At 44.8% G+C, this 275,406-nt stretch overlaps 1 protein-coding gene and 1 long non-coding RNA gene across 7 annotated transcripts; one reads left to right on the top strand and one right to left on the bottom strand.

Annotated features, from left to right (window-relative positions):
* Positions 1-81,108: 81,108 nt before the first annotated feature.
* Positions 81,109-112,952, bottom strand: LOC141047410 (uncharacterized). The gene is made up of 3 exons (XR_012219798.1): positions 112,737-112,952; positions 83,318-83,484; positions 81,109-82,548 (listed from the first exon to the last, which is right to left on the bottom strand). It is a non-coding gene; the product is annotated as an uncharacterized lncRNA (long non-coding RNA).
* Positions 112,953-113,031: 79 nt separating this feature from the next.
* FRS3 (fibroblast growth factor receptor substrate 3) lies at positions 113,032-208,064 on the top strand. Of its 6 annotated transcripts, none has more exons than XM_073542487.1 (8): positions 115,036-115,250; positions 140,123-140,258; positions 140,935-141,018; positions 155,213-155,295; positions 160,503-160,689; positions 164,099-164,260; positions 186,984-187,135; positions 206,249-208,064. In XM_073542487.1, exons 4-8 carry the CDS (start codon positions 155,236-155,238, stop codon positions 207,242-207,244), a joined length of 1,557 nt encoding a protein of 518 aa, XP_073398588.1. In that variant the 5' UTR covers positions 115,036-115,250; positions 140,123-140,258; positions 140,935-141,018; positions 155,213-155,235; the 3' UTR covers positions 207,245-208,064. The 6 variants fall into 6 exon arrangements, with proteins under 6 accessions (XP_073398587.1, XP_073398588.1, XP_073398589.1 ...); XM_073542485.1 differs by lacking the exon at positions 140,935-141,018 and adding an exon at positions 129,144-129,392 and having other exon boundaries at positions 115,037-115,250; XM_073542486.1 differs by lacking the exons at positions 115,036-115,250; positions 140,935-141,018 and adding an exon at positions 113,032-113,164.
* The last annotated feature ends 67,342 nt before the right edge of the window (positions 208,065-275,406 follow it).

Raw genomic sequence — 275,406 nt, 5'->3', positions numbered from 1 at the left:
GCCGTGTGTGTATGAAGTGTACGAACCCGTGTGTGTATGGGGTGTATGAAACAGAGCCCTGTGTGTACGGAGCTGAGCCGTATGTGTACGGAGCGGAGCAGAGCCTCGTGTGCGAGGTTTATGGAGTGGAACTATGTGTGTACTGAGTGGAGCCGTGTGCGTGCGAAGTGTACGGAGTGAAGCCATGTGTGTATGAGGCATACAAAGCAGAACGTGTGTGTATGAGGTGTGCGGAGCCGTGCGTGTACAAGGTGTATGGTGGGGAGCATTCATACCTCCCAACCATCCCGGATCCAGCGGGACTATCCCGATTTTGAGAGTCTACCCCACTGTCCCGGCCGGGAGCTTACTTTTCCTGCGGACACATGAGCACTTTAAAACTCGCACGTGACGTTCCACCGGAAGTGACGTGCTGGAAGCTGACCGAAAATTAGGTAATTTGGGGAGCGAATTGTGGCGGAACTATGGAGGCAGTTCAGGGAATGCTTCAGATCCATTACCATGTCCTCTTCCGACAGCGTGGACAGCGGGATCGTCTTGGAATCGAGGATGCCAGCCATGTGAGCAGATCATGATATCTCCTGCACCGGCAGGCACAGGTGGGCATTACAATGGGAGCCAGGCAGCTATAGTATCTTTATAGAATCTTTCTATCTTTCTTTCCCTCTCTGTTTCGTTCTCTCTGTTCTTTCCCCTCTAATCTTTCTTTCATTCTCTCTGTTCTTTCTTTCCCACTCTCTTTCTTTCTCTCGCTAATCTTTCTTTCGCGCTCTGTTTCTATCTTTCTTTCTCTGTTCTATCTTTCTTTCTCTCTCTCTGTTCTTTCTTTCCCTCTCTAATCTTTCTTTCTCTCTCTGTTCTTTCTTTCTCTCTCTAATCTTTTTTTCTTTCTCTATCTCTCTGTTCTTTCTTTCTCTCTGTTCTTTCTTTCCCCACTTTTTCTTTCTTTCCCCACTTTTTCTTTCTTTCTTTCTTTCTTTCTTTCTTTCTTTCTCTCTCTGTTCTTTCTTTCCCCTCTTTCTTTCTTTCTTTCTTTCTTTATTTCTCTCTTTTCTTTCTTTCTGTCTCTCTATTCTTTCTTTCCCCTCTTTATTTCTCTCTCTGTTCTTTCTTTTCCTTCTTTATTTCTCTCTCTGTTCTTCCTTTCTCTCTCTGTTATTTATTTCCCCTCTTTCATTCTCTGCTTCTCTGTTCTTTCTATCCCCTATTTCTTTCTCTTGTTCTGTTATTTATTTCTCTCTCTGTTCTCTTTCTTTCTCTATCTCTTCTTTCTTTCTCTCTCCCTCTGTTCTTCCTTTCTCTTTCTTTCCATCTCTCTCTGTTCTTTCTTTCCCCTCTTTCTTTCTCTTTCTTTCTCTCTGTTCTTTGTCTCTGTTCTTTCTTTCGTCCTCTCTGTTCTTTCTTTCCCTCTCTAATTGTTCTTTCTCTGTTTCTTTCTTTCTATCTCTGTTTGTTTCTCTCTCTCTCTGTTCTTTCTTTCTCTCTCTGTTCTTTCTTTCTTTCTTTCTCTCTCTGTTCTTTCTTCATCTCTCTGTTTTTTCTTTTTTTCCCCTTTCTTTCTCTCTCTGTTCTTTCTTTCTCTCTGTTCTTTCTTCCTCTCTGGTTCTTTCTTTCCCTCTCTAATCTTTATTTCCCTCTATAATCTTTCTTTTTCTTTCTGTTCTTTCTTTCTCTCTCTGTTCTTTAATCCCTCTCTCCCTGTTCTTTCTTTCTCTCTGTTCTTTCTTTCCCCTCTTTCTTTTTTTCTTTCTCTATTTCCTTCTTTCTTTCTCTGTTTCTTTCTATCTCCATTACAGTAAATGGCTGCCCACTCTCCCCAGTCCCACAAGCTCGCTGCCTCAGGGTAATCCTTGACGCTGATCTCTCCTTCAAACCACATATCCAAGCCCTTTCCACTTCCTGCCAACTTCAACTCAAAAATATTTCACAAATCTGTTCATTCCTCAACCAAAAATCTGCAAAAACCCTAGTCCATGCCCTCATCATCTCTCGCCTTGACTACTGCAACATCCTGCTCAGTGGCCTCCCCTCGAACACTCTCGCACCCCTCCAATCTATTCTAAACTCTGCTGCCCGACTAATCCACCTGTCCCCCCGCTATTCCACAGCTTCTCCCCTCTGTCAATCCCTTCACTGGCTCCCCATTGCCCAGAGATTCCAGTACAAAACCCTAACCATGACATACAAAGCCATCCACAACCTGTCTCCTCCATACATCTGTGACCTCGTCTCCCGGTACTTTCCTGCACGCAACCTCCGATCCTCACAAGATCTCCTTCTCTACTCCCCTCTTATCTCCTCTTCCCACAATCGCATACAAGATTTCTCTCGCGCATCATCCCTACTCTGGAACTCTCTACCACAACATATCAGACTCTCACCTACCATCGAAACCTTCAAAAAGAGCTTGAAGACCCACCTCTTCCGACAAGCCTATAACCTGCAGTAACCACCAATCGACCAAACCGCTGCATGACCAGCTCTACCCTCGCCTACGGTATTCTCACCCATCCCTTGTAGATTGTGAGCCTTCGCGGGCAGGGTCCTCTCTCCTCCTGTACCAGTTATGACTTGTATTGTTTAACATTATTGTACTTGCTTTTATTATGTATACCCCTCCTTACATGTAAAGCGCCATGGAATAAATGGCGCTATAATAATAATAATATCTCTGTTACTTTTTTTCTCTCTGTTTCTTTCTCTCTCTGTTCTTTCTTTCCCTCTCTAATCTTTCTTTTTCTCTCTGTTCTTTCTTTCTCTCTAATCTTTATTTTTTTCTTTCTCTCTGTTCTTTCTTTCTCTGTTCTTTCTTTCCCTCTCTCCCTGTTCTTTCTCTCTCTGTTCTTTCTTCCCCCTCTTTCTTTTTCTTTCTCTCTTTCCTTCTTTCTTTCCCCTCTTTCTTTCTCTCTCTCTGTTCTTTCTCTAGCCTCTTTCTCTCCCTCTGTTCTTTCTTTCGCTCTCTGCTCTTTCTTTCCCCTCTTTCTTTCTCTCTCTGATCTTCCTTTCTCTCTGTTCTCTTTCTTTCCCTCTCTCTGTTTTTTCTTTCCCCTCTTTCTTTCGCTCTGTTTTCTTCACTCTCTCTGTTCGTTCTTTCTCACTCTCTGTTCTTTCTTTCTCACTCTCTGTTCTTTCTTTCCCCTTTTTCATTCATTCTCTCTCTGTTCTTTCTCTCTAGTCTTTCTTTCCCCTTTCTTTCTCTCTCTCTGTTCTTTCTCTCTCTCTGTTCTTTCTTTCTCTCTCCCTCTCTGTTCTTTCTTTCTGTCTCTCTCTGTTCTTTCTTTCCCCTCTTTCTTTTTCTTTCTCTCTTTCCTTCTTTCTTTCCCCTCTTTCTTTCTCTCTGTTCTTTCTTTCTCCTCTTTCTCTCTCTCTGTTCTTTCTTTCGCTCTCTGTTCTTTCTTTCCCCTCTTTCTCTCTGTTCTTCCTTTCTCTCTCTGATATTTCTTTCTCTGTTCTCTTTCTTTCTCTCTGTTCTTTCTTTCTTTCCCTCTCTCTGTTCTTTCTTTCCCCTCTTTCTTTCTCTCTGTTTTCTTCTTTCTCTGTTCTTTCTCACTCTCTGTTTTCTTTCTTTCCCCTCTTTCGTTCATTCTTTCTCTGTTCTTTCTTTCTCTCTCTGTTCTTTCTCTCTCTGTTCTTTCTTTCCCCTTTCTCTCTCTCTGTTCTTTCTTTCTGTCTCTCTCTGTTCTTTCTTTCCTTCTCTTGTTCTTTCTTTGTCTCTGTTCTTTCTTTGTCTCTCTGTTCTTTCTTTCTTCCTCTCTCTCTCTGTACTTTATTTCTTCTTCTCTCTGTTCTTTCCCTCTCTAATCTTTCTTTCTCTCTCTCTGTTCTTTCTTTCCCTCTCTAATCTTTCTTTTTTTCTCTCTCTGTTTCTTTCTTTCTCTTTGTTCTTTCTTTCCCTCTCTCTGTTCTTTCTTCCTCTCTCTGTTCTTTCTTTCCACTCTTTCTTTCTCTCTCTATTCTTTCTTTCCCCTCTTTCTCTCTCTCTGTTCTTTCTTTCACTCTCTGTTCTTTCTTTCCTATCTTTCTTTCTCTCTCTGTTCTTCCTTTTTCTATCTCTGGTTCTTTCTTTCTCTCTGTTTCTTTCTCTGTTTTTTCTTTCCCTTTCTAATCTTTTTTTTTTCTTTCTCTCGCTAATCTTTCTTTTTTCTTTCTTTCTCTCTCTGTTCTTTCTTTCCCTCTCTCCCTGTTATTTCTTTATCTCTCTCCCTGGTCTTTCTTTCTGTCTCTCTCTGTTCTTTCTTTCCCCTCTTTCTTTTTCTTTCTCTCTTTCCTTCTTTCTTTCCCCTCTTTCTTTCTCTCTGTTCTTTCTTTCTCCTCTTCTCTCTCTCTGTTCTTTCTTTCGCTCTCTGTTCTTTCTTTCCCCTCTTTCTTTCTCTCTGTTCTTCCTTTCTCTCTCTGATATTTCTTTCTCTCTCTGTTCTCTTTCTTTCTCTCTGTTCTTTCTTTCTTTCCCTCTCTCTGTTCTTTCTTTCCCCTCTTTCTTTCTCTCTGTTTTCTTTCTCTGTTCTTTCTCACTCTGTTTTCTTTCTTTCCCCTCTTTCGTTCATTCTTTCTCTGTTCTTTCTTTCTCTCTCTGTTCTTTCTTTCTCTCTCTGTTCTTTCTTTCCCCTTTCTCTCTCTCTGTTCTTTCTTTCTGTCTCTCTCTGTTCTTTCTTTCCTTCTCTCTGTTCTTTCTTTGTCTCTGTTCTTTCTTTGTCTCTCTGTTCTTTCTTTCTTCATCTCTCTCTCTGTACTTTATTTCTTCTTCTCTCTGTTCTTTCCCTCTCTAATCTTTCTTTCTCTCTCTCTGTTCTTTCTTTCCCTCTCTAATCTTTCTTTTTTTCTCTCTCTGTTTCTTTCTTTCTCTTTGTTCTTTCTTTCCCTCTCTCTGTTCTTTCTTCCTCTCTCTGTTCTTTCTTTCCACTCTTTCTTTCTCTCTCTATTCTTTCTTTCCCCTCTTTCTCTCTCTCTGTTCTTTCTTTCACTCTCTGTTCTTTCTTTCCTATCTTTCTTTCTCTCTCTGTTCTTCCTTTTTCTATCTCTGGTTCTTTCTTTCTCTCTGTTTCTTTCTCTCTGTTTTTTCTTTCCCTTTCTAATCTTTTTTTTTTCTTTCTCTCGCTAATCTTTCTTTTTTCTTTCTTTCTCTCTCTGTTCTTTCTTTCCCTCTCTCCCTGTTATTTCTTTATCTCTCTCCCTGGTCTTTCTTTATCACTCTGTTCTTTCTCTCCCTCTATCTCTGTTCTTTCTTTCCCCTCTCTTTCTTTTTCTATCTTTCCCCTCTTTCTTTCTTTTTCTTTCTTTCTCTCTTTCCTTCTTTATTTCCCCTCTTTCTCTCTCTGGTCTTTCGTTCTTTCTTTCTCTCTCTGTGTTTTCTTTCCCCTCTTTCTTTCTCTCTCTCTGTTTTCTTCTCTCTGTTCTTTCTCTCTATGATCTTTCTTTCCCCTCTTTCTTTCTTTCTCTCTGTTCTTTCTCTGTCCCTCTCTGTTCTTTCTCTGTGTTCTTTTTTTCCCTTTCTTTCTCTCTCTCTGTTCTTTCTTTCTCTCTCTGTTCTTTCTCTCTCCCTCTCTGTTCTTTCTTTCTCTCTGTTCTTTCTTTCTTCCTCTCTGTTCTTTCTTTCCCTCTCTAATCTTTCTTTTTCTATCTGTTCTTTCTTTCTCTCTGTTCTCTCTTTCTCTCGCTGTTCTTTCTTTCCCTCTCTCCCTGTTCTTTCTTTCCCCTCTTTCTTTTTCTTTCTTTCTCTTTCCTTCTTTCTCTCTCTGTTTCTTTCTATCTCTGTTACTTTTTTCTCTCTGTTTCTTTCTCTCTCTGTTCTTTCTTTCCCTCTCTAATCTTTCTTTTTCTCTCTGTTCTTTCTTTCTCTCTCTAATCTTTATTTTTTTCTTTCTCTCTGTTCTTTCTTTCTCAGTTTTTTCTTTCCCTCTTTCCCTGTTATTTCTTTCTCTCTATGTTCTTTCTTTCCCCTCTTTCTTTCTTTTTCTTTCTCTCTTTTCTTTCTTTCCACTCTTTCTTTCTCTCTCTCTGTTCTTTCTTTCTCCTCTTTCTCTCTCTGTTCTTTCTTTCGCTCTCTGTTCTTTCTTTCCCCTCTTTCTTTCTCTCTCTGTTCTTCCTTTCTCTCTCTGATCTTTCTTTCGTTCTCTGTTCTTTCTTTCTTTCTCTCTGTTCTTTCTTTCTCTCTCTTTGCTCTTTCTTTCCCCTCTTTCTTTCTCTCTCTGTTTTCTTCTTTCTCACTCTCTGTTCTTTCTTTCTCACTCTCTGTTCTTTCTCACTCTCTGTTCTTTCTTTCTTTCCCCTCTTTCGTTTATTCTTTCTTTCTCTCTGTTCTTTCTTTCTCTCTGTTTCTTTCTCTCTCTGTTCTTTCTTCCTCTCTCTGTTCTTTCTTTCCCCTTTCTTTCTCTCTGTTCTTTCTTTCTGTCTCTCTGTTCTTTCTTTCCCCTCTTTCCCCTCTTTCTCTCACTCTGTTCTTTCTTTCTCCTATTTCTCTCTCTGTTATTTCTTTCGCTCTCTGTTCTTTCTTTCCCCTCTCTTTCTCTCTGATATTTCTTTCTTTCTCTCTCTGCTCTTTCTTTCTCTCTCTCTCTGTTCTTTCTTTCCCCTCTTTCTTTCTTTCCCCTCTTTCTTTCTCTCTCTGTTTTCTTCTTTCTCTCTCTGTTCTTTCTTTCTCACTCTCTGTTCTTTCTTTCTTTCCCCTCTTTCATTCATTATTTCTCTCTCTGTTCTTTCTTTCCCCTTTCTTTCTCTCTCTGTTCTTTCTTTCTGTCTCTCTCTGTTCTTTCTTTCTTTCCCCTCTTTCTTTCTCTCTCTGTTTTCTTCTTTCTCTCTCTGTTCTTTCTTTCTCACTCTCTGTTCTTTCTTTCTCACTCTGTTCTTTATTTCCCTCTTTCGTTCATTCTTTCTCTCTCTGTTCTTTCTTCTCTATTCTTTCTTTCTTTCTTTCCCCTTTCTTTCTCTCTCTGTTCTTTCTTTCTCTCTACCTCTCTGTTCTTTCTTTCTTTCTGTCTCTCTCTGTTCTTTCTTTCTTTCCCCTTTTTCTTTCTCTCTGTTATGAATGGGTCACCGAGGAGGAAAAAGCAAAACAAGCTAAGTCACAGAAAGCCAGAGAGGTTGGTAACTATGCAGATTGCAGATCCCTGATCTTACCACACAACTAGCAGTAGCCGTGGAGCGTGCCTACGATGTTCCTAGATGCCTCGTCACGGCCAGAGGACTAAATAAGCCTAAAGCAAGAAAAGGGAAAACTAACTGCCCCAGAGCAGATCCCAAAAGAATAGATAGCCCCCACACATGTATTAACGGTGAAACAAGATGAAGGCACAAACACAGTCAGGAAAATAGGCTGAGCAAATGATGGGGCCCAAACTAAGTAGACAGGAAAGGAAAGACACTGTCTGCAACCTGCAAAAAACCCTACAAAAATCATGTCCAACACTTCTGATAGCAAAATTAACCCTGAAGTCGCTAGACTTCTCCCACTAGATCAGCACTCTGAAATATTCTGAGACAGAGCAAAAAGAGACCGAACTAGTAAGGGACAAAAAGCCAATTGGCAATATACTGATAAATAAGAGTGGAAATTCAGCACAGCCCCCAGCAGGGGCTGGCTGACCACACCATAAAACTGAATAGACCAACAAAATCAAGTGAGAACATTAGCAGAAAAACTTAGCTTTAGATGACTGGAACAGAGCTGAAAACCAAGAGCTGACAAGCCAGAAGGAATCACCAGCAACTGAATAGGGTGTCGGCTGTCTTAAATCCAATCTGAGACTCCTGAGATCCAATCATCATCCTCATTCTCAGGTGGCAGATCTCCACCGATCAAATCAGCCTCTCTACCTCCTGTTACCACCAGAGGGAGTCTGGAAGGAGAACTCACAACTGGTGAACCAGAGAATGAACTCACAACACTCTCTCTGTTCTTTCCTTGTGCAAAAAAACCCCTGTTTGGGAGAGAAGAACAGACAATTCGCGGCGCCCTAAGTGCGTAAACACAATATTGTAGTCTTTAAAGGGTGCACAATTTTATGCACTCACCTGATAGAAGACTAATATAGCTTTAGATTATGTATCCTCAAAAATCCTTCCTTTTGGGATACTTCCCAGAAGACAGGGCTTGCAGCTTGCCTCGGGTGGATCCAAGTGAAAGAGCCAGGTTCAGGCTCACACAGGATGAGTAAATCAAGAAAGGCACATCCAGTCCATAAATGGCAGCGCTTCCCAGGACTCACATCCAAAGATGATATTCCATATTTTTTTATTTCATAGGTTAAAAAAGGGCTGGATGTGCCTTTCTTGATCTGTTCTTTCTTTGGCTCTCTGCTCTTTCTTTCTTCCTCTCTCTCTCTGTACTTTATTTCTTCTTCTCTCTGTTCTTTCTTTCCCTCTAATCTTTCTCTCTCTGTTCTTTCTTTCCCTCTCTAATCTTTCTTTCTCTCTGTTTCTTTCTCTCTTTGTTCTTTCTTTCCCTCTCTCCCTGTTCTTTCTCTCTGTTCGTTCTTTCCCTCTCTCTCTGTTCTTTCTTTCCCCTCTTTTTCTTTCTTTCTCTCTTTCCTTCTTTATTTCCCCTCTTTCTCTCTCTCTCTGTTCTTTCTTTCCCCTCTTTCTTTCTCTCTCTGTTCTTTCTCTCTCAAATCTTTTTTTCTTTCTCTCTATTCTTTCCTTCTTTCTCTCTCTCTGTTCTTTTGTTCTTTCTTTCTCTCTCTCTGTTCTTTCTTTTCCCTCTTTCTTTCTCTATCTCTGTTTTCTTCTTTCTCTGTTCTTTGTTTCTCTCTCTCTTTTCTCACATCTTTTTTCTTTCTCTCTCTGTCCTTTCCTTCTTTCTCTGTTCTTTCTTTCCCCTCTTTTTTTCCTTTCTTTTTCTCCCTCTGTTCTTTCTTTCTCTCTCTGTTCTTTCTTTCCCCTTCTTCCTCTCTCTCTGTTCTTTCTTTCACTCTCTGTTCTTTCTTTTTATCTCCCTCTCTGTTCTTTCTTTCTGTCTCTCTCTCTCTGGTTCTTTCTTTCCCCTCTTTCTTTCTCTCGCTATGTTCTTTCTTTGTCTCTCTGTTCTTTCTTTCTCTCTCTGTTCTTTCTTTCTTCCTCTCTCTGTTTTTCTTTCCCTCTCTAATCTTTCTTTCTCTCTGTTTCTTTCTTTGTTCGTTCTTTCATTCTTTCTTTCTTTCTATGTCTGATTCTTTCTTTCTCTCTGTTTCTTTCTCTCCCTGTTCTTTCTTTCCCTCTCTAATCTTTCTTTCTCTGTTCTTTCTTTCTCTCTCCATTCTTTCTTTTCCCCTCTTTCTTTCTCTCTCTCTGTTCTTCCTTTGTCTCTCTCTGTTCTTTTTTTCTCTGAGTGCTTTCTTTCCCCTCTTTCTCTCTTTGTTCTTTCTTTCCCTCTGTTCTTTCTTTCCCCTCTTTCTTTCCCCTCTTTCTCTGTTTTCTTCTTTCTCTCTCTGTTCTTTCTTTCTTTCTTTCCCCTCTTTCTTTCACTCTCTCTGTTCTTTGTTTCTTTTTTTCTCTCTCCTTTCTTTCCCCTCTTTCTCTCTCTGTTCTTTCTTTCACTCTCTGTTCCTTCTTTCTTTCTCTCTCTGTTCTTTCTCTCTCCCTTCTTTCTTTCTCTCTGTTTTCTTTTTTTCTCTCCTTTCTTTTCCTCAGTACCAGCCACGGTGCCCACAGTACCAGCCACAGTGCCCACAATGCCAGCCACTGTGCCCTTAGTAACAGTCAGTGTGATCAGCAGTGTTAAATGGGTGTGGTTGGGGCGTGGACATGGGCGTGGTTAGTTGTGAAATGGGTGTGTTACCAGGGCGTGGCATAAAATTTGTCGCAGCGTGCCGCAACCTTTGTCCTCCTTTCCTTTCTTCAAAAGTTGGGAGGTATGATGGTGGGACCCAAGAATGATTTTTCTCAGGTGGGCCCAAGGTACTCCAGTCCAACGCTGGGCCCATGCACTCCCCGTCCCCAAGCATTAGATGGGATATATTACTAATATTACTCTGCATGGAGGAAAGGAAGATTTACTACAAGACCAATATTTATAATGATATCTCTGTCACAGCTGTTAACAATATTAGTGTCTTGAGAACACTGATTCTGTTAGCAACATAGCAGACAAGGTGGCCCATGACCAGACAGGCCCTTCTAGCATTTGCCAGATGGCCAATCTGGCCCTGGGGGGAGGGTTAAGGTTCAAGATGAGAATAAGTGCTCAAATAACGGATAAACGTATCAGTCTGATAAGTTCTTTCTTTCTCTCTCTGTTCTTTCTTTCCCTCTCTCTGTTATTTCTTTCCCCTCTTTCTTTTTCTTTCTCTCTTTCCTTCTTTCTTTCCCCTCTTTTTTTCTCTCTCTCTCTGTTCTTTCCCCTCTTTCTCTCTCTCTGTTCTTTCTTTCGCTCTATGTTCTCTTTCCCCTCTTTCTTTCTCTTTTCTTTCTCTCTGTTCTTTCTTTCTATCTCAAATCTTTCTCTCTCTGTTCTTTCTTTCTTTCTTTCTCGTTCTTTCTTTCTTTCTCTCTCTGTTGTTTCTTTCCCCTCTTTCTTTCTCTCTCTGTTTTCTTCTTTCACTCTCTGTTCTTTCTTTCTCTCTCTCTCTGTTCTTTCTTTCCCTTCTTTCTTTTTTTCTCTCTCTTTCTTTCTCTCTCCCTCTCTGTTCTTTCTCTCTCTGTTCTTTCTTTCCCCTTTCTTTCTCTCTCTCTGTTCTTTCTTTCACTCTTTGTTCTTTCTTTCTCTCTCCCTCTCTGTTCTTTCTTTTTCTTTCCCCTCTTTCTTTCTCTCTATGTTCTTTCTTTGTCTCTCTGTTCTTTCTTTCTTCATCTCTCTGTTCTTTCTTTCCCTCTCTAATCTTTCTTTCTCTCTCTGTTCTTTCTTTCCCTCTCTCATCTTTCTTTCTCTGTTTCTTTCTTCCTCTGTTCTTTCTTTCTATCTCTGTTTCTATCTCTCTGTTTCTTTCTCTCCCTGTTCTTTCTTTCCCTCTCTAATATTTCTTTCTCTCTGTTCTTTCTTTCTCTCTCTCTAATCTTTCTTTTTCTTTCTTTCTCTCTCTGTTCTTTCTTTCTCTCTCCGTTCTTTCTCTCTGTTCTTCCTTTGTCTCTCTCTGTTCTTTTTTTCTCTGTGTTCTTTCTTTCCCCTCTTTCTCTCTCTGTTCTTTCTTTCACTCTCTGTTCTTTCTTTCCCCTCTTTCTTTCTCTGTTCTTCCTTTCTTTCTCTGTTCTTTCTCTCTCTTTTCTTTCTTTCTCTCTGTTCTCTTTCCCCTTTTTCTTTCTTTCCCCTCTTTCTTTCCTTCCCCTCTTTCTTTCCCCTCTTTTTTTCTCTCTCTCTGTTTTTTTCTTTCTCTCTCTGTTCTTTCTTTCTCTCTGTTCTTTCTTTTTTACTCTCTGTTTTTTCTTCCGCTCTCTGCTCTTTCTTTCTCTCTGTTCTTTCTTTCTTTTCCCTCTTTCTTTCACTCTCTCTTTTCTTTGTTACTTACTTTCTTTCTCCTTTCTTCCCCTCTTTCTTTCTCTCTGTTCTTTTTTTCACTCTCTGTTATTTCTTTCTCTCTCTGTTCTTTCATTCTCTCTCTCTCCTTTCTCTCTGTTTTCTTTTTTCTCTCTGTTCTTTCTTTCTTTTCCTCAGTACCAGTCAGTGTGCCCACAGTACCAGCCATGGTGCCCACAATGCCAGCCACTGTGCCCTTAGTACCAGTCAGTGTGATCAGCAGTGTTAAATGGGTGTGGTTGGGGCATGGACATGGGTGTGACTAGTTGTGAAATGGGTATGACCAGGGCGTGGCCTTTGTCCTCCTTTCCTTTCTTCAAAAGTTGGGAGGTATGATGGTGGGCCCAAAGAATGATTTTTCTCAGGTGAGCCCAAGGTACTCCAGTCCGACGCTGGGCCCATGCAGTCCCCGTCCCCAAGCATTAGATGGGATATATTACTAATATTACCCTGGATGGAAGAAAGGAAGATTTACTACAAGACCAATATTTATAATGATATCTCTGTCACAGCTGTTAACAATATTAGTGTCTTGAGAACACTGATTCTGTTAGCAACATAGCAGACAGGCCCTTCTAGTATTTGCCAGATGGCCAGTCCGGCCCTGGGGGGGAGGGTTAATGTTCAAGACGAGAATAAGTGTTCAAATAACGGGTAAACTTATCAGTCTGATGTTTCCAGTGGATGGAGGCTTGGAGATCCTGTGGTGGCGTCATAGGACACGCATAAAGTCTCTGGCCTGGTCATGGAGGAAAGTGAGGCACTGGCTCCTGACAGCCACGACGTATCCTGTCTCTCTTAGGCGTAGCCTTGTGGTCCCGAGGCTAATTGTCCGTGGAGGAGGTGTATGTGGCAGCGGTGAAGAATGGAGGTCAGCGGTGGGGACCAGGAATATACTGGCAGTCTCGGCGTGTTTACCCCAGTCAGGCCTACAGTGCGCACAGGTCAGTCAGCGGGATGGGACATCTCCCCAGTATCGGAGGTGAGAGGGCCCACAGTCACGCGCTGTTCGCAGTCTGACTGCGCGTGTTTCATCCGTTGGAAAAGCGGCCTGGTCTCCTGGCGTCACACTGCGGAGAGTGAGTCAACCTTCTCCTGCTGCGCATGCTGTCTTCCCATCAAAGACCCTGTTTTGGCACGCTCCGTCCAGCGTCGGACTCGAGCACCTTGGGCCCACCAGAGAAAATCATTCTTTGGGTCCACTATGTAGCTACATAGCAATAAATGCAAGACCACCAATTGTGTGGTAAAACACTAATATCAGGGTTTAATATAAGGTAGTACACGTCTTAATATGTAGCGGGTTGGGGTAGCCCCCTCATAGAATATAATGTAGTCCCCTAATAGAATATGATGTAGTCTCCTACATAGAATATAATGTAGCCCCCTCTCATAGAATATAATGCAGCCCCCTCTCATAAAATATAATGCAGCACCCCACAAAATGTAATGCAACCCCCTCATAAGGTAGAATGCAGTCCCCACCCTATAATATAATGTAGCCTCCTTCATAAAATAATGTAGCTCCCCTCATAGAATATAATGCAGCCCCCACTGATAGAATATAATGCAGCCCCCTCCCATAGAATATAATGCAGCACCCCACAAAATATAATGCAACCCCCTCATAAGGTATAATGCAGTCCCCACAATAGAATATAATGTAGCATCTCATAGGGTATACTGCAGCCCCCCTCATACAGTATAATGCATCCCCACCACCAAATATAATGCAGCCCCCCCAGAGTATACTGTAGCCCCCTCATAGGGCATAATGCTACCCCCTCATATAGTATGATGTAGCCCCACAGAATATAATGTAGTCCCCAGAGAGAAAAATGTTGCCCCACCACAGAATATAATGCAACCCCCCATAGAGTATACTGTAGCCCCCCTGAGAAAATAATGCAGTCCCCCCACAGAATATAATGTAGCCCCACATAGGGAATAATGCAGCCCCTCTCCACCTCCATCATTGTTCTCCCCCTCCACCACATCATTGTCCTCATCACCACCTCCATCATTGCCTTCTTCCCACCACCCCTCTCATTCTCCCCCACCACTCCTATCATTGCCCTTTGCACCACCTCCATCATTGCTTTCTCCCCCCACAACTCCCATCATTGCCCATTCCACCACCTCAATCATTGCCTCCTCCCCCACCACCACCATTGTCCTTTCCACCACTACCATCATTGTCCTTTACACCACAACCATCATTGATTTCTCCCCCAGCACCCCATCATTGCCCATTTCAACACCTTCATTGTTGCCTCCCCCACCACCATTATTGCCTTCTTCCCCACCACCCCATCATTAAAAAAACAAAAAGCAAAAAACACAAATATCCTGAACTAAAAAGTAAAAAATATGCTGCAAATAATGCATAAAGGTAATAATAATAAGGGTATTTAGTAAACATAATTTTGATCAAAATAATGTACAAGCCATCCCACCACGTCACGGCAACCCTTGTGGGACAGTCCCTACTCTAGTATTTAAAACCTTTTCACTTGCCAAGTGACGTGAATGTGAATAAGGATCGAGCGGCTGAACCGCTAGTAACAGCTTAAGCCAGACTGGATGGCTTTCCCAGCTCAGAAAAAGGGCGGTCACACCCATATATGCACTGAATGCACAATGAAATGAATAAAAAACAAATCTGAACTGAGAAAAGTAAGTTATTGTGTATGCACAATGTAAGTGCATATTAACACATGACCATTAACCAGAGAAAACAAAAAGCAAAAAACATTATAATCTTATGCTTAAAACATACAACTCCGCAGTTCACCTCTCCAAACAAACCTACTTCCACACCCTCATTACCTCTTTCCAATAATCCTAAACGACTCTTTGAGACTTTCACTCTCTCCTTAATCAAACAGTGCAGGCCCCACCACTGACCTCGGCACTGATGATCTGGCCAATTATTTCAAATAAAAAATTTACCACATCCGACAGGAAATTTTCTCCCAATCCCCTAACGTTATGCAATCTCCTCCCTCCTGTACTGCATCTTGCTCACTTTCTGTGTTTGAAGCAGTCGTGCAAGAAGTGACCAGGCTCCTTGCATCTTCTTGCCCTACTACCTGCACCAGTGACACTATTCCCTCAAATCTCCCCCAGTCCCTTTCCCCTGCTGTCACCAGTCATCTAACTAAAATATTTAATCTCTCCCTCATATCTGGTATCTTTCCCTCCACATTTAAACATGCCAACATACTGTACATCCATTACTTAACCTGTTATGATTGAGTCACCGTAGGAGGCAAAAACAGAAATGCTAGCTAAGTCCAGAAAACCAGAGAGGTTGGCAGCTATCGGATTGCAGACCCCTGATCCTATCCACAAACACTAACAGTAGCCGTGGGAGGTTCCTACGATGCCCTAGACCCCTCGATCACAGCCGGAGAATTAAATAGGCCTAAAGAAAGAAAGGGGAAATCTAAACTGCCCCAGAGCAGACCCCAAAGCAATAGGCAGCCCCCAACATATAATGACGGTGAAGCAAGATGAAAACACTAACACAGACAGAAAGATAGACTGAGCAAAGACGGGGCCCAAGCTAACTAGTTAGGAAAGGACAGGAAGGCTGCTGTCTACAATCCGTGAAAAACCCTATGAAAATAAGAGCCAACAGACTGACAGTGAAAAAGGCCCTGAAGACGCTAGGCTTCAAAAAAGCTATGTCAGTACTCAGGAATATTCTGAAGACAGAGCAGCCGGCAAAAGGAGATTCAGCTCACCCCAGCAGGGAATGGCAGAATCCAGAAAAGCAAGGAAAACAAAAACAAAACACTAATGCTAACAGGCAAAGCAGAAAACTTAGCTTTAGAGGAGCAGGAATCAGACTGGTGTCCTAGAAGTCCACAGAGAACTCACCCGCAGGGCAGAAGGGTGTCGGCAGCCTTATATCCAGTCCGTGACTCCACTCAGCCAGTCATCCTCATTAGGCTCAGGTGCCTGATAATCAGGCTTATTACCTTCCTTTACCAGAATAAAGAGTTCACCAGACGTCAGTGACGACGGGGAAAATGAACTCACAACATTAACCTCTTGCTGACATCGGACGGTAATGTACGTCCAATGTCCGTATCCCCCGCTTTGACGTGTGCTCCGGTGGTGAGCCTGCATCAAAGCCGGGACATGTTAGCTGTTTTGAACAGCTGACATGTGCCTGCATTAGGCGCGGGTGGAATTGTGATCCACTTACGCCTGTTAACTAGTTAAAGGCCGCTGTCAAAATATGCGCACCGCTACCCCGTCACATGATCAGGGTTCATCGGCATGACAACCAGAGGTCTCCTTCAGACCTCTATGGTTGTTGATGCCGGATTGCTATGAGTGCCACCCTGTGGTCGGCGCTCATAGCAAGTCTGTAGTTCTACTACAGCCGATCGAGCTATGGCAGCTTCTAGCCTCCCATAGAGCCTATTAAAGCATGCCAAAAGTTAAATAAAAATGTTTTTAAAAATAAAAAAAATAAAAGTTCAAATCACCCCCCTTTCGCCCCATTCAAAATAAAACAATAATCATTGCGTTCGGAGGGCATGTCAAAACGATGCACGGGAACAGATCCGCATACAACGCATGTCTCTGCGCAGGCGCTGACATACTACACAGGAGGAGGCGGCAACGCACAGAGGCATGATGGACAGATGGGAGGTGGTGCCCAGACACAAGACAGGGGCATGATGGATGGCTGGGAGGTGGCTCCCAGACGCAACACAGGGGCATGATGGATGGCTGGGAGGCGGCGCCCAGACGCAAGACAAGGGGCATGATGGATGGCTGGGAGGCAGCGCCCAGACACAACAGGGGCATGATGGACGGCTGGGAGGCTGCTGATACAGACCATACCTATGGGACGCATTACAGGTATGAGGACCTATTTATAAAAGTCAATATTTCTGTGTTACTAGGGGTCAGCCACTTTCACAGAATGCAACCTTAGTGTTAGTGCTGCTGAAGGTGGCTCTTTTACTTAAAAACGCCCTGGGGGGTGACAGGTTCCCTTTAAGGTTGGAATAAAAATGCATTTCTTTACACTGGCCTATCGCTTCACCTTACTTATCTAACTATCCTCTTTTCGCCTATACAAAATTTTCTTTAAAATCAGGACTCTTGTATCATCTCTTCACACACCCTCCTTGTACACATACTGACTGGTTACCAATTCATGCAGTGTTACGTGAATACACTATTATATTGATGGCTGGAACAAACAATACAAGCATTTTTTATCCATTTACTATTTGGGTTTCCTCAATTTCCTCATACATTGTAAGTTTGCGAGAAGAGCCCTCACTCTTTTTGATATCTGTTGAGTCATGTGTTATTCTGTAATGTCTTTATTGTCCGTACAAGTCCCCTGTAAAATGTAAAGTGCTGCTGAATATGTTGTGCTATAGAAATAAAAAATATTATTATTACATACTCACACATGGGTAATGGACAAAGGGAACTTCAACCACAGGGAGACACCTCACCAACACCCAACTGGAAGATGAAAGTGTGACGTAAGATACAAACCAAGTTGAGAATCTCAAACACGTTCATATAAATAAAAGGAAGATGTAACCTCCCAGAAGCCTAACAGTGGAAAAAGAAAAAGGTGCTGGGGAGGAAAGCAAACAGACTCACTGCAGGAATACAACAAGGTAAACCCCCTAGCTGAAGAGCTGGAAATCCTGAACACATCCACCAAGAGGTATAGCCAGCAAGAAAGTGAAGTGAAGGGTGAACAAATAAAACCCTACCTGAAACATGATAGGGCAAAGATGATTAAAACCATCAGTATTTGGACAGGGAAGAAAGAGCAATAGCTCAATCAAAATCCATTTATTTCTCACAGTTTAAAAACTGAAGATTGTAAACTGAACTCTAAATTATCTATTGACCCTTATCAACGGATCAGTGAAAAACGGATGATTTCGTAGTGTTCAGATTTATACCAATCTCCATAGATTTTAATGGCCAAGTGTGATCCTCAAAATGCATGAGAATAGAAGATGCTTTGAGGCTCACATACCAGACACACCTGTCACAACTCTGTTGTCACAATACCCGAGGCCAAGGGCTCCTTACCTGTCTCTAATGCTAGGGGGGCCCTAGCTATCCCTGTTCCCCAGATTACTTCTGATGGTGAAGACCCCGAGAACACGTACCTTGCTGAACTCCTGGATCAGCCCTATATTTGTCCCCTCACCCACCCAAGGAAGTGGGGAGTAATAGTGTATGTGTATAGAGACGTACAGGGATAAATGAAAATTCCAAACATACCAATAGGCACTCACAGACAACAGAGAGGAACATTGAGGAGAAAAGGAAGGAAAACCAAATAGGAGAGGATGAGGATTTGCACACAGCTGAAACACCAAGCAACAGTCACAGATCTACACTCCAAAAGCTTCTTCCAACAACTGACATCTCCACACCAGGCAGTATAAGACTAACACTGGGAATCCAGATTGCCAGAGGCCAGTATATATAGGAGAGGGGAGTGGGCAATACTGAGCAGCTGAGATCTTCCAAGCAGGAAAGTGTCATGCTGTTCTGCCTGTATCTGCTTGTCGGCGTGACAATGTATGTTATTGCTTTAACGCTTTGCTCCTTTCCCCCTAATTGAGCTGGGATACTGTTGGCTGTTACCTGTATGGAGCCTGCTCAGTTCCCTGCTCTGCTGTGTAGCCGTACATGCGTTGTTAGGTCTTTGCTCTGCTGCATGACCATCCGCATGTGTGGTCCCTGGTTGCCGCTGTGTAAGCTGTCCGTGGGTTGTGAGGTTATTTGCAGCTGGTGCATGCCTTTCTACGTGTGACTAGGCTTGCAGCCACTGCCAGGTGCTCTAAGCCTCAGTTCCTGCACTGACTGTGCTGCAATGGCTTCTGTGTGTGCTTATGGCGTGCGCGGCTACACCTTCCCTGCTTTTATCAGGGTTAGTTCGTGTACTTGAAATGCTGTCCCCAGCCAATGGCTGAGGGGCAGCTCCTATATAAACTTCCCCTTCTCTGATTGGTGTGGCCAGAGCTACTCTCAGAGTTCCTGAACCTTGTCATGTGTGTTTTGTGTCTGTGTCCCTGGACCTCTCCTGTCTGTGTTTTGGTACCAAAGTCCCTGCGCTGATTTCTGCTTTGTCCTGTTCCTGTCCCCTGCCCTGGAGATGGTATATCCAGGCCTGAACCATTGATCCTGTACCTGACCCTGTCTGAACAGTGTCTGCTGTGTTATGTTTCTGGAATCCCTCTATGTCTGGAGCCTCGCACCCAATGACTTTGAGTCTTTTGTAACTGGTGTTCCTGCTGAGCATCTAGTACGCTACGCTCTGACTACCATGTGGTGCTAGCTCCACGCAGGCCCGGCAATCCTGCGGTTCTAGCACCATCACACTTGAGTTCCTTCCTAGGTCCGATGCCCGGAGCCTGACGACCGCAGTCTGGAACCTGATGACTGCTGCCTGGAGCTTGGAGCCTGATGACCGCAGTGGTGCCTTTAGGTCGTGTCGGATGTCCGGAACCAAACGACTCCTGTTTGATGTCTGCCGGTGAACCTAATGTCCTGATCCTGATGTCCAGCCTGTGTCCTGATGTCCAACCTGTGTCCTTAAGTCCTGATGTCCAGCCTGTGTCCTGATGTCCTTATGTATCCTTATGTCCTGCCTGTGTCCCGATGTCCCACCTATGTGTGCCTCGGTGATCCGTTGGTGCCTTGGGGTCTACTGGATGGTACCCTTCTGGGAGGTGTGGAATCGGAAGCCTGGCATAGTCATGTTTGGTTTATGTACTGTGTGACTTTATTTTAGTAAACTTTAGGTTCTTTATACCTGAAGTTGTGCGGTGTAATCAAGTCCTGCGTGTCTTCTCCTTGTCCTCATGCTCAGCTGCCACAGAATCCCGGTCGCTGCCCTTCCCTAGTTCGGGTAGGCTCGGGTCGCCCTCTGTGGTGTAGAGGGTCCATATTGCGTCCCCGGGGGATGCCCGCCCCTCGCCGTCGTGGTCGGTCGGCGTGGAGGCGCCTGCTGGGCTGATCCCAAGATTCCCCATGTCTCAGACCTGTACCAAGAAATCTCCCATCAGCGTGACCAGCAAGACAATTTTCTTCATATTTGAGAACTCTAGCTATCTGCTTGGATGCTCTGACCAAGGCCACTTCTTCCGCTCTGTCTCAAGTTGCCACAGCTGCTGGCGTGTTTATCCTGCCTGTGACTTACACTCCTTGAGCTAATCTATGCTTACTGGCTCCTCCAAGATTCAGCTGAGACCCTAAACAGTGCAATTGATTCTTGAACCAGTGCACCCTGCCCTATGAACTTTTGGCCCATCAGTTTCCGACTAATGAGGTTAAAGTTGAAATTCCTGATGTCCTACTAGGTAGGAGAAACTGTTGTGAGTTCATTTTTCCCTTCACCATTGAGGTCTGATGAACTCCCTCCTCTGGTGAAGGAAGGTAGTGAGACTGATTACCAAACACCTGGGTAGCTAGATGATAACTGGGTGGCTGGAATTGAGGACTGGATATAAGGCTGCCGACGCCCTTCTTCCTGGCTGGTGATTTTCCTGCTGGATTCTTGGAGACCAGTCTGATTCCTGCATCTCAAAGCTAAGTTTTTCTGCTCTGCTTTGTACTCTTCAGTTTTGTTTTTGTCTTGCCTTGTTTTTTGGGAGTTATGCCATCCCCGGCGGCCGGGGTGAGCTGAATTCCATTTTTGTCTCTGATCTGTTGATCTTTTGCTCTGTCTTCAGAATATACCTGAGTGCTGATATAGTCTTTTGAAGCCTAGCGACTTCAGGGCCTGTTTTTCCTATCAGTCGGTTGGCTCATTTTGATAGGGTTTTTGCGGATGGCAGACAGCAGCTTTCCTATTCTGTCCTATGTAGTTAGCTTGGGCCCCATCATTTGCTCAACCTATCTTTCTATCTGTGTTAGTGTTTTCATCTTGCTTCACCGTCATTATATGTTGGGGGCTGCCTATTGCTTTGGGGTCTGCTCTGGGGCAGTTTATTTTTTCCCCTTTCTGTCTTTAGGCTATGTAGCTCTCCGGCTGTGATCGAGGGGTCTAGGGCACCGTAGGAACCCCCCACGGCTACTGCTAGTTGTTGTGGATAGGTTCAGGGGTCTGCAATCCGATAGCTGCCAACCTCTCTGGTTTTTCTGGACTTAGCTGGTATTTTGTTTTTTCCTCCTTCGGTGACTCATCATAACAAGAAACCCTTTGGATTAACCCCTTGTGAGAGAGAGGGGATCCTGTGACCATGGACCTACAGGCCTTTTTGGTGATCTTCCCTAAGGTCTTTGACAAACCTGGTCGTGCTTCCTCTCATTTTCCCTGCTAAGCATGCATCAGGGAGAATTGTTCGTCAGCCAGTATGCCGTCCGGAATCACACCTTGTGTTCAGAAATGGGGTGGAATGACGAAGCTTTGGTAGCCGCCTTCTGGGAGGGATGAGTTGGTTGAATGTGACATCCTGACCTTCCTAGACAAATTAATTGCCAGGGCAATCCGTATCGACCTCCGGTTTCAAGAGCGTGAAAGAAAAGAGGTGGTGCGTGAAAGAAAACTGACGCATTGGCTCCTTATTTCCAAATGCCGCCCTTTGCTCAGCCTCCTGAAACAGCTGTCTTGGCAGAACCCATGCAGGTTGATCACGTTAGGCTGGCAGAGTGGCAGTCAGAGAGTGCTAAAGGAATGTGCTTAGGCTATTGTAAAGTAGCACATCCGAATTGTTCCCTTCCTTTCACCATGCCAGCTTACTAACTGCCCCGGCGTGGTCCTTGTGTGCTCCCTCTTCCTTCCCTGTTGCACTGTGTCCCGGCGGCGTGCCTAGTGCACAAGCTCCCCTGTTCTTAAAAGGGCAGGCAGCAGATCATGGTAAAATGTCCCCAGCTAAATGCTGGGAGGCATTTAGTTAATGTGTGCACTTGCAAGGTGTCTCAAAGCTAATAGCTGGGAGGCATCTTGTATAAAAAGCACCCTTCCAAATAAGGAGGGGCCTGAGCAGCCCCTATAGTTACTGTTAGGTATTTATTGTGAGCAACTGTATGTTAGCAGGTCCCCCAACCCTAGTCTGTTAATATTCCCGTATCCTGTGTCCCGTTAGTCCAGTATAGTTAGTCCTTGTATCCGCTTCGGCGGTATCTGTATCCTGAAACCGCATCTAAGGTACCTGAACTATTTCCTGAGTCCAGTATGTTTATCCTGTCCCTGTGGCCATCCCGTCTGCTATTCGGAGATTGCACAGTATGAACCTGTCCCTGTGGCTGTCCTGTCTGCTATCCGGTGACAGCACAGTCTGAACCTGTCCCAAGTGGCCGTGACATCAGCACATCTACCGCTGCACAAGTGTGACCTCACCTCTAGATGCTCCAGTGAACATGAAGGAAGCTGCTTAGTCAAGCCTCCCAGGCAGATTTGGTCTGTGGCACAGTCGGTCCACAAACCACAGGTGCCACCTGTGTTGTGAGTTCATTTTCTGGTCTACCAGTTGTAAGTTCTCCTTCCAGGCTCCTTCTGGTGGTAACAGGAGGTAGTGAGGCTGATTTAATCAGAGATCTGCCACCTGATAATGAGGATGACGATTGGACCTATGGAATCTCAGATTGGATTTAAGACAGCCGACGCCCTACTCTGGTGCTGGTGATTCCTTCTGCTTGTCAGGTCTTGGTTCTCAGCTCTGTTCCAGTCAGCTCAAGCTAAGTTTCTCTGCTAATGTTCACACTTGATTTTGTTGTTCTATTCAGTTTTCTGTGTGGTCAGCCAGCCTCGGCTGGGGCAGTGCTAAATTTCCACTCTTATTTATCTGTATTTGCCAATTTGCTTTTTTGTGCCTTATTATATTGGCCTCTTTTTACTCTGTCTCAGAATATTTCAGAGTGCTGATATAGTGGGAGAAGTCTAGTGACTTCAGGGTTAATTTTGTTATCAGAAGTATTGGACATTATTTTGTAGGGTATTGGGCAGATTGCAGACAGTGTCTTTCCTTTCTTCTGCTTTCTAGTTAGTTTGGGTCCCATCATTTGCTCAGCCTATTTTCCTGCCTGTGTTTGTGTTTTCATCTTGTTTCACCGTCAATACATGTGTGGGGGCTGTCTATTCCTTTGGGGTCTGCTCTGGGGCAGTTAGTTTTCCCCTTTTCTTGCTTTAGGCTTATTTAGTCCTCTGGCCGTGACGAGGCGTCTAGGTTCATCGTAGGTATGCTCCACGGCTGCTGCTAGTTGTGTGGTTAGGATCAGGGATCTGCATAGTTACCCAACCTCTCTGTTTTTTCTGGACTTAGCATGTTTAGGTTTTTTCCTCCTCGGTGACCCATTCATAACAGAATCACCAGCCATACCGCAGATTCTAGGGTACTCAAAAGCAGGAAAAAGTTGTTAAAAAAAAAAAAAAGTGTCAGAATTTTTTTTTTATATGTATTTTTTCCTCTTTTTCTCTGGGGCCGTAGGAGGATTTTTTTTTCCCTAATGGAGATTAAGCAATTGTCTGATCATGTGGACCTTGCTGCTGAAGTGCAGGGAATTTGCACCTACCTCATTCAGTCACATGCTGCTGAAATTAAGATCCCTACTCCTGATGTGTTTTCTGGGGATCGGTCTAAATTTCTGAATTTTAAGAATAATTGTAAATTATTTCTTGCCTTGAAACCTAACTCATCGGGGAGCTCTGTGCAGCAGGTTAAAATTGTCATCTCCTTGCTGCGCGGCGATCCCCAGGATTGAGCTTTTTCACTGACACCTGAAAATCCTATTCTGACTAATGTGGATGCATGTTTTCAAGCCTTGGGGTTGTTGTATGATGAACCTAATGCTGTTGAACAAGCTGAGAGAACACTGTTGGCATTAAACCAGGGTCAGGATTCTGCAGAGTTATACTGTCAAAAATTCCAAAAGTGGGCGGTCCTTACTACATGGAATGCTAGTGCTTTGGCAGCTCTCTTTCGGAAGGGTTTATCAGAGATTGTAAAAGATGTTATGGTGGGATTTCCTGTTCCCTCTGGTCTGGATGATTCCATGTCATTAGCCATTCAAGTTGATCGGCGTTTACGTGAACGTAAAACTACACGGGAGGCGCTGCTACCATTTGAACAAACGTCTGAACCTATGCAGTGTGATGGGGTTTTGTCTAGGGCGCAACGTCAGGAGTTGAGAAGGCGTAATAAGCTGTGTTTTTTCTGTGGAGATGCCTCTCATACTATTTCTGTCTGCCCTAAACGAGTGAAACGTTTTGCACACACATTTGCTGTGGGCAGTGTACAACCTAAGTTCCTTTTGGCAATTACTCTGATCTGCTCCTTATCCACGTTTTCCACTAAGGCTTTTGTGGATTCAGGAGCAGCGTTGAATCTGATGGATTTGGACTTTGCTAAACGTTGTGGTTTTTCCATGACGCCTCAGCGGACGCCTATTCCTTTGAGGGGTATTGATGCTACTCCTTTGGCGGAGAATAAACCTCAGTTTTGGACCCAGGTGATAATGCGAGTTACCCCAGACCACCAAGAAAATTGTAAATTTTTGGTGCTGCATAATTTGCATGATACTATTGTTCTGGGTTTTCCCTGGTTGCAAACTCATAATCCAATTTTGGATTGGAAATCTGGGTCTGTGGTGAGTTGGGGTTGTCAGTGCGTTCTTAGAGACGCTCCTGTTTTCTCCACCTCTTCTCAGTCTCATGATATTCCTGATTATCTGGCCGATTTTTCTGATGTATTTAGTGAGAGTAAGTCTGCATCTTTGCCTCCTCATAGGAGTTATGACTGTGCAATTGAGTTGATGCCTGGGTGTAAATTTCCCAAGGGTCGGCTTTTCAACTTATCAGTACCCGAACATGATGCTATGCGATCCTATATTAAGGAGTCGTTGGAGAAGGGTCATATTAGACCATCCTCGTCACCTTTAGGTGCTGGGGTTTTTTTTTGTGGCCAAGAAAGATGGTTCATTAAGACCGTGTATTGATTATCGTTCCCTTAACAAGATGACGGTTAAATATCAGTACCCATTACCTCTGATGTCTGATTTTTTTTCTCCAGAGTTAAGAGTGCCTGCTGGTTTACTAATCTTGACCTTAGGGGGCATATATTCTTATTCACATCAAGCACGGGGATGAATGGAAGACGGCGTTTAATACTCCGGAGGGACATTTTGAGTACCTGGTGATGCCTTTTGGGCTCACTAATGCCCCTTCTGTCTTCCAGTCCTTTATGAATGATATTTTCCGTGACTTTGTGGATAAGTTTTTGATCATCTATCTGGATCATATTTTGATCTTTTCTAGTGATTGGGATTCTCATGTGGAACACGTCCGGACTGTGTTCCGGATTTTGAGGGAGAATTCCCTGTTTGTTAAGGGATCGAAATGCCTCTTTGGTGTACAGAGGATTTCATTTTTGGGATTTATCCTGTCTCCATCGACTATTGAAATGGACTCGGCCAAGGTACAGGCCATTTATGATTGGGTTCAGCTTACTTCTTTGAAGGCCCTCCAGAAGTTTTTGGGTTTTGCTAATTTCTATCATAAATTTATAGGTAATTTTTCTGGTATTGTCAAACCACTGACTGATCTGACCAAGAAGGGCACTGATGTGCTGAATTGGTCTCCTGAGGCTGTCTCAGCATTTCAGGACCATAAGCGGAGATCTTCAGCTCCGGTTTTACGGCAACCTGATGTCTCACTTCCATTTCAGGTGGAGGTAGATGCTTCTGAGATTGGTGCAGCAGCTGTTTTGTCCCAAAAAGACCCTGTGACTTCTAAGATGAATCCCTGTGCCTTCTTTTCTCGAAAGTTCTCCCCATCTGAACGCAACTATGACGTGGGGAATAGGGAATTGTTGGCCATGAAATGGGCATTTGAGGAGTGGAGACATTGGTTGGAGGGAGCTAGACATCAAGTTGTGGTCCTCACCGATCACAAGAATTTGATTTATCTGGAGTCGGCCAAACGCTTGAATCCTAGACAGGCTAGATGGGCCTTGTTTTTCACGCGTTTTAATTTTGTGGTCTCTTTTCTTCCGGGCACTAAGAATGTTAAGGCAGCCACCCTTTCTAGGGGTTTCTTTGCCGATTCTCTTAATGTGACCGAGCCTACTACCATCCTAGGTGAGGGGGTAGTTCTTTCTGCCATTTCGCCCGATTTGAGACGTGCCCTGGAGGAATTTCAGGAGGATAAACCTGAGCGTTGCCCTATGGGAAAATTTTATGTTCCTGACCAGTGGAGAAAGAGAGTGATGTCTGAAATTCATTGCTCCGCATTGGCTGGTCATCCAGGTATTTTTGGTACCAGAGATTTGGTGAGTCGGTCCTTTTGGTGGCCTGCCTTATCTCGTGATGTCAGGAATTTTGTACAGTCCTGTGGGACTTGTTCTCGGTCTAAACCCTGTTCTCGTTCTAGTGGGTTGCTGATGCCCCTGCCGGTACCCAAGAGGCCATGGACCCATATCTGAATGGATTTTATTTCTGATCTTCCTGTCTCTCAGAGAATGACTGTTATCTGGGTGATTTGTGATAGATTTTCGAAGATGGTCCATCTTGTACCACTCCCAAAGTTGCCATCTTCCGCTGAGTTGGTGCCCTTGTTTTTTACAACAGGTGGTTCGGTTACATGGGATTCCTGAGAACATTGTGTCCGACAGAGGAGTTCAGTTTGTTTCCAGATTCTGGAAAGCCTTTTGTTCCAGTCTGGGAATTCAGTTATCCTTCTCCTCCGCGTTTCATCCCCAGACCAATGGACAGACTGAGAGAACAAACCAGACCTTGGAGTCTTATTTAAGATGTTTTATATCTGCCGATCAGGATGATTGGGTCTCATTTTTGCCCTTGGCCGAATTCGCGCTGAACAATAGAGCTAGTTCTGCCACTTTGATGTCACCCTTTTTCTGTAATTTTGGGTTTCATCCTCGATTCTCTTCAGGGCAAGAGGAATCTTCGTCCTGCCCAGGTGTGGACACTGATGTTGAGAGAATGCAGCAGATATGGGACCAAGTGGTGGATAAGTTGTCACTCTCTCAGGAAAAGGCCCAGCAATTTTCCAACCGGCATAGGACCATTGGTCCCCGGTTTAAAGTGAGTGATATGGTTTGGTTGTTGTCTAAGAATATTCCTATGATGTTTGCATCTCCAAAAAAAGCCAAGATTTATTGGACCTTATAAGATTTTGGAGATTCTTAATCCTGTTTCTTTTCGATTGGCTCTTCCAGTTATGTTCAAGATCCATAACGTATTTCACAAATCTCTGTTGAAGAGGTTTGTTGAGCCAGTGGTTCCTATGACAGCACCTCCTGACCCTGTGTTGGTTGAAGGCAATGTGGAATATGAGGTAGAGAAAATATTGGATTCTTGTTTGGTTAGACGGAGACTCCAGTATTTGGTTAAATGGAAGGGTTATGGCCAGGAGGATAATTCTTGGGTCTCTGCCTCTGATATTCATGCCAATAGATTGGTTCGTGCTTTTCACCGGGCCCATCCTGATTGGCCTGGTGGCGTGGATGAGGGTTCGGTGACCCCTCCTCAAGGGGGGGTACTGTTGTGAGTTCATTTTCTGGTCTACCAGTTGTGAGTTCTCCTTCCAGGCTCCCTCTGGTGGTAACAGGAGGTAGTGAGGCTGATTTAATCAGTAGAGATCTGCCACCTGATAATGAGGATGACGATTGGACCTCAGGAATCTCAGATTGGATTTAAGACAGCTGACGCCCTACTCTGGTGCTGGTGATTCCTTCTGCTTGTCAGGTCTTGGTTCTCAGCTCTGTTCCAGTCAGCTCAAGCTAAGTTTCTCTGCTAATGTTCACACTTGATTTTGTTGTTCTATTCAGTTTTTTGTGTGGTCAGCCAGTCCCAGCTGGGGCTGTGCTGAATTTCCACTCTTATTTATCTGTATTTGCCAATTTGCTTTTTTGTCCCTTATTAGATTGACCTCTTTTTGCTCTGTCTCAGAATATTTCAGAGTGCTTATATAGTGGGAGAAGTCTAGTGACTTCAGGGTTAATTTTGTTATCAGAAGTGTTGGACATTATTTTGTAGGGTTTTGGGCAGATTGCAGACAGTGTCTTTCCTTTCCTCTCCTTTCTAGTTAGTTTGGGCCCCATCGTTTGCTCGGCCTATTTTCCTGCCTGTGTTTGTGTTTTCATCTTGTTTCGCCGTCAATACATGTGTGGGGGCTGTCTATTCCTTTGGGGTCTGCTCTGGGGCAGTTAGTTTTCCCCTTTTCTTGCTTTAGGCTTATTTAGTCCTCCAGCCGTGACGAGGCGTCTAGGTTCATTGTAGGTATGCTCCACGGCTGCTGCTAGTTGTGTGGTTAGGATCAGGGATCTGCAATCTGCATAGTTACCAATAGTTACCAACCTCTCTGTTTTTTCTGGGCTTAGCATGTTTAGGATTTTTATTCCTCGGTGACCCATTCATAACACACCTGCATGTGTGGCACCTCTGAGGGTTCAGTCGCCACAGAGGTACTGCACCTCAACCAGGGGTGTGGTATCCCAATTCTGGGGAAAGGTGGGGGCACCTAACAGCACTTTTACACCTGCACCCAACACACACCCTATAGCAGCAGGGCACCCTGGATGGACCCCAAGAGAGGAGAATCTCAACCCTGCCGGGTAGTAAAGTGTGTTGGGAGGTGGGTGGAGCTTGAAGGTACAGAGCGGGAGAGTAGTAGTTTTAGTTAGGGCAGTCTTCCCGTTGGGGAAGTTGAGGATGGTGGACACTTTCTCAGGATCCATCCTTAACCCTGCGTCGGAGATGATGTATCCCAAAAATGGTAAAGACATCTGCCCGAAAGTACATATTTCAAATTTGGCATAGAGACGGTTCTCCCTCAAACGTAGCAACACTTGTCTACCGTCTATGGGACGATAGGTCCAGAGAGAATACTGAATTTCATCCAAATATACCACAACACAGGAGTACAAGAGGTCACAAAAATTATAATTGACAAACTCAATCCGTGCACCCCTCAAACAATCAAAGAGCTCTGGGGTCAGCGGCAGCGAATACTTGTTCTTCACTGTGATGTCATTCAGACCTCTGTAGTCAATACAGGGATGAATAGAGCCGTCTTTCTTTTTGACGAAAAAGAATCCGGCTCCGACGAGAGAGGAGGACTTCCGAATAAAGCCCCTGGCCAAATTCTCCCGGACATAGTCTGACATAGCCTGGGTCTCAGCTGGAGAGAGAGTGGGTATGTTCTACTCCTATGAGGGCTGGCACCAGGATTGAGCTCAATCGGGCCGTCATACGGTCGATGAGGAGGAAGACTTTCTGCCTCCATCTTGCTGAAGATTTCCGCGAAGGGTCAGTATGCTGCTGGTAACACTATGGGAGCGGAGCAAATTAGAGAGAACATAAAAGGCCATCATCTCCTGATGAAGGATGCCCACTTGTAACTCCACCTCTTCGGTAACCTTCGTGACAGTCTCCGGTAAAGGTCTGCCGTCCCACGAAGAATTCAATAGAGGGTTTTCCAAGGTCCTGACAGGAATCCAATACTTCTCGACCTCTTCTTGCCTAATAAAGTTACCTGCCGCGCCCGAATCCACATAACCCTCCATAGAGTAGCGTTTGGAACCTAAAGAAAGTTGAACTGACAAAGTTAGGGGTAGAGAAGAATCACTTACGCCTGGGGAGGCCTCCCTTACCCATCCTAGGTGGAGGAGTTTCCCGGACGCTCAGGACAGGAACGAAGCAAATGCGAAGCACCTCCGCAATAGAAACAGATACCCTGTGCAGTCTCTCCTTGCGTCGTTGCTCCGCCAAATTAAGCCGATCTACTTTCATCCATTCCGGACCAGCGGAGGAGGAAGACACCATGGGTCATGGACCTAGTGGCCTAAGCTTAATAGAGGATGAGCGACCAGATCTCCTTTCTAGAATAGCGTCACGTGAGCGCTCCTGGAACCATAGGTCAATTCGAGTGGTGAGTAAAATTAAATACTCCAGCGAATGTGGAGTATCTCGTCCTGTGGGCTCGTCCTTAATCCAACCTGACAGTCCCTGCCAAAAGGCTCCTACTAGTGCCTCGTTATTCCAGCCCAGCTCAGAAGCCAACTTGCGAAAGCATATGGCATATTGACCTACAGTGAGCAAGCCTTGATGGAGGTTAAAGAGAGACTCTGTGGTAGAGATCAAACGACCCAGCTTGTCGAATACTCTACGAAAGGTCTCCAAAAATGTTGACAATTGTGACACCATGGGTTCATCACTTTCCCACAATGGATTTACCCATGCCAAAGCCTCCCCCTCTAGGTGAGACAACAAAAGCCACCTTAGCCCGATCGGTGGGGTATTGCTGAGGTAGTAGTTCAAAGTGGAGGTGGCATTGGTTCAAAGATTCCCTACAAAGTTTAGGATCGCCACTGTACCTGGGCGACTTTCCCAAGCGAGGCGGGGGTTGGGGCACTGATGCCAAATCTTGGGTTCCAACCGGAGCCATTGCTGCGGACTGGAGATTATTCCGCCAATCATCTACAGTGGCCATGTAACTTAACATATGGGACTGTGTGTCCCACTGTAACACGAGTTCCTGTTGAAGACCAGCAAGCTGTGACGCGTTAACCGGATCAGAAGTCTGCGAAGAAGTCAGGCAAGAGTCCATGGACTTCATGAAGGACATGATACGATTCTGATTTCCACGTAGAAATGCTAACTCCTTTTGAGCCAGGAGGGAGGTACCTGCGGGATCCATGGCCTGAGTATACTGTCACAATTCCTGGAGTGGACCCACTGGATCACGGAATCAACCGACCCTGGGAGAGCTGTCCAGGTGTAGCCGACTCCTATACAGGGAGCGTTAGGAGCAGGCCCAGGGGGAAAGTATACAACGATAGCTAGTACCAGAGGGCCGGCTCGAAGGAGACAGGAAAGATCAGGAAAGCGAGGGAATGGAAAGCTAGAGACTGGGATTGGAAGCAGGAGTGGGAGAACAAGACACAGGGCAGGAACATAACTAGGATTTCAGGGAAGAGGACCAAGACAGAGCTTAGGCAGGAGGTGTACCAGGCTGGGGACTGGGCAGAGTGCACACTGGGAAGTGCCCCGGGCTGAGGACAGGGCAGAGCGCATGTTGGAAAGCGTAACTGGCTGAGGACAGGGCAGAGTGCATGCTGGGAAGCGTACCAGGCTGAGGACAGGGCAGAGGGGACCTGAAAACAGGGAATGTCCGCAACGATACCAATCAGTACCGCATAGACATGAAGGCGCTTACCCAGGGCAGAAGGCAGTCTGATATACCCGGTGGTGGCCGCCATGACAGGGCAGAGCTTCCGGGTCACTACCCTCCCACAGTATGACGTGCAGAGGGAGAGCGCCGCCTGGACCCCATGAGCATGCACAGACAGCGGACCATCCAAGGACCCGGAAGTGCCGGTGAGGCACGGAGCAGACCTCGTCCAGTGACACGGCGGGAGCCCCGGTAAGTGTCTCGGGACAGGGTTGCCGTAACATCCAGTATTGAAAAAAAAAAGAAGACACTGGAGTGGCACTTTATTGGCTCAGTTTGAGTCAAAAAACACATCAGAAAAGGACTTGGTCTGAGTGTCATGGATCAGAAACACAGATACATTTTTTAAATGCATGTGTCTATGGATCATTGAAACTTCATGAAAAGTGCATCACTTTTGTCGCATCAATTTTGATTAACCTGATAGGTCACATGTGACCACACATCATCAGAAAGTTTCAGCAACTTTTCAAAAAGATGGCATAGCTGGCATAAAGTTCCAAAAAGGTTTTTTTTGGTCCAGATAGTCAAACAGCAGCTTGTTTGGGGCTAGAAGCGTAATTGTTATTGTGCATGGTAGGAGATGAGGATCAGTCTAATGGGTCTGAGTACTCAAGTCTGTTCATTATATAAAGTGACTATCCTGCAGATGTCAGTAGATGTAGAAGTCTCTCTGCTTCTGTCATGATCCCAGTGCAGGTTTTTGAGCTGCACACCGGGGGTTAATGTCTGGAGCTCTGTGCAGGTTTTGACCTGCACACTTGGGGTTAATGATTGTGGCCTCTTTCTGGTTCTGGGAGAGCTTCATAAACCTCTGGGTAGCTTCAATCCCTGCCAGTTATACTTTTGCCTTTGGCCTAGTGTGCTGACCCCCGTGTGCCTGTATATTGCTATAGCTTGTTTATATGGTTCTGACCCGATTCTGTTTCCCGTTGTGAGTTTGCCTGTTGATTTTGTACTGCGTTATTATCTGTCTGTGACTCATTGCCTGTGATCTGACTACTCTCTGCTCGCCCCTCTTGTACCCTGCAGCTATCATACATACATCTGTGTATGACTCATTGGCTACGTCCTGACTATTCTCCCTGTCTATGCCCCTTGGTAACTTTGTCTCGCAGTTACTCTGCTAGGAATTGTCTTGCAGCTCCTAGCTCTGTGGAGTTTAGGCCACGCCTCTAGCAGTCACGTGCTTCAGGCCCTGCAGCTCTGAAGTACGCATCTATTCGGTTGCTGCCCGCTCCACAGGTATCTTTGAGCACGCTTTCGCTTTACTCAGGGCACGCGCACTGGCTCAGTGAGCAAGTTCAGTGCGGTGTCTCTGACAGCTTCTTATTGGAGAACAAGGCAGTACAGCCCTCCAATTGTAGGGTATTGCAGGAATCAAACAGTGAAGTTTACTTTAAATGTTTATTTTTAATATGGGGTGATAAAGATTAGAAGTGATTATTTTTTTCTGGTGCGGATAGTGTTATGAATGAGTCACCGGAGGAGGAAAAAACAAAAATGCAAGCTAAGTCCAGAAAACCGGAGAGGTTGGTAGCTAGCGGATTGCAGACCCCTGATCCTATTCACAACAACTAACAGTAGCCGTGGAGCGTTCCTACGGTGGATCTAGACGCCTCTTCACAGCCGGAGAACTAAATAAGCCTAAAGAAAGAAAGGGGAAATCTAAACTGCCCCAGAGCAGACCCCAAAGCAATAGACAGCCCCCAACATGTATTGTCAGTGAAAACAGATGAAAACACAGACAGAAGGACAGGCAGAGCAAGCGATGGGGCCCAACTAACTAGATAGGAAAGGACAGAAAAGATGCTGGCTGCAATCCGCAAAAACCCTACCAAAAATGTCCCAACACTTCTGATAGGAAAAACGGCCCTGAAGTCACTAGACTTCAAAATCCCTTTATCAGCACTCCGATATATTCTGAAGACAGAGCAAAAGAGATTTAACCGATCAGGGACAAAAATGGAAATTCAGCAGAGCCCCAGCCGGGGCTGGCAGAACACAAAACTAAGCAAATTAGACAAAATCTCATGGAACAATAACAGAGCAAAACTTAGCTTTAGAAGACAGGAACTGAACTGGAGGCCAGAGCTCAGAGCAGAGAAATCACCAGCAACCCTACAGGGCGTCGGCTGCCTTATATCCACTCAGAGATTCCGGATGTCCAATCGCAATCCACCTGTTCAGGTGACAGGTTTCTCCCATCCAAATCAGTTTCACCACCTCCTTTCACCAGCAGAGGGAGTTCATCGGACATCAAAGGTGAACAAGAAAATGAGCTCACAACAGTACCTCCCCCTTGAGGAGGGGTCACCGAAACCTCATCCACGCCACCAGGCCGATCAGGATGAAAAGCACGAACCAATCTTTCGGCATGAATATCAGATGCAGAGACCCAAGAATTATCCTCCTGGCCATAACCTTTCCACTTAACCAAATACTGGAGTCTCCGTCTAGCCAGACGAGAATCCAGTATCTTCTCAACCTCATATTCCACATTACCTTCAACCAATACAGGGTCAGGAGGTGCCACCACAGGAACTACTGGCTCAACAAACCTCTTCAACAGAGACTTATGAAACACGTTATGGATCTTAAATGTAACAGGAAGAGCCAATCAAAAAGAGACCGGATTAAGAATCTCCAAAATCTTGTAAGGTCCAATAAATCTAGGTTTAAACTTTGGAGAAGCCACCTTCATAGAGATATTCTTTGACAACCAAACCATATCACCCACCTTAAACCGGGGACCAATGGTCCTATGCCGGTTGGAAAACCGCTGGGACTTTTCCTGGGAGAGAGACAACTTATCCACCACTTGGTCCCAAATCTGGTGCATTCTCTCCACCACAGTGTCAACACCTGGGCAGGCAGAAGACTCCACCTGCCCTGAAGAGAAGAGAGGATGAAACCCAAAGTTACAAAAAAAGGGTGACATCAAAGTGGCAGAACTAGCTCTATTATTTAAAGCAAATTCGGCCAAGGGCAAAAATGAGACCCAATCATACTGATCGGCAGAGATAAAACATCTCAAATAAGACTCCAAAGTCTGGTTTGTTCTCTCCGTCTGCCCATTGGTCTGAGGGTGAAACGCAGAGGAGAAGGACAACTGAACTCCCAGCTTGGAACAAAAAGTCCTCCAAAATCCAGAGACAAACTGAACTCCTCTGTCAGATACAATGTTCTCAGGAATCCCATGCAAGCGAACCACCTGTTGCAAAAACAAGGGCACCAACTCTGAGGAAGATGGCAACTTAGGGAGTGGTACAAGATGGACCATCTTAGAGAATGTATCACAAATCACCCAGATAACAGTCATTCTCTGAGAGACAGGCAGATCAGAAATAAAATCCATTGAAATATGGGATCATGGCCTCCTGGGCACCGACAAAGGCATCAACAACCCACTAGAGCGAGAACAAGGTTTAGACCGGGAGCAAGTCCCACAGGACTGCACAAAATTCCTGACATCACGAGATAAGGCGGACCACCAAAAAGACCGACTCACCAAATCTCTAGTACCAAAAATACCTGGATGACCAGCCAATGTGGAGCAATGAACTTCAGACATTACTATCTTCCTCCACTGGTCAGGAACATACAATTTTCCAATGGGACAACGCTCAGGTTTGTCCTCCTGAAACTCTTCCAGAGCACGTCTCAAATCGGGCGAGATGGCAGAAAGAACTTCCCCCTCACCTAAGATGGTAGCAGGCTTGGTCACAATAGGAGAATCAGCAAAGAAACTCCTAGAGAGGGCGTCTGCCTTGACATTCTTAGTGCCTGGAAAAAAAGAGACCACAAAATCAAAACGTGTGAAAAACAAGGCCCACCTAGCCTGTCTAGGATTCAAGCGTTTGGCCGACTCAAGGTAAATCAAATTCTTGTGGTCAGTGAGGACCACGACTTGATGCCTAGCTCCCTCCAACCAATGTCTCCACTCCTCAAATGCCCATTTCATGGCTAACAGTTCCCGATTCCCCACATCATAGTTGCGTTCAGATGGGGAGAACTTTCGGGAAAAGAAAGCACAGGGATTCATTTTAGATGTTACAGGATCTTTTTGGGACAAAACAGCTCCTGCACCAATCTCAGAAGCGTCCACCTCTACCTGAAACGGGAGTGAGACATCAGGTTGCCGCAAAACTGGAGCAGAAGTGAACCTCCGCTTCAGCTCCTGAAAGGAAGAAACAGCCTCTGCAGACCAATTCAGCACATCAGCACCCTTCTTAGTCAAAGTCAAATCAGTCAATGGTTTGGCAATACCAGAAAAATTAGCTATAAATGTACGATAAAAATTAGCAAAACCCAAAAACTTCTGCAGGGCCTTCAAAGAAGTGGGCTGAACCCAATCATAAATGGCCTGTACCTTGGCCGGGTCCATTTCAATAGTTGACGGAGACAAAATAAATCCCAAAAATGAAATCCTCTGTACACCAAAAAGGCATTTCAACCCCTTAACATACAGGGAATTCTCCCTCAAAATCCGGAACACAGTCCGAACATGTTCCACATGAGAGTCCCAATCCCTGGAAAAGATCAAAATATCATCCAGATAGATGATCAAAAATTTATCCACAAAGTCCCGGAAAATATCATTCATGAAGCACTGGAAGACAGAAGGGGCATTAGTGAGCCCAAAAGGCATCACTAGGTACTCAAAATGTCCCTCCGGAGTATTAAACGCCATCTTCCATTCATCCCCATGCTTAATGCGAATAAGATTATACGCCCCCCTGAGGTCAAGATGGGTAAACCAGCAAGCACCTTTAACTCTGGAGAATAGATCAGGAATCAGGGTAACGGATACTGATCTTTAACAGTAATTTTGTTGAGGGAACGATAGTCAATACAAGGCTTTAATGAACCATCTTGGCCACGAAAAAAAACCCAGCACCCAAGGGTGAAGAGGATGGTCTAATATGACCCTTCTCCAACGACTCCTTAATATAAGATCGCATAGCCTCATGATCGGGTACAGATAAATTGAAAAGTCGACCCTTGGGAAATTTACACCCAGGGCTCAGCTCAATTGCACAGTCATAACTCCTATGAGGAGGCAAAGACGCAGACTTATTCTCACTAAATACATCGTAAGAATCAGCCAAATAGTCAGGAACATCATGCGACTGGGGAGAGGTGGAGAAAACAGGAGTGTTACTAAGAGCACACTGACAACCCCAACTCACCACAGACACAGATTTCCAATCCAAAACTGGATTATGGATTTGCAACCAGGGAAACCCCAGAACAATGGTATCATGCAAATTATGCAACACCAAAAATCTGCAATTTTCTTGATGGTCTGGGGCGACCCGCATTACCACCTGGGTCCAAAACTGAGGTTTATTCTTCGCCAAAGGAGTAGCATCAATACCCCTCAAAGGGATAGGCGTCTGCAGAGGTGTCATAGGAAACCCACAACGTTTAGCAAAATCCAAGTCCATCAGGTTCAGAGCCGCTCCTGAATCCACAAAAGCCTTAGCGGAAAATGTGGACAGGGAGCAGATCAGAGTAATTGCCAGAAGAAACTTAGGTTGTACACCACCCACAGCAAATGTGTGTGCAAAACGTTTCTCTCGTTTAGGGCAGACAGAATTATTATGAGAGGCATCTCCACAGTAAAAACACAGCTTATTAAGCCTTCTGAACTCCTGACGTTGCGCCCTAGACAAAACTCTATCACATTGCATAGGTTCAGACATTTGTTCAACAGGTGGCAACATTTCTCGTGTAGTTTTACGTTCACGTAAACGCCGATCAACCTGAATGGCTAATGACATAGAATCGTCAAGACCAGAGGGAACAGGAAATCCCACCATAGTATCTTTTACGGTTTCTGACAAACCCTTCCAAAAGAGAGCTGCCAAGGCACCATCATTCCAGGTAGTAAGGACCACCCACGTTCGGAATTTTTGACAGTACAACTCTGCAGAATCCTGACCCTGGCTCAATGCCAACAGGGCTTTTTCAGCTTGATCAATAGCATTAGGTTCATCATACAACAACCCCAAGGCTTGAAAAAATGCATCCACATTAGTTAGAATAGGATCATCGGGTGTCAAAGAAAACGCCCAATCCTGGGGATCGCCGCGCAGCAAAGAGATGACAATTTTAACCTGCTGCGCAGAGCTCCCCGATGAGCTAGGCTTCAAGGCAAGAAATAATTTACAATTATTCTTAAAATTCAAAAATTTAGACCGATCCCCAAAAAACACATCAGGAGTAGGGATCTTTGGTTCAGCAGCATGTGAATGAGCAAGATAGGTGGAAATTCCCCGCACTTCAGCAGCGAGCTGCTCCACACGATCAGACAATTGCTTAATCTCCATTAAGAAAAAATTCCTCCTACGGCCCCAGAGAAAAAGAGGAAAAAATATACATTAAAAAAAAAAAAAAATTCTTACACTTTTCCTTTTTTTTTTTTTTTTTTACAATTCTTTCCTGCTATTGAGTACCCTAGAATCTGCGGTATGGCTGGTGATTCTGTTATGAATGAGTCACCGGAGGAGGAAAAAACAAAAATGCAAGCTAAGTCCATAAAACTGGAGAGGTTGGTAGCTAACGGATTGCAGACCCCTGATCCTATTCACAACAACTAACAGTAGCCGTGGAGCGTTCCTACGGTGGTCCTAGACGCCTCTTCACAGCCAGAGAACTAAATAAGCCTAAAGAAAGAAAGGGGAAATCTAAACTGCCCCAGAGCAGACCCCAAAGCAATAGACAGCCCCCAACATGTACTGTCGGTGAAAACAGATGAAAACACAAACACAGACAGAAAGACAGGCAGAGCAAACGATGGGACCCAACTAACTAGATAGGAAAGGACAGAAAAGATGCTGGCTGCAATCCGCAAAAACCCTACCAAAAATGTCCCAACACGTCTGATAGGAAAAACGGCCCTGAAGTCACTAGACTTCAAAATCCCTATATCAGCACTCCGATATATTCTGAAGACAGAGCAAAAGAGATTTAACCGATCAGGGACAAAAATGGAAATTCAGCAGAGCCCCAGCCGGGGCTGGCAGAACACAAAACTAAGCAAATCAGACAAAATCTCATGGAACAATAACAGAGCAAAACTTAGCTTTAGAAGACAGGAACTGAACTGGAGGCCAGCGCTCAGAGCAGAGAAATCACCAGCAACCCTACAGGGCGTCGGCTGCCTTATATCCACTCAGAGATTCCGGATGTCCAATCGCAATCCACCTGTTCAGGTGACAGGTTTCTCCCATCCAAATCAGTTTCACCACCTCCTTTCACCAGCAGAGGGAGTTCATCGGACATCAAAGGTGAACGAGAAAATGAGCTCAGAACAGGATAGATTCTTTCAGGGGTGGGGAGTGCATGTTCAGCTTCACAGGAGCCTGTGGTGGTGGTGGTGGTGGTGGGAACCACTTGACGTAAGGGGTACACGTGATTCATGCGGACCTTTCTTACCAATCTCCCATCTACTCCTTAGTTTCTTTGAAAGATTATTTCTTAACCGATAACCTCCCCCTTTTTTACAGAAAACACAAGACACCAAATGGCCACAGCTGCCTTTTATTAAACATAAATTACAAACAGTTTAACAATAACCTCCCGGGAGGGGTGGTCCTCGAAGCCCGAAATATCTCAACTGCAGATATGTAAATTCCACTTTGGCCTCCAGGATTAGTTTTACCCCCAGCCGCTATGCACCAGCTCGGAGGCAAATAGTAACCAAACCCGGTAAAATCCAACCACTTAGCAAGCCCCTTAATCATCCCAATCCACGGGATTAATTGCCCCATCCACTTAAAATCACACAGGGGGAGTCCAGGACCCCTTGAGATCCCCCCTCCAGTCCTCCATTCCCCAATTCCACCAACTTCGAGGACCTCCCCCCACACCACTAACATAAAAGTTCTGACCCCCTTAGACATTTATGTCCCTCCAAACTCTCAGACTTGTTTCGATACCCTCTTGTATAGCCAGGCACCACATGTTGGTGCCGACAGCATTCAAATGAACACTGTCAGATCTCCAAAATTCTCCAACTCCCGACTCTAAATCCAAATGGCGTACCACCACTGCACCATTCCTCGCCATAAAACACGACACTGCTCTATTTACCTTAATCCTCGCTCTATTCACCCCTTCAACTGAGCGGGCCCACAGCCAGACCCTTCTAGGGATGATGTCTGACCAAACAACCAAAAGCTTCGGAAACATCACCCATGCCTCAGTAAATCGAACTTGATGTCCTTTATCAATTCCCTGCAAGGCCTTTTGCCCAAATCATTCCCACCAAGATGTAAAACAACAACATCTGGTGCCCTGTCCAAACGCACAAAACAGGGAAAAATTTACTCCAGACCATCCCACATTTGCCGATCCAACGCAGAATCGCCGTCTCCCGAGGGATACCCATCTGACGTCCGTCCGGACGAACTGCAGCCCTTATCGCAGCCCAGAAAACGAAAGAATGTCCCATTATCCCAATAAGCCGTTTTCCACCGCCTGAAACAAAATTGACAAAACATTCTGTAAACCACAGGAATAACAAGAGACCGCATCCTTAAACTAAATTTGGGTGGATGTACGACCTAAACCTTGTCAATTCCCACGCACAATCCTCTTCACCATCTCCTTCGCCGATATGCCCCCCAATTCCAAACAACGTTTAAACACTGCTACAAATTGAAAACGTGATAAAAATGAACCGTCCTCATGTTCTAAAAATGGGTTATCCATCCGGCCACCCCGCCTCAAAGTCACTGACACAAACTACTGGACACACAGGTGAACCAATAACCACAAACAACACCACCTTACAACCCTTTCCCTCCACATCTGTTTTAGAAGACCGAATAAACACAATGACTCTGTCACTATAAACATCCAAATCTTCCCTCAACAAGCCCCTTTTTTAAATTTGGATGGGCTAACCAACTCCCCCAAACGAATAGCTCCAAAAAAGGCCAATGCAAAAGCCGCCCTAAATAAATCCACCTCCCACTGCGACGAACACACTACTGGCAGCTGACCACCCAAAACTAATAATACCTCATACGAATCTGGCCGTCTCTTCCACTCTCCACCCCTTCCTCCATCCTTTCAGCGCCTGAACCACCAGAAAGGACTTAGTCACATCTCTAAGACCTCTGACTTTGAAACCAAAAGCAAGACTCGCTAACTTATTCAGTTTAGGCACTGACCAACTCGATTCCTTGCTCAATAACAGCAATCTGCCTTCATCATCCATTCCCTCACCTAAAGAAATCCTCCAACTCTCCCTAATACTCCAAGCCTGACCGTATTGCCTCCATGACCTGTCCGATAAACTGCCCTACTGCACGCAAGGAAGATTCCACAACTCCGCTGGACATTCCATGTCCGATGAATCCGCTTGAGGCGCCAGCTCCCAAAAGCGTTCCCACTGCTAATAAGAAAGAGCGTCAATGACAGGATTAAAAACTTCCGACTTGACCTCCGCCACAACCCATAGGTTAAAACTTAACCCCAACTTGACCAAACGCTGTAACACTTTCACGACCGCCGGGGATGCCAATGATAATGAATTGACCGCTTTTACCACACCTTCCAGCACACAAGGAAAACAAATCTTCCTATCTCTCACCTTTTCACCCCACAATGACAGTGCCACTACAATGGGAAACAAATTAATCAAAACCTGATTTGACAACAGACCCTGCTCCCTCCAAGAAGAAGGCCATTCCGCCACCAACCAACTACCGTGAAAAAACAGGCCAAAGCCACGACCCTCCACCGTCCTCCTGAAAAGACCCAAAGTATCGGCGTTCACTACCGTCTGAATCCAAATAGATTTACCGTTACAGTTCTCAAAAAAATTAGCCCATACCATCAGGTCCTCCTGTAACTCCTTCTTCAATCTGATGAAGTGTACCAGGGATCTCACTCCCACCATTGCCAACGATAACCTTCGACAAAATGCCCGACCCATCGGCATAATTCTACAAGTGAAATTAAGCTTGCCCAGCAATGATTGTAAGTCATGTAGAGATATTTTCTTTGAACTTCTTGCTCTCTGCACTTCCTCCCGCAATGCGAACACCTTATCATCTGGTAACCTATACTCCATTGCCAAAGTATCGACCTCGACACCTAAAAAACTCAACGCATTCACCAGCCCGACTGTTTTCTCAGCCGCTTGTGGAACCCCAAACTTCTTCGCCAAACTTTCCATGGTATGTAGTAACAACGAACAATCAGAACCCTGAGCTGGACCGACAAACAGAAAGTCATCAAGGTAGTGGATACACGAACCCAGTCCAGACACCTCTTTCACAGCCCACTCCAAAAATGTGCTGTATGTCTCAAAATATGCACAAGAAAGAGAACAGACCATAGGGAGACAACGATCGACAAAAAATCCTCCATCCCAAAAACATCTCAACAAGTGCAGGCTATCAAGGTGAACTGGCAACAGCCGAAATGCCGCTTCTATGTCAGTCTTAGCCAACCATGCTCCTTTTCTACAGAACCGCACCCAATCCATGGCCGCTTCAAAAGACGTATACAGCACCAAACATAACTGTGGATAAATGCCATCATTCACCGATGACCCTTTCGGGAAGGATAGGTGATGGATCAGCCTGAACTTATTGGGCACCTTCTTTGGGACCACCCCCAGTGGGGAAACCCTCAAATTACTGAGGGGAGTCTGTGCAAAAGGACCGGCCATCCTACCCAGGGCAACCTCTTTCTTTAACTTATCAGTTACCACATCAGGAAACTGCAATGCTGATTTTAATTTTTTTTGTGGAAAAACGAACAGCCGTCTCAACTTACGGAATTTTGAAACCCTCTCTAAAGCCCTCCATTAGTAGAGCAGCTGCTGCTCTATCAGGGTACCTGTTTAGAAATCCCTCCATCGCGCCCAGTCGAACTGGCGTCACTCCTTTTTCCAATGCCTTCACCTCCTTTCTGACTGCCCCCTCTAAAACATTTTGTTGCTCCATGTGTGCCTCAACAAGCCGAACATTCGTGCTTAAATTTGCATTTTGCCCCGAATTTGCATGACCTCTCATTGAACGCAAAGCACAGTCCTCTCTGCATAGCCACTGAGTGTCCTGAGTGTCCCGGACCCCTAGTGCCCCCTGGAAAAGGCTGACTACCCTGCCCCATCCTAGATGGAACCATAACCCTCATCCAGAGAGCTATGTCCTTGTGATCCCAACGAATGCTAGGCCAAACTGCCTTCCGCTGCCTGAATTGTTCGTCGTATCTTAACCAGCCCTGACCGCCATAAACCCGATATGCTTCATCGATCGCATCTATGTAACAGAAAAGTCCTGAACAACTTTCAGGGGCCTTCTCACCAATCACGCTAGCTAAAATAGCGAATGCTTGTAACCAATTAGAGAAGGTTCTGGGAATTAACCGATACCTCCTCATCTTCCTTCTTAGAATCCTCCCTCCTCAACCTATCTAAATTAAAGCATTCTAGGGGTAATAAAGAAAATATTTATGTAAGGGCTGGCGGAACGCATCAAATAATAAAATAATAGTAAGGTGCGTTCGCAGCACAGGGTCCACCGTGCAGGGGTGGTAAACTGCTGCTTGGTAATGGCGGAAGTATAAAGCGGTATACAAGAGGTCACACGTGGGTTAACGTCACCCAGTGTGAACAGAAGTGAACTCTGTTACAACACAGAGCAGCGCCACCGCTGAACATAAATGCCGGAGCCTGTTAAAATCACAGCACTCTGCAAAAGAGAGCACAGTATGCATTCACAGAACTCTGCCCCAAGGACACGAGGTCTGAGTCCTTCTAGACCAACTGAGCGCACTGCGTCGCACCTGCGGATGCCACTATAGATGCTGATGTGGCACCCCTGAGGGTTCAGTCGCCACAGAGGTACTGCACCTCCTCCTGAGGTGTGGTACCCCACCATTCAGGTAAGGTGGAGACACCTGACCACGCTCCAACACCTGCATTCCACACAACATAGTAGTGTAGCAAAGCACCCTTTGGTGGCTCCCTGCTTGGAACACGAAGCGTGCTGGGAGGCGGGTGGAGTTTAGTTTGCATTAAAAGAGCGGGAAGAGGATAGGATTTAGTCAGTTAGTCACAGGAGTCTGACGAGGTTAGTCTGTGAAAGGACATCCCCTGAGTGGGATGGATGAAGGAAGTGCTGCAGCCGACCTCAGTGATCTGGGTCCGCTGGCACAGGAAAGGAACATTAATAGAAAGCCTGACTCTCCATAAGAAGGAAAGAATTAGTACGGAACGTGAGGAGAAGAAGAGAATAAGGATCAGGGTTAGAAGAGAACCCTTCCCAAGTTCTAAGCGCAAGGCCGGGGTCCGGTCCCCGAGGTTGCATGGATACTAATGGTCCTGCAGCAGACACCGGAGGAATAGAAGTTGTCACCGCTTTATTCCCACACCAGACTTGGGGGCACAACAGCAACATAAGAGAGCCGGGACTAGGTATTAAGGAGTTCCCAAAGCAGGCTACAGCTGTCTGCTGTACAAGTAGAGTTCATAGGAACATCTGACAGGAGGAACTCCAGTGTAACTTAGTACTGTGAGTACTTCACTAAAGGCGCTAAGAGGGAGACGTTCAGAAAAGGCACATATGTTGGCGGAGTGTTGGAAAGGAGTACTTCATCTTGCCTGGAAGTTGGCTGAGCTCCTGACCCGGAGGACACGGCACGGATGCGGGCACCTGTACCTGCAACAGACTGTGAGTAAAGCTTTGGAACAACATGCTCTGGTGTCCTCCACTTATTCCTGCGTCAACCTGCCCAGCACTGCTACATCCCTTGCGCCCGACACTACACCATCTAAGTGAAGTGTCACTTCACTTACTCTGCCCTGGGACTACAGCCCTGCCTGTGGAGGGCTATAACATCATTGCTGCACCACACCATCTGTCCCAGAGGATCTGTCTGTGCAGCGTTGGCTCAACATCTTCATTGCCGAACACCACAGGTGGCGTCACGACTCATTCATTCATAAACTCTAATCATCATAAGCACACTGAACTTCCCCCTTTTACAATGGGCACCCAGGGCCACGGGCCGGGTCCCAGCTGCCGTGACATCTCTCATTGAAGCTCATCGGGCCCGGTACCAAGTACCCCACAGCCCTGGGAGGGCGACCCAACTTGGCCTCACGAACAGGATGACGAAGCCCGGTGCTACCGGGTTCTGTGTGCCTACGATATATTGGACTTAAAAATTTGTGGAAATGTGCAAAAGACCTAATTTGACAGACTGTAAAATGAACGCTAAAAATGGCCGCCGGCGTGGGGAAGAAGGGCGTGTCAACATGGGTGGTCCTAAGAAAAGACCACGAACTGTCCTGGGCCTCCCCTGCCCGAACTTCTATGCAACCGCAACATGGCCCACCCCCTGAGGGGTTCGTATACTGGTTTGGTATGGAGGAGTAGGAAGAAGACGCCGCCCCAAGAAGGAAGAGCGAGAGCCGATGGCGGGAAAAGAGTCGAGACAGGAAGAAGAAAGAGTGAACGCCATGATGAAAGGAGAGAGGAGGCCTGAAGAGCGAAGGGAGTTTGAGCTGAATCTCCCTGGCGTAATGGCTGAAGGCTCCAATGTGGCTTCCGACATGAACCGTCAGCAGCTGGAGGATGAGATAGCCCAGCTGACCACCCGTCTGCGACTGAGGCAGGAGGCGTTATGGAGGATGAATTGGCAGCACGCCCAGGAGGTGCCTCCATCAGTGGTACCCCAGTCACCGGTACCCGCCACTGCTGCACCGGATCTCCCCCAGGCAGACCCTGTGGAGCCTGTGGCCGCTGCAATACCATCGGCAGCGTCTATCACCCTCTCCCCACTGCCATCACCGCTGAGTGAGGCCTGCCCGGAGGAGTTGTCCGAGGGCCTGGGAGCTGAAGTGGAGGAAGAAGTTGAGCTCCCGCCTGGACCTGGCGCGGCTGCGCAGGTCCCACCAGAGACCCCTGCAGACCCAGAGCCGCCATCTGTTCCACCGCCAGCGACATCCAAATGGACTATCCCTGAGGATGTTCCTGCTGCTGCCTGCCGCCTCAGGTCTGCACAGGAGACAGGACACTGCCAGGAGGCCCCAGGTACGTCTACTGACCCTGTCCCTGGGAAGGCCTCCGGGTGTGCAGCTGCTGCAGTGTCCGGACAAGTAGTGCTGGACCTCGTCTGGGACCGGGACTCTGAGCCCTGGGGGGAAACACCTGAACCCCTAGTGGTTGTGCCCTTGTCCACTGTGGGTTGTAGCAGGCCCCGGGAAGAGGAAGATGAGACATGGGCTCGTTGCCAAGAAACCATACGTCAGCTGGCAGCCGAGCAAAGAGAAAGGGAACAGAGGAAGCTGGCTGTGTTAGGCCCAGATCTGGACCGGAAGGAAAAGGTCCATGCCGGTCACTATTGTCCCCGGGATTCAGCTGGATGGGGACAGGTCCTCAATGTGAACCATGAGCACCAGAACCAGAGAACCAGAACCCAAGAGGATCAGTGACCTGTTCTTCAGCAGGAGAGATGTGGAGTCACACCTGAGGAAGGGACACCCTGCTAGAGACCTGCAACCGGGGGAATATGTAACCTTTACCCGGCATGAGGGGCTGCGTGGATGGTACGCGCTGAACGTGCGCCGCATTCCTGAAGACTTCATTGCGGCCTATAAGAAGGAACACGCTTATGTTCCCCCAGCCATGAGTGCCACCCACTGTAGTGATCACACCTACCAACGCCAGGCAGGCAACATCTACCCCTGTCGCCCACCCCATGGTACAGGTAGTTACACCAGCTGTACCTCCGGCAGCAATTCACCCAGCTGCCACCACCTCGTCCTATTGTAAACAGTCAACAGGAAAAGGATGTACAGAAGTTCTCCCCTGGAAGCAGCAGCCCAAGTCAACAGCTTCCAGCACCCCAGGAGGGGAACACCAATACTAACACTAAAGAAAATACCGTATATACTCGAATATGTCGAGATTTTCAGCCCAAAAAATTGGGCTGAAAGTCCCCCTCTCGACTTATATTCGAGTCATATACAAAGGGGTCGGAGGGGGCGGATGTGTCAGGTCATACTTACCCGTCCTGACGCTGTCTTGAGCCCCCAGCTTCTCCCCGTGCTCTCTCTTCCTGCCTTCAGCGGTCACGTGGTGCCGCTCATTAAAACTCATCAATATGCGCATATTGATGAGTTTTAATGAGCGGCACCACGTGACCGCTGAAGGCAGGAAGAGAGAGCGCGGAGAAGCTGGGGGCTCAAGACAGCGTCAGGACGGGTAAGTACAGCGATACTCACCTGTCCTGCGTCCATGGCTGCTTGCTGCTGTCTGTCATCGGTCAGTGACTTCAGACAGCAGAGGGCGCGGTGACGTGGTTAATGCGCGCCGCGCCCCCTGCAGTCTGAACGTCACTGACTGATGACGTGCAGATAGCGGTGAGCAGCCATGGACGCAGGACAGGTGAGAATCTGACACCCAGCGACGGAGAGGTGAGTATGTCATTTTTTTTATTTTTACATGCAGCAGCAGCGGCAGCACATAGGGGAATAATCTAAGGAGCTTCTTATTGGGGCAGCATATGGGGGAACAATATGAAGCTTCTTGTGGGGGCAGCATATGAGGGAACAATATGGAGCTTCTTATGGGGGCAGCATATGGGGGAACAATATGGAGCTTCTTGTGGGGGCAGCATATGAGGGAACAATATATGGAGCTTCTTATGGGGGGCAGCATATGGGGGAATAATCTGGAGCTTCATGTGGGGGCAGCATATGGGGGAATAATCTGGAGCTTCTTGTGTTGGCAGCATATGAGGGAACAATCTATGGAGCTTCTTATGGGAGCAGCATATGGGGGAATAATCTATGGAGTTTCTTCTGAGGACACCATATGGGGGAATAATCTATGGAGCATTTCCCACCCTAGACTTATACTCGAGTCAATAAGTTCTCCCATTTTTTTGTTGCAAAATTAGGGGGGTCGACTTATACTCGGATCGACTTATACTCGAGTATATACGGTAACTAACTCTGTTACCCAGGAGGGTATTTGCACCATTGTGCCTGTTTTTTCTATTTTTCTATTTTTGTTATCATGATGTTTCCCTGTTGTTTCCAGTTATCTTGCCCAGTTTAATTGGCAGCGTTTTTCTTATTGAACTGCAGTGATCATGACCTTGGAGTGAATGACAAACTTTATTGTATATAGTTGCACCTCTTTAGGTGCCCTTTCTTGGTTTTACATAAGTCTTTTAAGAATAAGGACTACCTCATTAAGAATAAGGACATTTCAAGACATCTTGGCTGGATCAATGTCTATATTGCACTTATTAGTAATGTCTAGCATTTTTGATAGAGAAAGTAAATAGTGAATGTTTTATAGAGAGAAGACCAATGCTTTGATATTTGAATAAAGATTTGAAAAACTTGCAGGTGACAAACCCGGCATCAGTGGTTGTCACTTAAGGTTAATAATAGGAAGTAGAAAATGTGAAAGAAGAGATGAAGACGAAATGTGTTGAGGATAATATGTGAAGTGGTAGTGAGTTACTGCCAATAGCACTTTTGAATTAGGTACTGTATTAAAACATAGATAGCTAGTTAAAAATTGTTTTGCAACGTTCAAGAAACAGTGCCTCTCATATTGAGAAGATTATATAGGAATTGTTTACTAAGCATTACAAAAATTTTTGTATGTTCCTGTATTTATCACCTTTTGTTTTCTTGCAGCCCGCGGACGTGCTGTGTTTAACGGGGGGGTATGTGGCGCCCCTGAGGGTTCAGTCGCCACAGAGGTACTGCACCTCCTCCTGAGGTGTGGTACCCCACCATTCAGGTAAGGTGGAGACACCTGACCACGCTCCAACACCTGCATTCCACACAACATAGTAGTGTAGCAAAGCACCCTTTGGTGGCTCCCTGCTTGGAACACGAAGCGTGCTGGAAGGCGGGTGGAGTTTTAGTTTGCATTAAAAGAGCGGGAAGAGGATAGGATTTAGTCAGTTAGTCACAGGAGTCTCACGAGGTCAGTCTGTGAAAGGAGATCCCCTGAGTGGGATGGATGAAGGAAGTGCTGCAGCCGACCTCAGTGATCTGGGTCCGCTGGCACAGGAAAGGAACATTAATAGAAATCCTGACTCTCCATAAGAAGGAAAGAATTAGTACGGAACATGAGGAGAAGAAGAGAATAAGGATCAGGGTTAGAAGAGAACCCTTCCCAAGTTCTAAGCGCAAGGCCAGGGTCCGGTCCCCGAGGTTGTATGGATACTAATGGTCCTGCAGCAGACACCGGAGGAATAGAAGTTGTCACCGCTTTATTCCCACACCAGACTTGGGGGCGCAACAGCAACGTAAGAGAGCCGGGACTAGGTAGTAAGGAGTCCCCGAAGCAGGCTACAGCTGTCTGCCGTACAAGTAAAGTTCATAGGAACATCTGACAGGAGGAACTCCAGTGTAACTCAGTACTGTGAGTACTTCACTAAAGGCGCTAAGAGGGAGACGTTCAGAAAAGGCACATAGGTTGGCGAAGTGTTGGAAAGGAGTACTTCATCTTGCCTGGAAGTTGGCTGAGCTCCTGACCCGGAGGACATGGCACGGAGGCGGGCACCTGTACCTGCAACAGACTGTGAGTAAAGCTTTGGAACTACATGCCCTGGTGTCCTCCACTTATTCCTGCGTCAACCTGCCCAGCACTGCTACATCCCTTGCGCCCAACACTACACCATCTAAGTGAAGTGTCACTTCACTTACTCTGCCCTGGGACTACAGCCCTGCCTGTGGAGGGCTATAACATCATTTCTGCACCACACCATCTGTCCCAGAGGATCTGTCTGTGCAGCGTTGGCTCAACATCTTCATTGCCGAACACCACAGGTGGCGTCACGACTCATTCATTCATAAACTCTAATCATCATAAGCACACTGAACTTTCCCCCTTTTACACTGGGCGCCCAGGGCCATGGGCCGGGTCCCAGCTGCCGTGACATCTCCCACTGAAGCTCATCGGGCCCGGTACCGAGTGCCCCACAGCCCTGGGAGGGCGACCCACTGACTATGGTGGAGTGTCGAACACGTGCACCGTGGCATGCAGAGCCACCGGTGGACACTGATGTCAGACTCAGACTATGCCTCTACCTACACCTAAGCCTGGGCGCTTAACAGTCTAGGCTGCACAACACATGCGTACCAAAGGTAGGGGTTTCAAATGAATCAGTCACCAGAGACATTCATACTTGCGTTCAACACTCACTCCTCATAGTCTGGTAATGCAGTCTATACTAGCGCATGGCTGAGCGCCCATGTGAACCTTTTATAGCCACGTCCTTCCGGGACCTTCCTGACCGTTCTGATGGTCGAATCCAAGCTGGAGAAGGACCTGAGCATGTGACCTCCGATCACCAATGAGAGATCGTCCCACGGGCATGCTCAATGGACTGAAAGGAGGACTTAGTCACTGGAGTAGCTTGCTGCTGACCAGCATGCGTTGCTATAGCTGGACCAGAGGCGACAGCAGCAACCAAACCCACGGAGCTAGTTTGGGCAGAGCGCCAGGACCGACGAATCTGCTGAGCAGCCTCCTCTGCAGCTGGAGAGGAATGAGGGACCGCTGGAAGCAAGGCTCGGGATTCCCACTGTGCAGCGACAGGAACCCGACGCCTAACAATTTCAATATAATTCCCTTTCCATATCTTCTCAATAACCTCCTGCTTCAAATGTGCACCCAGTGGTCCCTCGAAACACACATAGACCTCTCCTCTTGTTGAATCGTCCAGGCGCACTGTATCTTCCTTTTCTTTTTTGCCACCCCCCGCCTGACTTGACAACGCTATATCAACCGATGGTGTATTACCCATGGGAAACCCAGTAGCTCCCTCCGCAGAAGCTGGCACCCTATCCCGAAGGATAACGCTACTAGCTCCTTCAACCCCACCTGATAAAGCCCCAACTCCTAAAGTCTCCCTAACATTTCCCATCCAGGCGGCGGATGGTGACAGCCCTCCCTGCAACCTCCGGGCCCCCACAACATAGCTAAGTCTCTGTGCCCATGCAGAATTAACCCCAAACCCCCGCTAACTCCCCCAGAAAACACATCCTGATTCCTATTCCCTTGTGAAGCTAAGGCCTGTTTCACACTTCAGTTTTTTGACATCAGTCAAAATCCGTCGTTTTGCAAAAAAAACGGATCCGCCATTTTTTTGTCGGATCCATTATTTTTCCCATTGACTTGCATTGCGGTGGATTTTGGTGGATTGTCATCCGTTGCATCCGTTTTTTGACGGATCCGTAATAATTTTGGCATCCGCTGTCTTGAGTGGACGGACAATGAAACGATTTTTGTGTGCATCAAAAAAGCGGATAGCAACGGATCTGTCGCTGTCCGTCATGCGTTATAATGGATGCCTATGGGCGGCGGATCCATTTGCAACCATTAATTGACGGAATCCGCCAACGGATCCGCCTTTTTATACTGAGCATGCCCAAAACAATTTCCTTTCATGAATTTTAAATTCCGTTCTGGTAGCAAAAAATTCTCTCTCTCTCTCTCTCCGTTTTTTCACATGGATTTTGACTGACGTAAAAAAAACCTGAAATGTGAAACAGGCGTAACAGAGGGTTAAAAAAAATTAATTGTTCACTCTCACCTAGCTGCCCAGATGCTGTGAACCTGGCAGCCGAAGATCCTGGATCCTGCAGCTGTTGTCCTTGAATTGAACCGCCTCTGCTCCGCTCATCCATTTCTTCATTAGCTCCTGGGTCTCCCTGCCCCACAGTCAGCCGACTGGTTCCCCGACCTGTGCCAGCCATCCGTCCAGGGACCATAGGTGCCATCGCAGTTTCTGCTCCTTGTCTCGGGCCAGCGTCCTGCTGCCCGCGTTGAGAGGCAGCATGTGAGCCTCGTGACAGGCTTTCTGCGCGCCATCAGAAGGCCCCCCCTGGACCGCAGACATCACCTCCGGCCCTGTAGTGAACATTCCTGCTGCATCCTGCTCTGCCCCAGGCAGAGCGCTCATGGCTGAGCCGGCCAACTGCCGCCCGCAGTAATCCCGACGCTGAGGGGCCTAGTCATAAGGTCCCCGTCTCCTGGCTTATCCCATACCTCTGCGCTGAGCAGGACCACCAGCCGCTCCTGTACCTGCCGCTCCTGCTCCCGACACCCTGCGCGCTGACTCAGACGAGGGGGAGGCTGACACCTCCACCTGTTGCAGACCCCGCCATGTAGCTAGATTCCTCCCAGCTCTTCCGCACGTCAGTGCCGACCTGCTGCCCGTGCCTCCAGCTGGAGGGTCCCTGGAGGAGCTCCTATTGTGGCGCCGGGCCTAGGTGGTGACTTCAGGGCTTAAGCGCGACGGAGGCCTGGACCTCCGCAGTTGGCGCCCGTCAGTGGGAATCTGTGCATATGTGTGTGGCGCCCCTGAGGCTCAGTCGCCACAGAGGTACTGCACCTCTTCCTGAGGTGTGGTGCCCTACCATCCAGGTAAGTTGGAGGCTCCAGACCACGCTCCAACACTCGCATCCCACACAACACAGTAGTTCAGCAAAGCCACATTGCGGCTCCCTGCTTGGAGTGTAGCAGAGCACCTTTGGTGGCTCCCTGCTTGGAACACGAAACGTGCTGGGAGGCGGGTGGAGTTAAGAATACATAAAAGAGTGGTGAGGTTTAGGATTACAGGTCAGTCTGGGAGAGGAAGTCACTCAGAGAGGAGTGAGGAAAGAAGATCCCTGAGGGATGGAGGAAGGAGGTGCTGCAGCAAACCTCCGTGACCTGGGTCTGCTGGCACGGGAAAGGAAAGAAGGAGAAAGACATTGAACTGAAACCTGATCTTCCATAAGAGAGAGAGATTAGAACGGAACGAAGGAGTAAAAGGGAACAGAGAGGACGTGGGTTAGAGGAAGAACCCTGCCTATAAGTTTTAAGCGCAAGACCGGGGCCCGGTCCCCGAGGTTGTATGGACACTAATGGTTCTGCAGCAGACACCGGTGGAGTAGCGGGCTGTAAATGCACTACTCCCATCTAAGACTTGTGGGCACAACAGCAACTTGGATAGTGAGCCGGGACTCAGGAGTAAGGAGTCCCCGAAGCAGGCTACAGCTGTCTGCCGTACAAGTAGAGCTCTTGGGAACATCTGTCAGGAGGCACTCCAGTGTAACTCAGTACTGGGAGTACTTCACACTTAAAGGCGCTATACAGGAGAAGTTCAGAAAGGCACATGGAGGTTGACTGAGTCCCTGACCCGGAGGACATGGCACGGAGGCAGGCATCTGTGTGTACTACAGACTGTGAGTAAAGCTTTGGAACTGCAAGCCCTGGTGTCCTCCATTCATTCTTGCACCAACGCATCCAGCCCCGCTACATCTGGGTACCAGCTTTTACACCACCTGTGCCTCTCCTCTTCCCCCACATCTACACTGCCCTGGGGCTACAGCTCCACCTGTGGGGAGCTTCACCATCTTGGCTGCAACACGCCACCAGACCCAGAGGATCTGCATGCAGCGTCGGCCTAACATCACACTTGCCGAACATCACAGGTGGCGTCACGAACTATTCATTCAAATCATTACATTCCCCCCATTACTTGGGTGCCCAGGGCCACGGATCGGGTCCCCGCTGCTGTGACACATCCCGCTGATACCGGCCCGGTACCGAGTACCCCACAGCCCTGGGAGGGCGACCCATGTACAGCATTCGTCGCCACCCCCTGGAGATGGCTGCTCACCGACTGTTGCAGCCATTGTGTGCCCTGCATGCCGCCGCATCCCGCAATGTCTGCAGCAAGGCCTCCACGTCCATGATGACAGGAAACCTGGAGCTTCGTAGTGTTGCAGGGATCCAGGGGGAATGGCTGCCCCTGCAATATGGCTGATTCCCTATGTGGTGCCCCACCTCTGCCCCTCCTACTCCCATGAGCTAACCCCTTACAATACCCTTGCTCTTATAGTAACCCTGAACACTTCATAAACCCATAATACTCCCTATATTCTCACGTTAACCCCGTTATGACGGCCTCCCTTGAAGGCCAAGGGCCCCGTACGGCCTCTCTTGAGAATAATTAAAACTAAATTCTTTTTTATTTTAAATTTAAAACAATAAATCTGTGCATGCAACAGCTTTTACAAATAATGTTATCTTTATGATTGCATTTCTTTCTACCGAGAAGCACTTAATCATAGCTAGTGAAGCAGTATATACTGTGGAATTTTTAAAATGAACGATTGGCACATATGTAGGTTTAATTAGTCAATTAGTCAAATGAAGTAGACAGAAATAGAGCAGGAATGGCATGCGCTGGCAGAGAAAAGCAAACCATGTAATTTAAATTTATTAATAAAGATTTATAACATCTATTTTGTAGTCTACACCATTTAGTATTCACGCAACTAGGTCCGCTGACCATTTTTCTATTTTTTTTCTTCTTTTACTAAAAGGACTTTTTTCCAATCGATTCCCCTTAGTGGTTTATTTATTTTTTTAGATTGTTGTTATCTGTACCATGGATTCCTCACCACCATCAACTTCCAAGATCATTAAGATGGTGTACGAATTATTTGGTTGAGCATCTTAAGGCTGTGTTCACACGTAGCTTTTTTTGCATTTTCGCAGCACTTTTAAAAGTGCGATTTTGTTGCGAAAACGCAAAAAAAAGCATCCCATGCAATCCTATGTGATTCCGCACATTTGCTAATGCTGCGGATTTTTCCGCGGCAGAATTGTATCATGGAAAAATACGCAGCATGTTCATTCTTTGTGCGGAATCGCGGGAAAATCCGCACACATAGGAATGCATTGTTCTTCTTACTTTCTGCATGTGGCTATGCCCATCATGCGAAAAGTAAGCAGAATATTTGCGGATGGTACCCACGGTCTGGAGGAGAGGAGATTCTCCTCCAGGCCCTGGGTACCATATCCCTGTAAAAATAGAATTCAAATTAAAAAATCGTCATATTCTCACCTTCCGATGTCCCTCGCAGTGTCAGTAGGCCTCAGCGAGGCTCCCGCCAACTCCCGCTCCCAGCGATGCCAACGACAATGACGCGGTCTCGCGAAATGGTAGCGGTCTCGCGAGACCGCTACATCATCAAAGGTCATTGTCGCAAGGCATCGCTGGGAACGAGACTTGCCAGGAGCATCGCGATGATCAGGAACGCTCATGCCGGAAGGTGAGAAAAACACCTTTTTTAATTTTTTTTTATTATTTTTAACATTAGATCTTTTTACTACTGATGCCGCATAGGCAGCCTCAATAGTAGAAAGTTGATCACACTAGTCAAACTTTCAGAAATTTCAGCAGGAATTCTACACGTGTGCACATAGCCTAAATGTGTTCCAAGACCGTTTTTCTTAGTGTTCTGGTAGAGCAACCAATATATACTTTGTCGCAGATCACAAATTTGATTTTAAATATATTAAATGTGTGGTATTGTAATTCATTAGTGATTTTACTTGGCAAGATTTTATTATGGTTACTGTCAGAAAAAGTTTTAGCTTTAGCTTTTTTTTTAAATTTATTTACACATATTAAATCTAGTGCTCACAAGATGCGACCGTCCCGGCAGTAAACCATTGATGAATGAGGAGATGCTGCCGGCGTGCACAGCTTCAGTGAATAGCAGTGATGTCACTGATACTGTGTTGCCTCACAGCCTGACCCGCGCTGAACTCTGGAGCATGGTTTTCCTGGTTGTAAGCTTTATACACCCCAGATTTGGATTACGGAGTGGGACAGAATGACGGACAGGTATGCGGCAGCATGGATTAGCTGTATAATAAATATGGGAAACTGTGTAGTGTTTTATTTCATTAAAATACTTTTTCTGGCTGTGTCTTTATTTAACTCCTTAACAACTATTGGATTAGTAATGGATAGGTGTCTAATCGACACCTCCCCATTACTAAGCCATGGGCATGATGTCACCTTACAATACAAATTTGACATCAACCCCACAACGATTACCCCACTTGCCACCACTACAGGGCAAGTGGGAAGAGAGAGGCTAAGTGCCAGAATTGGCGCATCTTAGAGATGTGCCACTTCTGGGGCGGCTGGGGGCAGATGTTTTAAGCTGGGGGGGCAATAACCATGGCCCCTTCATAGGCTATTAATATCTGCCCCCAGTCACTGGCTTTCCCTTTTCTGGTTTTACAAATTGGACGGGAGCCCACGCCATTTTTCCCCACAAAAAATCTTTTATTAATTACATACATGTCCCCTAATTTGCACACTCAAACTAATAATTGCATTGGTCACTGACATGTATATATCTACCTATTCTGCATCTATTTAGTGTATGTAATCCATGTCTTCTATCTTGTCAGCTCCTGCATTGATTTTACAGAAGCCGACAAATGAATTACCGCCTAATCTTCTATCTATCTCTCTCTGAAATATAAATACATATATATATGTCACTGACATAGAATATATATATCAGGGGCGGACCTACCGCCCGTACAGCCCGGGGGAGGGGGGGCCCCTTCAGCCTCCAGCACTGCATGGCTAATTCATGGCTCCAACCGTCCCGATTCCCGCGGGACAGTCCTGTTTTTGACACCCCCTTCCCGCGTCCCGCCCGGGACACTATTTTTCCGCAATGCACTGTGACTGAGCCGCCACGCCACGCAGCCTGCAATGATGTGGCTGGGCTATGTGTGTTCTGTCACTGTGCGCAGAGGACTTGTGAGAGGGAAGGAGTCAGGGGTCACATGATCAGGGGCCTCCGTGTCTATGTGGCTCAGCTGTGCGCACAGGACCTGTGAGAGGGGAGGAGTCAGGGGTCACATGATCAGGGGCCATGTTTGACTCTGTGTCTGTCTATACTCTGCAGGACTCTGCTGTGCTGGTTGAGGTAAAGTTTCTGTGTGCAGTCAGGCGGGTTTTACAGTGTGAATGTAGCAGAGCTGTGTGTGTTTGAGGTGTGCGGAGCGGAGCCGTGTGTGTATGAGGTGTACGGAGCAGAGCCGCGTGTGTATGAGGTGTTCATAGCGGAGCTGCGTGTGTATGAGGTGTACGGAGCGGAGCTGTGTGTACGAGGTGTACAGAGCGGAGCTGTGTGTGTACGAGGTGTATGAAGCGGAGCTGTGTGTACGAGGTGTACGGAGCGGAATTGCGCGTGTACAAGGTGTACGGAGCGGAATCTCATGTGTACAAGGTGTACAGAGCGGAGCCGTATGTGTTATGATTGGGTCATCGAGGAGGATAGCAGGACCAGGCTAAGCCACAGAAAACCAGAGAGGTTGGTAACAAAGCAGATTGCAGACCCCTGATCCTATTCACACAACTAGCAGTAGCCGTGGAGCGTACCAACGATGATCCTAGACGCCTCGGCACAGCCGGAGAACTAAATAAGCCTAAAGCAAGAAAGGGGAAATCTAAACTGCCCCAGAGCAGACCCCAAAGGAATAGATAGCCCCCAAACCTATATTGTTGGTGAGACAAGATGAAAACACAAACACAGGTAGGAAAATAGGCTGAGCAAATGATGGGGCCCACACTAACTAGACAGGACAGGAAAGGAAAGACACTGTCTGCAATCACGCAAAAAACCCTGCAAAAAATGTCCAACACGTCTGATAGAAAAATACTGAAGTCACTCGACTTCGCCCACTATATCAGCACTCTAGCATATTCTGAAAGCAGAGCAAAAAGAGGCCAATCTAATAAGGGACAAAAACAAACTGGCACAAGCAGTAACATAAGTATAGAAATTCAGCACAGCCCCAGCCAGAGCTGGCTGACCACACAAAACTGAAATAGACAAAACCAGATCAAATGTGAACAATAGCAAAATGACACTTAGCTGAGCCTGCAGGAACTGAGCTGGAAACTAAGACCTCAGGAGGCAGGAAAAAATCACCGGCAGGGATAGAGGGAGTCGGCTGTCTTAAATCCAGTCAGAGACTCCAGATCTCCAATCGTCCTCCTCATTATCAGGTTGCAGGCCTCTGTTAATTAGATCAGCTCCATTACCTCCAGTAACCACCAGAGGGAGCCCGGAAAGAGAACTTGCGACCCCTCTGTCAATATAACCAGCTCCACTACCTTCACTAGTAACCAGAGGTAGGCCAGAAAGCGAATTCACAACAGTACCCCCCCTTGAGGAGGGGGTCACCGAACCCTCATCCACTCCACCAGGCCGATCAGGATGGGCCCGATGAAAAGCACGAACCACTCTATCAGCATGAATGTCAGAAGCAAAGACCCAAGAATTATCCTCCTGGCCATAACCCTTCCATTTGACCAAGTACTGGAGTCTCCGTCTAACCAAACGAGAATCCAATATTTTCTCTACCTCATATTCCACATTGCCTTTAACCAATACAGGTTCAGGAGGTGCCGCCATAGGAACTACTGGCTCCACAAACCTCTTCAACAGAGATTTATGAAACACCTTAAACGTAACTGGAGGAGCCAATCGAAAAGAAACAGGATTAAGAATCTCCAAAATCTTATAAGGTCCATTGAATCTTGGCTTGAACTTTGGAGCCGCAACCTTCATAGGAATATTCTATGACGACAACCAAACCATATCACCCACTTTAAACCGGGGACCAATGGTCCTATGCTGGTTGGAAAACCGTTGGGCCTTTTCCTGAGAGAGGGACAACTTATCCACCACTTGGTCCCAAATCTGCTGCATTCTCTCTACCACAGTGTCCACACTTGGGCAGGTCGAAGATTCCACTTGCCCTGTAGAAAATCGAGGATGAAACCCAAAGTTACAGAAAAAGGGCGACATTAAAGTGGCAGAACTAGCTCTATTGTTTAGCGCGAATTCGGCCAAGGGCAAAAATGAGACCCAGTCATCCTGATCAGCAGATATAAAACATCTCAAATAGGACTCCAAAGTCTGGTTTGTTCTCTCAGTCTGCCCATTGGTCTGAGGATGAAATGCAGAGGAGAAAGATAACTGAATTCCCAGTTTGGAACAAAAAGCTCTCCAAAATCTGGACGCCTCTGTCCGACACAATGTTCTCAGGAATCCCAAGCAACCGAATCACCTGTTGTAAAACCAAGGGCACCAACTCTGAAGAAGATGCAACTTTGGGAGTGGTACAAGATGGATCATCTTAGAAAATCTATCACAACTCACCCAGATAACAGTCATTCTCTGAGAGACAGGAAGATCAGAAATAAAATCCATTGAGATATGGGTCCATGGCCTCTTGGGCACCGGCAGGGGCATCAGCAACCCACTAGAACGAGAACAGGGTTTAGACCGAGAACAAGTCCCACAGGACTGCACAAAATTCCTGACATCACAAGATAAAGCAGGCCACCAAAAAGACCGACTCACCAAATCTCTGGTACCAAAAATACCTGGATGACCAGCCAACGCGGAGCAATGAATTTCAGACATTACTCTCTTCCTCCACTGGTCAGAACATACAATTTTCCCATAGGGCAACATTCAGGTTTGTCCTCCTGAAATTCCTCCAGTGCACGTCTCAAATTGGGTGAGATGGTGGAAAGAACTACCCCCTCATTTAGAATGGTAGTAGGCTCGGTCACAATAACAGAATCCGCAAAGAAACTCCTAGAAAGGGCGTCCGCCTTAACTTTCTTAGTGCCCGGAAGAAAAGAGCCCACAAAATTAAAACGCGTGAAAACAAGGCCCACCTAACCTGTCTAGGATTCAAGCGTTTGGCTGATTCAAGATAAATCAAATTCTTGTGGTCGGTGAGGACCACAACTTGATGTCTAGCTCCCTCCAACCAATGTCTCCAATCTTCAAATGCCCATTTCAATCCCAACAATTCCCGATTCCCCACGTCATAGTTCAGATGGGGAGAATTTTCGAGAAAAGAAGGCACAGGGATTAATTTTAGAAGTCACCGGATCTCTTTGGGACAAAACAGCTCCTGCACCAATCTCAGAAGCATCTACCTCCACCTGAAATGGGAGTGAGACATCAGGTTGCCGTAGAACCGGAGCAGAAGTGAATCTCCGCTTAAGCTCCTGAAATGCCGAGACTGCCTCTGGAGACCAATTCACCACATCAGCGCCCTTTTTGGTCAGATCAGTCAGTGGTTTGACAATACCAGAACAATTACTTATAAATTTACGATAGAAATTAGCAAAACCCAAAAACTTCTGGAAAGCCTTCAAAGAAGGGAGCTGAACCCAATCATAAATGGCCTGTACCTTGGCCGGGTCCATTTCAATAGCCGACGGGGACAAAATAAATCCCAAAAATGAAATCCTCTGTACACCAAAGAGGCACTTCGATCTCTTAACATACAGGGAATTTTCCCTCAAAATCTGGAACACAGTCCGGACATGTTCCACATGAGAATCCCAATCACTGGAAAAGATCAAAATATCATCCAGATAAATGATCAAAAACTTATCCACAAAGTCCCGGAAAATATCATTCGTAAAAGATTGAAAGACAGAAGGGGCATTAGTGAGCCCAAAAGGCATCACCAGGTACTCAAATGTCCCTCCGGAGTATTAAACGCCGTCTTCTATTCATCCCCGTGCTTGATGCAAATAAGATTATACGCTGCCCTAAGGTCAAGCTTGGTAAACCAGCAGGCACTTTTAACTGGAAAATAAATCAGAAATCGGGGGGTAATGGGTACTGATATTTAACAGTGATTTTGTTAAGGGAACGATAGTCAATACAAGGCCTTAATGAACCATCTTTCTTGGCCACAAAAAAACCCCCAGCACCTAAAGGTGAAGAGGATGGTCTAATATGACCCTTCTCCAACGACTCCTTGATATAAGATCGCATAGCATCATGTTCGGGTACCAATAAGTTGAAAAGCCGACTGTCACGTCGCCGTCAGACTCGGGGCCTGCTGTCCTGGCCTCGGCCACTAGGAGGCGCCGGACTGTCACGTCGCCGTCAGACTAGGGGCCTGCTGTCCCGGCCTCGGCCACTAGGAGGCGCCGGACTGTCACATCGCCGTCAGACTCGGGGCCTGCTGTTCCTGCCTCGGCCACTGGGAGGTGCCGTGGTTCGCCCCCGAGTGATGGCGGCGACAGAGAAGGGGCTCCTGCGCAGGCGCCTGATGGACGCAGGCTCCGCTCCTCTGTCAGTCATGAAGGGGTTGGTGCATCACCATCTGGCCTGGTCCTGGGGGGCGGTCCTGATGACATCATCAGTCCGGGAGCCTGTGAGGGATGACCTGATCCCTCAAATACCTTGGGACTGGTCTTGCAAGCCGCCGGATATATTCTTGGTTCCCCTATGTGCTACTGTGTGATTTGCTATTGTTTGACTCTGACCTCAGCCTGGATTTCTGACCCCTCTACTGCCTGACAATTTTGTACCTCTGCTATTCTCCCTGTTTGTGACCTTGGCCTGGATATTCGACTCTGCTACTGCCTGCCGTTTTTGTACCTTGCCGCCCTCCCGTTTTGTGACCTTGGCCTGGACTGTCGACTCTGCCACTGCCTGCCGTTTCTGTACCTCCGCTGCTCTCCCGGTTTCTGACTACGTTTTTGGTTTTCTGCCTTCTTCCCTATTGGCGACCGTCCTGCTCTGGCGCACTGCTCCACCAGACAGCCACCCCCTGTGCCTTGCTACAATTCCAGATCCCTGTATTGGGGTTAATGGTCTCGTGGTTTCTCGGGGTGCTGTCCCTACTGCAGTCCAGATCCGCGGACGGACGTCACATTATATCCGGCCTAAAAAAAACTGCTTCTTGTGTATATATCCAACATATACAAAAGCAGTCTCCCTGAACTTTTTTTTTCCTTCTCCTGCCTGAGCTGATTTTTGTCCTGAACACCTGTTACTTGCTTCAGTGCACAGTCTGGAGGATCACTCCCATCTTCCTGCATAAACATGCTGCAGTCTAGAGACTTCAGGGAGAAAGCTGAACGTCAGAGATCCATACTCCTGGGACATCGGCCTCTGGGCAGCTCTGGCCATGGTTGCCCAGGGGCTCAGGTACTGCCTGCAGATGCGGCTAAAATTTTATTACCTATCTCTCTTTCATTTGGTCAGAAATCTCTGAGTTTAAAAGCTTATGTGGATAGTGGATCTTAAGGAAATTTTATGGATTCTTTGGCTGCTAGGAATCTTGGTGTACCACTACTAAGACTTAATGCCCCTATTAAAACCACGGCTATTAATGGCACATCTATTATTCAGGAGGGGGTTAAATTTGTTACTGACAAAATTGCCATGTCTGTGGGTGCATTACATACCGAGCTTATGTCATTTTTTGTGATGGATAATTTATCTTATGCAGTTATTTTGGGGATGCCGTGGTTAGACCAGCACAATCCTGTCATCGACTGGCACCTGGGTGATGTTGTATGCTGGAGTTCACAGTGTCAGGATAACTGCATATCATTAGCAGTAAACCAAGTTAAGGTTAAAAACCCCCTCATACCGTTTGCTTTCAGAGACTATGAGGATGTTTTTTCTATTGTAGAATCTGATAAATTACCCCCACACAGAGAGTATGGTTGCCCTATAGATCTGATTCCGGATGCCCGTCTCCCAAAAGGGAGAATATTTAATCTTTCCGGTCCAGAGCGTCAGGCCATGAATGACTATATGGCAGACAGCTTAAAAAAAGGGTTTATTAGACCATCCATTTCACCAGTTGGGGCCGGATTCTTCTTTGTAGAGAAGAAAGATGGTGGTCCCTGCATTGATTACCGGGAATTAAACGCAATCACTATAATGAACCAGTATCCGCTTCCACTCATCCCTGATCTTTTTAATCAGCTAATTGGAGCCCGTTGGTTTACTAAACTTGACCTCCGGGGGGCATATAATCTGGTCCGCATAAGAGACGGCGATGAGTGGAAAACCGCGTTTAATACACCTCTTGGCCACTTTGAGTACCTTGTAATGCCGTTCGGACTCAGTAACGCACCTGCCGTATTTCAGAACTTTGTTAATGATATTTTCAGAGACATTTGTAGGGTGTATGTCGTCATGTATTTAGATGATATTTTGATTTACTCTGCTGACCCTGTGACACACGCTCAACACGTCTGTTCTGTGCTGCAGAGACTGCGAGAACCCTCCTTGTTTGCTAAACTGGAGAAATGTGTTTTTTTTGTTGAGGAGGTACAGTTTTTAGGGTACATGGTCTCAGGCAAAGGGTTCCGCATGGATCCTGCCAAGATCCAACCTATTAAAGCTTGGGTACAACCCAAATCGCTAAAAGCGCTGCAGCGATTTTTAGGGTTTGCTAATTACTACCGCAAGTTCATCAGGGGTTTCTCAGAAATTGCCAAACCACTCACGGATTTGACCTGGAAAGGGGCAGACGTGGCCAATTGGAACCCTGAGGCAATTCAGGCATTTTCTACAGTAAAGGAGTGCTTTGTGGCCAACCTGGTTTTGGTTCAGCCTGATCTGGACCGCCCATTTATTGTAGAAGTAGATGCCTCTGAAGTCGGAGTGGGAGCAGTGCTATCGCAAGGCACTGCATCCCTCACTCAGCTTCGCCCATGTGCTTTTTTTTCCCGCAAATTCTTTGCCACTGAGAAAAACTATGATATAGGTAATCGGGAATTATTGGCAATCAAATGGGCCTTCGAGGAATGGCTCCACTTCCTCGAAGGCGCCAAACATAAGATCACTGTAATTACTGATCACAAGAACCTGACCTACCTGGAGTCAGCTAAAAGACTAAATCCTAGACAGGCAAGGTGGGCCTTGTTCTTCTCTAGGTTTGATTTTTTAATCACCTTTCGCCCTGGTACTAAAAATGTGAGGGCCGATGCCCTCTCTCGCAGTTTTTGCCCCTCACAAGCTGAGGACTGTGAGCCAGTCCCGATATTGGCCAATGGGATCGTTGAGTCGGCAGTGTCTTTGGACCTTCTGGAGGAGATCCGTAGGTCCCCAGAACAAGCTCCTGACACTACGCCCCCCAAAAAATTGTTCGTCCCGGCTACGTTTCACCTACAAGTTCTTAAAGAATCACATGACTCTGTTCTGGCAGGCCATCCTGGTCTCAATAACAACACCAGATTGGTAACTAGGAACTTTTGGTGGCCGACGGTGGTTAAGGACTGTAAAGACTAAGTTTTAGCGTGTGAAGTCTGTGCCCGCGCCAAGTCCCCCCATAATCGCCCTGCCGGCTGGCTCCAGTCCTTGCCCACCCCTGAGAGTCCATGGACCCACATCTCCATGGACTTCATTACGGACCTGCCGCCCTCAGATGGAAAAACGTGTATCTGGGTGGTGGTGGACAGGTTCAGCAAACAATGTCATTTTGTCCCCCTGTCTGGGTTACCTAACTCCGAAACCTTGAGTAAACTGTTCATTGTGCATGTTGTACGTCTTCTCGGTGCTCCAGTGAATATTGTGTCCGACAGAGGTAGCCAGTTTGTCTCAAAATTCTGGAGGGCGTTCTGCAAACACATTGGTATTGAGTTGTCCTTCTCCTCTGCCTACCACCCGGAAACCAATGGTCAAACCGAGCGCACCAACCAGGCTCTGGAGCAATACCTCCGCTGTTATATGTCAGAACTAGTGTTGAGCGATACCATCCGATATTGAAAAATATCGGATCCGATTGGATCGGCCGATATCCGAAAAGTATCGGGTATCGCCGATTCCGATCCCGGAAGTCCCATTCAAGTCAATGGAACAGAAATATCGGAATTAAAAAAAACCCTTTCTTTCCTTGTAGGTTAATTCTACATGAAGAAAAACGACTAATAATAATGTAGAATGTATTGTGGGAGGTGTAGGAGACATTAAAGCCATAGAGGTTTAGCCCAGTCAAATGGAATAGCAGGAATTAATTTTTTTTTTTTAAAGACGTTCGGAGTTACAAAGATATTGACTATGCTAACCTCTTTTATATTTTGTCAGATATGTATGTTTCACTACTTCCATGCTCTTCACCTTCTTTTTTACTTCACCCACACTTTCTCCTTTATCATCCTCAGCAGCAGCATCTTTTTCATCAACTTCTTCTTCACCTTATTCATCTTCTTCACCTTCTTCCTATTATTCTTTTTTTTTACATTCTTCATATTCTTCTTATTCAACTATTATTCTTCTTCATATTCTACTTCTTCATCTTCTTCTTCTTCATCATATTCTTATTTGTGACAGGCATTCCTGTAGTTGTTATCTATAAAAGTTTGAAGATTACACCTTCCGTTCTGCCTGTCACAAAAGATTTACAACAGGATTTGTCCGCGTTCAGTTTGGCCTGCAGCAGCAGGCATTTTCCAGGGGCACCACGAGGAGGAACGGACTCACCCCCATACACTGCTTAGTCTTCTTCTGCTTATAATTTAGATAATACCATTTGCTCTGATTCTTAGTCTTGTGCTTAATGTTCTTCTGCTTTTGGTTTTTCTGCTTCTTGATCTTCTGTCTCTTGTTATTCTGCATCTTGGTGGTTGTCTTCATGCTTTTTGTCCTCTTGGTCATCTTCTTCAGGGTCATCTTTTTGGCCTTCTTCGGTGTGGTCTTCAGGGTCGTCGTCTTCAGGGTCTTCAGTAATGGGAATGTGGACAGAGCAGGAGACATTGCCGGACACACATCAGGGGATCAACTGATGTTACTGAGCCTCAGTAACACAGGAACAAGTGTGGATTGTGCAGACGCCACTTCAGAGCAGCAACTGGCGGGGTTGGAGGCCAGGGGAAATATTAGAGACAGTGGAGCCAGAGGCCTAAGTGGAGCGTGGTTAAAAATCAGTAGTAGTTTGAATGTGGAGGGAGCATGAGACTTTGCCGTCCACACAGCAAGGGAGCAGCTGGTGTTACTGAACCCCACTAACACAAGAGCTAGTGTTTTTCTCTGTGCAGACGGCACTTCTGAGCAACAACTGGCTGTGTTGAAGCCCAGGGATTACAGTTCAGGTGGTAGAAACATGAACACAACAGGAGACCTGGATACTTTTGCCAACCAATTATTTATTCTGGAAGAGGATTGGCAAATTCTGGCGAGATCCAGGCCTTGTTCATTTTCAGAAAAGTAAGCCGGTCAACGTTATCGGAGGATTGTCGCGTGCGACGGTCTGTTAGTACACCACCTGCGGCACTAAAGACGCTTTCCGATAATACACTGGCAGCAGGGCAAGCCAGCACCTCCAATGCATACTGGCTAAGCTCTGGCCATGTATCCAGCTTAGAGACCCAAAACTTGAAGGGGGAAGAGCCGTCTGGGAGTACACTGACAGGGCAAGACATGTAGTCTGTCACCATCTGACGGAAACGTTGCCTCCTGCTGACTGGAGCCGTCTGTGATGGTGTAGACATTTGTGGCGGACACACAAAACTTTGCCACATTTGGGCCATACTGGTCTTGCCTTGTGCTGAGGCGCTGCCTCTGCTCCCTCTTTGTGCAGAGCTTCCTCCACTGCCTCAACGCACAGAGCTGCTTTGTAAAGCTCCAGCAGCACTGCTCTCGGGTGGAATGGAGAACATGATGGACTGCACCAGTGTGTCTTGGTACTCTAGCATTTTACGCTCCCGGTTCAACGGTGGTATGAGGCTTTGTTAGTTGTCCCGGTAGCGAGGATCTAGGAGGGTGTGCACCCAATAATCAGCTGTGTTGAGAATGTGGGCGATGCGGCGGTCGTTTCTCAGGCACTGCAGCATGAAATCAACCATGTGCTGCAGACTCCCAACTGCCCAAGAAACGCTGTCCCCTGCTTGAGGCATCATCTCTGCCTACTCTGCATCACCCCACCCTCGCTGTACATACTGACTAGAGCATTGTGTACCTCCCTCTTCTGGAGAGATGTCTTCCTCCTCCATTGACTCCTCATCCTCCTCACAAAGTGTCCCCTGCCTAGGCCTTTGTGAGGAACCACGTAGCGCAGACTGTCCAGAAGCAGATGGCATTTGTGACTCCTTATCCTCCACCTCTTCCAAAACCTCCTCCCTTAGTGCTTGCAGTGTTTTTTGAAGCAGGCAGATAAGGGGGACAGTCATGCTGACTAGTGCATCATCTGCACTCGCCATCCGCGTGGAATCATCGAAGGCATGCAAAACGAGGCAGATGTCCTTCATAGAGGCCCACTCAGTGGTGCTGAAGTGTGACCGTCGCACAGTGCAACTTGTTTGCGCCTGATGCAGCTGGTACTCCATTACTGCTGCCTGCTGCTCCAACATATTTAACGTTGAATTCCACCTGGTGGGTAGGTCACATATGATGCGATGTTCCGGAAGGCGTAATCAGCGCTGCAGAGCTGCAAGGCGTTATCTTGCAGTGCTGAAACGCCGCAAGTGAGCGCACTCTATGCGGACCTTGTGCAGCAGTGCATCAAGATCCGGATAGTCCCTCAGAAAGCTCTGCACGACCAAGTTCAGCACATGTGCCAGACATGGGATGTGAGTGAGGTTGCCTAGGCCCAATGCACCCACCAGATTTCGGCCATTGTCACACACTACCAAGCCTGGCTGGAGATTCGCTGGCAGAAACCACATGTCGCTCTCCTGCTTGATGGCATTCCAGAGCTCCTGCGCTGTGTGGCTTCGATTCCCCGAAGAAATTAATTTCAGTACGGCCTGTTGACGTTTGGCCACGGCTGTGCTCATATCGGTCGTAACAGGCTCCTGCAGCGCTGATTCTGAAGAACTTGAGTAGGAGGAGGAGTCAATGTGTACAGACTGGATTCCTGCAATCCGTGGAGTTGGCAGAACACGTACAGCGCCACTCTCCAGATCTATACCCGGCTCCACAACATTGACCCAATGGGCAGTGAGGGAAAGGTATCATCCCTGTCCATGGTTACTGGTCCACGCATTGGTGGTCAGGTGGACCTTGCTACTGACGGCGTTTGGTAGCGCATGTTTTATTTTTCCCTCCACATGCTTTTGCAGGGCAGGGACGGCTTGCCTGCTGAAATAAAAGCGGCTGGGCACGGTGTATTGTGGGACTGCCAATGCCATGAAGTTCCGGAAGGTGTCAGTCTCCACCAGCCTGAATGAGAGCATTTCAAGGGCCAGTAGTTTGGCAATGCCAGCATTCAGAGCCTGTGCTAGGGAATGGTTTGCCGAGTATGGCCACCTTTTATCCCATGCCTGTGCTACCGATGGCTGTAGAGTGGCCTGGGAGTGTGAGGATGACTGGGAACGTGGTGCTGTGGGTGGAATGTCACTGGGTCTCTGGACAACAGTGCCAGAGGTTCTTCCTTGGTGATCCTGTGAGGAAGCCGAACCAGCTGTGTGTGAGCTGGAGGAAGAGGCCCCAACACGAGCTGGAGAGGTGGTGCTGTACGTTGGCCTACGTCTTCAGTGTGTCTGTGTAACTTCAGCTCATGCTTGGTCCGCACATGTTTCCACATATTTGTGGTATTGAGGTTGCTGACATTTTTCCCTCTTTTGACTTTCTGATGACACAGCTTGCATTTGACAAAGCAAATGTCATCTGCAAGTGTGTCAAAAAAGGACCACGCACTGCAAGTCTTGGGAGCGCCCGTTTTGGCTTTTGGAAGAGGAATGCTCCTAACGGGTGCCGAAGTGGAGGCTACAGGCAACCAAGTCTGCCCCCTCCCTCCTGTTTTGGCCGTTCAGGGAATCTCTTCCTCAGAGATGCTCCCACCACCTCCCTGTTCCTCACGCCATGATGGGTCAAGGACCTCATCATCTACATTCACCTCTTCAAACACCTGCTTCTCCTGGGTAGTCTCGCCAGCACCGTACGCACCAGAAAGTGGCACCTGAGTCTCGTCATCATCTGATGCGTACTGAGGTGTGCTGACCATAGGCACTGGCTCACCTGCCTCTTCAGATTCAGAGGGACAAAGAAGTTGCACATCACTGCATGTTAGGCGTCGGATTCCTGGCACTGCACAGCGGGAATCCAGAGCCAGACATCCTGTGGTCCCCCATTCCTCTCCGCCCGCTCGGACTCCTGCTCAGCAATCTCGGCTGGCCAGGCATCTCCCTCTGACTCATTCTGTGAGCCTGGATGTTGCTGCCACCTCTGGTGCAGCAATGGTGACGCAACTTGCTTTGCAGGGAACTGCTCCCGAGGCTAAGTCCTCATGCCGTGCTACTAGGCATGCCCACAACTTGTCCTCTCAGTGGAGAGCAGGGGTCACATGTGCAGGTCCTATGTCGGATCTGATTGGTCCTTCCTATAGTACTGGAAGGTCCCGGAAGCGCATGGCTATAAAAAGCCCGCATGGCGGCTCGGCCATGCGCTAGTGTAGCATATTATGCTGTGTGTGTATGGTGATGGATGCATGGACTGGTGACTGACTCATTTGAAACCCCTTCCCTCGGTTATTACGAATGGTGACAGATTGTTGGGTAGTCAGCTCCAGGTTGTGGCCAGCTACACGCCACTGTGCCTCCTGCACTTCACACTAGCGTCCGACGGTGCTCGGTCGTTCCGGCGCCGTCGCTCAGCAGCGATAGTTATTGCCGCGCTGCGGTTGCAGCGTTCTTGGCGTCTGCGTTGCAGCGTCATTCGCTGGGTATCCTGTGAAGTAAACAGGGCCAGCATCCTCATACAACTCTGCTGTTTTAGCGACTCTGTGTGTGAACAGAGCCGTACTTAGCGTTCGGGTGACGTTAACCCGAGCGCAGTACCTCACCTTTCGGTGCATCCGCCATTACTCAGCAGCGGTCTTGTCACCTACCGCACGGTGGACCCCGGGCGGCGAATGCACCTCCTATTATTTATATCTGGTGCATTCCGCCGACCCTAACATTACACTAGCGCCAGGGTCTGGCTAGTAATGGCGGATGAACAGCGACTGCTGCAGCACATCCGGCAGCTGCAGGGCAGGTTGGCGGCTCTCGAGCGTTCAGCCTCAGCTGCGGATGTTACTGCAGTCGCTGTTCAGGCAGCCACAGAGGCTGTTTCCCGTGTGACCTGCCATCCCTGCCCCGACTTTGTCCCACCTCCCGCTGCCCGAAAAGTTCTCGGGTGATAGTGCAGCTTGTAGGGGTTTCGTAAGCCAGTGCTCTATACAGCTGGAGCTGCTGGCCGCCCGATTCCCCTCCGAGCGGGCTAAAGTGGGATTTATTATTTCCCTTCTGTCGGGCAGGGCTTTGGAGTGGGCCACACCGCTGTGGGAGCGTGGTGATCATGTGGTGCAGGGTGCTTCGCGGTTCTTAGACCCTCTGAAACAGGTCTTCCTGGGACCACGAGTCACCCATGACACCGCGCTCCGGCTGCTGGCACTGTCACAGGGCTCGTCCATGGTCAGTCACTTCGCCATCCAGTTCCGGACGCTGGCCTCAGAATTAGAGTGGCCAGATAAGGTCCTCATTCCGGCGTTCTGGAGAGGTTTGGCTGGCCATGTGAGGGACGCTCTGGCCACCAGGGAGATTCCAGCTACTCTGGAGGAGCTTATCTCTGTCTCCACCTGAATCGATCTTCGCTTCATCGAGCGAAGGTTGGAACGGGACCAGTGTAGGCAGAGGTTTAGGTTGGCACCTTGTTTTTCTAGACCTCTGGAATCCCCCGATCGGGCGTCCGAGCGTCAGGGGGCTTCCCGTGAGGGATCTAGACTCCGGTCCGCTCGAGCTCCTGTGAGCTGTCATATTTGTAGGCAGGCCAGTCACCTAGCTAACCGGTGCCCACAGCAGCAGGGAGAACGCTCGCGCCTAATGGCCGTAGGAGGCGGCGCACTAAAGCCAGCGACGTTTTCCTCCAAGCTGTCCTTTAAGGGGACTCTTGGGTTTAATTCTTCCACTCTGGCGGTGGAGGTTTGCGTGGATTCCGGGGCGGAGGGCAATTTTATGTCGTCAGCCTTCGCCCAACGGCACTCTATACCTCTGGTTATGATGTCTACACCAGTCACCGTCAGAGTGGTAAACAGCACCACTCTACCCTCGCAGATAACTCACTAGACCGTCCCCTTGGTACTCTCTGTGGCTCCGTCTCATCAGGAGACGATATCCCTCCTCGTCATGCCCGAGGGTATTGACCAGGTACTTCTAGGGGTTCCCTGGCTGCGGTATCACTCCCCCCATATAGAGTGGTCCTCAGGGAGGATTATTGGGTGGAGTAAGTCATGTGAGGGTAGATGTCTGAGGGAGTGCGTTCAGGTTGCCTCCACCGAGGTTCCCGCTGATCTCTCCTCGCTCCCCAAACACTATCGGCAGTATGCAGACGTGTTCTCCAAAAAGGCGGCGGAGACCCTTCCACCGCATCGCCCCTATGACTGTCCTATTGACCTCTTGCCTGGTGCTGAGCCTCCCCGGGGTCGAGTCTATCCCCTATCTCTCCCGGAGACTGAGGTCATGTCTCAGTACATCAGGGAGAATCTGGCAAGAGGATTCATTAGGAAGTCAGTGTCACCAGCAGGGGCGGGATTCTTCTTCGTCCAGAAGAAGAGTGGGGAACTACGTCCTTGCATTGATTACAGGGGTCTTAACGCCATCACCGTTAAGAATAAATATCCACTGCCCCTGATATCAGAACTGTTTGATAGGCTACGAGGAGCGAGGGTATTTTCCAAACTTGATCTGCGGGGGGCTTACAACCTGATTCGCATCCGTGATGGGGATGAATGGAAGACGGCACTTAACACCAGGGACAGGCACTATGAATACCTGGTGATGCCCTTCGGGCTCTGTAATGCCCCGGCCGTCTTCCAGGACTTTGTGAACGATATCTTCCGGGATATGCTTACCACCTCGGTTGTAGTCTATCTGGATGATATCATCATCTACTCTCCAGATATTGACTCCCACCGGAGAGAAGTTTGCAAAGTTTTCGATTGCCTGCGGGCGAACTCCCTCTATGCCAAGTTGGAGAAGTGTGTGTTTGAGCAGGAGTCCTTGCCTTTCCTGGGCTATATCATCTCGGCCCAGGGATTGGCCATGGATCCTGCCAAGCTACAGGCGGTGATGGATTGGCAGGAACCTCATTCTCTCAAAGCGGTGCAGCGCTTTATGGGGTTCATAAATTATTATCGCCAATTCATCCCCCACTTCTCGACTTTGGTAGCACCCTTGGTAGCCCTCACCAAGAAGGGTGCAAATCCCAAGTTGTGGTCGGAACTGGTCTCCAAGGCCTTCTCCACCATTAAGTCCCATTTCGCTAGCGCTCCCATTCTACATCGCCCCGATGTAGACAAGCCCTTCATTCTGGAAGTGGATGCCTCTTCCGTCGGTGCTGGAGCAGTCCTGTTCCAGAAGGACACGCAAGGTCGGAAGCATCCATGCTTCTTTTTCTCCAAGACCTTCACACCGGCGGAGAGGAATTACGCCATCGGGGACAGGGAGTTGCTAGCGATGAAGTTGGCCTTCTCGGAGTGGAGACACCTCCTGGAGGGGGCTCGTCACCCTTTCCAGGTGTTCACCGACCACAAAAACTTGGTGTATTTACAAACAGCCCAGCGGCTAAACTCTCGCCAGGCTAGATGGTCCTTGTTCTTTTCCCGGTTCCATTTCACCCTCCACTTTCTCTCTGGGGAGAAGAACGTCCGGGCCGATGCTCTCTCCTGCTCCGTGGTGTCATCGGAGGAAGAGGAGGAGGAGCCTCGGCTGATCGTCCCATCCGAAAGCCTGAGGACTGTGGCTCCGGTTGCCCTTGAGTCTGTGCCTCCGGGCAAGACATTTGTCCCTGCCCTTCTGCGACCGGAGGTCCTCTCTTGGGCTCACTCGTCCAGAGTGGGTGGACATTTTGGGACAAAACGGACCTCCGACCTTTTGGCGAGGACGTACTGGTGGCCACATATGGCCCGTGACGTCAAGGACTATATTGAGGCATGCGTCTCTTGCGCCCGGAATAGGTCCTCTCGGAAGCAGCCTGCTGGGCTTCTTTTCCCTCTGCCGATAGCAGACAGGCCCTGGGAGATGGTCGGTATGGACTTTGTGGTGGGGCTACCCAAGTCCAGCGGCAGCACGGTCATTTGTGTTGTCACCGACCATTTCTCTAAGATGGTGCACCTGGTACCTCTCTCCCGGTTACCATCAGCGCGGGGCCTGGCAGTCTTGTTCATCAAGCACGATTTCAGCCTGCACGGCATGCCGGACAAGATTGTCAGTGACCGAGGTCCTCAGTTTGCGTCCCGGTTTTGGAGAGAGCTCTGTTCTCTACTCAGCATTGAGCTGAATCTCTCCTCGGCCTATCATCCCGAGACGAATGGGTTGGTAGAGAGAGCCAACCAGACCTTGATAACATATCTTCGACATTTTGTCTCAGCCAGGCAGGACGACTGGGCATCCTTGCTGCCGTGGGCAGAGTTCGCGTTGAACAATGCTGTGGCCGACTCTACCGGTCAAACCCCATTCCTCCTAAATTACGGTCAGCATCCGCGCGTTCCTGTGCCCATGCCTGTGTCTTCCACCGACTCCAGGGTGGCAGACTGGGCGGTGGAAGCACGTGACATTTGGGATCGCACCCAGGATGCTATCCGAGCTTCCAAGGAGAGAATGAGGATCTCCGCTGACGCACACCGGCGTCCTGCTCCAAGCTTCTTCCCTGGCGACATGGTATGGCTCTCTACCCGAAACATTAAACTGCGGGTTGAGTCGTCCAAGTTCGCGCCACGATACATTGGCCCATTCAAGGTCCTTGAGCGACTTAGCTCGGTGGTCTACCGTCTGGCTCTTCCCCCACATTTGGCCATCTCGGACGTCTTCCATGTGTCCCTCCTCAAACCAGTTCACATGGCCCGGTTTTCCGAGCCATCTGCCGGGTCATCAGACTTATCGTCTGACGAGTTTGAGGTTAATGCCATCGTGGGGCGCAAGTTTGTCCGTGGCAAAAAATTTTATTTGGTGGACTGGAAGGGTCATGGTCCCAAGGCTCGGACCTGGGAGCCGGTGGAAAACATTCACGCACCGCTCCTGATCGCGGCTTTTGAGCGCAGTGAGGCTCAGAGGGGAGGGGGGGTAATGTTAGGTGTCGGATTCCTGGCACTGCACAGCGGGAATCCAGAGCCAGACATCCTGCGGTCTCCCATTCCTCTCCGACCGCTTGGACTCCTGCTCAGCAATCTCGCCTGGCCAGGCATCCCCCTCTGACTCATTCTGTGAGCCCGGATGTTGCTGCCACCTCTGGTGCAGCAATGGTGACGCAACCTGCTTTGCAGGGAACTGCTCCCGAGGCTAAGTCCTCATGTCGTGCTACTAGGCATGCCCACAACTTGTCCTCTCAGTGGAGAGCAGGGGTCACATGTGCAGGTCCTATGTCGGATCTGATTGGTCCTTCCTATAGTACTGGAAGGTCCCGGAAGCGCATGGCTATAAAAAGCCCGCATGGCGGCTCGGCCATGCGCTAGTGTAGCATATTATGCTGTGTGTGTATGGTGATGGATGCATGGACTGGTGACTGACTCATTTGAAACCCCTTCTCTCGGTTATTACGAATGGTGACAGATTGTTGGGTAGTCAGCTCCAGGTTGTGGCCAGCTACACGCCACTGTGCCTCCTGCACGACACACTAGCGTCCGACGGTGCTCGGTCGTTCCGGCGCCTTCGCTCAGCAGCGATAGTTATTGCCGCGCTGCGGTTGCAGCGTTCTTGGCGTCTGCGTTGCAGCGTCATTCGCTGGGTATCCTGTGAAGTAAACAGGGCCAGTGTCCTCATACAACTCTGTTGTTTTAGCGACTCTGTGTGTGAACAGAGCCGTACTTAGCGTTCGGGTGACGTTAACCTGAGCGCAGTACCTCACCTTTCGGTGCATCCGCCATTACTCAGCAGCGGTCTTGTCACCTACCGCACGGTGGACCCCGGACGGCGAACGCACCTCCTATTATTTATATCTGGTGCGTTCCGCCGACCCTAACACTGCATACTCGCTCTTCTTCACATTCTTGAATGCTGTTTGGCTGGCCCCCTCTTTCCAAGCCAACAGATTCAGAGAACAGAAGTAGAGACTGTGATGGCTCCTGTCCAGGGCTCTCTGACTGCCTGGGCACTTTGGCAGGTGGGGAAGAGACAGATGGTTGCTCTTCAGTGCTCTGGCCCTAAGAGGACGTGGAAGTCATTGAAGTCGATGCGTTAGCTGCCATCCATCTGACAACGGCTTCAATTTGTTCCTCCCGCAGCAGTGGGGTACAGCGAGGTCCTACTTAGCTGCGCATAAAGAACTGTTGCCTGGTAAAACTGGGGGATGCTGACTCACTGGTGCCCGCAGCAGGCACAGAATCCCCACGTCCTCTCCCTGCAGAATCCCCATGTCCTCTCCCTGCTGAAATTCCACGCCCACGCGCCTTACTCCCTGCCTTCTTCATCTTGGTAGACTGATAAAGATAGGCAGAAAAGTACAAAGGGGGGGGCTTAGTGTGCTTATTCCTGAACAGCTGCTAACAGGTATAAGAAACACTAATTTTATAAAGTGTGTGTGTGGACTACACTTGACTATGAGCTAATGTGGCCTACACAACTGTCAAATGGAGTGTTTGGTGAACTTTATTTATTTATTTATTTTTTTTTTCAAAAAACAAAAAGGATGTGACCAAAGATTTGAAAGCGATAGTATCACAAACTTTTTGGAGCTATTACAATGCAGGAAGGTAACCTACAATGCAAAAGATGAGGCTCCAAAAAAATAGGGTAATACTAATCTGGCTGCAGCTGAAGGGCACAAACCAGAAAAAAGGCTCCTCTATCTACTCCTATATAGTGTTTGCAACCAACCAATGTAGATGGATACGGATGGATGCACACTAATAGGAGAAAGAAAAATGAACTGCAATAAAAGAAAAATATGTGTGAGGCAGTGACGCACGCTTAGCGGCCTACAACCAGACGTAGCTGTAGGACACACTACAGCATGAGCTGCACTCACACACAGAGACCTCACAGACAGCCATGAACAGTGCAGATAAGTGGGCACTAACACTGAAAGGCTGCAGAAAGGCTCCGCTGTCTACTCCTATAGTGTTTGCAACCAACGTATATGGATACGGATGGATGCACACTAATAGGAGAATGAAAAATGAGCTGCAATAAAAGAAAAATATGTGTGAGGCAGTGACGCACGCTGAGCGGCCTACAACCAGACGTAGCTGTAGGACACACTACAGCGTGAGCTGAACTCACACACAGAGACCTCTAAGACAGCTGTGAACACTGCTGCAAAGCAAAAGAAAGCTACAGTGGTTTTTTATGTGGCCTGGGTAAAGCACAATATGATTTTGAAAATCGCTATCTCTAACTGTCCCTCAGAGTCTTGAACAGCAGCCTGTCCCTAACTGAATTCACAGCAGAGTGAACCCGAAATGGCGGCGGCTTTTATAGTGCATTATGACATCATTTCAGCAGCCAATCACAGCCATGCCATTAGTTAACATGCCTACATGCCTAACAGGATGTGCCCACACTTCTGAGGATTGTCATTGGCTGAATCAAATCAAACTGGCTCATAGCATTATGGGAACTTCCGATTCCAGTATTCGATATGCTAAAAGTATCGGAACTCAGTATCGGAATTCCAATACAGTGAATATCGGCAGATGGCCGATACTTGCGGTATCGGAATGCTCAACACTAGTCAGAACATCAGTCCGATTGGGTGGAACATCTGCCATTAACTGAGTTTGCCCTAAATAATCGATACCAGGACTCCATTAAGACTACCCCCTTTTTCTGCAACCATGGACTGCATCTGCGCTTTGGTTCATTCTCAGCCAGGATGTCGGAGCTCCCTGGGGTAGAGAAAAATATACGTCGCTTAAAAACGATTTGGTCTGAGGTAAACTCAAACTTGAAAGGGGCCCAGGTTAGACAGGCTTCGGCTGCGAACAGACGGCGATCTAAGGGGCCGCACCTGGGAGTTGGAGACAAGGTTTGGCTCTCTACCAAAAACATCAAGCTTAAAGTGCCGTCTGCCAAACTGGGTCCCAGATTTATTGGCCCATACGAAATTATATAGGTGATTAACCCGGTAGCCTTCCGTTTAAAACTTCCTCAGTCATTTAAGTTGCCCAACGTGTTCCACAAGTCTCTCCTCAAGCTGTATCTCTCCCCAATTCACCCTGTCCAGTCCCCTCCTCCTCCTGTTTCGGTCAGGGGTACCTTGGAGTATGAAGTCCAGGGTATCCTTGACTCCCGCCTTGTGAGAGGCTCCGTACAGTATCTTGTACACTGGAAGGGCTACGGCCCGGAGGAAAGGTCCTGGGTCTCCGCGAGGAACATCCATGCCAAAGCATTAATTAGGAGATTTCATCTCCTTCACCCTGACAAACCGGGTTTTGAGGGTCCGGAGGCCCCTCTTAGAGGGGGGGTACTGTCATGTCGCCGTCAGACTCGGGGCCTGCTGTCCCAGACTCAGCCACTAGGAGGCACCGGACTGTCACATCGCCGTCAGTCTCGGGGCCTGCTTTCCGGCCTCGGCCACCAGGAGGCGCCGGACGGTCACATCGCCGTCAGACTCGGGGCCTGCTGTTCCTGCCTCGGCCACTGAGAGGTGCCGTGGTTCGCCCCCGAGTGATGGCGGCGACAGAGAAGGGGCTCCTGCGCAGGCATCTGATGGACGCAGGCTCCGCTCCTCTGTCAGTCATGAAGGGGTTGGTGCATCACCATCTGGCCTGGGCCTGGGGGTGGTCCTGATGACATCATCAGTCTGGGAGCCTGTGAGGGATGACCTGATCCCTCAAATACCTTGGGACTGGTCTTGCAAGCCGCCGGATATATTCTTGGTTCCCCTATGTGCTACTGTGTGATTTGCTATTGTTTGACTCTGACCTCAGCCTGGATTACTGACCCCTCTACTGCCTGACGATTTTGTACCTCTGCTATTCTCCCGGTTTGTGACCTTGGCCTTGATATTCGACTCTGCTACTGCCTGCCGGTTTTGTACCTTGCCGCCCTCTCGTTTTGTGACCTTGGCCTGGACTGTCGACTCTGCCACTGCCTGCCATTTCTGTACCTCCGCTGCTCTCCCGGTTTCTGACTACGTTTTTGGTTCCCTGCCTTCTTCCCTATTGGCGACCGTCCTGCTCTGGCGCACAGCTCCACCAGACAGCCACCCCCTGGGCCTTTCTACAATTCCTGATCCCTGTATATGGGTTAAGGGTCTCGGAGTGCTGTCCCAACTGCAGTCCAGATCCGCGGACGGACGTCACACCGACCCTTGGGAAATTTACACCCGGGCATTAACTCAATTGCACAGTCATAACTCCTACGAGGAGGCAAAGACGCAGATTTACTCTCACTAAATACATCAAAAAAATCAGCCAAATAATCAGGAATTTCATGAGACTGGGGAGTGGTGGAGAAAACAGGAGTGTCACTAAGAACACATTGACAACCCCAACTCACCACAGACACAGATTTCCAGTCCAAAAGAGCGTGGAAGCGCTCGAGTAGCGTGAAACGGCCGTAGTCAGCCATTTGACACACTCTCCTTCACATCTCCGACGTGACATGTAATTCAGTGTCAATAAACATTCATCATTATCCCGCAGAGTGCGACCTTTTTCTCTTGGAAACTACATTCGTCTTGCTACGAGGTCAAGCACCCGGGAGTCCTGGATGTGAGCTCTCCGCCTGCTGCCAGCCACGGACCTTAGCACGGTAACAGCGGTGCCGTCCGCTTTCTTGCATTGACAGGATTATGAGTTTGCAACCAGGAAAAACCCAGAACAATAGTATCATGAAAATTGTGCAACACCAAAAATGTTCGATTTTCTTGGTGGTCCGGGGAGACCCGCATTATTACCTGGGTCCAAAACTGGGGTTTATTCTCCGCCAAAGGAGTAGCATCAATACCCCTCAAAGGGATAGGAGTCCGCAGGGGTATCATGGGAAAACCACAACATTTAGCAAAGTCTAAATCCATCAGATTCAAAGCTGCTCCTGAATCTACAAAAGCCTTAGCGGAAAATGTAGACAAGGAGCAGATCACAGTAATTGCCAAAAGGAACTTAGGTTGTACACTGCCCACAGCAAATGTGTGCACAAAACGTTTTGCTCATTTAGGGCAGACAGAAATAGTATGAGAGGCATCTCCACAGAAAAAAACATAGCTTATTACGCCTTCTAAACTCCTGACGTTGCGCCCTAGACAAGCCCCTATCACATTGCATGGGTTCAGACATTCGTTCAAAAGGCGGCAACGCCTCTCGTGTAGTTTTACGTTCGCGTAAACGCCGATTGACTTGAATGGCTAATGACATAGAATCATCAAGACCAGAAGGAACAGTGTTATGATTGAGACACCGTAGGAGGCAAAAATAGAAATGCTAGCTAAGTCCAGAAAACCAGAGAAGTTGGCAGCTATCGGATTGCAGACCCCTGAACCTATCAACACAACTAGCAGTAGCCGTGGGGGGCTCCTACAATGCCCTAGGCCCCTCGATCACAGCCGAAGGACTACATAGCCTAAAGACAGAAAGGGAAATCTAAACTGCCCCAGAGCAGACCCCAAAGCAAAAGGCAGCCCCCCACATATAATGACGGTGAAGCAAGAAGAAAGAACAAAACACAGACTGAAAGACAGACTGAGCAAAGATGGGGCCCACGCTAGCTTAGATAGGAAAGGACAGGAAGGCTGCTGTCTGCAATCCGTGAAAAACCCTATGAAAATAAAATAAGAGCCAACAAACTGACAGTAAAAAGGCCCTGAAGACGCTAGGCTTCAAAAAAGCTATGTCAGTACTCAGGAATATTCTGAAGACAGAGCAACAGGCAAAAGGAGATTCAGCTCACCCCAGCAGGGAATGGCAGAATCCAGAAAAGCAAGGAAAACAAAACACTAATGCAAAAAGGCAAAGCAGAAATCTTAGCTTTAGATGAGCAGGAATCAGACTGGTTTCCTAGAAGTCCACAGAGAAATCACCCACAGGCCAGAAGGGCGTCGGCAGCCTTATATCCAGTCATAAACTCCACTCAGCCAGTCATCATTATCAGCCCCAGGTGTTTGACAATCAGGCTCACTACCTTTCTTCACCAGAAGAGGGAGTTCCTCGGGCCTCAGTAGTGAAGGGGAAAATGAACTCACAACAGAACAGGAAACATCTTTTACGGTTTCTGCCAAACCCTTCAGAAAGAGCGCTGCTAGGGCGTCGTCATTCCATTTAGTAAGGACCACCCACTTTTGGAATTTTTGACAGTATAAGGCTAGTTTCACATTAGCGTTTATGGCCGCAGCGTCGGGCTGCGCACGGCTGCCGCTAAGCCCTGCCCCCTGCCGCGCCTCTGCCGGTAGTGCCGCCTACGGACGCATGACGCTGCATGCGTCCCCTATCTTTAGCACTGGGGACACAGGCCGTGCGCAGTATGCATTTGGCGGCGCATGCGTTCTTTTGACGCTGCGCCGAGCGCACCAAATTGCAACCAAAAAACACATCAGGAGTAGGGATCTTTGGTTCAGCAGCATGTGAATGAGCGAGATAGGCGGAAATTCCCTGTACTTCAGCAGTGTGCTGCTCCACACGATCAGACAATTGCTTAATCTCCATTAAGAAAAAAAAAAATGCTCCCACGGCCCCAGAGAAAAAGAGGAAAAAATATACAAAAAAAAAATTCTGATACTTTTTTTTTTTTACAATTCTTTCCTGCTTTCGAGTACCCTAGAATCTGCGCTATGGCTGGTGATTCTGTTATGAATGGGTCACCGAGGAGAAAAAAAACCCAAAACAAGCTAAGCCACAGAAAACCAGAGAAGTTGGTAACTATGCAGATTGCAGATCCCTGACCTTACCACACAACTAGCAGTAGCCATGGAGCATGCCTACGATGTTCCTAGATGCCTCGTCATGGCCGGAGGACTACATAAGCCTAAAGCAAGAAAAGGGAAAACTAACTGCCCCAGAGCAGACCCCAAAGGAATAGATAGCCCCCACACATGTACTGTATTGACGGTGAAACAAAATGAAGGCACAAACACAGGCAGGAAAATAGGCTGAGCAAATGATGGGGCCCAAACTAACTAGACAGGAAAGGAAAGGCAAGTCACTGTCTGCAACCTGCAAAAAACCCTACAAAAATAATGTCCAACACTTCTGATAGCAAAATTAACCCTGAAGTCACTAGACTTCTCCCAATATATCAGCACTCTGGAATTTTCTGAGACAGAGCAAAAAGAGACCGAACTAGTAAGGGACAAAAAGCCAATTGGCAAAATACTGATAAATAAGAGTGGAAGTTCGGCTCAGCCCCCAGCCGGGGCTGGAAGACCACACAAAAAACTGAATAGACCAACAAAATCAAGTGTGAACATTAGCAGAAAAACATAGCTTTAGATGACTGGAGCAGAGCTGAAAACCAAGAGCTGACAAGCCAGAAGGAATCACCAGCAACTGAATAGGGCATCAGTTGTCTTAAATCCAATCTGAGAATCCTGAGATCCAATCATCATCCCCATCCTCAGGTGGCAGATCTCTACCGATCAAACCAGCCGCACCACCTCCCGACACCACCAGAGGGAGTTCAGAAGGGGAACCCGAGAATGAACTCACAACAACCACCTATGTGCAGCTGTCCAGAAACAGAGTCCCGAAAATGAGTCCAGCTTCTACCAAAAAGTCCAGCATGCTTGAGTCCAACTTTTCCGCCAAAAAGTCCTGCATGCTTGAGTCCAGCTTTCAGCAACCAAGTCCAGCATGCTGAGTGCAACTCTACACCATAGTCGCCACTCCACCAAGCCAATGCAAGCACTTCCTGCTGACACCATAACTGCGACTCCACCACGCCATGCCAGCCGTTCTTGCAGACACCATAGTTGAACTCCACCAATCCATGCCAGCACTACTTGCAGACACCATAGCTGCTACTCGAGGGCTCTGACTGAGCTGCCCGTGACTCTCCTTCAGCTCCCTCTTTCACCCAGGCTTTCTTGCAAATGAAGACCTATCACCAACAGTGATTACCACACCTGATACTCTCTTATAGAGCTACCACACCTGTTACATAAGTAAGTGCACAAACTAAGGTAACCAAAGTGCAATGCTGCTCACCACCACCGGGGCAAAGTTAGAACAAACAACACCACAGTGCAATAATCCTAATGGCCACCGGGGGGGCAAACCCACACTTTGGCACACAGCCAAAGGAAAAAAAAAAAGTTGCTTTGTGCATTTAAACTGTCAGATCCACTTCAGATCATGACATCTTCAATCTCCAGGTTGTCCAAATTAAAAGTCAGATAATTAGATTTATTTTTGTTGATCTTAAAATAGGAGGCCCTAGTAAAGAGCTCCAATTCCAAAGTCAATGCAGCAATGGATTTTCTAGGATCGAGTAGAGTCAAAAACAGGTCATCCGCAAATAAACCAATTTCATACCTGCTCCGGCAGGTCCCGTTCCCAGTGATGCATTGCGGCAATGACCTTTGATGATGTCGCGGTCTCGCGAGACGGCTACAGCATCGCGAGACGTGACTTCAGCAAAGGTCATCGCAATGCATTACTGGGAACGGGAGTTGCCGCGTGTATCGCTGAAGCCTGGGGACGCTGCGCGGGATGTCGGAAGGTGAATATAACACAATTTTTTATTTTAATTCTATTTTTTACAGGGATATGGTACCCACAGCCTGGAGGAGAGTCTCCTCTCCTCCAGACCGTGGGTACCATCCGCAAATGTTCTGTTTACTTTTCACATGGTGGGCACAACCACATGCGGAAAGTAAGCAGAACAATGCATTCCTACGTGGACGGAATTGCCCAACTATGGGTACATTCCGTAATGATTAATTAACGCTAAATGACAAATAAACCATTAATTGGCACAAGTACAAAGTATAAATATTTGTATTTTTACTGAAATTCGTATTACATACAATAATATATAGTAGCCTCAAAATATCAAAAAAATCGCTGGCAGCCTAGGACAAAAAAACAGTTCCGTGTTCACTATATAAAAACATTAAACCAGTGCATAAATGGATTGCCCATTCAATCAAGAAATGATACCGCTAAGAAATCCATATAATATACAATGCCACAATGGAAATTCATATCCTAAGCATAGTGCCTGAATCCCTACACTGCGGACAAGGTCTTATCCATGTGGTGGGCAATAAACCATAGAAGCGCTACTGAAATATAATTGAATAGTACCTGAATGTGTGTCCAAGTTGTCACTGCGACCTACCCCGACGCGCGTTTCGCCTGTTCTTCTTCCGGGGGCGTGTCTACAAGGAGGCTGGATGTCCTTATAAATAACCGGTGACCAATCACGTAAAGGTAGCGGCCCACATGTTAATTGACGTGGCGTGTGTCAGTGTAAAGCCAGGAAAACAGCGGCGCATCCGGCGCCGAGACCACACCTCATGGAGCCACCCACCTCCGGACAATGGACCGCCGACAACCGGGCGGAAGTACAGCGATACCATCTTGGTGCTGGGACTGGGAGACTCAGGGCGATCCAGGCAGCGCATGCGCACAAAACTGGCACTGAAAGTGCTTTGGTGCCTAGTGAGCTGTAATATTATAAAAAGTGCCTCGTGCATAAATTAAAATAAGCTAAGCTAAACTTCACATGCAAATATTAAAAGAAGCTTAGGGCTCAAAATGTAATGTTTTTTGAACTGTTTCTTTGTGTATTAATTCAGGCAAATATATACCCATCTAAAATTGCGTGAATACCGCATATCAATGTGAATGAGGTGAATATATTAAGTGCAAAGCTGTAATATTTAACCCAAAGAAATAATACTCATATCATAGGATAACACCATATTACCCATAAACTGCTGTAAAGGTCCTAACTAGTAATCTACCCACATACCAATCCTGTATTATCTTTGAAGCACCGCATACAGAATACCTAGACCAGAATGATGTCCAGATCATTAACATACCTTGAAGATACTTAGACTACGGCAATAAAATACTGCCCTCATGCACTGTCTGGACTAATACCAAACTTCATGAAATATATAAAACAAGTCCTATTAGAGCAAACTAGTAGATTAGTCACTATAATTGAAGCAACTTCCAGGAGAGGCAGTTCGATTCAAATCTTCACCAAGATGTTCAAATCACGAAGGATCTTCAAAGGAGAGTCCAGGGACACCAACGGGCACCAGATATTAAAATATCCTAGGATCATCAGAAAGGAGTCCAGGAACACCAACAGACACCGGCTGTAAATGATCCAAAGCAACATAGGGTCTTCAAAAGGGTCCAAGGATACCAACGGACACCGGATGATAAGGACAGTAAGGACAATCCTACATAAATAACAAAATAAAATCAATGCAAAATACAAATAATGAAAACAGTAAAACCAGAACCCCCAATAAAACCCTAACGAATAAAGAATATGTAACAAAACCGATTACAGCTGCCAGGGATTTTTTGATATTTTGAGGCTACTATATGTTATTGTATGTAATACGAATTTCAGTAAAAATAAAAATATTTATACTTTGTACTTCGCATTCCTTGTGCCATTTAATGGTTTATTTGGCATTTAGTGTAAATTAATGAGCATGCTGCGGATTTTTCCGCGATGCGATTCCGCTGCGAGAAAATCAGCAGCATTAGCACAGCATTGCGTAATCCCATAGGATTGCATGGGATGCTGTTTTTTTGCGTTTTCGTGGCAAAATTGTGAGGTAAAAAACACAGCAAAAACGCAAAAAAACCTGAACGTGTGAACGCAGCCATACAGGGAGAAATTAAACTACCTTTAAAATAAAAAAGCTATTAAAAGTTTGCTTGGGTTGATACAAATTTTTAGGTACAAATGGCATACTTATTACCTATTTATTCATCTTTTTTAAGCATGCATCACTGCACCATAGATGTATGGCTTAAAAAATACAGCAATTTTTTTAGTATACTATACACACAATGTGTTCACTAGTTTAGACCTTTACTCTTCCAGTGAATTTAATGCCAATTACTGGTGACATGCAGCATGGCATCAGGAGGTAGGTGTATACCTGTATATACAGTACAAGCGTAAAGCATATAAGCAATATATACTGTACCTACATGTAGACACCAGCTTTTGTAGAACAACTCCTGTTGTATAAATGGCTTGGAAAATCCCATCCAGGTTTACTCTCTGGGTTACCTCTCGGATGAGGAAGGAAACCATGTCCTTTGATCACAGCTTTTTATGGACACAAAGAAAACTGATCTCTACTTTCTTCTTTACACTGCAAGAAACGGGCAGAAAGATTCTCTGAATGCTTCAAAAAGGAATGTCCAGCTCCAAGGTTAAAATCCAAATAATTTCTTTATTGTAGATCCATTAAAATATTCATGACTCAGATTCTGAGTTTAAGAACACCCAGTTCTTAAAATTTTATAGGCCACGCCACTGACCACACCCATTTCACAACTAGGCACACCCATATCCACGCCCCCAACAACACCCATTTAGCGCTACTGATCACACTGGGTCTCCCAGCACGACAATGACCCAAAACATACAGCCAAGGCTACAAAATAGTAGCTCAAAAAGAAGCACATTAAGGTCATGGAGTGGTCTAGTCAGTCTCCAGACATTAATCCCATTGAAAATTTATGGAGGGAGCTGAAGCTCCGAGTTGCCAAGCGACAGCCTCAAAATTGTAATGATTTAGAGATGATCTGCAAAGAGGAGTGGACCAAAATACTTCCTGACATGTGTGCAAACCTCATCATCATCAACTACAAAAAAAACCTCTGACTGCTGTGCTTGTCAACAAGAGTTTTGCCATCAATTATTAAGCCTTATTTACTAGAGGGATCAAATACTTTCTCTCTTCAAAATGCAAATGCATTTACATAACTTAGATAATGTGATTTTCTGGAGTTTATTTTTGATATTCTATCACTCACTGTTAAAATTAACCTACTCTTAAAATTATAGACTGATCATGTCTTTGTCGGTGGGCAAATTTACAAAATCAGCAAGGGATCAAATAATTACGATATTTCTTTCACGTACGTTGATGTGAGTGCACCCTTAGGCTATGACCGCTAGAGTCACGCAAGACTACATCATCACAGGATCTTGCCGCAAGGCATTACTGGGAACGCTGAGGCCCGGGAATGCAGCGCGGGACGTCGGAAGGTAAATATACCCCGATTTTTTATTTGTTATTCTTTTTTTTTTACAGGGGTATGGTACCCAGGGCCTGGAGGACAGTCTCCTCTCTTCCACACCGTGGGTACCAACCGCACATGAGACGCTTAACTTCCCGCATGGTGGGCATAGCCACATGCGGGAAGTAAGCGATTCTCATGCATTCCTATGGGTGCGGAATCGCGGCAATTCTTTGCGATTCCGCACAAAAGAATGATCATGCTGCGATTTTTTCCGCAATGCGATTCCGCCGCGGAAAAAAGCGCAGCATTAGCACAGCATGTGTGGAATGCCATAGGAATGCATGAGGTGCGTCATGTACAAGATTTTTAAACGTTTTCGCAGCGTTTTCGTGCCGAAAATCGCGGCAAAAACGCTTAAAAATCGCATCGTGGGCACACAGCCTGAAAGGGGTTGTCCACTACTCAGATAACCCCTTATCAATTAGCCCCTTTACCCCAATAGTGGTTTGCATGTCAATGGCCATGCCAATTTTTACAATTCTGACCACTGTGCCTTAAGCCCTTTACCCCCAAGGGTGGTTTGCACGTTCATGACCGGGCCTATTTTTACAATTCTGACCACTGTCTCTTTATGAGGTTATAACTCTGGAACGCTTCAACAGATCTAGGCGATTCTGAGACTGTTTTCTTGTGACATATTGTACTTCACTTCTAACATTTTTTTGCTATAACTTGCGTTTATTTACGAAAAAAACAGAAATATGGTGAAAATTTTGAAAATTTTACAATTTTCAAACTTTGAATTTTTATGCCCTTAAAACAGAGAAATATGTGACACAAAATAGTTACTAAATAACATTTCCCACATGTCTACTTTACATCAGCACAATTTGGGAACCAACATTTCTTTTTGTTAGGAAGTTATAAGGGTTAAAAGTTGACCAGTGATTTCTCATTTTTACAACAAAACTTACAAAACCATTTTTTTAGGGACCACCTCACATTTTAAGTCACTTTGAGGGGTCTATATGGCAGAAAATACCCAAAAGTGACACCATTCTAAAAACTGCACCCCTCAAGCTACTCAAAACTACATTCAAGATTATTAATTCTTCAGGTGCTTCACAGGAGCATAAGCAAAGTGGAAGGAAAAAATAAGCATTTAACTTTTTAGTCACAAAAATGATATTTTAGCAACAATTTTTTTTCTTTTCCCAAGGGTAACAGGAGAAATTGGACCCCAAAAGTTGTTGTCCAATTTGTCCTGAATAAGCTGATACCAAATATGTGGGGGGGAACCACTGTTTGGGCACATGGCAGGGCTCAGAAGGGAAGGAGCGCCGTTTGACTTTTTCAACCTAAAATTGGCTGGAATTGAGATCGGACGCCATGTCGCGTTTGACGAGCGCCTGATGTGCCTAAACAGAGGAAACCCCCCAAAAGTGACCCCATTTTGGAAACTAGACCCCCTAAGGAACTTATCAAGATGTGTGGTGAGCACTTTAAACCCCCAAGGGCTTCACAGAAGTTCATTAAACCCCCAAGGGCTTCACAGAAGTTAATAACGCCTGGGCGTGAAAATAAAAAATCATTTTTTTCACAAACATGATCATTTAGTCCCCAATATTTTGTTTTTCCAAACGTAACAGGAGAAATTGGACCCCAAAAGGTGTTGTCCAATTTGTCCTGAGTACGCTGATACCTATTATGTGGGGGGGGAACCACTGTTTGGGCACATAGCAGGGCTCAGAAGGGAAGGAGCGCCGTTTGACTTTTTCAACCTAAAATTGGCTGGAATTGCATTCGGATGCCATGTTGCGTTTGATGAGCGCCTGATATGCCTAAACAGTGGAAACCCCCCACAAGTGACCCCATTTTGGAAACTAGACCCCCTAAGGAACTTATCTAGGTGTGTGGTGAGCACTTTGAACCCCAAAGTGTTTTGCTAAAGTTTATAATGACCAGGCGTGAAAAAAAAATAATAACTTTTTTCCACAAAAATGATTTCTTAGTCCCCAATTTTTAATTTTCCCAAGGGTAAAAGGAGAAATTGGACCCCAAAAGTTGTTGTCCAATTTGTCTTGAGTACGCTGATACCCCACATGTGGGAGAAAACTACTGTTTGGGCACACGTCGGGGCTCGAAAGGGAAGTAATGACGTTTTGGAATGCAGACTTTGATGGACTGGTCTGCGGGCATCATGTTCCGTTTGCAGAGCCCCTGACAGTGGCGTAGCGTGAGGTGGGCAGGGGGGCAGTCCGCCCCAGGCGGCACATGTGTGGGGGTGGCGCAGCAGCAGCAATTTCTCTCTGTGGGAGAAGCGCGGAGGCAGTGAGGCACAGTGCAGTGCAGCGGCGGGCAGGGAGCAATCACAGCAGCTCCGCTGCCTACAAGCGGGAATGGCAGGAGCGGAGCTGCAAGGGTCCATCCTGCTTCCTACCCGGAGGACGCGCTTCCTGTCCAGAGGCTGCGCTTCCTGTTTGACACAGAAGCGCCGCTGAATGACGTCATCATTCAGCGGCCGCTGCTGTGTGAGCGAGGAAGTGCGGGCGATGCTGCGGACAGGTGAGAGGATAGAGGTGGTGTCTGTGTGTATGTCTGTCTGTGTGTATGTGTGTGTGTGTGTGTCTGTATGTATGTCTGTGTGTGTATGTGTGTGTGTGTGTGTGTGTCTGTGTGTGTGTAGGTTAGCCTTGCCATGGAGGAGATGGGGACATGAGAAGACTGTGATGGGGAGAGAGAAGGCCATAATGCCTGGGCCTGGGGTGATGGGAGAAGGCCATGAGGGGGTAATGGGAGAAGGCCATGATGGGGGTGATGCAGAGAAGGCAATGATGGGAGTGATGGATCAAGCAATGATGGGAGTGATGGGGAGAAGGCAGTGATGGGGTGAAGGAGAAGGCAATGATGGGAGTGATGGAGCAGGCAATGATGGGGGTGATGAAGCAGACAATGATGGGAGTGATGGGGTGATGGAGCAGGCAATGATGGGAGTCATGGGGAGAAGGCAGTGATGGGGTGATGGAGAAGGCAATGATGGGAGTCATGGGGAGAAGGCAGTGATGGGGTGATGGAGAAGGCAATGATGGGAGTGATGGAACAGGCAATGATGGGGGTGATGGAGCAGACAATGATGGGAGTGATGGGGTGATGGAGCAGGCAATGATGGGAGTGATGGATCAAGCAATGATGGGAGTGATGGGGAGAAGGCAGTGATGGGGTGAAGGAGAAGGCAATGATGGGAGTGATGGAACAGGCAATGATGGGGGTGATGGAGCAGACAATGATGGGAGTGATGGGGTGATGGAGCAGGCAATGATGGGAGTCATGGGGAGAAGGCAATGATGGGGTGATGGAGAAGGCAATGATGGGAGTCATGGGGAGAAGGCAGTGATGGGGTGATGGAGAAGGCAATGATGGGAGTGATGGGGAGAAGACAATGATGTGGTGATGGAGAAGGCAATGATGGGAGTGATGGGGAGAAGACAATGATGGGGTGATGGAGCAGGCAATGATGGGAGTGATGGGGAGAAGGCAGTGATGGGGTGAAGGAGAAGGCAATGATGGGAGTGATGGAGCAGGCAATGATGGGGGTGATGGAGCAGACAATGATAGGAGTGATGGGGTGATGGAGCAGGCAATGATGGGAGTGATGGGGTGATGGAGAAGGCAATGATGGGAGTGATGGGGAGAAGACAATGATGGGGTGATGGAGCAGGCAATGATGGGAGGGATGGGGAGAAGACAATGATGGGGTGATGGAGAGGGCAATGATGGGGTGGTGGGGGGAAAATAAATGATGATGGGGTGGTGGGGGAGAATGCAATGACGGTGGTGGTGGAAAGGGCAATAAATGGGGGTGGTGGAGGAGGAAATGATGGAGGTGGTGGAATGGGCAATGATGGGAGTGGTGGGTGAGAAAGCAAAGATATTGGTGGGGGAGAAGAAAATGATGGAGGTGGTGAAGAGGGCAATGATGGGGTGGGGGAAAGGACAATAATGGGATGTGAGGGGAGGAGGACAATGAGGGGTGTGGGGGATTGGGATGGGAGGAAGGGGGACTTATAATGGCCTTAGGAACAGGGGAAGGTGGAGGAAGACATTATCGTTTATTATGTCTAACACAGTCCCTTAGTATATAGTGTACTCACTATGTCTAACACAGTCCCTTAGTATATAGTGTACTCACTAATTCTGTATAACACCATCCTTAGTTACATAGTTTCCTCTTTTATTATGTATAACACCATCCCTTATTACGTACCATCCTCTCTAGTTATATATGATGCCGTCCCTTATTATATAGCTTCCTCTGCTGTTATGTATAGTGCTGTCTCTTACATAGTGTATTCTTGTTAATTTTGTTATTTACAGCGCCCTCTTTTATTACATAGTCCCCTCTCTTTTTAGATATAAAATGACTGCTGATCGAGGAGCCGGTGACCAAACTACCAGTCCATCAGCTCCTCCATTAGAAAGGAAGCTTTCCCATGCTCCATCAGCCATCATTGCATTATACAGCTAACAAGACAGGACGGTATGTAAAAAAAAACAGGGCTCTATATAATCCAATATGTAAGGTCTGTGACATTATTAAAAATTATTATTAAAAAAGCCATTAGGTCTTCATCCAGCATCATCAAGCTAATACATACATATATATATATATATATAGAGAGAGAGAGAGAGAGAGAGAACTGCAAGAAGATGAAAGTCTAGAAATAATAACAGCAGAGTTAGTAGCAGACTAAAAATTAGATCTTTGAGTGTAGTGTGGGCTCTTTGGATGCTTCCGGATTAATAACGACCAAAGGGGCGGCAAATTTTTCGACCACCCCAGGCGCCACAAACAGTTGCTACGCCACCGGCCCCTGATGTGCCTAAACAGTGGAAACCTCCCACAAGTGACACCATTTTGGAAACTAGACCCCCTATGGAACTTATCTAAATGTGTGATGAGCACTTTGAACCCCCAAGTGCTTCACAGAAGTTTATAACGTAGAGCCGTAAAAATAAAAAATCATATTTTTTCCACAAAAAAGATCTTTTTGCCCCCAATTTTTTATTTTCCCAAGGGTAACAGGGGAAATTGGACCCTAAAAGTTGTTGTGAAATTTGTCCTGTGTATGCTGATTCCCCATATGTGGGGGTAAGCCACTGTTTGGGTGCATGGCAGAGCCCAAAAGGGAAGGAGCACCAGATTTTACAGTTAAAGTTTGCAGGTGCAATGACCAACTGGGAGAGCTCATGACGTGCCAAAACAGCAGAACCCCCTCATTTTACGAGCTATACCTCTCAATGAATTCATCTAGTGGTGTAGTGATCATATTGACATGATAGGTGTGTCACAGAATTTTATATAATTGGGCAGTGAGGACAAAATAACTACATTTTTACCACCAAAATTTTGCTTTAGCCAAAGAATTTACATTTTCACACAAGAAGTGGGTAAAAATGGCAACAAAATATGTCCTACAATTTCTACTGAACGTGGCAATACCCCATATGTGACTGTACAGTACTACTTAGCCATGCAGACGGACTTGGGAGAAACGGAGCGCTATTTGCCTATTCAAGTGAATGGGTCTGTGCACATGTCAGTGTGTTTCCATAGACCATGTGTCTGTGGGCAAAACACGCTGACATGTCTTTTTTTATTGTCATCATGGGCCATAAAACGTCCCTCATACAGTTGTGGCCAAAAGTATTGACACCCCTGCAATTCTGTCAGATAATACTCAGTTTCTCCCTGAAAATGATTGCAAACACAAATTCTTTGTTGTTATTATTATCTTCATTGAATTTGTCTTAAATGAAAAAACACAAAAGAATTGTCCTAAAGCCAAATTGGATATAATTCCACACCAAACATAAAAAAGAGGGTGGACAAAAGTATTGGCACTGTTCAAAAAATCATGTGATGCTTCTCTAATTTGTGTAATTAACAGCACCTGTAACTTACCTGTGGCACCTAACAGGTGTTGGCAATAACTAAATCACACTTGCAGCCAGTTGACATGGATTAAAGTTGACTCAACCTCTGTCCTGTGTCCTTGTGTGCACCACATTGAGCATGGAGAAAAGAAAGAAGACCAAAGAACTGTCTGAGAACTTGAGAAACCAAATTGTGAGGAAGCATGAGCAATCTCAAGGCTACAAGTCCATCTCCAAAGACCTGAATGTTCCTGTGTCTACCGTGCGCAGTGTCATCAAGAAATTTAAAGCCCATGGCACTGTGGCTAACCTCCCAAGATGTGGACGGAAAAGAAAAATTGACAAGAGATTTCAACGCAAGATTGTGCGAATGTTGGATAAAGAACCTCGACTAACATCCAAACAAGTTCAAGCTGCCCTGCAGTCCGAGGGTACAACAGTGTCAATCCGTACTATCCGTCGGCGTCTGAATGAAAAGGGACTGTATGGTAGGAGACCCAGGAAGACCCCTCTTCTTACCCCGAGACATAAAAAAGCCAGGCTGGAGTTTGCCAAATCTTACCTGAAAAAGCCTAAAACGTTTTGGAAGAATGTTCTCTGGTCAGATGAGAAAAAAGTAGAGCTTTTTGGGCAAAGGCATCAACATAGAGTTTACAGGAGAAAAAAAAGAGGCATTCAAAGAAAAAAACACGGTCCCTACAGTCAAACATGGCGGAGGTTTCCTGATGTTTTGGGGTTACTTTGCTGCCTCTGGCACTGGACTGCTTGACCGTGTGCATGGCATTATGAAGTCTGAAGACTACCCACAAATTTTGCAGCATAATGTAGGGCTCAGCGTGAGAAAGCTGGGTCTACCTCAGAGGTCATGGGTCTTCCAGCAGGACAATGACCCAAAACACACTACAAAAAGCACTAGAAAATGGTTTGAGAGAAAGCACTGGAGACTTCTAAGGTGGCCAGCAATGAGTCCAGACCTGAATCCCATAGAACACCTGTGGAGAGATCTAAAAATGGCAGTTTGGAGAAGGCACCCTTCAAATATCAGGGACCTGGAGCAGTTTGCCAAAGAAGAATGGGCTAAAATTCCAGCAGAGCATTGTAAGAAACTCATTGATGGTTACCGGAAGCGGTTGTTCGCAGTTATTTTGGCTAAAGGTTGTACAACCAAGTATTAGGCTGAGGGTGCCAATACTTTTGTCTGGCCCATTTTTGGAGTTTTGTGTGAAATGATCAATGTTTTGCTTTTTGCTTCATTCTCTTTTGTGTTTTTTCATTTAAGACAAATTAAATGAAGATTGCAATCACAAATTCTTTGGTATTATTATCATTTTCAGGAAGAAACGGAGTATTATCTGACAGAATTGCAGGGGAATCAATACTTTTGGCCACAACTGTACGTGCATACACATAACACACATTGATGTCATCCATGTGACACGCATCGGCACTGGGGAAGAAGCATTACAGTAAACATTGTTCCCCGGTGCCGGTTGCTGAACATGGCTCTCATCATTCTCCCCTGCTCTGCCGGCGATCGGCGCGAGCAGTGGAGAATGATGAGAGTTACATTTAAGTAATAAGAGACAGCAAGTGGCGGCTGATGAGACTATTACTCCCAGCAGCCTACCCCTGCTGCTGCTAATAACAGTGACAGTAGGAGCGGCGGATGGGACTATTCATCTGCTGTTCCTGCGCTGTAAATAAATATGGTAATTAAAAACAAAAAACGGCGTGGGTTCCCTCTCTTTTTGATAACCAGCCAGAGAAAACTCACAGCTAGGGGCTGCAACCCTCAGCTGCCAGCTTCAGTAAGGCAGGTTATCAAGAATAGAGGGGTCCCCACGCTGTTTTTTTTTCGCTGTTTTTTTATTTAAATAAATAAGTAAAAAAAAAACAGAATTGGGTTCCCCCATTTTTGGCAACCAGCCTTGCTAAAGCTCACAGCTGGGGGCAGGTATTCACAGGCTGGTAAGGGGCCATGGATATTGATCCCCCCAGCCTAAAAATAGCAGCCCACAGCTGCCCAGAAAAGGCACATCTATTAGATGCTCCAGTTCTGGTGATTTGTCCGGCTCTTCCCACTTGCCCTGTAGTGGTGGCAAGTGGGGTAATATTTGTGGGGTTGATGTCACCTTTCAGTAATGGCGAGGTCTTTAGGACACCCATCCATTACTAATCTTATGTATTGTTGTATTGTAAATAAATACAGACACCCAGATTAAAGGCCTTTATTTGAAAAAAATGACACATACTCCTTTTTTAATCTCAATTAAACCATACTTATAACCACGCCTAACCCCTAGATCTCCTGTAATAAAAATAATATAAAAAAGCAACAATATACCATACCTGTCCATTGTTGTGTACCATGCCTGGAATCCATGTATGGGGGATATACAGTTTTCAACCTGGACAGTGCCAAGATGCGACCGTCCAGGCTGAGAACCAATGAAGAATGAGATGCTGGGAATGCAGCGTCAGTAACCGGAGGCGACGTCATAGAGATTACCTTCGGTCACTGAGCTCCTTTCCCAGCATTTTTATTTCTACAATGACAGTGAGTGACACATTAGCCAATGATGGGACAGTAGTAGTCCCATCATCCGGCTAATGTGTTGAGTGTAAAAAAAAATTATAGTACACACAACATATAACATACAGAACATGCATATAACATACAACACATAACATAGAATAAATACTTACCAATCACCTAATCCCCGAAGCCCTCGTCTCCTTTAATAAAAATAAAATAAGAAACCAACCTATACTTACCTTTCCACCCTAGTCCAGTTAATAACGAGGGTCCCACGACAATCTCCGGTGCAGAACAATGACATCGGGTGATGTCAGTGCTCTACAGGGGCTCCAGCGATGAAATGACAGTTGGAGGTAATCCTCCGCTATGTATCCCTCCACCGCCGGGAAAGAGGTCCCGTAACCCTAACCCTAACTCTCACACAGAATTGCTGTAAAGTGAGAGCCTGAACTCAGGTAACCTCAGTGATGCACTGCAGGAGTCATTGTTTCCTGTCAGTTTATCACTGGGAGGCCCTATAGAGCAGTGACATCACCTGATGTCACTGTTCTATAGGGGAAATCGTCATGGGACACTCGTTATTAATTGGACTGCATCGGACAGGGAGTATATGGTTGGTTTATTTTTTTACTTTTTACTATAGGAGACCGAGGGGTCACTTGGACCTGGGTGTGCAATAAAAATATGAAAACCATGTTGTATTTTATGTGATTAAAATCCTTTAGTCTTGTGTGTGTGTTTTTAACCCTTTCAAAAGATTAATAATAGATAGGCGTCTTATTGACGCCTCTCTATTATTAACCGGGCTTAATGTCACCTTACAATAACAAGGTGACATTCACCCCTTATTACCCCCATATCCCACCCCTACACGGGAGTGGGAAGAGAGGGACTAAGTGCCAGAATAGGCGCATCTTAGAGATGCGCCATTTCTGGGGCGCCCGTGGGCTGGTATTTGTAGCCGGGGGGGCAATATCTATGGCCCCTTCTTAGGCTTTTAATATCAGCCCACAGCTGTCTGCGTAGCCTTTCTGGCTATAAAATGTAGGGGGAACCCACGTCATTTTTTGGGGGGTCCCCCTATTTTAATAGCCAGTAAAGGCTATGCAGACATCTGCGGGCTAATATTCATAGCCTGGGAAGGGGCCATGGGTATTACCTAGAGTTGAGCGATACCGTCCGATACTTCAAAGTATCGGATCGGAATGGATCGGCCGATCTTTAAAAAAAGTATCGGTATCGCCGATTCCGATACCGGAAGTCCCATTCAAGTCTATGGGACTTCCGGTATCGGAATAAGAAAAACCCTGTTTTTGCCTTGTACAGCCTCTCTGGGGTCTGTACGGGCCTTTCGGGAGGCTGTGCCGGCCTGCCAGGGGGTCTGTGCAGGCTCCGGTGGTCTGTGCCGGCCTGCCGGGGGGCTGTGCCGGCCTGCCGGTGGTCTGTGCAGGCTCCGGTGGGCTGTGCCGGCCTGCCGGGGGGCTGTGCCGGCCTGCCGGTGGTCTGTGCAGGCTCCGGGGGGCTGTGCCGGCCTGCCGGGGGGCTGTGCCGGCCTGCCGGTGGTCTGTGCAGGCTTCGGGGGTCTGTGCAGGCATCGTCCGATGGGACTACAAGTCCCATCGGGCGATGCCTGCTACCATGACAGTGATTGACACATTAGCCAATGATGGGACAGTAGTAGTCCCATCATCCGGCTAATGTGTTAAATGTTAAAAAAAAAAAAAAAAAATACTACATACATACTACATGCATGCTACATATATACTACATGCTACATACATACTACATGCTACATATATACTACATGCATGCTACATACATACTACATATATACTACATGCATGCTACATACATACTACATGCTACATACATACTACATATATACTACATACATACTACATACATGCTACATACATACTGCATGCTACATACATACTACATACATACTGCATGCTACATACATACTACATACATACTACATACATACTACATGCATGCTACATGCATGCTACATACATACTGCATGCTACATACATACTACATACATACTACATACATACTACATGCATGCTACATACATACTACATGCATGCTACATGCATGCTACATACATACTACATGCTACATACATACCACATGCTACATACATACTACATATATACTACATGCATGCTACATACATACTGCATGCTACATGCATGCTACATACATACTACATACATACTACATGCTACATACATACCACATATATACTACATACATATTATATAGCGGGGGTGTCTCAAACCAATGTCAGATATTTAGAGGTAGCAAATTGGTATATCATAAACAATAAAACATAACCTTTAATGATTCTTTAAAAACCATACATCAAATCAAAACAAACATGTGCCAAAGTGCAATTGTGCAGTGTTCTATTAAAAACAAACCGTTTTGTACTAAATAAGGTACCATATGGCCCTAGACATTAACGTATTTCTTGTCCAGGTGTTTCAAAACCTGGAATCTCCGACCATATGAGCCTTGTATATTTGTAATTGTGTGCCGACCAGGCCTTTATGTCATCAGAATTAATATTACTTAATAGACATATATCCAGCCCGTATATAAATTAGCACAGCATATGTACAGCATCGGTCAAATGCATAAGCATAAAATCACCTCATGAGCAAATTGTATCCATTTATGATACCACTATAGAAACTGAGACCGCTGTACTTATCTTTAAACGCTTCTATAAAGAACGGATGATCAGGTAAGGTCCATCTGAAAACCCAAAATCGTGACCCGATCTCCAGACTTGTCACCCAACGCGTTTCGTCGATGCCTGACTCATCAGGGGTATTGTGACACCTTCTTCTGGCGCATAGCACGCCCGTTGTAAGATAGCTGCCTTTTATAAATCGCGGCATACCGCGGCTTGTTGCCGTTTCCGGTTGCCCCGTACAGTACTTCCGGTTTGCGCATGACGCCGGCATCTGCTCAGGCAACTTGCCCCACTTCCTGGGTTTTCCTAAACAGGCGCCGCGCGTCATGTTGAGACAGGAACCGACCATACCCTGCCCCACTTCCTGGGCGTAACCGGGCATGTCAGTCTGCATATCAAGATATTGCGTGATTGGTCTAGGCAGTCACCTGACCATCACGTATCAGTAGGAGCCGCTCACTTTATTTTATTGCATCAATCTAATAGTGCGGCTTCATTTAATCAATCATAAATGTTGAATGCGTCCCCCTATCATTATTTATACGGGACCCGAATTGTTAAGTCATTTTATGATTGCATAGGCGTTATGAATCAGTACAAAACGCCAACACCCATATTATGGACATTGTCAGGGATTATCTTGTGAATGAAAACAAATTCTTTACACTCCGTCATAGGAAAAGAAGCAGAAAAAAGAGTCAGGATACCAACTGCAAAATATGTGTGATGTGGAAAAAGTCCCTAGTCTCACTTTATGCCATTGCTGTGTGGGAAATTCCCACGCAGCAATGGCATAAAGTGAGACTAGGGACTCTTTTTTTTTTTTAAGTGGCGGAGGAATACAGTGCGGAAGGATACCTACCTTCCGTCATTGGATTCCTGCAGCCCGTAGAGAACGGCAGCATCATCTGATGCTGCAGTTCTCTACCCAAGATCGTCGTGGGACACACTCGTGGACTGCTTCGGATCGTGGGTGAGTATTTTTGTGGTTTGTTATGTTAATATTTATTCCGGAAAAGACAATGGCTTCGGGGAACAATGTGACAAGTATTGGTAAGTATGTTACTCTATGTTATATGTACTGTATGTCTATGTATGTATTGTATGAATGTATTGTATGTATGTAGTATATATGTGGTATGTATGTAGCATGTATGTAGCATGCATGTAGCATGCAGTATGTATGTAGCATGCATGTAGTATATATGTAGTATGTATGTAGCATGCATGTAGTATATATGTAGTATGTATGTAGCATGTATGTAGTATGCATGTAGTATGTATGTGGTATGTATGTAGCATGTAGTATGTATGTAGCATGCATGTAGCATGCATGTAGTATGTATGTAGCATGCATGTAGTATGTATGTAGCATGCATGTAGTATGTATGTAGTATGTATGTAGTATGTATGTAGCATGCATGTAGTATGTATGTAGTATGTATGTAGCATGCATGTAGTATATATGTAGTATGTATGTAGCATGTAGTATGTATGTAGTATGTATGTGGTATGTATGTAGCATGTAGTATGTATGTAGCATGCATGTAGTATGTATGTAGCATGCATGTAGTATGTATGTATGTAGTATGTATGTAGCATGCATGTAGTATGTATGTAGTATGTATGTAGTATGTATGTAGCATGCAGTATGTATGTAGCATGTATGTAGCATGTATGTAGTATGTATGTAGTATGTATGTAGTATGTATGTAGCATGTAGTATGTATGTAGCATGCATGTAGTATATATGTAGTATGTATGTAGCATGTAGTATGTATGTAGCATGCATGTAGTATATATGTAGTATGTATGTAGCATGTAGTATGTATGTAGCATGCATGTAGTATATATGTAGTATGTATGTAGCATGTAGTATGTATGTAGCATGCATGTAGTATATATGTAGTATGTATGTAGCATGTAGTATGTATGTAGCATGCATGTAGTATATATGTAGTATGTATGTAGCATGTAGTATGTATGTAGCATGCATGTAGTATATATGTAGTATGTATGTAGCATGTAGTATGTATGTAGCATGCATGTAGTATATATGTAGTATGTATGTAGCATGTAGTATGTATGTAGTATTTTGTTTTTTTTTTTTTAACATTTAACACATTAGCCGGATGATGGGACTACTACTGTCCCATCATTGGCTAATGTGTCAATCACTGTCATGGTAGCAGGCATCGCCAGATGGGACTTGTAGTCCCATCGGACGATGCTTGCACAGACCCCCGGACATCAGCACAGCCCCCCGGCAGGCCGGCACAGCCCCCCGGCAGGCCGGTACAGACCCCCACAGGGTGCACAGACCACCGGCAGGCCGGCACAGCCCCCCGGCAGGCCGGTACAGACCCCCACAGGGTGCACAGACCACCGGCAGGCCGGCACAGCCCCCCGGCAGGCCGGTACCGACCCCGGGCAGTCCACACAGCCCCCCGGCAGGCCGGCAGAGACCCCCGGAAGGCCCGAAATGACGGCGCATCATGATGTGCACACACCGCGCATCATGATGACGTCAGGCCGTCAATCAACTTTGAACTTCCGATTCCGATGCCGAATTCCGATATTGAAAAAATATCGGAAGCCGGTATCGGAATTCCGATACAGCAAGTATCGGCCGATACCCGATACTTGCGGTATCGGAATGCTCAACACTAGTATTACCCCCTTCCCAGGCTACAAATATTGGCCACCGGCCATCGGCCTTCCTTCTCTGGCATAGAAAATTGCGCGGGAGCTCACGCCATTTTTTTAAACTTTTTTTTAAAATGAAACATATTGTTCATTAATAAACATGGATATGGATATATCTATGGAAATATCTATGGATATATCTATAGATATATCTATGGATATAGCTATAGATAAACATAGATAGATATATGGATAGATATATCTTTGTATCTATCTATCTATCTAGCCCATATGTATTTGTCTATCTATCTATCTACCTATCCCATATCTATCTATCTACTGTATTTCACTGTATTGTTTCACCATTATTGGTGCCAGGTCTCACGTGATGTTATCTCATATTAGCCATGCAACCAATCAACGGGCGCTTCACTCTCACTTCCTTTAAACATAACTGTTCTGTCCTCACTAAATGAAGCAGAATTCATGTAGCTTGTACAGGCACCTAAACCTCTATACCGGGGTCTAATAAGGAGACTGTAGTTGAATCTGTGCTTTATTGAACGTGATGGTATATTGGCGCGCGGTGAAACTACAAACAAAAACATATATGCATTCAATCAATACTGGGTTCATCAGGAATTCATATATACGTAATACATCATCTGCACTAATAGCTAACCAGGGGAGAACTAACTAAGCTGGATAATATGAGACAGGAATTGGATACAGGAAACAAATACATACCAGCGATGCTGTCACAAGGGGAGAAGAGAAATGAGATGCTTCCTGAAAGCAGGCAGAAAGAAAATGGTGCACTGGAGGGAAAATGGGGTCTGAACTAACCATAATCCTTTGCAAAAGGCTACCAGGGTGCATTGCAACCTTACCTGAATGCACTGCAAACGGCGGGAAATAGCAAAGTGAAAGTAAACACACAATAACATTGCGGTTATGACTTTGGTCACTAGATGGAGCCAAAAAACACTGTAAACATTAACAAGCAGATAATCGGGGATTATGAATTAAATGTCGGAGACAGAACAATAACTTGCATCCAGAAAGAGTTGGAGAGCAGCAGCAGTTCTTGTTACTGCTGGTTGTCAGTTTCACCCAAAATAAGTGAAAGTGAAGCAATCCATGAAGCAATCCCCATGTGTTCCCCCTGTGCACTCTGTCCTAACCCCCTTGCGTTGTCTTCACCTTGTGCGCTGTCCCCTGTCCTTTTTGTTGGCTTCTCCTCCTGTGCACTGTCTCCCTTCCCTGTGCTCTCCCTGCATGAGCTGTGCTGCAATAAGTGGGCTTGAGGGACATGCAGCAATGATGAGCCTTCTGATCCCATCACCCATCTTACCTGCTCAGCCGCTCCATCTTCATGTTCCCGCCGGCGTTTGGGCCATCTCACGTCACTGCTATGCACCGCGTTGACGTCAGCTCTCAGCACATAGCAGTGATGTTCAATGGCCGCCGGCCTATCACAGGCTGCTAGCTTATGTGCGCGGCCTTTGATAGGTTGGGGGTCATTAAATGTCAATGCTATGCGCCGGGAGGTGACATCAGCGTGGTGCATAGTTTGAGGCAGTGACCGGTGTCATATGCGAGGGTCGCTATGTGTGCCCCAGGATGAAGACGGAGTCCTATTAGACTTGATGGAGTGCCTTGTGTTCACAGCAGGATGCCTGTGAGTCACAAGGCAGAGATAAAAGTGAGCATGGACCTGGTCAGGTTACTTGGCCAAGGAATTATTCAGTAAAAACCCGGCATGGGCTTTTATTTTTGGAGCGATCTACAGGATGGTAGAGGGGCACTCCAGGGCCGAGTCTTACAAGTGGCCATGGCCACAGATTCCTGTTTAAACTTTGCAGTATAGGATTTTGGGTGTGTCTGGAGCGCCTGCCAGGGCCATGGGGTGCTCGGTACTGGGCCGCTTTTTAAAGGGGCAGTGTCACAGCGGCGGTGACCCGGTCCGTGGCCCTGGGCGTCCAATAAAAGGGGTATATTTACAAGGGATGAAAAATAATGAATTTTTGGAATAAGTGTTTGTGACACCACCTGTGGTTTCTGGTCAGAAGTGACCAGCGCTGCAGTGCAGATCTTCTGGCACTGATTGTGGGCTGCAGCAGAGTTGGAATAGCTCTCCACAGGCAGAGCTGTTGTCCCAAGGCAGTGGTGGTTGGTTAAAGATGCAACGGTTGCTGATGTTAGATGTAGCAGTGCTGAGTGAGTGTTGAGGCAAGAATTCAGAGGACACAGTGGGGTGCAGTTCCAAAGCTTTACACACAGTTCTGTCTGCAGTACAGGTGCCCGCTTGGTGTCGTGTCCTCCAGGTGAGGGGCTACATGTCCTCCAGGTGAGGCAGATGAAGCACACCTTTCCAGTACTCGCTTCAGTATATGCCTTTTCTGGACGTCTCACTGTGATGCTTTCTTGCCTCTTCCTACACAACACCTCACGGTCAGTGTCCCAGGCCAGCAGCCGCAGACCTTGTCGGATAACGTGCCCAATGCGTTTCCTTGCTTTCTGGCTGCCTTTTCGGAGAAGATAACTGTGGTTAGTGGCTGTAGCCCCTAAAGTTGCCACAGCTGTCGGTGTGCTAGCTGAGTCCTATTGTACACTCCACTAGGCTAGGGGCCGAGACCCATCTGCCACCTGATCCCTCCACCTGACGGCCGTCAGCGTGGAACGAGACCCACGGGTGGTCTACGCTCTGCCCGTGCCTCTGGGATCCCTTCCCTCTACAGGGAGCTTCCTTCCGTCACTTTCCTTCCCAGCAGCTCCTGCTGACAGGGATCTGCTCACACATGTCCTCTCACTTCTCCCCTAGGGGGAACTGCCCCTGACTTCCTTTCAGTTCTCCCGCTCTGAGCCTAAAGCTCCACCCACCTCCCAACACCCTTTCCTATCCAGCAGAGATGAGATCCTCCTCCCTTAAGGTCTATCCAGGGTGCCCTGCTGCTATAAGTGAGTGTTGGATGCAGGTGTTAGAGTGTGGTCAGGTGCCTCCACCTTACCTGGGTAGTGGGATACTACACCTCTGGATTAGGTGCAGTACCTCTGTGGCAACTGAACCCTCAGGGGCACCACATGTCAGTATTGTTCTTGGAAGCAGACCGAGCAGGAGGCTTGTGCAGAGCAATTTCTGTGTGAGATAACACAGAGCCAGCAGAGCCTAAAGCCTGGCACCTCAGTGTATATGACGGTGCGGTCGCTCATGACAGCGGTCTTGGACTGTATTTGATTTTCCCGGCTGCGATCTGGAGGCTATGGCATGCTGTGCACTGTGTGAGCTTTTTTCTTTTTGGACATTAAAACTCGTTTTGTTTTTGAGTTGCTTGGGTCACTGCCTCATCACTGCACAGCGTAGACACTGCTGCACTACATATGGTGGAGAATGAGGGTAGTGTGAATTGAGGCATACCCCAATGCCAGCTGCATGTCTGTCATTAGGTCTGCCACGCTGCAACCAAGGCCTGCGGACAAAATGGAGGCCTTACATTCCCCCGTACTGTTTCTTTGTACATGCCCCCATTCCCCCGTACGGTTTTCTCGTACATGCCCACCATTCCTCCGTACTGTTTTCTCGTACATGTCCCAGTTATGAATGGGTCACCGAGGAGGATGGCAGGAACAGGCTACGCCACCAGAAGACCAGAGAGGTTGGTAACTAAGCAGATTGCAGACCCCTGATCCTATCCACACAACTAACAGTAGCCGTGGAGCGTTCCTACGATGCCCTAGATGTTTTGTCACAGCCGGAGGACTAACTAAGCCTAAAGACAGAAAGATAAAATCTAAACTGCCCCGGAACAGATTCCCAAAGGAATAGACAGCCCCCAAACATATATTGTCGGTGAGACAAGATGAGACACAAACACAGGCAGAGAATAGACTGAGCAAACAGTGGGGCCCAAGCTGTCTAGACAGGACAGGACAGAAAAGATACTGTCTGCAATCACGCACAAAACCCTGAAAAAGTCCAACACTACTGATATACAAAAACTTGAGATCACACGATCTCACCCCCGCTAGATCAGCACTCTGGTATAAACTGGCAGCAAAGCAAAAAGATACTAACATAACAGGGGACTGAACCAGTTGCAACATATGAAGCAGGGCCCAGCACTGCCCCCAGCAGGGAGCACGCTGAACCCTAGCAGCAAAACAGAAAGTAAAAAAAGACACAACCAGATTTGTTGTGAGTTCATTTTCCCCTTCGTCACTGAGGTCTGGTGAATTCCCTATTCTGGTAAAGGAAGGTAATGAGCCTGATTATCAGGCACCTGAGCCTAATGATGATGACTGGCTGAGTGGAGTCACGGACTGGATATAAGGCTGCCAACGCCCTTCTGCCCTGCGGGTGATTTCTCTGTGGACTGCTAGGAGACCAGTCTGATTCCTGCTCCTCTAAAGCTAAGTTTTCTGCTTTGCCTGTTAGCATTTGTGTTTTGTTTTTGTTTTCCTTGCTTTTCTGGATTCTTCCATTCCCTGCTGGGGTGAGCTGAATCTCCTTTTGCCGGTTGCTCTGTCTTCAGAATATTCCTGAGTACTGACATAGCTTTTTTGAAGCCTAGCGTCTTCAGGGCCTTTTTCACTGTCAGTCTGTTGGCTCTTATTTTCATAGGGTTTTTCACGGATTGCAGACAGCAGCCTTCCTGTCCTTTCCTATCTAGTTAGCTTGGGCCCCGTCTTTGCTCAGTCTATCTTTCTGTCTGTGTTAGTGTCCTTTCCTCTTGCTTCACCGTCATTATATGTTGGGGGCTGCCTTTTGCTTTGGGGTCTGCTCTGGGGCAGTTTAGATTTCCCTTTCTGTCTTTAGGCTATATAGTCCTCCGGCTGTGTTCGAGGGGTCTAGGGCATCGTAGGAACCCCCCACGGATACTGCTAGTTGTGTTGATAGGTTCAGGGGTCTGCAATCCGATAGCTGCCAACTTCTCTGGTTTTCTGGACTTAGCTAGCATTTCTGTTTTTGCCTCCTACGGTGACTCAATCATTACACAGATTAGATGCAAAGGATTAGCAAAAAAATCACTTAGCTGAACAATGCAGATCAGGCAGGGGACAAAAGAGCTCCAAATGCACACTGAGGAAATCACCAGCAACCTCCAAGAGCAGCCAGCTCAATTATATGCTCCCAGCCAGTAATCCCAGGTCTCCAAATATCATCGTCAGGTGGGGACCCTCCATCCACCAGGCCAGCTCCACTACTCTCAGCAACCACCAGAGGGAGCTTCAGCTCAGAACTCCGAGCAAGAGAATTCGCAACAGTACCCCCCTTGAGGAGGGGTCACCGAACCCTCATCCACGCCACCAGGCCAATCAGGATGGGCCCGGTGAAAGGCACGAATCAATCTCTTGGCATGGATGTCAGAAGCAGAGACCCAAGAATTATCCTCCTGGCCATAACCCTTTCACTTGACCAAGTACTGAAGTCTCCGTTTAGCTAGACGGGAATCCAATATCTTCTCTACCTCATACTCCAAATTACCCTTAACCAGTACAGGGTCATGGGGCGCTGCCATTGGAACGACTGGCTCCACAAACCTTTTCAACAAAGATTTATGAAAGACGTTATGAATCTTAAACATAACTGGAAGAGCCAAACGAAAAGAAACGGGGTTAAGGATTTCCAAAATCTTATAAGGTCCAATAAACCTTGGCTTGAATTTTGGAGATGCAACCTTCATGGGAATATTTTTGAGGACAACCAAACCATATTACCCACTTTAAACCGGGGACCAATGTTCTTATGCCGGTTGGAAAACCGTTGGGCCTTTTCCTGAGAATGGGACAACTTATCCACTGCTTGGTCCCAAATCTACTGCATTCTCTCTGCCACAGAATTCACACGTGGGCAGGCAGAAGCTTCTACCTGCCCTGAAGAAAATCGAGAATGAAACCTAAAGTTACAAAAGTAAGGAGACATCAAAGTGGCAGAGCTAGCCCTATTGTTTAGCACGAATTCGGCCAAGGTAAAAAATGAGACCCAATCATCCTGATCAGCAGATATGAAACATCTCAAATAGGACTCCAACATCTGGTTTGTTCTCTCAGTCTGTCCATTGGTCTGAAGATGAAATGCAGAGGAGAAAGACAACTGAATTCCCAGTTTGGAACAAAAAGCCCTCCAAAATCTGGAAACAAATGTTGTAAAAACAAGGGCACCAACGCAGAAGAAGATGGCAACTTTGGGAGTGGTACAAGATGGACCATCTTAGAAAATCTATCACAGATCACCCAAATAACAGTCATTCTCTGAGAGACAGGGAGTTCAGAGATAAAATCCATTGAGATATGGGTCCATGGCCTCCTGGGCACCGGCAGAGGCATCAACAAACCACTAGCACGAGAACAGGGCTTAGACCGAGAAAAAGTCCCACAGGACTGCACAAAATTCCCGACATCACGAGATAAGGCAGGCCACCAAAAAGACCGACTCACCAAATCTCTGGTACCAAAGATACCTGGATGACCAGCCAACACGGAGCAATGAATTTCAGACATTACTCTTTTCCTCCACTGGTCAGGGACATACAATTTTCCCATAGGGCATCGTTCAGGTTTAACCTCCTGAAATTCCTCCAGGGCACGTCTCAAATCAGGAGAGATGGTGGAAATAACTACACCCTCATTTAGAATGGTCGTAGGCTCGGTCATGTCAAGAGAATCCACAAAGAAACTCCTAGAAAGGGCGTCCACCTTAACATTCTTAGTGCCCGGAAGAAAGGAGACCACAAAATTAAAACGCGTGAAAAACAAGCCCCACTTAGCCTGTCAAGGATTCAAGCGCTTGGCTGATTCAAGATAAATCAAATTCTTGTGATCGGTGAGGACCACAACTTGATGTCTAGCTCCCTCCAACCAATGTCTCCACTCTTCAAATGCCCACTTCATGGCCAATAATTCCCGATTTCCCACATCATAGTTACGTTCAGATGGAGAAAATTTTTGAGAAAAGAAGGCACAGGGATTCATCTCAGAGGTTAATGGATCTCTTTGAGACAAAACGGCTCCTGCACCAATCTCAGAAGCATCTATCTCCACCTGAAATGGGAGTGAAACATCTGGTTGCCGTAGAACCGGAGCAGAAGTGAATCTCTGCTTAAGCTCCTGAAATGCTGAGATTGCATCTGGAGAACAATTTACCACATTAGCGCTCTTTTTGGTCAAATCCGTCAGAGGTTTAACAATACCAGAAAAATTACTTATAAATTTACGGTAGAAATTAGCAAAAACACAAAATCTTCTGAAGAGCCTTCAGAGAAGTGGGCTGAACCCAATCATAAATGGCCTGTACCTTGGCCTGGTCCATTTCAATAGCAGACGGGGACAAAATGAATCCCAAAAACGAAATCCTCTGTACACCAAAAAGACATTTCGATCCCTTAACATACAGAGTATTTTCCCTCAAAATCTGGAACACAGTCCGGACATGTTCCACATGAGAATCCCAATCACGGGAAAAAATCAAAATATCATTCAGATAAATGATTAAAAACTTATCCACAAGGTCCCGGAAAATATCGTTTGTAAAAGATTGGAAGACGGAAGGGGCATTAGTAACCACAAAAGGCATCACCAGGTACTCAAAATGTCCCTCCGGAGTATTAAACGCCATCTTCCATTCATCCCCGTGCTTGATGCGAATAAGATTATATGCCTCCTGAAGTCAAGTTTGGTAAACCAACAAGCACTTTTAACTCTGGAAAATAAATCAGAAATCAGGGGTAACGGGTACTGATATTTAACAGTGATTTTGTTAAGGGAACGATAGTCAATACATGGCCTTAATGAGCCATCTTTTTTGGCCACAAAATAAAAACCAGCACCCAAAGGCAAAGATGATGGTCTGATATAACCCTTCTCCAATGATTCCTTGATATAAGATTGCATAGCATCATGTTCAGGTACAGATAGGTTGAAAAGCTGACCCTTGGGAAATTTACAACCAGGCATTAACTCAATTGCACAGTCATAACTCCTATGAGGAGGCAAAGACGCGGACTTACTCTCACTAAATACATCAGAAAAATCAGCCAAATAGTCAGGAACGTCTTGAGACTGGGGAGAGGTGGAGAAAACAGGAGTGTCACTAAGAACACATTGACAACCCCAACTCACCACAGACACAGATTTCCAATCTAAAACAGGATTATGGGTTTGCAACCAAGGGAAACCCTGTACAATAGTATCATGTAAATTGTGCAACACCAAAAATTTACAATTCTCTTGATGGTCCGGGGCGACCCGCATTACCACCTTGGTCCAAAACTGGGATTTATTCTCTGCCAAAGGCGTAGCATTAATCCCCCTCAAGGGAATAGGAGTTCTCAGGGGCACCATGGGGAAACCACAACGCTTGGCAAAGTCAAGATCCATCAGATTCAAAGCTGCTCCTGAATCAACAAAGGCCTTAGCAGAAAAAGTAGACAAGGAGCAGATCAAGGTAACTGCCAACAGGAACTTAGGCTGTACACTGCCCACCGCGAATGCGTGAGCAAAACGTTTTTCTCGTTTAGGGCAGACAGAAATAACATGAGAGGCGTCCCCATAAATGAATCATAACTTATTATGCCTTCTGAACTCTTGACGTTGCGCCCTAGACAAAACCCTATCACATTGCATGGGTTCAGAAGTTTGTTCAAAACGCAGCACCGCCTCTCGCATACTTTTATGTTCACGTAAACGTCGATCAATTTGTATGGCTTATGACATGAAGTCGTTAAGACCAGAGGGGACAGGAAATCTCACCATAACATATTTTACGATTTCTGCTAGACCTTTCCGAAAGAGAGCTGCTAGGGCATCAACATTCCATTTAGTAAGGACGGCCCACTTTCGGAACTTCTGGCAGTATAACTCCGCAGCATCCTGAACCTGGTTCAATGCCAATAAGGTCTTCTCAGCTTGATCAATAGCATTAGGTTAATCATACTATAACCGCAGGGCCTGAAAAAACTCATCCACATTAGCCAGAATAGGATCTCCAGGTGTCAGAGAAAAAGCCCAATCCTGGGGATCGCCGTGCAGCAGGGAGATGACAATTTTAACCTGCTGCACTGAGCTCCCAGATGAATTAGCCTTCAAGGCAAGAAACAGTTTACAGTTATTCTTGAAATTCAAAAATTTAGACTGATCCCCAGAAAACACATCAGGAGTAGGGATCTTTGGTTCTACAGCATATGATTGAGCGAGATAGGAAGAAATTCCCTGCACTTCAGCAGTGAGCTGCTCAACACGATCAGACAATTGCTTAGTCTCCAATTAAAAAAAAAATCCTCCTACAACCCTAGAGAAAAAGAGGAAAAAATATCTAAAAAAAATTCTGACACTTTTTTTTTTCTTTTACAATTTTTTCCTTCTTTTGAGTACCCTAGAGTCTGCAGTTTGGCTGGTGATTCTGTTTTGAATGGGTCACCGAGGAGGATGGCAGGAACAGGCTAAGCCACCAGAAGACCAGAGAGGTTGGTATCTAAGCGGATTGCAGACCCCTGATCCTATCCACACAACTAGCAGTAGCCGTGGAGTATTCCTACGATGCCCTAGACGCTTCATCACAGCCGGAGGACTAACTAAGCCTAAAGACAGAAAGATGAAATCTAAACTGCCCCAGAGCAGATCCCCAAAGGAATAGACAGCCCCCAAACATATATTGTCGGTGAGACAAGATGAGACACAAGCACAGGCAGAGAGCAGACTGAGCAAACGGTGAAGCCCAGGCTGTCTAGACAGGAAAGGACAGAAAAGATACTGTCTGCAATCACACACAAAACCCTGAAAAAGTCCAACACTACTGATATACAAAAAACCTGGGATCACATGATCTCACCTCCGCTAGATCAGCACTCTGGTATAAACTGGCAGCAAAGCAAAAAGATACTAACATAATAGGGGACTGAACCAGCTGCAACATATGAAGCAGGGCCCAGCGCTGCTCCCAGCAGGGAGCATGCTGAACCCTAGCAGCAAAACAGAAAGCAAAAAAAGACACAACCAGATTAGATGCAAAGGATTAACAAAAGAATCACTTAGCTGAACAACACAGATCAGGCAGGGGACAAAAGAGCTTCAAATGCACACTGAGGAAATCACCAGAAACTTCCAAGAGCAGTCAGCTCAATTATATACTCCCAGCCAGTAATCACAGGTTTCCAATTATTGTTGTCAGGTGGGGAACCTCCATCCACCAGGCCAGCTCCACTACTCTCAGCAACCACCAGAGGGAGCAAAGGGAGCTTCGGCTCAGAACTCCGAGCAAGAGAATTCACAACATGCCCCCCTTTCCCCCGTACTGTTTCCTCGTACATGCCCTGCTTTCCCCCGTACATGTCCCCCTTTCCCCCGTACTGTTTCCTCGTACATGCCCCCCATTCCCCTGTACTGTTTTCTTGTACATGCCCCCCATTCTCTGGTACTGTTTTCAGGTACATGCCCCCATTCCCGCGTACTGTTTCCTCGTACATGCCCCCATTCCCCTGTACTATTTCCTCATACATACCCCCATATCCACTTTTGCTCCTCATTTTGTGTCCTCAAATCTCCCCCATACATTAAATCCACGATCCCCACTCCAAATCTCCCCACACAATAAATAACCCCATCTCCACTCCAAATCTCCCCCCACACATTAAATCCCCCCATCCCAAGTATAAATCTCCTCACACAATAAATCCCCCATCCCCACTTCAAATTCTCCCCCCACACAATAAATACCCCCATCTTCATTCCAAATTCTCCCCCCCCAAATTAAATCTCCCCCCACTCCATGCACTTAATCTTTGGTGTCTTCAGCTCCACTGGAGCACTTACCATCCATCCTGGTTCTCTGCCTCGCCGGCGAGTGATGTCAGCGTGATCACATGATCTGATCACGCTGCTGGCGTAGTTCTGACCCAGCGGTCAGAGCTTCAATTGTACTCGCGTGTGTAAGACGCAAGTGCAATTGATCCATGGGAGCTGGCGCATTGCAGCTTCTCTGTGAAGGCTGTCAGCTTGACAGCTGACACAGAGAATGGCCAACTCCCAGTCCTCGGGGCAGCAGAATGCAGCCACTGGGGGAGACATTGGGGCCGCATTAGGTGACCCTACTGCACCGCCTGACGGCTGCGCATGGGGCCCATGCCCCGGCTGCCCCTTCTAGATATGCCTCTGGTGGGAAAAGGAAGATTCCGGCCGAGACAGCGTGACGGAGTCTCAAAATTGGAACTGTCCCACTGGATTCAGGATGGTTGGGAGGTATGTACAGTGTATGGATCATTGGGCACAGCTCTGTGTATAGATAGTTTGGCACAGCACTGTGTATGAATAGATGGACACAGCACAGGGTATGGATAGGTGGGCACAGCACTGTGTATGGATAGTTGGGAACATCACTGTGTATGAATAGTTGGGCACAGCATTCTGTAATGATAGGTGGGCACAGTGTATGGATAGTTGGGCACAGCACTGTGTATGGATAGGTGGGCACAGTGTATGGATAGTTGGGCACAGCACTGTGTATGGATAGGTGGGAACAGTAAATGGATAGTTGGGCACAGCACTGTGTATGGATATTTGGGTGCAGCACAGTGTATGGATAGATGGGCACAGCACTGCGTATGAATAGTTGGGCACAGCACAGTGTATGAATGGTTGGGCACAGCACTGTGTATGAATAGGTGGGCAGTGTATGTGTGGTACTCGCAGGTACGCAGGACGCCGTGACGAGGCACGAGACGGTTTAGTGCTTTTAGTATTAACGTTTATAGGCCTAGAGGTAACTGTCCTCAGTTGCAGCCTAACCAACCAAAGGGGGTAACAAGAATTGCCCTTGCAGGGGCTCTAAACAAGCAAACACAAACGGGGTAGAACACGACTACGTCCGGCAAGAACCGGTCACTATAGGGCCGCGGTATGGCCGACTACGTGTCCTTAATTATATAGTCAACTTAGCCATCCAGATGTCCCTCGCCGTTCGGGATGGTGGTCTTTCGGCGTAGCAGTCGCTGGGCCCAGTTGCTGAAGCGTTGACGAAGTCTTCGAGCGCTCCGATGACACTGGAGCACCACAGGCCCCGGAGGAGTCCTTGGACAGATGGGCTGCAGCCCCCGGACTGGGGCAAGCGGCAGCGATGTGGGGTGGCGAGGTGCAGGCCACCTGTGCAGCTACCAGCTGCGACGGGGAATCCACGGCGAGCAACGGCCCCGTCCTTGCCGTGGACCGGAGCGGGACAGTGGTGGCCACCGGCGGAACGGGACTTGCCGCGGCCACTGGTAAGAGCAGGGCGGCCGCGGGCGGCGGGAGATAAGCCGCAGTCGCGGGCTGAGGTGAGGCGGCCGCGGGCAGAAACGGGGCAGCGGCTCTCGGACGGTCGTCTTGGCGCCGTCCCCGTGATGTCCTCGAGGAACGTCTCTCCTGGCATTGATAAGTCGCTCTGGTTCTCAGTCGCTCCCACGGTCTCCTGATGCTTCTGTCCCAGTCTGCTGACTCACGGTGACTAGTGAGTCGCCCTCCGAGGGCTGTGGGGTACTCGGTACCGGGCCGGTGTCAGCGGGATGTGTCACAGCAGCGGTGAACCGGTCCGTGGCCCTGGGCGCCCAATTAATAGGGGAAGTTTGAATGGTGGAATGTAGTTAATGGAATAGTTCGTGACGCCACCTGTGGTGTTTGGCAAGTGAGATGTGAAGCCGACGCTGCATGCAGATCCTCTGGGACTGTTGGTGTGGTGCAGCCAAGATGGTGTAGCTCCCCACAGGTGGAGCTGTAGTCCCAGGGCAGTGTAGATGTAGGGTTAGAGGAGAGGCACAGGCGGTGTAGAAGCTGGTACCCAATTGCAGTGGTACAGGGTGTGTTAGCGCAGGAATAATTGGAGGACACCAGGGCATGTAATTCCAAAGCTTTACTCACAGTCTGTAGGTGCCTGCCTCCGTGCTGTGTCCTCCGGGTCAGGGACTCATTCAACCTCCAGGTCCGATGGAATGCTCCCTTCCAACACTCCGCCAACATGTGCCTTTCTGAACGTCTCCTCTTATAGCGCCTTTGGTGTGAAGTACTCCTAGTACTGAGTTACACTGGAGTTCCTCCTGACAGATGTTCCCAAGAACCATACTTGTACGGCAGACAGCTGTAGCCTACTTCGGGGACTCCTTACTCCTGAGTCCCGGCTCACTATCCAAGTTGCTGTTGTGCCACCAAGTCTTAGATGGGAGTAGTGCATTTACAGCTCACTACTCCACCGGTGTCTGCTGCAGGACCATTAGTATCCATACAACCTCGGGGACCGGGCCCCGACCTTGCGCTTAGAACTTCAAGGCAGGGTTCTCTCCTAACCCACGTCCTCTGTTCCCTTTTACTCCTTTGTTCCGTACTAGCCTCTCCTTCTTATGGAACATCAGGTTTCTGTTCAATGTCTTTCTCCTTCTTTCCTTTCCCGTGCCAGCAGACCCAGGTCACTGAGGTCTGCTGCAGCACCTCCTTCCTCCATCCCTCTCCCAGGGATCTTCTCTCCTCACTCTCTCCCACCGACTCACTGACTGACTGACCTCAAATCCTAAACCTTCCCGCTCTTTTATGTATTCTAACACCACCCGCCTCCCAGCACGTTTGGTGTTCCAAGCAGGGAGCCACCAAATGTGCTCTGCTACACTCCAAGCAGGGAGCCGCAATGTGGCTTTGCTGAACTACTGTGTTGTATGGGATGCAGGTGTTGGAGCGTGGTCAGGAGCCTCCAACCTACCTGGATCGTGGGGTACCACACCTCAGGAGGAGGTGCAGTACCTCTGTAGCAACTGAATCCTCAGGGGCGCCACACTAGCGTTCCCCGCCTCTTTTATACTGGCTCCTCCGCCAGCCCATCTGTCCATCTCAACGGTTCGTCCCTGAACTCTGTCCCCTTGAACTCTGTCCCCTTGGTTCCGGCCCGGACATTCGGCAGGGGCCCTTCTTCCCACATATGGATAGTTGGGCACAGCACTGTGTATGGATAGTTTGGTACAGCACTGTGTATGGATAGGTGGGCACAGTGTATGGATAGTTGGGCACAGCACTGTGTTTGGATAGTTGAACACAGCACTGTGTATGGATAGTTGTGTACAGCACAGTCTATGGATAGGAGGGCACAACACTGTGTTTGGATGGTTGGGCACAGCACTGTGTATGGATAGTTGGCACAGCACTGTGTATGGATAGTTGGGCACGGCACTGTGTATGGATAGGTGGGCACAGTGTTTGGATAGTTTGGTACAGAACAGTGTATGCATAGTTGGGCACAGCACAGTGTATGGACAGTTGGACATAGCACTGTGTATAGTTTAGTTGGGCACAGCACTGTGTATGGATAGGTGGGCACAGTATATGGATAGTTGGGCACAGCACTGTGTATGGATAGTTGAGCACAGCACTGTGTATGGATAGGTGGGCACAGTCCTGTGTTTTGATATTGAGCACAGCACTGTATATGGATAGTTGTGCACAGCACAGTGTATGAATAGTTGAGCACAGCACTGTGTATGGATAGGTGGGCACAGCACTGTGTATGGATAGTTGGGCACAGAAAAAAAGGCAGCAACACTTACCTGCCCAGGTCTAAGAACAAACGCGCTGCAGGCTGCAGCCAGCCCATAAAGCAAGATGTTAGCAGCACAGGTGCAAAATACCAGATTAACAGCCACTCTCCACCTACCCATTCCAGGAGGGGGTGACTGCCTAGTATAAAATTGCACAATAAAGGCCCGCATAGGGCGCTGTTCACACAAAGGAACTACACAGTGTCTGGCTCACAGCCTATTAGTCACGCCCCTACTATTTGACTAGGCAGGCTGGCCAGCACACCCTCAATGCACCCCTCATATGAGACCAAACGTGTTTGGGCTCGGCTGCACCCCCTCCAGGAATGGATATGTGGAGAGTGGCTGTTAATTTGGTATTTTGCACCTGTGTTGCTAACATCTTGCTTTATGGGCTGGCTGCACCCTGCAGTGCATTTGTTCTTAGACCTGGGCAGGTAAGTGTTGCTGCCTTTTTTTCTGCTGTTTAAAAATGAATTTTTGGAGACCTTGAGTCTTCCTTAGTGGCTTTGCTATTTAGTATAGTTGGGCACAGAACTGTGTATAGAAAGTTGGGCACAGGAATCACCGTGTTTGGATAGTTGGGCACAGCACTGTGCGTAGATAGTTGGGCACAGGCAGCACCATGTTTGGACAGTTGAGCACATCACAGTGTTTGGATAGTGGAGCACAGCATTGTGAATGGATAGGTGGGCACAGCACTGTGTGTGGATAGGTGAGTACAGCACAGTGTGTGGATAGTTGGGCACAGCACAGTGTGTGGATAGTTGGGCACAGCACAGTGTGTGGATAGTTGGGCACAGCACAGTGTGTGGATAGGTGGGCACAGCACTGTGTGTGGATAGGTGGGCACAGCACAGTGTGTGGATAGGTGAGTACAGCACAGTGTGTGGATAGTTGGGCACAGCACTGTGTGTGGATAGGTGGGCACAGCACTGTGTGTGGATAGGTGGGCACAGCACTGTGTGTGGATAGGTGAGTACAGCACAGTGTGTGGATAGGTGGGCACAGCACTGTGTGTGGATAGGTGGGCACAGCACTGTGTGTGGATAGGTGGGCACAGCACTGTGTGTGGATAGGTGAGTACAGCACTGTGTGTGGATAGTTGGGCACAGCACTGTGTGTGGATAGGTGGGCACAGCACTGTGTGTGGATAGGTGAGTACAGCACTGTGTGTGGATAGGTGAGTACAGTGTGTGGATAGGTGGGCACAGTGTGTGGATAGTTGGGCACAGCACTGTGTGTGGATAGGTGAGCACAGCACTGTGTGTGGATAGTTGGGCACAGCACTGTGTGTGGATAGTTGGGCACAGCACTGTGTGTGGATAGTTGGGCACAGCACTGTGTGTGGATAGTTGGGCACAGCACTGTGTGTGGATAGTTGGGCACAGCACTGTGTGTGGATAGTTGGGCACAGCACTGTGTGTGGATAGTTGGGCACAGCACTGTGTGTGGATAGGTGGGCACAGCACTGTGTGTGGATAGGTGGGCACAGCACAGCGCTGTGTGTGGATAGGTGGGCACAGCGCTGTGTGTGGATAGGTGGGCACAGCGCTGTGTGTGGATAGGTGGGCACAGCGCTGTGTGTGGATAGGTGGGCACAGCGCTGTGTGTGGATAGGTGAGCACAGCGCTGTGTGTGGATAGGTGGGCACAGCGCTGTGTGTGGATAGGTGGGCACAGCGCTGTGTGTGGATAGGTGGGCACAGCGCTGTGTGTGGATAGGTGGGCACAGCGCTGTGTGTGGATAGGTGAGCACAGCGCTGTGTGTGGATAGGTGGGCACAGCGCTGTGTGTGGATAGGTGGGCACAGCGCTGTGTGTGGATAGGTGGGCACAGCGCTGTGTGTGGATAGGTGGGCACAGCGCTGTGTGTGGATAGGTGGGCACAGCGCTGTGTGTGGATAGGTGGGCACATTGCTGTGTGTGGATAGGTGGGCACATTGCTGTGTGTGGATAGGTGGGCACATTGCTGTGTGTGGATAGGTGGGCACATTGCTGTGTGTGGATAGGTGGGCACAGCGCTGTGTGTGGATAGGTGGGCTCAGCGCTGTGTGTGGATAGGTGGGCTCAGCGCTGTGTGTGGATAGGTGGGCACAGCGCTGTGTGTGGATAGGTGGGCACAGCGCTGTGTGTGGATAGGTGGGCACAGCGCTGTGTGTGGATAGGTGGGCACAGCAGTGGCACAGCTAAGTTTTGGGGTCATCTCTCTTCTACTCAGGCCATTTTTATAAATAACCCTGAAAGAAAAAGCCATGTGAAACCGCCGGTCACACGGTCTAGCTCCTCCCCTGCACGACGCACGTGACTAATCACATGTCCATGACATCATCAAAGGTCCTGTCGTCCACTAGGCTTTCTCGTCTACCCGCGGCTTTCGCGTTGAGGGGCAGTGCGGTCTCCTGGGCTGTGATGTGAATGGGGAGAGCGGACGGAGGGGCTCCACGAGAGCTGTGCGTGAGGCCGACCCCGCGGGACATGGAGCCACAGTGGACAGGCTGCGAGGGATGACAGAAGGGACACATGTACGTACGGCTTCATGTCTACGTGTGCGCGCATAGCAGTCTATTGATTTGAATGGGAAGCAACAGTGATTCAGTGCATCCTCGTGCACAGACATCCGTGTGCTGTCACTGTCCCGATGGTTCCCCGGCCGTGTGCTGCTGCCGCCGCCGCTGCTAGGCTGAGAGCCGCGTCCAAGTCCTGCAGTGTCCTAGCACTGCCAGGTAAACAGCGAGGCCTAAGCATCCTGCCTCCGCGGCTGGACCCGGTGCTTCGGCGGCGGATGGGAATCGGTGAGTGCTGGGCTTCTCCCCGTTTGTCTTCCTGCAGCAGACTCCCCAGCTGGGGCTCATCACAGTGTGGGGTCCTCCTGCAGCCTGGCTGGGCCCAGTGTTCGCTGCTTCTTGATCTGTGACCGGTCCATCATCCGCTTTGCGCCTGCCTTGACGTTGTCTTGTTGGTTTTCTGATGTTCACCTCAGCGCAGCTTTTCCCCATGTTTTCACCTGGGTTATTAAGTGCAACTTGGTTAAAAAAAAAAAAAAAAAAGTCTCTCACGGCTTCGGTTCCCCCTTCCCTGGAGTGATCCGTTTTTTTTTTTGTGACATTGGGGGAAACTTGTTGCAAAATCAAGTAAGAAGCCGAAAAAATAGATTTTGCGCAAGATGTAGGAGGGACGGGCGCTGTTCTGAAGAATTTAGGGGGAATAACGTAAAGTGACTCCACCCTCCCCACTAATGATGACTCGTGTCTTATGATTGATAATGCATCCCATCGTATTCCACAGACTTTGTGAGCCCCATTGGGGACAGGGATAATAATCTACAGATCTTCTCCTTGGAGTGTGGGAGGAACCCGGGGAGAAGATGCAAACTCCTTGTGTATGTTATTCTTGGTGGGACCCCAGCGATACGATGCAGCGGTGCTTACCGCTTTGTTAGATCAGATTCTTGCGGATGTAGTGATGCTAAGTAAGGTTTTTTTTCTTTTTTCATTTAACTGGAGATAAAAGGGGAGCTTGAAGCGCGTTTGGGTCTTTTTTTTTTTTTTCTGAGCAAAAACGCATGCCCTTGCCAGGGAAATCGCATGTACTTTTTGACACGCGTTTTTGACGCGATTGTCAAGCGTTTTCCCATGCGTTTTTGCCCATACAATTGATGGTATGCGGAATCACGGTTGATTACACAAAATTAATGAACATGCTGCGTTTTTTACCGCTAAGCGTTTCCGCAGCGGTAAGAAACGCACCATTGGCACAACATGTGCATTTTCTATTACATATGCATGGAACGCTTATTTTAAGCGTTTCCGCAGCAGAATCGCGCTTTAAAAATCGCTACCTGGCCACACCGCCTTAAACTGTTTTTTTGTCCCCATATGGAGGGACTTGACCTGCGATGGTGCTATATGCTACAATGCCACAGTATCTGTAAGTGCATATCTGTAAGCACATGTTGCAGTACGGCAGCTCAGCAGTAAATAGTCCTGGATATTACAATATAATAGAAACTATTTGTGTGGCGTCTGTGAACTCGATCCATTGCAGATTCCTAATGTATAAGATGGATAGTGCCACCTGTTATGATTGAGTCACCGCAGGAGGCAAAAACAGAAATGCTAGCTAAGTCCAGAAAACCAGAGAGGTTGGCAGCTATCGGATTGCAGACCCCTGAACCTATCAACAACAACTAGCAGTAGCCTTGGGGGGGTTCCTACGGTGCCCTAGACCCCTCGATCACAGCCGGAGAATTAAATAGCCTAAAGACAGAAAGGGAAATCTAAACTGCCCCAGAGCAGACCCCAAAGCAAAAGGCAGCCCCCAACATATAATGACGGTGAAGCAAGAAGAAAGAACACAACACAGACAGAAAGGCTGAGCAAAGACGGGGCCCAAGCTAACTAGATAGGAAAGGACAGGAAGGCTGCTGTCTGCAATCCGTGAAAAACCCTATGAAAATAAGAGCCAACAGACTGACAGTGAAAAAGGCCCTGAAGACGCTAGGCTTCAAAAAGACTATGTCAGTACTCAGGAATATTCTGAAGACAGAGCAACAGGCAAAAGAAGAATCAGCTCACCCCAGCAGGGAATGGCAGAATCCAGAAAAGCAAGGCAAACAAAAACAAAACACAAATGCTAAAAGGCAAAGCAGAAAACTTAGCTTTAGAGGAGCAGGAATCAGACTGGTTTCCTAGAAGTCCACAGAGAAATCACCCGCAGGGCAGAAGGGCGTCGGCAGCCTTATATCCAGTCCGTGACTCCACTCAGCCAGTCATCTACATTAGACTCCGGTGCCTGATAATCAGGCTCATTACCTTCCTTTACCAGAATAGGGAGTTCACCAGACCTCAGTGACGAAGGGGAAAATGAACTCACAACAGCCACCATACTGTGGCCATGTAGTGCTGCATACTAGTTCTGCAAAGTCACTGCAGACGGTGCGAGTGCACATCGCATGGGCAACGATTCTTATACCGCCCTGATACAGTAATTGTGCCCCCAATACAGTATCAGTACACCTTTGACATCACTCACATAGAAATTCGATGGAGTCGCTATGATGTGATTTGGTCACCTGGCCTAATAGTTAGAAGTAAACTACAAAGTCCACCCATAGGTAGCAGCCTATGGTACCTACTTATGAAATGTCATCTGCTACAGAAAGGAGTGCAGGCAACTGGTACAAGTCTGGAAAAACCTTTCTGATCGGTGAGAGACTGAGTGCTGGGAAACAACTGATCGGCAGAATATGGAACCTTTTATTCCAGTCTGAGAACTTTTTATCTCTGAATGAAGCAACAGGTTGGACACCTGGTGGCTGCTCCGTCTTTCTCAGTAAGGCTGCCGAAAAAGACAAGCGTAGTGCTCGGCAGCCTCGTAAAGGATAAATGAAGCAGTAATTGAGCATGTGTACTTTTGCTCCATTCTCACTTTGCCGATTAGTGTAGATCCTAGCAGTTGGAACTCCCTCAGTCACTTGACAACCCCTTTAGTGAGCACTCCTAAAAAAAAAAAAGTGCAAGATAAATAAGGCAGAGTGGTCGAGACCAGATGAAAGATGAACTGTCCATGCAATATCAGGGTTTTCTGTAACACGTTATTATATGACCAAACACAGAAAAGTATAGTCATAACCATATGCAGTGCACCCCTTAGAAAGGACTCCCAACATGAAAGGAGCCAGGGAAATCTGGCAAAGGGTAACTCTAGCACTGGTGTTATGGCTGTGCTCACATTTACAGGGCTTATTTATTTTTGCCCAGATGTTCCCCACCTCTTCTTAGTCTGTTGTTCTTTTTCCGTTTTGTGCTCCCTTTCCTACTACTTAATTTTTAGAATAATTTTGTAAGTTGTGTGGGTGTATGTATATGTACAGTGGAGCAAATAAGTATTTGATCCCTCGCTGATTTTGTAAGTTTCCCCACTGACAAAGACATGAACAGTCTATGATTTTAAAGGTAGGTTAATTTTAACATTGAGAGAGAGAGAGAAAATCACATTATATAAATTTATATACATTTATTTGCATTTTGCAGTGAGAAATAAGTATTTGATCCCTCTGGCAAACAAGACTTTACACTTGATAAAACCCTTATTGGCAAGCAGAGCAGTCAGACATTTTTTGCAGTTGATGATGAGGTTTGCGCACATGTCAGGAGGAATTTTGGTCCACTGCTCTTTGCAGATCATCACTAAATCATTAAGATTTTGAAGCTGTCGCTTGGCAACTCGGAGCTTCAACTCCCTCCATAAGTTTTCTATAGGATCAAGGTTTAGAGACTGACTAGGCCACTCCGTGACCTTAACCCCTTTACCCCCAACGGTGGTTTGCACGTTAATGCCCAGGCCAATTTTTACAATTCTGACCACTGTCCCTTTATGAGGTAATAACTCTGGAACGCTTCCATTGAACCCGGTGATTTCTCGTGACATATTGTACTTCATGTCAGTGATAAAATTTCATTCATATAACTTGCGTTTATTTTTGAAAAAAACGGAAATTTGGCGACAATTTTGAAAATTTCACAATTTTCCAACTTTGAATTTTTATGCCCTTAAATCACAGAGATACGGCACACAAAAAACTTAATAAGTAACATTTCCCACATGTTTACATCAGCACAATTTTGGAACCAACGTTTTTTTTTTTTTTTTTTTGTTGGAAAGTTATAAGGGTTAAAAGTTGACCAGCGATTTCTCCTCTTTGCAGCACAATTTTTATTTTTAGGGACCATATCACATTTGAAGTCACTTTGAGGGGTCTATATGATAGAAAATACCCACAAGTGACACCATTCTAAAAACTGCACCCCTCAAGGTGCGCAAAACCACATTCAAGAAGTTTATTAACCCTTCAGGTGCTTCACAGGAATTTTTTGAATGTTTAAAAAAAAAATGAACATTTAACTTTTTTTCACAAAAAAATTACTTCAGGTCCAATTTTTTTATTTTACCAATGGTAACATGAGAAATTGGACTGCAAAAATTATTGTGCAATTTGTCCTGAGTACGCTGATACCTGATATGTGGGGGGAACCACTGTTTCGGCGCATGGCAGAGCTCGGAAGGAAACGAGCGCCGTTTGACTTTTTCAACGCAAAATTGACTGGAATTGAGATCGGGCACCATGTCATGTTTGGAAAGCCCCTGATGTGCCTAAACAGTGGAAACCCCCCATAAGTGACCCCACTTTGGAAACTAGACCCCCCAAGGAACTTATCTAGATGTGTGGTGAGAACTTTGAACTCCCAGGGGCTTCACAGAAGTTTAGAACGTACAGCCGTACAATTAAATAATCATATTTTTCCACAAAAATGATCTTTTCACCCCCAATTTTTATTTTCCCAAGGGAAACGGGACCCCAAAAGTTATTGTGCAATTTGTCCTGAGTATGCTGATACCCCATATGTGGGGGTAAACCACTATTTGGGCTCATGGCAGAGCTCAGGAGGGAAGCAGCGCCATTTGACTTTTTTGGCTGGAATTGAGATTAAATGCCATGTTGCTTTTGGAGAGCCCCTGATGTGCCAAAACAGTGGAAACCCCCCAATTCTAACTCCAACCCTAACCCCAACACACCCCTAACCCTAGCCCTAACCCTAATGGGAAAATGGAAATACATTTTTTTCAAATTTTATTATTTTTCCCTAACTAAGGGGGTGATAAAGGGGGGGTTTGATTTACTGTTTACTGTATAGTGGGTTTTTATATTTGGCAGCTGTCACACCCTAAAAGACGCTTTTTATTGTAAAAATAGTTTTTGCATCGCCACATATTGAGAGCTATTATTTTTCCGAATTTTGAACTACTGAGTCATGTGAGGTCTTCTTATTTTTTGCGGGACGAGTTGACGTTTTTATTGGTACCATTTACGGGCACGTGACATTTTTTGATCGCTTTATTCCGATTTTTGGGACGCAGAACGAACAAAAACCAGCATTTCATGATTTTCTTTTGGGGGGTGCGTTTATACCGTTCTGCGTGTGGTAAAATTGATAAAGGGGTTTTATTCTTCGGGGCAGTAGGATTACAGCGATACCTCATTTGTTTTTCTTGTTTTTTTTTTTTATGTTTTGTCGCTTTTATGCAATAAAAACAATTTTATATAAAAAATAATTATTTTTGCATCACTTTATTCTGCAAGCTATAACTTTTTTATTTTTTCACTAATTACGCTGTATAGCGGCTCGTTTTTTGCGGGACAAGATGATGTTTTCAGCGGTACCATGTTTCTTTATATCCATCTTTTTTATCGCACGTTATTGTACTTTTTATTCGGCGGTATGATAATAAAGCAATTTTTTTTTTGCTTTGTTTTTTTTTTTTTTTTTTTTAAAGGGGTTCACTTAGGGGGTTAGCGTAGGGGATAGTTTTTAGGGCAGGTCGTTACAGACGCGGCCATACTAAATGTGTGTACTTTTATTGTGTTTTTTTTTTTTTTTTTTTATTTAGAAAAAAAAATATATTGGGGACTATATATATATACATTTTTTTAAATTTATTTTGTCATTTTTTTTTTTTAAAACTATTTTTACACGTGTGTTGTTTTTGTTTTTTACTTTGTTATATTGTCCCAGGGGGGACATCACTGTCTTGTCAGATCACCGATCTGACACTTAGAACAGAGCTGTGTCAGATCGGCGATCTGACAGACGCTGCTGCAGGCTTCCTCCTGCCTGCAGGACCCCGTGGCCATATTGGATCCGGGGACCTGCAGGGAGGAGGACTCTCGGAGCGACGCAGCACATTGCGTCACTCCGGGGGTCACAGGGAAGCACGGAGGGAGCCCCCTCCCTGCGCGCTTCTCTCCTATGCCCCGGTACACTGCGATAATGTTTGATCGCAGTGTGCTAGGGGGTAATGTGCCAGGGGGTCTGTGACCACCCCTGACGCATAGTGCCGGGTGTCAGCTGTGATAATCAGCGGACACACGGCCGCGATCAGCTGCGCTCCCCCCCCCCCCCCCCCCCCCGTGAGCATCGCTGATCGCGTGTGACATAACATTCCGTCCTTGGCACTTGGGTCCCAGGGCACTTGGGTCCCAGGTCACATGGACGGAATATTACGTCCAATGTGGCAAAGGGGTTAATGTGCTTCTTTTTGAGCCACTCCGTTCTTCCCTTGGCTGTATGGTTTGGGTCATTGTCCTGCTGGAAGACCCATCCACAACACATTTTTAATGTCCTGGTAGAGGGAAGGAGGTTGTCACTCAGGATTTTACAGTACATGGCTCCATCCATTCTCCCATTGATGCGGTGAAGTAGTCCTGTGCCCTTAGCAGAGAAACATCCCCAAAACATAATGTTTCCACCTCCATGCTTCAGTGGGGACTGTGTTCTTTGGGTCATAGGCAAAAATTGTCTTCCTCCAAACACGGCGAGTTGAGTTAATGCCAAAGAGCTCAATTTTTGTCTCATCTGACCACAGCACCTTCTCCCAATCACTCACAGAATCATCCAGGTGTTCATAGGAAAACTTCAGGCGGGCCTGCACATGTGCCTTCTTGAGCAGGGGGACCGTGCAAGATTTTAAACCTTTACGGTGTAATGTGTTACCAATGGTTTTCATAGTAACTGTGGTCTCCGTTGCCTTGAGATCATTTATAAATTCCCCCTGTGTAGTTTTTGGCTGATCTCTCACCTTCCTCTTGATCAAGGAGACCCCATGAGGTGAGATTTTGCATGATGCCCCAGATTGATGTCGATTGACAGTCATTTTGTATTTCTTCCATTTTCTTACTATTGAACCAACAGTTGTGTCCTTCTCACCCATTGTTTGCGTATGGTTTTGTAGCCCCTTCCCACTTTGTGCAGGTCTATGATCTTGTCCCTGACAGCTTTATGAAACTCTTTGGACTTGCCCATGTTGTAGAGGTTAGAGTCTGACTGATTGAGTCTGTGGGCAGGAGTCTTTTACAAAGGTGACTATGTAAGACAGCTGTCTTTAACCCCTTTCTGACATCACACTTACTATTCCGTCCATGTGCCCTGGGCCTGTATGACCATGGACGGCATAGTACGTCTCAGTGATATGCTGCGCACGCAGGTGGTGTGCGGCCGGGTGTCATCTGATTCTCACAGACCGCTCCTGGCACTTTTACCCCCAAAATGCTGCAATTGAACACGATCGCAGCATTCCAGGAGCAGGCAGAGGGCTGACTGTCCCTCTGACTTTGGATCAGAGACCCTGGCGTGATGCAGGGTCCCGATCGCTGCCATGGAAATCCGATGTCATGACAAGATCCAGGTTGCCAGAGCGAAGAAACTTCCTGTCATGCGCAGTCCATGATCAGAAAGTCTCTCAGGTCAGTGCAGTAACTTGCAGCACTGACAGCTTCTATAGCATGAAGATGTTGCTTCATCTGCATGCTATAAAAGCGATCAGCCTGCAAAAAATGATTGTGCCATAGTGGGACAAAGTATAGAAGTTAGAATGAAGTAAAAAAAAATAAAAGTTAAAAATATTTAACCCCTTACCTACAATTGACGTAATATTCCGTCCATGTGTCCATGGGCCTAATTACCATGGACGGAATATTACGTCATCGCGATCAGCGGCGCCCACGTGGTGAGCGCCGCTGATCGCGGCCGAGTGTCAGCTAATTATCATAGCTGACACCCGGCACAATGTGTCAGGGGCGGTCACGGACCGCCCCCGACACGTTAACCCCTTGCACACCGCGATCAAACGCGATCGTGGTGTACCGGGGGTTAAAGGGAAGCATCGGCAGGGAGGGGGCTCCCTCCGTGCTTCCCTGAGCCCCCCACGGCAGCGCAATGTGCAGCGCTGCTGCGGGGGGCTCTTTCCCTACAGGCCCCCGGATCCAAGATGGCGACGGGGGCCTGCAGGGAGCTGACTTCCTCACTGCCTGCAAAGCGCAGGCATGAGGAAGTCTGCAGCAGTGCCTGTGACAGATCGCTGATCTGTCACAGTGATCTGTGATGTGACAGATCAGCGATCTGTCACAGGACAGTGATGTCCCACCTGGGACAAGGTAATAAAGTTAAAAAAAAAAAAAAAAAAAAGTGTTAAAAATAATTAAAAAAAATCGCTAAATAAATCAGCAAAAAAAAAAAAAATATTCCCCAATAAATCCATTTTTTCAAAATAAAAAAAAACAAAAACAATAAAAGTACACATATTTGGTATCGCCGCGTCCGTAATGACCTGCCCTATAAAACTGTCCCATTAGTTAACCCCTTTAGCGAACCCCTTAAAAAATAAAAATAAAAAACGAAGCAAAAAATAATAATTTATTATCATACCACCGAACAAAAAGTGCAATAACGCGCGATCAAAAAGACGCATATAAATATCCATGGTACCGCTGAAAACGTCATCTTGTCCCGCAAAAAACGATCCACCATACAGCATCATCCGCAAAAAAATAAAAAAGTTATAGCTCGCAGAATAAAGCGATACAAAAATAATTATTTTTTATATAAAATAGTTTTCATTGCAAAAAACCGACAAAACATAAAAAAACGACCTAAATGAGGTATCGCTGTAACCGTACTGACCCGAAGAATAAAACCGCTTTATCAATTTTACCGCACGCGGAACGGTGTAAACGCACCCCCCCAAAAGAAATTCATGAAACGCTGGTTTTTGTTCATTCTGCGTCCCAAAAATCGGAATAAAAAGCGATCAAAAAATGTCACGTGCCCGAAAATGGTACCAATAAAAACGTCAACTCGTCCCGCAAAAAATAAGACCTCACATGACTCGGTGGGTCAAAATACGAAAAAATTATAGCTCACAATATGTGGTGATGCAAAAACTATTTTTACAATAAAAAGCGTCTTTTAGCGTGCGACAGCCGCCAAACATAAAAACCGCCATAAATCGTAAATCAAACCCCCCGTTATCACCCCCTTAGTTAGGGAAAAATAATAAAACTAAAAGAAAATGTATTTATTTCCATTTTCCCGGTAGGGCTAGGGTTAGGGCTAGGGTTAGGGCTAGGGCTCAGATTAGGGTTAGGGGTGTGTTGAGGTTCGGGTTGGAGTTATAATTGGGGGTTTCCACTGTTTGGGCACATCAGGTGCTCTCCAAAGGCAACATGGCGTCTGATCTCAATTCCAGCCAATTCTGCGTTGAAAAAGTCAAATGGTGCTCCTTCCCTTCCAAGCTCTGCCATGTGCCCAAACAGTGTTTTACCCCCACATGTAGGGTATCAGCCTACTCAGGACAAATTACAAAACAGCTTTTGGGGTCCAATTTCTCCTGTTACCCTTAGGAAAATAAAAAATTGGGGGCAAAAATATAATTTTGCGGAAAAAAATGTTTTTTTTATTTTCACGCCCAGGCGTTATAAACTTCTGTGAAGCACTTGGGGGTTCAAAGTGCTCTCCACACATCTAGATAAGCTCGGTGGGGGGTCTAGTTTCCAAAATGGGGTCACTTGTGGGGAGTTTCAATAGTTTAGGTACATTAGGGGCTCTCCAAACGCATATGACACCCGCAGACCAATCCATCAAAGTCTGCATTCCAAAACGTCACTACTTCCCTTCCGAGCCCCGACGTGTGCCCATACAGTAGTTTTCTCCCACATATGAGGTATCAGCGTACTCAGGACAAATTGGACAACAACTTTTGGGGTCCAATTTCTCCTGTTACCCTTGGGAAAATAAAAAAATGGGGACTAAAAGATCATGTTTGTGGAAAAAATACGATTTTTTTATTTTCACGCCCGGACGTTATAAACTTCAGTGAAGCACTGGGGGGTTCAAAGTGCTCACCACACATCTAGATAAGTTCCTTGGGGGGTCTAGTTTCCAAAATGGTGTCATTTGTGGGGGGTTTCTACTGTTTTGGTACATCAGGGGCTTTCCTAACGCGACATGGTGTCCGATCTCAATTCCAGCCAAAAACGTCAAATGGCGCTGCTTCCCTTCCGAGCTCTGCTATGCGCCCAAATGGTCATTTACACCCACATATGGGGTATCAGCGTACTCAGGACAAATTGCACAATAACTTTTAGAGTCCTGTTACCCTTGGAAAAATAAAAATTGGGGGTGAAAAGATCATTTTTGTGGAAAAAATATGATTTTTTAATTGTACCGCTGTACGTTATAAACTTCTGTGAAGCCCTTGTGGGTTCAAAGTTCTCACCACATATCTAGATAAGTTCCTTGGGGGGTCTAGTTTCCAAAATGGGGTCACTTGGGGGGGTTTCCACTGTTTAGGTACATCAGGGGCTCGCCAAACGTGACATGGCGTCCGATCTGAATTCCAGCCAATTTTGCATTGAAAAAGTCAAACGGCGCTCCTTCCATTCTGAGCTCTGCCATGCGCCGAAACAGTGGTTCCCCCCCACATATCAGGTATCAGCGTACTCAGGACAAATTGCACAATAAGTCTTGCAGTCCAATTTCTCCTGTTACCCTTGGTAAAATAAAGAAAATTGAACCTGAAGTATTTTTTTTTGTGAAAAAAAGTTAAATGTTCATTTTTTTTTTTTAATATTCAAAAAATTCCTGTGACGCACCTAAAGGGTTAATAAACTTCTTGAATGTGGTTTTAAGCACCTTAAGGGGTGCAGTTTTTAGAATGGTGTCACTTTTGGGTATTTTCTATCATATAGACCCCTCAAAGTGGCTTCAAATGTGAAGTGGTCCCTAAAAATAAAATGGTGTTGCAAAAATGAGAAATCGCTGGTCAATTTTTAACCCTTATAACTTCCTAACAAAAAAAAATTTTGGTTCCAAAACTGTGCTGATGTAAAGTAAACATGTGGGAAATGTTATGTATTAAGTTTTTTGTGTGCCGTATCACTGTGATTTAAGGGCATAAAAACTCAAAGTTGGAAAATTGCGAAATTTTCAAAATTTTCGCCAAATTTCCGTTTTTTTCACAAATAAACGCAAGTTATTTGAATGCAATTTTACCACTAACATGAAGTACAATATGTCACGAGAAAACAATGTCAGAATCACCGGGATCCATAGAAGCGTTCCAGAGTTATGACCTCATAAAGGTACAGTGGTCAGAATTGTAAAAATTGGCCCGGTAGTTAACGTGCAAACCACCCTTGGTAGTGAAGGGGTTAAAAAAAAAAAAATAGAGTAAATATTGCTTTTTTTATTATCACTAAATAAATATTTGAATGAGAAGAAAAATCTAAACAATAAAAGTACACATATTTTGTATTGCTACATCCGTAACGATCCGACCTATAAGGCTATGTGCACACGCTGCGGTTTTTGCTGCGGATCCGCTGTGGTTTTGGCCGCTACGGATCTGCAGCAGTTCTGCAGACAGTGTACAGTAGCATGTAAATCTGTGATTTACAATCTGCTGTGCGCATGCTGCGGATTAACTGCGGAAAATGACATGTCACTTCTCTTCTGCGGATTCTGCTGTGGTTTACCATCTCTTCCATTGTAGAGGTGATAAACCGCAGGCCAATCCGCAGGTAAAACCGCAGGTCATTTTACCTGCGGTTCCGCAGATACAAATTCGCAGACCAATCCGCAGTGTGTGCACATAGCCTAAAACTGTCCCACTAGTTAACCCCTTTAGTGAACACCATTAAAAAAAAAAAAAAAAAAAAAAAAGGCAAAAAATGCTTTATCATATCACCAAATATATCGCCAAATATAAAAACCCACTATAAATAGTAAATCAAATACATTTTTTTTTTAATTTTATTATTTTTCCCTAGCTAAGGGTGTGATAAAGGAGGGTTTGACTTACTATTTTTAGCGGGTTTTTATGTTTGGCAGCTGTCATACGCTAAAAGACGCTTTTTATTGTAAAAATAGTTTTTGCATCACCACATTTTCAGAGCTATAATTTTTCCATGTTTTGACCCACCGAGTCATGTGAGGTCTTATTTTTTCCGGGACAAGTTGACGTTTTTATTTGTACCATTTTCGGGCACGTGACATTTTTTTGATCGCGTTTTATTATGATTTTTTGAGACGCAGAATGAACAACTAGCATTTCATGAATTTCTTTTGGGGGGGGGGTGCATTTACACCGTGAGTCCGCGATCTGCCGCCACCGTCAGTATTTGCTCCCCTCCGTCCTGTCGTCTGCTCCCCTCTTCTGCCCTCCGCTGTCCGATTCCAATTTTTCCTGTTACCCTTGTGAAAATAAAAAATTGCGGGCTAAAAATTTTTGTGCAAAAAAAAAAAAAAAAAAATTTTATTTTCACGGCTCTGCGCTATAAACTTTAGTGAAACACTTGGGGTTTCAAAGTTCTCACAACACATCTAGATAAGTTCCTTGGAGGGTCTAGTTTCTAAAATGGGGTCACTTGTGGGGGCGTTTCCACTGTTTAGGCATATCACGGGCTCTCCATACGTGACATGGTGTCCGCTAACGATTGGAGCTAATTTTCCATTCAAAAAGTCAAATGGCGCTCCTTCCCTTCCGAGCCCTGCCGTGCGCCCAAACAGTGGTTTATGACCACATATGGGGTATCGGTGTACTCAGGAGAAATAGCCAAACAAATTTTAGGATACATTTTATCCTGTTACCCATGTGAAAATGAAAAAATCATGCTAAAAGAACATTTTTGTTGGAAAAACTAAAATGTCCATTTTTTTTCCCCTTCCATGTTGCTTTAGTTCCTGTGTTAATAATCTTCTTGAATGTTGTTTTGAGTAGCTTGAGGGGTGCAGTTTTTAGAATGTTGTCACATTTGGGTATTTTCGGCCATATAGACCCCTCAAAGTGACTTCAAATGTGAGGTGGTCCCTAAAAAAAAAAAAAAAATGGTTTTGTAAAAATGAGAAATCGCTGGTCAACTTTTAACCCTTATATCTTCCTACCAAAAAAAAATGGTTTCCAAAATTGTGCTGATGTAACGTAGACATGTGGGAAATGTTATTTATTAGGTATTTTGTGTCGCATATCTCTCTGATTTAAGGACATAAAAATTCAAAGTTTGAAAATTGCAGAATTTTCAAAATTTTTGCCACATTTCCATTGTTTTTTCATTAAAAAGCAAGTTAAATCGAAGAAATTTTACCACTAACATTAAGTATAATGTAATGTAAAAACATTCTCCCAATCAGTGGCATCGATGGAAGCGTTCTAGAGCTATAGCCTCATAAAGTGACAGTGGTCAGAATTGTAAAAATTGCCTTGGTCATAAAGTACCAAATTGGCTCTGTGACTAAGGGGTTAAAGAATCTCTTCCATTTTCCCCCCTAAAAGTATGTGCCCCTGAAGTGGAATTTCAGCGTTTTACACACAGCTCACTGTGCTGTGTCCAAAACGCTGCTTTTTAGGTTAGAAGCCATGCAGATTTACCTGTGTGATTAGAGCGCAGCGTTTTGGATGCAGTGACAATACGCTGCGTCCAAGACGCTGATGCATCCTGATCGTGGGCACATATACTACATATATATTTAGAAAGCATTAGGGTATGTGCATTAAAAAACTTACCAATCTCTGTCTTCTTTCAGGGCTGCTCCAGTCCTCTTCTGGCCCATGTGACCTCCAGTCTGACCAGTCGCCTCACTAAGCTTTGAGTGCGTCAGATGTCACTTTCTTAATGTAAATCAATGGAGCCTTGTTCTGGTTCCCTTCGGCTTAAGTTGAGAAAGCTGCACTACCCCACACAGATGCTGTATGGTCCGGCAAAACTTAAGAGCTGTCATGTTTTCCAGAAGAGGGCCAGAGCGACCGTGGAAACAGCAAGACAACAGCAATTGGTAAGTATATTAATGCTTACATTATGCCACACTACATGGATATTTAGAAAAGATTGAGATTAAATATTTTTTTCCCCGGAGATACCGGTGTTTTTTTTAAATTAACCATTTTAAGTGTATTATCACACTTAGAAGTTTCCATCTATCCCATGAAATTGAGTACCACTTTACTTATAGCTTCCTATTATTTTTTTTTTTTTTTTTTTTAAATATACGGTATGTTTTATTTTTAAATTATAAATTCGTGTTGTAACTAGTCCCACCCTCACCTCCCGTTATAAAACATAATAAAAAAAAAAAAAAATATATATATATATATATATATATATATATATAATAAGACCCTCAACTACGCATGCATTTCCCTATTTAGTTCTTCCTTACCTTCTGGCATTTGGGTCATGTGATCTCGTGACTGGAAATTACATACTTTTATATTCTCTCAAGGTAATTGCCAGTATGATAAAACTGCATACAATGCACCACACAAGTTGCAGCTGTATTTACCCACAGCAGTTCACAATAATTATGTTCTACAGAAAGTAGAAGGCACTAAAGATGAAGGCGGTGGGAGCTCAGATGCAGAATACTGATGAAACTACTCACACACCCACCATCCAAAGAAAGGGTGGTAGCCTAGTATTATATATGCACACGCAAAAGACTTGTGTAAGGCTCCAGTCACACAGATAATATTACAGCAACGGTGTAAAACAGCATCATATAAATGAATGTCCGTGTATAGAGGCTGTGAAAATAATGGACAATTACGGATCCATCGTTATATGGCTGAGAAGGGGGTGTGGAAAACCACACAAAAATACGACATGCAGATCCAATTTAACAAATAGAATTTCACTTTATTGAAAAATAAGGACAGAACAGATAGGTGGGGAAGCAAATACAGGGGACAATAAAGTGCTACAAGGCGCGCCAAAATCTGACAAACAACGCACAATATCAGTTGAATAAATAACTGTGAATCCACAGTGGTTATATAGTTAAATCAATTGGTGCCACCTCTATCCAGTATGTAATTAATTACACTGCACAAGGCCTTAAGGGGGTTTTACACATAGCATATCGCTAGCGATATCGCTATAACGTCACCGATTTTGTTATGTTATAGCGATATCGCTATGTGTGATACTTACCTCCGACCGGGTCCCCTGCTGTCCATCGCTGATCGCGCGATAATGTTCGGCTCCATTTCTCGTCGTCTGCTTCCTGCTGGGCTTCCTGCTGGCGCTGAAGAGTGACGCGTGGAAGCGGGCGGGAGGACGCCAGGATCGCTGTGTGTGAAAGGTGAGTATCGTGCGCTGCGTCGCTGCTGCATCGCTGTGAGATCTTTCTGTGTGAAAGCTCACTAGCGATCATTTAGCGATGCACCAGCGATCCTGACCGGGTCGTATCGCTGGTCGGATCGCTGGTGCATCGCTAAATGTAAAAGGGCCTTTAGACTTGAGGGTGACAAAATTATCACCACTCACAGACCTAGCTGTTATAGTATAAATCGGCCAAGGCACAATTGAAGCCATGTCCAGTCAAGTGCATAGCTAATAGTGACCAGCAACAGGCTTTCCACTAACGAGAGTACCATAAACCCTCGCAACATACCCAGGAGGGTATGTTTGGCCCCCATAAAATAATAAACCCTATACTCGCTTCCCGTGCCGGCGCCATTCTCGTGGTCTGGGGCTCTAGGGCTCCAGTGCTTCTGTTGTGACGCCAGTGCCCAATCAGCGCTGGTGCCACTGTCCCCGCTTTCGGACAAATGGAACATCAAGATATAGTTTGGGCTGTAGCTGATCTTAGACTTCCTCTTCCTGCTCAATTCAACAGGAGGCGGGGACAGTGTTGCCAGCGCTGACTGGGAAACGGAGTGCCGACACTGTGGGGGCGGCGCTAGCGCGGGAAGTGAGTGTATGCTTTATTATTTTATGGGGGCCAAGCAAGAGGCATGAAAAGTTAAATGATTTACCTACAGTCTACAACTATATGTCCAGGTGTATAATGTTTCTCACCCATGACATCACCACGGAGAGAGGGGATCCGCCCTTCAGGGACAGGAACCTACATATAAAAGGGCGGTACCTCTCCTCCGCCTTCAGTTGGGTTCCTGTCCCTGACGGGTGACCCACAGGACGGCGGTACCTGCGCGTTCTTGGAAGGAGTCCGGATCCGGGGCTGACCTGACTGAAAGATGGCAGGGGGGGAACCCTGTCACGGCGGGTCCGGTGCCCAAAGCCGCCACCGCTGGGGCCGATGCGGGCTGCCAGGTGAGCGGGGGGAGACGTCGGAGCCGCCGCTCTGGAAAGGAGGTCGGGGCTCACAGGGACCCGGTAAACATGCGGGCAGCGCCATGGAACAGAGGTGTACCAAAATGGCCGCTGCCCCGGAAATAGAAACCGGCTTCCAGGAACCGACGCATGCGCAGGAGCGCTCTCCCCGGGCAGAGGCGGTGCAGGATGGGAGCAGTGACGTCACAAGCCAGGAAATTTAAAATGGTGGGGCTGTAAACACTCCTCGCTGGAAGCGGTCCTGAGCAATGGGGGATAGCGACCAGCAACAGGAGCAGCAAGCCAGGCAGAAGCTTAAGCAGCAGCACCACCACCATCATCGCAAAAAGGAACGGGACAGGAGCAATGGCCATTCCAGTAGCCACTCAACGCAGGGCAGCATGTCAGCTGCAAGGAGCAAATCGCCACCAGGAGATCAGCTGGTACAGGACCTGACTCCATCTCCCGAATCGGTACCTGCAGCCGCGTACTTTTGGGTGAGTGATCTTCGTGAATGTTCACCATTGTAATAGAATTCCCTTCCCTTATTAGGGAAAGAAGAGCAGGGAATGCCCCACTTGTACTAGACCCCTACCTATATCATGGGAGAAAAAACTCTGTGAATCTTGTACAAAAGAAGTCCTCTGTCAGGAAACCCCGGATTTCGCCTCTGACCTAAGAGCTGCAATCAAATCGGAGGTGCAGAGTGCCCTTATATCCCTTAAGCGCAGGGACAAAACAAAAAAGAAAGACACGATAGTGACTTCCCAGTCGGACTCTTCGACTTGGGGAGAAATCACATCTAAAACCTCGGAATCCTGTTCCTCGGACGAGGAAATGGGGGGGCGTCACTGCTTTCCGCTAGAAGAGGAAGACAAACTAGTAAAAGCTGTAAGGTCTACCATGGGGGTGTTGGACCCTAGGCCCAATAAAACAGTCCAGGACATAATGTTCGGGGGACTGGGCCAGAAAAAGCGGAGAGTGTTCCCGCTAAATGAAAATGTTCAGGGCCTAATCAAAAAAGAATGGGATAAACCGGACAGGAAGAACACTACTGTCCCTTCCCTTAAAAGAAAATATCTCTTTGATGAAGAGGCATCTACATCTTGGGATAAGGCCCCGAAGCTCGACGTAACCGTCGCAAAGGCTTCAAAGAAATTCGCTCTTCCCTTTTGAGGACATGGGCACCCTCAGGGATCCCCTAGATAAAAAGGCAGATGCCTTTCTTAAAGGGGCATGGGAGTCAGCACGAGGTAATCTCAGGCCTGCCATAGCGGCGACATGTACCTCAAGAGCCCTAATGGTATGGGTGGACCAACTTGAAAAGCAACTAAGGGAAGGGATACCAAGGGATAAGATCCTAGATTCTATCCCAGTAATAAGGGGAGCGGCTGCCTTCTTAGCGGACTGATTGGCCGATTCGTCCAAAGCAGCAGCACTCTCAAATGCAACCCGTAGAACACTATGGCTCAAAAGTTGGCCAGGGCACCTACAGACCAAAATTAAATTGTGTTCAATTCCCTGCGAAGGGAAATTCCCTTTTGGGGAGACGTTAGATTACATCCTCCAGAAAGCAGGGGACAAGAAGAAAGGGTTCCCAAATTTGGGGCCTGCAGCGTTTAAGAGGCCCTTTCGGAATAGAAAGTTTTTTCAGAGGAGACCACCGAGGGAGCAAAAGTGGGATGACAGAAGAAAAGAGAGGGGGTTCCTCTTTGGTATCTCGTCCCGAGACAAAAAGCCCTCTGACAGTTTGCCCATGGTGGGGGGGAAGGTTAACCCTTTTCCTTCCAGCCTGGAAGAAAATCTCAAACAATCCATGGATAGTAAACCTAATCCAGGAGGGCCTCAAAATAGACTTTCTCTCTCTCCCACCTCAAAAGTATGTAACGACTCCGTTAAGATCCAGTACGCGAGAACGGGAAGCTCTAGAAAACGAGGTCCTAAGCCTGGTAAAAAAAGGAGTCCTCCAGGAGGTTCCACGGCAGGAAATGGGCAGAGGGTTCTACTCCCCTCTTTTCCTGGTGACCAAACCAGAGGGCACTTTCCGGACGATCATAAATTTAAAAAAATTAAACCGATACGTCAGGAATCAAAGCTTCAAAATGGAGTCGATCAGGTCCACCACCAAAATCCTGTTCCCGAACTGCTTCATGACGGTATTAGATCTCAGCGACGCTTATTATCACGTCCCCATTCACAAAAACTCCAGAAAATATCTCAGGCTAGCCGTCTCAATAAAGGGCAAGGTAAAAGAATTCCAGTACAGAGTCTTGCCGTTCGGAATATCTGTAGCTCCATGGGTATTTGCCAAAATAGTCGTGGAAATGATGGCCCATATAAGGGAGCAAGACATAATAATCCCGTATCTAGACGATTTTTTTTAATAGCTAGCAGCTCGGCTCAAAAATGCCGGGAACAGAGGGACAGGGTGATACTCTACAAGGCCTGGGCTGGCTCCTAAATCTGAAAAAATCAAGATTGGAGCCCAGCAGAGTACAGGAATTCTTGGGTCTTACACTGGACTCAAATATTCAAGAGTGCCGCCTCCCAGACCGCAAGAAGGAGAAAATCGCTCAAATTATAACGAGCAATCCAAAATCCCTCCATGACGTTAAGGAAAGCTATGTCACTGCTGGGTTCTCTCGCCGCCTGCCTGCCAGCAATCCAATGGGCTCAGTTACACATGAGAAACCTCCAGTGGGACGTATTAGCCAACCAGTCAGCAGTATGGGGACACCTAGAGGGTTGTATTACCCTACATTCAAAAACTATTCATTCCCTAGCTTGGTGGGGAAGCAAAGACAATCTTTCAAAAGGGATCCCCTGGGTAACAAAAATAACACACATAGTTACCACGGACGCCAGTCCCACGGGATGGGGAGCACACATGAACAACGAGGTGGCTCAGGGTGTATGGGGAGGTCAAGAATTAGAAGCCTCCTCAAACCAGAAAGAGCTCTTAGCAGTGGGCTACGCATTAACACACTTCCTACCCCTGCTCCAGAATCATCATGTCCGCATATTTTCGGACAATCAAGTCACAGTGGCCTATATAAATCATCGGGGGGGAACCAGGTCCCGCACCTTAATGGACACATCTTCCAGAGTCCTCAAACTAGCAGAGGCAAACCTGCCATCTCTGTCAGCACTACACAACTGAGTCACGGAGAATCAAAGGGCAGACTTCTTGAGCCGCACCTAATTACGGCAAGGGGAATGGGTCCTAAAGTGGTACGTTTTTCGGCAGATTGTAAAAAGGTGGGGGGCCCCGGACATAGATCTGTTTGCCGACTTCAGAAACCAAAAAAGTGGAAACTTACTGCTCCCTAGACCCTAGGGGGAATCCTCTGGCTCTGGACGCATTTATGCTTCCATGGACACGGAGACTAACATATGCCTTTCCCCCGATCATGCTTATTCTGGCAGTCCTAAGAAAAGTCAGGGAGGATGAGGCAAGAATGATATTAATAGCCCCCTTCTGGCCCAAAAGAACCTGGTTCTCCTGGCTAAGAATGCTCTCGGTAACCGACCCATGGATCCTACCGGATCTCCCGGACCTGCTATCGCAGGGCCCAGTGTTACACGCTCAGATAGGGAACCTCCATTTAACAGCATGGAATTTGAGAGGGTGCTGATGAGGGTCAGAGGTTTGTCTGAGAACTTGATAACTACATTACAAAAAAGTAGAAAACCGGTTACGATGAGAGCATATGGGAGGACATGGAAAAAATTCTTATCCACTTCTCGGGTAAAGGTTCAGGACGGGGTCCAGATTGATAAGATCCTAGAATTCCTACAAAGGGGCTTAGAACAGGGTCTGGCGGTCAACACATTAAAGGTTCAAGTAGCAGCTTTAGGCGCCCTTTATAACCATGATGTGGCAGGTAACCCTTGGGTGGCACGATTTATTAAGGCCGCAACTAGATCTAGGCCAATAGCTAGTCAAAAGTTACCATCATGGGACCTGAATCTCATACTGTACACACTGATGGGCCCTCCGTTCGAACCTATTCACTCGGCATCCCAAAGTATCCTGTCATTAAAAACAGTGCTTCTGGTGGCACTAACATCAGCTTGCAGGGTGAGCGATATTCAAGCTTTATCAGCAGGGCCACCTTTCACAAAAATTATAGAGGATAGTCATTTTAAAACCTGACCCGGCCTATCTACCTAAAGTGTCATCATATTTTCATAGGTCCCAAGAGGTAGTCCTTCCTTCCTTCCTTCTGCCCAAATGCTAAAAATAAGGGAGAAGAAAAATTCCACACCTTAGATGTGAAGAGGTGCCTAGTACAATATCTATAGGCCACCAAAAAATACAGGAAGGAAGGCTCTCTCTTTGTGTGTTTCCAGGGACCTCGGAAGGGACTCAAAGCATCTAAGAGTACCCTGGCAATGTGGATTAGGGATGCGATTGCCCTGGCATATTCATCCATTGGAAATACCATCCCGGAAGGGTTGAGAGCCCATTCCACAAGAGCGATGGCGACCTTATGGGCTGAAAGATCTGAGGTATTGATAGAACAAATCTGTAAGGCGGCCACCTGGTCATCACCTTCAACCTTTTTCAGACACTATTGATTAGATCTAGCCTCTACGTCTGACCTGACCTGACCTTTGGGAGAAGGGTCCTTCAGGCGTTGGTCCCTCCTTAAGCTACCAATCTCTGAAATTCTCTCCGTGGTGCTGTCATGGGTGAGAGAGAATAGCTTAGTTACTCACCGATAACGGTGTTTCTCGGAACTCATGACAGCACCCGCTTATTCCCCTCCCCTTCACGAGTGTGGTGAGCACGTTGTCATAGAATCGTAGAGTTGGAAGGGACCTCCTGGGCCATCTGGTCCAACCCCCTGCTCAAAGCAGGTTTCGCTAAATCATCCCAGTCAGATGTCTGTCCAGCCTCTGTTTGAAGACTTCCATTGAAGGAGAACTCACCACTTCTCGTGGCAGCCTGTTCCACTCATTGATCACTCTAACTGTCAAAAAGTTTTTTCTAATATCTAATCTGTCTCCTCCCATTCAGTTTCATCCCATTGCTTCTAGTCTTTCCTTGTGCAAATGAGAATAAAGTTGATCCTTCTACAATGTGACAGCCCTTTAGATATTTGTAGACAGCTATTAAGTCTCCTCTCAGTCTTCTCTTTTGCAAACTAAACATTCCCAAATCCTGCAACCTTTCCTCATAAGACATGGTTTGCAGACCGGTCACCATTCTGGTCGCTCTTTTCTGAACTTGCTCCAGTTTGTTGATGTCTTTTTTAAAATGTGGTGCCCAAAACTGGACACAATATTCCAGATGAGGTCTGACCAAAGAGGAGTAGAGGGAAATAATGACTTCACGTGATCTAGACTGTATGCTTCTGTTAATACATCCTAGAATTGCATTTGCCTTTTTTGCTGCTGCATCACACTGTTGACTCATATTCAGTCTGTGATCTATTAGTATACCCAAGTCTTTTTCACATGTGCTGTTGCTTAGCCCTATTCCTCCCATTCTATATATGGTTTTTTCATTTTTATTGCCCAGATGTAGTACTTTGCATTTCTCCCTGTTAAAAACCATTCTGTTAGTTGCTGCCCACTTCTCCAGTTTATTTAAATCTTTTTGAATCCTCTCTCTCTCTTCTCTAGTATTAGCTATCCCTCCTAGCTTTGTGTCATCAGCAAATTTAATCAGTTTACCCTCAATTCCTTCATCTAAATCGTTGATAAATATGTTGAACAATACAGTGCCCAGGACAGAGCCCTGTGGTACCCCACTTGAGACATTCTTCCAACTGGATGTGCAGCCATTTACGACCACTCTTTGGGTCCGATCACTAAGCCAGTTATGAATCCACCTAACAGTTGCCTTGTCCATTCCATACTTAGTCATTTTTTCAATAAGGATTGTATGAGAGACTTTGTCAAATGCTTTGCTGAAGTCAAGATATACTTTATCTACAGCATTTCCTTGATCCACCCAATCAGTGATACCGTCATAGAAGGAAATTAAGTTAGTCTGACATGACTTATTAGTTACAAACCCATGCTGACTCTGTTTAATCACTTCATTCTTATCCAGGTATTGACATACATGTTGTTTAATAATTTGTTCAAAGATCTTTCCTGGTATAGAAGTCAGACTCACCGGCCTATAGTTGCCTGGGTCCACCTTCTTCCCCTTTTTGAAGATAGGAACAACATTTGCTCTTCTCCAGTCTTCTGGCACTTCTCCTGTTCTCCAAGAATTTTCAAAGATTATGGAGAGGGGTTCAAAAATTTCTTCTGCTATCTCCTTCAGTACTCTGGGGTGTAGTTCATCTGGACCTGGAGACTTGAATTCATTTAGGTTAGCTAAGTGTTTCCTCACTATCTTTCTGTTTATAGATATCCTGGATTCTTCTATTCCCTTAATAGGACAGTGAAGAACAGTTGATGTTACATTTCCTTTCTGAGAGAAAACAGATGCAAAATAGGAATTTAAAAGTTCAGCCTTCTCAACATCCTGTCTTACCATTTCATCATTTTCATCCTGTAAAAATCCTATAGCATCTTTGACTTTTCTTTACTTTTGACATATCCCCAAAATCCTTTATTATTGCTTTTGACATCTCTTGCAAGCCTCAATTCATTTTCAGCTTTAGTTAATCTGATTTGTGCCCTGCAGGTTCTGCAGACAGCATTATATTCTTCTTTAGATATGCCTCCCTCTTTCCATTTTATAAACATTTTTTTTCTTCCTTTTTAGCATGTGCTTAAGTTCTGTGTTCATCCATCCTGGTTTCCTTAAATGCTTCCTATTCTTCCCTCTTTTCGGAATTGTTAACAACTGTGCTTTGAGAATTTCATTTTTCAAGATTTCCCATCCTTCCTGGACATTTTTGTCTTTAAGGATATCCAGCCATTGGATCCCTCCAATTCTCTTTCTGAATCCCTTAAAATCTGCCTTTCTGAAATCTAACCTTGACGTCTGAGTCTTCAAAGGTCTTCCTCCTCTAGTTATCCAAAATTCTAAAATGGCATGGTCGCTACCTCCTAGGGTCCCAGCCACTTTTACCTCCTCAACCATTTCCTCCCTGTTTATAAGGATTAGATCCAAGGTAGCAGTTCCCCTTGTTTTCTCCCTTACCTTTTGGAAGATAAAGTTGTCAGCAAGAGAGGATAAGAATTTCCTTGACCTGTTAGTTTTGCCTGAGAGAGATTTCCAACCAATGTCTGGATAGTTGAAATCTCCCATGACAACTATGTCATATTTTTTGGAGAACTTGGCCATTTGATGCATAAAGAGTTCATCCATATCTTCAGCTTGCACAGGCGGCCTGTAGTAAATGCCTACAATGGTGTCCTTTCCATTGTTCTGTCCTTGTATTCTTTACTTGTATTCTTTACTGTTCGTAGAGTGTTTCCGTTTAGGCACGGTGCTTCTGATGAATAAGCAATACTATAATGTTGTGCATATATTTCTGTTTTACTAACCTGGAGACCCTCTGATGCTCTGTAACCAACTGAAGGTGGTGGAGAGGTACCGCCCTTTTTATCTGTAGGTTCCTGTCCCTGAAGGGCGGATCCCCTCTCTCCGTGGTGCTGTCATGGGTTCCGAGAAAAGCTATTCTGGAGGCAAAAGAACACGGCACTCCAAAGAAAAAGGAAGGCTATTTGGTGCTCAAGTTAGGTAGCCAACCCATAAACATGTACAAAAATACTTGGCACTCAAAAAATGAAGAAGCAGTATATTCTTTATTTAGCATCCAGACAAAAATAGACTCATATCGTATGAACGTTTTCGGTCCAACAACGTACCTTCATCAGAAAGGTCTTTTTAGTTTCTTTTAGAGAAAACTGCAAGAGATACAGATAGGGTAATAGATATCCTTAGGTAGTAGCAAAGTCTATGCTGCTGGTATTATATACAGGCTGGAGCACGAGTCTATTTGATTGGAATTGGATTAATGTGACTGGATAAAGCAGGGCTACAGAAATGGGTTAACAGCGCTAGGGGTGCAGGCTCTGGAAACAGATACAGCGCTTAGTGCCCGCAGGAGGAATCCAGGGTGCCGCTTTGTAGGGATGTCCTCCCTTGAGTTTCCTACAACCAAGATTCTCACAGATTGCAGGTGCTGCCTTCCTAGCAGAGTAAACCCCATGACTTTGACTGTCTAAACTAAAGCTGTGGGCAAGGGCCTATGGATGTCCAACCAGTTGTGCACAGCTTCCAGTGGCTAGGGTTTCATAGAATTTTGCTACTGGCATCCACAGGAGCAAAGAAGGCTTGCTACACTACAAAGAGACTGAGCGGGTCCTAGGTTTCCCAAATTCTACATTTGTTATCCATCCTTGACTTCAACCAGGGAGAAATGTCTGCCTAGGCCTCTGTTGAAGAGCCTAGTTTGGTTTCCTCCCTCTCTGCTGCAGAACATAATTTTTTCACTAAGTGTGTAAATGTATGGATCTTTGTTTTCTTCCTGACAGGTGATATGTGGATTGATGGCATGTAGCCTCTTCTGGCCTCTTCGGTTCCATGTCGTCAAGCAGCGAGATGGTGCAGCGAAGTGGAATTTATGGGCTCTGAATTCTAAGCATATTCTTCATCCATGGCCTCATTAAGGTAAAAAAGTCTTATTAATAGACTATCTGAATGACAAACAATTATTTTGAGGTCATACTATCCTTATATCACATGAGTGGCCAGTTATTTAAATGGTCACTATGTAATGCTACACTTCCTCTGTAGCAGCAGCTGCTACAGTGGTAATACCTGTCTGATTGCAACTTACAAATTGGTTGTTTGCCTTGAATGACAAAAGTAATACTACTGCTTTGATCAATCTGCCTCTTAATCTGTATGCTGCTAGGAGGTCCCTTATGTATATTATTTTTCCCCCTTAAAAATATTCACATCCTGTTTTGGATCAGGCTCAGACTTCTGTGCCACAGATGTGTTGATGCCTCAGCTGCTTTGTGTGTAACATCCTTATGCTCAACAACTGAAGGATATTCCTTTTCATAGAAGGCTTTTCTCTAAAAACTGCCCCAAATCTTCAGTTTCCTTAGTGAGTTAATTCCCATATCCATTTCTTCACAGACCAAAAATGAGGAACCCTGTCAAACATATGCTTACTTTTCAGTTACTAATTTTCCAAATGTAAATTTCTTATTGACCAGTCCAAGTCTACCTGCTTCGCCTGAATAAGTCCATTACCCTACTGCAGACTGCCCATGATATCAATACTTTTTAGTGTACCAATGCTGTTTCTCCTGATAAAGCTTTATTCCTATTTTAGTTTGTCGGGTAATTAGCCAGGATTTGATGAGCCATAGAGCCTGTCAAGGGTTGCCTCCTCACTTTACTGGGTCCTGTTTGAAACGTGAGTTGTGCAGACATGTGAGTTGCGCAGGTTCTACTTTCACGTAAGACCACTGGCCCTCCTTTCTGCAGTTTAGTCTCTCTTCTTTCTCTGGTTTTGCTTGAAGATATTGGAAAGTTTCGTAGCGGCCAAGTCGGCAGATTCTTTTAGCAAAGTTGCTGTCAAGATCTTCAGGCTTGTGCTCTCTTCGAATGGAAGAAATGTCCACTCTCCTTTTGATCAGCCTAGCCTAGTGACCCAGCCATGTGCTCTAGTCATATACGGAGATGTCTCCATTCTGCATTGATTCTTGATATAATTGCTCCCCATTCACTGACTGGTCCTGATCATAGATGCTAGTCCCCATGGACGTTACACAAGTAAAGACCCGTGGATTCCTCAGTAAGTTCTCCAGGCCCTAAACATCTAGGAGTTCAGTGCAATTTTCCTCTTTTTATTTCACTAGCAAGAAATTCTAGTGGAACACTCACTTCACGTCCTAACAGACAATCTCACAGCTATCAGACATATGGGTGCCATGCAAAGTCATTTTTACTGAAGCCACTGTGACCTTTCCTGTGCAGAACACCAAGTAATGGTAAACTCTGTTGACATGCCAGCAGTTCTAGACTTCTAAGTTGTTTTCATGTCATAAATCAGCTTAGAGTTCTTGAAAAAAGATAAAAGGTTAAAGACCATGCCATTAAAAAAGCTCCCTAACAATTACTGTATATACTCGTGTAGAAGCCGACCCCCCCCCCCCCCCCCACCAATTTTGCTACAAAAACCTGGGAAAACGTATTGACTCGCGTATAAGCCTAGGGTGGAAATGCAGCAGTTACTGGTAAATTTCAAAAATAAAAATACCAATAAAAGTAAAATTAATTGAGACATCAGTAGGTTAAATGTTTTTGAATATCCATATTGAATCAGGAGCCCCATATAATGCTTGATACAGTTCATGATGGCCCCATAAGATGCTCCATACAAAGTACGCCCCATATAATTCTGCACAAAGGTTAATAATGGCCCCATAAGATGCTCCATACAAAATACATCCCATATAATGCTACACAAAGGTTAATAATGGCCCCGTAAGATGCTCCATATGCTGCTCCATAAAGGTTATGGCCCCATAAGATGCTCCATAGAATAATATGCCCCATATGCTGCTCCATAAAGGTTATGGCCCCATAAGATGCTCCATAGATTATGCCCCCATATGCTTCCCCCATAAGATGCTCCATAGACTATGCCCCCATAAAATGCTCCATATATTATGCCCCCATTAAATGCTCCATAGAATAGGCCCGATATTGCTGCTGCAAATAATAAAAAAAAAAAAAAAAAAAAAAAAAAAAAAAAAAAAACACAAAAAAGACATACTCACCTCTCCGTCGCTGGGGGCCAGGTTCCGGTGTCGCCGATGGCTCAGGACCCTTCACCTGTCCCGTTCCATCGCTGCTCGCCGCTGTCTGCCGCGTCCTCTGTCAGTGACATTCAGGCAGCAGAGGGTGTGGCACGCACTAACCATGTCATCGCGCCCTCTGCTGCCTGAATGTCACTGACAGAGGATGCGACAGACAGCGGCGAGCAGCGTTGGATCGGGGACAGGTGAATATCGCATATATTTACCCCCTCCTGGTGCGGTCTCTGCAGCCCCGCTTCTCCCACGGTCTCCCTTCCTTCAGCGGTCACGCGGTACCGCTCATTAAAGTCATGAATATGCGCATATTCATGTCTTTAATGAGCGGTACCACGGGCCTGCTGAAGGAAGGAGCCTGAGACTGTGGGACAAGCAGGGGGGGCTGCAGAGACGTGCCAGGTGGGGTAAGTATGATCTTACATTCTCCCACCGACCCCCTGGCGTATATCGTATATGACTCGCGTATAAGCCGAGAAGGGGACATTCAGCCCAAAAAAATGGGCTGAAAATCTCTGCTTATACGCGAGTATATACGGTAATAGCTGATTGAAAGTGTTTTCATTTTTGGTTTAAAAAAAAAAAAAAAAAAAAAAAGCATTTAATGTAAAATATTCCCGCAACTGTGTCCATATCATTTAACAAATGTGTTGGTTGTATAAATCTTGCAGTTACAATCAATTTTTCAATCTCCATCCAAAATTTAGTTTAAACCAATGAAACAAGAATGATTTAAATAACTCGGCACAGCTAATACAGCAAGTGGTTTCTCCTAGCTTAACACAAAATTCCACATCTAGTGACTGCTTTAGTCTCAGAATAATTCCGCTCCTTCATAACAAGTCTTTTTCTACTTGATGAACCCTTTTGTCTGTTAGGACTGGAGATGGGCGAACGCGAACAGTAAAGTTTGCGTCCGTACCGAACACCTACTGTTCGGGCACGGACACCGAACACGGACTTCACACTGTGAGAACCCCTCTAGCACAGTGAGAGGTTTCTCATAGCAGCTCATTCTCCAGTGGTTCTTAGCCTGGACAGTCAATAGCAGTGATCATAGGAACACAATTTTAACAATGCTACACCAAGATCCTTTGCCACCTTGGCATCAACAAAGCATGCTGCAATAAAGGCCTGAAGCCTCACAGATTTTTCCAGTTAAGAAGAAGGTAACAATTTTGCAGTATCACAGGGAAATACCTGGGTGCCTAGATGGGCATCCTCAGACCCACCTCAGACCCACCCACCTGAAGTTTCTCCAGTGGCAGTTGTCTGGAACTGGAAGACTTCTGATGTCCAGAATCTCCATAGTGGTTACCTAAAACTGACTTGTGGCTTGATCCTTTGTAGTTGATGTCAGCAAGTCACCTCAATCTGCATGGGTTCTTCAATAAGGGCAACAGGTGCACAAGTCATAGTAGGTGCAGTGTCAGCAGTGTGTTCTGAGCTGAGTTTGCACAAACACCTATCCAGCTGGATTGCCAAGAGCAAGGCAGTAGCAAAAGTCAGGAGGTGGGAACTGAACCAACATGGCCTTAAACTTGGTCAGAAGGTCTAAAGCTAAACCAATAGTGAAGGGTCTTGTCATTCCACTGTGTGGCTGGGGCACACCTTAACTCTGCAATAATCCTTGTCTGGTTGTTCCCCCCCCCCCCCCCCCCCCGGTGGAGTGCAGCTAATTTACTTTCAATGAAGGCTTCTCAGTCAGGGTCATTGTACAGGAACCCTAATGCCTCCAAAAGTGTACAGTAGAGTCCTGGGTCAGAAGAGAGTTGAGAGAAGGCCAGAGCATGAGAGAAGTTTAAAAAAAAAAAAAAAGTCAAGGGAGAGGCTGATAAGGCTTGGGACCAAGTGAATTCTGCTGAATCCATTGTGCAAGATTCTGAATTAAATGGATCAGGTCTTGCAGTTTATCCACCACATGGAGGGGATACTGGTAGGCCACTTATAACATTTAGATTTGGCAGAGTGATCAAGCTCAAAATAGCTACCTTGGACAGACTTGGCACAAGCCACTCAGTATGGCTGTTTCCAGAGAAATCCTGATACCCTTTAACCCCTATACAGGGATCTGGTTTTACAACATAAAATTAGGAGGTGAACGGGTTGTCAGAATCTAGAGATCTGGCCATTTACTTCTGACTTGCTTCTGTGTAATGTGGTGGATGTCCAGTGGATGAACCTGACTTTTGACCTTGCATTGCTTTGTAACTATTCTCATTCTTTGATTTTTTTTCTCCTCACACTGATCTCCAGATTCTGACAACCCGTTCACCTCCTAATTTTATGATTTGACTTCTCTACTTTGACCCTGCTTGGAGACTTCTGGACAGCAGCCCTTCTGATGGTAGTTATCTATTGGATCCTGTTGTAAAACCAGATCCCTGTATAGGGGTTAAAGGGTATCAGGATTTCTCTGGAAACCGCCATACTGAGTGGCTTGTGCCAAGTCTGTCCAAAGTAGCTATTTTGAGCCTGATCACTGCCAAATCTAATGTTATAAGTGGCCTACAAGTATCCTCTCCATGTGGTGGATAAACTGCAAGACCTGATCCATTTAGTTCAGAATCTTGCACAGTAGATTCAGCAGAATTCACTTGGGCCCAAACCTCATCAGCCTCTTCCTTGACTCTTTTTTTTTTTTTTAACTTCTCTCATGCTCTGGCCTTCTCTCAACTCTCTTCTGCCCCAGGACTCTACTGTACACTTTTGGAGGCATTAGGGTTCCTGTACAATGACCTTGACTCAGAAGCCTTCATTGAAAGTAAATTAGCTGCACTCCATCAGGGGGAACAACCAGCCAAGGATTATTGCAGAGTTAAGGTGTTGTGCTCCAGCCACACAGTGGAATGACAAGACCCTTCACTATTGGTTTAGCTTCAGACCTTCTGACCAAGTTAAGGCCTTCTTAACTGGAAAAATCTGTGAGGCTTCAAGCCTTTATTGCAGCATGCTTTGTTGATGCCAAGGTGGCAAAGGATCTTGGTGTAGCATTGTTAAAATTGTGTTCCTATGATCACTGCTATTGATACCCCTCTATCCCAGTACATGGTGAAATACGTCACTAAAGAGGTGTCCCTGCTTGTTGGTATATTACATTAGCCTGAACAGTCGCATCTTGGCGCTGTCCAGGTTTAAAACTGTTTTTCCCCCCAGACACAGATTACGGCATGGGACAGAATGACGGGATAGGTGAGGGATATTGTTGTGTTTTTATTTATTTTTGGTCTATTACAGGAGAACGAGGGCTTTGGTGGAATTGGGCGTTAGGTGAGTATACAGTTGTACTCAAAAGTTTACATACCCCTGCAGAATTTTTGCTTTCTTGGCCTTTTTTCAGAGTATATGAATGATAACACCAAACCTTTTTCTCCACTCATGGTTAGTGGTTGGGTGAAGCCATTTATTGTCAAACTACTGTGTTTCCACATATTAAGTCATAATGGAAACCCAAAACCTCCAAATAACCCTGATCAAAAGTTCAAATACCCCATTTCTTAATACCGAGTATTGCACCCTCTAACATCAATGACAGTTTGAAGTCTTTTGTGGTAGTTGTGGATGAGGTTCTTTATTCTCTCAGATGGTAAAGTTGCCCACTCTTCTTGACAAAAAGCCTCCAGTTCCTGTAAATTCCTGGGCTGTCTAGCATGAATTTTGTTCTTGAGATCTCCCCAGAGTGGCTCAATGATATTGAGGTAAGGAGACTGAGATAGCCACTCCAGAACCTTCACTTTGTTCTGCTGTAGCCAATGACAGGTCGACTTGTTCTTGTGTTTTAGACCGTTGCCATGTTGGACCGTCCAAGTGCGTCCCTTGTGCAGCTTCCAGGCTGATGATTGCAAATTTGCCTCCAGTATTTACTGATAATGTGCTGCATTCATCTTTCCTACAACTTTGACTAAATTTCCTGTGCCTTTGTAGCTCACACATCCCCAAAACATCAGCGATCCACCTCCATGCTTTACAGTAGGACTGGTGCTCTTTTCGTCATAGGCCGTGTTGACCTCTCTCCAAATATAACGTTTATGGTTGTGGCCAAAAAGTTCAATTTTGGTCTCATCACTCCAAATTACCTTGTTCCAGAAGTTTTGAGGCTTGTCTCTGTGCTGTTTTGTGTATTGTAGGTGAGATACGTTGACATTTTGTGCTGTAATGGCTTTCTTCTGGCGACTCGACCATGCAGCCCATTTTTCTTAGTGTCTTCTTATTTTGCATCTTGAAACAGCCACACTGCTGGTTTTCACAGAATCCAGTATTTCAACTGATGTTATTTGTGGGTTTTTCTTTGCATCCTGAACAACTTTCCTGGCAGTTGTGAGCGAAATTTTTGTTGGTCTTCCTGACCGTGGCTTTGTTTTTACAGAGCCCCTGAGTTTCCATTTTTTTAATAAGTTTCAACACTACTGACTGGCATTATCAATTCCTTTGATTTCTTTTTGTATCCCTTTCCTGTTTTATACATTTCAGCTACCATTTCCCATAGATCCGTTGACAATTCTTTTGCTTTCCCCATGACTTACAATCCAGAAACGTCAGTGTCTGGATGAAAGATGCAAGAGTCTGACTGGATCCCAGAAACTCACTCAGCTTTTATGCTCACATACATACACAGATTACAAGCCAACAGGTCACAGGTGAGGATGTTACCTTTAGAAGCCATTCAAACCCATTTGTGTCAATTTCTGTGCCAAAATCTCCAGGGTATGTAAACTTTTGAAAACGTTCATTTGGATGTTTTGGGTTGTCATTGTGATTTAAAAAGAGAAAACACAGTAGTTTGACAATAAATGGCTTCACCCAACCACTAACCATGGGTGGAGAAATTTGGTATTATCAATTAATATTCTCTGAAAAAAGGCTAAGAAAGCAAAAATTCTGCCAGGGTATGTACATTTTTGAGCACAGCTGTGTTAACTGTTTGTTATTTTTAAATAATAAAGTAAAAGTGTGTTTTGTTTTATTTCTAATAAAGGACATTATTCTGGCTGTGTCTGTTTACCATACCACTATAGGATTAGTAATGGATACGTGTCTCATAGACCCCTCTCCATTAATAATCCGTGGGCTTTATGTCACCTGACAATACAAAGGTGACATTAACCCCACTTGCCCACCGCTACAAGGCAAGTGGGAAGAGCCGTGCAAAATGCCAGAATTGGTGCATCTAATAGATGTGCCTTTTTCTGGGCAGCTACGAAAGGATGCAGCCCCCAGTTGTGAGTTTTGCCTGGCTGGTTATCAAAAATACAGGGGAACCACCGCGTTTTTTTTAACTTATTTTTAGCGTAAGAACCGGCTAATGAATACACCAAATAGCTTCTGCTGTCACTGTTAGCAGCAGCAACAGGGGTCAGATGATGGGAGCTGTAGTCCCATCAGCTGACACCAGTGACCGGAGGTTAACTTTATACCTCCAATCACAGCTGAGCACTCACGCTGTCTTTTGACAGTGTGGGAACCGTGGCTCTCTGACCGGCGGGGATGATTTCACCGCCGATCAGAAGTGGTGTTTGCCGCGCTGTCATGCACATGACAGCGTTGCAAACACTGGGTGTTTGCAACGCTGGACCGTCCAAGTACAGGTACCCGATCCCAAAGGAAGGAGTGGCTTCGTAAGAGGCATATGAAGGTCTTGGAGTGGCCTAGCCAGTCTCCAGATCTAAACCCCATAGAAAACCTTTGGAGGGATTTGAAAGTCCATATTGCCCAGCGACAGGCCCAAAACATCACTGCTCTAGAGGAGACATGCATGGAGGAATGGTCCAATGTACCACCAACATTGTGTTCCAACCTTGTGAAGACTTACAGAAAACGTTGACCTCTGTCATTGCCAACAAAGGATATATAACAAAATGTTGAGAGGAACTTTTGTTAATGACCAAACACTTATTTTCCACCATAATTTGCATAATAAATCTTGCGAAATCAGACACAGGTGATTTTTCTGGATTTGTTTTCTCATTTTGACTCTTAAGGCCCCGTCACACATACAGATGCACCAGCGATCCCGACAGCGATACGACCTTGTCAGGATCACTGGTGCATCGCTACATGATCGCTGGTGAGCTGCCAAACAGGCAGCTTCACCAGCGATCAGCACCAGCGAGGACGCTGGTCTCTAAGGTAAATATCGGGTTACTAAACGGCGCGCGTCACTTAGTTACCCGATGTGTACCTTAGAAACCTGTGCTGGGAGCGTCGCTGATCGTTGGCTCCCGCTGCCACACGCAGCGATTCGCGCTGGCCAGCGGGAGACCAGCGATTAAAAACGGCCTAGGCCGATCGAGCACGATCAGCGATACCCGGCAGGGGTGGCCAGTCGCTGATCCCTGTCACACACACAGCAATGTCGCTGACGAGGTCGCTGTGGCGTCACAAAATCAGCGATCTCGCTAGTGAGATCGCTGTGTGTGACGGGGCCGTTATAGTTGTGGTCTACCTATTATAACAATTACAGGCCTCTCATCTTTTTAAGTGGGAGAACTTGCACAATTGGTGGCTCACTAAATACTTCTTTTTCCCCCACTGTACATTTCTTTTCAGTGCTATTGGAGGCTTTACAGGACTTGGCGATTTGCGAAGAGTAAATATATATACAGCTCTGGCAAAAATTGAGACCACGGCACAGTTTTATAAAAATCAGCTTCTCTACATGTCTGACAGCCATTCCATTCCAGTGTCAGTTGTATTCCAACCAGAGTAAACCTCATTCTACTTAATGTGCTTCTGATTAGGTGATCACCTGAACCAAATCTTATTTAACGAAGGAAAGTTTAAAAAATACCCTGCTGTGGTGTTCACAATCCTCTTGCAATAGGACAAGCTGGATGACAAAAGTGCTAGTAATATCCCAAAAGTAATAGGAATGAAAAAATAACTTTTAACTATGCCAAAGATGTTGAAAAGAAAAGTCTTGAGTGAGGAAAAGAAGGGCTCAATTCTAGCTTTACTAGCAGAGGGATACAGTAAGCGTCATGTTGCCTCCATCCTTTAGCTTTCCAAGACGGCAGTCCATTACAACAAGGTCATGCAGCAGGCACTGTGGACAACAAAGCTACAGACTGGCAGAGGGCGAAAATGACTCTCCACTGACCGGGATGACCGTCATCTTATTCGAATGTCACTCAGCAACCGCAGGATGACATCAAGTGACCTACATAAGGAATGGCAAATGGCAGCTGGGGTGAAGTGCACAGCAAGAACCGTTCGTAACAGGCTCCTAGAGGCAGGGCTCAAGTCATGTAAAGCTAGAAAAAAGCCTTTCATCAATGAGAAGCAAAGGAGAGCCAGGCTGAAGTTTGCCAAGACCATAAGGATTGGACCATAGAGGATTGGCATAAGGTAATCTTCTCTGAGTCTAATTTTCAGTTTTGCCCAACACTTGGTTGTCTAATGGTTAGACCGAGACCTGGAGAGGCGTATAAGCCACAGTGTCTTGCACCCACTGTTAAATTTGGTGGAGGATCGGTAATGATCTGGGGATGCTTCAGCAAGGCTGGAATTGGGCGGGTTAACCCCTTAAGCCCCAAGGGTGGTTTGCACGTTAATGACCAGGCCAATTTTTACAATTCTGACCACTGTACCTTTATGAGGTAATAACTCTGAAACGCTTCCATGGATCCCGGTGATTCTGACATTGTTTTCTCGTGACATATTGTACTTCATGTTAGTGGTAAAATTTCATTCAAATAACTTGCGTTTATTTGTGAAAAAAAAAATGGGAATTTGGCGAAAATTTCGCCATTTTCCAACTTTGAATTTTTATGCCCTTAAATCACAGAGATACGGCACACAAAAAACTTGATAAGTAACATTTCCCACATGTTTAATTTACATCAGCACAATTTTGGAACCAAAATTTTTTTTGGTTAGGAAGTTATAAGGGTTAAAAATTGACCAGCGATTTCTCATTTTTGCAACACCATTTTATTTTTACAGACCACATCACATTTGAAGCCACTTTGAGGGGTCTATATGATAGAAAATACCCAAAAGTGACACCATTCTAAAAACTGCACCCCTTAAGGTGCTCAAAACCACATTCAAGAAGTTTATTAACCCTTTAGGTGCGTCACAGGAATTTTTTGAATATTTAAAAAAAAAATTAACTTTTTTTTCACTAAAAAAATACTTCAGGTTCAATTTTTTTTATTTTACCAAGGGTAACAGGAGAAATTGGACTGCAAAAGTTATTGTGCAATTTGTCCTGAGTACGCTGATACCCGATATGTGGGGGGGAACCACTGTTTCGGCGCATGGCAGACCTCAGCAGGGAAGGAGCGCCGTTTGACTTTTTCAATGCAAAATTGGCTGGAATTCAGATCGGACGCCATGTCGCGTTTGGAGAGCCCCTGATGTACCTAAACAGTGTAAACCCCCCCCCCAAGTGACCCCATTTTGGAAACTAGACCCCCCCCCCCCCAAGGAACTTATCTAGATATGTGGTGAGAACTTTGAACCCACAAGGGCTTCACAGAAGTTTATAACGTACAGCGGTACAATTAAAAAATCATATTTTTTTCCACAAAAATGATCTTTTCACCCCCAATTTTTATTTTCCCAAGGGTAACAGGACCCTAAAAGTTATTGTGCAATTTGTCCTGAGTACGCTGATACCCCATATGTGGGTGTAAATGACTATTTAGGCGCATGGCAGAGCTCGGAAGGGAAGCAGCGCCATTTGACGTTTTGGGCTGGAATTGAGATCGGACATCATGTCGCGATTGGAAAACCCCTGATGTACCAAAACAGTGGAAACCCCCCACAAATGACACCATTTTGGAAACTAGACCCCCTAAGGAACTTATCTAGATGTGTGGTGAGCACTTTGAACCCCCCAGTGCTTCACAGAAGTGTATAACAACCGGGCGTGAAAATAAAAATATCGTATTTTTTGAACAAACATCATCTTTTAGTCCCCATTTTTTTTTTTTTTTTCCCAAGGGTAACAGGAGAAATTGGACCCCAAAAGTTGTTGTCCAATTTGTCCTGAGTACGCAGACACCCCATATGTGGGAGAAAACTACTGTATGGGCACACGGGGCTCGGAAGGGAAGTAGTGACGTTTTGGAATGCAGACTTTGATGGAATGGTCTGCGGGTGTCATGTTGCCTTTGGAGAGCCCCTAATGTACCTAAACAGTGGAAACCCCCCACAAATGACACCATTTTGGAAACTAGACCCACTAAGCAACTTATTTAGATGTGAGGTGAGCACTTTGAACCCCCAAGGGTTTCACAGAAGTTTATAATGCCCAGGCATGAAAATAAAAAAATCGTATTTTTTCCACAAACATGATCAATTAGTCCCCAATTTTTTTATTTTCCTAACGGTAACAGGAGAAATTGGACCCCAAAAGTTGTTGTCCAATTTGTCCTGAGTACGCTGATACCTCATATGTGGGAGAAAACTACTGTATGGGCACACGTCGGGGCTCGGAAGGGAAGTAGTGACGTTTTGGAATGCAGACTTTGATGGATTGGTCTGCGGGTGTCATGTGCGTTTGGAGAGCCCCTGATGTACCTAAACTATTGAAACTCCCCACAAGTGACCCCATTTTGGAAACTAGACCCCCCACGGAACTTATCTAGATGTGTGGTGAGCACTTTGAACCCCCAAGTGCTTCACAGAAGTTTATAACGCCTGGGCGTGAAAATAAAAAAAATCATTTTTTTCCACAAAAATGATATTTTTGCCCCCAACTTTTTATTTTCCTAAGGGTAAAAGGAGGAATTGGACCCCAAAAGTTGTTTTGCAATTTGTCCTGAGTATTCTGATACCCTATATGTGGGGTAAACACTGTTTGGGCGCATGGCAGAGCTTGGAAGGGAAGGAGCACCATTTGACTTCTTCAACACAGAATTGGCTGGAATTGAGATCAGACGCCATGTTGCATTTGGAGAGCACCTGATGTGCCCAAACAGTGGAAACCCCCCAATTATAACTCCAACCCTAACCCCAACACACCCCTAGCCCTAACCCTGATGGGAAAATGGAAATAAATACATTTTTTTTTATTTTATTATTTTTCCCTAACTAAGGGGGTGATAACGGGGGGTTTGATTTACTATTTATGGCGGTTTTTATGTTTGGCGGCTGTCGCACGCTAAAAGACGCTTTTTATTCTAAAAATAGTTTTTGCATCACCACATATTGAGAGCTATAATTTTTCCGTATTTTAACCCACCGAGTCATGTGAGGTCTTATTCTTTGCGGGACGAGTTGATGTTTTTATTGGTACCATTTTCGGGCACGTGACATTTTTTGATCGCTTTTTATTCCGATTTTTGGGACGCAAAATGAACAAAAACCAGCGTTTCATGAATTTCTTTTGGGGGGGTGCGTTTACACGGTTCCGAGTGCTGTAAAATTGATAAAGCAGTTTTATTCTTCGGGTCGGTACGGTTACAGCGATACCTCATTTAGGTTTTTTTTTATGTTTTGTCGGTGTTTTGCAATGAAAACAATTTTATATAAAAAAAGTAATTATTTTTGCATCGCTTTATTCTGCGAGCTATAACTTTTTAATTTTTTTGCGGATGACACTGTATGGTGGCTTGTTTTTTGCGGGACAAGATGACGTTTTCAGCGGTACCATGGATATTTATATGCGTCTTTTTGATCGCGCGTTATTGCACTTTTTGTTCGGTGGTATGATAATAAATCATTAATTTTTGCTTCGTTTTTTATTTTTTAAGGGATTCGCTAAAGGGGTTAACTAATGGGACAGATCTATAGGGCGGGTCGCTACGGACGAGGCGATACCAAATATGTGTACTTTTATTTTTATTTTTATTTTTTTTTTTATTTTCACAAAATGAATTTATTGGGGAATATATAATTTTTTTTTTTTTTTTATTATTTTTTTTTTAAATTATTTTTACACTTTTTTTTTTTTTTTTTTACTTTATTACATAGTCCCAGGTGGGACATCACTGTCCTGTGACAGATCGCTGATCTGTCACATCACAGATCACTGTGACAGATCAGCAATCTGTCACAGGCAGTTCTGCAGACTTCCTCATGCCTGCGCTTTGCAGGCAGTGAGGAAGTCAGCTCCCTACAGGCCCCTGAAGGCCCCCGTCGCCATCTTGGATCCGGGGGCCTGTAGGGAAGGAGTCCCCCGCAGCAGCGCTGCACATTGCGCTGCCGTGGGGGGCTCAGGGAAGCACGGAGGGAGCCCCCTCCCTGCCGATGCTTCCCTTTAACCCCCGGTACACCGCGATCGTGTTTGATCGCGGTGCACAAGGGGTTAACGTGTCGGGTGTCGGGTGTCAGCTGTGATAATCAGCTGACACCCGGCCGCGATCAGCGGCGCTCACCACGTGGGCGCCGCTGATCGCATTAGACGTACTATCCCGTCCTTGGGAATTAAGTCCCAGGGCACGTGGACGGGATAGTACGTCTAATGGCAGAAAGGGGTTAATCTTTGCGAAGAATGTATGAATCAAGCCGAATGCAAGGTTATCCTGAAGAGACAGTTGATTCCTTCTGCTCAGGCAATGTTCCCCAACTCTGATGACTGGTTTTTCCAGAAGGACAATGCGCCATGCCACACAGTTGGGTTAGTGTGTGGATGAAGGACCACCACATCAAATCCCTGTCATGACCAGTCCAATCTCCAGACCTGAACCTCATTGAAAACCTCTGGAATGTAATCAAGAGGAAGATGGATAGTCACAAGCCATCAAACAAAGAAGAACTGCTTACATTTTTGTACCAGGAGTGGCATAAGGTCACCCAAAAGCAGTGTGAAAGACTGGTGGAAAGCATGCCAAGACGCATGAAAGCTTTGATTAAAAATCATGGTTATTCCACAAAATATTGATTTCTGAACTCTTCCGGAGTTAAAACATTAGTATCGTTTCTAAATGATTATGAACTTGTTTTCTTGGCATTATTTGAGGTTTGCAAGCACTGCATTTTTTTTCTTATTTTGAACATTTCCCATTTTGTGAAAATAAATACAAAATTTAGTGCTTGGAAATTCAAAGACATGTTGTCTGTAGTTTATAGAATAAAAGAGCAATTTACATTTTATTCAAATATACCTATAGAGAGAAAAATCAGACAAACTGAAAATTTTGCAGGGGTCTCTTAATTTTTGCCAGAGCTGTAATTAGTTTTTTTTTTTTTTTGTTTTTTTTTTGTTAACAACTAGGCATATATATTACTGTCTGTATTTGTTATAGCTTTAATCGTACTGGCCCCTTTAAGAATTGTTAGTGTTTTTTTTTTTCTTTCTTTCAACATATGGTGCAATAATCAAGCCCTAACCAGTAATGTTTACAGAAACTTAGTTATGCGTCTTAAAAACAAAAAACAAACAAAAAAAACCCTGTATTGACACAAAAGGTAATGAATATAAGATCACGTGTTCTCCAAGAAATCATTTGAATAGGGGTTCTAAGACCCGTTCCAATGCCAAGATCTATTTTAACTCTTTGCATTGCTGTGAGCAAGTGCCCTATTGCTCCTTTCAAAACCCAGTTTTTCTATTCACTGGTCAACCCCTTATCACCTACCCATGAAATAGATAATCCCTTACCGATTTACTACTGTTAACCACACCGAACGCAGAATGGGGACTTTTTATTCTTGCCGGGGCTTTTTTATCACATTAAATTTGGCACGCGCACTAATTCTCCGCAGTCGGACCCTCACCATTCAACAATCACTGGATGGGTGATAACTCTTTTACAATCATTATTTTGAAAGTGCATAAGAATCTTAAGCCAGAGATAATTCTTGTAAAAGTTATTTTTTTTTTTTGTACTTCTTTGTTTTTAGAGAAAAACTGATGTGCTGATATCATGGGAAGCTGCTGCAGCTGTCGAGACGGACTCCCAGAAAATCATCCAACCAAGTTCAAAGTAAATTACTGCCTAACCAAAGTGTGCATTAGAGATTTGTGTAAATAAAAACTAGTGAGTTGACAGATGAATCCTTTAAGGATTGAATTTCATGAAAAATGCCTCCAAATTTAAAAGGAACATTTAGTGGAAAATTGGCATCTAGACAGGAAAATAACCATGGCTGAGAAGTTATCCAATTTTGGGTCAAGTTGGAGATAACAGAATAAACCGGCTTCAAAGTTAAATATTGTGTATTATTTTATAATTACATTTTATTAATTGCACTAGATTATGGCCCGATGCTATCGCATCGGGAGGATGCGATAGCATCACACCTCTTGCCATGTTAACCCTCAACACACACACTCCTCTCACCTTTCACCATCTCCACTCACTCTTTCACTCCACATACGACCCCTTCTCTCACTCCGTCTCTCATACTCACGCCGTCATCGCCGCTGCTCCACGATCCCCGACATCTTCTTCCGCCGGCGCCATCCTGGATCCAGACGTTGTCCACGCCGGCGACATGTTCTTGCGGCGACGCCATCTTGAGTATCGTGAAATCCCGCGATAGTCAAGATAGCGTCGCCGGAAGAACATGTCGCCGGCGTGGACGACGTCGGGATCCAAAATGGCGTCGGCGAAATCTCGCGAGTTTTCGCCGACGCCATTTTGGATCCCGACGTCGTCCTCGCCGGCGACATGTTCTTGCGGCGACGCCATCTTGACTATCGCGGGATTTCGCCGATCCAAAATGGCGTCGCCGCAAGAACATGTCGCCGGCGTGGAGGACATCGGGATCCAAAATGGCGTTGGCGTAATCTCGCGAGATTTCGCCGACGCCATCTTTTTGGATCCCGAGTCGTCCACGCCAGCGACATGTTCTTGCGGCGACGCCATCTTGAATCTCGCGGGATTTCACGAAATCCAAGATGGCGTCGCCGCAAGAACATGTCGGCGGCCTGGAGAACGTCTGGATCCAGGATCGCAGCGGCGGAGGAAGATGTCGGGGCAGCGACGATGACGGTGTGAGTATGAAAAACGGAGTGAGAGAAAGGAACGTATGTGGAGTGAAAGAGTGAGTGGAGGTGAAAGGTGAGAGGAGTGTGTGTTGAGGCGGTGTGGTGTGTTGAGGGTTAACATGTGCGTGTGTGTGTGGTGACGTCACCGGTTACAACTGCACGGAAGTTGTTACAACCGGAAGCTGCTTAGGGCATTTATTATTATAGATAGCTTGTTAACAATTATTTTTATAGGATTTCAGTAATGTTTAAAGAGAACTTGTCACCATTAAAATGCCATCCAAACTGCAAGCGCCATGTTATAGAGCAGACGGAGCTGGGCAGATTGATACATAGTTTTGTGAGAAAATATGGGCTGACTACTTTCTCTATATGAACACTTACACAAAGGAAGCGGTCAGTCACTGATGGGACCGTCCACTGGACCGAAAATCCCAGGAACAGCAGATAATTAAATGATTAAAGGGAACCTGTCACCTGTTTTGGCTGCTATAAAATGCGTCCACTGCCTTTCAGGGATTATCTACAGCATTTTATAATGCTGCAGATAAGCCCCCGATACAACCTGAAAGATAAGAAAAATAAGTTTTATTATACTCACCCTGGATGCGGTCCGGTCTGATGGGTGTCGCAGGTCTGGATCTGGCGCCTCCCATCTTTTTGCGCCACCGCCCTCCTGCTTGCTTTATCGCTCCCCGGCATTGCACTCCTGCAGAGGCGTACATCTCTGCCCTGTTGGGGGCAGAGTAAAGTACTGCAGTGCGCAGGCGGCAGGAAAGGTCAGATAGGCCCAACGCCTGCGCACTACAGTACTTTACTCTGCCCTCAACAGGGCAGAGAAGTACGCCTGCGCAGAAGCGCGATGCCGGGAGCGATGAAGCAAGCAAGAGGGCGTCCTGACAAGAAGATGTAGATAAGCCCTGAAAGGCAGTGGCCGCATCTTATAGCGGCCAAAACAGGTGACAGGTTCTCTTTAAGGCCTCTTTCACACTTCAGTTTTTTACAATCAGTCACAATCCGCCAGGTTTTTAAAAAAAAACGGATCCTCCCTTTTTTTTTTTTTGAGGATCCGCTTTTTTCCCCATTGACTTGCATTAATGGCGGATTGTGACGGATTGCTGTCCGTTGCATCCGTTTTTTTTGAGGATCCGCCAAAAGTTGCTGTCCGTCACCATCCTCAAAGATTTCAGAACGGAAATTGTAACGTTTTTTTCTCTGGCGGATCCTCCAGACACTCATTTAACCCGAAATTCTTCCTGGGTGCCGGACAAAAATAAAACACACTCTCTTTCTCTTTCTCTTTCTCTTTCCTCATTTTCAGGATCCGTCTAAAAACGGATCCTGTGCCATCCGTTCAGAACGGATCCGCTTGTCTGCCTTTTTGGCGGATTTGAACTGATGCAAAAAAAACTGAAGTGTGAAAGAGGCCTAAAACACGAGTTATACTACATCATTTCTCATAAAACAATATATCAATCTACTCTTCTCTCCCTACTCTTTTGTATGGTGCCTATGTGAGATGTTGAAACAGCCTCCATTCCCCATGGCAAAAGATGTGCCTGGTTTAAGAGGCAGATGGTAAGCCCTGTACATACGGTGTAGCACCTGCCTCACCGTTGTGGTATAGATGTGCATACCTGTGTCTGTATAAGTGTCATCATTGTGCCAATTGTATAAAAGTCTAATCAACTGCTTGCTGTCAGTAATGACGTGGTACTGAAATGCCATTATTTGGCCACAAGAGGCCATTATTTCCTAAGCACAACTGAAAGGTTAATTCAGCCCATCACAAGAAGGAGAGGGGCAGCCATCTTGGAGGCAGTTTGGAATTATTGAGGACACAGGATATCACAGAAAGAGATCCAGTGACATCCACGCATAGAAACATCCTACCGGGACCAGAGCCCCGGCGGTGTGTAGCTGATTGTGTTTGTGACCAGATCCTTTCCAGATGGAAGGTTACTGTCAGGAGCACTGCTGAAAGACAGGAAAAGGCCGGGACCTAGCTCAAGCAATTCTGAACACCGTGGAGGAGTCAAATTACAGTCCTCAGTGGTACCACTCTCCTTTTGGAGGAGGCCTTCATTTGTCCGCATGCATCTGTTATTTGTCTGGAGCAGACTCGGGTCAGTAAAATAACTAAGGCCCACTGCACCACCGCAGTGGGTAACCGTGCACACATTTCGCCATGTTTTGGCGACAAAGTATTCGAGACCGAGACAGGGCCTATAGTTGGCAAGATAATAATAAATTTTATTTCTATAGCGCTGACATATTCCGCAGCACTTTTACATTTCAGAAGTGGCAATTGACAGTAATTGTTACAGAATCGGTCAAGATCAGTGTCCGGGACCTTCAGCTTTGCTCTTACGTCACCTATTTCTTTGTCATTAAGGATTCCGTGCTATCCATAAAGTTACAATTCACACCTAGGTACTGTCAAGGCACGCAGCGGATTTTGGGCTATGCTAGAGCATGCTCAGGAAAGAACTTCTGAGGAAAATTAAAGTTGCGTAATGTTTTGTTGAGCTCTCCAAACTTAGTTTCGGGCTGAGCTGCCACTGCAGTTGGTTATTTGTTCAGTTATTCTCAGTGTAACAGGAAAAGGACCATTTTTCTGTGTTCACTGTAGTCATATTGGGTGAGGGGAATATTCGGTTGGGGAATTCATTGTAAGCTGTTGTGCTGTACCACGGGAAAGCGTTTGCTACACTCCCATCCAATTGTTCCGGAGTCCAGGGAATTAATAGGTAGTAGATGGTTGGTCTATTCAGGCACCGCCAGTAGGCAAAGATATAGGGTAAGTTCACACTGGGCGTTATTACTGCTTTTTTTTTTTTTTTTTGTGCAGCAAAACCTGATTTCTTGGCAGGAAAGAAGCTGCTGCAAAAATGCAGGTTTATGTGCGTTTTTTGTGTCTTTGTCCATGCTAATGTCTGACTTTTCTGCAGAAAAAACCGCTGAAAATGATACCTGCGTTTTTGCAGCGTTTTTTCAACACCCATTTAAGCCAATGGGTGAAAAACGTTAGAAGTGGCATGCTCTTTGTCCAAAAAAAGCAGCAAAACACAAAATCCGGATGATACCAAAACCAAATGTGTGTGCATGAGATTTCTGAAATTTCATAGGCTTTGCTGGTACTGTAAAAAGCAGCTGAAAATTAGCATAAAATAGGCAGCGAAAACGCCCAGTGTGAACATACTCTTAGTTAGGATTGTTGGCACATATTGCAGGGAACCACTTTGTATAGCACAATGGTCTTGGCATCCCGACAGAGTGATTGTGGACTTCTTGAATGATTCTCCTCTTTTCAGTTACGTTTATCAACATAGTTAAGTTGAGTATTTTCAGTGGTTGAACTGTTTAGTCTTATTTGGGACTTCGCTGGATCCTTGGGTGTCTGCCCTGGTACACGACTTGCACCTATAGAATAGACGGCATTTTTATGGTGACTGATTCCCTTTATCAATTTTAATTGTAGAAACATGCTAAGTTATTACCACCTAAGGGCTTTTGTTTACCTTTTTACCGTACTGATTGTATTTACTAGTTATTTACTAGCTATTTATAAAGTGTGGTTAACATGATCACACGTGATGATGTTTGCAATAACTCCTCTACTGTCGGGCATTTAATGTGGTTATCTGGGACTTTTTTTTAGTATTTTTGCTTATGGGTCTAAGAACTAACCGGCAGTCAGTTGCTAATTTTCTGGCGACATTTTCTGCTCCTGTCGGCGTTTCCCGTATTTCCACTGATGTCAGCTGACAAATCATCTTTTTCTCTTCTGCTCTATGTTGAATGGGCGTTTCTGATAATGTCATTGTGATAAGCAGCCAGGATCTGGCTATTAAACTGCAGGGAGACCACTGACTAAAAGCTGCTCTATTTACGAGAGGTGACATGAAGCGGGGTATTTGCCACTTGAGCTGGCACAGATCCTCCCCAAAGTTGGCTACTACTTGCCTATTATTTCTTAGCCCTGTAGCCAAAAAATAAGTAGTCCTGGAAAACCATTTTAATTGCTTTCAAAATTGTGTTACTGTTTTGTGTTTTTCTAGGCAGTTGTACATTTCGCGTCCATACCCTAGTTATTGCTATACAGCCAAATGTATTATAGCAAGAAGTAGGGGGCAAACACATTAGAAAAGAAAAAAGTGAAGCTTCAATATCCGTTGAATACCATCAATTTTCTTGCAGGTAACCAATGTAGATGATGAGGGGACAGAGCTTGGCTCTGGTATTATGGAGCTAACTCAGACTGAGCTGGTTTTACACACCAGGAAGCGGGATGCTGTGAGATGGCCATACCTGTGCTTGCGGCGCTATGGATATGATTCTAACCTCTTCTCTTTTGAAAGTGGCCGACGTTGTCAAACTGGGCAGGGTATGTTTCTTCTACTTTAAAGTTAAAAGCTCGCATGATACTTTTTTTTCCCCAACTTAGAAATGTCCCCAGCACACAATGTATTTTATTATGCTGTGTTACGGCGGCTGTACATGTGTCTTGGTAAAATTACACTTATAATTTTGTCTTTCGCTTAGAAATGCCCTTTTATAAAGGCATTTTTCAAGGCAATATCCATGGCTCTTTCCCAGTCTGAGAATACCAGCCCCCAGCTTTCAGTTTTATAATTCCTGGTTATCAAAAATGGAGGGATCTCACAATGGTTATTTAAATAAATAATTAAAAAAACAAAAAACAATGTTGTGGGGGTCCCCCTATTTTGACAACCAGCCAAGCTGAAGCAGACCGCTGGGTACTGGTATACTGGTATTCTCAGGCTAGAAAGGGGCCATGGATATTGGCCCTCCCTAGCCTTAAAATAGCAGCCTGCAGCTGCCCCAGAAAAGGCGCATCTATTAGAAGCGCCAATTCTGGATCTTTACCTGGCTCTTGTCTTTTGCCCTGGTGCGGTGGCAAGTGGCGTAATATTTGTGAGGTTGATGTCAGCTTTGTAATGTCAGCTGACATCAATCACAGGGGTTGGTAATGGAAAGGTGTCTATAAGACGCCCCCATTACTAACCCCGTAGTAAAAATTTAAATAGACTCCCAGAAAAAAATCCATTATTTGTCAAAAACATTCGCCATCCTCTCTTACCCATTTAATACTGTAAAACTAAAATTAATAAAACCGGTCCACTAATAATTTATATGTCCCACAAAGAGGCCATCTCTGCTTCATCTGAATTGCATGGCTGAGCAGTGTCATGAATCCAGGATACACTGAGCTGAGTCTGAGAACTGCTGCTTGTGATCGGCGGTAACCTCAATGAAGCCACCACAGGTCGGTCACTGAAGCTTTGTTTTCCCGCTCAGCTTAATATCTCTTAGATTCACAGCTTAGCGGTCACATCATATCACTGCTCAGCTATGCAGTCGAGCTGAAATAAAGTTGGCCTCTTCATAGGACAAATGGATTATCCGTGCAACAGTGACTAACTTAATTTCCTTCTATGATGGAATCACTGATTGGGTGGATCAAGGAAATGCTGTAGATATAGTATATCTTGACTTCAGCAAAGCATTTGACAAGGTATCTCATACGTCGTAAATGGCTGCACATCCAGTTGGAAGAATGTCTCAAGTGGGGTACCACAGGGCTCTGTCCTGGGCCCTGTATTGTTCAACATCTTTATCAACGATTTAGATGAAGGAATTGAGGGTAAACTGATTAAATTTGCTGATGACACAAAGCTAGGAGGGATAGCTAATACTAGAGAAGAGAGAGAGAGGATTCAAAAAGATATAAATAAACTGGAGAAGTGGGCAGCAACTAACAGAATGTTTTTTTAACAGGGAAAAATGCAAAGTACTACATCTGGGCAATAAAAATGAAAAAAGCATATACAGAATGGGAGGAATAGGGCTAAGCAACAGCACATGTGAAAAAGACTTGGGTATACTAATAGATCACAGACTGAATATGAGTCAACAGTGTGATGCAGCAGCAAAAAAGGCAAATGCAATTCTAGGATGTATTAACAGAAGCATACAGTCTAGATCACGTGAAGTCATTATTTCCCTCTACTCCTCTTTGGTCAGACCTCATCTGGAATATTGTGTCCAGTTTTGGGCACCACATTTTAAAAAAGACATCAACAAACTGGAGCAAGTTCAGAAAAGAGCGACCAGAATGGTGACCGGTCTGCAAACCCTGTCTTATGAGGAAATGTTGCAGGATTTGGGAATGTTTAGTTTGCAAAAGAGAAGACTGAGATGAGACTTAATAGCTGTCTACAAATATCTAAAGGGCTGTCACATTGTAGAAGGATCAACTTTATTCTCATTTGCACAAGGAAAGACTAGAAGCAATGGGACGAAACTGAATGGGAGGAGATACAGATTAGATATTAGAAAAAACTTTTTGACAGAGTGATCAATGAGTGGAACAAGCTGCCACGAGAAGTGGTGAATTCTCCTTCAATGGAAGTCTTCAAACAGAGGCTGGACAGACATCTGACTGGGATGATTTAGCGAATCCTGCTTTGAGCAGGGGGTTGGACCAGATGGCCCAGGAGGTCCCTTCCAACTCTACGATTCTATGATACTATGAATATGTATGGACCCTGAACTTTATCGTTCGGGTTTACCCATCCCTAGTGGGTGGTGGTGAGGGGCACCCGACAATCCAGCGCTCCTCAAAGGAGCGCAAGGCACACTGGTAACGATTTCAGTCTGCAGCTGATGCTACAGATAAGGCCTCTTTCACACTTCCGTTTTTTACAATCAGTCACAATCCGCCAGGTTTTGAAAAAAACGGATCCTCAAATTTTTTTTGAGGATCCGTTTTTTTCCCCATTGATTTGCATTAATGGCGGATTGTGACGGATTGCTGTCCGTTGCATCCGTTTTTTTTGAGGATCTGCCAAAAGTTGCTGTCCGTCACCATCCTCAAAGATTTCAAAACGGAGCTTGTAACGTTTTTTTCTGTGGCGGATCCTCCAGACACTCATTTAACCCGAAATTCTTTCTGGGTGCCGGACAAAAAATTCATTCTCTCTCATTCTCTCTCATTCTCTCTCATTCTCTCTCATTCTCTCTCATTCTCTCTCATTCTCTCTCATTCTCTCTCATTCTCTCTCATTCTCTCTCATTCTCTCTCATTCTCTCTCATTCTCTCTCATTCTCTCTCATTCTCTCTCATTCTCTCTCATTCTCTCTCATTCTCTCTCATTCTCTCTCATTCTCTCTCATTCTCTCTCATTCTCTCTCATTCTCTCTCATTCTCTCTCATTCTCTCTTTCCTCTTCCCGGCCAGCATTTCCTTTAAATTTCCGCATTTTCAGGATCCGTCTAAAAACGGATCCTGTGCCATCCGTTCACATCAGTTAACAACGGATCCACTTCAATGACTTTTTGGCGGATTTGAACTGATGCAAAAAAACTGAAGTGTGAAAGAGGCCTAAGCATTGTGTCTGCTGTGATCCAAGGAAAACAGAGGGTGGTGTCAACAAAAATAAACGGGCACAGTAATGACTCTGAACTTCAGATAGTGGGGAAAAAAAGAAGTCTGCAAGTCTGCTATTGATTGACGCAGTATTTGTGACAGTATGAGAGTTAAATGACTAATCCCTTAAAGTAGTTGACTTGTGTGTCTGATATAGAGAAGTTCGTTTGTGAGCCATATTCATGAACAGTGAAGGGAACATGACGCACATAGTGGTGCCATGGCACATTCAATTAGCTTTAATGGGGAGAATGTGGCGCCAAGAGCCCATGGACCTGATTTTAATGGTCAATAAGAAATCTGCTTCTGTTAAAACCTCTTAATTTTCCTGTGTTTCTTTTAGGAATATTCGCATTTAAATGTTCTCGAGCAGAAGAAATTTTCAACCTGTTGCAGGAACTAATGCAGCGTAACAGCATCAGCGTTGTTGAAGAGCCAGTCATGATCACAAGAACTGGCCACCCAGCTGAAATAGAAATGCCCCGAACCCCACAGACCTCTGGAGGTATATAAAAATTCATCTTTTCTTTTTAAAAAAACATAATATTTACTGACAACACAAGATGTTTCCTTCTACTACTTGTTAATTCCTAACCTCTACATATGTGGCAGAAGTCTGGTTCACGTGTATGGAGGGGTCCCAGGAGCTGAGCCTTCCTCATATTCTGTAGGTGTGATCTGTGTTTTAAACATAAATATTTGCCTCTAAGGGCTCATGCTCCTCTGCGAGGAAAACTGACGCGTGCAATCCGATAAAAAAAAAAAAATGGTATTGTACTCTGATGAATGTTTATCTGTGAGTCACACGTCATCTGCATTTTTTTTTTTTTCTGCCGAATCCGGTCTGAGAAGAATAAAAAAATCGCAGCATGCTGCGTTTGTATTCGTATCTCGGACGAGACTCGCGAATGGTTGTGAAAAAAGAACGCGCGGCACTCGGACCATGCGAGTGCCATCTGATTTTTACACACCAGTGTCCTTTGAAAAGCCGGCTATTCATCTGCCGCATACAGTGAAATCGCAGCGTGACCTGATAGAATAGATATATATACGGGTAAAATAGATATAAAGATGTCAGTCACACACATTAATAGTGCTTGTGTAGTTTACTGTACATATATTTTTTTTTTACTTAATAATTTTCTGAAAAAAGTCACGGGGTCTCCCGACATTTTATTAACCAGCAGAGCAAAAGCGAACAGTTGTGAGCAGATGTTTGTAGCCTGGGAAGGAGGCAATACCCGTGGAGCTTCCCAGGCTTTTAATATCTGCTCACGGGTGTATACTAAGCCTTTTACTTGTTATAAAAATGGGGGGACCCCCCCCCCCAAAAAAAAAAAAAAAAGCTTATGGTCTCCCTTATAGTTAATAACCAGCAAAGGATAGGCTGATGGCTACGGGTTGATATTAATAGCCTAGGAAGGGGCCATGGATATTGGGCCCCCTCCCAGACTAAAAACATCAGCTCTCAGATGTCTCAGAAAAGGTCCACTTAGCCTCACTCTTCCCACTTGTCCTTGTGCGGTGGCAAGTGGAGTGATAGATGGGGGGGTTGATGTGTAGATGTCACCTTTGTATTGTCAGGTGACATCAAGCCCAGAGGTTAGTAATAATGGAGAGACGACACGTGCACACACACACAGAAGTCCTATAATTGAAAGCATGAAACATACTCCTATAATGAATCTAAATTAAACCATACTTACGTCAGTGCCCAATCCACTGAAGCCAATATCCCCTGTAACAGAATTAAAATAATAAACAACCATATTCCTCAACTGTCTGTTGAGAATATAATCCATTTTCCTTGCGACGCATCTAGTTTTGTTACATCTAGGAAGCAGGCTGCATAGTGGTATGATGCGACTATACAGCCTACTATCCAGTAGATTCAAGCAAAAAAGGAAGCACACTGTAGTGCCATAACATGCAAATATGAAAAATGAATTGCATTACTGCATTAGAAATATGAAAAATTGAGAAAGTTTAGCGCATAAAATGGCCAAGTTATGTGTACCTGGAAGCCACGTTGAGGCATTTCTCGTTTTCCAGGTACCTGTCTATGCCAATCCTCACTAAGACTGAAGTCTCCATCTGAATGGGAACCTATGAAAAATCCTCTGTTTAGACTGGTCTATATCTCTGTAGAGGGGAAGTGGCCCTGCTTTGATTAAAAACGCCTGCGAATAACGTGACGGTCAGTTATTGAAATTTGTGTTCATTTACATTCTGACTGAGTGCTCCACCTGTTAGCTGCAGGCGTTTTTAATCAAAGCAGGGCCACTTCCCCTCCTTCAGTCTAAACAGAGCATTTTTCATAGGTTCCCATTCAGATGGAAACTTCAGTCTTAGTGAGGATTGGCATAGACAGGGAACTGGAAAACGAGAAATGCCTTAACGTGGCTTCCAGGTACACATAACTTGGCCATTTTCTGCGCTAAACTTTCTCAATTTTTCATATTTCAAATGCAGTATTGCAATTCATTTTTCATATTTGCATGTTATGGCGCTACAGTGTGCTTTCTTTTTTGCTTGAATGTACATGAGTTGATGACTCTAGGTTAAAGGGGTTGTCGGGGCTTTTCACATAATCTCAGTACATATCTGGGCTGCAGAATTATTAAAAAAAGTAATTTACTTTCTGTCACTAGTTTGCACGGTTTTCTAGATATTCTGAGCAGAATGTCCAAAGGGGGGGGTGTTATGGCATTGAAATGAGAACTAGTCATAACCTGCTACTCTACTCCAAACATGCCCTCTATAGCAACAACCCCACACCTTCCATAGATACAGGTCCTCTCCGTCCACATGAAGAAGCCCTCATCACACAGTAACAAATCCTCCCCCTATAGCAGCCTCACTGCAGAGAGCAGCTGCTCCTCCCCCAGACACACGCTGAACAGTGATCTATGGAAAGTGAAACTAGTGAGGAGGGAAAATCATCCTGTATTCTGGGCCACTCCATGATTACAATACATAACTCATTATCAGTAATTCCTTCCCTCACTGTCCCAGGCTGCTGGCAGCAGTGAGAGCAGACTGTGTGATGGCCAGTGATTGGGGTCTGCAGCTTCTAATCTGCACAGGAGATGGCAGTCACTGATGTAATCTGTTGTGTGACAAAGCCTCTGCTGTGTGAATGAGACAGCTCTGTGTCACTGATGTCTTCACACAGCAGCAGATTTGGTGCAGTGTATGTGTGAGCACTGTGTCTCTAATGACACAAATACTGATGGGAGCAGCCTGTCCAATCAGCAGCTGTAACAGTGTGAAGTGTTGGGGGGTGTATGTATGGAGATATATATGATACTAAGGATTCTGATACTATAAATAAAGGGCTTGTTTGTGTTGTTGAGGAGCCCTTCCTTCATTCCTTCCTAGCTTTTCACTATTCCTTTCTGACCCTGGCATACCTCCAGCCTGTGTAAGGTGTGTACCTATATCCTATCACTTTATAATGTTTCTAGCAGAAATACATAACCGCTGCACGCGGACCATTCATCTCTGCCAGTGCTGGGAAAGACAAGCTGCAATTTATTTATGTATTTTCCCATCACCTCCGGGCAATTTTCTGTTTTTTCTGTTTTTCGTTTTTCCCTCTCCTTCTTCCATAACTTTTTTCTATTTTTCATTCACACAGCAGAGGCTTTGTCACACAACACATTACATCAGTGACTGCCATCCCCTGTGCAGATTAGAAGCTGCAGACCCCCATCACTGGCCATCACATAGTCTGTTCTCACTGCTGAGTTATGTATTATAATCATGGAGTGGCCCAGAATACAGGACGATTTTCCCTCCTCACTAGTTTCACTTTCCATAGATCACTGTTCAGCCTGTGTCTGGGGGAGGAGCAGCTGGGTGGTCTGCTCTCTGCAGTGAGGCTGCTAGAGGGGGAGGATTTGTTACTGTGTGATGAGGGCTTCTTCATGTGGATGGGGAGGGCCTGTAGCTATGGAGGGTGGGGTTGTTGCTATAGAGGGCATGTTTGGAGTAGAGTAGGAGGTTACGACTAGTTCTCATTTCAATGCCATAACACCCCCCCCCTTGGACGTTCTGTTCAGAATATCTAGAAAACCGTGCAAACTAGTGACAAAGTAAATTACTTATTGTCATAATTCTGCAGCCCAGATATGTACTGAGATTATGTGAAAAGCCCGGACAACCCCTTTAAGCACCTGTTCACACAATGTTTATGCTTGGATGTGGCGGTCAGTTTTTCAAATTTTTATTTACTATCCAGTAAAGACACTAAGCTGTGCGTGCTTGCTGAGCGCCTCGTAGTGAACTCCTTTCACCTCGCTGACGTCATCGCGAGAATGAGAGAGGTCACACACTCGTGGTGTCATCAGAAAGTTCACAGCCAATGAACTCGGCTCAACTCACTGACATCACCGCAAGCGCTGTGGGAAAAGTTATAATCGTGTTCCCGCTTACATGAGTTAATTGAATTGCGTTCATTGGATCTGAACTTCCAAGACCTTTCTGACGGCACCGCGAGCTCGAGATCTTTCTCACGCTTGCGGTGACGTCAGGTGAAAGGGATTCATTGCGAGGCGCTGAGCTTGCACAGCTCAGTGTCTGCTGGGTGGCAGGCTGTATAGTCGCATCATGCAACAATGCAGCATGCTATCTAGATGTAGCAGAGGTAGATGCGTCGCCGGACAAATGGATTATCTTCTCAACGGACAGGTGAGGAATATGGTTGTTTATTTTAATTGTGTTTCATGGGACATTGGCTTCAGTTGACTGGGCGATGACGGGAGTATGGTTTAATATAGATTCATTAAAGGAGTCTGTGTCCACTCTTTGACTTTATTCAGGTGGTATGTTTTTATACTTCGTTCTCACCCACCAATGAGGGTGGTCTTTTTTGTCCTTACTCATTCTCCGGTCCTCTACCAGAGGCTTGGGAGTTTGAGGGTTCTGCGCAGGATCTTAGTTCCCAGCATTGTGCTTTTCTGGACAGAGAGTTCAGATGTTGCTCCTGGGATCTGTTGTAGCCATTCTTCCAACTTAGGAGCACTTGGAGCAGTGACCCCTATCGCCACTGGGATCACTGTTGCCTTCGCTTTCCACATCTTCTCCAGTTCTCCTTTGAGGCCCTGGTATTTCTCCAGCTGCTCATATTCCTTCTTTCTGATGTTGCTGTCACTTGGCACTACCACATCTATTATCATTGCTGTCTTCTGGTCCTTGTCTACTATCACAATGTCTGGTTGGTTAGCCAACACCTGCTTATCCATCTGGATCTTGAAGTCCCACAGGATTTTAGCTCTTTCATTCGCCACCACTTTTTCTGGGATATCCCACCTGGACTTCGGGGGACCTTGCCCATATGCTGTGCTGATGTTCTTGTATACAATTCCTGATACTTGGTTGTGGCATTCAGTATACGCTGTTCCTGCTTGCATTTTGCATCCTGCCACTATGTGTTGGGCTGTTTTTCTGAGGTTTCTCTGTATAGTCTGCACCTTGGGTCTTGTCTTGTGTGGTAGATTCCTGCTTCTATGGATCTGGTACTTAGTGCTTGCTCTTGTGCCGCTATGATTAGTGCCTCTGTGCTGTCTCGGAGTCAAGCTTTCTCCAGCCATTGGTAGGATTTCTCCGTGTCCGCCACCTACATTATCCGTCAATGGTAAATCTCATGCAGCGGCTTGTCCTGCCATGGCGCTTCATGTTCCTGTTCTTCTTTCCAGATCTGATGTTGTTGCTGCCTTAGGCTTTCTCGCAGCATCTCATCTTTTGGTGCCATTTTTCTGATTCCTGGATACTCCTTGTTTAATCCATGATCGTTGCTTGGATGCTTAATCAAGCCTCGACCACCCTCTTTTCTGTTGGTAAACAATCTTTGGGTGCTAGACTAAGGGTATTTTCCATGGTCAGGAATGACTCAGGTTTTGACTCAGGTGAAATCTGCAACTGAGGTCACTGGCAGGTCACCTGCGGTTTTTGATGCGTTTTTTCATTGCATGTTTTTTTTTGTCACTTGAAATAAAGCTAATTGAAAGTTGGCTTCTGGGAAGGAAAAAAAGTCATTTCCTGTTTGTAGATATATTGGGCTATGTTCTCACAGTCAGTAAATGCTGTGGGTTGGACGCTGCGTACATCCGCAATGTCCAACCTGCAGCATCCAGCTGTTACAGCATAGTGGATGGGATTTAAAGAAATCCCATGCCCACTATTCATGCACCGATGCCCGTGACTCACCCGCAGAGGCAGACATGCTGCGTGTCTTTTCAAACCGCAGCACGCCAATTTATGTAGTGGAGACGCTCCGTATCCGCTGCATAAACCATACACTTTCAGTAGATGCAGTAAAACCGCATTATCTTCCTAGTCAAATGTGTATTAAGTTCGGGAACTCAGCTTACCACGCATGTGTACTAATTTAAATAATGGTGAATCTTGTGACACAGCCAGAAGTACATGACACAGGAAGTGGAGGAAAGCAGAGAGGGGTCCCCTCCTTTTTTAGTAAAAATAAAAAAAAAATGGCATGGGGTCCCCCTATATTTGTTAACCAGCCAAAGTAAAGCAGACTACTGGGACTGTTATTTCAGACTGGTAAGGATTCAATATCCATGAACCTTGCTAGCCTGATAATACCAGGCTGCAGCAGTCTGCTTACCTTGGATGGTTAGCAAAAATAGTGGGATTCCCTCCCCCCCACCCAAAAAAAAAAAAAGAAAAAACACAGCGTGGGGTCCCCCTCTTTTTGTTAACCAGCCAAGGATAAAGCAGACAGCTGTGGCCTAGCATTCTCAGGCTGGCGAGGCCCATGGATTTTGGCCCTCACCAGCCTTAAAAATAGCAGCCCTCAGCCGCCCCACAATTGGCGCATCCAAAGATACGCCAATTGTGGCACTTTACCTGGCTCTTCCCACTTGCCCTGTAGCGGTGTCGGGATCCCTCAGATTACATCTTTCACCTGAAGGACCGATGTTCTTGGGTGTGAGACACCATATGTCTCTAATTGATTGCTCCGTCGAGAAGAATAACACAGACTTACGCTGTATTGTACAACTCGGGAAGCCTGCTGAGACGCCTCTGGCTTATCAGTTAGGTTTCCATTCTTTATAGCAAAGAAGTTAAACATTTACAGACATGCGTAGTATAAAACAATTTCACAACTGGTTTCAACAAGACAGAGGAAGCCACGTAGGCTGAAAAACAGGAATTCATCTGTTATCTGGTTTTAGTTCTCAAGGGAACAGGTAAGATGAGTCTAAACAAGAAAATACAACATAGACAGAACTCAATTTAACTCCTTCAGTTCCTATCAGTCCCCCCTTTGACATCTTCATTCTTCACAATCTGGAACACTGGATCCTGTAATGACAGCTGATAGTGTCCTATTCACCAGGTACTATCCCAGGCCGACGGGTTGCCCGAGGGAGACAGATATCTTCTTTTACCCTCTCCATCCCCCAGTTACTAAGGCCACGTCTGTCATCACAAGAGTACGCTCCTTCATGTCAGAAATGAGATGTCAACCTAAGACTTAAAGGAAACAATTATCAACTTTGGTAAGGGTTCTGTCATTAATTCATCTTTCTCATCTGTTTCTGTATCTTTTCTTACACACAGTTAAACACCAAAAAACGAATTTTAAAAATGCATATATTACGAAAAGACAAACAAAGATACGTAGTAGGCTTAATATAATTCCAGCTATCCAACCCCCTATACCTTTAAACCAATTGGCTGGATTCAAAAAGGAGAAGGTATCTGACCACCAACTATCTTTATTGCGATCATTGTCTTTATCATACTGATCTCTGAGTCTTTGAACATCCTCTAATTTTAGTTTTAATCTTAAAGTTTTGTCAGGATCTATATAATGACAGCAAGCGGGTCCGATGACTTGACACATACCTCCTTGCGCTGCAGTTAAATAATCTAATACTATGATAAGCTGATTTTGAACAGCAACAGTGGTGTTCAGTATATCCAATATATCCCATATTTGGTCATCTAAATAATCTGTAGCTCTAACTAATTTATCCCACATTTGAGTGATCATAGGGTAGATAAAAATAGAGCTAACAATTTTATTGGCCACACTCATCTGCACTATGTGTGGTCTTCCAGAGAGGCGAGGTGTATTATCAGCAGCTCTTTTGTACAACGTGTGTTTAGGTATGCTCTGAGTACTCAACTGGTCATTCGGAATAACAAAGGTAGCTGGAGTCAAACGACCCAGAGTACAAGCACCTTTTACCCCTACTGGCAACCATTTATATGCATTGTCTCCACATACCCAGTACATGTCACTAGGTAGGTCCCATAGGGCTGAATGTTGTAGTACCAGTCTATGAACTAAATCTATGAACGCAGATGCATTCTGGAGCATGCACCAAGGTGAAAATTGTCCTAAAGGACTACAATAACCTGCATCAGGGTTTCCACAAGGGGAGGTTCCCTTCTTATATTCCGAGGACTCGTTACAAGGCATATTACCAGGAATATTAATACAAGTTTCGTTAGTGCCCTGGGGAAATAAATTGGAGTACTCCCATGACATATTATGTAACTTTCTTTCTAGCAACATTGGTTTGAAGGCATCAGTAGAATGGGAAGTTACATTAAAGCTAACTTGTAAACCATACGTTGGAACTTGTCCCAAGTAGGTTAACCGGGTTCTATTCCTAGGTACCCAAGCCCCCCCGTTATATGCCAGATATTGAAGGTGAGTACTACTTCCTGAAAGGTTACCTTGCCACCAGGGATATCCTACCCATCCCATAATGGGTATACCAACCGTTGTGTTCCATAACTTCACATTATTTGTGGCATTATTAGCAAGTGTATCAGAACAACTGGTCCAGGCAAATAATTCCTTGGGTGGCACAGGAATAACAAGGAACGGAATACTGGTGGCTGATACTGGTGAATGTGTGCAGATCAAGCAATCTGCTGGAGACTGAGTGTCATTTGACCAATCATTCAGTAATTTTTTATGATGTTGTATAAACTTATTATTCAAGGACATTGGAGAATTTAGACTGTCCCACGCAGCTACCATTATTACAGATAATGCAACCAAACCAAAACATTATGCACTCTTATGCTTTAATTCCTGTGGCTAGTTTGCAATGCGATGCGTGGATCCAGGTTGGTCTTCCTTCCAACTTAACAGAAGTAGGCGTTGTTAGGAGTACTTGGTAAGGTCCTTGATATCGGGGTTCAAGGGTCTTTCTGGAGTGTTTCTTGACATATACGTAATCACCGGGTTGTAGACAGTGAGTTCCTTCCACACTATCTGGATCTGGAATGGAAGAGAAAACTAGAGAATGCATTTGAGTTAAATGCTTTTGCAACTGGATTACATAACTTGTCAAATTATCCACATTGAGTGTTAAGACCTGTGGGTAGTACAACCCTGTGTTCGGTGGTCTTCCAAACAATATCTCGAAGGGTGACAGTTTAGTTTTCCCCGTGGGTGTGTACCTTACTGAGAATAATGCTAACGGAAGACACTCTGGCCATGGTCTATGGGTCTGTTCCATGGTTTTCTGTATTTTTAATTTTAGTGTCCCATTCATTCTTTCTACCTTCCCTGAACTCTGTGGGTGATAGGGTGTATGAAATGTTTGTTCTACACCTATCATTTGCATTACATTTTGCATTACCTCAGCAGTGAAATGTGTGCCTCTGTCTGATTCAATTGTTTCAGGAACACCGAATCGTGGTACTAGTTCCATCACTAGTTTCTTTGCAGTGGCTCGAGCTGTAGCCGTTTTCACCGGGTAGGCCTCTGGCCATCCAGAGAACATGTCAACACACACCAGAACATATTCATATGGTCCACTTCTGGGGAGTTGAATGTAGTCGATCTGTAGTCTCTGGAAGGGATATAACGGCCTAGGACTGTGTTTCCGTGGAGTTTTCACTACCTGTCCGGGATTGTGTGCTAGGCATATGGGACAGGAGATACAGTGTAGCTGCGCCACCTTCCCAAACCCAGGAGCAATCCAAACCTTCGTGACTAGGCGTGTCATTCCATTGGCGGACATGTGAGTTGGAAGGTGAGCTGCTTCTGCCATCCTTGGGTACAAAACCCTAGGCAAGCAGTACTTCTGATCTTTCTTCCACATTCCGTTCGTCTTCTCAGCTCCCATCTTTTCCCAAGTTTCCTTGTCCGTCTGAGCGGAGTCTTCTTGGAACCTTTGTAAGTCTGTAAACAATTCTGATGCATCCTTGTGCACTATGTTTACTTTTTCTGGAGTCCCCAAGGCAGCTTGCTTCGCCGCCTGGTCTGCTTTCTCGTTGCCTTTTGCTTCCATGTTGTCTTTTCTGGTGTGTGCTGGCACCCTCATAACGGCCACCCCCTGTGTCTGGGCCACATTCTCGAGGATGTCTCTGATCAGTGTGGCATGTTTTATGGGTGTTCCTGCTGCTGTCATGAAACCCCTTGTGCGCCACAAAACCCCAAAATCATGTACTATCCCAAAGGTATATCTTGAGTCAGTGTAGATATTTGCTGTTTGTCCTTTGGAAAGTTTTAATGCCTCATTCAGAGCTGTCAGCTCAGCCTCTTGTGCGGACATGTGGGGTGGAAGTGCCTTTGCTACAATAGTCTCATGTGGTGACACTACCGCATATCCTGTGTGGAATTTTCCACTTTCATCGGCATATCTGCTGCCATCCACAAAAAATATAAAGTCTGGATTTGACAATGGTGTGTCTGTGACATTGGGCAAGCCAACAACTTCTTGCTGCATCAGTTCTATGCAATCATGTTCAACCTCGTGTGGGGGCTCAAAAGAAAGCGATAATGTGTTCTCATCTATATCCCCCCTTTCAGAATCTGCAATTGGCAACAATGTAGTCAGATTCTGAGTTTTAGTAAACGTAACATTAGGAGGCATAAGCAAGGCACATTGCAATCTGAGTTGTCTTGCCATAGAAATATGTTTAGCAGAAACCTGATTCAGGATACCGTATATATCATGTGTGGTACAGACAGTTAGTGGGTTATCCAGTACAATATCAGAAACTTTGTCAAGTAGCAATGCGATTGCAGAGACTGCTCTAACACAGGATGGTGTTCCCTGTGCTACTGAGTCTAGTTTGGCAGAATAGTATGCAAGGGGTCTATTCTTTTTGTCATGTTTCTGTGTCAAAATGCCAGTAGCATGCCCTCTAATTTCAGCGGCCATCAGTTGAAAGGGTATATCATAGTTAGGTATACCTAATGCTGGGGCTGACACTATGGCCTTCTTCAGATACTGGAATGAGTCTCGTGCAATGTCAGTCAGTTGAAAAGGTATTGTGTTGATGCAATCATACAGTGGCTGCATATGTTCACTAGCATGTATGACCCATTGGCGGCAAGACGAAACTAAACCCAAAAATGCTCTCAACTGCTTGTGGGTTGTCGGTTCCTTCATTTGTTGTACAATTGTGATTCTGTCATTGGTTAAGTGTCGGGTACCGTGTGATAGACCATGTCCTAAGAATACGACTTTTGGTTGGCAAAACTGTAACTTTTCTCTGTTGACCTTACATCCATTGTCTGATAAAAACATCAGTAGTGAAAGTGTATGGATTCTACAGTTAGCCTCATCAGGTGCACAAAGCAACAGGTCATCCACATATTGTAAGAGCACTACATCAGGTGGGTGTGGCCAGCCGGCCAACACAGATTGCAATGCCTGCGTGTACAGTGTGGGTTAATGCTGCATGCCCTGTGGCAGTCTGGTCCAGGCATATTGTTTGCCCTTAAATGTAAAAGCGAACAGATGCCAACAGCTTTTGTGGAGGGGCACTGAGAAAAATGCGTTTGACAAATCAATCACTGAAAAACATTTCGATTGACTAGGGATTTTTGCCAATAGCGTGTGTGGGTTAGGTACTACTGGTGTCAAAGGAACAAGGACCTTATTTATCTCTCTCAGATCATGTACCATGCGATATTTCGGGGCATCACCTGGTCCTCCTTTCTTTTTGACAGGAAACAATGGCGTATTAGCTTGTGATTTAATTGACACCAATGCTCCATTGTTTACAAGATCAGTGACTTGTGCCTCAATAGCAGCCTCTTGTTGGGCACTGATAGGGTACTGCCGCAGCTGTGGCAATCTTGTGTCTGCGGGCACCTCTACCACAACTGGGGATACGGGAAGTAAGCCAATATCCGCATTCCCTTTTGCCCATAAGGTATCAGGTAATTTGTCTAGGGCTGAGTCCCATGGTTGTGATGTGGTGTCATCATGATTTTGTGACTCGAGAGCTTGAATTATCATGCAAGCCTCAATAGCATCACCTTCCTCATCTGGAATGGTAAGGTGTACCGTACCATCTTCAGTAAATTTGATATCTGCCTGCAGTTTCTTTAGTACATCTACTCCCAATAGGCAAATTGGTGCTTTTTTGACAAACAAAAATTTATTCAGAAACATTTTAGGTCCTACTTTAACTGGCAGAGGTTTGCTAAAAGGGATTAAGCTAGATTGTCCACTAAATCCTGAAACAAAGGTCGAGTTTTCTGAAAGGAGATCTGGAGTTATTACTTTGTCATTAACCACTGAAGAGGTTGCTCCGGTATCTACTAGAAAGGGTACCTTTTTTCCATTTACTTTGATTTTAACTACTGGTTCCCTAGAATCAAGTTGCATTCTAACTGCACCTAGTCAGTTAGTAGGTTCCTCCCTCCTAGGCTGAGATTCTCTATCCGCTTTTCGTTTACGGCAATCTCTCTGGAAATGACCTGGCTTTTTACAGTAATGACATGTAAAAGTTCTCCTCCTAACCTCATTGATTGGATGTCCTTGGTTGTCAAATTGGGTCACCGCTACTCTTGTTTTGGCCGGTGGTGCATTCTTCCTTTCCTGCAAATCTAATTCAATGCCCATAGCTTTTTGTCTTAATCCATGGACATCAGGTACTGATCTCCAATCAGGGGTGCTTATTTTCAGGGGATCTCGTATTTCTTTGAGCAACCCTTCCATAAAGGCTTTTGCCAATAGTCGTGATACCCCCTCATTATTTGTATCAAGACCCTCATCTTGGAACGCCGTTTCCAATATCCGAAATAAATCGGTCACTGACTGTCCCGGTTTCTGCGGTATGGCTGTCATGTTACCTCTCTGTCTCTGCTTCGTCTGCATAAAATTGTGAAGGGCAGTTAAAAAGGGCTCTCTCGAAGCCTGAGTTCGAGGATTACCTTCTTGATCATTATCAGCGGGTCTATTTGGTCCAACAATCTGTGAAAACTCCCCTTGGGTAGTTATTGGTAGTTTTAATCTGCATAAGTCTTCCCCATCCAACCAGGTCCCTCTGTGTACAGTTAGTACTTGTCTTATGTACCGGGCAAACCCCATAGGAAAGGTAGTGGGATCTGGAGCATTAGACAATAATGCCTTACATTCTGGAGCGGACCATGGAGTATAATGGGTAGTCTGAATCTGTCTGGTGCGGGTAACACCCTGTTCATCTGTTTCCCTGAAAGGGCGTGTTTGGGTCCTAACGGGGGCTAATCTGCTAGGGTGATGGTAACTGGGTGCTCCACAGGCTAGACACGTCTCTCTCCAGTCTGGATTTTGTTGACCACAATTATTACAAGTCCATCCTAGATCGCCATTGCTAGGTAATGGTGATTGTACATCAGGGCACAGTCCGGTGGGCAGTGATATAACCGGTGCTGCAGGTGGGGTTGTTATACGGGCTGGGGCAGGATATGGTGGTGGTTCCTGCTTCTCTGACACAGGGCTAAATTCTTTGGGACGAATCCATCGTTTTGTTTTCTCATTATATGCCCAGTTCTCTCGCTTAGCAACCTGTGATACTTTAATGCATGCCTCCACTTGTTCCCCCCACTCATTGTCTGCAATTCTTCCTGATTTTATGTCTTTTATCTCCTTCCACTTTTCTTCATCTAGAGCTTCTTTACCTTTTAACTTAAACTCTCTTAATACTGCTTTTAGGTCCTTTGCTGCACTACTTCCACATCTGTCCTTTATTATCTCACTTAACAATTTTCCTTCTACCACTGTTTTCCCCTGACTGTTTCCCATTTTCTTGTCCCGTATCACTTATCCCTTCTGTTAGTCCCCTGCCTTAGGTGGTGTATTGGGTAAGCTCAAGACTCAGCTCTACTATACCTCGTTACCTTCTTCCTAAGGTGCTAACAGACTGAATGGAGTTTCTGTTCCTCTTTGTATTATATGTTTCGTATACTTATACGCTATATACACTGCAAACAGAAGCACTCCCACGATACACAGGGATGTGAACAGGACATCCATTCACTGGGTTTCTTCAGTCATATCTTGTCACAGGCTTATATTGTTATCCTGTGCTCATTCAATCACACTCTTATCTGTCACAAGGTTTATTCGTAAAGGGTGTTGATTTAAGCTTAGGCGGTGACCTCCCCTAAAGGACGCTGTCACATGACCCAGTTAGGCAATATCACCACTCTTTGAACGAATACCTGCTGTGCAGCTTATTTTCTACTTTCCACAATCCTTCAACTCAGAGCAGCCACTCAACAACCTCCCTGATTCCTAACACGGAATCTTCTATTGTGGAAAACTTGTCCGTCTGGGCTTTGTAATATGAACTGTTCACCTAGCCTTATATTCCGTAATGTCTGACTTCTCAACGTATTACTCAATGGGATATGTGTATTCAATGCTAACAGTATCCACCACTGATCTCCCTTTTTGGCATAATGAAACTTTCTTATATTGGTGTCTGGGGTTGTTCCTGCAAATGTCCAATCACCATACCCGTTATGATTTGCATCAGTTCTTCTCCTGAAGATAGCAGTACACAGACAGAATCTGCAATGACCTCTCATTCGAGCAAAAATTACATATGCGTATCACACCCGATTTCCTCAGAGTTCTTATATAGACCTGATCCTACGGCCCCCTCCTCTACTAGATTCCCCTTTATACGGACCTTAGTTACAATGATAGATTATGAAGAGCAGAGAAGAGAAGAATTGATCTCTTACCTGGCCAGGTGTTTAGGTCTGCTGTTCACAATTTCATCAGTAACTGGAATGGTCTGTAGATCGGGTAGTCTTGGAGAGGTGCCTATATCAGGTCCCTGTTTCGGGCGTCAGGAAACTGTCGGGATCCCTCAGATTACCTCTTTCACCTGAAGGACCGATGTTCTTGGGTGTGAGACACCATATGTCTCTAATTGATTGCTCCGTCGAGAAGAATAACACAGACTTGCGCTGTATTGTACAACTCGGGAAGCCTGCTGAGACGCCTCTGGCTTATCAGTTAGGTTTCCATTCTTTATAGCAAAGAAGTTAAACATTTACAGACATGCGTAGTATAAAACAATTTCACAACTGGTTTCAACAAGACAGAGGAAGCCACGTTGGCTGAAAAACAGGAATTCATCTGTTATCTGGTTTTAGTTCTCAAGGGAACAGGTAAGATGAGTCTAAACAAGAAAATACAACATAGACAGAACTCAATTTAACTCCTTCAGTTCCTATCAGCGGTGACAAGTGGGGTAATATTTGTGGGGTTGATGTCACCTTTGTATTGTCCGGTGACATCAAGCCCACGGCTTAGTAATGTAGAAGCGTCTATAAAGCACCTATCCATTACTAATCCTCTAGTTATATGGTACACAGCCAGAATAAAGTCACTTAATTGAAATCACACAGACTCCTTTAATATTCTCAATTAAACTATACTTACTGCAAAGCAACAGTATACCATACCTGTCCGCTGAGAAGATATACATCCTGTCCCACAAAGAGTCCAGCTCTGCTACATCTGGATGTCAGGCTGAACAGTGGCATTATGCCATGACTCAGCCTGACATCCAGACACAGCGGAGCTTGTAGATGACCACCGGAGATAACTTTGCCCCTGGTGATCATCTGCACTGCAGTTCTCACGGTCAGGTGATCGAGAGAACTTGCCTAGTGACCAGAGATGACCCCGGCGGTCACGTGCACGGCAGTTCTCACGGTCAGCTCAGTCATCGCGAAAACCGCAGTGGACGCGAACATCCGGCTTCACAAGGTAAGACCTTATTTAAATTTGTTCATATGCATAGTAAGCTGCGTTACCAAACTTAATACGCATGTCAATAAGAAGATAATGCAGTTTTACCGCATCTAATTATAGTGTATGGGTAATTTATGCTGTGGAGACTGAGAGTCTCCGCAACGTAAATACACATGCTGCCGTGTGGAGAGACACGTCGCATGTCCATTTACGCAGGGATGCCGGAGGCGTCTCAAGACTCATAGGAGATGGGATTTCATGAAATCCCATCCACAATGCTGTAACATCTGGCCGCTGCGGGTTTGACACTGCGGATGTGGATTTCATGGAAATGCTTAGCTATACAACCAGCAAGAACAACAGAAGTACTTGCCCCTCATAGAAAAGAAGACTGGAGAAAAAGATCAAGGTGACTCAAAGGGAAGTCAGCCAACTAACAGAAATACAGTAGGGTGTAAAGATCAAGAATAAGACCATGCTGGACAAGTACAAAGGCCTGACCCCAACTGAAGCCCTAGAAACTGCTAAACAAAGGCTCACAGCACTTGCTGCAAGACTAGGGAGTAACACTAGAGAAGCTGAGGCCAAGAAGATAAATGCCCTGTTCTCAAAAGAACCATCCAAGGTGTACTCCCAGCTTCAGAGTAAGCAAAGGCAGCAACTCCACCAATAGCAGAGACTGAACAATACTGGAGAAACATATGGGAGAAGGAAAAAGCACACAACACCAGTGCATTGTCGCTGCAAGATCTGAGAATGAAACACAGCGACCACCTACAGCATGAAGCAGTCACCATCACAGAAGCAGACGTCCAACAGCGGGTCACGAACATGAAGAGCTGGACAGCACCTGGCCCAGACATGATCCTCACCTACTGGCTAAAGAAATTAACAGCGGTACATAAACGCATGGCAAAGCAGATGAACCAACTGCTAGAAGCAGGCCACCACCCGGCTTGGCTAACCCAAGAAAGAACAGTGCTGACCATGATTTATGGATCACGGAGTGAATTACCTTTACAATGGACTACTTGCTAGAGATGGGGTGCACCTTACGAAGACTGGAAAACATGTATTTGGAAGTCTCCTTGCTACACTTGTAAGGAGAGCTTTAAACTAGAACAACATGGGAAGGGAAGCAAAAGACCAGAAAAAGCCATACACCTGACAAATGCTATTGAGAACTCTCCTATTAGAAGTGGAAAGGAAGAACAAAGACAAAAGAATAAAAATATTGGAGAAAGAGAAACCAATCACAAACTAAAATGTTTCTATACTAATGCACAAAGCATGGGCAACAAGCAAGGAGAATTGGAACTACTAACACAGGAAAAGAAATATGATGTCATTGGAATCACTGAAACTTGGTGGGACAATACACATGATTGGAATACAAGACTAGAAGGATACAACTTATTTGCAAGAAACAGACTTGATAAACGAGGAGGAGGTGTCGCATTGTATGTTAGAAACGCGTATATCTGCACAGAGATTGAAGCTTCAGAGACTGGGAGTTCTGTGGAAACTGTTTGGGTAAGAATACAAGGACAGAACAATGGAAAGGACACCATTGTAGGCATTTACTACAGGCCGCCTGTGCAAGCTGAAGATATAGATGAACTCTTTATGCATCAAATGGCCAAGTTCTCCAAAAAATATGACATAGTTGTCATGGGAGATTTCAACTATCCAGACATTTGTTGGGAATCTCTTTCAGGCAAAACTAACAGGTCAAGGAAATTCTTATCCTCTCTTGCTGACAACTTTATCTTCCAAAAGGTAGGGGAGAAAACAAGGTGAACTGCTACCTTGGATCTAATCCTTATAAACAGGGAGGAAATGGTTGAGGAGGTAAAAGTGGCTGGGACCCTAGGAGGTAGCGACCATGCTATTTTAGAAGTTTGGATAACTAGAGGAGGAAGACCTTTGAAGACTCAGACGTCAAGGTTAGATTTCAGAAAGGCAGATTTTAAGGGATTCAGAAAGAGAATTGGAGGGATCCAATGGCTGGATATCCTTAAAGACAAAAATGTCCAGGAAGGATGGGAAATCTTGAAAAATGAAATTCTCAAAGCACAGTTGTTAACAATTCCGAAAAGAGGGAAGAATAGGAAGCATTTAAGGAAACCAGGATGGATGAACACAGAACTTAAGCACATGCTAAAAAGGAAGAAAAAAATGTTTATAAAATGGAAAGAGGGAGGCATATCTAAAGAAGAATATAATGCTGTCTGCAGAACCTGCAGGGCACAAATCAGATTAGCTAAAGCTGACAATGAATTGAGGCTTGCAAGAGATGTCAAAAGCAATAATAAAGGATTTTGGGGATATGTCAAAAGTAAAAGAAAAGTCAAAGATGCTATAGGATTTTTACAGGATGAAAATGATGAAATGGTAAGACAGGATGTTGAGAAGGCCGAACTTTTAAATTCCTATTTTGCATCTGTTTTCTCTCAGAAAGGAAATGTAACATCAACTGTTCTTCACTGTCCTATTAAGGGAATAGAAGAATCCAGGATATCTATAAACAGAAAGATAGTGAGGAAACACTTAGCTAACCTAAATTAATTAAAGTCTCCAGGTCCAGATGAATTACACTCCAGAGTACTGAAGGAGATAGCAGAAGAAATTTTTGAACCCCTCTCCATAATCTTTGAAAATTCTTGGAGAACAGGAGAAGTCCCAGAAGACTGGAGAAGAGCAACTGTTGTTCCTATCTTCAAAAAGGGGAAGAAGGTGGACCCAGGCAACTATAGGCCGGTGAGTCTGACTTCTATACCAGGAAAGATCTTTGAGCAAATTATTAAACAACATGTATGTCAGTACCTGGATAAGAATGAAGTGATTAAACAGAGTCAGCATGGGTTTGTAACTAATAAGTCATGTCAGACTAACTTAATTTCCTTCTATGACGGAATCACTGATTGGGTGGATCAAGGAAATGCTGTAGATATAGTATATCTTGACTTCAGCAAAGCACTTGACAAAGCATCTCATACAATCCTTATTGAAAAAATGACTAAGTATGGAATGGACAAGGCAACTGTTAGGTGGATTCTTAACCGGCTTAGTGATCGGACCCAAAGACTGGTCGTAAATGGCTGCACATCCAGTTGGAAGAATGTCTCAAGTGGGGTACCACAGGGCTCTGTCCTGGGCCCTGTATTGTTCAACATCTTTATCAACGATTTAGATGAAGGAATTGAGGGTAAACTGATTAAATTTGCTGATGACACAAAGCTAGGAGGGATAGCTAATACTAGAGAAGAGAGAGAGGATTCAAAAAGATATAAATAAACTGGAGAAGTGGGCAGCAACTAACAGAATGGTTTTTAACAGGGAAAAATGCCAAGTACTACATCTGAGCAATAAAAATGAAAAAAGCATATACAGAATGGGAGGAATAGGGCTAAGCAACAGCACATGTGAAAAAGACTTGGGTATACTAGTAGATCAGACTGAATATGAGTCAACAGTGTGATGCAGCAGCAAAAAAAGGCAAATGCAATTCTAGTATGTATTAACAGAAGCATACAGTCTAGATCACGTGAAGTCATTATTTCCCTCTACTCCTCTTTGGTCAGACCTCATCTGGAATATTGTGTCCAGTTTTGGGCACCACATTTTAAAAAAGACATCAACAAACTGGAGCAAGTTCAGAAAAGAGCGACCAGAATGGTGACCGATCTGCAAACCCTGTCTTATGAGGAAAGGTTGCAGGATTTGTGAATGTTTAGTTTGCAAAAGAGATGACTGAGCGGATACTTAATAGCTGTCTACATATATCTAAAGGGCTATCACACTGTAGAAGGATCAACTTTATTCTCATTTGCACAAGGAAAGACTAGAAGCAATGGGATGAAACTGAATGGGAGGAGACACAGATTAGATATTAGAAAAAACTTTTTGACAGAGTGATCAATGAGTGGAACAAGCTGCCACGAGAAGTGGTGAGTTCTCCTTCAATAGAAGTCTTCAAACAGAGGCTGGACAGTCATCTGACTGGGATGATTTAGCGAATCCTGCTTTGAGCAGGGGGTTGGACTAGATGGCCCTGGAGGTCTCTTCCAACTCTACAATTCTATGAAGGTTCCTCACAAACGAATAGTCCCATCCAACTACCGCCTAATAACCTGCCTTACAACAACATAGCCACCAAGCTACAGAACCATATGAACCAGTACATGAATCCAGCTCAGAAAGGCAATGGGGCCAACACCAGAGGATCTAAGCACCAGCTCCTAGTAGATAGAGCAGTTGCTCAAGAATCAAGATCCAGACAGACCAATCTCCACACAGCCTGGATTGACTACAGGAAAGCCTATGACTCCATGCCACTCACATAAATCTCTGAATGCTTTGCTCTCTACAATGTCAACAGGAAATTACCGTATATACTTGTATATAAGCCGAGATTTTCAGCACACTTTTTTTGTGCTGAAAATGCCCCCTCGGCTTATACATGAGTCATTCAGCAGAAACCAGCGGGGGAGGGGGAGCGGCGGCAGGAGCCGGTGGCTGGTAAGTAATACTCGCCCCTCCCGTGCCTCGCTGAATGTCCCCTACATCCTCCTTATCCCAGTGATGACCGCTTCTTCCTGCCTTCAGCGGTCACATGGTACCGCTCATTAAGCTCATGAATATGGCCGCCTATGGGCATGGAAGCTTATTCATAAGCTTAATGAGCGGTACCATGTGACCGCTGAAGGCAGGAAGGAGCTGTCAGCGCTGGACAACGGAGGATGCAGGGACGTTCAGCGATGGCACAACAGGGTGAGTATGAAGGAGGAGGATGGGGGCAGCACGGGGGAGGACAAGGGCAGCACAGAGGAGGACTGGGGAAGGACAGGGGAAGCATGGAGGAGGACGGGGCTGCACAGAGGGCATTGTAAGCACGGTAGACGGGTGCTGCACGGAGGATGGTGGCAGCACGGGGGAGGACAGGGAGCTGAGCCATACATAGAAGGGGGAGCTGAGCCACACAGAGCAGGACAGGGATGAGGGGACAATGTACACCCGGCTTATACTCAAGTCATTAAGCTTACCCTGTTTTCCGTGGCAAAATTAGGGGCCTTGGCTTATACTCGGGTCGGCTTATACTCAAGTATATACGGTGAGAAGCTTCCTCAGAAACTCAATGGGGCTATGGAGAACAACATTGGAAGTCAAGACAACTAGCATAAGTGACCGTCAAATACATCATTTACCAAGGTATTGCACTGTCCCCATTGCTGTAATGCATAGGCTTGAACCCACCTCAGCCAGAAAATGGCTATGGATACAAGTTCAAGAGTGGATGCACCATTAGCCACCTCCTCTACATGGATGACACCAAGACTTATGCAAAAAAACGAACGAGACATCAGTTCACTGATCCACCTGACAAGGATCTACAGCAGAGACATCGGGATGTCCTTTGGACTGGAGAAATGCAGCCAGTTGGAAATAAAGAGAGGCAAGGTAGTCAAGACTGATGGAGTGGAATTTCATGGAAATAGTAGTGGTAGGTATTAATGCAAGTGCTCTTCTAGTATTCTGTCTGGTGGTATTTCTTTGCCTTGGCAATCAGTCTCTGGTATTGATGGTATTTAGTTTATCTAAGATAATTTGTTTCAGATCAGCTGCAGTGCTCTCTAGTTACAGGATTGAATCAGGAATTTCAGGGGGTTGCACATATTGTTCTTCTAGGTCTTCATGTGGGGTGGATCTGCAGTGAAGTTGATCCATTTCAAGTTGTGATAATGGCTTTTTCTTTGACATTGAAACGTTGGGTGATTTAGTTGTTTCTCAGTCAGTGGACATGCAAGTCTTCTAGCCATCCAGAGTTCCCTCATACTCTTCATATATCCCCTCTCTCATTCGGTCTGCTGTTATAGTAGCATTTCATCAGACCCCTGTCCCTTTATGAGGTAATAACTCTGGAATGTTCCATGGATCTCAGTGATTCTGACAATCTTTTCTTGTGACATATTGTACTTCATGATAGTGGTAAAATTTAATTGATATGACTTGTGTTTATTTGTGAAAAAAACGGAAATTTGGCGAAAATTTTGAAAATGTCGCAATTTTCCAACTTTGAATCTTCATGCCCTTAAATCACAGAGATATGTCACTCAAAATTCTTAAGTAACATTTCCCACCTGTCTACTTTACATCAGCATAATGTTGGAACCAATTTTTTTTCTTGTTAGGAAGTTATAAGAGTTAAGTTGACCAGCAATTTCTCATTTAACACCATTATTTATTTTTTTTTAGGGACCACATCACATTTGAAGTCACTTTGAGGGACCTATATGATAGAAAATACCCAAAAGTGACACTATTCTAAAAACTGCACCCCTGAAGGTGCTCAAAACCACATACAAGAAGTTTATTAACCCTTCAGGTGCTTCACAGAAATTTTTGGAATGTCATGACGACATCGGGTCTCCATGGCAGCAATTGGGACCCCGCTCTCAGCCCCTGTGCCGGCTCCGGAACGCTGCGAGCTTGTTTGATCAGTGTTATGGGGGTTATAGTGCCGTGACCGCTCCTTTCACTTAGTGCCGGGCGTCAGCTGACACCTGGCCGCAATCAGCCGCACACCCCCCTGAGTGCGCGGCCGATCGCTAATGACCTACCATTCTATCCATGGGAATTAAGTCCCAGGTCATATAGACAGAATAGTACGTCTAATGGCAGAGGGGGGTTAATATCATCCGCAGCACTCTGCATAGCCTTTGCTGGTTATTAAATATAGGGGGACCCTATGTTTTTTTTGAGTTCCCCCATTTTAATATCCATTAAAGGCTCCATGGGTATTACCGCCTTCCCAGGCTATAAACATCTGCCCCCAGCTGTCTGCTTTCCCTCTGCTGGTTAATAAAATGTTGTGAGATCCCACGCAATTTTTTTTCAGGAAATAATTTGGTATGTAAAAAAATACATGTGCAGTAAGCTACACAAGCACTGTATTAATTGTATATGTGACTGACGACTTAATATCTATTCTATGTGTTTGTATCTGTTCTATCTGGTCACGCTCTGACTTTACTGTTCGTGGGAGATGAATTTCTGGCTTTTCAAAGTACGTGGGGGATTTTCATAGCCGTTGTATTGAATTCTGAATAAGATCCAATAGTGACCTCTACCTGCTTTTTGAAGTTTTTTTTTTTTTCATGTTTCATGTTTTTTTTCATGTATATGTAAGTATTACAATTGTTTTTATCTTCTTTTTCTCTACTTATGTCGCTCACCAAGCTCTAGGATACACCGGTTTTCCAAATGGTTTTCACAATTTCCCACGGGATGGTCCTTCATACCCTTCAGCACATCACCCATCAATGGGAAACCTAAGGCACCAGTCTGTTGGGGAGGATTCTACACATGGCATAATAACTCCAGATGATCAGGTATCTACTCATTTAGATAACTTTGTATAGCATGTATTGCTAAAGAACAGATATGTGTATAAGGATGTTATACTTTTGTTTTACTTTTCTATTTGCTGAAATAAACAATCCAACAGTTATCTAATATAAAGTCATGATAAAATATGTAATACCCTGCTTGAATCGTATGGATTTTTGTGTGTGGACATAAAAAAAAACAAAAAAAAAACCCTTAGTCCTTCAGAAACTTGTACAATTGGGTAAATGCAACCTCAGATGGAACAACAACACATTAAAATTACACTGCCATTCTTCAACAAAAGCAAGGCTACAATGCAGAAGTAGTAAATAAAAAAAAAAAAAAAAAATACTCCCTTGTTGCTTCCATAGGAACAAAATAGACACAACAGAAGGAAAATGATAACAAATAAAAATTGCACCAATCTTCATATAATAAATCAATTAAATTAAATCAAATAGTGCATATATTCAATTTCTTGAGACCAACCAATCCTCCTTATATGTCACAAAATTTGAATGGAGACCATTCGATTCTATAGTGTAAACAAGCCACTATGTATGGACAATTCAATTATATAAAACAATAGGACTAAATATATATAAAAAAATATAGTCTTTAATAGATCAGATTTGGGCAATCATAAAATTGTGCAAAAACAAGTGCCAAAGACATACCAAACATTAATATAGAATCATAGCATACATATACGATAATTTATGAGATCTGTCAGATAAATAATATTTAACAATATAGTACATTACATAATCTATCTCAGCATCACACACATATATACATAAAAAGTGTGCATAGACTATAAACGGTAGTATATATAAACATAAAAAAATCAATCCATTACCATGTATCACAAAAAGTGATTCTACCCACAATTGGGTTATAAAAATTATATAAATCCATGTCAATAATGTGCCATAGTGATAAAATCACATAAAAGAAGTGTATAACCGTTTTAGTGATACTCAATGATGTGTGAGCCGATGAAAATATATGTTGCGTACCCGTGGTATAATGACAGCCTCAAGGTAATGCCCGGCACTCCCCGACGCGCGTTTCGGAACTGGCGTCCTTCGTCAGGGGGAAGGACGCCAGTTCCGAAACGCGCGTCGGGGAGTGCCGGGCATTACCTTGAGGCTGTCATTATACCACGGGTACGTAACATATATTTTCATCGGCTCACACATCATTGAGTATCACTAAAACGGTTATACACTTCTTTTATGTGATTTTATCACTATGGCACATTATTGACATGGATTTATATAATTTTTATAACCCAATTGTGGGTAGAATCACTTTTTGTGATACATGGTAATGAATTGATTTTTTTATGTTTATATATACTACCGTTTATAGTCTATGCACACTTTTTATGTATATATGTGTGTGATGCTGAGATAGATTATGTAATGTACTATATTGTTATATATTATTTATCTGACAGATCTCATAAATTATCGTATATGTATGCTATGATTCTATATTAATGTTTGGTATGTCTTTGGCACTTGTTTTTGCACAATTTTATGATTGCCCAAATCTGATCTATTAAAGACTATATTTTTTATATTTATATTTAGTCCTATTGTTTTATATAATTGAATTGTCCATACATAGTGGCTTGTTTACACTTGCTTCCATAGGAGTTAATAATCTTTATTTTTATAATAATCTTTATTGTTATATAGCGCTAACATATTCCGCAGCGCTTTACAGTTTGCACACATTTTCATCACTGTCCCTGATGGGGCTCACAATCTAAATTCCCTATCAGTATGTCTTTGGAATGTGGGAGGAAACCGGAGTACCCGGAGGAAACCCACGCAAACACGGGGAGAACATACAAACTCCTTGCAGATGTTGTCCTTGGGATTCGACCCCAGGACCCACTGAACCATTGTGCTGCCCTATGAGAGTAGGTAGCAGAATAAGCAGAAGTCTTTGCAGTTGCTCTAATTTGGTCTGATAACACTTGCCAAGGGGCAAAAGTATATCAACAATGGTCAAAATGTCATGCTCAGAGAAATTGTAAAAAGATATACAGCTGAGACTAAGACTTCAGTCAGCATATGAACTGTTTAAAGTTTATTGCAGTACATTAAAAAAAGTCAGAAGTATATCTCATTTGGAGGGATTGCCAGGAGCAAGCCGCTTCTTTCAAAGTTCAAGTTTTGCAATGTTGCATCTGAACAAACCATAAGATTTCTGGTACATTGTCCTATCGACAGACTAGACCAAAGTGAAGATAGTTGACTATATTATTCTGCAACACGTTTGGTGAAAATCAAACACCGCATGACTGAGCAGGTCACAGAAGGCAGGAGCCAGCTGCTGCAGCTAACACCTGTGCCCACTGTTAAAGAGAAATGAATATTCGCTGCTCCCTACGCCCATAGTCCCTCCCACCCCTATCCTATGCACTGAAGTCGGTGCCAAGAGTTGGAAGAGGCTATGGGCGTGGAGAGCAGTGAATGTTAATTTCTCTTTAATGGCGAGCACACTGTTAGGTGCAGCCATCGGCTCCTGTAGCATAGTCCTGGGCGTGGGGAGCAGGGAGTATTTCGGCAGTTGTCCTCTGTAAGAAGCGCATGACATCACTGCCATGAGCTGCTTGCAAGCTGAAATCAGCTGCTGGCATCAGAACAGGGTGCTGCAAGGGAGCGCAGTGAAGGTAAGTAGATGGTTTGGGGTTTTTTAAACTGTTTTTCTGATGGGAGCCATGCATACCCGGATGGTTTTTAGGGTTCCATGCATACCAGGATGGGGATGAGGGGGCCATGTATACCTGGATGGGGGTTTGTAGTACAGAATTGGGGGACATTACCCCTGTAGCAAACCTAGGTGCTTGTTATGGTCTTATAGTCTGAAAAATGTGGTAGTTGACCATGACCTACTCATGTATGCTAAAGTATTCTAAAGTCAAATGGCTTGCATCATGCAACAGGACAATGATCTCAAGCACACAAACAAATTTTCATCAGTATTGCTGAAAAGAATCGAGCTGTTGCAATGGGCCAATCGAAATTCTTTGGCAGTCTTTTAAGTTCTTAGCTTCTATTAAAAAAAAATCTTGCCATAATCTAACTTTCTTTGATACTTGGTGCCACATTGATCTACATGTGAAATATTATACTTATTACTGCAAAATGTCCTACCACAAGCTAGGTACCATTTTCTTTCTTGCCCATCTCCTCCTGCATTGCTCCTCCATCCACACTTAAGGTTCACTTAAACTACGCTTGTATCTTCAGTCATTTCCCAAAAATACCTTTCCAGACTACATAAAATCCTCCTTAGATGTCAAACTTAAGAAGATGGGCCTAAGGCCTTTAAAAAAAAAAAAAAAAATTTTCTCCATTAACAGTGCAGTGTTTTCCAGCATGTTGGGGCACACAGAAGGGCTCGGAAGCGAAGTATTGACTCCACGATTTGTAATGCAATTTCTCCTGAGAATATAAATTCCCAATATGTGCTCAGAAACTATTGTTTAGGCACTCTGTAAAGCTCAGAAGGGAAGGAGCGCCATTTTGGAAAGCAGATTTGCTGAAATGGTTATATTTTTTGAGTTCCATGTTAAGCTAGCCATTGAAATGCCAAAACAGCAGAACCCCTGACTAAGCCATTCCTTATGAGGCAGATAGACTCGCCTTTTACTTTGTGTGGCTTCTGCTCCAGCAGTGGGTGTCTTTTTGTGTGTTTTTTTATATATATATATATATATATATATATATATATATATATATATATATATATATATATATATATAGACACACACACACACACACACACAGAAGTCTGGTCACTTTTGTGCATGCTTAAAAAGATGAAACACCAGAAGGAAAGAGGCCAGAACATTACACTTCAAGTAGTTGGGGGTTTCATCTGAATCCTGTTTTTTGGGGATTTAGTTTAAATGGAAAGTGCTTAGTGTAGAGCACAGGATAAATGTGAAATGGGCCTTATTGCGATTTCTAGAAGACAGAGTGAACAAATAGCTAGCAGTTTAAGAATTGCATCTTTTTGTTAATATTCCCTTTGTCATCGCCATGGTTTGAGTCATGCAAGGACTTTTTTTCTGCAGGATGAGTTGATTATTTTATTGGTACTATTTTGGGGTAATATAACACTTTTTTTGATCGCTTTCTATTTTGTACATTGGGAGACAGAATGACCAAAAAATAGCAATTAATGATAAATTTTTTTAACGTTGTTCACAGTACAGTACAAGTCATAGTACCGCTTTTATTTCTCGTGTTAGTGGGATTAAGATTTATGTAGTTTTTTTGTTTTTGCTGCATTTGCACGTTAACAATTTGATGTTTATACATCGCCAAATTATGAGAACTCTTAACTTTTAGTGTCAAAAATTTAGAAGAAACAGCTATGTTTTTTTTTTTGTTTGTTTTTTTTATAAACAGTCTTTATTGAACAGTAAACAGAGTACAAAAATTGTTCAAAAGCATCAGAGAAGATCCGACAAATATATATTTACAGTGTATTATAACTATAACCAACAGAACCCCTTCCTCACCCCCCGGGCACACACCCGCATCTTCATAAAATAACATCAATCAAGCCTAACAGAAATTCTGCCGTCAATGTGCTCTCTCATGTACCAGTCTGTAAGTTGGAAGCAACCAAGAATCGCCTGGTGTATAGATAATGTCTGGGCATTAATAAAAGAAGACCATGTAAGGAAACACCGTTTAGTGTATTTTTCTTTATTCAATATCAACTATCCAATCTATCTTGAAGACATGGGCTACCTTCGTAGTAATTAAGCTCAAAGAGGGAGTATTATCCTGTGCCCATAGATGAAGAATACTTTTGAGGGTAACAGCCGCCCAGATGAATAAGATGCGGCGCTGCTGAACAGAGAGCCTCACCAACTGATCTTGTGGGAGAATGTTGAATATGGCCCACTCCGGAGAAAGAGAAATAAATACACCAAAGGTATTAGTGAGATGTTGTAAGAGTGTACCACAAACCTGTATTTTTTGGACAGTCCCAGAAGCAATGAAAAATATCAGCTGGAGAATGTGAGCATTTAAGAGGGACGTTTTAGATTTAATCTCTGGGGAGATATATGCTCTATGGAATATCATGAGAATCATGGTTGTGTAACTATGATACGGTAACATAGAATTAGTAATGTGGCTTTCAAGAGGTCTTTTACTTGACAGTCAGTTAGTTGAGATACCCATCTCCACAGGCCCAGTGAAGAGTCTGACCACTGTTTGGAAGGTTTCAGAGATTTATATATAAGACTCAAACAATAATTCCCCGTGTGAGCTTTAATGGAGTTTAAGTTTAGAATGTACGCTCTAATGTCGTCCGGTATATCCTGCAGTACCGAGCCTACATAATGTCTAATTTGAGTAATAGTAAAATTATCTCCCACTAGGGTTGGGTTTTTAAAGACAGTGTCTTCCAAAGTGACAGGACATTGATTGTCCTCCAACATGTCACAAACCAATCGACAACCATTATTCTCAAGCACACGATAGATGGGAGGTGGCCTGCCCTGTAGAAAGGAGGGATTGCCTTGGGAGGGAAGAAATGCCGAGATATGGGGGTCAAGTCCACTAATTCGTCTAGCATGGCGCCATCGCAAGATTACTGACCGCAGTAGGGGCTTATCCCTAATCTCCACTGGGACCTCAGCTTGACGTAGGTGAAGCAAAGCAGGGAGACTAAAACGTCTACACATCGCCTTATCTATTGGAGTATTGGTAAAGCGGGTAAAGGCATAGATCCAGTTCAGGGAATGACGGAAGACAGCCGCTATACTATATAGGCGTATATTGAGGAGATTAAGGCTACCTAAGGATTTAATTTGTTGCAACTTAAAAATACTAATTCTAGAGCCTCCATTTGAGCCCCAAATTGCCGAAAAACTTTTGTCAAAAGCCTGTCATCTGATTTAGATCGTAAAACCGGCAGTGTCTGTAAGGGAAAAAGTATTTTAGGGAAAGAAAACATCTTAATCAGATGGGTCTTGCCCGCAAAGGACAACTTAAGAGGTTTCTAGAGTTGTATTTCCTGTATAACTGCAGAAATGAGGGGTCGAATATTCAGTTTATAAATGTCATGGGGGTTTGAGGGTAAGTATACTCCAAGATAACGCAAGGAATCTCTCCTCCACTGAAAGGGAACGGCCACAATTTCTGAGCAGCTTTGAAGATGGCTAAAGCATGAGATTTGTTGTAATTTATGTGAAATCTTGAAACTGCTCCAAACTCTGTAAAGCATCCTTTATAGAAGGAATGGATTCCTCAGGGTTGGCTATCATGAGTAAAATATGAGCAAATGCCAATGTTATAAGCGTTTGGTGGCCGATCTCAATACCCCCAAAGGAAGGGATTATCTCCATGTATCTTAGCAAAGCGTCCAGGGCAATATTGACCCCTATCTGAAATTGGACGTACTATCCCGTCCACGGGACCTGGGCCCATATGATCGTGGACGGGATAGTACGTCATCATGATTAGCTGCGCTCAATGGGGGGGAGCCCAGCTGATCACGTCTGGGTGTCAGCTGATTATCAATATGGCCGCGGGGGCCTTTGGGGTCCTGCAGGGAGGCGGCTTTCTCAGTGCCTGCTGAGAGAGCCTCCTGCAGTGCCTGTCAGATTGCTTATCTGCGATCTGACACTATTATTTTGTCCCGGGAGGACATTACTATATAAAGTACAAAAATAGTGTAAAAATAATTTTAAAAAAATTCCTAAATAAAAAAAACAAACAAAATTCCTTAAGTTTTTATTTTTAAATAAAAAAAAAAAAGGGATACATATTTAGTATCGCCTCGTCCGTAACGACCCGCCTTATAAAACTAGTTAACCCCTTTAGTGAACCCATTAAAAAAAGGCAAAAAACAATGTTTTATCATCATACTGCCGGTTAAAAAGTACAATAATGCGATCAAAAAGGCGAATATAAATAAACATGGTACCGCTGAAGACATCATCTTGTCCCGCAAAAAACGAGCCACCATACAGCATTATCAGCAAAAAAATAAATAAGTTACAGCTCGCAGAATAAAGCGATGCCAAAATAATTATTTTTTATATAAAATTGTTTTTATTGTATAAAAGCGCCAAAACATAAAAAAGACATAAATGAAGTATCGCTGTAATCGTACTGACCCGAAGAATAAAACTGCTTTATCAATTTTACCACACGTGGAACGGTGTAAAGGCCCCCCCCCCAAAAAAGAAATTCATGAAATGTTGGTTTTTGTTCATACTGCGTCCCAAAAATCAGAATGAAAAGCGATCAAAAAATGTCACGTGCCCGAAAATGGTATCAATAAAAACGGCAACTCGTCCTGCAAAAAATATGACCTGACATGACTCTGTGGGTCAAAATATGGAAAAAATATAGCTCTCAAAATGTTGTGATGCAAAAACTATTTTTACAATATAAAGCGTCTTTTAGCCTGTGACAGCTGCCAAACATAAATCAAACCCCCCTTTATCACCCCCTTAGTTAGGGAAAAATAATACAATTAAAAAAAAAAAAAAAATGTATTTACATTTTCCCATTAGGGTTAGGGCTAGGGTTAGGGGTTTGTTGGAGTTAGATTTGGGGGATTTCCACTGTTTAGGCACATCAGGTGCTCTCCAAACACAACATGACGTCTGATCTCAATTCCAGCCAATTCTGCGTTGAAAAAGTCAAACTGTGCTCCTTCCCTTCCAAGCTCTGTCATGCGCCCAAACAGTGGTTTACCCCCACATATGGGGTATCAGCCTACTCAGGACAAATTGCACAACAACTTTTGGGGTCCAATTTCTCCTCTTACCCTTGGGGAAAATAAAACAATTGGGAACTAAAAGATCATGTTTGTGGGAAAAATATTTTATTTTATTTTCACACCCGGGCGTTGTAAACTTCCGTGGAGCACTTGGGGTAGGGGGGGGTTCAAAGTCCTCACCACACATCTAGATAAGTTCCTTGAGGGGTCTAGTTTCCAAAATGGGGTTACTTGTGGGGGGTGTCCACTGTTTAGGCACATCAGGGGCTCTCCAAACGCAACATGACGCCAAATCTCAATTCCAGCCAATTCTGTGTTGAAAAAGTCAAACGGCGCTCATTCCCTTCCGAGTTCTGCCATGCGCCTAAACAGTGGTTAACCCCAATATATGGGGTGTCGCCGTAATCGGGACAAATTGCACAATAAATTTTGGGGTCCTGTTTCCTTTGAGAAAATTAATATTGGGGGTGAAAAGATCATTTTTGTGGAAAAAATTGATTTTTTTTAATTGTACGGCTGCACGTTATAAACTTCTGTGAAGCCCTTGGGGGTTCGAAGTTCTCACCACACATCTGCATAAGTTCCTTGGGGGGTATAGTTTCCAAAATGGGTTCACTTGTGGGGGGGGTGTTTCCACTGTTCAGGCTCATCAGCGGCTCTCCAAACTCGACATGGCGCCCAATCTCAATTCCAGCCAATTTTGCGTTGAGAAAGTCAAGCATCACTCCTTCCCTTACGAGCTCTGCCATTCGCCGAGACAGTGGTTCCCCCCCCTCCCCCCCACATGTCAGGTATCAGTGTACTCAGGACGAATTGCACAATAACTTTTGCAGTACAATTTCTCCTGTTACCCTTGGTAAAATTAAAAAAAAAAATGGACCTGAAGTAAATTTTGTGGAAAAAGTTTAAATGTTCATTTTTTTTTTTTCTTTTAAACATTCAAAAAATTCCTATGAAGCACCTGAAGGGTTAATAAACCTCTTGAATGTGGTCTTGAGTACAGTCAGGGGTGCAGTTTTTAGAATGGTGCCACTTTTGGGTATTTTCTGTCATATAGACCCCTAAAAGTGACTTCAAATGTGATGTGGTCCCTAAAAAAGAATGGTGTTGTAAAAATGAGAAATCGCTGGACAAGTTTTAACTTATAACTTCCTAACAAGAAAAACTTTTGGTTCCAAAATTGTGCTGATGTAAAGTACACATGTGGGAAATGTTACTTATTAAGTTTTTTGTGTGCTGTATCTCTGTGATTTAAGTGCATAAAAATTCAAAGTTTGAAAATGGCCAAATTTTCAAAATTTTCACCAAATTCCCATTTTTTTCACAAATAAACGCAAGTTATATGAATGAAACTTTACCATTAACATGAAGTACAATATGTCACGAGAAAACAATATCAGAATCACTGGGATCCATGGAAGCGTTCCAGAGTTACCTCATACAGGGACAGTGGTCAGAATTGTAAAAATTGGCCCGGTCATTAACATGCAAACCACCCTTTGGGGTAAAGGGGTTAAATAACAGAGGTGACTGGGGACATCCCTGCCTCGTACCCCCAAAGATGGAAAAAGAGGTTGACTGAAAACCATTAAGCCAAATTGAAGATTGAGGGTTGGTGTAAATTGTCTCTACAAAGTTAAAGTATAGCTAAACAATCTTTACTTAAGAGTTAAAATGAGGCAAATTCCCTGAACTTATTTTTCAATAACTTTGTTGTGTTATACACATAGTCTTAAACGGGAACAGTAGGCAGTCACTCTCTTGTCCCTTCAGCATGTCCGCTACCTTGCATTTTAACAGGCAGACTCCCATCTTCAAATTGAGACCAGATTTGCCATTGTAGTTGTAAACGAGCCCGAGATATGAAGGTTTAAAGTGTGCTTCAGTAGTAATACATGCAGCTTTCACTTTAATCCCTGATCTCTCGCTTGATCATGACTAGGAAAGGATTAAACAAAGCCTGTTGATGAACCCAATATAAGAAAACTGCTTTTCCTTCTCCCCCTTCTTTGGTGCAAATACAAGGTTGCCTATCTTCATCAGAAACTGCTTAGCACAACACACTTTATGCGTTAATTGGCATGCATCGGTTGGCACCTTTCAACAGAACAGCTTAGAGATTTTGCCTTATTCGCAAAAGACCCTTTAAATAGCTGCTTTCATTGCTTAGCAAACAAATAACCTTTTTTGTACCCATGTGGTCTTTAAAGGCCCCGTCTCACATAGCGAGATCGCTAGCGACCGGCCCCCCTGCTGGATATCGCTGATCGTGCAGGAATGTCCTGGGCCACTTTTTCGTCTTCGGCGTCCCGCTGGCCAGCGCGCGTCGCTGAGGAGATCTGCCTGTTTGGCAGCTTACTAGCGATCATTTAGCGACGCACTAGCGATCCCTACCAGGTCGTATCATTGTCGGGATCGCTGGTGCGTCGCTAAGGCTGGTTTCACATTTGCGTTTTTTAGCGCTGGAAAAAAACGCATATGTGCGCATGCGTTTTTTCCCCTATATTTAACATGGGTGCGCATACCTGCGCGCTTGTAAGCGCATGTATGCGATTTTCATGCGCTGCGTTTTTTTGGGGTGTGCGTTTGTATTTTCCAGACGCAGCATGTTGCATTTTTTGGCCCTTCAAAAAAGCGCATGCGCACGTTTTGCGCTAAAAATGGCCATTATAGCCTATGGATGCGCATATGTGCGCACTGGCATGCTCATGTATGCGTTTTTTTGCATATGCGTTTTGTTTTTTTAACCATGGAATTTAGGGGTTTGGGTTAGAGTTAGGGTTAGTTAAGGGGGTTTAGGGTTAGGGTCAGGGTCAGGGTTAGGGTTGGGGTTTGGGTTAGGGTTAAGTATGGTTTGGTTAAGGGTTAGGGTCAGGGTTAGGGTCAGGATTAGGGTTAAGTATGGTTTGGTTAAGGGTTAGGGTTAGGGTCAGGATTAGGGTTAAGTATGGTTTGGTTAAGGGTTAGGGTCAGGGTTAGGGTCAGGGTTAGGGTTAGGGTTATGGTCAGGGTTAGGGTCAGGGTTAGGGTTAAGTATGGTTTTGTTAAGGGTTAGGGTCAGGGTCAGGGTTAGGGTTAGTTAGGGTTTAGGGTTTGGGTCAGGGTTAGGGTCAGGGTTAGTAAAGTCATGGTTTGGGTTAGTGTGAGGGGCCACCTAATGTTGGAAAAAAACGCAAACGCGGTAAAAACGCACTAAAAACGCATACAAACGCATAAAAACGCTGCGTTTTTTTCATGCATGCTCATAAAAATGCTTGAAAACAACGCAGCAGTTGTATGCTTTTGTATGCGTTTTTTCAATGCGTTTTTTTGCGGGAAAAACGCGCTGCAAAAAAAAGCAAGTGTGAAACTAGCCTAAGTGACTTTATCACGAAATGGGATTGAGACCTTAACTGTACTTTCTTACCACTGGAACATGAAAAGTCACCTCTCTCAGCATAATTCTGCAAAATTCATGCAAAATACTTACCGGTTGGTACCTGACCCTGAAAAAGTGAAAACTAATGTACCGATTGGTAAGCAGTACGTGCTAAAAATGTACCGTATTTTTCGCTTTATAAGACGCACCCCAAATTTTGAGGGGAAAAAAAAGTTTTTTAATAAAATGGTGGTGCTTCTTATAATCCAGGCGTCTTATCGCTTACCGCTCTGTCCCCGGGGTGCTGTCGCCCGCTCTGTCCCCGGGGTGCTGTCGCCCGCTCTTTACCTGGTGCTGCCGGGTGATTCTGCCGCCACGCTGGGTCCCCGGGTGCTGCCGCCGCCGCGCTGGGTCCCTCGGGTGCTTGCCGCGTCGGGAGCTCTGACGTTCCTTCCATGCCTGTGCGGTGGATTGCTTCCTGGAAAATGGCCGCGGCGCAGATGGAGATCTCGGCATTGAAATTTTCCAGGAAGCAATCCACCACACAGGCATGGAAGGAACGTCAGAGCCCCCGACGCAAGGGACAGAGCCCGGCGGCGGCAAGCACCCGGGGGACCCAGCGTGGCGGCGGCAGCACTCGGGGCACCCAGCGCAGCGGCAATTAACGGACACCCGCAGCGGCAGCACCAAAAAAGGTATGTTTGCATTGTAAGACGCACCCCTATTTTCCCCCCAAATTTTGGGGGAAAAAAGTGCATCTTACAAGGCAAAAAATACGGTAAGTTAGCCTAGGGAACCAACTTACATATTTGGTGAGGATGTGACCTGATGCATCGCTTTGGAGGCAGGTCTTCCAAAGCCTTCTGTCTTCCTAATGTAGGCCTCCTCTGACTATTTCCTCCAAATACCCCGAGCCAACATATCACCATCCTCAGGCCTCTCTTGGCTGCTGCTCTTTGTTTGTTTTTTTTTTTATAGTATTTCACTGGAAATTCTGAAATTCCTTTCATCCACCACTGGATTAACCCCCTTCCTTTAAGAGGTGCTGTTATGTGTGGGGTCGCAGTCTTTGATGCAAGTTCAGTAACTGAGTTTGTATCTCTCCTGGCAGATAGAGGCAGATGGATGTGTAACATAGCCATTAAAGAGAACCTGTCAGCTGTTTTGGCCGCTATAAGATGCGGCCACTGCCTTTCAGGGCTTATTTACAGCATTCTATAATGCTGTAGATTAACCCCCGATCCGATCTGCAAGTGAAGAAAAATACGTTTTATCATACTCACCCTGGGGACTGGTGCGGTGCGGTCCGGTCCGATGGATGTCGCAGGTCCAGGTCAGATGCCTCCCATCTTCTTGTGATACTGCCCTCCTGTTGCTTCATCGCTTCCTGGCATCGTGCTCCTGCGCAGGTGTACATCTTTGCCCTGTTGAGGGCAGAGTAAAGTACTGCAGTGCACAGGCGCTGGGTATCTCTGACCTTTCCCAGCGCCTGCGCACTGCAGTACTTTGCTCTTCCCTCAACAGAGCAGAGATGTACACCTGTGCAGGAGCGTGATGTCGGGGACCATGAAGGAAGCAGGAGGGCGTCGTCGCAAAAAAGATGGGAGGTACCGGACCCGCGACACCCATTGGACCGGACTGCACCCCGGGTGAGTATAATAAAACTTATTTTTCTTCTCTTACGGGTTGGATCTGGGGCTTATCTACAGCATTATAGAATGCTGTAGATAAGCCCTGAAAGGCAGTGGCCACATCTCAGGTTTGCTTTAACAGTAGTGGAACTTTGTGCACTTCTGGTAACAACTTCAATTCTGCTACAGAAACTTGTCAGGGAAGTTGTTTTAAAACATTTTGGAGAACTGACTAGATCTTACGTAGATGTAGACTTGTGCAACTCATCCTGTCTTTTCATGTACTCTCACATAGACTCGATCATGGTGAGGTCAGGGCTCTGTGGAGGCCATATCATCAATGCCATGACTCCTTGATAAGCTCTACGCTGAATACAGTTCTTAATGACATTGGTTGTATGTTTGAAGCCATTGTTTTGCTGCAGGATAAAAAATTAAGCCATTCTGATGCCTCCCTACAGCCAGTTGTTTCACATTTTGGCTTATCGGTCCAAACCTCTTGATGATTTTTCTGCACCCCAGTTCCTATGTTTTTGTGCATAGTTGCCACTTGTCCTTAATTCCGTGTTGAAGGTATGGCTTTTTGGTCACAATTTTTCCATGAAGACCACTTCATTTCAAACATAGGTTCAGCTGAAACCCACTGGTTGCTACTAGTTTGAGTCGATGGCACTTGCTGGACATCTTCTCATGTGTCTTTCGTCTGCTTCACTAAGTTTATTTTGCCAGCCACTGCATTTACAGTCCTAAACTTTGCCTATTTTTTGGTGTTGAGAAGTACAGATAAACTTACCCATCATGCATTACAATCAGATAGGCGTTTGGTTGGCTTCAAAGTTATTCCACCATAGAAAAACGACCTCAAACATACATCCAATGTCATTAAGACTTATCTTCAGTGTAAAGATCAAAGTGTCCTAGAAGTGGTCTTATGGCCCCCACAGAGCCCTCATCTCAAAAGACCAGAGCATTTGTGCAAGCTCAAAGACACAGGAGATCTGTGGTTAGTTTTTCAAGATGTTTGGAACAACGTCCCTGTGGCATTTCTTAAAAAAACTTGAGTGCAAGTGTAGCTAGAAGAATTCAGGCCTTGAAGCTGTTATGAATGGGTGGTCACAGCAAATATTGATTTTATGTAGTGGTTTTTGTTTTTCACTCATTTGTCAACTTCAGTATTAATCGTTTTTTATTTAAAGAATTCTTACTTTGCTGCATTTTTTCCATAATGATGGTAAATAATATGATGTCCCTGGAATAAGCTGCGGACGAAACGCGCGTCGGGGCGAGGGGGCAAGGACGGCTCACTCCTTTGGACTTGTGGAAACCTTTTAAGGTACTATACATGGCGGTCCTAGTGACGGTTACATTATAATGGGTATTTGATACTTTATATGTGTTTTTTGGGGCAAGAAATTTTAGCGCCATATTATTTACCATCATTCAATTAGACAATAGGAATCATTCACTGCCAATTTGTGCCAACATGGACTCGGTGTAATGTATGATTTACCTTTGTACATTCTTTAGGATATAAACTGGAGTGCCTGGTCATTAAATCTTTGCAATATATGTATTTTTCATATTGAAAGTACACAGGATTATATATAGAGTGTTGCTTTGGTGCCCCAGTCTGGTTGCGTTTTTTTGTGCTTGTATTCGGTGCCATATTGTTTGTGTGCATATATATTTACATGATAGAAATAAAATCTACTATTTTATTATATGCATTTTTCTTTGGATCTCTTCATTGGGTCTGCTGATTCATGACACCAGTACCCCTTTTGGTGTGCTTATGTATTTTGAAGTGCCATAGTTTCAATTTTTTGGACTAATTTTGTGTTTATCATGCTGAGAATGTGTAGCTGGAAGATTTGGCCCCGAGTTCCTCCTGAGGGTGCCGTTTTCACTGGTGATCACAGGAAGTTAGACGAAAAATGGGGAAAGATTCCGGCACAACCATCCAGTGATAAAATAAATTCTGTATTCAAACGTTGTTAAAACATTAAAAGGCCAGGCCTTGTACCTGACTCGTTTCAGGTCTATACACACCCTTAGTCAAAGGCTACTATGCAGCCCCGGATTGGTAATATGCCCAACCGTGCATTTTCCTGCTGGGCTGCTGTCATGTGGGCCGCGGGCGGCAACGCCCGCTCATCTGGCCGCTTGCCAGCTGATGCGGCCACAGGCCTGGCTGTCGTTCCTGCCGTCGACGGCGGTTATAGTTTCCAACCCTCCCAGGATTTTTCCATCCCACACTGCAGGGAGATAAGCCGCCAAGCCCCCCCCACGCACCCCATCCTCGCCCTAGCATGAGACACCCCCCCCCCGCAGCCACAGCGTCGCTTGGCTGCTCTCTTCTCTGTACACAGGACCTGTGATGAGGTCACAGGAGGGGAGGAGTCAGGGGAGCCTTTGTCCAGACCCCTGATCATGTGACTCCTGACTCCGCCCCTCCTGTTGACCTCATCACAGGTCCTGTGCGCACAGCCCTGCCTCTTGGTGTCTGCAGGACTCTGCTGTGCTGGTTGTCATGGTGCTGGATGAGGGAAGTATGTGTGGGGTCAGGAGGGGTTTACAGGGTAGATGTAGCAGAGCCGCGCGTGTACGAGGTGTACGGAGCAGAGCCGCGCGTGTACGAGGTGTACGGAGCGGGCTTTTCCCATGGACACAGGAGTACACGGTAGAGCCCCGAGGAGCATTTTAGAACTCACACATGATGTTCCACCGGAAGTGATGTGCTGGAAGCTGACCGGAAATTAGATAATTTCATGAGGAGATTATGACGGAACTAGGAATGCTTCAGATCATCACCATGTCCTCCTCCGACAGCGCAGACGGCAGGATCGCCTTGGAATCGGGGATGCCGGCCATATGAGCGGATCATGATATGTCCTGCATCGGGAGGCTCAGGTGGGCACTACAATGGGAGCCGGGCTGCTATAGTATCTTTATAGAATCTTTCTTTATTTCTTTCTCTCTTTTTCTTTCTCTGTTCTTTCTTTCTCATTCTCTGTTCTGTCTTTCCCTCATTTTCTTTCTCTCTATCTGTTCTTTCTTTCTCTCTCTAATCTTTTTTTTTTCTCTCTCTCTGTTCTTTCTTTCCCCTCTTTCTTTTTCTTTCCTCTTTCTTTCTCTGTTCTTTCTTTTCTTTACTTCTTTCTTTCTCTGTTCTTTCTCTGTCTCTCTGTTCTTTCTTTCTTGCCCCTATTTATTTCTCTCTCTGTTCTTTCTTCTTTCTCTCCCAGTTCATTCTTTCTTTCTCGCTCTCCTTTCTCTCTCTGTTTTCTCTCTTTCTTAGTGCCAGTCAGTGTGCCCATAATGCCAGCCACTGTGCCCTCAGTATGCAGTCTTTTTCCCTCTTTCCATTCTTCAAAACTTGGGAGGTATGATAGGGGTGGCTATGACCAGGGGGTCTGGTTGCCCAATGGATAGCAGTTCTGCCAGGAATTCTGTCACCGCACGTACAAAAGGGGACAGAGCTTTGGGAGGAGTACTGTATCTAAAAGCAATAAATAGGACTGAGCTGAAATACTGGGCACAGCTCTGACTACCAGGGCTGTGGAGTCGGTAAGCCAAACCTGCGACTCCGACTCCTCAATTTCCCTTCCTCCGACTCCAACATATATTGCTTATATTTAAGTGAAAAATTTATTGTAGTACAATGTGAACATCAGACATTTAATCAGTTTTATGATACAATAATCAAGACATTTAGATAGAACATAATATATTTATTGGAATACAACTTTAGAACACAAACTGTAATAAATTGTAAATATGGTGGCAAAAAACAGTTTTCAACAAAAACATACTAAATAACATTTGTGCAGTCTATGAATTTGTTCTAAGAAATAGAATTGCCTCCATCAGATCCTCCTTCATAGATGACCTAAAATCTGACCTAATAATTTTAAGGCCAGAGAACAACCTCTCTACACTAACTTGGGTTGGAGGCAAAGCTGTAACCACATGGGCAACATCTCTAACAATTTCCAAGTATAAAGGAATTGCCTCATGCACAGTCAGTTTTGATGAAAGGTTGAATTTTTCTTTGAGAGCAAGTGAAACATTTTGCTGAAATGTGGTCAATCTGCTTGCTATAGGAGACGGAGTGAAATCTTTTTGCTTGCAGCAATGCTTTGCCTGCTCCATATGATCCAAATACTTGTCAAAATCAAACTCCTCATCTGATGAGGATGAAGATATGGCAGCAGTAGCACTGTCAGGACCCAAGTCCTCTTGCGCCTGGCAGTCCTCCTGTAGGCCACTCATCCTAACTGCTACCTCAGTCAGAGCTTCTTTTCCTTTAGTAAGCTGTTGATCATCAAGCAATATACGATGACTTGGGTCCACATAAACAGCTGCCAGAAAAATTTTATTTTCCAATAGCTGTGTCTCTCCGTTTCATTGAAGCAGAAATGCCATCTGCGATTAAATCTCCTCTTTGGGACAGTCCAAATAGCAAGTTCTTCCACTCCCTTATGAAAATGCCAGGAGTTAAATCCTCAGCTCGTAATTTTTTAGTCACGGTAAATAGGTGATTAAGCAATTCCTTCAGTTCAGCAACCTGTGTCCATTGACCTTCATTTAGGGTTACCTGAGGGTTCGCCATATCTATAAGAAACGGATTTAGCCAGGATCAAAACTAGGGGGGGGGCAGAACCTCATACTATTCCGCAGAATCTCATACTGCACACCTCAGCTGCTGCAGAACCTTATACTGCACACCTCTACACTTGAAAATAAAGCCTGCACCTTAAGATGTTGTGAATGCAGTCTATTTATTCCAACTATCAATTGATGTTGATGTGTTACTGAAGACGAGCAATGCCTGTCCTGGGCGTCCTTTTGGGCAGCTATGAGCTGTACCTGACTGGTGCTAAAAAAAAAAAGTGTTAGTCTGTGTGCTACCCGGCTTTCATTCTTTTTGGTACAGATAAGATATGGATAGACAGATATGGATAAATGGGTAGATAGGTAGAGCAGATTTCTAATCTGCTTTTGCTATTGAAAACATTATCTGTGAGCTCAAAAACCTTTCAGGTGATGCGGTTTTTTAAAAAGCTGATCTGTTTTTGCAGCTGAAAAACGTATCCTCAGAAAATGCAGCAAAAACGCTGTGTGAATGTAGCCTTAGATCAGGAATCAGCCATTTATAGGACATTTCATAACTTTCCCAAATTCCTATGAAAAAATATTCATCACATTCTGCATTGAACTACTGTACCCAATTTATTATATATTTTAGGAGTCGGACCATTTTATTCAGACTCCACCAAAATGAGCTCCGACTCTCGGACTCCGACTCCACAGCCCTGCTGACTACATGTTATATAGTCGTGTTAATCTCCTCTCACTTCTTGTAACCTACAAGTGTACAAAGATATTATATAGTCACCATGTGACTAGTGGGCCTGTGTAACTTCAAATGCCAGCGCTGAATTTTAGTCCCAGTCCGGCCCTTCTACTATGACTAAGGGTGTGTATACACCTGAAACGCGTCAGGTGCGGGGCCTCTCCTTTTAATGTTTGAACTACGTTTGAATAAAGAATTTATTTTATCCCTGGATGGTTATGCCAAAATCTTTCCCCATTTTTCATCTGGGTTCACACTACCTGTGTCCTCTTAATTTGGCTCACAGGAAATATTCTGGGTGGTGCAAATGCTTGCAGTGCATATAATGAATCATAAGAAGTAGAAAGAAATGCAGCAATCACCCAATCCTGTGTATACTTGTGGTTTATTCCATTAAATAGAAAACATGGTTAAATGCAGTGATCAGGCGTCAAGGGAGTGATTCATAAGAATACCCATAGAAGCGTCAGAAAGACGTGAAATGGCCGTACTCCGTTAGGTCTCCTATTCTTACGAATCACTCCCCTGACACCTGCATCACTGCATGTAACCATGTTTTCTATTTAATGGAATAAACCACAAGTTCATACAGGATTGGGTGAGTGCTGCATTTCTTTCTACTTATGATTCATAACCTACAGAAGGTTAGGTTACCTTGGCTCTGTAATACTTTAAGTTGGTAATGTATCTCGTAAATGGTTTCACAACCTAGAATTTGTGATAACCGGTATTATTAAACTTTGTGACTTGTTAGAAATATGAGCAGGCAATAAAGCTAGTACCCCATTTTCTGGGGAACAAAAAAATGTAAAACCTATTTTTAGTATCAGCACGTTAAAACTTTACTTACAGGGAACACTACATGTTGAACTAAAGGAATAACTGATGTCGTCTTTTTTTGTCAAGATACTGTTAGGTTTGCATTGTTTTCAGTTATTTTATAGTACTAGTGTGGATATCTTGTCATTATTTGTTTCGTTTTTCTTTCTTTCAGTCTCATACGTACGTGAATACGACCAGTGGGGAAGAGGAAATGGGTGGTCGCCATTGCATGCACTCCTTGCCTGAAGCACGTGCAACATACCATGACCCACCAAGGCATGTGTTAAGTCCTGGTTGTTCAATGGAAGAACGGAATCCACAAGTCTTTCTCCAGCCTGGTGAAGTGAAATTTGTACTTGGTCCAGCACCAGCCTACAGACGGCTGCCATTGAGGGGAGAAAGCTTTTGCCAGCACCATAGAGATTGTCAAGGCCATGTTTGTACTGGAGAGAGAGAGCACTTACCGCCACATAACAACAATAATGAGTGCAAGGAACAGTGGGGTTCACACAAGTGTGCCTATGAAAATATCAATGGCTTAGTACCATCAGGAAGTATTGCTTTGCGAAGGGGTAATGCAAGCAGGAGTCTCAAATTTTCAACCGAGGGACTGCCATACAGCAGTTGTTCACACCGCAGGACGGCAATGTTGCACTACGAGAACCTACCCCCACTGCCTCCTGTTTGGGAGTGTCAGTCTCTTCAACATGATGATGACGAGGAAGAGGAAGATGAAGAAGATGATTCCACTGATGCCATGACACCATCTCTTAATGGATACCATGATGACCCAGTGCAAAATTACATAAATGCTGAGAGTATTAATGCATGTGGTGGGCATCATCATCATCATCATCGGCCAGACTGCCAGCCACTGAGAAGTTGCCCTCGCAACGTGTTCAACTTTGACTTCAGAAGGCCACGTACAGAACAGAGACAACTCAACTATATTCAAGTGGAGTTGGAGGGGAAAAATGAAGGAAAAGGGAGGCAGATTCCTCAGATCACCTGTACACCGGCTCCCAATCACCCACCACGCCGAGCAGACTCTTATGCTGTCATTGACCTTAAAAAGACAGCTGCGATGTCCAGCCTACAAAGAGCTATGCCCCGTGATGATGGCACCTCTAGGAAAACCCGACACAACAGCACGGACCTTCCTCTGTAAAAGCTGCTTGTTCTTGCCTCATCTTCTTTTGATCTTCTCTAAAAGCCATCTCTACTGATCTTACCTTGGCTTTTATTTGATTTTCATTTTTGCCCAAAGCAGTGCAAACTCTTAAACTACGTAGAACGTGAAGGCCAACTTTCCTGGATGTGATGATGCAAAAGTAGTTGCTGAAGAGAATACTTGGTGGGGTGTTTTTGTGTCTTTTTTTTTTTTTTTTCTTTTTGGGCGAAGCCTGTGTTGGCACCTTGATAAAATTTTACTTTTTGCTGTTTTTTTTTTTTTTAATTTTTTTTGTTACAACAGTTGCTTTTGTAAATAATGTTTTGCATTTCAGATTAATTTATTAATTTAACTTATTTTTTCTATTTATTTTTGTATGACCATTCCATGCCTTATTGTGCCCTCCATACTTATTAAGCACTGCTTCTGAGCAGATACTTATGGTCACTTTTCTTGACCAATGTGCGTTACTGGTTTTAAACTTTGTACCTCTTCTGATACCATCAGAACATTGCCATGTTACAGAGAAAAAAAATGTATATGCCCCTTTATTGCAATTTTTTTTGTTTCCAGACTCTAGTTGTAAGTGCTAATTTAAGAATGTGATGGTCCTCTATGGAAAAACGTGTATGAATATATAGACATTTATATACAGATATAAGGGGCTTGGAGAAAACTAACTTGCATCAAAGACTAAATGATACGTATAAGGAATAGATACAAGCCCAATATTTTATGCATCTACTTGAATGAAAAGTGCCAAATGTTGCTACCTGTGCCAAGATGAAAATATCAGATCACAGATACTTTCCTTTAATCCGGCACCTTTTTCTAGATAATTTCAAGATTCTTTGGGAGGGATCTTCAAATGTTGTTGTTGCATTGATGACTAAACTTACCGTAGTTAGTTACTGAGTGAGTTTTCTAAATATAAGTTGTGATAAGTAACCCTAATGCCTGCCAAAAGGACATGACTTTCTTTCAGAAGTTGGGCCTGAAATTCTGGATCAAGATTCAAGATCTTGCCTTTTCACTGCAATAGGGGTTGAAGGTAGTGAGAACCCACTACCAGAAATTTCAGACCTGACTTTTGCTACAGTCAGGCCCCTTTGGGGGGACATAAGGGTGACTTCTGAGCACTTTCATGAGCATTAACTTCGACGTTGGTCTGAGCTGGCCATTCATTTATTAAAGGCAATCTGTTAGCAGATTTTTGCTACCTCATCTGAGAGCAGTAAAATGAAGGAAAAGCGACCCTGATTCCAATGATATATCACTTAGTTTACTGGGTGCACCAGTTGTGATACAATAGGGTTTTTGGAAGTAGCAGTACGTTGTATATTGACAGTAAGCTTCTAATCAGTGCTGGTAGTGGAGTTGGACCAGGATGCATGTGAGCTATAGTGTAATCTGTTGCTGATAAAACAGCACACAGCCTAATAAGCGACATATTGCTGAAATCCAATTCCCAGCTCCCACCTCATGCTTCCCTCAGATTACATAGCAAAAAATTGCAGACAGTCTCCTGAAATAAATAGCAACCTCAGACTAGTGATAGGTACTCTTTCAGCCTAATAGTGTACATTAGGGTGACCGCAAAAAATCGATGTCGGAATTTTGTCCGTCTGGACCCCACAAAACGATTCCCCTTTCCAGATATTGAGATAGCCAAAATTTGAGCTCGATCAAACGACGTTAACCCGTGCCGCTCGTCGCTCAAAGTTTGAAAAAATCCAAATAGAGGTTTTTTAAGATTTAGGTATTTTGCATAGTCTGTTAGACTATAAAGAATGTGACAACAACATTGCAGAAATAGCCCTGACCAAATTTTCGAACCATTTGTGGTATTTGAATGCAGAGTTGGTGGGATTATCGTTTTTTGATCCCACCATTACAGACAATGAAAAGTTGTTAATGGCTAATAAATTGCTCAGTAGCACAGATGAACCATCAGAGCACGCTAGGGTTGTAAATCCAAAAGTTAGGAAAGAAAAATTAAAAGAGGTAGGAAATAACCGACTTTAACGACCTTCTGACAAAAGATGAAGAACAAAAGCAATATGTCCTGCAAGTTGTAAGCAAATGCCGAGCATTATATTCTGACGTTTCAAAAACTACTTTAACAAAAGCTCTAGAATAGATTAGATAACTATGTAAAATTATCAACTCATGTAGGTTAGCGTGCTCTGATGGTTCATCTGTGCTACTGAGCAATTTATTAGCAATTAACAACTTTTCATTGTCTGTAATGGTGGGATCAAAAAACGATAATCCCACCAACTCTGCATTCAAATACCACAAATGGTTCGAAAATTTGGTCAGGGCTATTTCTGCAATGTTGTTGTCACATTCTTTATAGTCTAACAGACTATGCAAAATACCTAAATCTTAAAAAACCTCTATTTGGATTTTTTCAAACTTTGAGCGACGAGCGGCACGGGTTAACGTTGTTTGATTGAGCTCAAATTTTGGCTATCTCAATATCTGGAAAGGGGAATCGTTTTGTGGGGTCCAGACGGACAAAATTCCGACATTTTTTCCCCCCCATATGAGATCCGGTCACCCTAGTGTACATACTAAAGTGAGTTTTATTAGCCTAAGTGTTATTTAAATGTTTAAAGAGTGCAGATGTTTACTGAAAAGGTCACTTGGATATATTTTTGGCATCTATAGCAAGTTAGTAATCTTAGCAAATCTCTATACATCAAAATTCCACATGGAGGTCAAGACAAGATGGTGAGTACCGTAACATGCATCCATGTTTGTGAGCAGTTTTGTTGGTCTGATTATGAGCAATCATGGTTATTGGCTTGGAAGCATTAACATGTCATGTCGTTTTCTGATAAGTCAAATGCATAGGACAAAAGTGCTATAGCTGATTGTAAAAAAAAAAAAAAAAAAAAAATCATTTCTATACTGGGAATTCTCGTATATCGATTACGGTAGTTCTCTATATGAAGTAGGTGGTGCTCAGATCTATCAGAGAAAATTACATTTTTTGAAGTCTTGGATAAAAGAGAAGGCACACCCCAAGTCGTCCTACAAATTTCCTTTTTGTTCTTTTTAATGAAGATGGAATAAATGATTGCACTTGCAATGAAGGGAGTTTATATTTCAAAAGTGCTGTTAAAGGAAAAAAAAACTTGTTCCAAAAAATAGCTAAGGCGTTGTTTACACTGTAAGGCCGGGGTCACACTTGCGTGTGCAATGCAAAAAACTTGCTCGAGTCTCTCGCCTCAATACCCAGCACTCGGGACCGGAGCGTTCAGCTGCATAGAAATACATGCACCGCACACTACGATCCCGAGTGCCGGCGGCAGTGCCGGGTTTTGAGGCGAGAGACTCGCGTGAGTTTCTCGCATTGCACACGCAAGTGTGACCCCCGGCCTAATCATGGTTTCTGCTTTCGCTGGACTTGATGCTATAATATTCCAGTTTGTTAAAGATCATAAGTGACTGTTGTTTTTGCTACATAAAAAATAACAGTGCAGCAGCCTATGTAATTCTGCCAGTTGGCCAGTGGATGCATGGCATCGGTGTGAACCGGGTCTTGTATAAATGGCCAGGAGAGAAACAGTGATAAACAGGAGATGACAGTCTTCACATGTAAATTCCTCTGTGCCTGTATATTAACCCCTTAATGACAGCCAATACGTCTTTTTACTGACCTGAGATATGAGAATATCATCCCCACACAGGTGACAATCCAGCAGCTGTCCACTATATCTGACAACTTGCTGTATCACAAACGATCAGTGTTGGCACCATCCATATCTAAACAAACATTTTTTCATTCCTGCTATACCACTTTGGATTAATTCCTGAAAATCACCTGAAGGGGTTAATAAACTACCTGACAGCAGTATTCAATATGTCAGGGGGGTGCTGTTTTAAAATTGTATCACTTTTTGGGGTTTTCCAATATATAGCACCCCCAAAGTCACATCAAACCTGGATAGGTCACTCAAAAAATAAATATTGTAACTTTCCTTGAAAAAATGAAAAATTACTGCTACATTTTTAAACCTCCTAAAAGCCTAACAAAATAAATTAGCGTTTTAAAAATGGTACTGATGTAAGGCAGACATGTGGGAAATGTTATTTATTAATGTTTTTGTGTGGTATGACTATCTGGATTAAACGGATTATCATTCAAAGTTTGAAAATTGCAATATTTTTACATTTTTGTCAAGTTTCTGATATTTTTCATAAACACAAAATATATCAACGTATATTTACCATTATCATAAATTATAATGTGCAATGAAAAAACAGTCTCAAAATCAATGGGATTTGTTGAAGCATTCCAGAGTTCTCACCACATAAAGTGATACTGGTCAGAATTTTAAAAATTGGCTCCGTCACTAAGGGGTTAAATCTGTGTTTTCATCTTAGGCTGGAGTCACACTAACCTGCGTAAAATACGGTCAGTATTTTACATGCGTAATACGGATGACAGACCCCTAAACAGTGCTCCGTATGCCATCCATAATCAAGGTGTGGTCGCGTATTTTGCGCATGTCAGCATCCGTATGTAATCCGTATGGCATCCGTATGGTGAGATTTTCTCGCAGGCTTGCAAAATGGACATATAATGGAGCCCTATGACCGTTTTAATAAAGAAATGAAAGAATAGATATAGACACATAGAATGCATATATATATATATGTGTATTCTATGTGTCTATATCTATTCTTTCATTTCTTTATTAACAGTCAGTGTGAGTTTACTGTATCGTGCACTGAATTGCCGGCTTTGCTAAAAGACACCGGGTGCGTATTTCTCGCAAGTCACATGTGTTCTCCGTGTGTAATCTGTATTTTTTGCGCACCCATAGACTTGCATTGGCGTATTACGGGCGTAGTACGCTGACAATCGCAGCATGCTGCGAGTGGCACGGAGCGTAGGATACTGAGGAGAAATATACGGCTGGTGCGAGTGACCCCATAGAGAATCATTGGTCCGTGTCTAATGCGTGCTTTTTGCGCCTCTCACGCACCCGTATTCCTCGCCAGTGTGACTCCGGCCTTACTTGTACCAAAGCAATAATTTTTGCTGGCAAAACTAGATTAAAAAAAGCTTAAATATGGATGGATATGCCTTGCAGCTATCTGGTAAAATGATTACATTGAAATATTTTCCCCAGCAATGTTGAAAATTGTTACGAGTGTGCTTTCATTGTGCTTTTTTTGGTGTTTGTAAGAAACCAGCAGAAAACTGAAGTGCGCAGGCGCCGGACCTCTCCCCCGGCGCATATGACGCGCCGCGGGGTACTCGGAGTCGGGCCCGTCGGCTTCAATGGGAGACGGTGTCACGGCGGCTGGGACCCGGTCCGTGGCCCCAGGCGGTCAATGGCTATAGTTTGTGGTTGGGGTAATTAAGGAGATGAGAATAAAGTTTATAGTTGAATACGTGACGCCACCTGTGGTAATCTGGTCAAAGGTGACCAGCGCTGCAGTGTTCCTTCTCTGGGATGGATGTTGGGCACATCTGTGATGTTGTAGCCCTCCACAGGTAGGGCTGTAGACCCATGGCACAATAGATGTAGTTGTTAGTAGAGTTGGTAGATGTGGAATGGAGTGAAGGAGTGGTGTAGGAGTAAAATGAAGGACACAGTCGCATGTAGTTCAATGGGCTTTACTCACTGTCTGGTGCACACAGGCGCCCGCTTCGGTACGGAGTCCTCCAGGTTAGGGGTCCAGTAAACTTCCAGGTAGATGAGTACACCCCTCCAACACTCCCTTTCAGTATGTTCCTTTCTAGGCTGTCTCACTGCGCTGATTTCCTCTCCTTTCTCCCTTTCCAGCACCTTCACAGTCAGTGTCCCAGGCTAGCTGCCGTGGATCCTGACAGAATTCTTCACTCAGGCGGTTCCTTGCTCCTATATGGCTGCCTTTCTGGGAAGATAACTGGGATTCGCTGTGGCCCATACAGCAACCACTGTTGTCAACATGCTAGTTAAGTTCGTTGTTTACTGCGGTAGGCTAAGGGCTGAGACCCTTCTGCGACCTATTTTCTTCTCCCACCTGATAGCAATCAGCGTGGGACTCTAGAAATTCCCTTCTTTCCTCCTGGGAGCTTCTCCCAGCCAATCTATCCGGCAGCTCCTCCTGACAGGAGCAGCTCCAAGCGCATCCTTCCTCCTGCTCTTCCGCTGAGGGGACTCTCTCAACTGTCTTCAAATCTCCCACTCTTTCTCTAAGCTCCGCCCACTTGATGTTCCCATTGGCTGCTCTACATCACTCCACTTTTTAAGCTCCTCCCCATTACCTACCTTCCCCACTAGCTCCCAACATCCTTTCGTAGCCAGTCTGGGATGAGGCCCTCCTCCCGTAGGGTACACCCAGGTGCCCTGACTAGCTAGTGTGTGTTGAATGCAGTGTAAAGAGTGTGGTGAGGTGCCCCCATCTTACCTGGTTGTGAGATACCACACCTCTGGATGAGATGCAGTACCTCTCTGGCGACTGGACCCGCAGGGGCGCCACATCTGCGCACTTCAGGACTCTGCTCTGCCCTCAACAGGGCAGAGCAGTGCGCCTGTGCAGGAGCCACGACAGGCAGCAAAGAAGAGGTCGTCGCTGTTAGAAGATGGGAGGCGCCGGACCGCAACACCCATTGGACCAAGACCGAACCGACTCCCGGTGAGTATAATAGAACTCATTTTTATTATCTCTCAGGTTACATCGGGGGCTTATCTACAGCATTACAGAATGCTGTAGCTAAGCCCCTGATGGCGGTGCCGGCAGCTGATACTCGAAAAATGGGGTGACAGATTCCCTTTAAGACACCAGGGAGGCCGAAAACACCAGTCATTATAGCATCTGGCAGACCAGATTTTGAGGTGGGCAGAGAACTCGGTTGAACCTTTCTCGGCAGTTCACCTGGAAGGAGCCAAGAACCAGGTGGCGGATTTCCTGAGCAGGGCGAAGATAGACCCCACAGAATGGGAATGAAATTTGGAGATATTCAACATACTGTGCCAACGTTGGGGAACACCGCATGTGGACCTTTTTGCCACCAGAACAAATGCAAAGGTCAGAACCTTCTTCTCACTGAATCCTCTAGACGGGGCAGCGGGGGGTCGACGCTCTATCTCAACCTTGGGAGAAGGACTCCTGTACGCCTTTCCACCCCTCCCGCTGATTCCGAGAACGCTCAGGAAGATTCTGAACGACGGAGCCACGGTGATCTTTATGGTACCTTTTTGGCCAAAGAGAAGCTGGTTTCCACTTCTAAACAGAATAGCAGTAGAAAGACCCATCCTTTTACCGAGCAGAAAAGATCTACTACACCAAGGCCCACTCCTACACAGATTCACTCCAACTATCAGCCTGGATCCTGAACGCCAAACCCTGAAATCCAGAGGCCTGTCAGAAGATCACCACTCTTCAAGCAAGCAGAAAGCCAGTAACCTCGGCAATTTACAATAAAATATGGAAACAGTTCTGTATATTTTCAGGAGAAACCCCGATAGATACTACAAGTCCGGACATTTCCAGAATACTTGACTTTCTCCAGTTGGGTTTTAAGAAAGGCCTTTGGTCTAGTATTTTAAAAGTACAGCTCTCGGCTCTTAGCGTTTTCTTTGACTTTTCTCTAGCCGCACATCCCTGGATAGTGAGATTTACTAGAGCCATACAGAGATTGAGACCCCTCGTAAGGAAGTCATCTCCACCGTGGGACCTTAACCTGGTCCTTAATGCCCTGTGTTAACCCCCGTATCTACTGTCAGAGTATATGGGCATAGCCAAACTCTTTTAAGATGGCCTTCCTCGTGGCTATCACGTCGGCAAAGAGGTTGGGGGAAATGCAGGTCCTATCTATACAGGATCCATTACCTACAGATTTTTGATGATAGGATAGTCTTGAGGCTTGACCCAACTTTTCTCCCCAAAATAGTATCATCTACAAGTATGAACCAGGAAGTGGTCCTTCCCTCGTTGTGCCAGCACCCTAGAAAGGAAGGTGTCTATCATAATTTAGACGTCAGAGGGACAGTACTAAAATATCTGAAAGTAACCAAGTGTTGGAGACGAGACAAGAATCTGTTTATACAGTATGGGGGGCAAAATAGGGGTTGTAAAGCAGCAAAAGCAACAATTGCGAGGTGGATAAAAAACCATGATAAGCTTAGCTTATAAGGCACAAGGGAAAGATTTCTTTATATTCTTAGAGCCCATTCCACTCAAGCCATGGCTACATCATGGGCAGAAAGAGGGGGGAACCTCGACAGAACAAATTTGCAGGGCTGCAACTTGGGCTAACCTTAGTATGTTCGCTAGACATTAAAAACTAGATGTTGTTTCAGAACAATTATCTTTCGGCAGGAAAGCCTTATATGCAGTAGTTCCGCCCTAAGATTACCATCCTTTGGTTCTTCTCCATGGTGCTGTCAGGTGGTGAACTGGAAAACGGTAATTAGACCTACCGGTAATTGTGTTTCCAGGAATCCATCCTGACAGCACTATTAGTTCCCTCCCTACTGCAAGGTTATTTGTTTGCATACTGATGTGATGTAACATTTGTATAAGAATTGTTAATAAAGTTTTTTTTTTTTTTGCATCCATCCAGATGTGGTACTTTGGAAAATCACTGATGGGTGGTAAGGGGAGGGTCTTTTTAACCGCTCTTTGTTCCTGTCCCACTGAGGGTAAGAAGGACATCCTTCATGGTGCTGTCAGGATGGATTCCTGGAAACACAATTACCGGCAGGTCTAATTACCGTTTTTTTTATCACCTGTTTATTCATTTAACTTTTTTATCTTTAACTCTTTATCTCCCCATGACTTATATAGCCATCATGGAATGGTTCAGGCGGTGTGGAGTGGGGTCAGGAGCTCAACCTGCTCCACACATGGCAGATGCCAGCTAAATAAATAGCTAGCAACTGTATCTAACAGCCATTGCCAGGGCTGAGTTCCACCCATGGCTGTTAACCATTTAGATGCTCCTGTCAATTTTCCTACTAAATGGCACGGTTGACGATGCAAGCCAACTTCCATCGACTCCTTACGATCCGATCACGGGGCACTGATGGGTTACAGTGACATCCAGAAGCCTTCTCTACCATCTCGATACTCCTGTGATTAGAGACCATGATTTACATTGTACTGTATACTGCAATATTATATTGTAGTGTATAGTATGTGATCAGTGGATTGCAGATTGTTGGAAGACAATTGAATCCGCCTCCCCCCCCCCCCCCCCTCTTATTTTTTTTTTCTCATTAAAAGTACAGAAATTTGATGGGGAAAAATGTTATGGATCTCAATTTTCTTAATTACATATTAAGAAAAACATGGATTTCTCTGAAATAAGACCTCAGATCAGAGACATCAGGGTATTATTTCATTCATCTTCCTATGACTTGGTTGCCCATATAGACGTCATAGGAGGGTTGAGCCTACTGACAGGTTCCATTTAATTACTATGCGGTTGGGGTTTATTTTAATAATAATAACTTTTATTTCTATAGTGCCAACATATTCCGCAGCACTTTACATTATAGAGGGGACTTCTACAGACAGTAGACATTACAGCATACTAATATACGCATAAGTCCAAACAGATACCAAGAGGAGTGAGGGCCCTGCTCGCAAGCTTACAATCTATAAGGGAAAAGGGGAGACACGAAAGGTGGGTGGTAACAATTGCTTTTATTGTTTGGGCCAGCCATAGTGTAAGAATCGGGTGTTCCTGTTGCTGCATGAACCAGTTAACAGTCTAGATATGTAACCGTACAGACGGCTATTAAATGCATAAAGCATGTGAGAACATGCTTTTCCAGATTTGTGAGACTTGCTGACTATTGTGTGCCGAATTAAAGGAAATATACTGTGTGATTGTATTCTTCTAAATATCTAATGTTACTGTAATTCTTTATCTATTTGTTATGTCCCCATGTGAACAAGAAGTCCAAATGGAGGCACTGTAAGTCACAGTAGTCCTATACTTGGTGTGAACCCTTTATAAGCATTGTGAGGCAATGCATCTAAACTTTAATCATTCAATTATTAATTTCAGCAGGACTACAGTATAGCTAAATAAACTGCTGAATTATGTAATATTTTTCCATCAACAGCCAAACAATGGACCGGAAAAGTAAAATAAAAATACCTGATTTTGCTCTATCTTGAATAACCTTTTTATTTTTGGGGTATTTTTTGGTACGTTTATTTTGAAATGTGTAGCATATACCAAATTTGGCAAATGTTGCAATGTTTGTTATTGGCTTTGTACTGTCCAACTGTCTGTACCCGTTCTTATCGCACATATCGCAATAGATCACTATTTTCTTTCCTCATTTTTGGCCTATATGGGACATATTCTGAATAATGGTCTATTGCTGACTGTTTACACTGATGTCAAAAGACTTTTTATCTTGTTACTTACATTTTCTTATTGTGTTCACACTGCTATTTATTTTCAGTAATTATTTGTCTCATGTTTGTAATATAATATTTCTCCTCTAACAGGTTCACTGTGCAAGCAAAAGTAATGTGATCATATATAGGTAGAGTAATAATTATTTCATGTACAATACTTTAATTTCATCCGCTGTTCCAAACCGAATACGTTCTTTCTGCTGATGTCATGGAAATTTAGCGCACTTTAATAGGAACTATAATACAGTTGTTTAAAACAGGAAAGGTAGAAGTATATAGAGATCTAGTTTGGCCAATTTCTTTTTCTTAAAGTTAATAATGTCGATAAGATATTGTGACATAACATTAAGGAGTGCTGTTAGCAGTCATTAATCTCCATATTTTAATTGTTTCCACACTCATTTTACAGGACTTGCAGGAAGAACAGATTACAGTTCTGTTTATGCCGATTGTAACATCTTAAAGGGAATGTGGCCTCCAAAAATTATGTATGGCTTTTATGTTAAAAGTAATCAGTTAGCAGGTTTTTGCTATGTAATTTGAGAGCAGCGTGATGTAGGAACAGAGATAACAAAGGTGTATTACGTGCTGGATTGCTTGGTGTAGTTTTGACAGAATCCCTGTTTTCCCTGATGTAGATGTGGTCAACTACCAGATAAGATTTTATTTTTATTGCAAATGATATGGAAAGTGAAAAAAGTCAAGTACATTAAACCTAAAAGCTGTAGGTAATTTACTGATGCCATGCTCCCTTTAAATGCTAAAATAATTTGTTAAAATGGTATAATTGCTTTTTGCTTGTCATGTGTTTAAATGAAAAGTGAAAAATGTTTTGTTTCATTTGCGTAGTTATTTGTAATCAGGCCAAACATCTGACTCTTGCATGTTTAGTGTTTTAATCTCTAAAAGGGGTTATGAATCCCCCACAGCATATGGACTGTGCGCTGCAGGGATTCGGTGACCTGGGACTGGTGGGTATATATGCATACTCCGGGCCAGAGCCCGACTAGAGGGCGCGGCCTCGTTCCATACACTTGTATGGAGCAAGGCCACGCCCACTGGACGGCATCGTGGTTCATCGGGGCATGGCCTTGCTCAATACAAGTATATGTAGTGAGACCGCCCCCACTAGCCAGGCCCTGGCCGGGACTATGTATAACACATACGTCTTTGTCCTGGCTCAGTAACCAGTGAAACCCCACAATGCACAGTGCATGCCCTGGCAGGGGGGATTCATAAGTATGAAGTCACACAGATACTGGGCACACTCAAATGGGTGAAGTGAATAAGGTTTTTAACACATACAGTAGTCACAAAACCCTCACGTGAGTGTGACATATCACACTATCCCCCTCTACTATTTAGAGTGTTGTGAACACTTTTGACCTGGCTTCTGAGTTTGGGCTCCCTCTGGTGGTTGCTGCTGGTAATGGAGCTGGTTTGGCTGACAAAAGTCAATCACCTGAGCTGGATGATTGGAGGTCAGGTGTTAGACTGGAGAGATTTAAGTGAGCAACCTTCCCTCAGCTCTTGCCGGTGATTTGGTTTTCTTCCTGAGCTTTTTGGAAGTCTGCTTGCCTCCTGCTTTGTCCTGCACCTTTCAGATAAGTTATTTGCTTGAATCTTTTTGCATTTGATTCATTTTTTGCTTTTCTCTGATTTCTGCTTGCTGCTGTGAGTCCTACCTGGTTCCCTGCTGAGACCTGTGCTGGACTCTGTTTCATTTGCCACAGCTTATGTCAGTCTTTGTAGTATTTCTAATCCCCTGTTATATCAGTATCTTTTGTTTGCGTCCAATTACACCAGAGTTCCGATTTAGTGGGGGATAGGTCGTGAGGCCTCAGTATTTTTGCATATCAGACGTGTTGGAATTTTTCTTAGGGTTTTTTGCGTGATTGCAGACAGTATCCTTTCCTGTCCTATTCTATCTAGACAGTTTGGGCCCAATCATTTACTTACTCTATTTTCTGCCTGTGTTTGTGCCTCATCTTGTCTCACTGGCAGTATATGTTTGGGGGCTATCTATTCCCTTGGGGTTCTACTCTGGGGCACTTTAGCTTTACCCTTTCTCTCTTTAGGCTTAGTTAATTATTTGGCTGTGCTGAAGCATCTAGGGCATCGTAGATACGTCCCACTGCTAATTCAAATTGTGTTGTCAGTTTAAGGGTCTGCAATCCGCTAAATTACCAACCTCTCTGGTTATCTGGTTGCCTTGCCTATTCCCCTGTTATCTTCCTCGGTTACCTAATTATAACAATCATAACATTAGAGCACACTAATGAAGGTCTTCAATGACCGAAACATTTGTGTTTTGTGACTACTGTATGTATTAAAAACCTTATTCACTTCACCCATTTGAGTGTGCCCAGTATCTATAACATAATTTCAAGGATTGGGAACCTACTGATTGGTACCTCTCCCACCAGCTGTGCTAACATTTACTATACTACTACAGAGTGACTGCAGACTCATCGATTTGGACCGGACAGCCCCTTTAATGAGGATCTAGAACTCTGTAAATGGGAACTCTGCTGTAAGTGTGGGTCTTCTGAATCTGGCATGGTTTTTCATTTTGTTCATACACCTCTACATTCCTGAGATATGGCCTCCCTCTCCCTGTATATGTCATTGGACAGCTCTGTTTCTCAACTCTTCTCGGTGGGTGTTTTTTAAGGACCATGCCCCATTAGCTAGCTAAAAATATTTACATTTAGGGAAGAGGGAGGGATATCCTATGTCATGAACAAAAAATCATTAAAAATTCTTGTCAAGTGACAGGTCCTATTTAAAAATCCACGGAATTCTGTAGATGGGTCAAGAAAATTTGGAGGCTTAAAGGGAACCTTTCACCATGAAAATGCCGACCAAGCTGCTGGCACGATGTTATAGAGCAGGAGGAGCTGGTCAGATTGATATATAATTTTGTGGGAAAAGAATTAGGATAGCTTGTTTAAGCATTTAATTCTGCTCTTTGAGTCCTATCAGTAACTGACAGCTGATTATGCACACAGACAGCTGTCAGTCACTGATAGGACTGCCCACTGGATCGAAAACCCCAGAAAGAGCAGTGGATTAAATGCTTAATTCACAGGCTATACTGATTCTCGTCTCACAAAACTATATATCAATCCACTCCATTCCCCCTGCTCTATAAGATGAGGACTGCTGATTGGACTTCATTTTCGTGGTGAAAGGTTCCCTTTAACCTCTGCATGCTTCCTAAATAAGTATATTCTCTAGTTTAGATTCCCGAGTATCTGTTATTCCTAGAGCTCAAATGGAGCTGGTGTGGCTGACTAAGAGTATGTTCCCACGGTCAGTAAACGGTCATGAAATCCCATGTCCACTATGCGTGCAGTGACGCCTCCGGCTTCCCTGCGTATACGCACGTGCGGAGCGTCTTTCCAGACTGCAGCATGTCTATTTATCTTGCAGAGACACTCAGTCTCTGCAAGATATAGTCACCTGTACAATGTATAGGATGCGGTGATTCCACACTGTTCTATAAACACATGCGGAATCACCTGCGTTCAAAAGCCATCAGCGCTTTGGACAGAGCGGACATGTGCTCCCTCCAAAGCGCTGCCTAATACTGACCGTGGGAACATACCCTGAAGGGTCTTTACACTGTTTTCACCCATTGGAGCCTCTTTTTTTTAATTACTTTTTTAATGTTTTCGTTAGTTTAATCTTGTAAGCAAACCTGGAACCAGTCATAGATCAGCAAAGCTCACTTAAAGGGAATCGGTCACCCCTTTTTTGAGATATATAATGATATCATTCAATTGTGTGTCACATAAGGATTCTCTTAGTACTTTTGCTTCCCCCTGACCCCGCACCTTTCATGCATAAATACCTTTTTTATATCGGTTTAGATGTATGTAAAACTGCCGCTGTCTGGTCCGCTGGGTGGGGCTTATTCAACTGCTCCCCCCTCCCTGCCTTGCTCTACGCATTTCTTCTTGTGTAGAGCAAGACAGGGAGGGGGGAGCAGGTGAATAAGCCCCGCCCAGCGGACTGGACAGCGGCAGTTTACATACATCTGAACCAATATAAAAAAGGTATTTATCCATGAAAGGTGCGGGGTCAGGGGGAAGCAAAAGTACTAAGAGAATCCTTATGTGACACACAGTTGAATGATGATATTATATATCTCAAAAAAGGGGTGACAGATTCCCTTTAAATGAGTGAAATTACTGTATAGTGCACAGACTACATTTCCAGAAGGCAAGTCAGCAGCGCCATACTCTCTTATCTGATGGTGTCCATTATGGATGTTGGTTCTGTAACCAGCAGAATTTAGAACTTGATTGATAGCATAGCCTTAATGGATCATTTCTTACCTTGTCAGCAGTGTGCCTTTACCATATGCACCAAGAAAGCTGCAGACAAAGAGTTGCCATGGCTCTTTTACCCAAGTCACGTGACCAAGTCCGTTGGCCCCATTTTTGGTGGTATACCTCAGCACAGTCACATGTGCTGTTCCATAATGAGACATCCAATTAAAACTCAAATATATATAGTCTGTGTGACAGGTAGCAGTTATTGACATGCATTACAAGTATATGTCTGATGTCTTCATTGGGGTGAAAACACGGCCAACGCAATGTGAAAGGATCCGAAAGTGTGATATTGCACTAGACCTGTAGCGATAGTTTGCATAGTTGCTGTGTACATCTTATATATATTCCAAAAACAAAATGTAGTTTGAGACGGAATTCTATTGTCGGAGATGTACACATTCATAGTGAATTAGATGGTAGAAATCTGCTTACAGATTGACCCAAATGCTGTGTGCAACGCTATTTTTGAAGAATCTCTTTACGTAGCCGTTGCACAAGGATAGATGACCAAGCACAAGGACAATGCACCAACACCACATTTTTGTTCGTTTCTCTAGTGTTGCATTGATGCAGTATTGTACATTCACATTCTCTGAACTGTGTATCATTTCATTTATTTATTTATTTTGCTATTATAGTCAGGTGTGTGAATTATGGCCAACTGGGCATTTCCGGGAAGAAAAAAAAAAAAAATAATAATCTGTGACTTTGTTGTACCTATCTGTGGTCGTGTGTATTACGGTAAATATAGAGATTATATGGGTCGAGAATACATCTTTAAACTCTTCCTGTTTCAATTCCATTTTTGGCTCAATGTAGAGCACTTTATTTTTTTCATTCCATACCTCTTTATATTCCATCTATAAGATTATTAATGAAAATAAAATGAAAAGTGATTCCAAACAGACAAAACTTATGTTTTATTCGGCACCTTGAACATCCGGTGGCTGCATTTGCATTGGCTTAGATACATCCAATTAAAGATGTCACTAATATAATGTTTTTTTCTAGGTCTCCAAAGGAACATGTACCCATCTAAACACAAATATCTGTCCTTATTGTGCAATTGCACATTGTTGGGCAATGTAACCAGGCTCCTAATCACCCAACAAACAAGCAAAACGTTACATCATGTAAAATGTTATTTAAATTTTGCTTAAAGGGAATCTCTCAACAGGTTTTTGCTACCTCATCTGAGAGCAGCCTGATGTAGACAGAGACGCAGAATCCAATGATGTATCAAATAGATTGCGCCAAAACAGCTGCACCATGTAATCAGAGCTTTTAGATTTAGAATGAAGCAGAGCTGAGAGATCAAAAAAAGAGAAAAATATTATTACAATACATTTTGTATAAAAATAAAGTACATACTTGGTATTGTCGGGTCTGTAACAACCCACCCTATAAAACTAAAACCAAAAACTATGCTATTGTAATACCACCGCACAAAATGGGATAAAACGCGATCAAAAAGACTAATGTAAATAAAAATGGGATCTCTGAAAATGTCATCTTGTACTACAAAAGTCAAGCCGTCATACAGCTCTGTCGGCAGAAAAATAAGTTGTAGTTCTCAGAATAAAGCAATGCAAGAATAATTTTCTATAAAAGTTTTTATTGCATAAAAGCACCAAAACATAAAGAGAAATGTAGTATCGCTATATTCGTACTGGCCCGAAGAGTAAAGTTACCTCATCAATTTTACAAAACACGGAATGACCTAAAAAAATTCCTGAATTACTGGTTTTTGTTCATAATGCCTCCCAAAAATCGGAATAGAAAGCGGTAAAAAAGTCAGTTTTATAAATCTGTTATCGCTGTAATTGCACCAACCTGAAGAATAAAGTCAACTAATCACTTATTCTGCACGAGGAATGGAGTAAAAAATAAAATAAAACCAATTCTTCGCTTACTGTTTTCTATTTATTTTTTTCATTCTGCCTCCTAAAGATCACAGTAAGGCTCGGCTTCCCTTTATCCTGCGCTCTTATCGCTTACACTGGGGTTTCCGGTAACTCTCTGAAAGTCATGATTCAGACGGAACCCATGTCAGAAGATTCGTTATAATGAGGCAGATATTGGCACTGTGGACACAGTTTGTGTGATCCAGCGGTGACTGTCTTTTTAGGCATGCATAAAAGCACTGTCATCCACAGTTTTGTGTGCACTTCTGAAAAGGACAACATTGAATAGGAGCCAGACTGCGTCCAGAGTAGCTCTGCTGCCTCATTGCAGTAAATGCATCCTGCGGGGGTTCATGTTGATCTCGTCACTCAGAGTTTTATATGGAAACCACAATGGAAGTGCTCAGCGTAGAGCGCAGGATAATTGTGATTCCTAATGTTATGTAAAATATTCCCAACAAAAGCTTCAACTCTGTCCACCAAAGAAAATCATGACCCTACTCAAGAACGCCATCTAGCAATGGAAATATAAGGGGTTTCCATGTTACTGGAAGCACAAAGGCTCTGTAAAAGCTATATGGCTTCTCGACCCCCAAAAGAAATTCAACAAATTCTGTGTTCACAAATGCCCCCCCTCCTTTCTGAGCCCCACAGTGTATGTAAACCACTTTTAGCATCAACATGTTTGGCATTTCTGCAGCGATGACAGCCCACCTAATTTACAGGTGCATGTCTCCAGAAGCATAAGCTGGTCACTATAACGTACTGGGCACTGCAAAGTTTGCAATTTACTCAGTAACATCCACTGCTGCTTGTTTCTGGAAAACACCCATGGAGTCAAAATCCTCAATACACCTGTAGATAAGCTCTCAAAGGAGTATAATTTCCAAACGGGTCACTTGAGGGGGCGGATTCTGCTCATCTAGCAGTTAGGGGCTCTGTATATGAAGTTCGCAAACTATTCTAGCAAAATCTGCGCTCCAGTATCCAAATAGTCCTCCGTCCATCCCAAGTCTCGCCGAGTGGCTAAGCAGTACTTAACAGCCACGTATGGGGCATTTCTACATTCAGCAGAAATTGTGGGACAAATTTTGAAGGAATTGTTATCCATCTCCCAGTGTATAAATGTAAAATCTGGGGCTAAAACAAAATTTTGATGGTAAAAATGTAATTGTTTTTCTTCACTACCCAATGGTATAAAATTCTGTGACACAGCTGTGGAGTTAATGATGCCTGCACCCCTAAATTAATTCATTGAGAGGTGTAGTTTGTGAATATGTGGTCTCTTATGGGGAGTTCTGCTGTTCTGGAACCTCGGGCTCTGCCAATGTGAATTGGCACCCTCAAGCCAGTCCAGCAAAATCTGAACTCCAGTGTGGCGCTTCTTCACTTCTGTGCTTTGCACTGTGCCTCAAAAGTAGTTTTCGACAACATATGGGGTATTGGTGTGCTCAGGAGAAATTGCACAATTTTTGGGGTCCATTTTCTCATGTTAGCCTTGTGAAAATAAAAAAAATAGGGGCTCAAGCAACATTTTTGTGAAAAAACTGATTTTTGCATTTTCATGGCTCAATGTTATAAACTTCTGTGAAGCACCAGGGCGGGGTTCAAGGTGTTCACCACACATCTAGATAAATTCTTTGAGGATTCTAGTTTCCATAATGGGGTAACTTGAAGGGGGTTTCTACTGTTTAGGCACATCAGGGGCTCTCCAAATGCAACATGACACCCCCAGAACATTCCATCAAAATCTATGTTCAAAAATGTCACTTCATCCATTCTGAGCCCGGCCATGCACCCAAACAGTAGTTTTCTGCCACATATGGGGTATCTGCGTACTCGGGAGAAATTGCACAACAAATTTTGGGGTCCATTTTATGCTTGCTACCCTTGTAAAAATAAAAAAATGGAGCTAAAAACATTTTTGTGGGGAAAATGTTTTTGCATTTACAGCTCAACATTCTAAGTTTCTGTAAGTCATCTGGGGTTTCAAAGTGCTCACCACACATCTAGATAATTTCATAAAATGGTCGGAACTCACCATTGTCCCATCCCCTGTTGACGCCGCGCACACGGTGAAACATGTTGGGGTGACAAGTGCTTTAATCTTGTTTGTCCTATTCAGCCAATAAGTGTTGACACCCCAGGGTGTCATTCTATGCATGATTCTAAATATATCTAAAGGAATAACAATCTATAGGCAGATTAGAGACAATCTTGTAGTATTTCCTTTGCACCGTCAATATTTTAATTGTATTTAGAATAAAAGTTAAACTTTATGATTTAGTAGATATGCATTTGTTTGGGGTTCGCTGATACCCAATATGTGGAGGAAAACTACTATTTGGACGCACAGCAGAGCTCGGAAGGGAAGGAGCGCCATTTGACTTTTTGATTGCAAAATTTGATGGAATCCAGAGAGGATGTCCTGTCACGTTTGGCTAGCCCCTGATGTGCCTAAAGGGTGGAACCCCCCCCCCCCCCACAAGTGACTCCATTTTGGAAGCTGGACCTCTCAGGGAACTTATCTAGATATATAACCGTAGATATATAACTTCACAAAAAATATACATCCATGCGAATAGTCAATTTCCGAGAAATTCAAGAATAATCAATTATGACTGTCATAAATCAACTGGGCCCATATCATCAAATGGAAAAGTCTTAAGTATATTCTACTAGATTATTGCAAAAATTGTCCTTGTCCTGTGGCATTTATGTCCGGCCCGGGGTGTCCGCCTCTGCGTTTTCCTGAAAAAAAAAAAAACAAATTTAAAAAAAATTTAGAAAAAGGTCTAGAGGATAAAGAGACATCACTGTCTGAACTAGTAGCACTATATTGATATAGTCGAGGTCCCGAGAATTTTCTGGGGTTATGGCGGAACAATGTATCCCACCACCATTATTCATATAATCCTCCATATCCTGGAAAAATTCTCTTATTTTCGACTTTTTTGTATTTGCCTTAAATTCTGAAAGGGCGCTCTCATTCTTTTAAAGTTTGGTCATTGCGCTGAGGTTAAAGTAGAGGAAAGTTGTGTTTCAGTAGTTGTAATATTGTCACTTTCTTTGACAGACTCCTGTAGAAACTCAATGGTCAGTCAAATCTAGAGAACACTTGTTCAGTATACTTTGAAATTTACATCTTCTATAGAATTTTTTTTTCAGATCCCAGCTCATGAACTGAGATTAAGGGACTATTAAAAGGAATTGAGAAAACATATAGAACATGAACTATGTTGCTTGTGCCAAGATGTTAGAAGTAGTACTGGCGTCATATGAAAAAGTAGAAGTTGTCATGGAAAACCGGTGCTCACGAGTAAAGATGAGCAAATTTTTTGTTTTTTGTCCCCGGATCTGATTGACATATTCGTGCCATATTCGAACACTATTCGTGCTGAATGTATGTTTAATGATCGGTTCCGAAGATATTCAGTAACTAGCTGAAGAGCCCGGCGTTGCCTGGGCATAGTAACCAACTGTGGTTAGTTATAACAAATTATAATGATTATATTGCACATAAAAACATTTCACATCATATATATTCAACACTACAGATTTGCAACACAAATTAACTAAACTATTACCCAAGTATTGATAGTATTTTATTTTCAACTCATTCCAAGATTTTTGGTTTTTCCTTTCGGTGCAAAGATGAACAGATTTTTGTCAGTTCCAACTCTTGAACAGACCACATAAAGTTGACTATGAGAAAAGCATGGAGATTGCAAATCGATCCCTGCTACTTTCAAGTACTGTCCCTGAGCATTGTTAATGGACATTGCAAATAGCAGTTGAACTGGAAACTGGAGGCGTTTAAAATCAAAAAACACATCAGGTGGAATGAGTGGAATTCTTGGAATGAAAATGTCCTCTCCTTTGGCACATCCTGATTCTGAGCTGTGTATCTAACCCTATCCTGTGTGATGTCTGCTGAGCTGTGTACCTAATCCTCTCCTGTGTGATACTTTCTGCTGAGCTGTGTATCTAATCCTATCGTGTTACTGACTGCTCAGCTGTGTATCTAATCCTATCCTGTGTGATACTGACTGCCGAGCCGTGTATCTAATCCTATCCTGTGATACTGACTGCAGAGCCATGTATCTAATCCTGTTCTGTGTGATACTGTGTGCTGAGCTGTGTATCTAATTCTATCCTGTGTGATACTGACTGCTGAGCTGTGTATCTAATCCTATCCTGTGATACTGACTGCAGAGCCATGTATCTAATCCTGTTCTGTGTGATACTGTACTGAGCTGTGTATCTAATTCTATCCTGTGTGATACTGACTGCTGAGCTGTGTATCTAATCCTATCCTGTGTGATACTGACTGCTGAGCTGTGTATCTAATCCTATCCTGTGTGATACTGACTGCTGAGCCGTGTATCTAATCCTATCCTGTGTGATACTGACTGCTGAGCTGTGTATCTAATCCTATCTTGTGTGATACTGACTGCTGAGCCGTGTATCTAATCCTATCTTGTGTGATACTGACTGCTGAGCTGTGTATCTAATCCTATCCCGTGTGTTACTGTCTGCTGAGCCGTGTATCTAATCCTATCCTGTGTTATACTGACTGCTGAGCCATGTATCTAATACTATCCTGTGGGATACAGTCTGCTGAGCCGTGTATCTAATCCTATCCTGTGTGATACTGACTGCAGAGCCGTGTATCTATTCCTATTCTGTGTGATACACTCCCCCTTATGATGCGATCAGCGTCTTTTGGAATTTGTAATAAACTTCATTATTCTGAGAGTTTTCCATTCTTTAGTTACATTCTCTTGCCAACATTTTGCTTTTGCTATGGCTTATGTGCTAACTTAAATCCTCCCCCCCCCCTTTTCCATGTGGACTATATATAACCCACACTTAGACCAGCCCACTACACCAAACTGAGCTGCCATACCTCCCACACAGGTGCTTCAACTGAATGTCCTTATACTAGCAACTTGTGATGTTATTAATGGATTTCTTTCGTTCTATGGGTCACTGGTGAGTACCTCTTTACATTGGACCAGGTCCTAGGTTATACATGCCTTTCTATAAACTAGGGGCCTCAAACTATGTTGGGTATATGGGCCACATAAAGAAAAAAATTGGTTTTGGGGGGGCTGCATTCTTTGAAGGACAAGTGTCATTTTTAGTGATAAAAAAAATTTTCTGTGAACCTTTTGAACATTTTTGCCATTTTTAAAAAATTTGTTTTAGAGCTTGGGTCATTATGGATGAGGTGATGATTAAAATATGAGTGCACATTTGTTATGTCCCCATATTGTAATCATGTCCCTATCTAGGTCCTCATATTGTAGTTGTGTCCCCATAATGTAGTCATGTTCCCATATAGGTCCTCCTATTGTAGTTATGTCCTTAGGTTTTAGAGGCTGAAAGTAGAAAAAAAGGTGTAACAAAAGATGTGGTCAATTCTGTACTAATAGCCCCCATTATGGTATGTCTCCAATCCTGGCATGCATGGCCCCCTCATCCCCATCCTGGCATGCATGGCTCCCTCATCCCGATCCTGGTATTGTAGGGATCTGTACTCAGCTGCCGTTGAGGTAGGCACAGTAAGCGGTTTCACTGGAATGTCCATGCAAGTTTATTCGGTTATAGGAAGTTTCACCCCCAGCAGTTTGCCCCCAGGTACATTTCACCCCCGCACATTTGGCCCCATCATTTTGCCCCAGGAGGATTCGCCCCTCGCACATTTCGCCCCCGGCAGTTTGCCCCTGGATGTTTCGCCCCCCAGCAGTTCGCCTGCGGATGTTTCGCCCCAGGATTTTTCAGTCCCGGCAGTTCGCCCCTGGATTTTTAGCCCCCCGGCAGTTCGCCCCCGGTAGTTTGTCCCCAGAATTTTGTGTTTGGATGTTTTGCCAGTTTGTCCTTGTGGTTCATGAATTCCCATCCGTCATCAATCCACATGTCACAAAAGTACTGTACAGAGTGCTGCACTTTTGTGACATTTTAAATCAACTGTTTCCATCTGTAAACCTCACAACTGATTGCATTATATTGTCAGAGCATTTTGCCCACAATTTTAACAAGACATTTTCCAAACATTTCTAAAACGTTTTTGTGTTACAAAAACATAACACGAAAAAATAAACGGATTCAAAAAATGTAGTGTGAATAAGACCTGATTAGGTGGGGAATGTAAACCACTCTAAACTCAAAACATTTTGTGAACTTTTACCTGACCCAGCACTGAGCTGCTTTTATGTAAGTTTTGTTGCAGTAAAGCACAAGAGACCAAACAGACGATCATAAAGTCCATAGTATATTCAAAAATTTCATAGAAAAAGTTTTTATTATTCATCAATGCATATACAGGTAAAAAAGGAAAAAAAAACCCACCACAGTGTGAATACAGCTCTAAAACACGGGACGCTGATGTGATGCAATCACCCCATAGATTTATAATAAATACTCACTGGACAATACCAATTGATAACAAATAAATGTTCCCCACCAAGCTAATTCCCAAATCACATGGCATGATATTAAATAAATCCAGAATACAGTGCAATAATGTAGGGCATGATATAGTTAAAGGTAAGTATCAATGACACCAAAATAAAATGCAATCGTCGCCCATATAGCTAACAAGAAGCTAATAGTGCAATAGTATAGGGCATGATCTAGTTAAAGGTGAGTATCAATGACACCAGAGCAAGATGTAATAATCGCCCATATAGCTAACAAGAAGCTAGAGATACACATACCGGGAAACTGCCTGCAGATTATCAGGGAGGGACCCCCTGATGAAGCCTTTGCCGAAACGCGCGTCAGGGTGACGCTCGTGCACTGATGGCTCTCATCACCTCCCTCCGTGCCTCCCTGATAATCTGCAGGCAGTTTCCCGGTATGTGTATCACTCTAGCTTCTTGTTAGCTATATGGGCGATGATTACATTTTATTTTGGTGTCATTGATACTTACCTTTAACTATATCATGCCCTACATTATTGCACTGTATTCTGGATTTATTTAATATCATGCCATGTGATTTGGGAATTAGCTTGGTGGGGAACATTTATTTGTTATCAATTGGTATTGTCCAGTGAGTACTTTATTATAAATCTATGGGGTGATTGCATCACTACATCAGCATCCCGTGTTTTAGAGCTGTATTCACACTGGTGGTTTTTTTTGCCTTTTTTACCTGTATATGTATTGATGAATAATAAAAAAAACTTTTTCTATGAAATTTCTGAATATACTATGGACTTTATGATCGTCTGTTTGATCTCTTGTGCTTTATTGATATTGTGCGATAAGTCCGCATACTTGTCCATTATTTCAGTATTAATTCCTTGGTATTTTATCAACATCTTTTCTTTTCAAATATGATACTGACATTTTTGTTGCGCTGTTTTCTTAAGTTTTGTTGCAGATGTAACAATTTTCATGTCAGGTGTCCTGCAAGTTACATTAGACTAGCTCTTATTCCATCTTTACCTCAGAATATAGCAGTGTCTAAAATCTCTACAAAGAGAGAGGTGTACTAGCACAAAAAATCAGTCAGCTTCCACAGCAATTCAGTTCTATCCAAACAGGGGAAGAAGTTGGTCTACGAGAATCACATTTACGTATTTTCCAAACGAACGGCTGACTATGTCCATTCGATCTGTGTGTGTGTGAAAAACGGTCGACTAGCAAGGGATGTGTTTGGACCAATGAAGCATCTGGTGAAGCGGTGAAAGTAACCAATCCCCACAACCACGCAGCACAAGCAGCAAGACCTGAAGCAATCCGACTTGTCAATGAGGCGCTCACCAGGGCAAGGACAACACAGGAGACACCACAACAGATTCTCACAGAAGTCATTTCAGGAGCCCATTCTAATGTTGCATGTAATGTAGCACTTCTCCCAAGGAAAGCATCACTGAAGAGAACAATACGATTATCAAGGCAATTTGGCAATATTCCAAGGTTGCCCCAAACTCTTGATCAACTTGTTATTCCCCAGGAGATCAATATTGATGGTATCCAGCAGCAGTTCCTTCAGTATGACTCTGGTAAACATTTAACATTTCCATTATGCAGAATTATTGTAAAGTTTATGTTGCACAAATGTGAAAAATTATATATTACAAAGTGCTGATATTCAATACTATATGATTATTTTGCCTTAAAGGGAAACTTTGAGAATAGTGTAATGTAGGGTGAGGCCTACTGATTCCAACTATGCCTCACTTGTTTAGTTGCAGTCTTATTCAAAGTAGAAGTCCTGTCTTTGAGATACAGTGGTCTGCCATGTTCATAAGCAGAGTGGTAACCTTGTCCATCAACCATGATTTGCAGGTATCCAGCCATTGTCAATCACAGCCAGAGGACAAGGTTGTTGCATCAAACCCGCATCACTAGATGTCAATTTTAGTGTAGAATTTTATGCTATAAATTAGCTGCAGATCGTCTGCTGCAACTACTTAGTGCATGTGAATGGACCTTAAGGATTCATTAACATGTCTCCTAATCTCTGTGGATTGTCCACAACTGTAGATCTACAGCTATTCTGGTGTAGATAATTCTACACCAAAATCTCTATTTAGCTCTATGGATTTGAGTGCAGGTTTTAGTGCAGGATTTTAGCCCCTTGTCTGAATGACTGGAATCTTTTTTGCATAATGGCAGCATATATTCACATGCAGGGACATAAGTAGCTTGGCCCTTGCCCCATAGCAAAGTTTTGAAGGCCTGGGCCTCCCTACCTCTGCGATGGCCTGCCCCTTTAGCCATCCCCCCCTGCCAACAGCCTGAAATGAAGTTCCAATGCTGAATTAGTGCTGGGAAGAGGGTACACCATGCTCCGGTAGGTGCCTGTCACCTACCGGAGCTTGGCAAGGGGAGAATTAATATTCACCACCTGCTGCCACACGGTGCGTTTCTCTGCTTTGATACAGGACCTGCAATGATGTATGCAATCATGTGATTGCTCACATCTCAGGATCTGCATCAAAGCAGAGTGAGGAACGCAGTGCAGCAGCAGGCAGTATTAATTTATCCTTGCCATGCTCCAGTAGGTGACAGGCACCTACCAGAGCATGATAAATCCAGGGTGCCCGCTGTTCATGGGCGCACTACACCCCTTGGCGACAGGCCCCCTGACGGCCTGGGGGCAGTGGCGTCCCCTGCCTACATGGTAGGTACGCCACTGCTGCACTGCATGTCATTTTTTTAGCTGTGCATTTTTTTCATGAGCATGTAGATGGGATTTAGACATTTACGCTTCATATGACCCCGACCTAATGAACCATTGAGTTAGTATGCTTTTTTTCACAAATACTTCTTACATGTTTGCTCGTTTTTCCTGATGTAAACCTTTTATCATCATGGAATTTTACATTTTGCTAGTTTCTGCTACCGTTAATCCTTTCCCGACTTTGAAAATGTGACATTTTTTAAGCTTGGAAGCATTTTTAAACAGGAATATATAATTTTCCACTGGGACAATACATGTCGTAGAAAAAGCTATTGTTTAGCCCCATCACACCAGATTTTGCTTCAGTTTTACGTTTGTTATAAAATCTGAAGCAAAATGTGAGTTTTTAATGTGAGATATGAACAACGGATGCTTCTGATTAGGAAAATTTTTATTGTGAATTCATCCCGAAATTTTCTGCTGCTTGTTAGTTTTTATTTTGTCTCTCATTTCCTGTACTAATACTTTCACTTTTAATTAGGAAGTGGGCTCAGCCATATCTTGATATTTGGAACAAGAGAATCTCCATCTACTGGCCCAAATTAAAGAGTGGTTTGCTGATGGCATGTTTTCCACTACACCATCCCTGTTCAAGCAACTTTATACAATCCATGTTGTCCACAGCAGCCTTGTTGTTCCTGTAGTGTACGCCTTGCTGACGGACAAGAGCCGTTCAACATACCAGAGATTGCTACATGAGCTGAAGAACATGCAACCTGGACTGCAGCCACACAACCTGACGTTGGATTTTGAACTAGCTGCAATCCAGGCATTTGAGAGTCAATTCCCCAACCTCGAGAAGACCGGTTGCTTCTTCCACCTATCACAGTCAGTTTGGCGTAAAGTTCAAAATGAAGGACTCAAGGTGCAATATCAAGGTGACCATGAATTTGCTTGTTGGATACGCATGATACCTGCCCTTGCCTTTCTACCAACACAGAATGTTGTGCCTTCATTTGAAGTTAGTGGAAAATCCTGACTTTCCACACGAAGCCATACCCATTGCCAACTATTTTGAAGATACCTATATTGGTCGATTGACTCGCAGAGGACGTCAGGCACCTTTGTTTCCAGTTCAACTTTGGAATATATATGAACGAACATTAAATGATCAACAGCGAACAAATAATGATGTTGAAGGATGGCACCGTAGCCTTCAAGAAACATGTGGTACTCTTTTCCCAAATATATACCGGTTCATTGTCTGAAACATCAGCAAGAGCTCCACAGTTTAGAAATTATTCAGATAATAGCAGGAAATCCCACCACTGCAAGAAACAAAAAATATGCTGCAATTTCAGCAAGGGTTAAACGTACTGTGCAAGATTTCAACAATAGAAGCTTGATAGATTATCTGAGAGGCATCGCCTACAGCTTTGAATTTTCGTTGATGGTCACATATTTAGCTGTAAAATAATTCAAATATTAACACCTGCAATTTTTCTTTTCTTTCCTCTTTCTCTAACCCTTCCCCCTCATTACCCTTTATGTTTCTTGTTTAACCGTTTTAATTTTTACAGTTAAAGTGTAACTCTAAAAAACAAAACAAGTTTTGCTATGTTATAGTACCTGTGGCACTGATCTTCTTTTCCAGTGGAGACCCCCTTTCAGCAACTTAACTTCTGTGTGAAAAGTCCCATCCAAGTTCCAGCAGCAGGCTCCATGTGATGCAGGATTTCAGTGGCTACTAAGGAGGCAGTTTCACCTTAGTAGCAAAACTTGTGGACTGACTCTAGGGGGCGTGGCTACACAGGACTTGCAACTATCAGGCCTCTTTCAGAATTGATCCAAATAATTGAGCCTAATAAATGGCACTTCAAATGAACTATAATATCAAACAAGCAAAACGAAGTTAAGCCATAAAATATTCAGCCTTTATTACTGCATGATAGCAAAAGAATTAAAAAACATTTAAAAGGACATACATGTCCAAAACATCCTAACAAGTTTGATATGTATATATAACACCGTTCTGCAGACTTCATAAATATGACATATATAGCTAGGTGCTAAAATGATATAAGCCTTGCATACTAGTGAAACTCCTATGCACTGGTGAAACAGAATCTCTTTATTTTGTGTAACATGTAATTATCATAAGAATTTTCTTAAAGGGCCAAAATATGACCAGCAGTCCGGTTAACAATCACAAAGAGTTGCAAGTGCAAATGAGCAGCCCTAGCCGTAATTACTGTAATTAGATATGTACACAATACACTCCAGGATAGCGCAAAGTGGCACAATGGAAGGTTAACATAGCATCCAGCTAGATAATAGCACAAATAGCACAGTGGCAAGTTACAATAACATCCAGCTAAAAAAAATGCTTGTGCTGTCATGGTAGTTTTCAGGCAGTGTTGCATTTATCTATCTCCAGCAACTCTGGGTGAAATAATATTGAAATATATATAGCACAGTGGCAAGTAGACAATTTTGGGCAGTGTAAAACCAAGTGGTGCCTCTACTACCATGTCAGGCACAAGCCCGAGTGCACATGATGCGTAGTCTGTGCCATAGCAATAATGACCGCTGAGGTAAAAGAAAAAAAGTGCATAGGAATCATACAACCTTGAAGGATGAAGGTCCCGACGTGCGTTTCGCTCTAGCTTCGTCTTAGGGGGGTGAGGGGCATCGCTCCTCCATAAGAGGCAATGGAGGTTCTGGGCTTAATGACGGCCTGCATTCCGTGTGTCAGATGGGCCTAGTCCCACTCGAGACCGTTTCAAAAGCAGATCCTCGCAGTATGGGACGGAAGTCGGGTTTCACTCGACAGACCCATAAGGCTGTCAGAACTAGTGAGGGAATCACTACGATGGTGGACACGAACCAGAAATCTGGGCGTATCATGGACAACCTCTCCATACGTGGTACTCGCCACAGACGCCAGTACGTGGGGATGGGGAGCCCACGTAGAAGAGAAAATCTTCCAGGGAAGATGGCCGGCAGAAATTGGAAACAGATCCTCCAATTACAGGGAGCTCTACGCGGTCTGGGAAGGCCTGCGGCGGAACCGACCGATCCTAAAGAATCGACATGTCCGGGTACTACCAACAACATAACAGCAGTGTCATTCTTGAAGCACCAAGGAGGGCCCAGGCACCAACCGCTCCAGGGACTAGCAGGAAGAATATTCTCCTGGGCAGAAAGAACAGTCCTCTCGGTAACAGCAGTCCACCTAGAGGGTTCCCAGAACGTGGTAGCAGATTACCTAAGCAGACAACAGGTCTACCCGACAGTGGGAGCTGAACGAAGAAATTTTTCATCAACTGTGTCAACGTTGGGGGACCCCCAGTATAGACCTGTTCACAAATCGAAGAAACTCAAAGGTCCCCAGATGTTATTCCCTGAACCCGGCGGACCACCCGGAAGGCGTAGAGGCCCTGAGCCAGACCTGGGAAGAACCCCTCTCTTACGCATTTCCGCCACTAGCGCTCATACCGGCGGTGTTAAGGAAGATCTGCGAGGACCGCGCAGAAGTAATAGTGGTTGTTCCATACTGGCCAAAGCGAAGCTGGTTTCCCCTACTGGGAGATATGGCAGTGGGAAGCCCGGTCGAACTACCTCTGAGGAAAGACCTCATCCACCAGGGCCCGATCTGCCACCCGAATCCAGCAAGGCTTCACCTCTCGGCTTGGATCCTGAAAGGAATATCTTAGGCTAGTTTCACACTACCGTTTATTCGACACGGTGCCGCTAAGCCCCACCCCCTGCCCGCCCCATCCGGTCATCGCTGCCTACTATCACACATGGACGCTTGTGATCTGCACACCCTATCTTTAGCATAGGGTGTGCAGATCGTGCACTGGCCGTGCGCTAGTAGGATTTTGGCATGCGCTGCGCACTGAAGGTGCGCCGAAGTGCAACATGCTGCGTTCGGCGCTCACGGGTGCACCTTCAAAAGTGCGCAGCGCACGCCAAAATCCTACTAGCGCACGATCTGCGCACCCTATGCTAAAGATAGGGTGCGCAGATCGCAAGCGTCCATGTGCGCTAGTAGGCGGCGATGACTGGATGGAGCCGGCAGGGGGCGGGACTTTGCGGCACCGTGCGCTGCGTCGAATAAACGCTAGTGTGAAACTAGCCTTAAAGGCAAAAGGCTTATCAGATCAGGTCATATCTACCCTACAGGCCAGCAGGAAACCTGTTACATCCGCAATATACCGGAAGATTTGGAAGAGATTTTGTCTGGACGGTGGCAGGTCCGACCTCGTGGCGGGTACCCCTGACCTCCCTAGTATCTTAAACTTCCTACAGTCAGGGTTTAATAAAGGTCTTAAGCCCAGCACTTTAAAGGTCCAGATTTCGGCCTTAAGCTCCTACTTTGATTACCCATTAGCTTCTCATCCCCGGGTAGTAAGATTTGTAAAGGCCACGCAGCGTCTTCGCCCCACAATTAGGCAGCTCACCCCGCCTTGGGACCTTGGCCTGCTGCTCAGATTCCTATGTAGGGATACCCACATCCCCAGTGAGGAAATGACCATCTCAACTCTCACTCGCAGAACGGCCTTCCTAGTAGCCATTACCACGGCCAAGAGAATAGGGGAAATCCAGGCCTTGTCCACCTGAGACCCATATCTCCAGATCGGAGAAGACCGTATAATCTTGAGATTAGACCCGGCATTTATCCCAAAAGTAGCCTCTTCTCAAAACATAAACCAGGAGATAGTGTTGCCATCCTTCTGTGACAATCCTCGTAATGAGAGAGCAGCGTCTTCACTCACTTTACGTGAGACGCGCGGTTATTAACTATTTAGAAGCCACAAATAGTTGGCGTATTGACCCAAATCTATTCGTCCTTTTTTGGGGTAAAAATAGGGGGGAAAAAAGCCTCTAAGGCTAATTTCACACTTGCTTTTTTTTTGCAGCGCGTTTTTCCCGCAAAAAAAGCATTGAAAAAACGCATACAAACGCATACAACTGCTGCGTTTTTTTCAAGCATTTTTATGAGCATGCATGAAAAAAACGCAGCGTTTTTATGCGTTTGTATGCGTTTTTAGTGCGTTTTTACCGCGTTTGCGTTTTTCCAAACATTAGGTGGCCCCTCACACTAACCCAAACCATGACCCTAACCCTTAACCAAACCATACTAACCCTAACCCAAACCCTAAACCCTAACTAACGCTAACCCTGACCCTAACCCTGACCCTAAACCCCCTTAACTAACCCTAACGCTAACCCAAACCCCTAAATTCCATGGTTAACAAAAAAAAACGCATGTGCAAAAAAACGCATACATAAGCATGCCAATGCGCACATATGCGCACCCATAGACTTATAATGGGTGTCTTGCTGTAAAAAAACGCATTGCGCGCGCATGCGTTTTTTTGAGGCAAGTCGGACGCCCAAAAAATGCAACAGGATGCATTTTGTGCGCCCGAGCGCATACCGCAAAAAAAGCATGCGCGCAAAAACGCATACAAACGCGTGTGTATGCGCACATAAGCGCATCCCATGCAAAGTATAGGGAAAAAAAATCGCATGCGTTTTTTAGCGCTAAAATACCGCGAAAAAAAACGCAAGTGTGAAACCAGCCTAAGGCAACCATCGCCAGATGGATTACATCAGTAATCTCAGACGCCTATCAGGCGGAAGGCGCGAACCCGCCGGATAGATTAAGGGCCCACTCTACAAGGGCAGTATCGGCCTCATTGGCTGAATGGGCGGGCGCCTCAGTTGATCAGATCTGTACAGCAGCAACCTGGGCCAGACTTAATACATTCTGCAAGCACTACAAGCTTGATGTGCTGGCTAGCCAGCAGACTGCATTTGGGAGAAAGGTTCTCCAGGCGGTAGTCCCACCCTAGGGGAGGTGCTTTGGTACTCTCCATGGTGCTGTCAGGGGGACGTCCTGGAAAATAGGTATTAGACCTACCGGTAATGATGTTTCCAGGAGTCCATCCTGACAGCACGGGTAGTTCCCTCCCTGTTATGCTAGGCTTTATGTTATATGCTGTAATATGATTGTATCATTAAAATTTTACGTGCATTATCCACACTGTGGTACTTGTCAAATCACTGAGGGAGATGGGGTGGGACGGAACCTTTTAACCTCTCGTGTGCTTTTCCTGTCCGTGTAAGGATGAGGAGGACGTCCTCCATGGTGCTGTCAGGATGGACTCATGGAAACATCATTACCGGTAGGTCTAATACCTATTATTACAGTAATTACGGCTAGGGCTGCTCATTTGCACTTGCAACTCTTTGTGATTGTTAACCGGACTGCTGGTCATATTTTGGCCCTTTAAGAAAATTCTTATGATAATTGCATGTTACACAAAATAAAGAGATTCTGTTTCACCAGTGCATAGGAGTTTCACTAGTATGCAAGGCTTATATCATTTTAGCACCTAGCTATATATGTCATATTTATGAAGTCTGCAGAACGGTGTTATATATACATATCAAACTTGTTAGGATGTTTTGGACATGTATGTCCTTTTAAATGTTTTTTTTAATTCTTTTGCTATCATGCAGTAATAAAGGCTGAATATTTTATGGCTTAACTTCTCTTTCAGACTAGCGATTTTGCCGGCGATTATCACAGTAGTTTAAAACCGCGGCGGTACTCGCCGGTAAAACCACTAGATGGCACTGGATTTGCCCAATGCAAGTCAATGGGCTCAAATCGCGGGAAAACTGCAGCAGAAAGCGGTTTTCCATTTTAAAACATGTTCTATCTTCCTGGCGATTACCGCCGTGGTTTTAAACTGCCGCGGTAATCACCAGGAAAACAGCAAGTCTGAAAGAGGCATCAACGTGCTCCCTATGATGTATACAGGGCTGCTGGTTCACAGCCCCCTGCAAAGCTCCCCAAACCCCCATGTGCTCAATCCTTTACTGGCTTTACACACGGGGGAAGCCCTCCTCTTGTCCAGGATGAAGCACGTGAGGGGAGGGGGAACTTTCCAGAGGGCTGTGAACGAACAGCCCTGAATGTATCACAGGAAGCCTGAATCTGTCCACAATTTCTGCTACCAAGGGGACCGGACTTCCTTAGTAACCACTGATATCCTGCAGCACATAGAGCCTGCTGCTGTAACTTGGATGGGAATTTTCACACAAAACTAAATAAAATTTAGAAAAAAATTATATTAAAAAAAAACACAAAAACTAAAGCTGCTGGAAGGGGGTTTCCATTGGAAAAGATCAGTGCCACAGGTACTAAAACATCAAAAGTTTTTTTTTTTTTTTTTTTTTAGAGTTACGCTTTAAATATATTGTTCTGCAATGTTGGTTGGTTTGACCAATTGTTAATATTTTTCTGTCTGTAAAGTTACTTATCTAGAAAAGTCAAAGTTTTAGAATTAAAAAAATCGTAACATGATCACATTTATACATCTTAGACCCAAAATAAGATTAGTGAGAAGTGAACCTGCCGAAGATCAGTTCGGGCAGTTCCGTCCCAAACACACAAAAACCGGGTTTGGGTTCAGCACCTCCAAACTATCCTCTCCATTGAACTCAATGAGTATGGAGACTCAGAAGAGTGGAGAATCTGTCCACAACATCCTCATCACTGACCAGATAGTAAAAAGAAAATATATATATTGTTACTTACCCCTTTGCTGAGGTACCGGCAGACGCGGAGGGTCCTCTTCAGTCCTCTTCCATGCACTTCCACATTGTGTGAATGTCATCGTACACAAGGGAATACCTTTCAGAATTCCTAGCTAGGGATTCCCTTGGTCAAGAAGACTCTCCACACAGGTTGGGACCTCAGCAAAGGGGAGAGAAGCGATTTTTATTTTCTGATGAGCAAACTCCGAACATTGCATGTTTGGGGTCAGTGTGGTTGAACCCGAGTAGGCAATGTTCGATACGAACCCTGAACTTTCCAGATTGTGTTTGCTCATCACTAGATACAGTATGATATATAATGGATGACAAAAAGAAGCCATTAAGTGTAACACCACTAATACATGACAGTAAAATGATGGTCACTTGTCTTAGATCAGGGGTGTCAAACTCATATTCACCAAGGGCCACACCAAGTTAATGGTTGTCCCCAAAGGGCCGTTTGTTACTGAAAGATCGGATGCACACATCCGAGTCTCGTCCAGAACATGCATTTCTCTGCACAGAGCAGTGCATGCCCCTGTATAAGGCATGTCACGGTGGATCAGCTCTTTACCAGGCGCTGTCACATCTTCCCTGGATCTCACTGAAATCATGGAGAGCTATGGCTGCAGCTTCCAGTCACTTGTCCTTGTCGTTGGTGCTGAAAGCTGCTGATAAACAGCTGGTTCAATGCAGAATAAAACTGGACCCTATTCTTGGCCTAATCTGAGGAATGGGCATCAATAGAAAAAGGGATCCTGAAGTGAGAATACCACTTTTATCTGCTGCTCCATTCTTTGGTATACTGGCAGAGTGTTCTGTGAGGGCTAATCCCAAAACTCCCCTTCTGAAGACCTGATAAAGAGGTTCTGTAGAAGCTGTTTAACCACCACCTTAGTTCATCAAAGCCAATAACTCAGTTCTGCAGAGATGGTTGGTGGGATTAACCCTGTAGTCAGTCAAGTCTCCCTTCTTCCATACATAGCCTGTATTAACCCCTTCATGACCAAGCCTATTTTGACCTTAATGACCAGGCCATTTTTTGCAATTCTGACCAGTGTCCCTTTATGAGGTAATAACTCTGGAACGCTTCAACGCATCCTAGCGATTCTGAGACTGTTTTTTCGTGACATATTAGGCTTCATGATAGTGGTAAATTTAGGTCGATAATTTTTGCGTTTATTCGTGAAAAAAACAGAAATTTGGCGAAAATTTAGCAAATTTCGCAATTTTAAAATTTTGAATTTTTATTCTGTTAAACCAGAGTTATGTGACACAAAATAGTTAATAAATAACATTTCCCACGTGTCTACTTTTACATCAGCACAATTTTGGAAGCAAAATGTTTTTTTGTTAGGAAGTTATAAGGGTTAAAAGTTGACCAGCGATTTTTCATTTTTCCGACAAAATTTTCAAAACCATTTTGTCATGATCCATGCTGGATCATGGCTGATATAAAGCACAGGTAACCTTTTTTTTTCCCTAAGCTGTGCTTAAGGTGTTTTTCCCCGCGGTGGCCATTAGGATTATTGCACTGTGGTGTCGTTCTAAGTTCCCCCCGGTGGTGGTGAGCGTCATTGCACTCTAGTTTCTTTAGTTTAAGTGCACATGTTTATAATGCATGTGCGATTGCTGGCTCTGCTAGAAAAGAGTCACAGGTGTTGCAATCAGTGTTGGTGATAGTGTTCATTTCAACCATCCCTGGTGGATGAAGGATCTAGAGAGGTCCTGGCAGCTCTGAGAGCCCTGGTGTGAAAGGAGTCATAGGGGATTTCCTGGTAGCTCTGACAGAGCTTGGTGGCAGCGATTCAGGAGGAGAGCTGCATGCTGGTGGTGAAATCTGTTGCCAGGAGCAAGTGCCACAGAGTAAAAGCTAAGTTGTGTTTCCCCATTTGTGTTTTCTCCTTAGTGTGTATTAGTACAGCGGTGGGGCCAGTGCCTGCTCCACCCAGTTCCCTAGCAAGGGATAGGTGTAGGGTGTGCTAGGGCGACAGGTTCGTGATCAGCGCCCGGTGCGGAACCGGCATAGGGAACGTTAGGAGCGTTAGGGACACTGACTCAGGGGAGTGCAGGAGGTCTCCACGTCCCCTTTCCCAATTGCAGGGCCCACCGTTGTAACTGTTTCCCTACCCCTTGTCTTGTTGTTTTAGTTACCGGCCTGCGAGCCGTGTCACACAGGACGGGTCCACGTGACACATTTTTTTTAGGGACCACCTCACATTTGAAGTCACTTTGAGGGGTCTATATGGCAGAAAATACCCAAAAGTGACACCATTCTAAAAACTGCACCCCTCAAGCTATTCAAAACTACATTTTTTTTTTAGCAGTAATTTTTTCATTTTTACATGGGCAACAGGATAAAATGGATCTTTAAATTTGTTGGGCAATTTCTCCTGAGCACACCGATACCTCATATGTGGTCATAAACCACTGTTTGGGCGCACGGCAGGGCCCCGAAGGGAAGGAGCGCCATTTTGACTTTTGAATGGAAAATTAGCTCCAATCGTTAGCTGACCCTGTGTGCCTAAACAATAGAGTACCCCCACAAGTGACCCTATTTTTGAAGCTAGACCCCCTAAGGAACTTATCTAGATGTGTGGTGAGCACTTTGAACCCCAAAGTGCTTCACAGAAGTTTATAACACAGAGCTGTGAAAATAAAAAAATCATTTTTTTCCTCAAAAAATGATTTTTTTTTAGCCCGCAATTTTTTATTTTTACAAATGTAACAGGAGAAATTGGACCCCAAAAGTTGTTGTCCAGTTTGTCCTGAGTAAAATGGTACCCCATATGTGGGGGAGAACCACTGTTTGGGCACACGTCGGGGCTCGGAAGGGAAGTAGTGACGTTTTGAAATTCCGACTTGATGGAATGGTCTGCGGGCGTCGTTATATTTGCAGAGCCTCTGATGTGCCTAAACAGTGGAAACCCCAACACAAATGACACCATTTTGAAAACTAGACCCCCTAAGGAACTTATCTAGATATGTGGTGAGCTCTTTGAACTCCAAAGGTGCTTCACAGAAATTTATAATGCAGAGCCGTGAAAATAAAAAATCATTTTTTTCCTCAAATTATTTTTTAGCCCGCAATATTTTATTTTCACAAACGTAACAGGAGAAATTGGACCCCAAAAGCTGTTGTACAGTTTGTCCTGAGTATGCTGGTACCCCATATGTGGGAGGAAATCTCTGTTTGGGTACACGGTAGAGCTCAGAAGGGAAAGAGCGCAGTTTGACTTTTTCAAAGCAGAATTGGCTGGAGTTAAGATCGGACACCATGTTGCATTTGCAGAGCCCCTGATGTGCCTAAACAGTGGAAACCCCCCACAAGTGACTCCATTTTGGAAACTAGACCTCCTAAGGAACTTGTCTAAATGTGTGGTGAGCTCTTTGAACCACCAAGTGCTTCACAGAAGTTTATAACGCAGAGCCATGAAAATAAAAAATATTTTTTTTTCCACAAATCATTTTTTAGTAACCCAATTTTTTATTTTCCCAAGGGTATCAGGAGAAATTAGACCACCAAAGTTGTTGTGCAATTTTTTCTGAGTACGCTGATACCCCATATGTTGGGGTAAACCACTGTTTGGATACATGTCGGGGCTCGGAAGGGAGGGAGCATTGTTTGTTTGACTTTTTGGACGCAAAATTGTCTGGAATCAATGGTGGCGCCATGTCGCATTTGGAGACCCCCTGGTGTGCCTAAATAGTGGAAACCCTCTCAATTCTAACTCAACCCTAATCCCAACCCTAACCCCAACACACCCCAACCCTAACCACAAGCCTAACACACCCCTAACCTTAATCTTAACCCTAATTCCAACCCTAACCCTAATTCCAACCCTAACCCTAATTCTAACCCTATTTGCAACCCTAATCCTAACCCTAATTCTAACCCTAACCCTGATTGGCATTCTAACCCTAATTCTAATCCTAATTCTAACCCTAAAGGAAAATTAAAAATAAATTTATTTTCTTTATTTTATTATGTGTCCCTAGCTAAGGGGGTGATAAAGGGGGGGCTTTATTTACTTTTTTTGTATTTTGATCACTGTGATAGTTTATCACAGTGATCAAAGTGTACCTGTAAAAAGAATGAATGAATCTGCCGACCGGCAGATTCGCGGGCACACTGCGCATGTGCCTGCCATTTTGTAAGATGGTGGCACCCATGGAGAGAAGACGGCGGGACACCGGGAGGTACCGGGATTCGAGGTACCGGAGGGGGGCTATAGGGGGTGATCGGAAGGCAGGGGGAAGCGGAGGGGGAGCATATTATTGCGGCGGCTGCCGACCGCCACCGTCAGAAGGTGTCGGCGGCACATCACCGCTGCCAGCCGGGTGGGGGGGTCGGATCACAATCTCCAGCCATGTCAGATGTTATTGCAGCATCGGCCATGGCTGGATAGTAATATTTCATCAAATTTCATTGATGAAATACTACTATCGCTCTGATTGGCTGTTTCACTTTTAACAATCAGAGTGATCGTAGCCACGTGGGGGCGAAGCCACCTACCTGTAGTAGAGTACAAAGCCCCCTGTATCTGCTAGTCGGGTGACTTTTCAGTGACCCGGTCACCCGACCCGCAGGGGGGCTTTAAACTCATGGCGCCACATAGGCGTCACTGGTCATAATGGCACAGGTATTCATGATGCCTATGTGGCGTCATTGGTCTGGAAGGGGTTAAAGGGGTATTCTCATGCCAAACAGCAAAATAAGGCAGCATGCTTTCAGCAATCGTTGCGGTAAGCATGCTGCCGATCTTCCCCTCCTGGTACTTACCTAGAGGTCTTCTGCTCATCTTTGCATGATCTTCTCCTGACTGTGGGCTGGCGATAGTCATGCTGGATCCAGAGGCCACCACGAGTCCTCTCCTTCCCAGCATCCTCTTCTTCTGCCTGATCTCACCCCGGCACTGCGCATGCGCAGCAGTGTTTTGGTGACAGGAGAGGCATCCTGCCCCCTGGATTGACTGACTGAATGGGGCAGGAGTGACGTCATGTCAGTGAGCGGCCAGGAGACATTCGGCCTCACTGCCGCGGCATTCATCATGCTTCATGGATCAGTGATTCAGGCAAGATGAAAAGACAGCCAGAAGCAGGAGAAGATGTCACGGGGAACCGCTAGACTGCACTACGGGACCCAAGGAGCTGCAGCTGCAACAGGTAAGTATGTCAGTTTTTTTGTGTTCTAGGGTGATAATACTCCTTTAAGGCCAGCCAGTAGAGCTGCTGAAAAGGCAGCCACAAGAATCCCCAGCAATTGGGGTCCTGTATATTTTATCCCCAGGTATGTTCAGCCCTAGATGTTTAGTTCCCTGCATGTTGCCCCCAAAAGCTGAGGGTGAAACATCTGGGGTCAAAATGCTAGGGGCAAAATATCAGATGGTGACATATATCCAGGGACAAAATGCTGTAGGTAAAACATCCGAGGGCGAAACATCCAGGAGTGAACTGCTGGGGGGAAACATCTGGGGGCGAACTGCTGGGGGGGAAACATCTGGGGGCGAACTGCCGGGGGGAAACATCCGGGGGCGAACTGCTAGGGGATTGCTGGGGGCAATATGTGCGGGGGCGAACTGCTAGGGGATTGCTGGGGGCGATATGTGCAGGGGTGAAGTGTGCGGGGGTCGAACTGCTAGGGGATTGCTGGGGGCGATATATGCAGGGGTGAAATGTGCGGGGGCGAAATGTACTCAGGGGCGAAACATCCAAATCCCAGTTTATTCAAACGTCATAAACTGCTCTGCTTAGAAAAACAAATGAACAGCCTTTTCCAGCACAAAGTAACAAACAGAAAAAATGCACAGTCCATGTAGTACAGCGGGTTCCCCCGCACAGATCAGTGTCTTTTTAGCACACACAATGGAGGTCTCCACACCTCCAGCCACAGACACTGAATGAGGCAATTGGCCTCCATTTTATTCAGAAAAATACACCCCTGGGGTGGGGATATGTGAGCGGTCATTCCCACCCATTTGTTAAGACTGATTGTAAACCCAGCCCTGGAGCGGCCCAAACAATTCTCTCAGCACTATATGTGCTGGAGCATACTTCCGAGCTCACATCACCGCAGCTAATAACCATGATGATACATATCTCCCCTCAAGGATTTGTCCCGCGGCCATCTTACAGTATGCATGGCCCCTTCATCATTAACCTGGTATACATGGTTCCCATCTCTATTCTGGTATGCATGCCTCCATCAGAAAAACATTAAAAAAAAAATCCTGCTTACCTTCCTGAGCTCCCTCGCAGCGTTTTGTTCTTATACCAGCTACTGATTTATGCTTGTAAGCAGCGCATAGCAGTGATGTCATGCGTTGCACAGAGGAAAGCTGCCAGAATACTTGCTGCTCCCTACGCTGGGACTATAGGAGTGGAGAGCAGTGAATATTCATTGATCTTTAATAGAGGGCACAGTAGTCAGCTTCCTGCAGCCAGGCGATCACGTGTGCCTGCTAAATAAGGGAATGAAAATTCACTGCTCTCCACTCCTATAGTCCCGGCGTGGAGAGCAGTGAATATTCATTCGATTTAGTAGCGGGCACACGTGATCGCCTGCCAGCTTCCTGCAGCCAGCTGCGCTTGCTGTGCCTGCTATTAAAGAGAAATGAATATTCACTGCTCTCCACTCCCATGGGCATGGAAAGGTGAATATTAATTTCTCTTTAGCAGGGAGCACAGAGGTTCGCCATGTCAGCTGGCTCCTGCCTCCTATGACCTGCCCTGCCTCAGGTCCCCCACCTCCCCAACACAGCTGGTACATCATTTCAATTGAATGTGCAATCTAAGGGCACACATTCAACTGAAATATAATGCTGCCGTCGGTGGCCCTCTGAACCGGGCAGATATACTAAGGAGGGGTCTACAGTGCCGCTTGCGGCCCACATGTTTGAGACCCCTGCTCTAGACTATTTGATTTTATATTAAATTTTGAGTGTTTCTCATACGTGTGTAATGTGCCAATGTTTATAAGACTATATCTGTTTGTACCTAGTGTGTGTCCCATTTAGAGATTAATCCGTTCACACATCATATATGTGTGTTATTTTATTGATAGATTAATATTGATTATTTCTATTATAGTGACCAAATGTGAACAAGGCTTGGGAAGAGCCAAAATGTTTGAAATTGTCACAATTGATTGAATGTCTGCAAAAATTCAGTGGAATATACCCAAGATTTTTCCATTTGATTAAATGGTCACATGATATACGACAGTCATAATTGATTATACTTGAATTTCTCCAAAATTTACTATTTGCATGGATGTATATTTTTTTTTAAGTTAGATATCTATGTTTACACATCTAGCTTGTAAAATGGGCTCACTTGTGGGGGCTTTTTAAGCACATTAGGGTCTCTCCAAACGTGACATGATGAATCTTGCATTCAAAAAGTCAAATGGACTCTAGGGCTAATCATTCTGGTTGGATATTAAATGTTTTCTTTGAAACGCATCAGTATGAGCTGTGGTAGATCACCTCACCCCACTGTACGTGAAGGTAGACCCGGGAACACTGTTTTAGAAATGTCCTTGGTTTTGTTAGATGCGGCATAAACCAAGGTGAAGCACTAAGCACAGTCATATTAGCGAGGATCAGCGCGCTCAAGATTGGCAAGACCCATGGTTTGGGTATAAGCAAAACACAAACATTTCTCTGAAGTGTTCCTTTCAAGACACTGAACAGCTACTGCCTCTGCAGGCCAGCTTCTTAAGTCGTAGACCACACCCTTGGTGGGAATAAGGTGGACATCCTCCCACCCACTCTATGGATGTCCACTTAAAACTTGGCCTATTATACAACATTATACAAATTAGTTTTTAACCCCTCACTGCAATTCGTGTGTTGGAGGAAAATCTCTGGGTTTTATATCATTGACGCCATTAAGCGCAGTGAAACATATATTTCCTCAGGCACTTTACCAGTGACTATCATACCTCTCCACCCCCCTGCCCAAAGTTGGAGGTTTTGGCACCTTCACTCACTAAGCAGGGGAGTCTGGATAGGGCATCTGCATTCCTATGCAACTTCCCTGCCCTGTGCTTGACATGAAAATTAAAGACCTGGTGCGCTAAAAACCATCTACTGTAGTCACATGGGTATTCTTCCCTTTCCTTTCCCTCATCCATCTCAGGGGTGCATGATCTTAGAATAGCCTTAACTACCTGCCTAAGGCTGGAGTCTCACTATAGAGAAATACGGATGAGCGAGAGGCGCAGGGGTTGGACAAAATAATGGAAACACCTGGAAACCTCAACAAAGGTTATTTTAATATGGTGTAGGTCCACCTTTTGCGGCGATTACAGCCTCAATTATCCGAGGTATGGATTCAATGTGTGAATTGTTTCCAAAAGAATTGTAGCCCATTCTTCAGTTAAAACACCCTCCAGTTCTTTGAGTGACGATGGCGGCGGAAATCGGCATCTAACTTGAATCTCTAAAATCGGACATAAATGCTCAATAATGTTGAGGTCTGGGGATTGTGGGGACCAGATGAGATGTTCAACTTCATTACAATGTTCCTCGTGCAATGCTTTAATGATTCTAGCTGTATGAATTGGTGCATTATCATCCTGAAAGATGGCGTTCCCCTCCAGGAACAGGTATAGAAAGAACACCGTGAGCACAACTCAAGATGGTGCTAAGGTTAGGTTCCCAAACCATTAAAGCAACAAATATAAACCTAGTACTTAACTTAAAGGTATTTGCAAGGCGGTTTATTGTAGTACACGAAAAAAGACGTTTTGGTCAATGTGACCTTCAGTTATGAGAATAATCTCTCTAAGGTGTAATGAGCTTGTCAGTATATTAGGAGAGGGGCAAACGTGCCTCCAGACGCCGGGTCCACCGGCCCCTCCGGGAACAGTGCTTGAACCATAGGATGCACTTGGTCGCCCAAAATGCCTAAATAATCGCAGCTGTTAATTCTTCCATGAAGGGATATTATTGGCCCGGCGGATCTCCACGAAATGGCACCCCAAATCATCACAGAACCTCCGCCATGTTTTACGGTTGGGAGAAGGCAGTCTGGATGGAATGTTTCTTTCGGCTGTCTCCAAACGTACTCTCGGCCGGAGGTCGGAAATAGGGTAAACTATGTTTCCACTGCTCGAGGGACCTATTCTGGAGGTTTCTACACCACTCTAAACGCTTGGAAACATTTGTCATTGAGAGCAGCGGTTTTCGAATTGCAGCTCTTCCGTGGAATCCAGATTTGTGCAGCTCCCGACGAACATTTTTCGTGGAAACTGGGTTCTGTAGGTGTTCATTGAGCTCAGCAGTGATTTTTGGAGCCGTGTTCTTGCGATCCTCTCACAATTCGCTTTAGAGTGCGACGGTCTCTCTGTCAACTTCGACTTTCGGCCAGACCTGTGCTTTGCTATGGACGTGTTTCCTTCTCTTTCAAATGCAGTCATTACTTTGGAGACAGTACCTCTTGACACGCCAAGCATTCGGGCACTTTCTGTTACACTAGCGCCTGCCATATGAGCACCAACAATTTGACCTCTTTGCAAATCAGAGAGGTCTGCCGTTGGTATCAGGTTCTCATCAATGTTCTTACAATTCTGCAAAACATACAGTTAATTTACATACACATATCACATAACACAAATAATCAACTACAAAACATTACCATATGTCACGGTTTGCATGTTTAGAACATGTTCAAAGATTATGATGCCAAAACGTTCGGTGTTTCCATTATTTTGTCCAACCCCTGTGTGTGTATATATATATATATATATATATATATATATATATATATATATATATATATATATCTATATCTATCTATCTCATTGACCGGAGATGAACTAATAAGCATGGGAAAGTTTTTCTGAACTTTTTCCCACGCTAATCAGTTCACCTCAGGTCAGCTGGGGACTCCGCGCAGCCTCAGTGACAACCGCTGACGTCAGTGAGGCTGCGCGGAGTCCCTGGCTGACCTGAGGCCAAGTGCCAAAAAAGGCACACCTTATAGATGCACCTTTTCTGGGGTGTCTGGAGGCAAATTTTTTATTTAGCCGGGGGGTGCAAAAACAACGGTCCCTCTCTAGGCTATTAATATCTGCCCTCACTCACCACGGGAGCCCACACAATTTTTTTTCAACTAATTAAACCCATAATTTAACACCTACATGTCCCAAATTTTACACACACCCTAATCTAATCATTAGTCAAAGACATATAAAAAAATAAATGAAATGAAATGGTTTACCTTCATGTCGGGTTTTGTATTGATTTTGCAGAAGCCGGCAATTGATTGATCGGCTATTCTGCTATGTAGAACGCTATGAAATATATATAGTGTAGTGACCTCTGTGTCCACTAGGGGGCACTGTGTGGGTATCCCAGGACGAACGGATAGCCTTGTCCAGAGTGGTAACAGGAGCAGGGTGCTAAAGGATCGTTATGTATCTCAAGGTGGGTGGCCTTGGGATGGAGGCTTGCTTATGTGCTGATCAGCAGAGCTGATCTTTTGTTCTAATGTGTCAGGGAGAAGTTACCTACAAACCCACCCAGGGGGTGTGTTTAAGAACGCTATTGTAAAGTTTAAGGCTAAGAGAGCCTGTGTGCTGGACATGGCACAACCTGTGTGACCACAGGGATAACAGAGTGAAGCTCTGTCATGGACGCTATGCTGTTAATATGAACTTTATGTTGCTGGTCATGGTTTATGATGCCTTAATAAACCGCATGGACTGTGATTGTTTAATGGAAAACCCGAGCCAGATGTGGTTATTTGGCTGCCAAGCGAGTATCCCCTACCCGAATGACAGCGCTACCTTACTATATATATATATATATATATATATATATATATATATATATATATATATATATATATATATATATATATATATATTATAGTACATATCAAAAGTTTGGACACACCTCATTCAAAGAGTTTTCTTGATTTTCATGACTATGAAAATTGTAGATTCGCTTTGAAGGCATCAAAACTATGAATTAGCACATGTGGAATTATATAATAAAAAAGTGTGAAACAGCTGAAAATATGTCTTATATTCTAGGTTCTTCAAAGTAGCCACCTTTTGCTTTGATTACTGCTTTGGACACTCTTGGCATTCTTTGATGAGCTTCAAGAGGTAGTCACCAGAAATGGTCTTCCAACAGTCTTGAAGGAGTTCCCAGAGATGCTTAGCACTTGTTGGCCCTTTTGCCTTCACTCTGCGGTCCAGCTCCCCCCAAACCATCTCGATTGGGTTCAGGTCTGGTGACTGTGGAGGCCAGGTCATCTGGCGTAGCACCCCATCATGGAGGTGTGTTTGGGGTCATTGTCCTGTTGAAAAATAAATGATGGTCCAACTAAATGCAAACCGGATGGAATAGCATGCCGCTGCAAGATGCTGTGGTAGTCATGCTTGTTGTGAACTCTCTTGATCTGACTTCTCAGTCAGGGCTCCCTCTGGTGGTTGATGCGGGTAGTGGAGCTGGTTGTATTGACAGAAGTCTATCACCTGAAGACGATGATTGGAAGTCAGGGGTTACAGACTGGGAGGATTTAATTGAGCAAGCTTCCTTCAGTTGCTGCTGGTGTTTTGGTTTCTCTTCCTGTGCATTGTGAAGTCTGCTTTTTCCCCTCCTTGGTCTTGCATCATTCAGATAAGTTATTTGTTTGCTGGAATCTTTTGCATTTGATACAGTTTTTGCCTTTCTCTGCTTTCTGCTTTGCTGTGTGGGTTCACCATTATTCCCTGCTGGGATTTGTGCAGGACCCCACCGATATGTCACAGCTTATGTCATTCTGTTTAGTATTGCTAATTCCCTATTATATTAGTATCTTTTGCTTTGCTTCCAGTTCACACCAGAATGCTGATTTAGTGGGGGAGAGGTCGTGTTGCCTCAGTGTTTTTGTATATCAGACGTGCTGGATTTTTTAGGGTTTTTGTGTGATTGCAGACAGTATCTTTTCTGTCCTGTCCTATCTAGACAGTTTGGGCCCCATCTTGTCTCACCGACAATATATGTTTGGGGGCCATCTATTCCTTTGGGGTTCTACTCCGGGGCAGTTTAGCTTTCCCCTTTCTTGCTTTAGGCTTAGTTAACTCTTTGGCTGTGCTGAGGCATCTAGGGAATCGTAGGCATGTCCCACAGCTAATGCTAGTTGTGTTTTTAGGTTTAGGGGTCTGCAATCCGTTAAGTTGCCAACCTTTCTGGTTTCCTGGTTGCTTGGCTGATTCCCTGGTAATCCTCCTCGGTGACCGAATCATAACACCTGCTGGTTCAGTATGTCTTCAATTTTGAATAAATCCCCAACAGTGTCACCAGCAAAGCACCCCTACACCATCACACCTCCTCCTCCATGCTTCACGGTGGGAACCTGGCATGTAGAGTCCATCAGTTCACCTTTTCTGCGTCGCACAAAGACACGGTGGTTGGAACCAAAGATCTCAAATTTGGCCTCATCAGACCAAAGCACAGATTTCCACTGGTCTAATGTCCATTCCTTGTGTTCTTTAGCCCAAGCAAGTCTCTTCTGCTTGCTGCCTGTCCTTAGCAGTGCTTTCCTAGCAGCTATTTTACCATGAAGGCCTGCTGCACAGAGTCTTCTCTTAACAGTTGTTGTAGAGATGTGTCTGCTGCTAGAACTCTGTGTGGCATTGACCTGGTCTCTAATCTGAGTTGCTGTTAACCTGTGATTTCTGAGGCTAGTGACTCGGATGACCTTATCCTCTGCAGCAGAGGTGACTCTTGGTCTTCCTTTCCTGGGGCGGTCCTCATTACTTTAAGAAATGAAGGTCAGTCAGTCTGAAAAATTGGGAAAACTTTGAAAGTGTTCCCAAGTGCAGTGGCAAGAACCATCAAGTGCTACAAAGATACTGGCTCACATGAGGACCGCCCCAGGAAAGGAAGACCAAGAGTCACCTCTGCTGCGGAGGATAAGTTCATCCAAGTCATCAGTCTCAGAAATCGCAGGTTAACAGCAGCTCAGATTAGAGACCAGGTCAATGCCACACAGAGTTCTAGCAGCAGACCCATCTCTACAACAACTGTTAAGAGGAGACTTTGGCAGCAGGCCTTCATGGTAAAATAGCTGCTAGGAAAGCACTGCTAAGGACAGGCAACAAGCAGAAGAGACTTGTTTGGGCTAAAGAACACAAGGAATGGACATTAGACCAGTGGAAATCTGTGCTTTGGTCTGATGAGGCCAAATTTGAGATCTTTGGTTCCAACCACCGTGTCTTTGTGCGACGCAGAAAAAGTGAACTGATGGGCTCTACATGCCTAGTTCCCACCGTGAAGCATGGAGGATGAGGAGGTGTGATGGTGCTTTTCTGGTAACACTGTTGGGGATTTATTCAAAATTGAAGACATACTGAACCAGCATGGCTACCAGAGCATCTTGCAGCGGCATGCTATTCCATCCGGTTTGCGTTTAGTTGGACCATCATTTATTTTCAACAGGACAATGACCCCAAGCACACCTCCAGGCTGTGTAAGGGCTATTTGATCAAGATACGACCTCCACAGTCACCAGACCTGAACCCAATCGAGATGATTTGGGGGGAGCTGGACCGCAGAGTGAAGGCAAAAGGGCCAATAAGTGCTAAGCATCTCTGGGAACTCCTTCAAGACTGTTGGAAGGCCATTTCTGGTGACTACCTCTTGAAGCTCATCAAGAGAATGCCAAGAGTGTGCAAAGCAGTAATCAATGCAAAAGGTGGCTACTTTGAAGAACCTAGAATATAAGACATTTTCAGTTTTTTCATACTTTTTTGTTAATTATGTAATTCCATATGTGTTAATTCATAGTTTTGATGCCTTCAGAGTGAATCTGCAATTTTCATAGTCATGAAAATAAAGAAAACTCTTTGAATGAGAAGGTGTGTCCAAACTTTTGGTCTGTACCGTGTGTATGTATGTGTCTGTGTGAGTATGTGTATATATTTATATATAATAGCATATGGACGCTTACATGCGCAAAAAACGCAGCAACACCTTGCCAATGGATGACATACGGATCACTGTTCAGGGAACATTTCTGTTTATTACCAACGTAAAAATACAGACCGTATTTTTATATGTTGTGTCTGACTCCAGCCTAACAGGTAGTATCTCAGGGTGTCAATTGCCTACTTGATGGCCTAGCAATTTTTTTTTTTTTTTTTGGCGTGGCATAGTTTTTTCACAGGAGGAGATTTTCCTACTACTCTACTCAGGTATAGCATTGTATGTTCATGCCCATCTATCTCCTGAGACAACACCGCTCCCACCCCGATGTCTGAGGCGTCGGTCTGGAGCACAAACTCCTTTAGTGAAATCCAGTGTGACCAAGACCCACTGTCTGCACAGGGTGAGCTTCAACTCCTGGAATACTATCTCGGCTTCAGAGGACCATTTGACCATCAACGACTTTGTGCCCTTGATAAGATCATTCAGTGGGGCAGCTATTGTGGCGAAATTCTGGATAAATTGACGATCATATCCCACAATTCCCAGAAATGCCCTGACATGCTTTTTGGAGACCAGTTGTGGCCACTTTGGATTGCCTCCACCTTGTCTACTTCTGGCTTTATCTCGCCCCTCCCAATGATGAAGCTTAAGTATTTTGCCTCTTCCTTGCCCATGGTGCACTTCTTTGAGTTTATGGTAAACTCTGCCTTCCTTGGTGTATCCAGGATCGCCTGGGCCTTCTGAAGGTGACTTCCTAAGTCCAGGCTGAATATCACAATATTGTCCATATAAGCTGTGGCATACTTTTTGTGAGGGGCTAGGATACGGTCAATGGCTCTCTGAAAGATATCTGGGGCTCTCTGCAGACTGAATGGCATCCTGGTATACTGAAAGCTGTCAGGTGTAGAGAAGACCATCTTCTTGTCACTTGAGGACAGGAGAATTTGCAGTACCCTTTTATTAGGTCTAGTGTGGTGATATATCTAGCTGACCCTAGCCTCTCCATGAGCTCACTGACCCAGGGCATCGGATATGCGTCGAACTTGGACACCTCGTTCAGCCTCCTGTATTCATTAAAGAACTACCACTCTGCATCTGTCTTCGGGACAAGGGCTGGACCAGCCACTCGTTGACTCCTCGATGACATCCAGCCTCAACATCCTCCTCAGCTCTTCGGAGATCACCTCACGGCAGGCTTCAGGAATCCGATATAGCTTTTGGTTCACCCTCACATGCTGTTCTGTCAGAATGTTATGCTCTGGAACCTGGGTACAACATGGTAACTCTGAAAACAGGTCTTTGTTCCTCTGAAGCAGCTCACGGCATGGTTGTTTCTGGGCCGGTGACAGTGTCTCTGCCATTGTCACATCCTCGACCCTGGCTTCAGGATGAGCCCCTAGGCACGTTGCTTCTACTGGATCCCTGTTTCACCACAGTTTCAGCAGGTTAATGTGGTACAGCTTGATATCCAGTCCTGCATATGGGCCACAAGTTGTTTATTATTATAGAGCCATTTATTCCATGGCGCTTTACATGTAAGGAGGAGCGTACATAATAAACAAGTACAGTAATCTTAATACAAATCATGACTGGTACAGGAGGAGAGAGGACCCTGTACGCGAGGGCTCACAATCTACAAGGGATGGGTGAGGATTAGAGTTGAGCGACTTTGGGTGGATCGGGTTTCTTGAAACAAAATTTGTTTCAGATCAAACTGGTCCGATTAGGGCAAAAAAAGTCGGAGTTTCGTCGGAAACCCGACCCCAATGAATGTCATCCACTCAATGCCGACTTTTATTCCCCATTGACTTGCATTGGGGTCGGGTTTCGGACGAAACTCCGACTTTTTTTGCCCTAGTCGGACCAGTTTCATCTGAAACAAATTTTGTTTCATGAAACCCGATCCGACCTCAACTCTAGTGAGGATACAATAGGCAAGGGCAGAACTGGTTGTGCAGTGGTTTGGTGGATCGGTTACTGCAGGTTGTAGGCTTGTCGGAAGAGGTGAGTCTTCAGGTTCGTTTTGAAGGTTTCCACGGTAGGTAAGAGTCTGATATGTTGGGGTAGAGTCCCAGAGTAGGTGGGATGCGTGGGAGAAAGCTTGCATGCGATTGTTGGAAGAGGGGAGTAGGGAAGGAGATCTTGTGAGGATCTGAGGTTGCCTGTAGGTAAGTTCCGGGAGACAAGGTCACAGATGTATGGAGGAGACAGGCTGTGGATGGCTTTGTATGCCATGGTTAGGGTTTTGAACTGGAGTCTCTGGGTAATGGGGAGCCAGTGAAGGGATTGACAGATAAGAGAGGCTGGGAAATAGTGGGGGGAAAGGTGGATTAGTCAGGCAGCAAAGTTTAGGATAGAATGGAGGGGGTATGAGAGTGTTAGAGGGGAAGCCACAAAGTACGAGGTTGCTGTAGTCAAGGCGGGAGATGATGAAGGCATGCACTAGAGTTGTTGCAGATTCTAGGTTGAGTAATGTACAGATCCGGGAGATGCTTTTGAGTTGAAGTTGGCAGGAAGTGGAAAGTGCTTGGATATGTGGTTTGCAGGAGAGATCAGAATCAAGGATTACCCCAAGGCAGCGAGCTTGTGGGACTGGGGAGAGTGGGCAGCCATTTATTTAATGGAAAGGTCTGTTGGGGGAGTCGAGTGAGATGGAGAAAGATGATGAATTCTGTTTTATCCATGTTAAGTTTTAGAAATCTAGCTGAGAAGAAGGATGAAATAGTGGACAGACCTTCTGGGAATTTGATTACGGATGTGATATCTGGTCCAGAGAGAGATCTGTGTGTCATCAGCATAGAGGGGATACTGCAAGCCATGAGATTTTATGAGCTGTCCCAGGTCGAAGGTATAAATGGAGAAGAGCAGGCACCCTAGGACTGAACCTTGCAGGACTCTGACAGATAGGGGGCGAGGTGAGGAGGTGGTGTGTGAGTGGGAAACACTGAATGTCTGGTCTGTTAGGTATGACGCGATCCAAGATAGGGCCAAGTCAGTGATGCCAAAAGATGAGATGGTCTGTAGTAATAGGGAGTGATCCACTGTTAAAGGCAGAGGATAGGTCCAGAAGGAGGAGGACAGAGTAGTGTCACTTGGCTTTGGCAGTCAGCAGGTCATTGGTGACTTTTATTTCAGGGGAGCGATGCGGTCCGAAGCCAGATTGTAAGTGGTCAAAGAGGGAGCAGGAAGATAGGTGGGAGGACAGTTTGAAATGGACATGTTGTTCCAGGAGTTTTGAAGCATAGGGGAGAAATGATATGGAGCAATAGCTAGATACAGAGGATGGGTCAAGCGAGTGCATTTTAAAGATTGGTGTGTTTGAGACATGTTTGAAGCATGAGGGGAAAACATCACTTGTTAGTGATACGGTGAAGAGATGGGTTGGGATGAAGTGGTATGGGATCGGGTCAAGTGCACAGGTGGTGAGATGTGATATCGAGAGTAGTGTGGAAAGTTGGTCTTCTGTAATGCTTGAAAAGCTGGTTTTGTAGGAGGAGGGCTGAGTAGTTTGAAGGAGGGACTCTGGGGGTTGTAGACCAAAGCTTTGATGTTATCAAAGTCTTCAGCTGATATAAGTGGCGAGGGAGGAGGTGCTGGGGGACGGAGGAGAGAATTGAAGGTGTTGAACAGCTGTTTAGGGTTGTGAGACCGAGGATATGAGAAGTAGATATGCTTTGCTGTAGCGAGTGTGGCCTTGAAAGTAGTGAGGGGCTGTTTGATTGCGATGAAGTCCTTGTTGGAGTGCGATCTTTTCCATCTCCGCTCAGCCACCCTGGAAGCCCGCTTCAGTTCTTTGGTCAGGCTGGTGTGCCAGGGTTGTCTGTTGATTTTGCGAGATTTGGTATGTGTGAGAGGGGTGACCGATTCAAGAGCTGCAGCTATTGTGGAGTTCTATAAAGCAGCAGTGGCATCCACATTGTGTAGGGAATATATGTCTGTAAGAGGGAGAAGGGATTTGATTCAGAGAGTGAGTGTAGATCGAGGTGTTTGAGATTTCTGTGAGGGTGTGCAAGTTTGTGGGGTGGGGATTGTGGACCTGGAGAGGAAAGGGAAGAGAATGTGAGTAGGTTATGGTCAGAAAGAGGTAGAGGTGAGTTAGAGAGGTTAGATGGGGAGCAGAGGCGGGTGAAGATGAGGTCCATTGTGTGGCCAACTTTGTGAGTGGCTGCAGAAGACCATTCAGCGAGGCTGAAGGAGGAAGTGAGAGAAGTTTAGTGACAGCTGAGTGGGATGTGTCAATGGGTATGTTGAAGTTGCCCATTATGATAGTGGGGATGTCAGCAGAGAGAAAATGAAGTAGCCAGGTGGTGAAAAGGTTGAAGAAGGTGGTGGCTGGCCCTGGAGTGCGGTAAATGACAACCATTTGGAGGTTGGCGGGGGAGTAGATGTGCACAGAGTGTACCTCAAAGGAAGGGAGGGTAACAGAGGGTGGAAGTGGGATGTGGGTGAAGGAGCAGATATCTGACAGGAAAAAAACAACTCCTCCACCATGTTGCTGCTGGGGCGGAATGTGTGGGAAAGATGGAATCCAACATACAAAAGTGCAGCTGGAGAGGCTGTCAGAGGAGGTGAGCCAGGTTTCGGTGATAGCGAGGAAGGAAAGTTTGTTAGTAATGAAAAGATCATGGATGTAAGAAGGTTTGTTGCAGACAGAGCGAGAGTTCCATAGAGCTCCTGTTAGTAGGACTGGGGAAGCGGGGGCTGGGCGAACGGGTATAAGGTTAGAGAGGTTACAGAAACTTGTAATAGAGTGTGGATGGGTGGTAGAAATGACTGTGGGGATGTGGTGAGGAGGACCAGGATTTGGAGAAATATCACCGGCAGTGAGGAGGAGCAGAGAAAGTGATAGGTGGGAGCAGGAGAGGGCAAGGGAGGGCTGTCTTTGTCTGGAGACAGAGGATTGTATGTTGAGGAACAGTTCTGAGGAGGAGGTGAGATGGATGGGGAGGATGGAGGGATAGATAATCAGTTACTTACTTGGTGCAGGGATTACGGGGGTATGGCAGAAAGTGAAGGATTTATATGGGTGAGAGTGAAAACACAGATACTTTGTTTACAGTGACGTTCCAGTTACCTTCAGTTCTCTTCTGGTTCAATTCTGGTTTAATTCTTTTATTGCTCCATACACTTCTATAATACACTTATATGATGCACTGGGCAGACTGATGTCTGCTGTGAGCATGTTGTCCACGAGTTGTTTAAAGTTTGGTGCCCTGCTGTTGCCAAGGAAGTTGAAGGTCACATGTTTAAAGACTCTCCATGCCACTTGTTCAAGACCTTGCAAAAGACCATCAAAGCTACTGTCATTCATTATATTTCTCATCTGTAGGCCAATAAAAATACCTTCTTTAATCTTTGCATCACTTATTCTTGGCAATTTCTGTTGCAAGTAAGAAAAGGCTTCCGATTCTTTGTTCATTGCTTTGACAAAATTCTTAATAAGCCAAAGTTTAATATGCAAAGGAGGGAGAAATATCTTTGTTGGATCAACGAGAGGACTATGTTTAACATTCTTCTGTCCAGAAACCAGGTTTTCGTGGAGTGGCCAGTCCTTTCAGAAATAGTACATTTCTCGTGCACAACTGTCCCACTCACAAATAAAACAACAATACTTAGTATATCCAAGCTGCAGTCCAAGAAGAAGTGCAACAACTTTTAGATCACCACATATGTTCCAGTTATAATTTCTTTTAATGTGAGTCAACAGTAACTCCATATTCTCATATGCTTCTTTCATGTGTACGGCATGTCCAATAGGTATAGAAGGATAGATATTTCCGTTGTGTAGTAAAACAGCCTTCAGACTTACACTGGCGAGTCAATGAACAGTCGCCATTCCTTCAGGTCGTGTTCGTATCCAAGAGCACCAAACAACCCCAAGACGTCGTTGCAAAAGGTTAAACTGTCGACATGGTTGAAAAATTGATTAAGGTCGTCTTGACGACTGCTAAAAACAGAAATTCTTGTTCCTGGTAATAAGAGATTCCGTTCTTGTAGCCTTGATCCCAATAATTCTGCCTGCCTCTTTGACCATTTCAAATCTCTGACCAAGTAACTCAGATCGACTGAACAGATGTGGATTAGATGTAGAAGGCTCAAAGTCTGGGTCTGAAGCAGTTTTATTTTCTACTGACATTGTTAGTTGATCTTCGTCATCCTCCATTGTCCATACTTTGGGCGGCTTTGGAACATGAAGACTTTCATCATGTGGCACTGGTCTTATGGCTGAAGTAAGATTAGGATATTCTATTGATTTCTTGTTCTTTGCTGAATATCCTGTTACATTTGTAAGGCAGAAGTAGCAATCTGTTACATGATCTCTCTGCTCTCGCCATATCATTGGGACAGTGGACGGCATTGACGGTCATGATCCATTCAGCCATGCTCCAAGTATGTCAGTATTGTCTTTTCAGTCTTCCCCTGCCCAGGAGATGCGGTATGCTCCGTACACGGTCAGCCGAATGATTCACTGCGCCTGTGCGGAATAATAAGTGCTTGCATATGTGTAGATCAGCGATTTGATATTTCAATGGAAAACTCTGAATATACTGTTTCAGAAAAAGTTCATATAAAATTCTAAAAACTCATATAACAGAATATTATGTTTCGTATCATTTCTCAAAAACCTTACATGATAGGAAAAATCTGAATTCATTTCTGAAATCAGCATGAAAAAAATCTATCAGGTACACTCAAAATTGTCTGAGGGACAAAACCTTGGTAACAGTGTAATGGGTGGCAGAACTAGAGGACTGCAGAAGTGGTATATGGAAGCAGTTAGATGATAGGAAGGGCAGGATTGTCAGAAATTAACAATGTCCCTGTGAACCCAGGCCAGTAGAACCTCTGAAGGACTCAGTCTGTGTTTTTTATCTAATGCTCGACATGAGAATGGGCCAGATCTAGTACCCTGCGTCTATAGCGTCCAGGGACTAACAGCTGCTCTGATACTTCCGTTGTGGATACTGCTGGTATTGGTGCTGGTCATCATGATGTTAACCCAACAGCTGCAGAAGATAATTGGAGGAGGTGGTAGTGACTGGGACTACATAAGCGAGCAGACTTCTCTCAGTGACTGCCGGTGATACTCCTTTCTTTGCTTACTGAGGATTTCTGTCTGCTGCCTGATCCTGCATTTTTTCAGCTGTCATTTGCTAAACTCTTTGCATCTGTTTTTGCCCTGCAGTCAGGGGTCAGCTTGCTCCCCCTGGGGCTGCTGGCTCCTGCCCTGTATTTTTTTTATCTTGTGTTTGTTTGCCCAGTCCCCTGCTGTATTAGCCTGTTGCTAGCCGCCAGTTCACACCTGAATGCTGATATAGTGGGGGCGAGGTTGTTCAAACCTCAGTATTTTTGTACATCAGTCGTGTTGGATTTACTAGGGTTTTTGCATGATTACAGACAGTGCCTTTTCTGTCCTGTCCTATCTAGTCAGTGTGGGCCCCATCATTTGCTCAGTCTATTTTCTGTCTGTGTTTGTGCTTCATCTTGTCTCACCGACAGTATGTTTGGGGGCTGTCTATTCCTTTGGGGATCTGCTCCGGGGCAGTTTAGATTTCACCTTTCTGTCTTTAGGTTTAGTTAGTCATCCCGCTGTGACGAGGCGTCTAGGGCAACGTAGGAACGCTCCACGGCTACTGCTAGTTGTGTTGTTAAGATCCGGGGTCTGCAATCCACTGAATGACCAACCTCTCTGGTGTTCTGGTGGCATAGCCTATTGCGCTCTCCTCCTTGGAGACCCCTTCCCCTCTCTGTTTAGTGACCCGATAGAGCAACTCCTCATTAACTACAAAGTGCGGGAACCAGTTGTCAGCCCTCGGCTCTTGGGCAACCGCTTTTATCACAGACTTATTTTCAATTGCCCTTTTCAGGGTAGACCCCGCATTTAAACAGTCCCAAAATTTCTCCCAGAAACCCACAGTTCAGGATTTAAGGCCTCACTGGTCACCCTTTCGTCCTTGTCACCAGCCAGGACACACAAGGGAAACATCCACTTCTGAATGCAATGGGGTTTAATCAGGGTTGAGCTGGCACCACTTGAACAAGTCCCAGAACAGGCTGAAGTCCTGCCCAATTATCACGGGGTGTAGCAAACCTTTGACTACCCCGACCTCATGGGACTCGGTACCCCAGTTCGTTTTTATCAATACTCTGGCAATGCGTTAGTCCTTGGCGTCCCAGTGGATATGTGTTACCCTGGGATCAACTGGTGGGGGAATGTGGCCCTTAGCAAGGTCACCAAGCTCCCGGAGTCTAAGAGTCCTGACACCAGCACCACATTTATTGTCACCGGACATGCCTGCGGCTTCTCCACACTACAAGTGGGATAAGCATATTACGAGCAGCAAAAAAAGGAATACCAGCTCACCCATGCCCTAGGCAGTTCGAGGTACGAGATGCAATCACATGTGGACGAAAGAAGGAGTTTATCCCGTTTCCAGAATTTTTTGCAAATAATTCATTAGGTAGGAGAAGGTAAAAAAAAATATGTACACAAATCAATGAAACGCATTGCTGTTATACTGTCCTTTTAAACGCACATGACGTTCTTTGTCAGAGTGTTCTGACAAAGAAGACACTGTTGTTCAATTTTCATAGGATATTAAAAAATGAGTTTGTGTCTTAGGAAACTGGGTAAAAAATCAATAGGGCAGGGGCACCAAGGGGCAGTTTTGCACAGGGCATCATTCAGGCTAAGGCCGGCCCAGTACTATATTACCCAAAAATCTACCCAAGCTTACTTACACAGTCAAGTGTTCCGAACCTAACTCATTTTGTCTTGCATGCGGTAACCTGTCTGGATGCAAAACTTTTTTCCTTGCTAAAGTCTGTATAAAGTTGTTGTTTATGATCTTCAAAGACCTTCATGGAACAATGAAATAGGTTTTTGTATATAGGAGACTAAACAGCACAATAGTAACATGTTTATAAAAACCATATTTTTGCAATAAAATCTTCCCCAAAATGTCACAAAAATGTAACTCACTCTCTTAGGCCTCTTTCACACGTCAGTGGCTCTGGTACGTGTAGTGACTGTTTTCTCACATACCGGAGAAACTGATACATGTAGAACCATTCAAATGAATGGGTCTATGCACGTGTCAGCATGTTTTCACGGGCCGTGTGTCCATGTGCAAAATACGCTGACATGCAACACGTGCACACGGAGAACAGTTCGCACTTTCCTCTGTGCTCACTGACGGCCGCTGGGACGAAGCGCTACTGTAAGTGCTGTTCCCGGCAGCTGGTGCTGAACACGGCTGTAATTCTTCTCTCCTGCTCTGCTAGCAACAGCAAGCAGGAGAGCAAGAGTTAAAACCTGATGTGGGGTCCCCATCAGTTTGTGAACCAACTAGACAAAACTTAAAGCTGGGGGCTGCAGCCCTCAGCTGTCAGCTTCAGCAAGGTTGGTTCTCAAGAATAGAGGGGTCCCCACGCTGTTTTTTAATTTATCTTGGCCCCCACAACCTAAAAACAGTAGCCCACAGCATGCTTAGTAACTAGCGGTGACGTCACCTCTCATCATTGAGTCTGCGTCGGCTGCTTCCATTCATTCTACAGTAGTTTACAGTTGGGAGCGGCTGTTTAAATAATTAAAAAAAACAGCATGGGGACCCCTCTCTTCTTGAGAACCAACCTTGATCAAGCGGACAGCTGAGGGCTGCAGCCCCCTGCTGTAAGTTTCGCCTGGTTGGTTCACAAACTGAGGGGGACCCCACGTCGGGTTTTCATTCATTCTTACTCTCCTGCTCGCTGTTGCCGGCAGAGCAGGAGAGAAGAATGAGAGCAGCGTTCAGCACCAGCCACTGGGAACAGTGCTTACTGTAGCGCTTCATCCCGGCAGCTGTCCATGTGGTCCTGATGCGGCACACGGTTGCCACACGGAGGTACCACGTATCCACATGGACACACGGACAGCTCCGGTACCGTGTTTACCAGTACCAGAATTATCTGAACATGTGAAACTGGCCTTAGAGCAGGGTTCCCCAACTCCAGTCCTCAAGGCCCACCAACAGATCTTGTTTTCAGGATTTCCTTTGTATTGCACAGGTGAAGCAATTATCACCTGAGCAATACTAAGGAAATTCTGAAAACATGATGTGTTGGTGGGCCTTAAGGACTGGAGTTGGGGAACCTTGCCTTAGAGGTATAGCAAATGCTTTAACCTATGAGTTCCCGAGATAATTTTGACCTTATTGACTAGGCCAATTTTTTTAAATCTTACCAGTGTCACTTTATGTTGTAATAACTGGAACGCTTCAACGGATTCCAGTGATTCTGAGATTTTTTTTTTGTGACATATTGTACTTCATGTTAGTGGTAAATTTTGGTCAATATGATTTGCGTATATTTATGAAAATATTAAAAATTTGACCATTTTTTAAAACTTAGCAATTTTCAAACTTTACATTTTTATGCCCTTAAATCAAATGGTCCCACATGTCTACTTACATCAGCACAATTTTGGAAACATAAGTTTGTATTTTTTGGGGAACTTTTTTGGGGAACTTACATCATGTTTACTTACATCAGCACAATTTTGGAAACATAAGTTTGTATTTTTTGGGGAACTGAGAAGGATTTTCTCAATTTTCCAATAAGATTTACAAAACCATTTTTTTTAGGGGACCACATCACATCTGATGTGACTTTAATGGATCTCTATATAAAAAATGGAGAAAATTGACCCCAAAATTTGTTATGCAATTTCTCTTGAGTAAGCTGATACCCCATATGTGGGGGAAAACTACTATTTGAGCGCACAGCAGGGCTCAGAAGGGAAGCCAAATTGTTTGACTTTTTGAGTGCAAAATGACTGGAATCAATAGTGGATGCCATGTTGCGTTTGGAGAGCTTCTGCTGTGCCTATAGAGTGGAACCCCACAAATGACCCTATTTTGGAAACTACACCCCTGAAAGATTTTATTTGCAGGTGAAGTGATGATTTTTAATCCAAAGGTACTATACAGAATTTAATAACATTAGGTCGTCGCATTGAATATGTTGTCATTAGTTTTGAGCGCAAGTTCTCGCTACTTGTGTTTGCGTTGTGGTGCTTGCTCAGGTATGCACCAAGTATCGTAGTTACAACTCCGATGTAAACGCAAGTAGTGAGCCCTTGCGCTCAGGGCTTTTTTTGTAAAAAAAATAAATAAATATATACCGTATATATATTTTTGCCGGTACGCATTTCTGATTTTCTCATTCAGTACTGTAGTCTGTACGCTAATTTCAATCAAAAACTATGTAATTCAGATTGCAAAAGAAAAATAAAAAATGACTAATACTGTATAAACGTTTTTTTCACTTGCAAAATATGGTTTTCGTATTGCTTAACCGATTTACCTAGGCTGTATTCTATAAGAAACGCCAAATTTCAACCAAATTTTCATCAGCCACGACGTCTCAAGTTCGTTCTTTACTGTTTCTGGCAATGGCTGATCGCTGACCTCGAAGTATCCAAGAGTCAACGTACTTTGTTGGATCAAACAGCTTCAAAGGTGGCCCAACTAGCCTGACAAAAAGCAGTGAAGAAATAGTCTTTGTCAACAACGATGCACGGGATGGTGTCGCGATCAGGTTCATTTGCGAAAATCCCTGTTCGCATTCGTTGGAGGAAATAGGAATGGTACAGAGTGCGTGTTGCAGTGGCAACATTTTCTCAGAGCACTTTCTCTCGATCAGGTATTCACGAAATCCGCGAATGACGTCTTTCTGCAAGCTAAAATTTTATACACAAGTTTCTAACTTCCTGCTCGCCGAATGTTAATTGTTCCTGGACATCATCTGGCCACTGTGTCTGGTCAAGCACACTTGCCCATTGTGCCAAATTAGCGTCCTTGCAATCAAGCAGACTATTTTCCATCGATTCGTGAAGCTTCGTGTAAAACACTGACTGATTAATTGGAGGATCAGTTGCACCCCTTTCTCGTGGAGGACAGCGTTCCCAAACCACAAATTTTCAACAGCTTTCTCGGCCATTTCATAATATGAACCTTTGTCTCGTTTGCCTTTCTTCAAACACCTGAACAGTTGTTTTTATCTTTTGGTTGGCAGTGTACAAGTACAGCTTACGATCTTGAAGATCCAGACTTAATTCTGATAGTTCCTGCAGCACGTCGCATATCAGAGCGAGATCCAGAACGAATTCTGTGGAGGTTATCTTTCGCCACAAACTCTCATAAGTGCATTTTTCTTTTTGGTCCCTCGACGGACAGTTTCACTTGTTGAAAATGTTCAACCAACGCGTCGAACTTTTCCCATACTGCGGAAACGGAATGGAAACTCAATGCCACCCATCTGGTGCTGAATATTCGGCCAATCTTAAGCAGCTGTTGTAGCTCTCTGCTGTTCTTCGGTGACGCGTGATACAATACATATAACTTATCGAGGAAAGCCTTAAATCTGTTGATTCCGGATACTACTTTGACGGTGTCACCAACAGCTAGCTCAAGTCGGTGGTTGGCGCAGTGCCAAAAAATTACGGACGGAAACCGGTCTGATAGTAGCTTCTTCAAACCACTGTTGCGCCCCATCATGACAGCAGCACCATCACATGCAACACAAAGGAGTTTACTCCTCAAATATTCATCTGTCCTGCCGTGTGAATGAAAACAACCCAACAAAGAATCAAGAATTCCTGTTGCATTCACTGAAGGAAGTTCAATTAAGTCTAAAAACAAGTTAACTGCAGAGTTCATTGCAATGTTGTCAGTGACACATGTACGAACATAAACAATCAGCACAGAAATATTGCTTGTAGTAGTGGATTCCTCAATTATGACTGTTTACGATTTGAATGTATGATTTCCTTAACCAAATTTTTTCTCATTTCGTCGCTGATATGATTCATAATGTTGATGCACGCGTTAGCTGAGTGAAGAATGCGACCCATATCAACACCATTAAGTTCTTGCAAATCAATTTCAGTTTCGAAATTATGAAAACTTTGATTTTCTTTTCCTACTTTATACGCTGCACGGAAAACTTTAGCTATTGTTTCTTTTTCTTGAGCTTGCGCACGCAAAATCACAGTCTGTAGTGATTCTCTGTCCGCCTCTGCAAGCAGTCTAACTGCAGCTTTGTGGCTGGTGGTGTCTTTGTGATCAAATATTTTCTTTCGCAGAGATGTTAGCTGCTGTTGCCGACTTTCGCCGAAGAATGTTATGTTACAGTTGGCCCAAGCCTTTGAAAGTGTCATCCCAATGTTTGACTCCACACCCAGATATCCAACTTTCTTGCACGATGAACAACCGAGCTTCTGTTCAGACGTACAGCCAATTGTACTTACTGCAGTAATTATTCTTCTGGTCTAGAGTCCAGCATGCACACTGTATTGCTCTCTCGGCCAGGGGTAATGAGACCCCACTTTTTGACCCCTGATGAACCCTCAGCGGATTAAGAGGGGGAAACGCGTCGGGTTTCCATATGCATCAAGTGGCTGATAAGTATAATGTTGTACATTATTTTTGGCAGATCCCTCGGTGGTACTATCTATTTAGATTTAATCTACTGAGCAATTATGCTATGTGACTCTGTATGCATTGTTACTTGAATATTGGTGTACCACGCTGTATAATCAGAGATGAATATGGTAGCCTTATTATTTTTTATTGTATTTTTGTGAATTAGGGTGATTTTACCCTCACTTGCAAGGTAATGGCTGCCGCATGTGCTATATAGGCTGCTTTTTTTCACTGCTTCTAGTGTGCAATGTTTGTACTATTTTCCAATGTGTGTCCGGGGTTCCGGACAATATATTAGTTTATGTGCTTTTTCATTGAATTTTCTTGTAGCTGTTTTTTAATTTTGTTATCTGGTAATTGGGTCTGCCATTTGCAGCTTATTAGCATTTTTGTGACTACGAGATAAGTCCTTCCCTAAGCTGCCGGATATTAACCCCATCTATCATTTTTTTGACTCCGAGATAAGTCTTTTTGGGGTTCTCATACTATTAGAAATACTACGTTCATAGCAATTTAGTATTATCTATGAGACCATTCATGTCTCTTTATTTTTTCGGTACTATAAGTGTGTGTGTGTTTCTTTTTTGTGTCCCTTTTTGTATATGCAGGGAGACGTAGGGGCTACTAGGGATACCGACGTTGAGCGGGGGCGCCATGTCGTCTACAACTAGGGTGCCAACCTCCGCGGTTAGGAAGGGTGAAACTAAGGCTGACTAGGGTAATTTAGCTGGTGGCCCATTATGTGATTATTGAAGAGAACTAAAACAGTATTTTTCTCCCTTCATTTTTTGTCCTCTACTACTCCTTCTTTTAGTCATTTTCACTAATGTTTTTAGTCATTGAATTAAAAGCTAAATTTTAGGGGTTATTCTTTTTTTGTGCTTCTGGTATAGTGAAAAAGGGACAAGAACCCACACACAATGGTGTAATGTAATAGATATCATTTGTCTATAACCGACATTCAAAAATCAATCAGTTGTACCAATCCCTTCTTATATAAATCCCCTAAACGGTACTAACTGCAGGGCGGGTGAACAATAAAAGGTTAAATACCTATAAATGTCAGCTGGAGGAGATCCCTGGACGTCCCTTGAGCCCCGACGCGTGTTTCGCACTGCTTCTTCCGGAGGCGTGTCAGGTGTACAACTGATTGATCTTTGGTTGAGACTATGCTTCGCTCCCTTAGCCTATGATTGCTGCTACTGCAGTGCTCCATAATGGATCTTGCAAGCGACCTGGCATTCCTCAGTGAAATAAATTCTCAAGGCCTTTAACCCTTTAGTGACAGAGCCAATTTGCAGCTTATTGACCAGGCCAATTTTTGCAATTCTGACCACTGACACTTTGAGGTTATAACTCTGGAATGCTTTAACAGATCCTGCTGATTCTGAGATTTTGTTTTTTCATGACACATTGTACCTCATGTTAGTGGTAAAATTTATTTGATATGACTTGGCGAAAACTTTAAACATTTTGCAATTTTCAAACTTTTCATTTTTATGCCCTTAAATGAAAGATATATGTCACACGAAATACTTTATAAATAATATTTCCCACATGTCTACTTTTACATCAGCACAATTTCGAAAACCCTTTTTTTTGTTAGGAAGTTATAAGGGTTAAAAGTTGACCAGAGGTTTCTCATTTTTGCAACAAAATTTACAAAACCATTTTTGTGAGGGACCATATCACATTTAAATGTGATGTGGTCACATTGAGGGGTAAGTCACTTTGAGGGGTGTACATGACAGAAAATACCCAAAAGTGACACCATTCTAAAAACTGCACCCCTCAAGGTGCTCAAAACCACATTCAAGAAATGTGTTAACTCTTTACATGCTTCAGAAGAACTGAAGCACTGTGGAAGGAAAAAAATTAACATTTAACTTTTTTTTATAAACATTTTAATTCAGAACCATTTTTTTATTTTTCACAAGTGTAAAAAGATAAAATTAACCATAATATTTGTTGTGGAAATTTCTCCTAAATACACCGATACCCCATATGTGGGGGTAAACCACTGTTTGGGCGCATGGCAGAGCTCAGAAGGGAAGGAGTGATGTTTGACTTTTTCAATGCAGAATTGGCTGGAATTGAGATCGGATGCCATGTTGCGTTTGGACAACCCCTGATGTGCCTAAACAGTGGAAATCACGCACAAGTGACACCATTTTGTAAACTAGACCCCTTATGGAACTTATCTAGGTTCTAGATGTGTGGTGGGCACTTTGAACCCCCAAGTGCTTCAGAGAAATTTATAATGCAGAGCACTGAAAATAAAAAATCCTTTTTTTCCTCAAAAATGATCTTTTCACCCTGAAATTTTTACTTTCACAAGGGTAACAGGAGAAATTGGACCACAAAATTTGTTGTCCAGTTTGTCCGGAGTATGCTGATTCCCCATATGTGGGAGGGAACCACTGTTTGGGTGCATGGTAGAGCTCAGAAGGGAAGGAGCGCCATTTTGGAATGCAGACTTTGATGGAATGGTCTGCGGGTGTCATTTTGCAGAGCCCCTGATGTATCTAAACAGTAGAAACCCCCCACAAGTGACCCTATTTGGGAAACTAGACCCCCCCAAGGAGCTTATCTAGATGTGTGGTGAGCACCCAAGTGCTTCACAGAAGTTTATAACGCAGAGCCCTGAAAATAAAAAATCATTTTTTTCTCCCACAAAAATTATTTTTTAGTCTCCAATCTTTTTATTTTCCCAAGGGTAACATGAGAAATTAGACCCCCAAAGTTGTTGTGCAATTCGTCTTGAGTACACTGATGCCCCATATGTGGGGGTAAACCACTGTATGGGCATACGGCAGAGTTCAGAAGGGAGGCAACACCGTTTGACTTTTTTGAATGCAAAACTGGCTGGAATCAATGGCGTCATATCGCTTTTGGAGACCCCCCTGATACACCTAAACAGTGGAATCCCAACCCTAACCACAACCCTAATCCCAACCCTAACCCTAACCTTATCCCAACTCACTTTAGCCTAACTCTAACGGAAAAAGGGAGATAAATACATTTTTCTTTATTTTATTATTTTCCCCTAACTAAGAGGGTGATAAAGGGGGGTTTTATTTACTATTTTTTTTGTTTTGATCACTGTGATAGACTTTATCACAGTGACCAAAATTAACCAATAGGAAAAATCTTCCTACTGTTGCCGGGTGCCGGTCTGCAGATCTCGGCGGGCGCACTGCGCATGCAACCGCCATTTTCTTACCGGAAGAATACGTTGGTGGCCATGGGGAGAAGCCAGGAGACTCAGGGACAATGGGAGGTACCGGGAACCCTATTTTTCTCCTTTGAGGTGCAATCACATCAGAGGAGAGAGAATTTAAATGGCAAATCTGACTCTTTTTGTGGTTGCTGTTATACGGTTAATAATGGCGATCGAAACACAGGGTTGGTAAAAACCGACCCGAATCATGTTTTCTGGGGTCTCGGCTACCCCTGGTAGCTGAGACCCCAGAGAAAATCCGACTTTGGGAGGTGCTATAGATGTAAACCTCAGCGCCATTAAAAAGCAGTGCTGTGGTTTAAGTACCCTTAACTGACGCCGTCTAAAGGCGTATCGGCAGTCGTTAAGGAGTTAAAAGCCTAATTAGACTTATTATTTATTATTATAGCGTAATTTATTCCATGGCGCCTTACATGTGAAAAGAGGTATACATAAAAAACAAGTACAATAATCTTAAACAATACAAGTCACGACTGGTACAGGAAGAGAGAGAACCCTACCCGTAAGGGCTCACAGTCTACAAATTCCTGTTTCTGCTTATTGAGCCTGTATATGTTTAGTAGCCATTTGGATATTTGGACCTTCCTGTTATTCTGTTGCCATAATTTATTCAGACTCCTGCGATTTCTTGCATTCGCTTCTTCTGTTGGTTTACCCAATTCTTTACTGTAATCCTCATAAAATATTATTAGAGTCTTTCCACAATACTTGTTTCTGCTGCTGGTTAACCCATGGTTTGATATAAGCATCAGAGACTGCTGTTTGAGTCTATTTGCAGTACTTCACAATTTGCTGTGATTTTTTTCTATCTGCATCTGAATGCATCTCTGCAACCTGTCTGTGGTCTCCAAGACGTTTCCTGGCTGTCTGCAGCTTACAGTCTCCCAGTCTCCTGTTTGCCTGAGGCATTCAGCATCTCTGCAACCTGTCAGCCATCTCCAAGACATTTCATGGCTGCCTGTGACTTCCAGTCCCTCAGTCTCCTGGCTGCCTGGGCTTTTAGTATCTCTATAACTTGTCTATGGTCTCTAGAACATCTCCAGGGTGCATGCGGCTTCCAGTCCCTCATCTTCCTGTTCCCTTGCAGACTCCAGTACCTCTGTCATCAACCTGCCTGCTCCACCAATGCCCATTTGCCCATCTGAACCTAGGGCTTGGAGGATCCACCTCACCAGGTGAGCATAACACCTTGATTGTGCTCACAACGTGCCTCAAAGAACAAGGAGGCCATAGATGGGCTAATTGTTGGATATATAACAGCCTCCCAGACTTAATACTGTGAGCAATACAGCTGAGGAGATAAAAAATAAAATTATAGGAGAATGTTTTACCTTTGGAAAAATGGGGGAAGAAGGGGGAAGGCTGAAAGATAAGCCATCAAACTGAACCATGGGAAAACCTTTGAAAGGGTTTCTCTGAGCTGAAAAGTCTGTATCTTTCCTATGTGTTGGCAGACTGCCAATTGCCTTGTATTTTGATTTGTGATCTACATACTTATAATAATAAATTTTATTTCTATAGCGCTGACATATTCCACAGCACTTTACATTTCAGAGGGGACTTGTACAGACAATAGACATTACAGCATAACAATAATCACACAGATTATAACAAATACCAAGAGGAATGAGGGCCCTGCTGGCAAGCTTACAATCTATGAGGAAAAAAGGGGAGACACGAAAGGTGGATGGTAACAGTTGCCCTGATTGTATGGACCAGCCATAATGTTAAGTGTTTAACAGTACAGACATAGAGGGCTATTGGATGCATAAAGCATGTGGGAACATGATGCGGGGAACCTGGTTATGGTAAAACTTTTGGCTGTGCCACACAGGAATAGATTAGGTTAATGTGTTGAGGCGATAGGCCAGTCTGAATAAATGCGTTTTCAGGGCACGCTTAAAATTGTGGGGATTGGGGACTACTCGTATTGACCTGGGAAGTGCATTCCAAAGAATTGGCGCAGCACGTGTATAGTCTTGGAGATGGGAGTGAGAGGTTCTGATTATTGAGGATGCTAACCTCAGGTCATCAGCAGAACGGAGGGTGTGGGTAGGATGGTATACCAAAACAAGGGAGGAGATGTAGGGTGGTGCTGAGCCATGAAGAGCTTTGTGGGTGAGGGTAATAAGTTTGTACTGGATTCTAGAGTGGATGGGTAGCCAGTGTAATGACTGGCACAAGGTAGAGGCATTGGTGTAACGATTGGCGAGGAATATGATCCTGGCAGCAGCATTCAAGACAGATTGGAGGGGGGAGAGTTTGGTAAGAGGGAGACCGATTAGAAGGGAGTTAAAATAGGTATGTGAGGTCAGAGACCCTAGACTATAGGGTAGACCCTAGACTATAGGGTATACCCTACCAAATTCCAGTCAGTTAAAGCTGCAGAGTCCGTGCTGACAAGACGTGCAGATGAGTGGAGACGTGTGGCTCTGCCTTCTTCCCCCCACATGGTCTGTGTTGTGAGTTCATTTTCTCCTTCGCCACTGAGGTCTGGTGAACTCCCTATTCTGGTGAAGGAAGGTAATGAGCCTGATTATCAGGCACCTGAGCCTGATGAGGATGACTGGCTGAGTGGAGTCACGGACTGGATATAAGGCTGCCGACGCCCTTCTGCCCTGCGGGTGATTTCTCTGTGGACTTCTAGGACACCAGTCTGATTCCTGCTCCTCTAAGCTAAGTTTTTCTGCTTTGCCTGTTTGCATTAGTGTTTAGTTTCTGTTTTCCTTGCTTTCCTGGATTCTGCCATTCCCTGCTGGGGTGGGCTGAATCTCCTTTTGCCTGTAGCTCTGTCTTCAGAATATTCCTGAGTACTGACATAGCTTTTTTGAAGCCTAGCGTCTTCAGGGCCTTTTTCACTCTTGTTGGCTCTTATTTTCATAGGGTTTTTCACGGATTGCAGACAGCAGCCTTCCTGTCCTTTCCTATGTAGATAGCTTGGGCCCCGTCTTTGCTCAGTCTATCTTTCTGTCTGTGTTAGTGTTTTCATCTTGCTTCACCGTCATTATATGTTGGGGGCTGCCTATTGCTTTGGGGTCTGCTCTGGGGCAGTTTAGTTTTCCCCTTTCTTTCTTTAGGCCTAGTTATTTCTCCGGCTGTGATCGAGGGGTCTAGGGCATCGTAGGAACCCCCCACGGCTACTGCTAGTTGTGTTGATAGGTTCAGGGGTCTGCAATCCGACAGCTGCCAACTTCTCTTGTTTTCTGGACTTAGCTAGCAGTTCTGTTTTTGCCTCCTACGGTGACTCAATCATAACAGAATCACCCGCCATACCGCAGATCCAAGGGTACTCTATAGCAGGAAAGAATTGTGTTTAAAAAAAAAAAAAAAAAAAAAAAAAGTTTGTATATTCTTTCCTCTATATCTCTGAGGCCGTAGGGGGAATTTTTTTTTTCTTTTCTCCCAATGGAGATAAAGCAATTGTCTGATCGTGTGGAGCAGCTCGCTACGGAAGTGCGGGGAATTTCCGCCTACCTTGCTCGTTCGCATGCTGTTGAACCAAAGATCCCTACACCTGATGTATTTTTTTGGGGATCGATCTAAATTTTTGAGTTTCAAAAATAATTGTAAATTATTTTTTGCCTTGAAGCCTAACTCGTCAGGGAGCTCCGCGCAGCAGGTTAAAATTGTCATCTCTTTGCTGCGTGGCGATCCCCAGGATTGGGTGTTTTCTTTGAAACCAGATGATCCTATTCTGACTAATGTGAATGCATTCTTTCAAGCTTTGGGGTTGTTGTATGACGAACCTAATGCTATTGATCAGGCTGAAAAGACCCTGTTGGCATTGAACCAGGGTCGAGATTTTGCAGAGCTGTACTGTCAAAAGTTCCAAAAGTGGGCGGTCCTTACTACCTGGAATGATAATGCCTTGGCTGCTCTCTTTCGGAAGGGTTTGTCAGAAGCCGTAAAAGATACTATGGTGGGATTTCCTGTTCCCTCTGGTCTGGACGATTCTATGTCATTAGCCATTCAGGTTGATCGGCGTTTACGTGAACGCAGGATTGCACGAGAGGTGTTGCCACCGGTTGAACAGACGTCTGAACCTATGCAATGTGATAGAGTTTTGTCTAAGGCGCAACGTCAGGAGTTCAGAAGGCGTAATAAGCTGTGTTTTTTTCTGTGGAGATGCCTTGCAT

This window comes from Dendrobates tinctorius, unplaced genomic scaffold (assembly GCF_039654945.1).
Source record: "Dendrobates tinctorius isolate UK_male_01 unplaced genomic scaffold, ASM3965494v1 ptg000127l, whole genome shotgun sequence".
Taxonomy (NCBI): domain Eukaryota; kingdom Metazoa; phylum Chordata; class Amphibia; order Anura; family Dendrobatidae; genus Dendrobates; species Dendrobates tinctorius.
Note: the sequence above shows the minus strand (reverse complement) of the source record. Positions and strands in the feature narration are given on the sequence as shown.

Excerpts from the sequence above, each read along its gene's own strand:
- FRS3 (XM_073542486.1), top strand. The coding sequence starts at position 155,236 with ATGGGAAGCTGCTGCAGCTGTCGAGACGGACTCCCAGAAAATCATCCA. Across the intron at positions 155,296-160,502 it reads ATCATCCAACCAAGTTCAAA|GTAACCAATGTAGATGATGA; the intron begins GTAAATTACTGC and ends ATTTTCTTGCAG. Across the intron at positions 187,136-206,248 it reads TAATAACTCCAGATGATCAG|TCTCATACGTACGTGAATAC; the intron begins GTATCTACTCAT and ends TCTTTCTTTCAG.